General features: G+C 46.3%; 3 protein-coding genes across 5 annotated transcripts; 2 read left to right on the top strand and 1 right to left on the bottom strand.

The window, feature by feature from the left end:
• Positions 1 to 28,882: 28,882 nt before the first annotated feature.
• Positions 28,883 to 136,709, bottom strand: LOC119445521 (monocarboxylate transporter 12-like). Of its 3 annotated transcripts, none has more exons than XM_049663366.1 (8): positions 136,568 to 136,709; positions 104,177 to 104,330; positions 66,946 to 67,262; positions 59,182 to 59,457; positions 57,497 to 57,640; positions 36,190 to 36,415; positions 32,713 to 33,293; positions 28,883 to 30,390 (listed from the first exon to the last, which is right to left on the bottom strand). In XM_049663366.1, exons 3-8 carry the CDS (start codon positions 67,073 to 67,075, stop codon positions 30,176 to 30,178), a joined length of 1,572 nt encoding a protein of 523 aa, XP_049519323.1. In that variant the 5' UTR covers positions 67,076 to 67,262; positions 104,177 to 104,330; positions 136,568 to 136,709; the 3' UTR covers positions 28,883 to 30,175. The 3 variants fall into 3 exon arrangements, with proteins under 3 accessions (XP_049519323.1, XP_049519324.1, XP_037565713.1); XM_049663367.1 differs by having other exon boundaries at positions 104,177 to 104,327; positions 136,568 to 136,703; XM_037709785.2 differs by lacking the exon at positions 104,177 to 104,330 and having other exon boundaries at positions 136,568 to 136,686.
• Positions 136,710 to 191,659: 54,950 nt separating this feature from the next.
• LOC119443879 (cathepsin D) lies at positions 191,660 to 223,201 on the top strand. Its single transcript, XM_037708487.2, has 7 exons — positions 191,660 to 191,793; positions 202,512 to 202,644; positions 207,000 to 207,123; positions 209,398 to 209,845; positions 213,463 to 213,607; positions 215,811 to 215,909; positions 222,865 to 223,201. Exons 1-7 carry the CDS (start codon positions 191,726 to 191,728, stop codon positions 223,015 to 223,017), a joined length of 1,170 nt encoding a protein of 389 aa, XP_037564415.1. The 5' UTR covers positions 191,660 to 191,725; the 3' UTR covers positions 223,018 to 223,201.
• Positions 223,202 to 242,268: 19,067 nt separating this feature from the next.
• LOC119445520 (cathepsin D) lies at positions 242,269 to 265,384 on the top strand. Its single transcript, XM_037709784.2, has 7 exons — positions 242,269 to 242,418; positions 244,783 to 244,915; positions 249,110 to 249,233; positions 252,338 to 252,779; positions 254,786 to 254,930; positions 258,936 to 259,034; positions 265,016 to 265,384. The coding sequence occupies exons 1-7, from the start codon at positions 242,351 to 242,353 to the stop codon at positions 265,175 to 265,177; spliced, it is 1,173 nt and encodes a 390-aa protein (XP_037565712.1). The 5' UTR covers positions 242,269 to 242,350; the 3' UTR covers positions 265,178 to 265,384.
• The last annotated feature ends 1,409 nt before the right edge of the window (positions 265,385 to 266,793 follow it).

The raw sequence follows: 266,793 nt of genomic DNA, 5'->3' as shown, positions 1-266,793 counted from the left end.
ACACTACGAAAGCGGCTTTCCAGCACGTCCAGTGCGATGCGCTCTGTAAGGCAGTGACAAAAGTTATGGTGAGGCATTAAAAAATAAAACTAAAGAAAAGCCTCGCCTGTGACAGTGCAAATCTTCCCGCCGGCTACGACCAATGGCGCTGACAACGCCACTAGCAAACAAGTCTCGTTTTGAGTGTTCTATGTACTGCGCGGACAAACACAATTACTACAACAAAGCTGATTTTATATGTCACTTCACCACTTTGCACCAAGTGCTGAACAGCATCAAAATTAGGCGTCAGAACCAGCGCCAAGTAGGGTCAATCAGCGCAAACTCTAAAGAAAGCTTTGCTTCCACTGGTTCCCTGAGTACGTGAGTTCCATATATTTTTTCTTCATTATTTCAGTGCCGCTTTAGTGGAAATGATCGGTTACTATCCAGATTGCTGCATTTTGTGGTAATGTTCCTGAACAACAAGACTATACGTACTGAACGCCCAAAGAAATAGTACGCACCATGAAGAGATTAGTAGGCATGCATGGTGTAGTACCGTCAGTTAGTACCCGCATAATTGACTCCCGTTTAGTGCACATTCACTTCGTCTTTAGTTCCCACATGCCTCATATATACCCCACGATACATACCCCACGAAAGCGCAAAAGATGTATGAAATATGCGTAACCCGTAACTACACAACAAGAATGCGTCAATGTCAGATGTTCTGGGGCCATTCTCTCAACTTGCGTGGGTGTACTTTCTAGCCTAGTATTCAGGCCACGACAACTCTGCCACCTACTGCTCCTTAGGATGGGAACATGAATATAAACACTCCTTATTTGTGTGTAAAGTACTTGCAAGCTAGAAATTCTTCAGCCGACATCGTCAAGGTAAGCAAGCTGAAGCGAAAGGAAAGCATGTCTGCATCCTGTAGATGCTGCGTCACTGGCCCCACAATAATTTCGGAAGTGCGTTTCTGAACTGTCTGAGTGATGAAAAGCTGTTGGGTTTTCTTTTGAATAAATTTTTCTCGTTAGAATGCGCCGGCAGCATACTTATTGCACAAAAAGACAAAAAATGTTGATTTGTATAATCGACATCGTTATCGCCCTAGTCTCCTTTTCCTGCATCTCAAGTGTGAATTCGTCCTTAGGTCATCGTAGCACCAGTCCTTCTCGACTCCCCTGCATAACGACAAGTTAGTCGTCAGATAACACTTCCATTAGGGATCGATCTGCTTTTCTTTATCTATTCAGGGCATTTCAATATGATGGTCGGTCTTTCCACAAATAACCCGCTTTTCGGAACGTTATTAGTCGCATAGCTCTCCTTTTCTTATTAACCGAACGCCTTTTCGTAATTTATGAAACGCATTCCACAAGGAAAACGGAACTCTATCGTAAACCCTAGCCAACCCAAAAGTGAGTATACACGCAGCTATGCAACCGAAATGCCGGATTCCTTGCTCATATGACTACAAGCCATTCATAATGTCATCGCGTTGTCGGCACGTTACCAGATGCTACGAAACCTAATATCTTAATTGATTCGCTTAGTGCATTGAATTAACTGAAGAAAGAGACAAACATATTACAAACCTGCCAACAAATACATAGGCTAAACAAGTCGTCTCACGTTAACAATAAAGTGCATTGAATTCAGGGACACGGTGGAAGTCCGTTGAACAATCTGGCCGACCAAGTGGCTCACTCACCACCTCTAGCCGACTCTCTACCAGCCTCACTTCCTTCTGACCGCCGAGCTTTCCTCTGAACTCACTAACCACTTTTCCCGAAGGTACACATGTGCACATGCTCACCCGTACGTCTGCTTCCTTCCGGCAGCTTTTCAAGTGTGGGGGGAGTTTGACACTTGCTGTCATTTGCGTCTGGGGATATGCAATTGTCAACCCTACCAGGGGTCCTAAGCATAATATTTCTCACAGTATTACCTAGGCAGAAATCTGGCGCCACTTTCTCTGCGAGTTTTATAGCGGGACGCTGTTTCGCCGGGGCAATGCCGGGATATGTGTGTCCGTGACTTTTTCTAGAACTTTGTTTGGCCTAAAACGTGGTCGTGGCTGCATAGAAAAAAATGTACTTAAAATTTTATAGAAGGTTTTCATTCGGCCATGTTGCGTCTGTGAGTTACCGGTAAGTTTGCCGTCTTCCAGTGAACAGTTAAACCCTGACCTATAAGAACAAACGGTAAACTGTCGCAAGGCGAGCGAAGAAATTGTACGGTGTACTCCAAGTTTCGCCGCCCGCCGTTGTTCTTTACGTTTCATATACTGTCTACACCCAAGAAGAAGATAGACCTCATAATTGAATGAAGAATGTCCTCGTGTAATAATAAAAAAAAGTCATGAGCTATTCCACTCTGCGAAGGTGGACGAGCAGCGAAGCTGTTTAGCACACAGAATTTTGATCATAACTACGAACATATTTCAGTGTCTTGAGCGGACATTCTCGTCTTTGTTCTCGTCGTCGCTCTTCGTAGGCTCGTTGCTCCTAGGGAGTGCGGACTACACGCGGCCTCCGCATTCCGACGAGAGAAGAAAAGTGAAATTCAGAATGGAGAACGGCACCTTGTCTGGATTGCATGCGAGATGGTGCCGCCGCCCCGGGAGAGCGGCAGGAAACTAAGCACACAAGTGGTTGGAACGCCGACAACCAGAGGGTGGTGCGAGCGCAGAAGTTAATCTTCATCTTTTCTACCTAACCTTTAGTTGCAAGTTCAGCGAGGTGTCTTGTCTTCTTCTCTTGGTTCGTGTGCCTTTGCACTGGTTTCCTACAATGCATACATACCAACTTGCCTATCTTAGTGTACTTAGTAGAAGCTGGTACATCACTTTATTTCACGCTTGCGTGTGCAGTAAGTAACGTTGTCGTGGATGGTTCAAAGAGGCTCTGTTTAAAGAATATCAGTATAAATATTTGATGGCCGTCTTTCCATAAAGGCTTTGTAAAAAGACAGAAAAGCTTACGACTTTATTGCTATATGGGGTTGTATTTTGGTGAAATATAATTGGGGTTCTTTCTTTCAGAATTTGTTTTTATAGAGGTAGCCCAAGAGAGAGAGAGAGAGAAAAAGGTAAAGAAAGACAGGGAGGTTAACCAGAGGTTATCTCCGGTTGGCTACCCTGTACCGGGGGCGGTGTAAAGGGATGCGTAAGGAGAGAGAGAGAGAAAAATAAGTGAAAATAAAGAATAAACAAAAAAGGAAGGAAAGAAAAGAAAATCACACACGCACACAAAACAGAACTGTTTCTGTGGGCACTGTCATGAAGTCCGCGAGGGCGTTCTCGTGTTGCATAGCGTTCTTGTGTAGGTAGCCCAAGCCACAGCAGAAAGGCTAGGAGGAGAAGTCATCGCTGAATATATAATGCCCTGCTCTTTGAATGCAGGTAATGCTTTCTTTGAGCCCTTGGATGTCCCAATTTCGTAAAATACTAGTCACTCAACTTTGCTTTGTGCCATTGCAGGCACTGGGCTACGCGAAGAAATGGTGCCAGAGCCAGCAAATAATGCAGTTATGTTTAAGTGTTAGGTTCTGTTTTTGGCAGCTACTTGGGTAGCTTTAACTTGTTTAGCTGTGGTTCATTGCACAGTGAGACGATAAAGATATTTTTTTGTATTTTCGACAAAGAAAGTTACGCTGCTCACTTACATATCTATTTCCTACACAGACATTGATGCTAATGCTCCTCACTTGCCAAGCTACAACACCAGTAATAAGCAGGATTGGAATACATCTTGTGGTGAGTGTTGGGGTCCATGCTTTTAGAGTGCAGCTTCTTAGGCGCCCGTTCCTACAAGCATTGGCGTCCTCTTTAGTAACTGAGCTATTGAATTTAGCGAAGGATCAACGCAGCAGGAGATGAATAGATGTCTATAGCGAAGAGAGCGCAAGGAGGAAAGTGGAGTAGGGTGTAGCGAAAGTGTGAGAAGAAAAGCGTAGTGGTGCGCGAAACGAACTCTGCGGTGACGATGGCTACGAGATGGTGGCAGAGTAGCGTGTGTCTTCTTGGAAAGAAAGCGCTGCATGAACGGAGGTCTGTCTGCAGCGGCTGCTGTATATCGCGCTCATGCGTCGCCCATGCACTGCCCCTCGCTATCTCCCGATTAGCGCAGCAGTCACGTTACATTTCGCTCCGTTTGCAATGTGCTGCACATAACGGATTGTCCGCGCCAGCCAATATATAGTGAAATAAACACTTCTAGAGCTGCGTTCAAATTTAGCATCAGGGAGTATCGTAATTGTCCTTGAATTTTATCAGTGTTGCAGCGAGGGTGACACAATAAGAACTGCTATCCTTGGTTTTTGCACGTGTTTGCATGAATCTTTCACTATTTGTGCAGGCAATATTGATGCTCCCTTAGCAGGTGGCCCCACCAGTGGGGATTGCTCTGCATCCAGAGTGTTGAGTGCAATTTCTCTGTGTTTTGAGAGAGGATGCTATTACTTAAAGCTACATCGTTTATTCTGCCCATATTTGGATGAATCACTATTTCTGCAGGCATTGATGATGTTCGAGGGGAACGCGGATGGCAACGAGTAGGTCGGACGCGCTCCGGTCGGCTCCTGCTGTTTCTCGATCTCTTGAAGGTTTATGAAGTGGTTGCCCGTGAACTTTGAGTGCATTATTTCAGTGAAGTGCTGCCGAACATGTGGATACCATTTTTTGGAGGTGGGTGGACTTTCTGAAAATTTATCGCCGATCTTGTGCCGACCACGCCGAACTGAGTGCTAACACTAACTCTAAACGCAACGGTGCCAGTCGCGGCGAGACGCCGGGCCTGCTGCCGCTGGCCTGCGTTAGCCTGTAAGCGCTAGTTCACCGCTTCTTCTGCGATGGATAGTCAGGACGATGGGGACAATTTAGCCCCCGAAGGTTTTGGGAAAGATTCTGGCTGGATAACGGTCGCCAAGCGGCGCGTTTGCAAGAACGCTGCCGCGCGTCTTTGCGCCAACTCGTCCGCGGCCCACCCTGACGGCCAAGATACGCTGCCGAGCCGAAATAGATACAAAGATGCTAAAAGCAAGATTCTCCGGGGCAGCAAGATGCCACCACTACCGAAGGACGAAATGAAGATTGTGGTCAGACCCAGAGGCGGACTGAGTATTACCAAGGCAGGCCCCACAGTGGTCGCAGAAGCCATATGGGCTGCGACGGGTATCAGTACGACGGAAAGAGAATGGGACACCATGTGCCCCAATCCGATGCAAAATGTGATGGTGATCAGCAAATCTAGCCACGAACACGCGGTTTGTTACACCCCTGTGGAGAACATTACAGTCGCCGGGCAACAGCATGAGGTGAACGCGTATGTTGCTGCGCCGCACGCCACTTGCAAGGGGGTAATTCGGCACATTGCAATCGAGGACGGACCTGAGGTAATTGACCGGAAGATAGTCAACCGGAGAAATCCACTCGTGCTAGGTGCCAAAAGAATCAAGGATACTGGAACTGTGGTGGTGCTGTTCGAGGGATACAAGGTCCCAAATTACGTTGCATATGGGGGCACTCTGATCAGGTGCACGCTTTTCCGCAAACAGATGGATGTTTGTTACACCTGCGGACGCCTTGGACACCGCTCCGATGTCTGCCCGTCACCAGAGGAAGTGGTATGCAGGGGATGTGGAGTAACCAATCCCGATGAACAACACAGCTGCGATCCAAAATGCAAGTTATGCGGCGAGGCCCACCTCACCGCAGCTAAGGAATGCAAGAAACGCTTCCAGATGCCGTACGTGGTTCGACGCAGAAGAGGAGAACGCGCTCGCAACGCTGAGCAGGAGGAAAGAAGCAAGCCATCACCACCCTTCAAGGATGATCAACACTTTCCAGCTATCTCCGGTGAAAGGCACCCACGCTCTCAAGAACTGGACTCATCGGCCCCATCCGGCACCCGAGGCCGTTCCCGATCCAGAGGGCGATCCAGATCCCGGGGACGCTCCATATCCCGGGGGCGCTCCAGATCCAGAGGACGGACAGCGTCCAGAGGGACGAGAATCCGCATCAATTCCGGAAGCCGCATTAGGCCTGACAGCCGCACCAGGTCCAGTTCCAGACCCAGAGGGAACCAGACTGGAGCGGTTCCTGGATCGGCGGGAGCGACCACCTGGGCTGATATTATCCGTGGACGACCAGCAGAGGTGAGGTCGGGGGCATCCTCAGAGCATGCGACAGGAAGCGCGCATAAAATAGCACAACTTGAACGCGAGAATGCTAATATGAGGGAAGTTATTAAAAAGCTTACATCCGAAATCGCGGAGACCAAACACGCGAGAGGAACGCGTCCTCCGCCTGCGTCCGCTCCGTTGGAAACACCCCAACCTATGGAGGTGCCCATAGCGGAGGGCGAACATGATGAGGCGAGACCCTCTAAGAAACGAGCAGTGGTTCATGAGCAGGATAGTCTTCCGGGACGCGTAAAGTCAGAAATTCGCGAAATGTTTTCAGCGCTCAGCGACAGTGTAAGGCAACTGGCGGAGAAGGTCTCCCAGATACAAAGTGAGATGGCCTTTCAAGCACAAAGTATGAACAAACGGGTATCAAAATTAGAATGTTTCCTAGAGAACGTGATGTTGCCAATCTCTGGTCCTAGTGTCAATGTCGTACCACATATTACCATTGGGCCCCCTATAACTAGCGACAATCCATCCGCAGAAAATGGGGGCAAAGGTAGAGAGCAACAAGATGGCGGTCTCAAATGATTTTTTTCGCATTTGGCAATGGAACTGCAGGGGCTTTCTTAAAAAGAAAGCGCCTCTGCAGCAGTACATTCGCAGCAATCCCGAAAAACCGCATGTAATCCTGATTCAAGAGACCCTGTCTGCTGAAGTGAATTTATCGGGATATCAATCGATTATCGGTCCAAGTGGGGGGAGAGGTGTATGCACCCTTGTAAGTCGTAAGCTCACGTACATCATTCACGACCTCGGAATGGCCACCTGTAAGGCGGAGCATGTGATGATAGAAATCTTACCAGGCCAATTGAGACGCCACAGCGTTTTCATTCTTAACGTGTATAGTAGCCCCAATGACCTTCGCCAGCGTTTCAAAGCACTTCTAAGGAAGGCAATCAGCCTCGCAGGAACTAATCCTTTGGTGATAGCCGGAGACTTCAATGCCCCGCACTACACGTGGGGCTACATGTACAACACGGTCAAGGGAAAGGAGTTATGGCAGAATGCTACAGACTTGGACCTTACGCTCGTCACTGACAAGTCTTTTCCGACCAGATTGGGAACATCTTCCTGCAGGGACTCGACTCCGGATTTAACGTTCGTCAAGAATTTGTCTAAGGCGCAATGGACTAATACTGCTGTTGATCTTGGCAGCGATCATTATATCCTTGCTACACACTTTCCGACAACCCCCAAGAGGCAGAAGGAGTTCTTCTTCACGGATTGGGACAAGTTCCGCAAGATAAGGAATCAGCGCCCACCTCCAACCACCAGACTGAGCCTGGAGCAGTGGATGGACCAGATCAGGGAAGATATCAAGAGTAACACTCACAACATATGCACGGACCTTCCCGTGGAAAAGATGGATAGTCGCCTTGCCCATCTACTAGAGGCTAAGCAGTCACTCCTCAATCGATGGAATGACCAAAGGCTAAATCGTAGACTACGCAAAAAGATTGCTGAACTCAACAGAACCATCGAGGAGTACTGCCACACCCTCTCAAAGCAACAATGGGACGAGGTGTGCAACTCGGTTGATGGTCAAATGCGGAACGGTCGAAACTGGAATCTTTTAAAGCATCTTCTGGACGACACCAACACAAGGTCCAACCAGCAGCATGTGATGGCAAAGCTTCTGCATACAGCCACACGAGTCAAGGCCACTGAGGAAGTCCTGAACAGCCTGGTGGAGAAGTACCTCCCCGTTGGTCCCCGGCAAGAGACATCGGTTGCCTACGCAGACTACCTTGGGCCACCCAACTCCGACCTGGATGCAGACATCAGCACGGAAGAGGTTAGGAGGGCGCTACATGAGCTTAATAGCAAGTCTTCCCCTGGTCCCGACGGCATCACAAACAGGACTCTCCGAAACCTGGACGATCACTCGATAGCATACCTGACAGAAGTCATCAATGAGGCATGGAAGGCAGGCAAGGTTCCGGAAGCATGGAAGCAGGCGCTTACAGTACTCATCCCCAAACCTGGCAAGTCATCAAGCCTGGACAACTTACGACCAATATCGCTCACATCCTGCGTTGGCAAGGTCGCGGAGCATGTCATACTCAACAGGCTCACTTGGTTCATCGAACACGAGGAACTCTACCCCCACACGATGATTGGCTTCAGGGCAGGTCTGTCCACACAGGACGCCATGAAGCTCATCAAGTGTCAGATAATCGACAATGACATGCGGGACACTCGGGTCATCCTTGGATTAGATTTGGAGAAGGCTTTCGATAAGATATCCCATCCATTTATACTGCAATCTATATCCGAACTTGGTCTGGGAGTAAGATTCCATGATTACGTCTGGTCATTTTTGCACCGAAGAAGGGCGACTTTTCGCGCAGGAGACATGATGGCGGAAGAGGTGGAGCTTGGAACAAGGGGCACTCCACAGGGCTCGGTGATCTCGCCGACTTTGTTTAACCTGACCATGATCGGCCTTTCCAGGACACTCTCACAAGTCGAGGGCATCAGGCATACCATCTATGCCGATGACATTACCATTTGGTGTGTTGGAGGAAGTGACGGACAGGTTGAGAGTGCGTTACAGGAGGCCATCGAAGTCACGGAGAACTATCTTCGACCCACGGGATTGAACTGTTCGGCTAAGAAGTCGGAGCATTTACTTTATCGCCCCATAAGAAGAGGTCGCAAGCCCATGGGCTGGGTACCACTGTCTGACAGCACCATTTCTCTTCGCACGGGCAAGGTAGACAAGATTCCTAGGGTCGACGCAATAAGAATACTCGGCATGGTAGTGGAATCTACTGGCTCTAACGCGCAAACGATAAGCAAACTCACGACCAAGACGGAGAACGCAGTACGTCTCATCCGAAGGGTGGCTAACCGGCATCATGGCCTTAAAGAAGACAATCTGTTACGGTTGATTAATGCCTTTTTGCTTTGCCACTTTGCCTACGTGGCGGCTATGCACCGATGGCAAAGAGCAGAGAGGAACAAACTAAACACGTTGCTCAGGAAGATCACAAAGCGAGCCCTGGGTATACCGATCTTCACCAGCACCAATCGTCTCCTCCAGCTAGGCGTCCACAACACTCTAGAGGAGATTGCAGAGGCTCAGGAAAGAGCGCAACTTGCCAGACTCTCCACGACCGCTGCCGGTAGGAGAATATTACAAGAGCTCGGCTACCCACCATCTGCAGAGGCACCAAGAAAATGCCAGTTACCACGGGACATACAAGATTTGATCTCCGTATCGCCGATACCAAGAAATGTACACCCTGAATATAATAAGGATAGAAGGAAAGCAAGAGCTTCCACCATACTCAAACAGATCCAGGCAGAGGGGCGTAGAGCCTGCTTTGTTGACGCGGCTGCATATTGGAAGGGGTGCTCCTTTTCTGCGGTAGTGGTGGATTCCAAACAGCGACTCACGAACTGTGCATCTGTACGAACCGGAGATGCGGCGATAGCCGAGCAGGTGGCCATTGCCTTGGCGATGCTTGATGACAGCAGCGACGTCATCTACAGTGACTCACGGTTGGCCATTAGGGCATTTCAATGTGGAGTGATCTCAGAACAGGCCTTTGGGCTGCTTCGTAAGGCAGGTCCGGATAGAATCAAGCATCACTTGCTTACTTGGTTCCCAGCCCACGTTGGGCACATGGTGGGTGTCCCTACGAACCTCAATGAGACGGCCCACGCTGCCGCGCGCGCACTGACTGACCGCGCTGGCGCTGTAACGGCCGAGGAGAGAGTTACGGATGGTAGGGACGCGCCCGCCACTTATAATGAACTTATTAAACACTTCTATCTTTCGCGGCGACAATACCCTCCTCCTCACCCCAAGCTCACCAGGCCTCAGGCACTGACATTCAGACTTTTGCAGACAGAGACCTATCCTAATCTGTTCACGTTACATGCGATATATCCGGAGATTCACACTGATAATGCGTGTCCTGCTTGCGGGAATAGATCAACACTTTCCCACATGCTCTGGGGATGTATCTTCATAGCAAGCCCTGACCTCAGCTCAGCTAGGTGGGAGGCGGCTTTCTGCAGCCCACTCCTGGCTGAGCAACGTTGGGCTGTCCAGCAGGCCCACGATGCGGCGGGCAGGCTAGGCCTGTCGGTCCCGACGTGGGAGCGGCCCGCGACGTGCTAATACGCGTTCTGCAGGACTGAAACAATAAAAGTTATTCAATCAATCAATCAATTGATGATGTTCCCTTGCCAGGTGGCCCCATCCGGGGAGATTGTTCTACATCTACCGGTGAGTGTTGAGCGCGCTTTCTCTATTTTGAGAGAGTATGCTATTAATATTGCATCCCTGTTCTTTTTGCACATAATTGACTGAATTGCTATTTCTGCAGGCATTGCTTCTCCCTTGGCCAGTGGCCCCGTCAGGGAAAATTGTTCTGCATCCATTCGTGAATGGTGAGTGCACTTTCGGTGTGTTTTGAAAGAGGATGATATTACTTAATACCACATCCTTGTTTTTTGCATGCACTTGGACAAAGCTTTCGCTGGTAACACCTTGTGATCTCAGAATTGCAGTTATACAATTGATTTTTTTCTGTCTTATAGTTCTTGATCACCAATAAAATTAGGTTCCATATGGGGGCGTAATTTAGCAACAAAACAGCAAATCTGAAAGCAAAAGTTGCATACATAACGTTCACAACATCTAGGTTTATTTGTTTTATTTACAAATACCTCACAGGCTCCATATAGGGGCATTATGTGAGGGGGACTATACAATAAATGTTTAGCAAAAACAAAAAAACGAAAGGAATTCAAAAACCAAGTGTTATACAATGGAAAAATGTGAGAGGTAACATAGGTGTAACACTTTAATAATGAGACGCTTAGTATGTATTATACACATTTGAACCGGCCAACATGCTGTCATTGTATAATGTATAAACATTATTGCAAGAGATCATATGGTTAACAAACACAGTCATGCATGGTTAGTATTTTATTTCTAAATGCCGCGTGATCATGAATGCACACTGCATCATCAGGGAGGTCATTCCATTGAATAATGGCCCGTGATACCGCAGATGTGGTAAAGGCTTGGGTGCGGCCAAAAAGACGAACAAAACTATGCTGATTATGAAGGCTGCGAGATCGGCAGCCTCACATCGGCAGCGGCGGTCACCCGGAGCAGACCATGCTAAGGACTTCTTTTGTACACGCAGTCTGCAGTAGCTGAACCGTGCCACGGAGACAGGAGGATTTTGTACCCGCTATAACCCCGGTCTGTCACGGCGTGCGGTGATCTATACATCGAACACGTCTGCGCTGCCCGGTGGAGCATCCTCTTCAAGCCACTGCCGCAAGCACCACTGCGCGCCATTTGACGCAACTGATATCACCCGGCGAAAAACGCCCCCGTGCCCCTGTGTTTCACATCGGCAGCGGCGGTCACCCGGAGCTGACCATGCTAAGGACTTCCTTTGTACACGCAGGTTGGTGCCTTGTACCTACCCTTTTAGTAGCGATTTAGCACTTGCCGCTGCCGAATCAGTGTGTTTATGAATTTTTCTTGCCTGTCTTGTATTTTTTGGTTATCGTTTTGATTGCACAATGGCTAGTGAATTGTGTGAATTGTGTGCGTCGTGTGCAATACCACTTCCCACCCTCAGTCGCTTTTTAGCATGTTGCGAATGCAAAAAGTACTATCACTTAGGTAAGTCCTCAGGACTTACTGAAGCACAAGCTAAGAGCAAATCTGAAACTTTTTTTGGCTCATGGAAATGCACAAGTTGCTATTCGCAGAGCCTGAGGGGGCAGGGAAGTGGTAAAGAAAGGAGTACCCAGGATGTATGTGCTCTACTAAATAAAATTCTAGAGCGGCTCGAAAGTTTGAAAACCTTCCGGCGCAAGTTGGCAGCATTGATAAAGCCATCTCTCATCTATCTGACAAGTATGATGAGTCCAACAAGCCCAACCACAACTAGCCCAACAACAAGTTTTATTAAGTATGATGAGATTCCAAAGACTATGAAGCAGCAAGACGCAAAATTAAATCACCTATGCAAGCGTGAGGACATGCTCGAAGTCCAGGACAACACCGCGCAGATTCAAGAGCTTAAGTTTGTTGTGCATAATCTTGAATGGAGAAGCCGTAGACAGAACCTAATTTTCCATGGAATAGCTCGGTCTGAAAAGGAAGATTTGCTTACAAAGATTAACGCTGTTGGACGATCCTTAAGTATTCCTGTCCTTGAGAAAAGTGACGTGGAAACATTGCACAGGTTACCGTCAAAGACTGGGAGGGCTCCAGGAATCATTGTTCGCTTTGTAAAACTGGAAACAAAAACTGAATGGCTGCAGGGGAATAAGAGGTTGTGAGAAGAGCGGTATAAAGTGTCAATCACTGAGAACATGACACAACACAAGCGGATTTTGCTGCAGTCTGCAAAGCAATGGGCAGATCGCAATGACTTTAGATATGCATGGCACCGCGATGGCAAAATTCATGTGCGGAAGGCTGACGGGGAACGGGCTCATGCTATCCAACGTGCAGAGGATTTGACGCGACTAGCCGTGTAATGCTACAATTGCATTTGAACACTTCATTATTCATGAAGTGTTCCCCCTAATAACCTTGGCAACTTGTTACTAAATCTACTTTATCAGTGCTGCACATTAACATTCAATCAATTCGCGGTAAAGATCTTTTGAAAACGTTTCTTTGTGAATATAGTTTCAAATTTAATGCAATAATGTTGACCGAAACTTGGATGTCGGAGAATGATTCTTTCGCTCTTCAAAACTATGATTCTTTTTATTTGCTTCGCGTTCGTAAACGTGGTGGAGTTTTATGTTTTCTGTTGATAAAACAAGTGCAGTCAGATAGGAATGAACAGTTATGTGCTGTTACACCTGATTAGAAGTTATATCTGTGCGTTATGGAAAAATACTTTTCGTTGTTGTATATCGCCCCCCGGGTGGAGCACCAGAAGTAACGTCAGAAAATGAAGATGAAGTTATATTAACTTATGTAAACTGCATGCGCGATGATAAAAAATTCCGGAGCCAAGATATAGTTAGAAAATCAAGATTAAGGGAAGAAAATTTAATAATTAAACGACAATGTGCTACACGATCGAATTCTTTAGAAAAATTGACATACATGCAGTCTCTCTGTGTATTACCATCCATATTAGAAAATAGATCATGAGTGAATTCTAGTAGCTGGGTTTCACACAACAAACCTTTCCTAAAACCGTGCTGTTGGGGAAAAAAGGAATGGTTATTTTCTAAATGCTGGGAAATATTAGATGCAATTATGTGTTCTAGTATTTTGCAAGAAATGCTGCTGAGGGATGTGGGGCGGTAGTTTTTTACATAACTTTTATTTCCGGATTTGAAGATGGGTATCACCTTGACAATTTTCCAATCATGTGGAAGTGTACCAGTGGATAATGATTGATTAAAGATATGGTAAAGGATTAGACTGCAGGGCATTATTGTTAGTTTGAGAATCTTAGTGTTGATTCCGTCCATGCAATAGCTTGTGGATACTTCAGGTTTTTTATTACGGATGCGATTCCTTCGACTGTTAATTAAATGTAGTTCAGATACCTGTAAGTGACGTCAGTAATGGTAGGACTATTTGAGCAGTCTTCTTTCGTGAATACGGATGTGAAGTATTTGTTTAAGACATCGGCACATTTTTCTTCTTCAATCAAATTTCCGTTTCCATCTTGCAGTGCTACGTTAGTCGGAGAGGAGGTCGGGGAAATAACTGTAAATTATGAGAAAAGAACTTGTTCTTAGGTTTACGAACGGCGCGACAATATGCGGTTTCGCAGGGTTTTTGTTTCGACCAAGATGCAGGAGTGTTCAATCGCTTAGCTGTCTCGAACAAGCGTTTCTTTTTATTTTGTAGAGTTCGCAGAGATCTGTGATACCATGGCCTTGATGCGTTCAATCGGAATGAGATTAGCGGTATATGAGCATGCATTAGTGCCAATAGGTTGAGCTTGAAAGTTCAGTTTTCGTCGAGTGTACGGGAGGAAAAAGATGGTATAAATGCATCGCAGAACGTTTCGAGACCAGTGTTAATGGCAGTGCAATCGGCTTCCTTACTATTGAAGATGCGCTTAGGAGTAACGGCTCGTGAATATGATGGGATGATAATAGTTAGGTTCAAGATTTTGTGCTCACTAAAACCATCAATTACCTTAACGGCACTAGTAACCTGGGGATCGAGGGTGTTAGTTCCTCGGGAAGGTTGGTCGACTAACTGTATTAAAGAAAAATCAAGGGTGAGTTTAATGGTGGAGCATTAACTTCAAGGTATTGGACATCCTAGATGTTGGGCCAATCTATTTGTACTGGGACAATTTGATCTAAATTTACAGCTTCGCAAGCTTAACTAAAACATAACTCTTTTCAATGAATTTTCAAATGTAGGTTAAAGTATTTTCTATTGCTTTTAATGGTAAACAAAATAATTATACTACTTGATCAGGTGACGCTGCAGGTGGCTCTTATGTAAAGCCTCTCAATGAACAAAAGTAATGCCATCATTTAAAGTTTGGCACTTCTGCACTTGCTTTTTGCCATTTTTCTCCCCACACCTCCAGCTGCTTGCCTCCTCCTTCTTATTGGACTTTCGTCGTCATGTGACATTGCGCGGTTTTCAGTTCATCAATTTTTTGATGAGAAGTGTGCACTTTATTATTACTTTTGCAGTTGCATGAATCCTTAAGGATAACTCATGCAGAATTGGTGTGTCGTAGCCACTGACTTCTTAATCAGTGTGTGTGACACAATTCCTCGAATGTGCAGTTAATGTGTAACATATTTTAATGTGATGTATTAAAAAGCGCATCAAATGTTTTGCTGATGGGTTTGTTTACAACGGGCCTTTGCACGTCATCAACATTACGTGTGGTCAAGGTATCACTGATGCCGTTGTAGCAGCTGCATTGTGATCACGTTGTGAAAAGCTTCAAACGGCGTAATAGGAGAGCGAAAGGCGAGAAGAACAAAAGCCGCTGTGCAAAAGCCGCTGTGCGCGTGGGACGCGCCCTTTCACGGGGAGTGAGCGCACGGCGGAGAACAAACGCGCGTTCTGCGCCGTGCTGAAGAAGTAGGCGTCTTTTTCCTCCTCTACAATCACCATATATGTAGAACAAACGCGCCTTCTTCCGACGCGCGAAAAGCCCCTCGGGGGGGGGGGGGGGGGAAGGCGGAGGGAAGGGAGGCGACGTTAAGCTGCGGCACCAAGTGCCTATTTATATCAGAGGCTCCGGCAACAGTCACCAACGCCGCACGCATTTTGTGCGAACGCGGGCAAAACGCCGACGGCGTCGACAGTAGTTCTGCGTGTTGCCGGTGCTGCTGCAGGTCCAAGTTTATACAGCTGATAAAGCTACTATCATTACTCCGTATAGCCCTCTACAAATTTACTATCGCAATTGATGCTTCACCTTTAAGGTGAAACGCGACAACTTTTTTTTTAACAAGGTGTAACTGCATGCTGTAAATAATGTCGAGCATTTGTTGTTTATCTAATTTGGTTTGGTTTAATAATCCTTCATAAGTTGTGGTAGTTCTGTGTAGTGTGCACAGATGATAATTTAGTCAATCTTATTGCCATTCTCTTAGCAAAGTGGGTAGAACCAAAGCGTGCCCATTATGCACTTGCTTACATGTGGCCATTGCGCACAGTAGTATCGTGAACTTGTGTTACGTGACCAGACTTGAATCAAAGAATGATGTAGGGGCACATCGTTTTTGTGTACATTATACATTGAAAGATTGCTGCTGCATCGAATGACACAACCATTTGTATCTACCCGTTATGATGTCATATTTCTGCTGATAATTATTTCTAGAATCAATTTAGCCGCAGAAAAACTGCAGACTGCTACAATCCCACTTATCTTTAGTATTTATTGTCAAGCAACTGCACAGATGCAATCTTAAAGGTGCTACATATGGCATACAGGTATTGATAGCATCCTCTTAAAGCAACAAATTCTGTTTTTGAGGGGTGTACGATGAGGATTGGTGCCAATATACCTCTGCCTGAGGCTGAAGCTTATAATGGTGTGTGCAGTTTTATTTGTTAATTTGCTGATAACTGCTTTAGATTTCTAGGCAGCCAAGTTTTTTTTCTTCTGCATCTGCTTGACTTCCCCTTGATGTTTAGAGGTGGTTATATTTTTAGGGGGGAAACGTAATTGTATTATTTTTATACAACGTCTTCATGCAGGTAAAAGTAGGGGAAGACGTTTTCATGGCCCCCGACAAGTGGGTGTTCATAATTAAAAACGTGTCGGATGGCCTTCGCTTTCAAGCTAGAGCCGCCAGCTGTTAAACCTAGGAACCGCTGCCACTAAACTGGGCCGTATGGGCGAGTGTCGCTAAAGCGACTGCAAAACCCACGCAGAGAACGCTTTTCAGTGTGGCACGTGTAGTTAAAATGAGTTGAGAGCCTTGGCATGTGCCCACACGCTGAGGTTGTAGCCCTGTCAATGCACCAAATGACAGTTCAATCTACAATTTCATAAATTCGGCTTTATTTGAGTGGATAAATCATGGATATGATCTATTTAAATCCGCCGTCACCAGTATGGGTAAGAAGGAATAAAATAAAGAGCGGATAGAAACAAAAGTGGACGAATACTCTGAAAATGGGTTCCTTCGGGCCGACTGTTATGTGTGAAATATTCTCATCCATTTTGCACCATATCAAGAAGGCCAATGTGCACTGAGATTATGTGACGAATGTTCCTCATACTTTCTGAGAGATGACATTCGCTCATAGAGAGCTATAACAACTGATTGCAGTCACTTAGTTACTATGCACACTGGCGCGACTTTGACAATGTCGTGCTATGTGCGCTTCGCGCCGGTACTGTGAGAGCACGTAATCAACCTTTTTTGGACAAGTGTTGCCTGCAGGCAACACACGTCCGACAACACACGGCGTGCGTTTGTGGTTTTAGAAGAGCCGGTAAGCCGGTCAGTGCGCGAGTGACAAAAAATTGGCGAAATATATGCCTGCTTCGCTGAAAATGACGTCGAAAGACGATAGTCTTCTGCCGCCCCTGATACGTAACACCCTCTCTCCTCCCCCTCCATCCCCTCGCGCTCTTCCCCTCCCCTCTCACTCCTCCCATGATGGATGCAATAGAGGTTTTGTTGAATTCAAGTTTCCCGCGTTCTCCCTGTTCTCGCGCCATCTGCAGGGACCTTTTATTACTGTTGGCTTAAAGCCGGCCACAGCCGCGGCTTCAGTCGGCTTGTTTTTAACGCGTAGCGTCTCTTCGACACAATTTCTAACGCGTTCATTTTTTATTTACTAACGTAAAAACCAGTCCAATGTGTATTCTTAATTAATTGAACTCTACCCAATCAAGAACTGCTGCCCGAGGCCGGCGAGCTTCTGCGCCGGTGGGCAGAACGTAAGCAGTCGGGCTACGGGCCCGAGTTCTACGCCCAGCTGCCTGGCCAGAACGCCGCCGCCATCTGCCCGTACCGCCAAGCCACCTGTCTTCTCTCTCCAAGCCAGAGCTGCTGCACTCTGATCGCCTGTTCAACGGTGCAATACACCGACCTTTTGTGACACCAACGCCGCTTCTTGCATCGTCTCATCTCCGCTTCTCCGCGTCGAAGCTTTTCTGCACACTCACACGCGTGATACTGCCGAGCTTGTGTGCTATTGTTACCATTATAGCTCTGAGTGTGTTTATTGCCGTGATATTTCTTTGGGTGTTTATTTTATCGGTTGCTTTTCGTTCTAGTTTTATTCAACGTTTGTGTGCATTTTACTGCTAACGGCTTTGTCCTCAATTCGGTTCTCGAAGGCTCCGCCTTAGAGAACTGTCAGAACCAATTAAACAAAAGAACCTGTCATCGCACAAACATAACTAGAGCAAACGCACCGCGATGGACGAACCAGGCTGGCGCCAATACATAAGTTCTCGACACAAATTTCATTGCACGCTCAGTAATTACACACAGATCATTTGCGGCTTCCTTCAGGGGCAGACGTGAGCTTTCGGGTTGGTGCAAGAACATGGCTAGGAACAGGAATTCACCGCTTATGCGTAATTACGAGCAATATACACACATCCTTTCTTCAGAAGCTGACGTTAAGAATGGGTAGTGCGAGGATCTCTCTGCGTTGACATGATGATTTTGCTGCAGCCGAATTCCGAATGCTGCATATGCGACGAGGACAGCGATAAGGGATTGTTGATAGGTCCTCGTGTAGTTTGATGTAGCGCAGGCAGAACGACACGGACGGGAAAGACACACGAGACAGCAAACAGCGCTGAACGACTAGCCGCAAACAGCTGTTTACGTACGCCATATTTCCTCGACCTAAACTTCATAAACCGCCGTTGCGCATTCCAAAACAAATTAAACTTTCAAGTGCTCTTAAAGCACAAAACTCGCGTAATTTTTGTTCCTATTAAAGACTGCTCAATTATTTTGTAACGTTCCGCTTTTTGATTAATTTGAAAAATTATGCGGCGTATGTCACAAAATTCGGCCGCAAGCAACCCTCGACGTCGCGCCAGCCACATTGTTAAAATCGCAATCGTGTGCAATAACCCTCTAAAATCGCATTGCGACGCGTGCGATTGCACCGATGTTTGTCGCTCCAGTCGGAGCATCTGAAACAGCCTTTAAACGGTCACGCCTTGACTATGGAGCCTTGGTTTATTACTCTGCAACACCTAGTGCTTTCCACCAAGTGAAAAACACTACGTGCAAACAATTCATCCACTTAGACTTCGCGCAACTTAAAAAGAAGAGGAAAAGCAGAAGGAAAGCTCAAGCATTTTTACTCTGTATCGTCTAATGCACAAGAATAATCACGGCCAAGGCAGGAAGGGAAGACGCCAGCAGTGTCATTGTTAATCTTAAAGCTGAATGCTTCCAAAATACAAAGACTGTAGCGCGCGACAACAGCCCTGCCTTTAGGAGCAAAACGTTAGCAAACTGGACAAGAAATCATGGGATTACTGCAAATTTTCTCTCAACATATCATCCTGCAGCAAGTGGTCTTGGGGAACGTAACATAAAGGACATCATGGAATACATAAAAATCAACCTGAAATTTCCAGGTGGTTAGCAGTGCTGCCTCTAAGCCTGCCACAAGACACCACAACCGTTCATACGCCAGTGGTTTATGCTGCAGTTCTCTCTTTACTACCTCTGGGATTGTGTTTAGCCTCCTTGCGGATATCTTCGAGAAGCTTTCTTTTAGTGAGGTCAAGAAAAGTGAGAGACAAGAAGGTACCTACAGACAGCAGCGTACGAACATGAACTTTAACACGAGGCACAGCAACGACATACTAGATATAGAAGTGTAAGACAGCCTCTTTGGAAGGAATTAGAACTAACAGTGCTATGTTTTACGGCTCCTTCACCGTGGTTAAACTGGCATCAAAGCAGGGTGTCCTGAAGCCTATTTAGTACGTGGGAGCCACCGCTGAAAGAGAGTGTGCCTCAATAGGAAACGTGTTATAACATTACATCAGGAAGTGTAAACAGAAGAAGGGGAAGGTGTAGCAGACTACATCGGGAATGTGAAAGACGAGACAGCACGCAACGCTGAACGACAAGCTGGAAACAGCTGTTTGCGTCCACGATATCTCTTCGCACTGAACTTCAGAAACCGCCGTTGCGCACTCCAAAACAAACCCTGTCTTACTGAAGGTAGGTCGTGGAGTTACTCTACCCGGATGGCGACATTGGTTAACTTGTTTCCTCAACAAGTTTTTCCGTATTTAGTCAGGGTATGTTACGCGTTTCCGCCTACCTTCATCTGAGTCTTTAGTGCGCGGTAGCTGTTAGCCATAAGATCTCCGTTTCTGGATGAATTTCTGGAATATCCTTCACTTTCAGTAATGCACACGGACATTCAGAATACCAGAAATTTGGAAGTGCTAGTAGAACTAGCGTCGTGAACTACCGTCGTGAACTAGCTCTTTGGAGGACGGAGCTCGAACATGGTTAGAGAATCGAGGGTAGACCCAAATGACGGGAGACATGTTTTGGAGAACTTTCCTAGAGACCATCACGGCCCTCGCACCAAGATAAAAGACGAAAAGTGCAATTGCGTACCGTAATGCATCTACCAAATGAGAACATCACAGTATAGACGCAAGGGATGACCCGTTCATTTCAGCAAAAGGAAGTCGACATATCATAGAAAAAAAAAGGGGTCGTCTCTGTATGCGGAGTGTGAACCAATAGCTATTCTACCGATTGAAACGAAGCAGGCCCAAGGCTGCCACAAAAATTAATGTGGACGTCATGATAATCGAGTAGACGCTATAGAGTAGGCGCTATAGAGCAGACATTACAACCCTCAAATGCACATGACGATTAAGTCTAAGCACAAGATTCCGATAAGGACGTTGACGCGGGAAGTTGCGCAAGATTTGTTTGTGTCGGTGCCTCATGTGGCCAGAATTGCCGAGAGGACATCTAGCAGTTAAGAAGATCTCAAGGACTCCTGCCCATATCGACGCAGACTCAGCCGGAAGCAACGGCCTACAGCGCTCATCGCTCTCTAGCGTAGGCCTTCTCTGCGCCCGCGATGTTTCTTAGCGCCTGCATCGTTACTCACCGCCATTAGCCCAACGTCCAGCGCAACGTCCGGAAGTTAATAGATGTATGGTGCGCGTACGAATTGCTTTCGCTCGCGAGTAATCTTCACAAAGAACTACATTTATTTGCCGTCTACGAGCTCTGTCCAGTGCAACATAACACGGTGTTTGCCGATAACACTTCGAGGGTCATTGTGACTGCACTTGATGTCGCACATAATGCATGTTGCCAGAAACGCGTGAAGGGTGAAGGGACCAACGCCCTAGATCCATTCAGCAACATATATTTCACTCTTTTGTCTCCGTAAACATCCAATTCCATCAATCCTGAAGCACTTACTCAGCATATGTGTAGCGCTTGCACGGCATTCGCAGTAATGAGTCATCAATCAGTGAGCGCTTCATATTCCTTTATTTATTGCGATAGCAGATATACGAACACTGCAGGTGAATCCGTCAGCGTTGCTGAGAGGCTCGGCATATATTTAGGTAATTGTATAGGTAGATGTATCCCAGAGGTAGTAAAAAGAGAACTGCAGCCTAAACCACTGGCGTATGAACGGTTGTGGTGTCTTGTGGCAGGTTTAGAGGCAGCACTGCTAACCACCTGGAAATTTCAGGTTGATTTTTATGTATTCCATGTTGTCCCTTATGTTACGTTCCGCAAGACCACTTGCCGCAGGATGGCATGTTGAGAGAAAATTTGCAGTAATCCCATGATTCCTTGTCCTGTTTGCTAACGTTTTGCTCCTAAAGGCAGGGCTGTTGTCGCGCACTACTGTCTTTGTATTTTGGAAGCATTCAGCTTTAAGATTAACAACGACACTGCTGGCGTCTTCCCTTCCTGCCTTGGCCGTGATTATTCTTGTGCATTAGACGATACAGAGTAAAAATGCTTGAGCTTCCCTTGTGCTTTCCCCCTTCTTTTTAAGTTGCGCGAAGTCTAAGTGGATGAATTGTTTGCACGTAGTGTTTTTCACTTGGTGGAAAGCACTTGGTGTTGCAGAGTAATAAACCAAGGCTCCATAGTCAAGGCGTGACCGTTTAAAGGCTGTTTCAGATGCTCCGACTGGAGCGACAAACATCGGTGCAATCGCACGCGTCGCAATGCGATTTTAGAGGGTTATTGCACACGATTGCGATTTTAACAATGCGGCTGGCGCGACGTCGAGGGTTGTTTGCGGCCGAATTTTGTGACATACGCCGCATAATTTTTCAAATTAATGAAAAAACTGGAACGTTACAAAATAATTGAGCAGTCTTTAATAGGAACAAAAATTACGCGTATTTTGTGCTTTAAGAGCGCTTGAAAGTTTAATTTGTTTTGGAATGCGCAACGGCGGTTTATGAAGTTTAGGTCGAGGAAATATGGCGTACGTAAACAGCTGTTTGCGGCTAGTCGTTCAGCGCTGTTTGCTGTCTCGTGTGTCTTTCCCGTCCGTGTCGTTCTGCCTGCGCTACATCAAACTACACGAGGACCTATCAACAATCCCTTATCGCTGTCCTCGTCGCATATGCAGCATTCGGAATTCGGCTGCAGCAAAATCATCATGTCAACGCAGAGAGATCCTCGCACTACCCATTCTTAACGTCAGCTTCTGAAGAAAGGATGTGTGTATATTGCTCGTAATTACGCATAAGCGGTGAATTCCTGTTCCTAGCCATGTTCTTGCACCAACCCGAAAGCTCACGTCTGCCCCTGAAGGAAGCCGCAAATGATCTGTGTGTAATTACTGAGCGTGCAATGAAATTTGTGTCGAGAACTTAAGTATTGGCGCCAGCCTGGTTCGTCCATCGCGGTGCGTTTGCTCTAGTTATGTTTGTGCGATGACAGGTTCTTTTGTTTAATTGGTTCTGACAGTTCTCTAAGGCGGAGCCTTCGAGAACCGAATTGAGGACAAAGCCGTTAGCTGTAAAATGCACACAAACGTTGAATAAAACTAGAACGAAAAGCAACCGATAAAATAAACACCCAAAGAAATATCACGGCAATAAACACACTCAGAGCTATAATGGTAACAATAGCACACAAGCTCGACAGTATCACGCGTGTGAGTGTGCAGAAAAGCTTCGACGCGGAGAAGCGGAGATGAGACGGTGCAAGAAGCGGCGTTGGTGTCACAAAAGGTCGGTGTATTGCACCGTTGAACAGGCGATCAGAGTGCAGCAGCTCTGGCTTGGAGAGAGAAGGCAGGTGGCTTGGCGGTACGGGCAGATGGCGGCGGCGTTCTGGCCAGGCAGCTGGGCGTAGAACTCGGGCCCGTAACCGGACTGCTCACGTTCTGCCCACCGGCCCAGAAGCTCGCCGGCCTCGGGAAGCAGTTCTTGATTGGGTAGAGTTCACTTAATGAAGAATACACATTGGACTGGCTTTTACGTTAGTAAATGAAAAATGAACGCGTTAGAAATTGTGTCGAAGAGACGCTACGCGTTAAAAACAAGCCGACTGAAGCCGCGGCTCTGTGGCCGGCTTTAAGCCAACAGTAATAAAAGGTCCCTGCAGATGGCGCGAGAACAGGGAGAACGCGGGAAACTTGAATTCAGCAAAACCTCTATTGCATCCATCATGGGAGGAGTGAGAGGGGAGGGGAAGAGCGCGACGGGATGGAGTGGGAGAAGAGAGGGTGTTACGTATCAGGGGCGGCAGAAGACTATCGTCTTTCGACGTCATTTGCAGCGAAGCAGGCATATATTTCGCCAATTTTTTGTCACTCGCGCACTGACCGGCTTACCGGCTCTTCTAAAACCACAAACGCACGCCGTGTGTTGTCGGACGTGTGTTGCCTGAAGGCAACACTTGTCCAAAAAAGGTTGATTACGTGCTCTCACAGTACCGGCGCGCAGCGCACATAGCACGGCATTGTCAAAGTGGCGCCAGTGTGCATAGTAACTAAGTGACTGCAATCAGTTGTTATAGCTCTGTATGAGCGAATGTCATCTCTCAAAAAGTATGAGGAACATTCGTCACATAATCTCAGTGCATATTGGCCTTCTTGATGTGGTGCAAAATGCATGAGAATATTTCGCACATAACATTCGGCCCGAAGCAACCCATTTTCAAATTATTCGTCCACTTTTGTTTCTATCCGCTCTTTATTTTATTCCTTCTTACCCATACTGTTGACGGCGGATTTAAATAGATCATATCCATGATTTATCCACTCAAATAAAGCAAACGGGGGTAGACGATATTCTAGTTGACATTAAGCGGAAGAAATGGAGCTGGGCAGGCCATGTAATGCGTAGGATGGATAACCGGTGGACCATTAGGGTTACAGAATGGATACCAAGAGAAGGGTAGCGCAGTCGAGGACGGCAGAAAGTCAGGTGGGATGATGAGGTTAGGAAATTCGCAGGCGCAAGTTGGAATACGCTAGCGCAAGACAGGGGTAATTGGAGATCGCAGGGAGAGGCCTTCGTCCTGCAGTGGACATAATTATAGGCTGATGATGATGATGATGATGACTTTGCCGCAAAACGTTCTTCAATGCGTTTAGCAGAAGCGGAGTTATTGGCAATCAAGCACACCACTCGCGGTGCTTCCGCTCCTTCGTCAATTATTTGCACTGCAAAGGCTACGGCGGAGGAGAGTATGCCCACAACGCTCCGCCTACTGAACGTCACGGTGGCGCGCAGTTCAAATTTGATTTTGGATGTTCACGTAGACGGCACTCAGTGAGCCGCATTGCGCTCAGGCAGTTAGGGTGTACCAAAGTCCTTCTCGCTGCCGGCGAGGAAGACATCGAGGCACCCTAAGCCAGTGGCGGTGGACTCGTTGCGGCAAACCGCGGCGGCCGTGTTATCTACGCTACGTAGCAGACCACAGCTACATGCAACTGCAGCGTTTGCTTTGTGCACGACTTGGCTTGAGTGCGCGCTCGCGCGCATAGGCATCTGTCTCGCTGTGCTACGAGGTGCGAGCCGACTTTGTTCTGCACCAGCTTGACCGACGCCTGCTATCCACATCCAACTTCTCGAATTTTAAAGGGCTATCAATGGCTCAATATGAAACTATGTGTGCCAAGGCGTCCGACCAGGTGCGGCAAGGAATGAGCGGGCGCTAGCAAGCGTGCGTGTGGTCTGACCGTACGTTTCGCGTGGTTCGAGGCTACTTCAGTGTTCAAAACTAGTCGAAATTCGCGAGACCAGACGGCTACGACAGTGATAAGCCAGGTGACCAAAGTTTCATTCCTACACCCGCTCGATCAACGCTCGGCCGCTAGAACAGATTGTGGTCGGCTTCTTCCGGGAGTTGTTAATTATGAAAATTTCAAAGCAGAGTTTCGCTTACTGCAGCCTGTTTATTAAACTGCGCCAATAAATATACTCAGTAGCAGTTGGAAGAAGCGCACTAATCCAAGTACACTTCTTGATTGATGTCAGCTATTGGCCAATTGCAGCCGTGTAAGGGAGAGGCCTTAGTCCTGCAGTGGAGATAAAAATAGGCTGATGATGATGATGGGAATCCGCTTTATTATGAAATAAAGCGTCCAGAAAGGAGTCAGCAGAGGCTTCTGCTGAAAAGAGAGCGTTTGAGAAAAAGGTGACTTTGCGCTTCGCTTGCGAGCTGCACGCGCCGCGCACGACTGCAGAACTTGGATCAGATGTCGACAGCATCGTATGCTATCCTCGGACTGGATCTTTTCACCAAGCCCGAGCGGTGGTTCAGGGCCCCTTTAAAGGGACAGTTTACGGTAGATTCGGTGGCCATTTACTGTCCAGTGACTTACCTTCTGCTACTTGCTTGTATTCAAGGAAAGGTTCTGAGTAGTGTATGGAACTTGATACACACTCGAAATGTATGCCAAGGGCGTCGGCCCAGTCTTCGGAGGTATTCGCTTGGTCATCAACAAAAGGCAACGGGTTCCTTTGCTGCCCCTTTAGCCTTCTGAGCCCATTCCATACTTTAGCCTCATTGCGTGCTTGGGAGAAACCTCTCCCAGCTTGCTCCCCAGCCTGTCACCTCTTGCGCCGTCTTGTGAATTCGCACGTTTAAATTCACTTATATTTTCTACCGTTGGATATCGACGCAATATGCCCCTAGCTTTATTTTGTGTCTTTTGCGCATCTCTGCAGTCTTCATTCAAGCAGGGAACATATTTCCTACATGGCTAGCCATTTCTTTTGGGATGAACGTTTCTGCAGCGTCAATAATAAAAGCGGTGAAATATGCTACGGCGTGATCGGTGCTAAATAGCGTATGAAATCTCATGATAAGAAAGCAGATTCTTTAGAGCGTTTCGAATCAGCCGATTCAAGTTTCCTACAAGGGACATGCGGATGATTGTCGTGTTGCGTTAATTAGCTTGGAGTCACCTGGAAGTGGTCATCCCCAAAAGGATTTTTATCGCTTTCCATTCTGTCAGGAAAAACCATAGAAGATCCAAGTGCCAAATCGATCGAGGAAAATGAAGTATGCGCAATATTGTCAATACTATCAATATTATAGTAGGTAGGCTCTTTCCTATTAAATGAGCACACACCAGATGTCACAAGAAAGATTTCTATCAGTCGACCCCTCTTATCAGTCCGGGAGCCTCCCAAAAGACTTTTATGAGCATTAAAGTCTCCGACGATTAGAAACAGCTCAGGAAGTTGGTTATTAAGGCCATAGAATTCTGAATTGCTCAAATTGACAGCTCGGGGATATGTAAACGGAGCAGACGGCAACCAATTTATTAAAAAGAATGGTCGGCACTGCAAGTGCTTCGAGGGACGTCCGAAGGAGAAGTGTTGGCAAGCAACACTTTTGTCCACAGCTATGGGTGCACCGCCGGATGAGTTGTTAGCCTCGTCAGGGTCATTGCGAAAAATGGCATATGGCCGAAGAAAATTAGGCTGTGTAGGTTTTAAATGTGTTTCCTGAAAACACAGCGCCTTTGGATTAAGTTTGTGTAAGAGTTCTTTACTGTCACGAAGATTGTGGAGAAGACCTCTTACATTCCACTGCAGAATTTGTGTAACCATTCTGAAAGAGCGTTATGCTGTGTATTTAGGAAATTAACAATTAGCTCACGGGGACCTTTCCAGGTGCCGTGATGCGTCGTTTGTCTTTGGAGCGGTCGGTAGAATTCCGCCACTCCTGGCGCTGGTTGCACTGACTTCAAGGGGGTTATGTCCATCGCCTTTTTCGGGGCGCTGGACACCCGCTCTTGCGACGATGTGTTCGCTGTGAAAGCTTCGCCTCACGAGACGAGACTCTGGAGACTACCAAACCAGGATCGATGGGCCTTCCTGCAGAGACGGTAAAGCAGCGCGGGCTGCTTTCGCCAAGTGGACTGGCGGCACAGCCACGGCCCCACTTTTTGTAAGCCGGGCCGATGCCGGAGTCTGCTGCAGCGTTGCCCCCTTACGCGCCACATCAGCATGCCCTCTGGTATAAAGAAATGAAAGCCGTTTTCGTGCTTCCTGAGAAGAGATGTTCCCTTTTACCTTAGATGAAACGAGCGTAGGATGTGTATCCACCCTCGCAATTCGGACACTGGAGCGTGACAATGCAGTTGTCTGGGATATGTTCGTACTCACCGCATTTTGCACAAATCAGTCATCCTCTGGAGCTGTGCGATCCATGGCCGAATATTTGGTCATTGAAACATCTATGAGATTTCGGGATGTAAGCTCGTATCCGTGTCTTTCTGTACCCTGTTTCGAGGGAATCTGGCATTGTACTCATTGCAAAGGTGAGGATGAGGTGTTTGGTAGGGATTTCTTCGCTCTCACGTTTGATCTTTATTCTTTGGACTTTCATAACGTTCTGGGCCTTCCATCCCTCGTGAAGCCCTTCTTCGGTCAAATTTAGGAGGTCATCTTCTGATAAGACTCTTCGGACTGTAATCATGGAGCGTATGTTAACGTCCTGCAGTGGATATAAGCATTGGCTGATGATAATGACGATGGCTTATATATGGTCAGAGAAGAAATGCCTACATCGAGAATAATTCTTATTTATTCGAGCTATTACAGTTAATGGCATTAATGCCTTGCATTCATCAACCACGCGAATGTAAAAACACAAGAGGCAGAGTTTTTTAAACGGGGTTCTCCATCTCGAGCACCAAAAATACTGATTGGCTGCAATAAGAAGCGTAGCTAAAAATTTGGGACTAGTTTTGGCAACTAGCTAAAAGGCATTGGCGAAATTACACGTAAAAAGAAGCTCGTCTGCCGGGAATCTCAGCACGAAGAAATTACTGACAAATTTAAAATGTGAACAACATAAATGAACAGTTCTGACATAGAAGTAAAATGTCTGAACTCCAAAACCAAATAAAACTCATGACGCGCTCAGTAAAAAAAAATCACAATTGTGTTAATGTAACAAACCCAAAATTAGCGTTCACGCATTGCTGGCACGTATATAAATCTACGCGGTTTTCCAACAGTGTATCACACAGCGCTGACACTCTCCCGTTTTATTACTGCATAGAGGAATTTCGAATACAGAGAGTATTTATTTATTTATTAATTAATTTATTATTATTTATTTATTTACTATTTAATATTTCTTTTAATAACCACCTCTTATGTAATACCCATCCAATGGGGGTTCTTAAGGTAATGAAGTGAAGTAATTCTCGCCACAGTGACGCCCGCTTGAAAGCTTAATCAATTATCTTGAACCTCTACACAACTGTCCTTCAGGTTTTGCTGATCCTCGGAAAAAAATTCGCAACCTTTCTCGCTGTGAACCATCCCGCTTCTTAAACCACTCCATCGACTCCACCAAGGGAAGGGCAGCACATTATTCCAAGTTATTGAGTCACTGCTGTGAACTCCGCTCTTGACACTAACTGTATTAATTGAATGTGCTTAGTAAAAGTCAAGACAAAACCTCACAAACAGGCAGTTACAGCGTCTTCTCGAAGTCACTGGAAATTAGCAGTTGGTTCTAATGCAATTTTACTTTGAGGAAGTCACCTGGACCACATTCAAACACGGCACCTTTTCAGTCAACAGGCGGCGCGAGCCAACGTTTGATCGTGACAAGGTATAGCCTCGAGTAGAGGTGCTCTAGCGCGGGAGAAAATTGTTAAGATTGCGAAATAATCAGGCTGCTCTACGCGATAAGCTGTAATGGGATAGCTACGGCTTGTGGGCGGCATCTCTTGGGATTAGCTTGGAATGATGAAAGTTCAATGCGATTGTTATACCAGCTTTATTTGTACAAATATGCAGCAAAGGTATTGTGCGAAACGGGCGAAAGATGACAACAGTTTCATGGTATGCAGTCTGCGCCATGCGTGCCACGTCACAAGATTGGAGAGCCTTTATTCAAACAAAAATAGGTTATTACAGGCTCTCCAAGACAAACTACATGTCTCAACCGTAATTCATAACGTCCTTTCTGTGAATTTGCAGACGTGCGCATCTGGAGTATCCATACACACATGACTAAAATGACTCAAACCTAACAATGTTAAGATCACAGACACAACAAATGTGACAAAAACTGAAAAGAAACATTTATGAAAAGACGACGAGGTGGCGTGGAAACGGTCACCTCAATGTGTACAAAGTTATCACAGAAATGACTGCAGTGCCTTCATGACCTACCATAAAACTGTAGGTGACAAGGAGTTCAGGATATACGAAAAAAAAGCGTCGGCGGGGAACTATGACAATATTGCACCAATTACGTTTTCTTGCACTTTGTGCAATGTGATTTGCTGTCGTTATTTAATTTCAATTGCATGATAACGAACGCCCATAGTTATTGGTACCATTGTTGAGAAATAAAAATTGCTACATAATATGTTTCAGATTCTTTTGTGCACTAAGGTTATCACGCATTGTATATAGTTGATCAAGATCATAGCTGTATGGGCCTTCCGCCCGCGACACGTCGTAACTGTAATGACTTCAAGAACACCTGCCACACCCATTTTATGCTGTATATCTAGCAAAAAAATAAAAAGGCAAGACACGCGTCAAAGGGTCACAACCAAGTACCTGAGCTAGCGGAATTAGCGCGCGTTAAGGCGAATGCCAAAGCATGGACAATGAAAATGCACTACATGAACGCTGCCATAAGAAGACAGAGAAACCACTTCAGTCTTTGATTCCACATGCGTATGATTTTTTCTTGCGAGGATGCGACGTTTTTCTTGAAGTAGATCAATCGGCACGAGTTTGTGATCATCGTTTGGCATACCTACAGCTACGCCCCTGCACACTATGATGAAAAGAACGTCGCACACACGCATCTGTATGCAATTATTATTCCTTGGAGGTAATTCCACGCAACGAGCCCTTGGTATTCGAAAATGCTATCAGGACTGGCTATCGTAAACCGCTTTCCGACATACGCAAGAGGGACGAACATTCATCTGTAGTTCCCTATTATGCTTATCAACTTTGTGGCTCCAGCACCACTATTTGGTCGCTTGCACTTGACTAGGTGGCGAAACGCTTTTGCTTGAGCGTCAGCAGCATCACGCCATCAACGACGTCAGATCCATGACTTGGTAGCCAGTCAGTGTGGGAAGGTCACACAACTGGAGCTCAGAACTGCTCGTTGTCCACTTTCGCTTCTTACGGAACCTTTCCGTGAGATTTACGACCAGCCAAACCAACGCATTCAGGAACATGAGGCCACTCATCAAGCGGTACAGGTTGTCATAAGAGCCCTGCATGTCTCTGAAGAAACCTGCAAATTAGGACACGAAAGAAGCGTCACATATAAAAACTGCGCAAATGTTATTCCAAACGGTTAATAAATGGTTATGCGCTCCTACGAAAATAACCAATGCTAGCCTTTTTTTTTTCAAATGGTTGACCCTACCAGAAACATGAAAAATTCATATAAAAATTTGTCATTTCTTCAACCTTCATGAATACCGCCTTGTAGAAAGGTGTCATTTCTTAGACTACTACGCGGAAGCTGTGACGTAATCAGCGTGTTGAATTTTTGGCATAGACCTTATGCTGCAATTAACCAATATTATGTATGTTTCACAATTATTAGTTTCATACTGCGCAGCTCCTGGTAAAGCAAAACTTATTAAAACGGCGTTGCACTAACACAAATGTGAAGGCGAAGACAGGCAAAAATGTATAACGAACGCGCCTCACGGTGTCCAGTTTCACAGAAACAACGACGATGGCAGGATACAGCGACGAGGGCAATAGAGGGAGTGTTCTCTCAACCTTTTTTAACATCGAAGTGGTGTTGAAAGAAGCATTCCTTCGTAGTTTCATTGTTCATAAACAGAAGATTTGCTTTTTCCTGAATCAACCTGAGGTTTGAGGATTCTTTACTTCTGTTTCCGAGCTTTTTCAATAGGTTGTGTAGTAGTCAATCAGACAAAATAGACGCCGTGACGTCCGATAGCATGCGGCATTCTGGCTTATACGTATATCTGCAAGCAAACCGACTGATATCACATCAAACTTCGTTCCGCTATAGATTATCGAGGTTAGCTATCCCCTTTTTCTCCGTCATAACAGGATTCACTCGTACTTAAAGGCAGAAATCTCTTGTAAAAGCAGAAATCTTCATAAACTTTGGTGACGACTGCCTCAGCCAGTCTGATGTAAGAATTTTTCAGCAAAACCTGCCCGCTTTTACTCACCCACTGTGATTTCTCCCCCGGCTGCCAAAACTGTCGTGTGTATATATCCGTTTTTCTTTGTGTTCCCGTGCGGCGGACGGATGCATCCGTGAAGCATCACTAGATCCGCTATTGGGTAATTTTGTTTCGTGTGAAAGCAATCATATATCGTTTCGCTTAGAGCAAACGAAACACATACTTTTGAATATGTCGGTTCCGCTGTTAGTCTAAAATCGGTACTTCAGTGCTTGAATCACAAGAACGTTGCACCCGGAAGCTCACAAAAGGATGCGGCAGTCAGAAGTACACGTATGAGGAAGCGTGTCCTTACAGAGTGATATTGGCAGTCTTTCTCGGTAGAAAAGGTGAACCACGAAACAGGAACAGAACACCTGCTTTCGCATACCATAGCTCATGATTATATATTCCAAGCGGCAATTTTGGAGTAAAATTGAAGCTACCTTTTAATGCTAAAGTCTTAGATGGCTCTTGGGCCGAAAAATCCGGCGACCGCCAGGCATTAAGGCACCAAAATTCAAGTGACGTCTCAGGTGCTGTCTCACACACATTAAAGAAACGGTTAGCTTGAGTAGAAGTAAGTTCGAAATGACTATGGAAGCTATGAACATAGCCACACTTGTTGACGCATGCGTCAGTAAGCCACCAATTCCTTTATCAATAAAAGAGCTATATTACCTCTTTTTGCAATCAATGGACACTCTTGTACATAATCAGTGTGGTCATAAAAGTGTCTGCGTGTGGGTATCGCGTTTTTTTTAATATTTGCCGATAAATTTACACGTGTCTTATGACGTTTTGAGGAAGTTATAAGTACGCCTGTAAGAACTGCAAATAAATCTGTTGTTGAAAGTTAGCACTTTGTGTTTGTCTAATATCCGTGTCCCTGTCATTCTTCCTGCGCGACAAGAAAGTAAAGGAATGAAAAAGAAACAAAAAGCCATGATCGTGCTAATGTGCCGTTAACCACGCAGCACCAGTAGTGACGTCAAGGTGACCGAAAAAGGCAACAAGTACAGAGAAAAAGAAGTAAAGAGAAAACAAGTAGTAGGAAGTAACATACATTGGGAATGATAATGTCAAAGTAATTTATTGAATGTTTCTTAAGCGCGCAGGCTTTCGCCTTGATCCTATTTAGCGTGTGCTAAAGTGTTTCATTTAATATTTCATAACTAAACGGTAAATATATAAAATTACTCATACTTTATGTGCCCTCACTTCAGTTATCGCTTTTATATTTCCCGTGAGACCACGATTCGATGATGTAGTGGGCAAACATTGTGATGTAAGGTGGAGCGCTTGCTTTCCTTGTGGTAAAGTGACTCGTAATCCGAGAGGCGAAATTTAACAAAAGTTCTCGCCTACTACCTAGGGAAGTGTTGCATCGTAAGTATTCTCACCGAAGAGTAGAGGCTTCGTAAGGAAGGACACTGTGGCGATGCAGGTTACTATCACGTTGCTCAAGTTGAGTTGCTCGGCTCCAACAACGTCACCCATCAGCGAGTTGTGCACAGCAATTGCGTGGCCGCTGAAGACGCCGAAGCCGAGGCAGGTGGCCAGCATTGCGGGGTAACTCCGGATCAGTGAGATCAGAACAAATCCCACGCCAATGAAAAAGTAGTCCATCATTACAAGTGTCGATCTCTTGACGTACCCCTTCTCGGTGGCCAAGGGCATCACAACGCGGCCGATGCAGTCCAGTACTGAGACCGACGGCGCGATGGTGATCGCAAAGATGACAGGAATGCCTTTGCTTAAAATCGTGTCCACGGAGATACTTGCGAAGAGATTGATGACGTAAAAGAAAATCAGGTGCGTCAGTGCTGTGACGTAAAATAGGGGTTTGGCAAATATGGATTCCGGGACTGGATCACCGACACTTTCTGAAGAGCTCAGCTTGGTTCCCTGCTCGACACTGAAAATTTTCTGCGCTGCTTTTGAAGGCAAGACGTTATTGTTTTCTTCAAGCTTCCGCCTGGGTCTGAAATGAAAAACAGTAAGAAAAAGAGGATGCCAAGCGTTACGCTGTGCAAAGTTTGTGCAAGCAGGCATATCTGGCCAGATGACAAAACAAAGTTGAAGCAGTACGTTACACTCTAAAAACTAACTTTTCAGTCACTCTCTGTGAGCGTCACTGCGGCCAAACATCGGGCTATTTCCGTAGACTTTGAGGTTTCGACCATTCAGTGGGGCCGAGAGGTTGTTCATGTCAATATAGATATGTGTGTTTGTTCAAGTTTACACCAGACTTCCGAGCCTCGCTACAAAACAGTACTCTAGAAGTGGAGGATTGCTGGAGAAAACGTCATTTTTACTGGATACGTGAATATATTTCAAGCAATAGCAAGTTTTGTCGGTCAATATTGCACAAATGTACAGAGAAAAAATACTACTCTGGCATTCAAAGGTGCACAAAGCATTTTCACTTACGGTAGGTTGTCTTTGATCTTACCGCGCCAGTTCTGCTTCGTTGCAAATAACTGTTACGAAAAGCACGGCGACCTGCCTTACCATACATTTTGCCATTATGTACAATGGCTGCGCAATTCGAAAAAGTTCAGTCAGTTGAGAAACAAATTTTAATTCTTAAATTTGCAACAACTTTGGATGGAAATTCATGTTGTCTCATCTTTGCGGAAAGCACTCCCGCTAACTTAGTAACCACGCCTTTCTCGAAGTAATCAAGAAAAATGAATATGAATTTTTTCATAGTTCCAAAAACATTGTCTCCGGACGTCGGCCACAAGGTGTAGCAGTGCAAGTTCATCGGATGAGGGAGTTAAAACAACGTCCAATATATCGGCCTGTTCAAAAGCTGCTCCATAACCGACCAAAAGGATAAATGATATCGCTAGAAAACATCGCTAAACTATGCAGTAGAAATATATCCTCATGTGGAATAGAAGCTTACGACCGTAGCGCTTATTATATATGTTTTGTCGTAGCTCGCTGACTTATATTCCACTAGATCTTCAATTGAAAATCATAATTTTTGTTGCATAGCAGCACTAGAAACAATCGCACCACACGTACAAATTCATGCCAAATGGTTGCGTTTATTATAGCACTGCCATACAAAACTGCGTATGTGATACTCATATGGGCCCATTCTTGACCGATCGCTACCCAGAATCGATGTGCCAAGGCGACACAAGGGGTACGTAGCCTCCAATATAATAAAGCAGTAGTGCCCCATCCACAACAGACATAGCCACACCGAGCGCGGTTGCTTGATGGATAGCCATTGAAAAGCAGTAGCAACCGAGACACTAGGGACAGAGGGGGTTACGGAGTTTCATCTGTAGTGACGTAATCGCAACAAGCCATACTAGGTCATGGTATCATTTGGCAGTGTGGATGACGGCGAGACTGCCATTTCCGTGTACCTGCCGATGTTCACATAAGGTTTCGGGATTCACAGCTGACATAGGGATATGGAGCAGGTTGCACAGAAAAGCTATAGCTGACTTTGACAAAAATCTTCGATGGTTTCTGCCACAAGTGTTTTGTATTCGCAGTCCTTGCTTGTCGCGCGTGTGCAGATTCCCGCGCATCCGAGAAAGCAGGTGCCTTTACCTTCATTCCCTATGGTATACATACTCCGTTTCATACAATTAGCAGGCAATGCTGCGGAAGTTGTGCAAGCACTGTGCTTATAAAAGACTCACTCCGCGCGTTTCACAGTACAGTTGTAGCTGAATTACGAAGTTTTCTATGGAATCAATTTCAATTGTCAAAGCTTCAACTTGTGGGTGTCAGGTTTCCGTGAAATCCCGTACTTTTGGTGCATCTTTATGCTTCCTGTACGCAACGCACATTGTTTTAGTCGCGAGCGCAAGCAGTGTGGCCGTGACCGCTGGTCGCAGAAACGTGTCACTCCGCTCGTTCTGTGATAGGTAGGGTCAGATGTTCGACGCTCTCCATTGTAATAAATGCGTCATATCCTGCTACGGTGAAGTATCAGAGGTTACATTACATCGAACTGCATGACGCACACCTACGATTTTCATTTCATACGTGACGCACCGTTTTGGCTCGCAGATGAGATAAACGAGGGACTTCTATCTAGCATTGGTAGCGTTGCCTACAATGTATTAAACGGCGTACAGGTTGCCGTAACTTGAAACAAAATTTAGTTACGACTGCACAATCGTTTCTCTTCCTCTTCGTTCCCCCGTGTTTCCTGCGCCATCCCATTATGTTTTTGGCCCAACTCGGCCGACTTTCAATTCTGCTTTCGCGAATAGCAGGAAATTTCTGTAAAACTCTGGCGCATACGTTAATCCAAGAATGTTAGAGTATATTAGCGACTTCTTTCTCGCAGCCTGCTTCTTTCTGGGGTTTTACGTGCCAAAACCTGTTATGATTATGAGGCACGCAGTAGTGGAGGGCTCCGGAGTAATTTTGACCACCTGGGGTTCTTTAACGTGCACTACAACGCAAGCACACGGGCGTTTTTGCATTTCGCCTCCGTCGAAATGCGGCCGCCGCGGCCGGGATTCGATCCCGCGATCTCGTGCTCAGCAGCGCAACGCCTTAGCTGACTGAGCCACTCCGGCGGGTCTCGGCAGCCTGCTTGCATGAAACCTTGCACTCGCCACTTTACTTAAAATTTACTCTTTTACTTCCCCATTCTGTATAACGGTGTTGCATCTCCTCAAGCATGTTCGGTCAGAGAAGTGGCTTGGTCGTCGCCGACGCTGTTTGGCTGCGCATGCACTTGTGACGGCATGTACTGCCTATAAAATGTGTGCGGATACTTTGCAGCAACGTGACTGCTAGCGAATAATCAAAATGAATATCGCTTTAGCGAGCTACGCACAGAACATAGCGCGAAACTGTGCCACTTTCTGGAACAGCAACTAAACGTAACTCACCTGAAAAGCACGCAGAGGACCGGTACGTTGAGCAAAACTCCGGCAAGAAAGAGCATCATCCACGAATAGCCAAATTCCTGCGCAATGTACAGCAGTATGCGTGGGAAGAAAGATCCAGCACTGCAGAACGCCACCATGTTCAGCTGCATCACGAGACGCCGCTTGGTGACGAAAGTACGCTCGATGAACGTACCGGTCAGCACGAACACGAGGCCGGCCCCAATGCCTGCGCATTCACAAATACCTATATAGTGAACCGGGTGAAGGAGGAAAAAGAGAGGGAAAGGCAGCGAGGTTTGTCAGTGTAAGTACCGGCTGGCTGCCATGTGCCGGGGAATGAGTGACAGAAGTAGAGAAGTTATAGAGAAACAGAAAGAGAGATTTTATTGAAGACAAGGCAGAGAGGTCGACCTGAGCTAGTGTGTTCTAGCCTACTACTCTGCACTAACGCGATGCGACGCGCTACACCTTTCAGACTATGTCCCACAATCTACAAGTCCTTAAGTACTGGAGCAGCGCGTTTAAAGCCGTGAGTGTTGAGCCCGGTGAGAACCATTGTATTAGGACTCACTCCTCCGCCAGAGCGCCATCGTACAGTTTGTGAAACACGACTGACAGCGCTTTTCTTCCCAAACTGTTACCGGGAGCCTGCTACCGGACGCATGGGCGACGAGGTTTACACACATGCTGCAAAGAGGCGACACTTCAGAGAAAGTTTATGCGGACAGTTGGCGTTTCATTTTCATACACGTACCTTGGACAAGACAGACAAAAAAGACTTCATGAACCCTATTACAGGAGTAGCGTTCGCCCCGTCACCTGCTTCGTGTCTCTTTATCGCGGGAAATTTGTTTTTTTGAAAACATAGACGGAGCAGTGCGATTTCTAGTGCTTAGAGACAAAATGACGCTATAAAAGCACCACCGGTGCTCTCTATATTGTGTTCGGCTTGGCGCTACTTGATACCCATAGACCTAAACTGAATCCCCGCAACTAGCGTAGCTCGAGTTGCGTGCTTTATTTGTCATTTCTACATTGAAGCTATATCATTGTTTTCTTGCAGCAAAGCAACAAAAGACCTAATTTGGTGGCGGAAAATATAAAACTTTAAGCGAGAAGCTTGCTTCATCGATATCCTTCGCATTCAGCAACACTGGTTTACGCGTCCTCGAGATTTTCGTAGGTGGCAAAAGCATGCAAAAGTGTGAAATTCACCTCCTTAATTTTTTAATGTTAGCGCGAACTCTTATTTAAAGGGACACTAAAGGGGAAAATTATTTGTTCTGTAGCAGCTAGATTACCCTTCCACAATACCCAAAACACCACTCTTACCGCGAGAAGCCGCTTGGTAAGCCAGAAAGAAACTAAAAACAAAGAGGCAAGTGGCGACGCCACCTTGAAGTTCCCGCACCAGCTCACCGTCACGTCATTGATTTTGACAGCGTCTTATAGGTCTGAGTTATTTCTTTAGTGGTAAAGATTGACTACATTGTGTTATAGAGGAGCCCAAGATTGAATATGGCAAGTTTCGCGAACCTTTATTGAACCAACGTGGCCCAAATACGAGAAGTTACTTTAGAAGTAGTGATGTCACAGTGAAGTGCTGACGTTGGGGTATCCGCGCGACATTAAAAAATTGCTTTGAGCTTCATTTTATCTTCTAATAATTGACCTATTTTAGTGTAATTAACGACAGCAGGGCTTCCGAAGAATACTTTATCAGTCCAAGTTGATTTATTGTTTTGCTTTAGTGTCCCTCAAAGGAGGGAAAATATTTCTCTTCAATTGTGCTTGCAGCAATCTTATAATATAGTTCTGCTTCGCCAATAGTGCGTTGGCGCTCACAGCCGTCTGTGTGAAGTGTATTCCGCTGTAGCATGTAATACAGGCTTTCACGTTCGGGACGAACTTCTCTTTCTTGAAGTCCATTGCCCTGCCCTGCACTGCCCCCGGGATCGGCCCACCATTAGTTTCTGTCTATTAAGCCATGAAAAAATTCCGGAATCCTAGTCATAGACAGGTTCGCTATAAAAGCGTTCGGTCTGCTTCCGTATTTAAGTGGTGGAGGTGTGGGGTACACGGGCAGTATCTTTTTTTAATTTTATATTAAAAGTATTTGAGGAGAGGTTGGTGCCTATGTGGCGCCGGCTACTCCTCTTCTCTTACATGATAGTCGTCCTCGGAATGTTGTTAAAAATCACAAAACTGGACTAATAACCACAAGTACAAACATTCACGTACTAACTCTTAACTGCAATATAAATAAATATTCGCGCAACAGAAGAGTTCACATAACAAAAATACTCACAAAACCGGTGCTCACACTCGACACATGAGTTCACAAAGCATAAATGATCACAAAACCAAGATGTTCACAAAGAAGATGTTGGGCACTTCCGAATTAGGTCCCTCTTGAATGTCACGCTCTAACTACAACAGTCTTGTACGCAGACACAAATGCTACATGAACACGAAGAAACAATAAACATGTAATCAAGAGTGCCTGTTAATAATAACAATTCCAGCAATAACTAATATCTGACTTAGTATTCTTGTGATATGGGCAGTATCTTAGTTCCACCTTCGACATTGCCTTCTTTGCGGCCGCGGCTGCTATAGCAATCCCGTCCAGAGGATATTGTTTTGCGAGTCAGCTGCTGCCATCGTGTCGCCTTCTCCAGCACGGACGCCAGCCAGGCAGATCGAACGCTTCGCTTTAACGGAAGACGACCTGTGGTATCATTCCGCGCAGACAACGCAGCTCTTTATGGTCCGCCATTCGAGCCTGTGGCCTCTGTGAAAAGCTTCTACGTCGCTATATCAGCCCGTACGCCGTCCTAGAACGTACGTCTGACGTGAATTACCGCATTATTACGGCCCATTCTGCGGACGACCACGTTCATCGCAACATTGCGCCGGTACACGTGTCCACCTTATTCAAGCCGCTGACTCCTCGCTCACTTATTCTTTGACTTGCGGCTAGGTTGGCCGCTTCAGCATAGGAAGGGGAAGATGGCAGTCGAGCACTATGGGTCGCCTCATTCTTTTCATCTGTATATAATGTCATCATCCTAGATCTTAGCCGCGGATGCTCTCTGTGACCGGGCAAAAAGACAGGGTTCGGTCTCCTTCCATTACTTTATTATATACATATATATAAAGACAGCACAGCTGCCATAACGCTTCAGAGGAAGAGCGAGAAAATACGGATAAACAAAGAGATCGGAATACAGCGGTGCGACGGGGACAGTCAATTTTTGCAGACACTAACAGGAAGAAATGGAATTGGTGGGACATGTTATCCGCAGGACAGATCACAGCCGTCTAAATAGTTAAACAACGGGTGCAAAGAGAAAGAAAGCGCCGTTGAGGACGGCAGAGAATTAGCTCGTAGGATGAAACTAGGCAAGTGACAGGTTTGAGATATGGTCGGCTTGCTTAAGACAGGGTTAATTGGAGATCATGCCTTCGTCCTGCAGTGTAAATATATATATATATATATATATATATATTGTGAGCAATATTCATACACTTCATATTCTCATCTGTACATACTCATCATCACCATTCTTGGTCTGGTGGTGGGGCTCTCGCTTGAGAGAATAAAGAAGAGAGTGACCGCCTAAACGTTGTCTCGCAATATATATATATATATATATATATATATATATATATATATATATAGGGTTGACGATGACGAAGGCACTTATACGAAGGTGCTGTCTTGCACTGTTGTCTGTTACCTGGCGCAAAAAAATACAGCACCAGATATAATGCTAATCATGGCAGATGATGTACGTAAGCACGGACGGCAGCTTCAACACAAGCACGCCGTCATCTTTATGCCGTTGTCGTCACTTTCTCGCCTTCATTCGGTTGCGATCATTCCTTCATCGTCACCGTTCCGCCGTCTTCATGGCGTGCTCCTCACGCCATCTGTCAAGACACAGTCGTCTTTCCAGTGTTGTCAAGCTGTCTTGTTATACCGCTGCCGTCATCATTCCTTGTTCATCATTCCAGCATTGTGATTGTGCCACCGTCGTACAGTCGTTCTCATTTAGCCATGGTCGTTCAACAGTCATCAATAAAGTGTCACTAGGCCATCACTCTTTCTGCAACATGCTCTATACTCACGCAAAGTCGTCATTATTCATTCCTGGCAATAGCGCCGTTGTGATGCTGCCGCAATCGGTGCACCCTCGTCATTTCAGCTTTGGCATCTCATTTCCTTCATGTTGTCTTCATCACGCCATCGTCATATCATCGTCCTTATTCCAGAATTGTGAGAACATTGTCGCCGTGTCATCGGCGGTCCCCCATCATCATTCTTTATTTGTCGTTCCATCCTAGTTATCATGGCGTCATAGTCTTTCAATCGTCGTCATTGGGTGGTAGTCATTGCCGTCGTCGTGATGACGTGGTCGTCACACCATTGCCGTCATACCCACACTGTCATCACACGGTCATCATTGCTTCGTCAGCATGCGTAGGATCTGCATGCTCGAGCGTCAGAAATTTATGTTGAGGCAGGAGTGCCGCGGTTAAAGTGTGTCCAAGTTGGACGTGTGCTCTATACAGAAATGTTTGATCTTCAAGAGCAGCGTTCTTCGCAAACTACAAGCAGAACTTCGCTTAAACCGATTTCCAGAGCGTAGAATCTCCAAATCTTCTTTTGTCGAATTGATTAACTATAAACCCTTATGTCTGTGCGGTTCCTCATATACGGCGTTTCAACCATTTCAACACGTGCCCGACATCTGACACCACATGACCAGCTCGACACCGCAAAGATAAAACGAAAACCAGCAAACGGTGGTCGTTTCCCAACAGACGTATTGCTCGCGGAAGCTGAGAACAACTGCCACCTGTTGCAGGAGTATATCCAGTGTTAAGCGGAGAGGTGAAATGCGGCCATACACTATGCTTTATCGAGCCTCTAACTTTCGACCCGATTCCTTCACGGCACGCTTCGGTAAAGCGTTATGCGAAAACCGGATGTAATAACTTCAATGCTGAAGCTATAAATCCGACCCGTGTTGAACTCTGTACCATGTGTGGAAAATCAAGCCCGCGCAGAGAATATACCATGTTTAATCGTGTAAGAGCCGCAATTTATTCTCGCACTCTCGTCGAGGTGCTGCCCTTGCACGGGGAGTGTGACATAGTGGTGTAATTTTTGAATTACACCACTATGTCACCGTGCGTAATATTATGGATTTCATCGTGCAAAAAAAGCAACCGCTGTTGTTTTCATAACGCGTGCATTTTTTCAAGCAAGCATCGCACGCAGCTGGTGTATATGGTCTGTGCTACTGGCATTGCCGCCGCTGCTCTCATTCATTTCGGTAGCAGGCTTATCGATATTCATCCTCAGTGGCCAAGGCGTTACATGACAGAGTCGAAACTTTTCACAAGGATGTCCGTAGGCACGCCACACCCTCAGAATCCAAGAACATTCACATAAGCTGCGGCGTTCTCTTCATTCTTTGAATTCTTTATTAATTTTTTTTAGAATTTTGAGCTGACAAGTTACAAGTGCGGCCCTTATTTGGTATATACGTTGTATGCATGTATGCATATATATATATATATATATATATATATATATGTGTGTGTGTGTGTGTGTGTGTGTGTGTGTGTGTGTGTGTGTGTTGTGAGACGACGCCCGGGACGAAGGCAGAGCTTATGGTCACACAGAGCGAGACAGCCCACGAACACCAAACCGACAAAATGATGAGGATTATGAGGATGGGTATATACACATGAAGACGATGATGAGCTGCACAGTTAGCGCTCACACTAAATCCCCCCCCCCCCTCACGAAAGCGGCCGGTAAGTCAGCGAGTCAGAAACGATCGGAACGCCGAAGATACGGCTTCAGGCGAGAGACGTGAACAATTTCAGTGCTGCAGCAACGGCGGTCAGTAACCGAGGTAACAGGAGCTACGCTATATAGTTCACGGCAGATGTTCTTTCAAGCACGGTATATGGGCCGCGATACCTGTGAAGAAATTTTTCACAGAGCCCTGGCCCTCGAACAGGTGTCCACAGGAGCACTTCGTCGCCTGGGCGGAACGAAATGACACGACGGGTCGCATCACAACGGACTTTCCTCTTGTCCTGAATGGTCACGGTGTAGGCGCGCGCAATTTCGTGGCAGTGGGCGACGTGGGCAGCGAACTCCTCTGGTAGAGATGTGGATGGAACAGAAGGCGCTGAGAGAAAGGTGGTGTCCAAAACAAAAGACGGTGCACGGCCGTACACGAGGAAAAAGGGGCTGTAGTTTGTTGTGCGTTGAACGGCAGTATTATATGCAAACGTGACGAAAGGAAGTATAGTGTCCCAGTTTGTGTGGTCGGGTTTCACATACATGGAGATCATGTCGGACAGAGTTCGATGGAAACGCTCCGTAAGACCATTGGTCTTGGGATGGTACGCAGAGCTGTTCTTATGCATGGTGTTTGAGGGAAGAACATGGGAATGAAATGACTTGCCACGGTCACTTAGAAGAACACGAGGCGCACCGTGGCGCAAGATAATGGCTTGCAGGACAAACTCGGCGACCTCAGAGGCTGCATCAGAAGGAAGAGCTGCCGTCTGAGCGTAGCGAGTGAGATGGTCCACGGCGGTGACAATCCAGCAGTGACCCGCGGGTGTAAGCGGAAGGGGTCCGTATAAGTCGATGCCCACGAATTCAAAGGGAACGGACGGGCACGGCAATGGTTGTAAAGGGCCGGCGGGAAGAGAGGTCGAACGTTTTCGATGTTGGCATGACGCACACGAACTGACGTACTTGGCAATACTAGTAGACAGGCCAGGCCAGAAACAGCGAGTCTTAATGCGGTCGTAGGTTTAATGAAATCCTAAGTGGCCAGCCGTTGCGCCGTCGAGAAAAGCTTGTAAAATTTGCAGTCGAAGTGAGCGACAGACGACTGGGACCCATCGGTGACCAGTAGGGTGGTAAACTTGCCGCAATAATGAGCCATCATGAAGTTTAAACCATGCCAGTTGTCGTTTTAAGCGGCTGTTGGGAGGACGAGATAAGCCAGTGAGCCGGTCGATAATTGTGCGGCGGTAGGTATCTGCACGTTGGAGGGAAGCGAGGTCTTCTGAGGACAGAATGTTGACCGAGATCATGAACCGTACCCGGGCCATGATTGTGGTCGGATGGCTGGGCGGTGCCCAACGGAGGGAAAGTGAGACATAGGCATTTGGCGACAGCGGGCAACAAGATAAAGCTTCAGCATCTTGATGTTGCCTGCCAGACCTCTATGTGACAGTGTAGTCGTACTCCTGCAGACGCAGAACCCAACGGCCGAGGCGTCCGGACAGATTCTTCAGGGAGGACAACCAACACAGAGCATGGTGGTCAGCCACAATTGTGAATTGGCGGCCATATAAATAGGCCCGAAACTTTGGTATGTACCATACGATGGCGAGGCATTCTACTTCGGTGATAGTATAGTTTCGCTCAGCAGGAGAAAGAGTACGACACGCGTAGGCTACGACTTGCTGTTCACACGCGTGTTTCCGCTGCAGCAGGACAGCGCCTATTCCATGTCCACTTGCGTCAGTGTGGAGGATAGTATAGGGCTGTGGGATCAAAGTGACGAAGCACTGGCCCTGATTTGAGGCATCACTTTAGGGTCTGAAAGGCGGCGTCACATTCATCCGTCCAGGTAAAGGGTGTGGCCGTGGTCATGAGTTTATGTAGAGGAGCTGCGATAGTCGCGAAGCCACGGACAAAGCGATGGAAGTACGACGATAATCCGAGAAACCTGTGAAGGTCTTTAGGTGTGGTTGGTGTTGGGAACTGCTGTACAGCAGCGACCTTGTCGAGATCTGGCTCAATGCCGTGCTTGCTGACCACGTGACCTAATACTTTGATGCTGCGGTTCACAAATCGACACTTCTTAGTATTGAGCTGGAGACCGGCCTTGGCTAGACACGTGAGAACGTCGTCTAAACGTTCTAGGTGGTGGGAGAAGGTGGACGAAATTGGACAAAAGATGACAATGTCGTCCAGGTAACATAGGCAGGTTTTCCATTTGAGCCACGTAGTACGGTATCGATCATTCGTTAAAATGTGGCTGGCGCTTTGCACAGACCAAAAGGCATTACGTTGAATTCGAAAAGGCCATCAGGTTTTGCAAACGCCGTCTTCTCTTTGTCGGGCTCATGCATATGGATCTGCCAATATTCAGAACGCAAGTCGAGGCACGAAAAATAATGGGCACCTTGTAAGGTATCCAAAGCATCGTCAATACGGGGCATAGGATATACATCCTTACGGGTAATTCTGTTTAGTGCCCTATAATCGACGCAAAAGCGTACCCAACCGTCCCTTTTTTAAACTGGGACAACAGGAGACGACCCAGGGCTTGCTGAAGGCCTTATAACGTTCCGTACGAGCATGTCGTTGACTTGGTCTTCTATAACTTTCGATGTGATGAGCGGCCACGGTTGTTTTACCCAAGCCATCCGAACACATGTCAAAGCAAGGTTGGTGTTTTCTTAAGATGGTCAGCAAGGCATCAGTCTGAGTTGGGCTCAGATCTGAACTCACAGTGGCCCTGAGAGCACTGGGTGAACCGTCCGTGGGCGTACACTCGGCGAAGGAGGAAACAGGCGAAGCAGTGACGACACATACTGGTGCTGCGTCGATAAGCATGGCAACAATGGACCCCTCCGGCAGCAGAAGTGGCTCTGATGTCGTGTTGTAGGCGCGTCAGGCTGGCGCAGCCGCGTGTGAAACGCACTAGACAAGAATCGATGGCGATTCCCCGAAAAATGCAGCGCTGAGAAGGGGAAACCACTGCGTCGACGTCGATATTTCGCTAGATCTAATGGTGAGAATGCGGGCTTGGCCGGGTGGAAGAAGAAAATCTGCCGCTGTGACAAGGTGGGGCGGCGAGGAATCGGCAACGTCAGTGAGCTCGGTGTGCGTAATATGTACAAGTGTTAGTCCGCACGAAATGGCAGCAGATGCAGCTGACAAGAAATCCCAAACTAAGATGAACGAATGAGCGCACGACGGAAGAACATTAAACTGTATATTATATGACGGCGAATTCCGTCGATGAGGACACGAGCAGTACACTGTCCGGTAGGGTAAATCGGACTGTCATTGGCGCCACATAATACCGGACCAACATACGGAGTTTGCACTTTTCGTAGACGCAACCATAGTTCGCGATGAATAACAGAGATGGCGGCGCCAGTGTCAATAAGAGCGTCGACAGAAACACCTTCCCGAATTGGGAAAATTCGCAAACAAGCAGTTTCTCCTCCTAAAACTGCAGTGTCTAGTTTTCCGGATGGTTGTAGAAAGAAGTGGAGGCAGGACGCAGGGGCGATGAAGTACGGCGGAACGGAGATGGGGAACGACGACGGGGTGAGCGAGAAGATCGGGACATGTTTTGGTACAACGGAGGTGAGGGCGAACGACGTGACGAGGATATATAGGGTCCTGAAACGTAGGCGTCCGATCTGGGCACATAGTCTCTCTCATAGGCGGAATAGCCACGTCGTTCATCATGCTGGCGCCGGCGGCAGAAATGAGAGATATGACCACGTATGCCACAGTAGAAACATACTGGGCAGGAAGGGCGGCAGGTAGAGTCGTATGGTTGCACGGCGGCCTTCGCTGCCATCGAGGCCAGGTGGTCGCAGACAATGGTGGTAGGTGCGAATGGAACTGGGACCGCAGGCCGCGAAGCCATCTCGGTGTAAGAAGGTGCACAAACAGGCGCAGGGGACCGGGCATTTGTGACACTTGGCATAGACGCCAGTTCTTCTTTAATGATCTCGCGCAAATTGGGAGGAGGAGCGTGCAAAGACGCAATAGCGGTGTTGGCCAGAGCATGGCCGTGAAGATCCTCTCGCACAATTATGCGGATGAGCGCTCGCAATTCGTCGTTGTCGGTAAGGTGAGCGTCGCAGGAGGCGCGTGGAAGACGAAAGGAGCAGATCGTGGCAAACCGTTGGCAAGTCCGGATGATGTCACTAACGGAAGTGGGGTTCTGAATAACAAGGACGTGAAAAGCAACGGAGTTGATGCCCTTCAGGATATGGCGGATACGTTCCACTTCGGGCATGTCACTCTGAGCGCGACTGGCAGAGAGCCAGAGCGTCTTCAATGTAAGAGGTATAGGATACCTCGGCTCCCTGGATGCGGGTAGCGGGCTTCTGTTTCGCTACTTCGGAGCGCGTAGCAGATGCGCCAAATATCTGTCGCAGCTACGCAGTAAATGCTGGCCAATCAGCGAAGTCGCGCTCATGGTTGAAAAACCAAGTTTGGGCGACCTGCCTCAGGTAGAAGGCAACGTTCCGGAGCTTGTTTGACTCGTCCCAATGGTTGCAAGCGCTCACCCTGTCGTACTGGTCAACCCAGTCTTCCACGTCTTCGCCGCGAAGGCCTGAAAAAACCTGACGGTCGCGTTGTGGTGCGGTGACGGACCAAATAGGCCCAGCTGGCGGAGCTGAGGTGATCGCAGCAGTGGTGGTCGCAGCAGTGTGCCATGGCTGGTGTTGGCGAGCACAACCGTCGACCAGAGCGGAGCTTCAGGGGTGACCGGTAGAGCAAGAGGACGGAGATACCCCGCACCTCCACCACTTGTGAGACAACGCCCGGGACGAAGGCAGAGCTTTGTATTGTCACACAGCGCTAGACAGCCCACGAACACCAACCAGACAAAATGATGATGATTATGAGGATGGGTATATACACATGAAGACAATGATGAACTGCACAGTTAGCGCTCACAATATATATATTGAGGAAGCCGTAAAATATGGACGCAGCATTACATCAGTAAGAAGAAAGCTTGGCATAGGACAAGGCAAGATGTATGCACTGAAAGATAAGCATGGTAATATCATCAGCAATTTCGATGACATAGTAAAAGCAGCGGAAGAATTCTATACTGACCTGTACAGTGCGCAAAACAGCCAAGCTACTTTCATTCAAAATAGTGATGAACCGGATACAGAGGCTCCATCTATAGCTAGCGCTGAAGTTAGAAGGGCCTTGAAAGACATGACCAGGGGAAAAGCTGCTGGAGAAGATGGAATAACAGTAGATTTAATCAAAGATGGAGGAGATATCATGCTTGAAAAGCTTGCGGCCCTTTATACGGAATGCCTCACAACTTCATGTGTACCAGAGAGCTGGAAGAACGCCAACATTATACTAATCCATAAGAAGGGAGATGTTAAAGAACTGAAGAATTATAGACCCATTAGCTTGCTTTCAGTATTGTATAAACTATTCACCAAGATAATTTCCAATAGAATCAGGGCAGCACTTGACTTCAGCCAACCAAGAGAACAGGCTGGCTTCAGGAAGGGATATTCTACGATGGATCATATCCATGTCATAAATCAGGTAATCGAGAAATCTGCGGAGTACAATCAACCTCTCTACATGGCTTTCATAGATTATGAAAAGGCATTTGATTCAGTAGAGATACCAGCAGTCATAGAGGCATTGCGTAATCAAGGAGTACAGGAGGCATACGTGAATATCTTAGCAAACATCTACAAAGATTCCGCAGCTACCTTGGTTCTCCACAAGAAAAGTAGAAAGATACCTATCAAGAAAGGGGTCAGGCAAGGAGACACAATCTCTCCAATGCTATTCACTGCATGCTTAGAAGAAGTATTCAAGCTGTTAGACTGGGAAGGATTAGGAGTGAGGATCAACGGCGAATATCTCAGCAACCTTCGGTTTGTAGATGACATTGTCCTATTCAGCAACAATGGAGACGAATTACAACAAATGATTGAGGACCTTAATCGAGAAAGTGTAAGAATTGGGTTGAAGATGAATATGCAGAAGACAAAGATAATGCTCAATAGCCTGGCAAGGGAACAAGAATTCAGGATCGCCAGTCAGCCTCTCGAGTCTGTAAAGGAGTACATTTATCTAGGTCAATTACTGACAGGGGACCCTTATCACGAGAAAGAAATTTACAGAAGAATAAAATTGGGTTGGAGTGCATACGGCAGGCATTACCAAATCCTGACTGGGAGCTTACCACTGTCGTTGAAACGAAAAGTGTACAATCATTGCATTCTACCGGTGCTAACATATGGGGCAGAAACTTGGAGGTCAACAAAGAAGCTCGAGAACAAGTTAAGGACCGCACAAAGAGCGATGGAACGCAAAATCTTCGGACTAACGTTAAGAGACAGGAAGAGAGCGGTGTGGATCAGAGAACAAACGGGGATAGCCGATATTCTTGTTGACATTAAGCGGAAGAAATGGAGCTGGGCAGGCCATGTAATGCGTAGGATGGATAACCGGTGGACCATTAGGGTTACAGAATGGATACCAAGAGAAGGGAAGCGCAGTCGAGGCCGGCAGAAAACCAGATGGGCTGATGAAGTTAGGAAATTTGCAGGCGCAAGTTGGAATACGCTAGCGCAAGACAGGGGTAATTGGAGATCGCAGGGAGAGGCCTTCGTCCTGCAGTGGACATAAAATATAGGCTGATGATGATGATATATATATATATATATATATATATATATAGGAAAATCAGAAGCACAACTTCGCGGTTATCTTAGGTTTTTATTTACCCAACAGTTTCGGTCGGTGGACCGACCTTTTTCAAGGGACATATATATATATATATATATATATATATATATATATATATATATATATGACCTGATCATATCGAGCCAGCAGAGCCAGCAGTTTCTTTCCCCTGTTCTTTGTTACTTCCGACCTTTCAATTTTAGCCGCAGCTAATTTCCCCGATGATTTCCTTGGCTCCATTGTCTGCTCGCTTTATATGTTCATGATTACGAAAAAACAAGCCCCTCGAATTCCCTGCTTCTCTCTTGTTATATATACATATATATATATATATATATATATATATATATATATATATATATATATATATATATAATGTCACGGGATGTTCTTGCAAGTCCACAGGACGTCTGACTGAAGTACAAGAAGACGGAGCAGTCTCAGCTGGACACTGATCGAGCGCGCACTCGTAGTTCGTCGACTTCCTCTTTCACACTTTACCGTGCCAGTACCGATAATCTCCAGTACAATCACCCCCCGCACAGAAAGAAGCCATCCTGGCGACCTAGGGAAAAGACAGCATCGGCGGGTCGTAACACGGTTTAAGCCGTGCTACATGAACTATTTCGCGCCCTCGGCAACGGCGATCAGAAGACGGCGCGAGCGGCTCGATGACATAGTTCACAGGTGATGCTTGCTGCAGTACGCGGTAGGGACCGTGGTAGTTGGACAAAAACTTAGTGGATTGGCCGGGGGAAGTAGCCGGGACCCGAAGCCAAACAAGCATTCCGGGAGAATAGCGGGCACTAGGAGCGGATGCGTCATGGCGTGATTTTTGGCGCCACTGATCTTGGGTGGTGAACGAGCGGGCTAGTTGGCGACATTCCTCAGCATAAGCAGCTGCTTCTGAAACAGGTGTCACTTCAGAAGCGTCAGGACGGTAGGTGAGAATGGTGTCCAAGAGGCAGGAAGGTTCTCGGCCATAGAGAAGAAAGAAAGGAGAGAAGCCGGTGGTAGTTTGCGGGGCAGAGTTATAGGCGTAAGTGACAAAAGGAAGAACCCGGTCCCAATTGGAGTGATCGCCAGACACGTACATGGCAAGCATGTCGCCAAGCGTACGATTGAAACGTTCCGTCATGCCGTTAGTTTGTGGATGGTAGGCGGAAGCGGTGCGATGAACGATGTTGCACTCCTTTAGCAGGGCCGCGATGACATTGGAGAGAAAGACGCGCCCACGGTCACTTAATAATTCACGTGGAGCACCGTGTCGCAGAATGAGGTGGCGAAGAAGGAAGCAAGCGACGTCTTTCGCGGTGGACGCTGGCAGTGCAGATGTTTCGGCGTACCGTGTGAGGTGGTCTACGGCAACAATGATCCACCGGTTACCGTCCGGAGTGCTTGGAAGGGGGCCGTAAAGATCAATTCCAACACGGTCGAATGGTCGAGCAGGGCAGGGTAAAGGTTGCAGGGGACCTGCAGAACTCTGAGGAGGGGTCTTGCGGCGTTGACACGTTGCACATGAACGGACGTACTGGCGAACGAATCTGTACATGCCTCGCCAGTAGAATCGAAGACGAAGACGGGAATACGTTTTGAAGACGCCGGCGTGGCCACATTGGGGGTCATCGTGGAAAGCGGCGCAGATGTGTGAGCGCAGGTGACTGGGGATAACGAGCAGCCATCGACGGCCGTCGGTGAGGTAATTCCGTCGATACAAAAGGTCGTCGCGGATGGAAAAGTGGTGTGCTTGACGACGCACGGCGCGTGAGAGAGACGCAGGTGAGCGGTGAGACAGGAAGTCCAGCAGTAGAGAGATCCAGGGATCTTTACGCTGCTCGGCCGGCATGTCGTTGAAGCTAAGAGCTGACAAATCGCAGGTGGGAGGTAAGGAGCAAACTGAGGCAGGAGGTAGCGGAGAACGGGATAGGGCGTCGGCATCTGAATGTTTGCGTCCAGAGCGATAAATGACACGTATGTCATACTCTTGAAGCCGTAAGGCCCAACGAGCGAGGCGGCCACTGGGATCTTTCAAGGACGATAACCAGCATAAGGCATGGTGATCAGTGACAACGTCAAACGGACGGCCGTAAAGATAAGTACGAAATTTGCTGATTGCCCAAACAATCGCCAAACATTCTTTTTCCGTCACAGAATAGTTGGATTCTGCCTTCGTTAGGGTGCGGCTGGCATACGCGACAACGTACTCGTCAAAGCCATCTTTGCGTTGGGCGAGAATGGCGCCAAGTCCGACACCGCTAGCATCCATATGTATCTCAGCAGGCGCATTGGGGTCGAAGTGGCGCAGTACTGGAGGGGACGTGAGGAGCCGGCGGAGCCTCATAAATGATTCGTCACACTCCGAGTTCCAAGCCGACAGGTCTGACGAGCGATTAAGAAGCTGCGTCAAGGGAGCGATGATCGAAGCAAAATTACGAATGAAACGCCGGAAATAGGAAGACAAACCGATGAAGCTCCGTAGTTCCTTTAGAGTGGTGGGCTTGGGGTACTCAGCAACGGCGCGAAGTTTGGCAGGATCAGGCAGAATTCCCTCTTTGGAGACGACGTGGCCTAGGATCGTAAGCTTACGGGCACCAAAATGACATTTTTTCAAATTGAGTTGCAACCCAGCTGACGTGATTCAGGCAAGAACTTGCTCAAGGCGGGCGAGATGCGCATCGAAATCGGTAGAAAAGACCACAATGTCGTCTAAGTAGCCAAGGCATGTGTGCCATTTAAGACCTCTGAGAATAGCGTCCATCATTCCCTCGAAAGTTGCAGGCGCGGTGCAAAGGCCGAAAGGCATTACATTGAACTCGTATAATCCATCAGGAGTTACAAAAGCCGTTTTTGGGCGGTCGGCTTCAGCCATCGGCACTTGCCAGTACCCGGAGCGCAGATCCAGTGAAGAGAAGAACTCAGCTCCCTGGAGGCAATCCAGGGCGTCGTCGATGCGTGGTAGGGGATAAACATCCTTGCGGGTAATCTTGTTGAGTCGGCGGTAATCGACGCAAAACCTGATTGAGCCATCCTTTTTCCGCACCAGCACGACCGGAGACGCCCAAGGACCTGTGGGAGGGCTGGATCACACCTCGTTTCAGCATGTCGTCCACGTGTTCGTCAATGACACGGCGTTCGGCTGCGGAAACACGGTATGGACGTTGGCGCAGCGGAGCATGGTGACCGGTGTCAATACGGTGAACAACCGCTGTCGTGCGCCCCAAGGAAGGTTGGCCGAGGTCGAAAGAAGCACGAAAACGTTCAAGAAGTTCAACAACTTCACTGCGTTGTGTGGGCGTAAGCGCGTCGTCGATGGTATGCAAGAAAGCATCGGGGAAACGCGAGGCTGGTGCGGTAGCAGAAGTGATGGCACCGATAGGCAGTGGCGACCTATCGGAAGATAGGTCAATGGACTAATGATGTCAACTGTGTCTAGACGCCCCACACATTCACCGTGTAAGAGAGTTGAAGGACATGGAAATGGATTGCACGCATAAATGGCAGTGGAACCATTGGTGAGTGTGACGACTGCAAACGGTAGTAGAAGGTTCCGTCGACGCGCACAATCTTCAGACGGTGTAAAAAGAGCTGTCGCGGCGGGGGCAGAGTCACAAGAGACGGGCACCAAGGCGGCAGAAAAAGAAGCGATAATGACGTCAGCGGTGACGATCACTTTAGGAGAACGGTTCGGGAGGTCGACGGTAGTGTCACGGAACGGAGACAAAGCCAGTTGCGCGCGAGCGCAGTCGACAACAGCATCATGTGCGGAAAGGAAGTCCCAACCCAGAATAACGTCATGCGAAGCACGGCATAGGACGACGAATTCTACAAAATATAGTTCATCCTGAATCATAACACGAGCCGTACATGCGGCCGAAGGCTTGACTTGCTGCGAGCTTGCCGTGCGTAGGGAAATGTCTGGTACAGGAATCGTTACTTTCTTGAGTTTGCGGCAGAGGTCTTCACTTATGACAGAAACGGCAGCCCCCGTATCGACAAGAGCTGTTGACGCGACGCTTTCCACAAATACGGCGATTTCGTTAGGAGGAGAAAGACGAGGCCTTGAAAATTTCGACGATGGCGCAGTTCTTGCCTCGGGAACTGCGGCTGTCAGTTTTCCTCCTGACCAGAGCTGGAACGGCGAAGCATGGGTGAAAGGGAACGGCGGCGAGGGGAAGGAGACCGACGAGAGTTGAAGGCGGCGCGACGAGAATACGAGTCCGAGGGATCAGGGATAGAACGATGCGAAGGCTCTTGGGGAAGGTAGCCGAGGTTCGGCACGTCACGACGAAAATAAAGTCCACGGCGGCGACAGAAACGCGCAACATGTCCCGGAATACCGCATGCGAAACAGATAGGGCGGTTGTCCGGAGTACGCCAAGGGTTAAGAGAAGGTCCGGAAGGCGATAAGGGCACGTGGACCGGGCGTACCGGAAGTGGCGACGAGTAGAAAGTAGCGGCGGGTCGGGAGGTAGTAGGCATCGGTCGCGGAGGAGGTCGGCTGAGAGCGGCAGCGTAAGTCAGAGGCGCAGTCACAGGCGGCGGTGTAGAGGGAGGTGGGAGCGCCTCAGAAACTTGTGCTTGGATGACACGACGGAGCGATGGTTCGAGCGTGGAAGCAGGCTCAGCAACACACGCTACAAGAGAGAGCTGGCGAGCCACTTCTTCCCGAATGTATTGTTGAATCTGCGGCAGCAAGCCAGAGTGATCAGCGCCAAGGCATCCAGGCTCCAAGGCCGAGAGGTCCGCGGACTGCACACTGGTGCGACGGGTGGAAAGGCGCTGCTTGCGCAGCTCGTCGAAGCTTTGACAGAGCTCAATTACTTGGGCAACTGTCGTAGGGTTCTTGGCCACGAGCATATGGAAGGCATCGTCGTCTATGCCCTTCATAATGTGCCTTATCTTGTCGGTTTCGGTCATGGACGCATTCACGCGCTTACAGAGGTCGATGACGTCCTCAATGTAGCTCGTGAAGGTTTCACCGCTTTGTTGAGCGCGACCACGCAAACGTGTTCAGCACGGAGTCTGCGCACAGCGGGACGGCCGAAGACCGAAGTGAGGGTCTCGGTGAAGGCTGACCAGGTGGGAAATTCGGCTTCGTGGTTTCTAAACCACAGATGTGCCACATCAGTCAGATAAAGATGGCGTAGGTCAGCTTGTCGCGATCAGACCACTTGTTATGCGCGCTAACGCGGTCATACTCTGCAAGCCAGTCCTCCACGTCGTGATCGTCGGTGCCGCTGAAGATGGCAGGGTCGCGCTGACGTACCGCACCAGAAAACACAACAGCCGGAAGGGCGGGAGCGGATTGCGAAGGGCCAGCGTCGTCGGTCATTGTGGCCGCAGATGGCAACGTACGGCTGCGGAGCTCCAGGTCGGGGAAAACGTTACCCCAGCACTTCCACCAAATGTCACGGGATGTTCTTGCAAGTCCACAGGACGTCTGACTGAAGTACAAGAAGACGGAGCAGTCTCAGCTGGACACTGATCGAGCGCGCACTCCTAGTTCGTCGACTTCCTCTTTCACACTTTACCGTGCCAGTACCGATAATCTCCAGTACAATATATATATCATCAATAGTTAACAAACAACGACACCTGACAACACAGGGGCAATTATGTGTACACATAATTTTCCCTATGTTGTGCTTGGTCTCGTTGTTTGTTGACTTCTTATAATATCATTACTAAAAATCGGGCTGCCTGATTCATTATGTATATATAATATTCACAGTGGGCCGCAAAAGCTTATACGGCATAGGCTTCACGACAAAGTGAAATTGTGCTGTATTCAAACATGACCCTTCTTGTTTAATGAATCACGTTATAGGTCGCAAGGCCCTTGCAGGTTTTGACAAAACAGAGTTTCTGCACTGGTTAACCATAACGCTTATTTCTTATTTAATTATACAGTGTAGGTAACAAACTTACTAGATATTGTTACTTTGTTTTCGACGCTGCTTAGGGTTTCTAAAAATTCAATTTTTTTTCTTTTCAATTCCCTGTCTCCCGTAAATATGTACAGCCCACTTTGCCTTCTCATTCACACACCGAAGGAATGAATTAGTTGATAATAACAGACTGCCCACATAACGGCAACTGAATCGTAAAATGTACCTTTACCATGTGCACGCTACTTACGTGAATAGCTTATCAGGAGGTATTTTTTTATGTTCTTTTCTCCTGCTGTTAGAGTTATATTTCGGCAAGGGTATACTTTACAGTGGTGTTTATAATATTCCTAGCCTCTTTGTATGATATTTTGCTGTTTGCATGAGGTTTGGTCATGTGTACTGCTGTTGTATATTGCATTCTGCATATTTGTATTCTATTTATGTACCGACTCCTGCCATGGCTGCCAAAATGTATCCTGAATTATCGGCAAATAAAAAATCTAGGATAAGGAAACTCGGAAGGCAAAGCACATTCCTGCAGAGCGGGAGCCAATACCTGCACATCGCATATGTTGTGTCCATCAACATTTTCCTGAACGGTGTTATTTGACTTTGAAAAGTAACATTAAACATGTCCTTGTCACAGAAAAACGGGTGCCTTGCAAGCTACAGGCCCACATGCATGGAAGTAAGTTTTCTTGTTTGTTTTCGAATACCATTGCGTAAGGGTCTGTGTGACAAAACATGTTCATAGCTGCAATAGCGCCAACTATTCGGCAGCCTGTTCGTATTCTGGTTTTGGCACGTAAAACCGCAGAAAGAAGAAGAAAGAAGCAGCCTGTTTCTATTCATCGAGGCGACACCACTTTGAAGCTTTCTCCCCAAAGCCGCGTCACTTAGCTGAATCCTATACCTGTAATTTATACCATGTAATGAAGACACCTGAATTAATAAATCCTACCTGAAGCGCGCTGGCAACGTGCGAAATGGAAGCTAACCCAACCAAGTTGTCCGCGCAACAATTATAATTGGAGCGATGACCGACGTGGTTGTGGCTCCTGCCGCCGCACCAGCTGCAGCATTGATGAACGCTGGTGGCCCTTCTGCGGACGCCCCGAATATTCAGAAAAATAAGCAGTCGAATGAGCCCCTCGCGGTTGTGCTACATGCTTAGGACTTGACTGAGCTGGGTAAGATTGGACGACCGGCCTTCATTACAGACAAAATATGGGAAAACCAACCATAGCTCAGAAGGCTCAGAAGCCGCTACTGCGTTTTTTTTTTTCGTCTTTTTTGACAATTGGTTTGCCTGTGTTCTTGCCTTTTACGATATATGTGACAATAGCCTTTTCTTCGCATACGATCAGTCAACTTCCTGTTTTTTTTTCGCTCTTATCTTTCTATTTTTTTCTTCGCACACGATCAGACAACGTCCTGTTTCTTTCGCTTCCATCTTTCTATTCGCTTCCGAGTCATGCTTGTGTATACGTATATAGGCCTGCTTTTCTGGTAAACCTACCTACCCTTCTTCTTTCTTATTCTTCCTGGGGTTTTACGCGCCAAAACCAGTTCTGATTATGAGGCACGCCGTAGTGGAGGGCTCCGGATTAATTTTGACCACGGGGGGTTGTTTAACGTGCACTACAACGTAAGCACACGGGCGTTTCTGCATTTCGCCTCCATCGAAATTCGGCCGCCACGGCTGGGATTCAATCCCGCGATCTCGTGCTCAGCATCGCAACGCCTTAGCTTACTGAGCCACCACGGCGGGCAACCTACCTACCCTACTCTCTACATATTTTTTTCTGTATATAATAAAATTACAAGCCAGCCTTAAATAACTGCTGCAGCATCCTTGTATGTGTTTTTCCTGCAATTCCATCTGTTTGTTTTTGGGTTTCCGCTCAGAACTCACTTATAACCGACATTTTTTCTGATTGCCTAAAACACTTGCGTGATGCCATGTTCCTCGTTTACGTGTATACCAAGCTTGCACGTGTAGCATGACACTGTACGTGGAACACGAAATAGGGGAAGTGACGTGCGTTTGTTCGAAGTGCTTATCAGAAAGGAAATTGAATTGGCGCACCAAATTGTGCCGTTATTTTCAAGCATTTGTCTTTGTGAGCCACTTACCATCTGACCTCACAAAGATGTTCATGCCCCACTGGACGCCACGAGCGCAGGACGAACAGGCTAGTTTGTTACAATGAGTTCACCGATGAATTTACCTGACATCGTGCAGGCGTAAACTCTCACGAAAAAGGCTCTTTCGATATTTTGTACCCTTGAAGCTATTGGAGCGCTCTCTTGAGACATGAAGCGCAAAAAAAATTTCCGCTTCGATTCCACCCTCTGAAAGTTGATGTACAGCAAAGCTGTTGACGACGTTTACACAAGCGCCACCACCACAAGGCTTCGCAGCGTCACTGTGATATTTTAAGTTTGCCCTGATGTCGATTACGGTCGCAGCCCACTCTGCGCTACTGATGTAACGGACTGAGCGCCCACTCATCAAGGACAGATACATCGTGTGCACATGTTCATCACGCAGGCGCGCAGGTGTGCCGGAGTACCGCATATATCTTCATTCTGGCGGACCCTCCGCCGGGGGCAGGTGCGTTATTGAACTAATTCAATTTCTCAAAGTAAAGTGCGTCACAAAATTTGTAAAGTACGACTTGCAGACAACCTGCAGACATGATAGCATCGGATTATAATTTGAACATACGAGAAAACATAACTCTGTCACGCGGAAACACAAAATTACACTAGATCTGGAGACGAAAATTTTGCTTTGTCGACGCGATGGTGTACACGCACGGACGCGAAAAATTTGCCGAAGCATCCCTATTTGTGCGCATAAACTGACCGTGGAGCAGGCCAAAGGTGACCGCCAAGACAGTGACGTTCGTGGCACAGTAGGCGCCAAACATCCCAGCCAGTTGGCAGGCTGAACCGATCATGATCAATGGCCAGGGGGGTGACCACCGAAGCAGGAACTTACAGAGGACTCCTGAAAGACACAAAAGGCGAATGAGGCAAAGAAACAATCTGATATTTTATTTACGCAGCGTACTACGAATATGTGATGTGCTTTGCAGAAACCATTCAAAACAAGTCCTATATATATATATATATATATATATATATAGGAAAATCAGAAGCACAACTTCGCGGTTATCTTAGGTTTATTATTTTCCCAACAGTTTCGGTCGGTGGACCGACCTTTTTCATATATATATATATATATATATATATATATATATATATATATATATATATAATTTTATGCATGTCATACAGAATAGCGAGTTGCGGTGCCACTGCTGCGGCGTTGTATATTGGCTTCTCATGCTAGACTAGCTATTTTACCGTTTTTTATGCATATGACCAAAATTAAAAAAGCAACGCCCTTTTTCAAGGCGAACACTAGCAACCAGCGTTTGATTGGCGCCAATTTAACATGGGGAGAGTTTCGTCATCTGGCCAAAATGGCGCCCGCCAGCAACGCATAGTGATGAGGCTGCACCGGTAGAGTGTCCAGACAGTGGTCGGCCCCAGTATACTACCAAATACTGCCAAGTCCATCCAGAAGGGACACGCTTGTGTATCTGACAACGGCAGCAGCACTCGCCGCGGCAAAACAGCAGTCATGACACATGTGATTGGGCTTCCAATTCCCGGAAGCGATGAAGCATCGAGATACACGAGCACACCTGACACTGACAGTAAGCTGAATAGAAAGTCGGCCACCAGGAACATCCACATTCATCACAACGAGTAGCGGCTGTGAGCGTTTGATTGCTCAATGAGAAGACATAGGTGTTGCGCCCTCGCTGGAATTCTCTCAGCCGTGCAGCTTAAAAGACTGAAACAAATCGACTACAGGCGTACGCAACTCGCAAATTCATTTAGATTCATGAAACATCCTTCCTTCAGCAAACCACATAATAACAGGTTTTTTATTCCCATTGTTTTCAATGACAGAACGAGTATGTAAGCCGCCCATTTATTTGACTATCACTAAACGCCCTATTTAGTGCTAGCCAGTAATCCTAACGGGATTTCAAGTGCTTGCCCTGAGTTGATATTGCAGAACTCTGGAAGTTTCTTAGGCACAGTAGCTAACTTTAACAAGCGTGACTAGGTTTCTGTTACGCATGCACATGGTTATGTGCCAGCTAACTCATAATGTATATATATATATGTATATATATATATATATATAGTTGAGAGCTGCTTTTTAATATATACAGTATACATATTGGGTTCTCTGCCGTCAGTGTACTAAGGTGCTAAACCAAGTGTCTTGGAGCGTTCTAAAACTCGATGTACACGCTAACATTGCCATCGTGACGACATTATTTGTTTTTTCAGTTCCCCTGCTGCCCTGCCAGAAAAAGTGTTTAGGCAAACACTCTTGTGCTCGTGTCTAATAAGAGAAATTTATGCCATTTTTTCATCGTAATTTGTTATGTCTCGCACTGAAAGCTAAATCTATTGGTTACATTGGCCACATGACAGCATGGCCGCGTGACAGCATGGTTTACGTACCGGAGAACGCTACACCTGCTGAGGTGAAACTGACCGACCACGCCGTCTGCTGCCTCGTGGCTCCAAACTGGCCCAGGAAGTTGACGAAGAGAAAACCTATTGTGCGTAACGTCGCACCCGTCATGAACGTCGTGGCCACGCACGCTGCGCCGATGACCCACTTCTCCAGGTTGCGGCTGCCTGGCGCCGCCGCTGTGCTGCTGCGCGCCGCGCCGGCTTGAAGAAGCACGGCAGGCCGGGTGAGCTTCCATTTAGGCAGCTTTGTGGTTGGTTCAACTGCGTCACGGCATGGGACACTTGCACTCTAATATAGGCAAACTCGGTGTTGAAATAAGTAAAGCCGCAGCGCGTTTACCAAGATGCAAAAATGCGACATTATTATTTCAAACGAGCGCGAGAAGCAACTACAGTCAACCGCCGGTATAACAAAGCGCGCGCTGTGAACCTTCAAAGTTTTCAGTAATGCACGTCAATTTGTTTTAGAGCCCGTACACCGTACCACTCGCAATTGGGCAAGGTGAGAACGTTCAGCAAAAAAAAAAAAAAAAATCCGATTTAACACGCATTGAAAGTATACGTAGCGAAATAAGCCACTCATTTTAATCCGCACAGTTCATCCGAGGGCTAATGCGACTGCCATCCTTGTGTGCTAATGCGACGGCATCTCTCCTTTTACTCAATCCGTGTCCAGTCCCGCTGTTGGCACCATGACGCTAAAAAACCAACTCGCTGGATTTGCCACCCTGCTAAACTAGACGAATTCGTTTCCAGTTTAGCATGGGTAAAATCAGACGTGCGTCAAGGGTCTTTCTTTGGCCCTCTAATATTTGTAATAGATGTAAATGACACAGGCTCAAGCGAGACTTCTTCAGTACGTCTCTTTGCGGATGACTGTGTAGTCTACAAAACAATGACTAAACCGTCGGACGTGAGCGCCCTTCAAGTGCATCTCTTTTGCTTTCAAAATGATGTAAAAGACGGAAAATTTGTATAAACTTACAAAAAACTAAACATATAAACTTTTCCTTTGCTGTTAATATTTCTAATGTATTTAGGATAGATGGCGGCACCGTCGAATCAGCCTCATAGCAGAAATATTTAGGTGTTATTTTTACTTCCAATTTCAACTGTACCGCCCATACAGAGCACGTGATTTCTAATGGATCCAAAAAAACTGGGGGCTCTCGAACCTCTGTTAGAGTTTGTTAACAAATAAACCACACTCCTGAATATATTTCTACAATGCGGTCTTTATAATTGGCTTCCTTTATATGGCATCCGCACCAAGCTCCTCTTACGAACTTGCTCGTAATAGTGCAGAACAAAGCTGCCCGTTGCATTCTATCATCATCTTCACGCTATCAAAGCTTATCCTGCTTAAAATATTCCCTTATTCTGAACCCACTTACAATGCGCTGAAAGATTTCCCGGCTATTATTTTTTGATTCCCCATTCTATAGGAACTCTCCATTTGCGCTTGCGCATATTCTACTAGCACCTCATACTTCACTTCTGGACCACTGCTACAAAACTTATCCTGTACTTGACACGCACGCATAAATATCTGAACTCGCCGTTTGCTTTATCAATCATAGAGTTAAAATCAGTGCCATCATAAAGGAGCCAGTTTATTTTCTTCAGTCACTTCAAAACTGTGTAAAATACTGTACCCTCCCACTTGTTTCGTTATGTGTTGGATAATTCTTTTCTGTGTCTTCCTTTTTTTGCCGAGTGTGTCATCGTGTGACAGTTATATTGTTATTAAAATGCTGTCACAGCCTTCTCTTTGCTGTAATTGTGTCCGAACGCAACAATCCAGGAAAGCACCAGGAATAATGATGTTTTGATATTCCGTTAACTACAGCGTAGTATGTGTTTTCATCGCTTGTATGATTTGTGCATTGAAATGTGTACCTTCGTTCTTCCCCCCCCCCCCCCCTTGCAATGCCCACTATAGGATCTTAGTCATATGTTATATAGAAATTCTACAGATCACAGTACCTGCGGGCAATCAATCAAAATATCAATGTTTAACAATATCTGGAAGCCGAAATGATGTTCTAGAGGCCTGACCAAATACTAGAGAGTCCGGTACAACACGAGAGAGCGCTACCTGATAGGACGATACCGCAAAGACTTCTGGGAGACAGCGCTCAGGCAAAAAAAAATGGCAGTGTTTCATTGTCCTGAAACATAAATGATATATGCGATACCTCACTGAGGGATTAGTTTGTTCGTTACTACAAAAAGACCAGCGCTACCTGATGGTACGATACAGCAAAGAGCACACTGACACACCTGACTGCTGTATTTATTTTTTTATTATTACGCTTGCCTTTAATGCAGACAGAAAAGCAACAAAACATCACATAAAAGGCAGGATATGTCTATTTAGGTCGGTCTGTTTTTTGATAATTTTCGGCCTTTAGTAACTGCTCATCTCTGTCTGTTTAAAAGGCAAGCATGAAATAAATGCTATTTCTTTGTCCTCCTTATATCATCTCATGAGGGAGCGCTGTTCGTTTTGTCATTGTGGATAATGTTTAAACGTGGTCCCGGTGTCATAATTTCGGCGACAACCGAAGAGCACATCTTTTCAGTGTAATGATATCGAGAAATCGTTGCGTATTTTCGAAATGTCATTGACATTTTCGATACTACTAAATGCTTCCCATTTATGGTTGGCTTACGCTTTTCTTACACACAAGTAGCGGTTACTTATTTTGTCGATCGTATGGTAGAAAAGACAGCGAAATGTCTAAGCGAGAATGACCCTTTTCGGTCACCCGCTGGAGAACCCAATCTGTGCTCTTTAAATTTAGGAAAAACAAATAAAAAAACTTCCACAAACTATTCCAATGTACTTAGGCAATGACGCTAAGCAAGCATCTGAAATCAAAACAAGTCAACAAATAAAGCCCCAAACATTACGCAACTTTTGGCCTTCTTTGCCGTTCGAGTCTTACCTAGACCATCGAATCCTCGAAATACGAAGCTGCGTGGTAACTTTGTCTAGCTTTTCTTTTTTGTCATAGGGCTCCCTCATGGCCTGACAGCTTGTGTTGACTCCGTTTCAATGCTACTGCTCTGCACAACGTGGTGCCGGCTGTTCGTGACGTTTCACGGTGGCGAAATAAAAGTCAGTAGTGGCCTTGACAGTGTGTTGCGCGATACCGCCCATCTGTGCGACGTGGCTGTAGCTCTCCTCCTCCTCTGTTCTACATTTCTCGCTTTACTTCTTACGCACAAAGTCTGCACGAATAACACCAAGTTCCTCTTCTGCGCGAGAAAGCTGCTGAAGCGAAGCTCTATGTAAAGTGCCCCCAACGAGTCCGCCCATAATCTTCCCCATAATTCTAAATAACAAAATTGCTGGCTCTCCCGTAATCGAGAGTAGATGTAAGCATGAAATGGCTACCATATAGCGTCTTTTGCTGCCTGTGGTGAGGCAGCCTTCAACCGTTTTTCTTGTTGCAACAGCGCAGCGCGCTCATAGTCTGTCGGTACTTTTTCCTGTCCCGTCGAAGTGGTCGACTGCAAATGTGCGGCCACCTCACGGACCGCTGGCGTTGAAAAGAGCACAGGGAGCCCTTCAGTCCCAAAAGATTAAATTAAATTATGGGGTCTTACGTGCCAAAACCACGTTCTGATTATGAGTCACGTCGTAGTCGGGGCCTCCGGAAATTTGGACCACCTGGGGTTCTTTAGCGTGCACCTAAATCTAAGTACACGGGAGTCCCAAAAGATGACAATCAACTGTATGGTGCCCTGTATCTGCCTTTTGAACGTCGCTATTGGAAATGAAAAATAAACCTCCAGCGTACTAGAAGTTACAGCTTGAGTGATACTGTGAACAAACATTAGGAAGAAATCGGAAGCAATATTTTTGTAACTTGTTTGGGCAGTAACTAACGTATGTATAATGCCGTCCTGTACAAAGGGTTGGGGGCCAGCGGCCGCATTTCCTGAAGTTTTGACTGATCGTCCGGGTGTTCTCGTTTGAGTGCCAGGATAACCGCTCCGGCTTTTCTCTCAAGGTCACGTGACGGTAACTTACAACGGGGGCTCAAAACCATTTCATGCTTTATAAAACGTGCTTTTGGTAACTCCTACGCTGATGTATCGCAGACAAGAAAATATAGCCCACAACGACAGGGCTGGACTCCCTTAATGAAAACCTGATCTGGAGTATAATTGAGGTATTGAACAAATATAATGGGTGCAAAGCGTTGGGGAGCCATAGAATCTTTTGTCACATATAAAGCGCGCAGCAGGCGTCACAATTTATGGCAACCTTTCCACGTTCGAGTTCTCATCAAGCTCTTTGTTATGTAATGCCTTTCTTTTTTATTGGAGGCTGGTGAACTCCCAAGGTCCAGCTTTTTCTGCCATACAGTCATCAGTGATTGTTTATCACTTCTTTCACAAAACACTAGTGCTTTTCGTCCAGCAGGACTCATCGCTGAGGTGGAACGCAGCATGGGGAATTTCAATTTTTTTTTATTCGTCTGGGTTGCCACGCGGAATCGTGTGGTAATGAAATTACATCTAAGCAGGCCCATAAATGGCCGCACTTGCAACAAAATAGAGTTTCACGACTTCTAAAATGTAGTTGCGCACTTGTGCCACTTATAAATAGGTCATTTCAAACTGAGCATTTACAAACAAATTCCTGGATTCTTCTTGTTTTATTTAATTGCGGTAAATGGTGGCATTAGTATGCTTACACTGAGCCAACAGCTCTTTGCTTCGTGAGCAAGAATTACTTACACATGTGATTTTTTATGAAATCGAATGTCGACAAGAAAAAAAAAAGAATGATAGAAAATAGTGAAATCTATAATGTAAACAGCTGCGTTGACATTAAATTGAGACCACGCATTGGCAAATTGGTCTGAGATCTTAGTATCTGGACGCAACGCGTCGAATTAAAAAGATGTGGTATTTGAATTTCTCATGGTCAAGTGATTAGAAACTACGAGAAAACTAATATACCCAGGCTAATAGGTGCAATACTTCGGTTAAAGTGGGCGCTTGGACAAATAGAAGAGGCAGAGAAGTTGATGCAAACGATATTCAGGTAAAGCGGATTTATTGAAAAAGAGTTCCAATCCTTCATGCATTAGCACGCATGTACTTGCAGCGAGAAATGAAATTACATTAAACACAGAGGCTGATATGGGTGATAACCGAACAAACAAAGAAAACAGCGATGTATGTCGCACCCCTGCTACGATTATATCTGTAGAAGCGTGGGTGTTTCGCCTAATACATCAATTCCGTCCGCAGCTGACAGTGGCCTACGGTGTTTCAATCAGTGCCACTTTCTCGTTGCCACTTTCTTTGGAAATCCTGTCAACGGGCTTCTCGTTATCTGGTTTAAGAATAGCCCTGTACGTCATTCATTATCGTAGCGTATGTTGTTGTTACGACTTAAGGACGCGGCATAGTCATATCGCACCTCGACTTCTCACTATTCCGACATAAAAGTCCTAAAACGAGACACGGCGCCCCGTGCCCTAAGTTGGCCTTGGTAAGGCCCGGGCACAAGGCTGTTCCTATCTTCGGCCTTCAGTTTACGCGTCAGAGCAGCTCGGAATTTTCGTCCTTCGTACTGTGCGCATGAGGAATATCGCTCCGTAAAGAACTCGACAGGATGACTTTGTGCTCGACAGCCACAAGAGAGGTCAGAAGAAATACGTCATAACGACGTACATTTGGGCTATTTCGCTCGAAGTAAAGAAGCATTGTACGAAATCGCAATGTAGGCAAGGTCTTCACAGCCCCTACCAAGCTTTGCCAACTGCAGTGTATGGCTTAGCAAGTGAGCAAGAATATAAACTGTTCGTCTCTTGCGCAAGTGGTATCATACGTAGGACTCCATTGATTTTTGTAAAAGTTGATGTAGGACAGACCAGCTGCTCTATCAATGACGCACTAAGAGAGCACTAAACATCCTTGATGACCTTATCGATTAGTGCTGCATTATAATAAATGGATTTGGGTAGTACTTTCGCAAAAAAAACATACGTGAAAAGTAGATCTAAGGGCAGAAACCTTACTAAGGACGATGCTGGAGGCAAGGCAGACCTGTGCACATGCATCAGATACTGATACGGGCCCTATTGTGTCTGATGGACGAAGAATTATAAATTATCTTATCGAAACACTTTCTGATGTCTACAGTTTCTTGTCTGTTCCCTCTCGTACTGAGAAGGCTGCCACTGCAGTTCGCAACTGGTGCCTGATAAAGCCTCAGCTTGCTCTTTGTCCTCGCCTTATCACCTTCGTCGTCACCTTATCACCGCGGTCAACTTATGCATATTAAGGTTCAAAATGGTGGGATTCTTGTGTCCATATGCATCATTTCGTCTGTGAGCAGCTTTTCTGTCATACTCTGGCACTCAACTTCATAGAAAAGAACACGAAACGCCACAATATTCTTTGTCGACTGTTGAAACTGATTCAAGTATAAAAAACCTAAATGAAAACAAAGTTCATTTTGTTTAATGTCATCACCATACTCAAGAGGCTACTATATGTAATATCAAAGGGCCGCAGGACATAGCCATGGAATATTTCCACATTAAAATATTATTATTGCCTATAACACTGCATGGCTCCCTTTCAAATTCAAGGCACTGGTTACTTGTTCCGCCGTTTGACTGCACGAATTGTATGCGAAGACAATTTTCGCGCAAAATAAACGCATGGATAGAACGCACAAGATCCGCATGAACACCTCAATGCATAAAGTAACATGCACAATACGCACGCATAAGTTGAGAGCACATTTTATTAGAGTAGTTACTGATACTAATAATTTGTAGCAGTTTGAACGAATGTGAAACACTTCTGTTTTTAGCTCCATAAGGCCTGTACCTGGAATAAAATTTATAGAACTTCTGATTTTACATCTCTAAGTGCAGAAAGTGCACATATCTTTATGCTTTTAGATGCATTTGCTGCTTCTGTGAACGGACGCCAGCATATAGAAACATGAACTGCTTCAAGAGCGGAATAAATAATACGATGGCATCAACAAACAAATAGACGTGCGTAATGGACACATGTTAACCGAGTTACCACACACTTCTGTAGCTGGAAGAAAAGAGTGATTCGAAAGGCAACTCACAGGTTGACGAAAGCATAAAGGAAGAGCCGAATTTGTGCTTCCTTTATACAAAAGTAATAATTAAAATTCCAATACGGAACACTGGCGAAGCAATCGTTCAGCTGACATGATAATGACGGGCGATACGTTAGTTTGCCTAGTCTTTGTGATTGCTGCTTCAGATTTTCATGTCGCTTTATCCGTAACGCTTTATCTGACTTTATTGCACTAAATTTCTACGCGATTATATTTCCAAACGCGTGCGGACTGTGCGGACATATCTAATCATTACGAATTGTTGCCGTTACAACGCAGTATTTTGTTTCTACGGTCAATTTGCAATGTTACAAAGCCGAATTAATCCAGAAGGACGAAGTTAATGCAAATTCATGTACCACCGATCATTCTGACGCCGGCAGAACTACCATACCGACAGCTCCTGTAGACAATAGCACCCAGTTTTCTTCTAATAAATCTTGCAGGAAAGTATGTTTCGCTGGGAGCAATAAACAGTGCCAAATAAATTATGTTTCGTTGTCCAGCTCAAGTTGGGTTTTGTCTGATTATTTGATGTGCAAGTTTGGGCAACTGCGCACCAGTATTTTTTTGTTCTACTTGCTTTTTATCGTATCATTATTCGAAAAACTCACCGCGTTTTCCCACTCCAGCGCACTCAGACAGACCAGCTTGTAGCGAAGGACGCCTGGGCCTTAGATCGCTGTCACCGCAAAATGAAAGACACTGGTTCGGTACCGCCAGCTCCGAGCTGTCGGCCACCATTGTTGCTGGAAACACGTCGCTTGGCAACGGGTTTGGGAGTTTGATGAAAGTAGGGCTGCAGGAACGGAAGAGTCCCCCTTTTTTTGCAACAGACAGGGGCTTTCCCTGGCAGCTGCCTCCAGCGACGCAGAAACTGTCGCAATGCCGGCACAAACCAGGCAGCTCCGGACCCACACCGCGCAACCACCTGTGGGACGACACGCGATGAACTTCTGTTGGAGGTCTATTGCGCTATATGCAGCGCGCGTGGCACCGCCGACACAGACAGATGACGGCTAAGAGCGCGACCGAAAGGAAATAATAAAACAGATAAGCGCTGCTCGACATTTTACGTCAAGCTAATCATGTGACGCCGCTTGGGATGGATGGGTTTGCGTAGATTTGTACTCTGGAGGTACTGGGAGAGTTAGAATGCACGACGCATGTTGCAATCATAAATGCGTGCAGCTTAACTGATCGCCACTAGCGACACTATGGGGGATTTCGCACACAATCAAATCAATAGATCACCAAGGTCCCCAAAGGTATGACCTTGACATAGGGACCAATAATCATATGGTCGCACGTCCGCTCACAGAGAGTAGCCTAACGTCTCATGCCTGCTAATAAGCTATGACAGCGACTCATTCCGAAATTAACCATGGCACAGCGCCGATCAAGACCAAAATGTTGGGCTTGAGCAAGTCCAAGCCCAGAACAGAAGATTTTGCATCTTAAAGATTGTAAACTAATGAATAAGCTACAACCTTGCTTTGCATGAATGATTACAACAAAAGTCAGAATGATAGCACCAGAATGGCGCACGCTTCGGCAGCAGCGTAAGACTGACAACTTAAAATGGCCATGACACATATTTCAGAGCTTCAGCCATGCATTACCAAAGCAAACCAAGCTCGTCCCACTGCAAGGTGACAAAATGTGAGCGCGTTTGGTAGGGATAAAAGTTTTTTTAGTTTTTGTCATCTCTCAGTTGCATTCCGGCAACATTGACACCAAGGTGATGCAATGAAGTGCTTTCTGCATCGGGTGGCTTCATTTACATTTGCGTCTCAGCGGTCCGCCCGAGAATCACTGGAAAATCAGTGGGCATACACCTTCTCTGCACTGCGCGCACGTGGTTTTGGAATGTTTCAGAGCCGATGACACAGTGGTGGCCCCAGAGTTCTTGACACAAAAGTCATGCCAGAATGCAGGTCGCTTTCGGTAGGAAGAGCTTAGAGGAAGCGAATTGATATTGCAATTTTGGGCTAAAATGTACGCTGCGAGCGCAGTTTTTTGTGTGTAATGCAATACTGGCCCCTCTACTTTCGATTAAACTGTTAAACTGATCATAGCTGGACGATCATGTCGTGTTTTTTTTCACCGTCAGTCTATTGAGAATGACATCGAAAGAACAGAACAGTTTACTATTATTAATCAAACAGGATACTGTACGCGTCTTTCCGTGATTCTGCACTGATTTATCCCTATGTCACATTGTTTTATGGTGTTAGTACATTTAACACATTTCGCTCATTTGTTGCTAGAGCCACATACACAGCCACCGACACCGTGTGTATAAAAGAAGGGCAACAAGGTGAAGTATCTTTCCGAACGAGTTCCCGCGGTGGCGCTCTTGTAAAACATCGTGCCATAAGGCACACCACCAGCAAACACGCTAGTGGAGGAGCATGCACAATGGGCATGCCACCCGGGACGCAAATAAAATCATCCAGACGAAATGTATCGATTAGCTTCCCTGATCCTGATATAAAATTCCGCGTGTTGCTTCTAAGAGTTAGAATGGAATAACTTGCCTTTTCCGTTACATATTTGTTGGATCAGATATTTCACACTGAGTGTTAGTAGATGATAAGTGGTACTTATATGGCCCTCGAGTGCAAATCTTACCCGCTATCTGAACAGATGTGGTGTAACCTTAAAATAATGGATGCTACTCTTGGATATCCGCTCACAGGCAATCCCTCCTTTCCCGGTATGTCTTTAACCATCTAGACACTCAAACGTTTCATGGAGACAAATTCTTACTAATCGACTTATCGCTCCCTGATAAGAATGAAAGGACGAGCGCTGTTTTCGCATTCTGCAGTCCATGAGCCTTTGTGACCGGCTTCAGTGGTACAGCGTGTCATCGAGCGTAAGTGCACTGGTCTTGCTTTCCTGTCTGGTTTGTATCCTTTTATCACTTGTGGCTCTTTGCGGTGGCCTACTCGGCGGGCGCATGGTTAAAGACTCATTGGCCTTACCATGTCTTTCTTCCCTTTCCTTCCCCTTTCTAATGACGCACCGGTCGATAACACCCATTGCTGTCTTTCCGCGACTGAAGGACTGACCTTCTTAACCTGCTCATCAAAAAAACACTGCCCAAGCACTCCATACAGATCATTAACCAGCGAAGCTGAAACCTGCGGCCCCGGTGTTTAGCAGTGGCTTAATCCAGACGCTGTTTTGAAGCGTTTCTCAATTATTGATTACATGTTTGTGTTTCTAGTTGAACGCAAGCGCCAATGGCGGGCGGATGCTGCTAACCACAACGCCGAGCTAACTCGAGATATCGAAAGCATGCGACAACAGCGGGCCGATGAGGCGGCATTGCGGGCAGAGCAGCGTCAACAATGGCGGGAACGCGTTCGCCGGGGCCAACGCCCACTTTCGGCGGGAGTTTCTCGAGCAGCACTTTAGCTTCGGCTACGACGAAACGTCCACTTTGAAATCGCCAAGTGGAACGCAATCGCCAATGACGGGCGGATGCTGCTAAACACGACGCCGAGCTAACTCGTGATATCGAACTCATGCGACAACGGCGAGCCGAGCAGCCCGCGTTGCGGCCAGAGCAGATACGACGCAGAGAACGAAGTCACTAACGGCGCTGCCAATGGCGCGCGCGCTTGGGTGCGACGTAGAGAACGACGTAACTGACGGCACAGCCAATGGAGACGTTTAGCGAAACATGGGACTAACGGTTCTTCGTTTCGCCTAGCCATATACAGCTCCCGCTGTAAAAGTAAGTTTTACTAATTGTGTCCCAAAGCACACGCGAAACACACCTCATGTTTCCGTGCCAACACGAAAATGTAAGTGTGCTGCAACAACAAAAAAATAATTATAACAGCAAAAGCGCGTATAAAGCGAGAAGATGCTTCAGGAATGCACGCAGAAGAGCAACAGTGAACCTATTCCGCGCTGACGCTGACGAAGACAACTCGACGTGACATGATCCTGCAGCATGCGTAAACATTTTGCGACAGCGAGCGTAGAAAACGACAGCTGCATAATGCGGAGACCCGTGTGCCGCCTAACTAAAAACACAGCGGTGCATCCTTTATTTGATTTCAAGCTGATGTTAAAATACTGTGCTGCTTGCAGAAAAAAACACTGATTTCAGTGCTGCTATTCCGTGATTAATTTCCGGGCTGCTCTTTAGACAAAGATAAAGAATAAGGGAGCTCAGCAGATATCGAACTTGGCCCAGTATTTCGAAAAAGGTACGCTACAATTGCTCGCAAGAGCACATGCCAGCCAAACCCGATGTAGAACGTAGCCTTAGTGAAGGCTGCTGGTCAGTGGACAAGAGCACTTACGAAAAAAATACGTTTTGTTGCTTGATTCACTGGTATCTTCCTAAAAAGCAGGGTGTCGTTTAATGTGACGCAACAATGCCATAGTCGCTTTACAAAAAAGCACAGCTTGTAGATGAATTTTCCTTTCCGAATGCTCTGCCTCCTCGATGTCATGCTTGAAATTACCCGAAAGGCTAAGAGCTAAATCTCTGTATGACTTGTTCTGGTTTTTCAAGGTAGCATTTTTCACAAAATACTACAGTTAGTGGCACATGGTATGAGCATAATTGTCTGGATCACTCATGTGATCCTTTTCAGATAACTCAATATACGCTTGCAATGCGAGTTAGGAGGTTGAAGAAGGCGAGCTGATTTGGACCACAAAAAAAAAAGTGAAAATGCCCCTGAGCGACGCTCTCCGTAAACACAAGCTGAAAGTGCATTCCTCTGATGCAGAGACCACTTTGTGACCTCGATGGACCACTTTCAAAACACAGAACCGATGGTTCCATTCTAATGCAAGTACCTAGGTATCTTTAACAGGGGCAGATCTCCAATGCAGCAATACACTGCGTTGGGCTACTTAAAAGTTATTTGACATCACAACATGACAACGCAACGATGGGCAGACGCTGTGCAGCACTGTTTTAAAATGATTCACTCGACTTGTTGGTGAATTACCGGTGTATTTACCAGCGCAACGAAGGATACTCCTGACCATCATTACAAATATAATCGAATATCAGGTCTATACCAAACATGAGCGCGCAAGCCAGTTGCAGCGCCAATAAAGCAGCCTCAGAGAAACGAAGCACCGTGTGCAATGAAATGCGTTAGTGAAACGAAGTATCGCTGGTTAGTCTTTCAATAATGTTCTTACTAAGTCGTATGTCCAAACCATTTAATTCAGTTTCAGGAGCCTGACGCAGTCGTTGACATCTTCTTGGCACCCTCTTTTCCTACACAGACAGCAACACTTTGTAGGCTACTGCAGCCCTGTTGCCATCTGCCGGGCTAATGAAATTAATGTTACTATGAATAAATCGAAGCTTCCTTTGCTAACCGTCCGGTGTCTGGCGTCACAGCTTCACGGCCAGTCGGCAGCCTGCCATATGTGTGGTATATGTAGACATTATGTGCGCGCCGACTGCAAGCTCCAGCAAACAGGCAAAAGAGCACCTACAAATGCGTGCGAGTTCGTGCACTTCTGTGCTGTGTAATCAAACAACAAATGACGGCATAAAGCACGTGCATATAATGTCGGTGGATAGATAGTTCGGAAACACATACGCCTCTTAGTAGGAGGGGTCGGCTCGGAGCCCATATCTAAATATACATAAGAACGCCGAAATGTTTTTTTTTCTTGGAAAACACTGCAACGATATGAGCTTTGTTCAATATAAAAGAAAAGTTGTAATCTACTAACTGTAGCAAGACGGATTTTTAGTTTGCACAATCAGCTATGTTACAAAGAAATCTCAAACGATGCAAAAAATTGGCTGTGGTTTAGCTCTGGTTAAACCTCGTCGAGTAGCGATAGCTATAGACCCCTGGCTGCGCTTAGGCTTCGCTTGTAGTTAGACATGTTGTTAATAAACTTAGTGGTTTCCCACTAGACTAAGAAAGCAGAGACGTTGTGGTCAACCAATGGGTAAAACTGTATTTTTCACACCAATGAATACGCTTCTACGATCCGTAAAGTAATAGGCTTTTGTGGCGACATCGTCAATGGCGTAGTTAGACTCATCAAAGTGGCGGTTACCAGGCAATGGCGGACTCGCGCCTGTAGGAGCGGTGGCCGCGTGGCGAACGCGACGAGGCGAGTTGCCGGAGAATTGAGGCCCGTGGAGAGACGTCAGACAGAGGGCGCGGCGAGCGCCCAATGCCCTAAAGTCACTGGAACCTGGAAAGCACCGCAACCCTTATCTCTTCACCGCCGCGCCACCAATTGGTCAGTTGCCGTCAGGTGATCACTTTCCTCCATAGATGGTGCACGCCGCGCCGGAGCGGACAAGCAGTCTAAGGCATCGCTCGCACACGCTGCGCGTATGAGCTTAAGTCAGTAGATTTTCTGCTCTCTTTAAGAAAGCAAAAAAAAAAAAAAATTGAGGGCCTTTAGTATGAGACACCCACGAGGTCATATTTTGCATTTTGTGAAATTTAGGGCATATGTAACTTTGGTAGACTTAACAAATCCGATAGGAAGCGCCCGGGTGCTACGCTTTCTGGTGAAGTAACCACCGGGAGCCTGGGAAAGCGCTTTTCGCGATGCCAATTAAGCGGAAAAAGCGACCGCAAGCGCTGTCCTATCTGGCTGCACCGAATAATGCGTGACAATTCCACTCCCACTAGTTGAATTTGATGATATCGCAAAGCTGAGAATTTGCGGTTTCATTGAACTGCGTAAATGCCATAATGTGATCGAAAAGCTTCTTGACGTGATGCGTTTGCTTTGTACCCAGCAGTTTGCCTTGCGCAAACAAAGCTAGGAGTTGCTCAGAAATATGCAGAACCGAGCAGAAATGCCACTCGAAGAGCGTCGGAATGCAGACTGCTGTGTAAAAAATACCATAATGTAGTGAGAAAATCACTGCAGTAAATATTTATCGACCTGTCAATGTCGAATATTAAAATCTGCATTTCCTCGTGTGTTGCTGTTTATCACTGCCTAAAACCACGGGAACGTGACCTAGAGAACTCTGTTTTAGCATATATTTCCTTCTACAGCAGTCAGGCACCGTTTATATTCGTCGAAGTCGATCTCTATCCATCGTTTCGAGCGCGGTAAATCAGTAGCCACGTTCGAAAGCTATTACATCCACGCCTATAAACGATGCGTGACAATGCTTGATACCTAGTCAGCCTAAAAAATCTTTTGTGACACACGAGCATCGGGTTCGTTTTGCATTTAGAACGGGGGGGGGGGGGTGCAGTTGAATACTTCAATTTCCGAGTACATGTAATTTATATCGTGTCTAGCTATGCAAAATACGGTTTTGCTTGTGGATTTCACAGGGCCCATTGCGACAACCATCGTGCCGGTCTGCACTGTAGCAAGCCTTGAAAACCCGAGGAAGAGCTGCTCGCGTTCTTTGCAGAGCGTCCAATAGCTTCGAGTTAGCTACGAGGGTAAAACAGTCAACGTAAACAAACCCGACATTCACGTAGACCTGCGACGTATAAAATGCTTAAAGCACCAGTAGTGTTGTTTAATTATGGAATTAAGCAATTTAGTATATGCCTTGGCTAGCTTGCCAACGAGCACAAAACTTATCAGGAAGGAGAACAAATGAAAGGCCGGTCGTTCGAGCGCCCGTTTTCTCGCTGGTCTCGCTGCATGCAATTTGGCGCCTGTAAATATCTTCCATCGTACTTATCTGTACTGCTTCGCACGCGTAGAAGATGCACCATCTCATTTTCTATGTTAAGGACGACGAAATCTGTCGATTTGCGATAATATAAACCGCTCAAAGCGAAGCTATATAGCTGAGCTGCTGCCGCCCGAGAGACGGGTTGGACCAAATCTGGCAACTACAGCGCAGTGTTGCCTGCGCGCGCTCCGGCGGTTGCGGTACTTTCCAGGTTCCAGTGACTTTACCAACGGCAGGAGCGCTGGCCGCGGGGCCACCGCGACGAGCCGAGTTGCTGAAGAATCGAGGGCCGTGATGCGACGTCACAGTGCGGCCACGGCTCAAAGTGAGGCGACGGCGAAAAGGCGAAAGCCTGGCGTAATGGCTACTATACGTCGTTCGTGTACCTGCGCTCACTATTCTTCCCAGGATAGGCATCGTCTGGTGCCTTTGTCCTACTCCATTAAATAGACCTCATACTTAAGCATCCGCATGATATGGTGTTTGATTTCGCTATAGCTGGGGAACGGCGTGAGAATATTTCATGAGGATAACGTTGCGATTTTAGCGGTGGATAAACATAAACATTGCAGATGATTACACATGGCATGGGATGAAAACGAGCTTAATTTCACGCATCTCCGTTAGTCGTGTGGCATTTATTTAAATGGTTCACCGAAGCTTCGCATCACATAGACACCTATGAATGCGTTGCATTTTCATATCTTTCTGACAAAGAATTGGGATTCTTGGAGGGACATTAAAAAATGTATTTGATAAGTTCAGACAGATAACTACTCCTTCGAATATTGCTCTCCTTAATGTTGCGTCAGAAGATGAGCACTAGGAAATAAAATGAAGGCCAAGCCACCATCTTTTTAAAGGTTGCGTCCACCCTCCATGCTGGAGTAGTGGCTTCAACGTTGCACTGCTAAGCACCGGATGGAATCGCGGCAGCGAGGGCCGCATTTCGATGGGGGCGAGATGGAAAAAGCGCCCGTGTACCTGGCATTTGGTGCTCGTTAAAAAACCACAGGGAGTCAAAATTAATCCGGAGTACCCCACAACGGCGTGCCTCATAATCATATCGTGGTTTCAGCACGTAAGAACCCCAGAAGAAGAGAAGTGTCGCGCCGAAATCCGGCGGGCGCCTGCATGTGAGTGTTTAGTCACCGATCTCGAAATATAATATATATATATATATATATATATATATATATATATATATATATATACATTTCAGCCGTTTTTTCACACATAATTCTCAAAATTTCGTTTCCCTTACGCCATAACCATGATGTCGTCGCTTAGTTGTCGGTATCATCTTTCATCTATTGTCTGAGTGTGTCGCGTAGAGGAACGGATCATCCGGGACACGTTTGTGAAGCGCTCACCGCATCATACATGCTGCAGACAGCGCGTCTCCGGACAAGCGCTGCTAGAAACCATCGGTTCAGGCTGTCGTGCGGAATCTTCTTCACATTCCTTTAATTTGTTGCCGATGACCAATAGGAAGCAATATTTGGCCAGACACTGTTGCATGATTGATGGAGATAACGAGAGCGTGCGCCATGCCTTAGACAAAGCGAACGTTTCGCTAAAGCTTCGTCAGTGTCACCAGAAGCATTTCATGCTTCAAATTGGGCTCGCTGCAAATTATTGCTTGCGTTTACCCGGAAACTAGAAACTGCGACAGTCGCCACATCCGAAGATTACATATAAGAGGAGGCGTGGCCGACTTCATTGTTTGAATGGAATGAATGATTGCTACAAATTTAATTATTTTAAATAAGCACACTTATGAGACTATTCTCTTAAAAGCGAATTTGATTAACCGCATCTATCAACGCACCTCTGAATATGAAATAAACTTGTATAGTCGTCATGAAATGGGTATCAAACCATAGTAAGTTAAATTGTATTTGATGTCGCAAAAGCAACAACATTATCCTGCGCCATTATCTAAAGGAAAGAATTCACAAAGCAGTGGGTTGCATAACAGCCATCACAACATGTTGATCTTCCCTTCGAAAATGAAAGTCAACGTGACATGGAGTTTGCATTGTGAGTTGCTGTCGAGACACAAAGCGTAATAAACAGGCTTCATGATGCGAATTGGGACATTCCGTAGCGGTCGATTCGCGGCGTATGTGTTTAAATGTAATGGGATTTTGACACTAAAGCGAGGCTAGCGTGTCATGTTGCGACGTACAATGATCTACAGCTTGAAAACAACATCGCAACTATGCAGTTGCATGAACCGGTTCCGTTTTGTCGCGTCATGCGCAATCACATCTTTTCCGGACCTCTAAATAAGCGATGAACTACAGCTTGATTTTTTTTCTCCTTTTGAAGCACTAAACTGACAGAACACCACAGTCCTTTGCAGGCGGGACCTACTGTAGGGGTAAAGAGATACCGACCTCATATGTCCTCTGTTCTAACAGCGCGGAACATGCTAAAAATTTGACAGTCGCTTTAGGATATGCTCAAAAGGATGAAGGCGAAAATCTGCGCGCTCGCGAGATGTTTATTAAATTACTTTGACATTCTCTTTCAGTTGCATAGTTACTTCCTATTACTCGTTTCCTGTTGAATTGATTTTTTTTTCGCATTAGGTTTAGGCAGTTCTTCCTCTGAATAAGAACTTTCCATGACGCGACACAGCCCGTCCAGTAAGACGAGACAGACTGAAGCGCGCCGGCACCTCGCCGAGTTTTATATGAGGCGCCACGTCATAGCACGGGTTCTTTCCACAACACGCCTAACCGGATGTACACGTGGACACCGTATGATAGGTCGCTGCAATTCACGTAATTCGCCTTCGCTCCACATTTAAGACTTAAAACACCTCGTTCAGATTTAAACGTGTCACCTGTAATCACTTATCACCCCATTAACTGCATTACGCCATTTTATAAAACCTTTGGATTCACATATTGTACCTTAAATTCACATTTAACACCCAAAACACCTAATTCACGTTTAAACGTGTCGCCACTAATCACTTATCCCATTTAATGTGTCTGAGAGTTCACCTGAATTTGGGTTCCATAACGCAGGACGGTCGTAGAATTTTTCGACCCATAAGCCGTCTAAGGCTTTCGTCTTAGTAACTAGTAGCGCTGCGCTCCACTTCGCGACGAGACCGACTTTGCGGTCAACGATGAAGCGACCACTAGCAGCGTCTGTTGTTTCGGAGAAGAAAAGAAAGATAGAAGATAGAAGGGTGGGTAAACAAGATATGCACACTGTTTCCTACCCTACTCCACGCAAGGGGAAAGAGGGGTCATAAGGTAATGAATATATAGAACAAGAGACAATATGCACTGTCGACAAAACACACATGACTCATAACCCCCTTATGCGACAACCCTATATGATGATGATCATTACCACTGGCCTATTCTTATTTATTCCAAGAAACTAATGCCTGCCTAGGTGATCCCCACGTAGTCAAGTTGGAAGCCATTGAAACCCGTTTAATAATCATAAGCGATCTTTTTTTTCACGTGGGAGAGGAGCATTCTGGCTTGCAGTTAACCTCGCATTTTGTAAAGCCTAGCCAAAATTATTATATCTAACTGCAACATCGCTTTCCAGAAATATTTGACTTTGTGCTTAGCGCATTGCTCCTAACCTGCTGGGATGCTTCCCGAAGAAAAGCTCTGGTGCTTATGCACGTGTGGTTCTTTGTTCTACGTGGTGTGGGCGTTTGTGTCACGCGGTGTGGCTGTTTGTGTCATGCGACAGCGATCCTACACGTGGCTCGACCCTGGAATCAACTCGCAGCCACTGCTGCCATTTGCTGGATTTGAGTGAAGGCTTCGAGAAAATAAAACTGATAGGGGTTGATTATAGTTAAAATCCCAGAGCAGCACAGTGGGGATCGGACACGCCGTAGTATGGTGAAGGGGGCCTTTCGATTAAGCTGACCACTTTTTCTTTAACATGCCTCTATCGTCGACAATCACCGGCGCAAGTTATGTAAGCCGATTAAGCTCAAGCTTGCCTCATCTCCACTGACAGCCACAAAGAATAAGGGCATTGTGTGACAAGCTCCAGCCATAAACGGTGGCGTCCTGCAAGATTGGATCGCACGACTGGCTCGCGAGAGGGACAACTCATCATTGAGCTCTGTATTTGAGGATTCCAGAGTGAGACAGTTTAACCTAATATACTGATTGCCTTCACCAAATAGACATGTAGCCATCTTTAAACGGATTTCTACGAATGGGAAGTGCCGTTTGAAGACCACGGCTGGAGCGAGAATTTACAAATCTCTCGGGTGAAGCAAGAAACTGAGGAATGCACTGAATTACTCAAACATGTGCAGGTTCTTGTACCACTCCATTTCAGGCTGCACTTCAGGGCTGTGAAAATTTTAGAAAAAATAGCTTTAGCGGGCTAATTTTTGTCTCCGCACTTTTTCTCGCGGTTGTAGGATCTGCTTTGAAGCCAATGCCATGAATGTCGTAACGCCGACCAGGCCAACGCATTGATGTTGGAAGCCTATCGCATCCGAAACTTCGGAAACATGCGCTTAAACACACCTCCAGTTGCTTCACGTGAGAGACAAGCTGTTTTTAGCGGGGTTCAACGTGCTTCATGATCTTGACTGTTCATTTACTTTTTACTTTTATTTACTTTTTTTGGTGTGTTTGTGTGTGGCTGAAACTTTAGATGTACTGTTGCCCCACTCATATATTTCCACATGTGCGCTACCAATGCCCGGCACTGGCCTTGCAGCAGCAGGTGGTATAAACACGCCATTTATTCAATAAAATTGCAGTTCTTAGCGACTGTGTGGGCAATTCTCGCCTCGCGTTTTACTTCTCTACACTCCGCTTAGATTAATGAGCTTCAGGCACCTCACCTAAGTTATTCTGCTGACTCGAAACTCCTCAAAAACCCAATAATAGAAGAGACGAACGCGCTTTGTCAAGCTGCATGCAGGTATTTCAGACAGAATTGTGTTTCAATTCGTAAGAAACAATGGTTCGTAAGTACGACATGGCGCTTCGTAAGGGCAGGGCGCAGTCATTTGTGATCGTTATTCAGGCTGGCACAGACACGGTGTCATTATGCTTAAATCCACCAAGCTTGGTGTAAAAATTTTGACGAGCTCAAATAGATAACTCAGATTTATGACTTAATGGCTGAAAACTTGGTGATATTTCTCACGTGCAGATTACTCACCAAACAATTAACTAAATAATAATTATAGCATAATATTTAAATTTATTCAATTATTTCATTGTTCTTTCTTTCTTTTTTTCGAATGTACTCATCTTAGAACGACTTTACAGTGTTATTACTATATTGAATTAGTGACTGCAAACTGGTATCGTAATAACTCCGGATAGAAAAGCAAAAAAAAAAAAACAAGAAACTCAAAAATGACGGAGCACACACATTACGACAAGCGAGTTAGTGCGCGTGCCAATAACGATATTCAGTCACTCATATCGGGGTGTTTTCTTCCACTTGCTATATTGGACACGAAGTAGCCTCGTTCTTCGTACCTAAATCCCTTTATAGGGATTTTAGTGTGGGAACTTCAGAGTGCGACAGAAAATACTGCTACGGGTATTCGCTCTGCCTTGAATTTCGTAGCGTCAGTACAGATCGCCCAAAAATTGTTTATTTTTTATTTATTTCTCGATACGCCCACACGTCACTGAAGAGCACAGGCTAAAATGCGTTGAACACACATTTAGCGTATGAAATCAGCTAAAGCCAGCACGCGAAATCACGTTGTAGAGTTTCAGTAGATAGCAGGACAGTTCAATACTCCTGGAAACACTGCAGCCGACAATGCTGCGAAACGCGCGGAAGGGAATGAATATAAATTAAATCTACCCTCTTACCCGTAAAGAATTCCGCTTGTCGACTTAACACAAAAGCCTGGTTTGACCGGAAATCGAAGTGCTCCGGATTATCCTTTATAGACGCTTACGTTAAAGCTTCAATTTCGCCGAATATGAGCGAAGAGAGAAATTTTGCTTTAATGCACCTGCTTCACTTTTCGCACAGAATTCAATGCCTTGCTAGTCCGCAATGCCGGTCTAGCCACGCTAACGAAGTAGTGCGTGCAACACCTCCTACCTCAGTGCCCACAACACTGGTACGGCGAGGCGAGTAATAAAGACTGTTTTGTAGTTTTTAGACTTTCAACCATTCTCTCTGCAAAAAAAGTACTTGGCACTTGACCAACAATGATGCTACAGAAAATAGGACTTCTGGTATTTAAAACCTTTTTAGAAAATACAAACTATTAGGCTGATACTAAACGTTCGTGATTGTGGCCACTTTGATTTTTTTTTTCATTATACTACAGGTTGTCTATAAGTAACCCGCGTCTCATTTTGTTATTCTTTGCCGAACTTTACCCGTGTGCGGAGCTATGCAAATGTTCGCAATATTTCACGGTCTTCACTGTCTTTTGTTCCTCTCATTCTGCTTGTGCTTTTAGTTTTGTTTGCCCTGCGAAGAGGAGCAGCCGGTGCCACCCTCTGCTTTAGTTACAGTTACAATTTACAACGGTCTAGTTCAGCTTTAGGCTACAGACTACAGTTACAATTTACAACTGTCTAGTTCAACTTTAGAGCACTTGTACTTCTCTACTCTATGATTTATGTGAATGGTTGCTACTGGGCTCACGGTCGTGGGTGTGACTCCTACGCCTGCAGTGGCATTTCAGGGGGGGGGGGGGGGGGTTCTATAATGCTTTTGTATTGTGACATAGGTGCACGTTAAGAACCTCAGGTGTCGTCATTAGTCCAAAATCCTCCGCTATGGCGTGCCTCATAATGATCTCGCGGTTCAGGCACGTTAAACTCGAGATTTTAATTTTATTGCTATGGATCACACAGACGGACGTACCCGGGCATATGGCAATGCTGTGACGTCGCGCATAGTGACACGTGACTTCGAAAAATATTCAAGGCAACATCGGTTATTTGTTTAATATGTTGCTTCAAAAGACGAAGTAAAGTTTACATAAATAATAAAACATACAAACAGAATGTCTGTGTGCTTTCGTTTTACTTCGTACTGTAGCAAAAGATATGTACATACTTCAGTTTTGTCTGCTTGTTCCCACGTCGTGCTGTCGCAGGCACTGAGAACAAAACTATGACATTTTCTACCGTGTTCCAGCGCCACGATCATGGTCTTTCATCCGCTCCCGCCTGCCTCATTGCTTGTGATTGTGGCACTGATCAGGTGTTCTCGTGCAGAGCGCGCAAAATCGGCCGCTGCGCGAAACGAGACAAACGGAGCAGCTCGCGCGCGAGACCTTCACCGAAAGTGCGCCACTCAGCGAAAACGCGAGAGAGAGAAAAAGAAAGAAGGCGGGGCCCGTGACGTATTCTTCACGCGGTCCTCCGGCTGCAGTATGGGAGAGCGCAGGGAAGGAATTTCGCTTGCGGGGGCTAGACGGGGCAAGTGGAGAGTGTGGCTACGTTGGCGGTGACGCTCGCCTCGTGAAATCATGGGTTCGCGCCACTTCAAATATTTATGTCTCTGCTAATAATGAACCAATTGAAAGAGAACTGTTGTGGCAGAACACTCACTCCTCAGAGGGCACGTAACAACTTCCAGCGCTTGCTATGTGTCCGGGTGCTATGTGCATGTGCACTGCTATGCGGCCTTGTGAGGGGCTGTGCAAGGGCTGTAAACTTGGAGACAGTTCTCACATGATCATTACTAACCAAACCAATACCTAATTAATAACAAAATATTTAAATTTATTCAGCTATTCTTTCATTGTTTTTGTTTTTCGAATGTACTCATAATTGAAAGTGTCTTTCCTCGCCAGACAAGTTTTCGTGAAACCATAGACTTCATAATAGAAAGAAATAACAAATGTGAACAATTCAAGTTAATACTGCGCGAAGAATTACGGGGACATAGCAAAAGTGCAATTCGTACCAACTCCCTCGACGTTCAAAGACAGGCAAGAGGAATGAGCAGTCTTATACGCGCTGTCAACACGTCCGACGCCTTACGTATAAACCCGACCAACAAGACGTGCATGGGCCGCAAAGCGCAGCACTTGTCGAGGTAGAACAGGCCGGCAAACTGGCCTTCTTGACGGTTCTAGCTCACAAAGTTATCACCCTTGAAGGAACTGGCTCCAAAGGTTCAATCATAGTTGTTATGCAGGCCACCGAGAAAGAACACTAGGTCTACAGACCAAGTAGCCACGACGCCGTGATAATCAAGGAGCAAGGAGTTACCATAATGTGCAACACTTGTTGCGTATGCCGAGCAGCAAGTGCAACAAAGTGAACAGCTGTTGAGAATTATGACGTCAACCGTCAACTCCCCAAGACATGCAGCGCGGGAAGTGGTTCCTGTTCTTTTCTATTTTTTTTTGTTGTTGTTGCTATTGTTGTTTTTTGTTGTTGTTGCTGATGTTGTTGCTCTCTATTTTTACTGTACGTAATCGAGGCCCTCTGTCGGGCTTCAGTTTTCCGAATACTTATGCTCGCAAATTAAGTGCACCGATTACGGTAATCGCATCAAAAACGTGCATCGTCTCACGGGAAACGTCAGGAAGTGGTTGGATTCGCGCACATCCAGACATCCACTGGAGCCATGGGTCGAATGCAAAAATGTTTCGTTCACGCATTTGACCATAATTCTGTTGAATGTTGGAACAAGGCCATTTTATTAGAATTGAAAAGGAACACTTGTTGACTACTAGTTCGTTACATATATATGTATACGGTCATCATAGACCAAGTGGCACATACTCAGTGCTTCCTGTGGAACGTACGCAGTGACACTTGATATGTGCGTCTCTGGAAATGCACGGCCGTGTAGGACGAAGCAAGCGCAATTTGCGTCTTTATAGCATTCTGGGAGCAACCCGAGCAGAGCGAACCGGACTAGAGCGGATCGTCGCTTTAGTACATGTGCGACCTCAAATCTAGAGCAAGAGTTGCCCGCCCCTTGATGCAAAGGAGCTTCTCAAACCAAGTGGCATTAGGTATGTGCGTCTCTATAACGTCCTGGGATCAGCCGAAGCAGAGAGATTCCGGACAAGTTGCGCCAGCTCGTACAAGGTGGCGTAGCCTGAGGTTGTAGAAACTGTACCCGAAGCATAGGCAAAGATAAAGCACGAGTAAAATAGCTTTGCAGCCAAATGTAGCCATTTTTGGAAGAGTTGACTTTCTAGATGGTGAATAGAAGCCATTTTGATTTCGTCGTCTAATTCAACCAATCATTACGAAACATGCATAACTGGCGAATTGAGGCGTTCACCTAATGCAATATTTTTGCTGCATAGGAATGAATGTCCATAACTCCGCCTTAGATAAAAGCAGCGGCCGCGAGCAAACATGAACGCCACTTCAAGTTAGAACAATATTCACTAGCTGAGGAAAACGTTAGAACCGCTTTGGATAGCCACGCAATAAATTAAAATCGTCCCAGGAAGCTTGTAAACCTGAGCAACTCCATTGCTCACTTTGAACAAGCGTCGGCTGCCTAAACATTTCCCGTCACATTTTCCCGTTAATTCTTATGCGAAAATATTGAGCCACGAACTTCAACAAGACTGTCATCTGACACAACGCGACAATGGAGCAGCGCGAAAATCGCAAGCTCATTCTACTATGTTGACCAGCAGCAGCACATTCCGTAGCAGGTGACATTAGGGTCCCACTTACGATGACCATGGCTCGTTGTGCCTGTGTCCGGGCTGGGTTACACTATAAGGAAATCGTCACTGCATTTACTTGCGCTGTAAGATTGTAATATAAACCTAATGCCTAACCTCTTCGCTTCGCGTGCTTTTTTTCTGCATGCACCGTTACCTCCGTGGTAACGGTGCATGTAGTGGGGGAGGAGGAAAAATTTTATTTTCGTCAGATGTAGAGTTATTTGAATTACTGGGTTCCTTCTTCTGTGAGGCGGCGTGAGGTGGCCGTAAGCCCTTGACTTTCGGTGACCTCCAAAGCCCAGTTGACGGTCCGCAGCTGGACTGCGGGATCCGAGCTGGACACCGCTACCTCCCAGTCCGAAGTGTTATTAAGTTGGAGTTCCCCCTAGGTTTGAGCCAGGGGCCATCGCTCAATATATGTGTCAGGTCCGCTTTATAGGCGTCGCAGTTTTTGAATTTGGGTGTGAAGACAAAAATTGCAGAGCCAGAAACATGTTGGAATCTATGGGAAGCGAAACTTTCTTTATTGTTGATGCTTATTTCAAGCTTTACAAAGCCTGCTTGGATATGTCCCAACATTCTTTACCAGATGTTGTTTAATAATATGATTATGGTCAGTATCAGTTCAAGTATCCATTGAAAAATTTTAACAGCTGAAAGTGTCGTCTTTTGAAAGGTAAACGCATAGCTTTCTTTATGTACTGGCCTGAAGAATAATTACAGTGACACGCTTTAAAATAAATATACAAATAAGCACGTTTACTGAAGCAAGCCTCGAATTAGGAAATTCAATAAAGAGACGGTGTACTTGAAATGCATACCGGGTGTTTCGGCGAACATTTTCAAAAATTTTAGAGGTTGCCTGTCGCAGATAGCACAATTCTAGTTCATTAGCTGGTCTACTGGAAGAAGTGAACATTACTTACACAAAAAATAATAAATGTGTAATCAATTAATTAACAAAAAGTTACTAAATAATTTTGTACCTAATTACTTTATGGCCCATATTGCAATTTACTAGTCATAGCCGTGAAATTCGCAAGGCGGATTCACTAGGAACGAATTCTCAGGATGACGCCAGTTTGGAGATATTAATTCCGGCACTTTTCGGTGAAATACATTGGCGTCCCAGTTAATTTTGTGCAACAATGCATAAATCAACGTTTTTAACACGAAAGTGTTTTATGCCGGGGTCCACCAAGACTTCACATAGAACATAATACAAAGAAAGAAACCAGAAGAAAAAGTTCCACAAACATGCAAAATTTGGAAATCGAACCCACGACCTCTCGGTCCGCGACGATAGATCGCCGAGCGTTTAACCCATTGCGCCACAAACGCATTTGCAGAGAGCTACACAGACGCGCCTTATATATCTAACACTCCTCCGTGTACCCGCGCTCTTGCTCGGGGCGGTGCCGCCGCCTACGAGCAGAAAAGAGAAGTACTGCATTATGACACTAACGCGCACCGACAGTGAACGCTTCGGTGGTCTCACCACTACGACGCCTCGATGCCAGCATTCGAAGGGACGCTGGCATCAAGAAGCACTACCAACGCCACCTAGGTGGCGTTCACCGTACTCAGCACAGCGGAGCGTGGCCTCCGCAATTAGCTCTGAAAATGTTTCTGAAGTTGATCGCCGAGGCTGCAATTACGACGCGCTGTACGCGCTGATTTGACTCGGTGACGATTCAGTTACGTGCTTTGTCTTGCGCGTTGTATTAGTGTGTCAGTTACGTGCTTCGTCTTTCGCGTTGTGCTAGCGTGTGCAGCGTAGCGCAGCTTCCATATGCACGACGGTTGCTCATGGTCATCGACGTTGGTAGTCGTGATGGAGGAGACGTGCCACCAGGCGTCAGCATGGGTGCATCAACGCCTAAGGGCGCTTTAGCCACAAAACACCAATAGACATTATATATCAATGTGCAATAAACATTACACTACTTCTGTGAAGACACGTTTCACTTTCGTGTTCTATACCGATTCCTATATAAGAGGGATCAACCACATTTTGTTTAAGCTTTAAAAGCCGCAGAGTGCGAAACTCTGGTGTGCCATGCTTTTAAGTACAGGCCTAGTAAAGTTAAGTAAAGCTAAGTAAAGACTATTGTCAGGGAACAGCGAAAAAGATGGACAATGATGTAGACCCATGACCAAGGGAAGTGCGCCTTATTACGGAGCCACCTGCTACAGCATCTGCCTTAGCCCATGCATTGCTTTGGGACGTTGAACGGCACCCCGTCTAGAAAAAATGTAACACTGAATAGCGCGCAATATTGTTTTTGTTAAAATATCCAGTGACGCGAAAGACAAGCTTGAGCTGCACTCTATACAGAGAGGCGGTGGCTACGTTGGAAGTGAAATATTGGGCTTTGTGACTGGCTTCGGCTCGATCTCCTATATTTAAAATCAAAGCCAGACTCCGACGATGCAGAGGTGCCAGTAATAGATAGTTGCGAAAGAAGTTACACGCGGTGGGAACATACACGTCACAAGAATGTCTTAGAAATATTGATTTAGTGTGTACCCAACAAAGAAATACAGTTACAACCTGAACTAGAATGAACAAGGGAGAGCATGCCACACGCCTCTGGCAGAGTACAGTCGGAATCACACTTGTCTAGACTGGTCGAGTGACCCGCTGCGGACTGCGCCCAGCGTCCGAAAATACTACACTTCGAGATATCGGTTACGCGCAAATAACGTCACCCAGTATCTTAGGTCCAATGTCCAGCCCTTCAAATACTTGTCAGAAATTGGTCTAATCGGAAAGCTTTAAAGGTTCACCGTTCCATATAGAAAAGTCTAAATTTACACGCCGTCTGACCTGTAAATATTAGTATCAGATTCAGTTGCACATTTCATATTTATTATATTCGCTTTTTTTTCACTCTCCTCTGAAAGATTTTAAACGCATTGCCCGGTCCTATACAGAGTAGCAAGCCAGCGGTTGTACACGCGCCGGCGAAAACCGCTGTTTTTCTAATAAAGACTCCCTCTGTCGAACATAAGTTTTTCCTATAGTGATATGACCTAGGATGTGGCATGACCACGCGTGGTCTCATTGCGCCGTCGGCTTGTGCTTATTGTATTTTGCAAAATAGAGCGGTCAAGTCGGCCTATTGCCCACTCTAGACAAATGTGCTTCCGTCTGTACTCTAGCGGGTGGATATAGCGCACATCTGTAGCTTGTACGTGCTCCCTAATCGCATTCGTGCGTCGTCTGCAACCGTCACGATGGCAGGCATATGGTTATGACGGAAAACGCCGTGTCATCAGTGAGTGGACAGTTGGGCTAGTTTCTGTATGGGCAATAAAACGGGCATCATTTCCCTGGTAGCCAACGAAAAGTTCAATAAATTTTTGCATATGTGGTTCGATCACTTCAACCTACACATTCCTAAATTAAAGTGATTCATTTAAGTGTACAAATATAGTGTCCTTTTGCCTATTTTCTTTGCCACGGCAGCCCCATTTTGATGGTCGCGAAATGCGAAAACACGCGTGTACTTAGATTTAGTTGCACGTTAAAGAACCCCAGGTGGTCCAAATTATCACGGAGTGCCCCACTACGGCATGCCTTATAACCAGACCGTGGCTCCGGCTCGTAAAACCCCATATTTTTTCGCGTTCTGTATTTGTCTTTCGTCGCATCACTTGTTGCGCCGACGGGCGGTGCGTTCACTGTTATCGCTGAGGCTGCCATTCTGTTCGTCTGCTCATAGGCGCCGACTCCGGGGGGGTGGGCGGGGGGAGGCTCCGGGGCTCGAGGCCCCTCCGGAAGTTTCCAAGGGGGGGGGGGGGGGGCTCTGCCCCCCCCCCCCCCGTTCCTCAAATGTCAGTACCAGAGTCCTGTTACCCAAACCGTTTATGGTTTCTTTTGAGTTGCCTCAACATTTTCTCTTCAAATAATATTGTGGCTAAAAGCTCACTGCATCATTGTTCACGCTGGACGTGCACGGCTTTTATTCATACTTTCTCTTTATTTCTGAACATCCTGGCAATAGGGAAGAAAGCGCATTAGAAGCACCAACGGCGGCTCCCTCATCCGTATTTTTTTCACTTCAACAGGTTATTTAATTTCCAGTGTGAACACCATGCACAGACACATTATATTTCAATATGTACACAGGACAAAGTTTATGATATGTGGAAAGAGAAAGACGTAGCCAACTAACGACTATTTCTAACGATATGGATAGCCAATGTCTAGAGAATCAATATGTTGCTTTATGTTCAACTCACTACAGATTGCTTTGCACACTTTTGTGACACTGAAAAAGAGCTGCAGACTTCAGTGACCCCTTCGCCAGAGTCTTTTATCAACGGTGTATGAAATGCACGTGAATTATACGTGTCTCAGCATTGCTTCTCTTTCCAGTACCTAGGTAATGCTACCGACTCATGAAAAAAAAACTTATAACAATTTACAACATTTCTTGAGGATGGAAACATCGCAACGTGCATGCAGAGGTCATAAATATATGTAATTAACTTAGTAACCGAAGTGAGGCCAAGCCGGATTCATTCGAAATCAGAATCAATGGCAGTCATGCGCAGCAGCGCTTCTACTAGGACTCGGAAAAAAGAAAAGAGGCTGCAGTTCTGTCGGAATGGCAAAGCAGTATTAATGATAGCGAAGCATAAGACAATTACGCGAAAACGATTCTTCCCGTATAAATCCGGCTAAGAGCCGCACCCTCAACTTGAAAGCAAATATCCAACCGAGAAGCAATCGCGTTCAGCGTGATTCCGATCGCGCTCCAATGCGAATTTTCTCGCTCAGCGTACTTTCGCGCGTCGCTGCTTCATGAAAATGTCGGTTATAACTTAAGAAGACAGAAGAGGCGCCCCGCCCTGACCACTGAAGCGTAGCAGCCGATTTCCACCGCAACTAAAGAAATAGTCGCGCTGACGCGACTCGGCCCAGCTCGAAGCGCGGGCTGCCATGTCCTCCGTCGCCGGGGTCACCGGCCTTCCGGCTCATGACGTCAGTCTAGAGTGCACGCCCATTGGTCAATGCTCGTGTGTCTTATAGGGGCCAATGGCACTGCCTTCTAAAGTTGTACACGACTATAGATGGCGAGCGGAGGCGATCGGCGGAGGTTTACGGCGGATTTCATACTCGTATATAGTTGGAAAAATTACATAAAATGGCCCGGTCCCTTGTAAGGCTCGTCAAAATTGCGGCAAAAAAGTGCGGCCCTCACACGAGTCTGTACGTTAGTTATATCGCCTATATGAATTGTAGTAACAGTTACTCACTAATTAAAATAACAAACATCGTGCAATGCACGGTTTATATCAACCTGTAATTATCTCACTGGATGACCACGAGCAGTCGCTATCCCAACGCTGGCATTATGATGAACGCCGGCAGCGGGGGCGAACTGGCTCGTACAGCGATGCGATTCACCGCAACTCCGAAAATTTGATTCATCATCATCATCTGGATATTTTTATGTCCACTACAGGACGGCTTTTGTCAGCGATCTCGAATTACCCGTCTCTTAACTTATGCTATGCGATCTGCAACACTTGGGGCGAGGAAAAACAGCCAAAGAAGGAAGACAGCGCGCATGGAGTTAACAGCCATCCCTGCTCGCCCTTGATCATTGCACGCCCCAATGATTACCAACAATTGGATACGGCACGCGGGCCGCGTAAGCGTCAACCACACACAGTAATTTGCAGCTGCGGCAGGGCTAGATGAGAAGACGCGTGCTCTCCTCCCCATGCGTGCATTTGATCACGTGACCTCCAACTAAACCGAATATTCAGCGCGTTGGAAGATAATGTCCATCAAGCCACCATCCTTTTCGGCTCAGTGTTACGGGCTTTTTCTCGCACCCACAGTGTATGGGTCGCTCACTCATATGACTTTTGGACATTATTCGGAATATCACGGTGGCGACGACAGCGAAAATTTGCCTGGAGTGTCGATACAATTGATGTCGCAATAAAAGGAGAAATAGAAAACAGGCGTCGAACTCGCGTCTACCGCGGCTGCGTACGTTGCAATCTGCACCGGCTACAAACACAGCATGAGCACCAACGACAAAACCAATAGGGGCACCTCGCTTATCGGTACTTCGCCAGAACCCGTCTGACGCTCAAAAAGAAGCGTATTTTCTACCGTATAAGCACCAGCGGAAACATAACACTAGGCGCGCGGGGAGACTGCGCACGCGAAGGGACCCCAGCCATCTCGGATGGCCCAAGCTTGAACTCGGCGCAGACTACCTCCAAAATGAAGCGCGTGACCCACATATGTATGGCAGAGGCAGGAAAAGTAGAAGTTGAGGACCCGTGTGTTCTAGCCGTTAGGCGAAAGAAGACTCCACGCCGCTATCACGAAGGTTCCTCAGCTCACGTGTTTCCATCAGTGAGTGACGTACATGTACCGCCGGAGGTTCTATGAAGTACTTGACACAGCACTGTCTTCGTTAAGCAACAGGTATCCACCCGATATGTGGCAGCATAAGTCCCACATTGAGCAGCCTGCCATAGGGAAGGAAGACGAAGCATACATAACACAGTTCTACGCGGTGGCGACCTTGAACCAGGACGACTGATTTTGCAGATATATGCAGATTGACATTTTAAGCCAGCAAAGGTCGGCATCGTTGCACACATTTGGGGACGTTGTGCACATGTTTACTGGGGGCAAGGGCGAATACCTACGAAAGCTTTTGCCGGAAATGGCCAAGCTAAAAAAATGCGTTGGCCATACCGGTCTCGTCGACCACATCCAAGAGCTCCTTTTCTTGCCTTCGGCGACTGCAAATGTACTTGTGGTCGACGACTGGACAAGCCCGTTTGAACCATCTGGCAATTTTGCACGCCTACAAATAACTCTCCCGCAAAATCAATTTGATTAAGAACGCCGACGACTTCATTTCCAGATCAAGTGCCCGAACGAACACTTTTTCAATGATGGTGAAATCATCGCATCAGACAACGAACTGATACCTTTAATAGGAGAGAGAAAGGCACCAACTTACAAGTCAAAGGAAACCACGTGACTTAGAAAACAACGCAAGAAGTAATACAAAATAACAAAAATGGGGTCCATAACAGCGCAAGCAGAGTGAGGGCATTTGGGTAAGAATAGACGCGTGGTTGCACTATTTGTAAAACTCCCTAGTCTATGTGTGCATTTTCCTTATTAATTTTTATTCGTCGTATGCTGCATTTGCCTCTCAATAACACAATCCACGTTGTTCCTATATTTGCTATCGAGTCCTTTCGGGCTTTTGAGATATCGCTGTCTTATTTATTTATTTGTTAATATGTTTATTTATTCGGGCACCTGATAATTTTTACTCAATAATACTATGTTCTGCCTCCGATAAATAAACGAAACTAGTGGCATAAGGCATCCTTTGACATGTAATAAAACTATGGCATTATGGAATCACGTTATACTTATGCTAATAATTGTAGTCATAAGTTGTGTTCAGAAATTGTTATATCGTTTAATGTTTATATATGTTATATCTTATCTTCTCAATAAGTGACCTTTCGTCAGGAAAAGATTTCTTGATTCTATCTTTTGCATTAAATATTTCACAAGGCATTACATTGCTTTTTCATAGATGTTTACTTGTGCTACTTAATACGCACAAAACACATGTATCTTCCCAACGTGTTTAACTGAATCCGATTGTCGCATGGCTCAACCAAGAGACGCCAGTCTCTTGGCGGTGCGAGGGGACTCAGGCTGTAAAACTGAATGGTCTGCTTGGGATCCTTGAAAAAGGTCGGTCCACCGACCGAAACTGCTGGGTAAATCAACCTAAGATAACCGCGAAGTTGTGCTCCTCATTTTTCTTAATACGCTTGGGCCGTTGAAAAATCCAGTTACTTGTATATATATATATATATTGTCACGGTACAACGCCGAGAGAGGACAGGGAGACGTTCTTCAAGAACAGCAGGACGACCTGTTTAAGCAAAACGGAACAAAGACACGTCTTCTTCGTCGTTAGCCAAAATCCCACTGACCCACTAGACGGAGTCCGTTAATGTTCCCATCGTCGTTGTCGTCTACCTAGAGCACACGCGTCATTTGTCCCTCCTTAGAAGAGCATCGTCCCGATGCTATACCAGAAATGCCACTTGCGGAAGTGAGGGTCTCTCGCAAAGTCATTCGCTCACATACGGCTTCATGCGTACAACATGCACAAGTTCAGGACGGTGCGGGCGGCGCCTCGTACAGTTGGGGCTATCGGGGACGACCTCGTAGGTGACATCACTGAGTCGCCGCAATACCCGATATGGGCCGAAGTATCGCCTTAACAGCTTTTCGGAGAGGCCTCGTTTCCGTATGGGTGTCCAAACCCACACTCTGTCGCCGACTTCATAGCTTACGGTTCTACGGTGGGTATCATAGCGGCCTGCGTCGTAGTCTTGCTGCTGGCAGATCCGCACACGCGCGAGCTGCCGAGCCTCTTCGGCACGTTGCGTGAAGACATCGGCGTCCGTTTCGGTGTCGTCAAATTCGTGTGGAAGCATTGCATCCAACATCGTTCGTACATCTCGGCCATGAACAAGGGTGAACGGAGTCATGCGCGTCGTCTCTTGTTTCGCCGTGTTGTACGCAAACGTGATATAAGGGAGGATGTCATCCCAATTTTTATGTTCGACATCGACGTACATTGAAAGCATGTCTTCAATTGTTTTGTTAAGGCGCTCTGTCAGTCCATTGGTTTGTGGATGGTAGGCGGTCGACTTCCGATGAGCTGTTCCACTTAGCAGCAAGACGTGATCTAAAAGTGCAGCCGTGAATGCGGTTCCTCTGTCGGTAATTACGACGCTTGGGGCTCCGTGCCGCAACACAACATTTTCAATGAAAAAGCGCGCCACCTCGGCCGCTGTGCCTTTCTGGATGGCCTTTGTTTCAGCGTAACGTGTCAGATAGTCGGTTGCGACGAGAACAAAGCGATTCCCTGCAGTGGTAGTAGGAAGTGGGCCCAAGATATCCATTCCAATTTGATCAAATGGTGTTCGAGGAACCTGGACAGGTTGTAGGAGGCCGGCTGGTTTCGTCGGAGGTGACTTGCGCCTCTGGCAGTCAAGACAAGAGCGAACGTGATGTTTCACGGCCATGGTAAGTCTCGGCCAGTAGTAGCTTTGCCGCACTCTGCCCAATGTTCGCGTGTAGCCTAAGTGACCAGAAGTCATCTCGTTGTGACAGGCTTGAAGTACTTCCGAACGAAGAGCTGCAGGAATGACGAGCAGGTAGAGGGACCCGGTAGAAGAAAAGTTTCTTTTGTAAAGGACTTTGGCCCGTAAACAAAACGACGACAGTCCTCTGGCGAAAACTCTAGGTGCTTTCGCAGACCTTCCTTCTAAGTAGTTGATGAGTGCAAGCAACTCAGGGTCGTCCCGTTGTTGTTGAGCGATGGCGGCTGTGTCCAGAACACAAACAAATGCTGTATCGTCTTCTTCGAGTGGAGAAGCCGACTCTATCGGCGATCGAGACAGGCAGTCAGCATCCGTATGTCGCTTCCCCGACTTGTACATGACCGTCATGTCAAACTCTTGCAGCCTTAGGCTCCAACGTGCCAATCGTCCGGACGGATCTTTAAGGTTCGTCAACCAACACAGTGAATGGTGGTCGCTGATAACTTTGAAAGGGCGGCCGTACAAATATGGGCGAAATTTCATAACCGCCCATACCAACGCGAGGCATTCTTTCTCAGTTGTGGAATAATTAGCCTCTGTGCGTGAGAGTGTTCGGCTTGCGTAGGCAATCACTCTTTCCATGTCCTCCTGCCGCTGTACAAGAACAGCTCCCAAGCCAACATTGCTGGCATCCGTGTGGAGCAATGTAGGAGCGGTCTCATCAAAGTGGGCAAGCACTGGAGGTGTCTGGAGACGTTGCCGCAAGATGTTAAATGCACCTCGCTCTTCATCACCCCATACAAAAGGAGCATCGTCTCTCGTGAGGCGGGTTAACGGCGACGCAATGCGAGCAAAGTCTGCAATAAACCGCCGGTAATAAGCGCAGAGGCCGAGGAACCGCCGGACAGCCTTTTTGTCGGATGGTACGGGAAACTGTGCGACGGCGGTAATTTTTGCAGGATCTGGGCGGACACCGGCGTGGCTGACGACGTGACCAAGAAACTGTAGTTCCGCAAAGCCAAAGTGGCACTTCTCCGGTTTCAGCGTGAGGCCGGCGGATCTTATGGACTGCAGAACTGCTTCAAGCCGTTCGAGGTGTTCTTTAAACGTTGCGGAAAACACGATGACGTCGTCGAGGTACACTAAGCAGGTTTTCCACTTCAGACCGGAAAGCACAGTATCTATGAGGCGTTGGAACGTCGCAGGCGCAGAGCACAAGCCGAAAGGCAAAACCTTAAATTCGTACAGGCCGTCTGGGATTACAAAAGCAGTTTTTTCATGGTCTCTGGGGTCTACCTCGATTTGCCAATAGCCGCTTTTTAAGTCCATGGAAGAGAAGTAACGTGCGTGTCGAAGCCTGTCGAGGGAATCGTCGATACGGGGTAGCGGGTACACGTCTTTCTTCGTCACTTGATTTAGTTTTCGGTAGTCCACACAGAAACGCAAGCTGCCGTCTTTTTTCTTGACTAGAACTACAGGCGATGCCCAGGGACTCGTTGATGGTTGGATCACGTCGTCTTCAAGCATTTTTGTCACCTGTTGTTGTATGGCTTCACGTTCTCTGGGTGCCACACGATAAGGATTTTGGTGAATGGGTCTCGCCGTATCCTCTGTAATATTCGGTGCTTTGTTAGAGGCGTCCGACCAACTCTTGAAGTCGACGCAAAGCAGTCGACGAACTGGGCCAATAGCGTAAGAAGCTGTTCTCGTTCGTGCGGCGGCAAAACAGTGCTGACGTCAAGTGCGGGAGCTGGATCTTGTGTAGGCGCTTCTTCGAGTAGCGAACAGCAGCCGCGAACATCCGCAACACCGTCAAAATAAGCCACAGCCGTGCCTTTTGGAAGGTGCCGTCTCTCTGTGCTAAAATTTGTTAGCAAGAGGTTCGTGCGCCCGTCGGTGACATTGACAATTCCTCGTGCGACCGAGATACCGTGACTAAACAACAAAACGGTTATTTGATCGGCAATTCCTTCGCAATGAAACGGTACGTCACAGGCCACCGAAACAAGAATACATGACCGAGGTGGGATTACGAAGTCATCTTCTGTTAGACGAAAGGCATTGTGTTGCGGCGATAAGTAATGGATTAAACCAGGGCTCTTATAAAACGTCACCATGCGGTCTGGAATGTTAATTACGGCGCCGTATTCCCTTAGGAAATCCATTCCAAGAATCAAATCTTTACAGCACGCAGGAAGAACGATGAAAGCGGCCACGAAAGGAGAATCTCCAATATAATTCTTGCAGTACATCTTCCAGTAGGCATCAGTAATTGGCCGCCTGCCGTCCTTATGTGAGGTCCCGTCCATGGCGTCTTCACTTTCTTCAGGCGGAGGGCGAGTTCCTGACTTATTATAGAGAAGTCAGCACCAGTGTCGACTAATGCTGTCACTTGCTGCCCATCCACAAAAACATCAAGGTCGGCACTCACAATTTCTTCGGGGTCGGTGGTTATCGGCTGCTCGGCGTTCGGCAGCGGGCGAGTTGGGGGCTTTTTATTGTCTTGCGGCGGGCCTGCAACCTTACCCCCAGAGGTCGCCGCCTTCAGTTTCCCCGGCGGGGGGCTGGGCGACCTTCGGCCTTGAAAGTTAGCAAAAGTACGTCCAGCAGGCATCTGGCGTGGAGGGGTAGGAGAGCGCGACCGATGGCCGAAATCAGTCCGATCATTCGGCACGGATTCGTCATTCGGGTGCGCTATGGGAGGTCCCTGAGAAGCAGCGTCGTCGCGGCGTAGCAGGCAGTCACCATCTGCACGTCGACCATCAGACCACGGACGAAGAGGTCGAAAGGATGTGTCGCGATGCCAGCAATGGCGCGAAATATGGCCGGCGCCCCCGCAGTTAAAACAGAGAGGGCGGTTATCGGCGGTGCGCCACGCGTCGGATCTCCGAAATTGTGGCCGTCTCGAAGGGTCGTTTTGCGGTGTGGTCCAAGGCGCGGCGAATGACGGCTGGCGGTAGGACTGCATCGGCATCACGGGTGCGCGCCGCAATGCCTCCTCTTGCGGCGGCGACCAAGGAGCGGCTCTCGGAGGCTGGTTGTACGGGGGTGTGGTTGTAACGGGTGGGGAACATCGGACAGCGGCGGCGTAACTCATGGGACGCTGGTGGTCGGGAAGATCGGCGGCCGGTAACGCCTGCCTGATTTCGTCGCGTACCACTTCGGCGATTGACGCGACGGGGCTATCCAGTGTCGATGTCAGGATCCGGTGAACTTCTTCTCTGACGAGCTCTCTTATCATTTCACGCAAGGAGCTCTGATACTGTGGAGTCAATGCGGCGGCATTGATTGCGGTGCTGGTGGACAGACGATCGTACTGCCTGCATCGTTGATGAAGGGCCCGCTCAATAGCCGTAGCCTCCTTGATAAAATCAGCGACGGTGACGGGTGGATTGCGCACAAGCCCCGCGAACAACTGCTCTTTTACACCTCGCATGAGGTAGCGTAACTTCCTATCCTCGGTCATGTTCGGGTCGGCTCTACGAAAGAGACGGGCCATGTCTTCGGCGAACATTGTGACCGACTCATTGGGTTGTTGCACCCGTAGCTCCATCAACTGTTGGGCGCGGTCGCGTCGGTCGGCACTTGCAAGCGTATCGGTGATTTTCTGCCGAAAGTTATGCCATGTCGATAGGCTAGCTTCGCGGTTCTCATACCAAGTACGGCCACTGTCGTCAAGCGCGAAATAGACGTGGGAGAGCTTTTGCTGCTCAGTCCACTGGTAATCTGGGCGACGCGCTCGTACTTGTCGAGCCAGTCTTCAATGTCTTCGAACGCTGCACCGCGATAGCGATCGGGAACCAGCGGATGAAGAACAGTTACCTGTTGTTGACTGGGAGACTGGCTGCATTGGGGTGCTTGCGGTGGGCTCGTTTCGGCCATTGCCAGATGTGTGGAGCTCCTGGAAAGATGTGGTTGAAGAGGGGAGAACTCCGGGGCGAGGCCTAGCAGTCGACGACTGAAGCGGTGCACGGGGGTCGTAACTGGTGACAATGCGTCCGGGCTAGATGAACGACTCCCAGAAGGAGTCCGTAGCATCAGGCGTGGTCAATATACCCAGCACCTCCACCACTGTCACGGTACAACGCCGAGAGAGGACAGGGAGACGTTCTTCAAGAACAGCAGGACGACCTGTTTAAGCAAAACGGAACAAAGACACGTCTTCTTCGTCGTTAGCCAAAATCCCACTGACCCACTAGACGGAGTCCGTTAATGTTCCCATCGTCGTTGTCGTCTACCTAGAGCACACGCGTCAATATATATATATATATATATATATATATATATATATATATACATATGGGTGAGGTTCGGAAAGCTGGTCAGGCCCCAGGCCCCCCCGCCGCAAAAATGAGAACTTTCCGCTTATGCGTCTGCTCCTGCCACTTTCTATAGACATGCAAGATCCTACGGATGCTTTCGTAGATCCTTCGTATGCTTTGCGGTTAAACATTTTCTTTCTGTGCCCGCATATGTATACGCAATGTCGGAAAAACGAGGAAAGGGCACAAGGTGTGCTGCGCGGCTGTGTGGAGTGCACAGTGCAAGATAAGAGTATACACCCTACACAGTGGTTGAGTGAGAACTCGGGGAGGAAGAGCAGGGTGAAATGCTGTCGTTTCCCAGCGAACGAGAGCTAAACACACTGTTTCTGCACTCGCTATGAAGCAAACAAGAGCTGTCCGTACTAAAACAGGTTGAGGACGACAGAAATGATCTTCCGCGGTTCCTTTCTTGTGAATATCGTTTTGGTTTGGCGCGGCGCATTTTTATGCGGTGTTGTAAGAAACTGAAGGTACTTGTTGACAGTTGCTCCTCAGCCGATTGAAGCTAGCTGACGCGCAGACAGAAATTTCGCTTCATTTTATATGTTAGCGGTTGGTCTTCATTTTTTCCAGGTGTACAAAACTTGCAATTTATATTTACGGAATGTATTTGAGTATTTGCTGCACCAACTGGTTTCGCTGGAGAACATTCCACTGATCAATTTCTTGTTGTGATAGCACAAGCTTTGAATGTTAATGAACACGGCAGAAGTAAAAGAATTGAATTGTATGGCTGTCACCGTTTGCATTTTCAATTAAAACAATAATCAAGACGTTGACTTTTGCGCTTGCGCTGAATTTTCGTATCCCTGAATGAAACAAGAAATTGGAACTAGCTGCGCGACGACCGAGGTGCGTTTCACTTTTCAGCCTGTGGCTAGAATGAGATAATTTTTTAATCGCTTCTTCATTCTCTGTACTTTGGTTCCGCTCTTAGGTGTTCTTTAATCATGAACACGTGGTATTTTGACAAATTTCCAGGTGCGACATATGCCAAATTACTCTAAAAGTGGAGACCTGGCTGGGCTGACATGGGAGCGGATGTAAAACGACTACCGCCTCTGCTCGGACCACTTCCCAGACCACTAGGCCGAACCGGCCAGGTGAGCTGTGCCAACTGTTGGAATGGAGGTAAAAAAAAGAAGGTATCAGTGGCTGCGAATGCACGAGTATGTGCTTCTGTAGTTCATTATTCTCATACAGAAACCACTGGACAGGGCACGACGCAAGTACTAGGAGCACGGTGAGCACTGTCTTTTCCACGTCGTGTGCTACGGCGCCTGGTGCCATGTTACGTTAGGCAGTGAAATTCGGTTGCTCATCTGCTGTACACGATGGTCACGATTAAATGCTAAAGTAAAAAGCCGAAAAGTCTTTGCTGACAACGAGTGAATTTACGGTCGTAAAAAGTCGCGCCGCGCTTGGCACTGCAGCAGGCGATACGGTGAAGCCAGTTCTCGCTACGTGCTGCCGTATATGTATATCCCCGAGTTTGGTTGCCGCTGTATAGCAGAAATTTTACCGGATCAAGAATTCCAATGCTCAGTTGCCCAGATGCATTAAACCCTTAGAAGTTAGTTTTTCTCTGATGGATATGTTGCAGAAAATGAAACCAAAGGAAATAAAGCGCTCAATTACCTATTGCTTAACAATATGAATCAAGAACATTCATCAATTCAAAAAAACTACCTCTAAAACTGATGCCTAGTGTTCTAAGCTAGCTATTCAGAAACGAGCAATGCTTAACATGCTGCACAAATATATAGTAGCACTAAAACTTGAAACTTTCCTCATTACAGGTTGGAGGTATATTTATAGTTGAAATCCTGAAACAAAATATCATCAGAACTGACCTGCACGCATTGAAACATTGTTTTAAGAAAACTGTCCTGAGATTTGTTGAAGCAATTGTGCAATATCCAAGCTTGCATGTTACTTATCTATTTTGCGTTTCCAGAAATCGGCCCCAGCAAGCCACCTCCGTCTCCGCTGTATCGCTGTCTCATCTGTGTCACGGTAAGTGTTTGTTAGGAAAGTGTGCCATATAGCATAACATGCAAGTTTTTTTTACATATCTGCATGTGAACGACGAGCAGTGTTTTGTTTTCACTACCCCGAGGCCTTCAGTGCGCACGCAAGAAGTGCTATTTTTTGTGGGTGTGGTAGAATGAACAAAAACAAAACGCGTTGCAATATTTCAGTTGCTTATTTAGTGACCAAGAAAAAGTCGCTAATATAGTTGTTCAGTGCAGAAGAAAAGTCTAACAAGCCTTTGTTTCAGTAAACGAGGAACATTTTTAATACTTTATCAATAGTTTACATAAGAACAGGGTAGGCATTCACCTCACGTAATCTGCACACTTAAGGCACGAATGTTTTGCACTGGTTGTTTGTCTGCATGCTGGTGCTGTTGCCCCGAGCTATTGCATCTTATGTGAGTAAATATGAAAACCTGGCACTCTATATTATGTATATTTATAGATTTCAGCCAGATGTCAGTTCGCAGTGCTTCCCCGTTGCCTGGTTCATCTGGCCTTGCTACAGGCGGCCGTGTGGAGTTGCGTTTGACGTCTCTGGAAGCATTTCTGACGGTATTTCATGGTTACGTTAATTCTGCTCGCTATTTTGCTTGTAACATAAAACAGAAGGCCATCTGTCCTTCTTTTATAAAAAAAATATGTTACTTACGCGACCAAGACATCCAGCATCATCGCATGTCCTATGTGGAATAGCTTGCATATCTTTCATGTAACACGCAAACAATGAATGAAAAAGAATGCAGAAGCTCCACTGGAGTTGTATAAGTATGCGTAAGCATACCCCCAAATTTAAGTTGGCCCACCCCTATATTTATATTGGGCCATCCCGAAATTTTGAGTTGGCCCCACCCTAAGTTTCCAGTTGGCCGACCCTCAAATATATGTTGGCACACGTCCAAATTTCAAGTTGAGCCACCCCCAAATTTCATTTGGCCCGCCCCCAAATTTTGACTTGGCCCACCCCAAATTGAAGTTTACCTCTCGAAAATTATACGTTGACCCAACCCCAAATTGAAGATGGCCCGCCCCCAAATTAAAGTTGCCTTGCTCCCAAATTTAGGTTGGCCCACCCCTACTAAATGCATTTTGAATGGAGCCCTATGTATTCCTAAGGGTATTCTCGCTGATCCAATTTTTTATCATTTAAATTGTTTCTTATTACTTGTAAAGGTAACAACCATCTACATTTACTCTATTATAACGATCAAATGTCTTCGCAAATTAGGCATTTTGTGCGGTTACAAGGCATTAAACTATTTGCGTGACGGAGCTTGGGTACTCGCCAAAGAATGCTTATGCATTAATATGCACTATGCCAACAGTGACCGTCTCATGCTACTTTTGATAAAAAGGTTCATAGCATGAAGTTCTGTCTATATCAAAGCTGGTTTAAATAATGAGCACAGCTACCTGCGTCTAACTATGCGTAAAGCTCTAAGAGGTACCTGAACAGCATATTAAGAGCGTTTTTTGTCACGTGCACTGGAAATTTTGTAACGAACGAGCTTTTCAGGTCGTATTTCCATGAATGTGAAGCGATGTCATATGGCCCACAATTTCGCCAGTGGTATGTCCTTTACAAAGGAACATTTGCATAAATATCGTGCAGCATATTGTCTCTGTGCAGACGTTCATTGCTGGTATATTATAACCTTCTTGAGCTTACGGCGACAAAGTTGTGCAAGTTCTAAAGTTGCTCGACGCTCCTGCCTTCAATGGTTTCATTATTCTGGCAATAGTGGGGGGCCTTCCTTTCGGCAAAGCATGGAATAATCTTAATAAGCAAAGAAAGCATGCTGTGCCAGAAACGAGTGTTCTAGAAATGTAGAAATACTTTCGCTTCTTTAGTGTGTCGATTATGTTATGACAGATGACCTTCAGTCAATGACTAAACTCGTAGCATAGAGCATAACATTGACACCTTTGCTATGGCTCCAACAGGTTGCACGAAGTTCAGCCTATGGGCTCTGACAAAGAAAACGCATAATGTACGTTCAGCGTACGAGAGGACAGTCTTGAAAACCGTTGAAAAGCGAATCGTTTTGAGCAGATTGTCCTGATGCATGCAATGCAACCTATTTGAGTTGCTTTCAAAACAGTTCGCCATTTTCCGAAGCTACGCATTCGTGAATTCCTTTGTGTATCACCCTGTTCTTGCGCAACCTCAATTGACGATCAACCGCCGAATGACACATGCACCTCCTGCATTTACTGTTTGTCGACAAAAATCTCTGTGGTATTTATTTTAGTTGTCTTGCAAATGTGTCATTTATGCCTAGATGATGATAGGACAAACTAAGTGCATTACGAATTTTAACTTTGCAATATGCTCATGAGAAATTTCGTAATGTTACCTTGTTAGGAATGTTACAGTGCTCAATGAAGCTCTACTGGTCTTACGTATTGTATCTCGAAACAAAATCAAATATGAATGAAGCTACCATCGTTCTCAAAATAATTTGCTAAATATTTATTGGTACATTAGCATGAGAGCTATATATGTAGAAAATTTACTAGGTATGCCATGTCTTTTGCAGTGGCAAGTATACCCGTTGTGTGGAATCTAAGAGCAAATTATTCTTATTGGTATGAGAAAGGTGTTGATCTGCTGCTGCTGATAATCTTTTTATTAATCACAAGTAACTGTTGCGACAAACATTTTCACTATAGAGTTGTGTTGTGCACAGCAAATGAACATGGCCTCTGTATCAATTTCCTGTCTATGAGAAATTGGAGGAAGCTGTAATACGTATCTATGATCGTAGTAGAGAATGCGCGGTAAAAAATATTCGGGAGTCCCTTACTACAGCATGCCTCATAATCAAATTATGGGTTTGGCACGTAATGCGCCAGAATTCAATTCAATTCGCAGTACAGAATGCGTCAATTTGTGTTGACTAACGAGGAACTCAGCTCTACATCACTGCATTGTGTATTTAATGCCTTGCTGTGCGATCTGTTGCTAATAAAAAAAAGTGAATAAACCACATTTTCCTGCCAACTCATGTTCTCCTGAAACAAAAACATTGGTGGCTGGCCCGTAATGGAGAGTAGACGTAAGCATGAAATAGCCACCATATGACGTCGTTTGCTGCCTGTGGTGCTTCCGCCATCAAACGCTTTTGTTCTTCCACAGTGCAGCGCGCTCAGTGTCTGTCACTACTTTTCTTCTTTTTCTTCTATTGCAGACGACCACGCTGCAGTGGTCGGCCGCAAATGTGCGGCCTTAGAGGCGTCCACGGCGCGCCATACGCTGCCGGCTTGGTCACGCAGCGTGGCGCCATCTCTCTAGGCGCCACACAACCCGCAATTCGGAACGCACGGGCCGCTGGCGTTGAGAAGAGCCCAGGCAACCCTGCTCTGCGCTAAAGATGACAAGTGTACGGTGCCCTGTATATGCCTTTTGAACGTCGATATTGGAAATGACAAATAATCTTCAGCGTAATAGAAGTTACAGCTTGAGTGGTATTGGGAACAAACATCAGGAAGAAATAGGAACCAATTTTTTTGTAACTTTCTTGGGAAGTAACTCGCGGATATAATGCGGTCCTGTACAAAGGGTTACGGGCAAGACACCGCATTTTTTTTACGTTTTGACTGGTTGCCCGGATGAACTTGTTTTGTTCTCGCAACGATGCCCAGATGTTCTCATTCGAGTGCCCGGATAACGGGTATGGCTTTTGGCTCAAGCTTACTTGAAGGGAACTAAAAGCATTTCAGGCTTAATAGCCACGCGCCATGGCGGCTGGCTCGTGCATGTTCAGTAGAAAAAAAAACAAGTTTTTACACAGACGCGTTGCGCGCATATTGTAAGTACAAGAAAATTAGAAGCCTACATATGTTCAGAACAAAATGTGCAAGCGCCAGACAATCTGAAAGCATAAATGCCAGTGGTGTTGGTTTCCATTCGCGCCTGCAGAGAAAGTCTTGCGCTCGTCGAGCGCATAGCAGATGACAAGCGAGACAGCGTTTCCCCCTCGCGAAACAACACAACAATTGCCATGGCAGCATGGTCGATCTTTTGCGTTTATTTTCGTCTCAGTTGTGTGGCATAGCAAGCACTAGGTGAGAAAGTCGCGTTGGTGATGCAATTCCCCTTTACCTAGGGGAGGGGGGGGGGGAGTAGATATATCAGCTGACAGCCGTACGTGGTATCACGCGCAAGCGCATTGGCTTATGGTCTGGCAGTAGGCTGTTGTTGACGGTGTCCAAGGGGTGCGAGCACGATAAATGGGAGTACATTTGGTAAACCTTAAGGCGAGGCGAGAGCGCTATAGCCGACCGCCAGGCTCCAGGGTGTTCTGCCTGTACCGAGCGGCACGTCGTTCCTTGTTTGGTGTCATAAAGCTTGTGAACGTACCCCCATTGTAAGTGTAGCTGTCCTCCATAATGAATGTGTTGTAATAAAAGTGACAGCATCGGAAAGTTCTTTTTAAGACCGCGAAACTCAAGTTACATAAATATTCTGGGGCACACGCTTTCCACAAAAATGGCAAACTTTTGCCCCGCTTTGAATACGTGAACGCTTCACACGGAACCGTATAGACTGACATTCGCTGTGAGTTTCATACAGTCAGAAGTTCGACGAATTTTCGTCTGATCAGGCGTCATAATGATGGATGTATTGCGATCACATGACCATGTGAAGCTATAAGAAAAAGGCGTTGCGGAACCCGCATAGGTTCGGATCCGCGGTCACCTAGGAACCTGTATAGCATTAGATAAGTCTTTTATTTATATCAACATTTACTCTTTTACTGAGTTACTTTACATCTATAACTAATTTTTCTTTTCAAGACGTTGCAAATAATTTTCAGGCGTAGCTCCAACAGGTGCGGGAAATCACACAACTGCAAGCGTAATGCATGGCTCACATCGAACACGGCGTGCGGCATTGTAACAACGTAAATGCATGGCCACTGTTTCATTTATCAAGAGCAGAAAGTGAGCAACTTCACACCGACTGGGTTCTTGCACGTTACAGGGCAATCAGAGCACGAGAGCACACAATGACGGTCTTACCCTCGCACCGCTGCTTGCTGCAGCTAAGACCAGCCGTGAGCTTGGAGAACCCAGATAGGCGCCGTGTCAGATGCCAGCATTGTTTGTGAAAACTCAGCAGTCAGGTGACAAGCGGGATTGCGACGTGCTCTGCAGACGGAACCGATGGGCACTCCTGCGAGTGAAAAACAACAAATAAGTAGACTGGCGAGCGCCGCAGCGTACGGGGTAACATCTGATTTGCACGCGAACAGGTGCAGACGAAAAGGACGAAAGTCATGACAGCAAGCGCACGCGCTGCGTTCTGACTGTTTGTCTGAAAGATAGCGCTATTTTTTATCGCAGGACATAACCGTACGATCGTTCGCCTCACGGCGTAAACGAGGAATGCATCTGCCGCGTTGTGAAGGAGAACGCACGTAGCAAAAAATAAAAAATAAAGGTGCTGACGGCCCGAGGTTGCTCAACCACATAGCGCTGTGGTGACTGGGCGACACATTTTACAGTGTGAACTGCGTATTAGTATGGATAAATACAATTCCCAAATAACTTCTGGAGTGAAGGTGCCTCGAATTCTGCAAAAATAAAAAAGAACGTGATTTGCGATGTGGTTAAACAATCTGCAAAATTAAAATGTTGTTGGGTAATTTTGACTATAATTCAAAGTACTGGTGCAACGAAATACTTGCTTAGACGCCGTGAAGGCCCGACAAAAAGGCTTCTTCTACAGCGGAGTCTCACCTGCCATTCCTTGCCATCATAATGCGTTTCCAATATCCACCTAAATCTTAGTTGGCGCCCTTCAATATTTTCCTGCCTTTATCACGGCCATGAAATAGTGAAATGTCAGTGATATCGTGCTGCTCACACATTAGCATTTTGCCAAATACGCAATAGCAAACGCGCCCGCAGCGCACTCGCACTTGAACGGCGCCGTTATTTGCCCGTGGCGACTCATGTGGAAGCTTTGGAAGTTGTTCTCTGGCATATTGCAGATAGTATGGAATCATCACTAGTTCCTTGGCGAAGTAGAAAAAATTGAGCGCCCTTCCACTACTGCGAAGAGGGGTGCAAGCGAAGGTTGTGTTGAATCGTTTGTGGCACGAGTGCGTGCCCAGCACGAGCACGAGCGCAAACCAAGGGGGCGCCAACGAGTCAGCTGCGGAAGACTCCATGAAGATGGTTAGCCAGCGAAGCTGAAACGTGCGGCCCCGGTCTTTCTGACTGTGTTAATCCCGAGCGTTCATTAAAGTGTTCCTCAATTATGAGGTTACACACACGTTCGGCTGCGACGGAGAGAACTACGTCACTGACGGTATGCCCGCAGTCCGCCGTTGTCGCTCACGTTTTGTGTATCGAGTTTGCTCGGCGGCGTGGTTAGCATCATTCGCCCGCCATTGCCGCTAGCGATTATTCGAAATAAATCGCTTGAAAATTAAATCTGTTCATTACGTAAGACAATGAATGGCTCATACTCCCTTGAGCAATGGCTTATCCCCCCGTAAACGTGGTCTCCCCATTACGACGACAGAAGAGAAATGAAGTTCTACGCTGGAATGTTTAGCAGCAACGCAGCCCACTGCGGAAGCAGCCGACGACGACGAACGCGGGAGAAGTGGCACGAGCGCGTGCCGAGCGCGAGCTAGCTGCGGAAGAAGACGAATGCTCGAGCAGCTCTGAGATCAGCTGGTTTTTTTAGCGTTACATCGCCGGCGTAGGCTAGCGTATACAAGCTTCGCTTGAAAAGAGTTAAACCAAGAAGGCCACAAATTGTTCGCCACCATGTAGACGCCGCGAAGTTCACAATAGCTTCAGTTTCAAGTGAAATCGTGCATGGGCCGTATTTTCATGCGATACATATTATTTTCTATTGTTTTAGCCCTTACATACTGGCTTGAGTGCACAGTGCGACTGTTATCACTGGGATCGGCCGCTGGATCTGACGCATGATAAACCAAGAATGGGAAATGAAATAAAACGTTGCAAAATATGGGCCCGGTTTGCTTTTCGCCTTTATTCTGCGCGGCCTGCAAGCAGGGGCAGCATTTTGAAAGAATTATTGTCCTCCGTGTCCATCAATTTGTTCTCACCCATAACAAGGAGCGCTGGCTTCCGGCGATAACAGTGGTGAATTAGTTTGCGAGTTCGCGAGAATGGCAGGAAGGTGAATGACGAGAATAAAATGAAAGCAAATTCCTGTCTCGACCCTTCGTTTGTGCTTTTCCTGACGCCTCTTTTCTAGATCGCCATTGTGCGTCACCCTATAGAAAGCTTGGTGAGGCAATGGTGTGGCTTGGGAGTACAACGCAAGGGCACAGGACGGATCGCTTACTGAAGTTTGACTATTTTATTGCAACGACCATAGTATCTAAAGAGGAAAGTTAAAGAAATTGGTAATCCCACATCATCTGTAAAAGACTGCAGGCGAAGCATTTTGAATAACTGCAGGGCCGCTATGTTGACGCGTGTGCTCTAGGGAGACGACAACGACGATGGGGGAATTGACGGACTCCGTCTAGTGGGTCAGTGGGTTTTGGCTGACGACGAATAAGACGTGTATCCGTTCTTTTTTGCTAGAACAGGTTGATCAGTCCAGGGGAGGTCCACAGGGTTCCGTTCTTTCTACCATTTTGTTTAATATTCTAATGAGCTCAATTCCACTGTGTGATGATGTACAAGTGTATGTTTACGCAGATGACGTTGCATTCTATGCGTCAGCGAGTGACCTTCACTCTCTGCAAAGAATATTACAATCATATCTAGCAATACTTGAAGATTGGCTTGATATTCGTATGACATTAAATGTTAGCAAGAGTGCCGTGCTTGTATTTCCCTTAAATATACCGGTTAATGTCTCCCTTCAATACCGTCAAGAAATAATCCCTCAGCGCGAGTTTATTAAGTATCTAGGCGTTATATACGATCAAAAACTTAGTTGGCGCAACCACATCGAACATGTTACGTCTAAGGCAGCGCGCGCTGTTGGCATGATTCGAAAACTCGGTCACCGCCGCTCTGGCCTACGCAGAGACACTCTCATTATGACTTATTGTATGTATGTTCGACCCATATTGGAATTTGGGTGTGTTTTATTCTCTGGTGGTCCAGCATACAAGGTACACCCCCTCGTTCTTGTAGAGCGAGAGGCCCTCCGGATTTATCTTGGATTGCCAAAATCTGTTGCTAATAAGGTATTACATCAAGAAGCCGATTACCCACACTCGTTATCAGATGCCGCATCCTTACAGTAAAAACCTAGTTAAACATTGACGCATCTTCATTGAGACGATCGCAGTATGTATTTATTACGGAAAGATCTAACTTCTTTGAAGAAACATGGTCCCGTCTATACAATCCGCAGGTTCTTTTTGTGAAAACTCAACTAGAACCATTACAGATTCAGATAGGCGATATCATTCCCCTCAAAAAACCCGTAAATGCTATTAGAATTGAATTTGATGACATATTTCCTTCCAATGCTAAATTCCTGCCAACTCAATATCTAAGCGGATTACTGCAAGATCATTTAGCGCAAATGAAAATAAATACTGTAATAGCGACGGATGCATCAGTGTGTGACGAGAAAGCGGGTATAGGTATTTTTTCTGAGGCGCTATCCTGGTCTTATTCAATGCGACTGCCTGATTTTACACCTATATTTTAGGCAGAATTATTAGCAATTATATTAGCTCTTCGTAAACTTCCTGGAAATTCCTCGACAGCTGTAATAGTAACTGATTCGCTGTCAGTTTGCACAGCACTCACCACATCCTGAGACAATACAGTTTTGAACGAACTAGAAAGATTAATCCCTTCGACGTTACGTCTGGTGCGTTTAATATGGGTACCAGGTCACCATGGTTTGTTTTTAAATGAAATGGCCGACGCACTCGCACGTACATCCCTACAGGGACCAGTCATGCATGTTCTGCCGACTTATGCTTATATCACCGCGGCTAGGTTTAGAAAACTATGTCTCTTAAATTACTCTGCAACACAGACATTCCAAATCGTAGACTTAAAGCATTTGCTTTACCTTTGGAATAATCAATGGTGTCCCACACGTAAATTGGAAACCTCAATTACAAAATTGCGATGCTGTATTCCACCCCTAAATTTTTATCTACACAGGTCTGGTCTGGCGATGTCCCCTCTATGTCATTTCTGCAATCAACCTGAAACCATTTATCATTATTTATTAAACTGCCGCCGATTCGCAATCCAGAGAAAGAAATACTTCGAAATTCCGTTCCGAAAATTAGGCATCGCTATAAACACTGAAAATATTATATCTTTCGGGGCATATACACTGCGTTTTAGCCACGGGAACGTATGCAGGGCCGTATGCGAGTTCTTCGGTGACACAAGGAGAATACCAAGTTAATTTACTGATATATTGTTTATTATTATTTTACAAAATTCCAATTTACGTTAATTTACTGATTGATTATTGATTAATTTCGAAAATTTCAATTAAACTGATTGAAATTTATTACCTTCTACCTTGATCTCCTTCCAAAAAGCACACTAATTCCCTATAAGATAAAATAAAATACGGCTCTAACATCAGTTAGTTTCATTGCATAATTTAAAACCCACCTGTTTAACCGCCGGCTTCTTGGCCAATCTCCCGTGGTGGGTATGCGCCATGGCATAGGAAGCAAGCAAGCAAGCAAGGTTGTCCTGTTTCTATAGGCACCAAACCAAACCAAATCTTGAAGAACGTCTCCCTGTCCTCTCTTGGCGTTGTACCGCGACAGTGGTAGATGTGCTGGGTATATTGAGCACGCCTGATGCTCCGGACTCCTTCTGGGAGTCGTTCATCTAGCCCGGACGCATTGTCACCCATTACGACCCCCGTGCATCGCTTCAGTCGTCGACTGCTAGGCCTTGCCCCGGAGTTCTCCTCTCTTCAACCACATCTTTCCATGAGCTCCACACATCTGGCAATGGCCTAAACCAGCCCACTGCAAGCACCCCAATGCAGCCGGTCTCCCAATCAACAACAGGTAACTGTTCTTCATCCGCTGGTTCCCGATCGCTATCGCGGTGCAGCCTTCGAAGACATTGAAGACTGGCTTGACAAGTACGAGCGCGTCGCCCACATTAACCAGTGGACTGAGCAGCAAAAGCTCTCCCACGTCTATTTCGCGCTTGACGACAGTGGCCGTACTTCTATCGCCATGGCATGACTTTCGGCAGAAAATCACCGATACGTTTGCAGGTGCCGACCAACGCGCCCGCGCCCAGCAATTGATGGAGCTACGGGTGCAACAACGCCATGAGACGGTCACAATGTTCGCCGAAGACATGGCCCGTCTCTTTCGTAGAGCCGACCCGAACATGACCGATGATAGGAAGTTACGCTACCTCATGCGAGGTGTAAAAGAGCAGTTGTTCACGGGGCTCGTGCGGAATCCACCAGTCATCGTCGCTGATTTTGTCAAAGAGGTGTTGGCTATTGAGCGGGCCCTTCACCAACGATGCAGGCAGTACGATCGACTGTCCACCAGCACCGCAATCAATGCCGCCGCATTGACCCCACAGTATCAGAGCTCCTTGCGTGAAATGATAAGAGAGATCGTCAGAGAAGTTCACCGGATCCTGACACCGACACTGGATAGCCCCGTCGCGTCAATCGCCGAAGTGGTACGCGACGAAATCAGGCAGGCGTTACCGGCGCCGATCTTCCCTACCACCAGCGTCCCATGAGTTACGCCGCCGCTGTCCGATGTTCCCCACCCGTTACAACCACACCCCCGTACAACCAGCCTCCGAGAGCCGCTCCTTGGTCGCCGCCGCAAGAGGAGGCATTGCGGCGCGCACCCGTGATGCCGATGCAGTCCTACCACCAGCCGTCATTCGCCGCGCCTTGGACCACGCCGCAAAACGACCCTACGAGACGGCCACAATTTCGGAGATCCGACGCGTGGCGCACCGCCGATAACCGCCGTCTCTGTTTTAACTGCGGGGGTGCCGGCCATATTTCGCGCCATTGCTGGCATCGCGACACATCATTTCGACCTCTTCGTCCATGGTCTGATGGTCGACGTGCAGATGGCGACTCCTTGTTACGGCGCGAGGATGCTGCTTTTCAGGGACCTTCCATAGCGCACCCGAATGACGAATCCGTGCCCAATGATCGGACTGATTTCGGCCGTCGGTCGCGCTCTCCAACTCCTGCATGCCAGATGCCTGCTGGACGTACTTTTGCTAACCTTCAAGGCCGAAGGTCGCCGAGCCCCCGCTGGGGAAACTGAAGGCGGCGACCTCTGGGGGTACGGTTGCAGGCCCGCCGCAAGAGAATAAAAAGCCCCCAACTCGCCCGCTGCAAAACGCCGAGAAGCCGATAACCACCGACCCCGAAGAAATTGTGAGCGCGGACCTTGATGTTTTCGTGGATGGGCAGCCAGTGACAGCGTTAGTCGACACTGGTGCTGACTTCTCTATAATTAGTCAGGAACTCGCCCTCCGCCTGAGGAAAGTAAAGCCGCCATGGACGGGACCTCACACAAGGACGGCAGGCGGCCAATTACTGATGCCTACTGGAAGATGCACTGCAAGAATTAATATTGGAGATTCTTCTTTCGTGGCCGCTTTCATCGTTCTTCCTGCGTGCTGTAAAGATTTCATTATCGGAATGGATTTGCTAAGGGAATATGGCGCCGTAATTAACATTCCAGATCGCATGGTGACGTTTTATAAGAGCCCTGGTTTAGTCCATTGCTTTTCGCCGCAACACAATTCCTTTCGTCTAACAGAAGATGACGTCGTAATCCCACCTGGGTCATGTATTCTTGTTTCGGGGGCCTGTGACGTACCATTTCATTGCGAATGAGTTGGCGACCAAATAACCATTCTGTTGCTTACTCACGGTATCTCGGTCGCACGAGGAATTGTAAATGTCACCGATGGACGCACGAACCTATTCCTAACAAATTTTAGCACGGAAAGACGGCACCTTCCAAAAGGCACGGCTGTGGCTTATTTTGACGGTGTTGCGGATGTTCGCGGCTGCTGTTCACTGCTCGAAGAAGCGTCTTCACAAGACCCAGCTCCTGTACTTGACGTCAGCACTGTTTTGCCGCAGCACGAACGAGAACAGCTTCTTACGCTATTGGCCCAGTTTGTCGACTGCTTTGCGTCGACTTCAAGAGTCGGTCCGACGCCTCTAACAAAGCACCGAATCATTACCGAGGATACGGCGAGACCAATTGACCAAAATATTATCGTGTGGCTATATATATGTATAATATGATCTTTTATTTCATCAAGAAGCGCAATGTCTAGGTGGCGAAATAAAATGTTCACTAAATATATATTTATTCATTCATATTGGGACACGTGTTTCAATTGCTAAATTGAAGTAAGAAGTACTCAAGCCACGTCTCCTGAGAAGAAATACTACGTCTAGATCCATTTTTGAGATATCCGCCAACATATACCTAATATTAAGGTTGCGTTAAAGAACTCATGGTGGTAAAAATAATTTCGGAGTCCGCGACTACGGGACATGCCTTACATTGAGATCGTGGTGTCGGCACACAAAAACACAGAATTTATATTTGTCGCGCGGAAATCAACCATCTTTTCAGTCAGTACAGTTGAAAAAACGGAACAGCGCTATCAGTGACAGGCGATCGTTCAAATGTCTAGCAGAACTAAACGAAAAGTCACAGTGTTGCCAGAAAGGCGAAGCATCGATTGCGATAACAAATTAGTAGAGAGCTATACGAAGTAAGGATAGTGGTTTTATCGGGCGTATACATAAAGTTGCAAATATTCGCTTACTAACTAAATTAACAAGCACGGTCTCCCGCAAGCACAAGTAAACATGAACACGTCTCGCTCGATTATCGCGGAAACTCGCTGTCAAAACACGAGTGCGGATGCACGGCACCAGCAGCGACCGAATTGACCTTCGTGCTGTCTTTCGCTTCAACTCGAACGTCAAAAACACAGCGCATACGAAGATACCGGCACTTCGCGTACTTTGTCCACGTCGCAGCTCGCTTTCAAGCAGAGTGTACTCTACTTTCAAGATACGTAGCCTGCTCGGCCGCGCAGTAAGCAGCAGTCGTCAGCGTAGAATGCCCCCCACCTCCCCCACTCCCGCGACTCCACCACGCGCCTCGCGCGCGCGCGACAGTACACGGCGCGCTTCCGCCCCGCCTTCCTCCCTCGGGCGCGCGAGATTAGCCGCGATCGTTGGCTGACCCTCACAAGCTTTCATTTGCACAGACAGCGTGCGGCGCGCGGCGACGATGTAACGCGTTTGGACTTTATACGGAGCGTCACAGGACTACGACGGCGATGACAACGGCGGAAATGCGCTTGGAGTGTCCATATAATTGCTATCGCAATAAAAAAAGCGCGTGCAATACACCGTAATTACTCGTAGAAAGTTCGCACTCCTGTAAGGCCGGCATCCCCACTTTAGAACGCGAATATAGAAAAAAAGTTAAAGTTGCACTAAGCCTCACTCGCATACTGCGTGCTTGTTATTTTCCACATGCCACTACTGAGTGGCATTTGCTGTTCTGGTGATGATGTCGTTATCATGGCTATCGTCATTTTTCCGCACTCGCCACCATACCGCTGGTCGCCGACGATGCGGCGTGTCGATGCTGCATGGTTAGGCCTAGCCGGTGCGTGCGGCCGGCGGCAAGTCGTTGCGTGAAGGTCGCCATGGTTCGTTTTCCAAATGTTTCTACTAGTAGACAAGATAGGCGATAGGTTGTGAGATCACGTGCACGGGCAGAACTGACGGCCATATGTGTGACGTGGAGCACGGGTGCAGGAGCGATCAGCCGGCAACTACCGGGAACGCCTACCAAGTTCATATGGTTCATATGTGCACTGGCTAACGGAATGATCTAAGCTCGCCTGTGGGCATGAAACGATTGACTCCAAACTGATTTCACCTAGCACAGTCTAAAATGACAGTGTCGCGAAGTTAAGCTGTCATGGTCGACGTTACCAAATGATGCCAAGTGGAACTACAACCAGAGCCGAAATACTAAAATGGTATTTGCACGCAAATATCAGGTTATGGAAGGAAATAACAGTTAGAAGGTCTCAATAAACATACATAGGAAAGCCTCATTCTAATATTGACATGTGTAACAATCATTGTGACACTGCGAAGTCTTTTTCACACCTACTGACATGTCAGATCTGCCCACCTTTTGTGCCGTGTGCGATGTCGAAGTTAGCGGAGCAGTCGAATATCTAAAAATTATAGGTGGTAAATTAGGTTGTATAAGCATTTTTACTGTAAAATTATTATTAGGGAACATGAAAGGAATTTTAAACACTGTTCAACAAGCTATTTACTATGTTTTGCTTCCTTTCGGCTTGAAAGGCATTAAAGTTTTTCTTGTTTTGCAGCTGCGGCATTGTGAATTTGTATCGGGTCCCTTTTCCAGGATAATAGTTGGATATATTTTTACACCCGAATACTCAGCTTCTTAACTATATCCAATGTATGTCTAGTAGTCACTTTCACTTAGGCCTATAAGAAAGCTATTCTGTGGAAGTTTGCTTGATCAGCATAATGAAATCAGACACGCCAGTGATAAATAATTTGCTATGTTTTTATATAGAGGTTTGTAAACTACCAGTTTCTGTATTTTCGCTGTTTGTCGATATGTGAGCATTAGAAGCAGCGCCCTACTTCGGTAGGTAAAGGAGGCATCCAGGTTAGAAGCAGAGCAACGTGATGAAAATAAAGATGCGTGACTGGTCAGGTGTACAAGATGCAGCTGGCCGGTCGGTTTCGGGAGATCCAAAGATCAGGCGTCCTGCATAGGCGCGCCCTTGTTGCATTGGTGACTCCAGACGCAAACGCGCATTGACAGGACCCTGCACCAATAAGCGACTTTACAATTTACAATCCCTCACAGCTCACGCCAGCTGGACGTTGCCTCAGTCGACCTCCACGTACCGCCGTTTTGCCGAAAATGTGGTTCTTTCATCTGGGGGCCCAGTTGCATCTTCACGGCATCGCCTTGGAGACCCCTGCGCTGCTACCAGCTCGGCCCTCACATGTATTCAAGAGGTAGCCTATGTCATCACACAATTACCCTTCCATTGGAATCCTTTGGATGCCACGGCCGATTTCGCTTTCAAGAAGCCAGCCCGGCGTGGTGCTTCGCAGTCATGTTTGATGCTCCTACTCGAATTGTATCATGTGCTTTCAGTGTGGCCACCCACACAAGAAAATTGGGCGAGTTGGAAGTTTTTATTGCGCGTCAAGACGAAGCAAGCACACAGCATAGAGAAACAACTTGTGAGTCTAGAAAGGGCAGCTTGGAGAGGGGCAGTGCATTTAGGAGAGTGACGAGTTTTACCGGGTCATGGAGCAATGGCACGCACTCTGGCAAATGGGTACAGGTGGGGTCGGTGACAGTCGACGATGGCGTAGCACTGAGCAGGCCGCTACACTCGCGGTAAGAACGCCATCGTCTGTGTGCCCACGCCTCTGCTGCGCTGGTCGATTTTCTACTGCTCTCATGCATCTTTACGCGTCTTTTCTCGCTACACACGAAACGGCATCGATGCACTGTCACCGTTCTTCTTGTCAAGTCGTCGTTGTCGTCGTCCGTTTATGTTCATGCGCAATGACGCATTTCTCAACTACGCGAACATCATCACACACTTCGATGCAGCAAGGGACTTATGGTCCGTGTCACTCATGCTTTCCTGTTGCTTACCATTGCTTACTATGTGTGTGTCTGTGCATCTGTTTGTTAATCTGTGTGTTGTGCTGCGTGCGGTAATTTGGAAATTTTGAAACACCTGCTAAAGGAAAACAATAAGACACATCACGAAGGCACTTTCCAGTAAAAGAGTGCACCTCGTCGTGTTACTATAGCGAGAGTCTAAAGCGCTGGGTGTAATCGTCAGAGGAGCGACATTATTTCGCTGTGATTGCGCAGCGCGGCAAGATAAGTACAGGCCAAGAATGTGAAAGCCGAGTATAAAACGATTGCGGTATGTGGAGCAATGAAATTAAAATTTCATAGAGCGCTAGTGTTAATATATATTGATCCGAGTCGTGAAAAATCCACAGCAAGGCACTGTGACAGCGCTCTCAGAGCGAGCGCGGCGAAGAAAATCAGGCCACCTCACCGGCTGAGAGTGCAATGACGGTTTGAATGCAGTGTTGTACACGTCCATCTAAAACAGGAACGAGAGCTCGTTTATTGTTCCTTCCCAATCTTGGGACGAGTTCTCGTTACAAGTTCCTTTAGTGCGAAAGGAACGCGTTCCAGTTACACTTCCAACATTAGAACGTGTCGTTACATTAACGTTACATGTGATTTCTTTATTCAGATATAGTGTCGGATAATCCTTAGACGAAATAAAATCAGCAATCTAAAACTTACATCGAACTACGTATATTATACGAATTTGAACATCGCCGGCAGCAGATTATCTAAAGATAAAAAGAATCGAGTGAAACACTCCTAGACGAATTTTTTCAAGTAGCGCCGGACATACTCCAGAAATGTCTAACTGCAGCTTTCGTGCTCGTCTATTACAAGTGTAACACATGGCACTTTCCACTTCGGTCTACAAATGCGCAGTCAGGATACTGCGCTTCAGACGTGCAAATAGAAAGTTACTCACATGCAACAATATAACTAAATTTCCGCAGAAAGAAACTACAGCAGGGAGCGTCACATGACAATCTTGACGCCTAGTCACAAAAAGAAATACAACGGAGAACTCCCCAAAAAATGCACCATAGTCACGTGACAGACAAGCGGTAGTTCCTTGCGCCTCACACGGTCGCCCATCCACCCTGCATGATGTGCTGCGTACCTGCGTGCGTCTGTTCAATAGCGTGGAACGTTTACAGAAGGAACGCCGTTCCCCCTGCCGTTCCTTCGCAAACTTGTCGAGTTACCGTTACAGTTCCACCGACCCTTAACAGAACGGTGACTTTCCTCCGCTCCTCACAAAAGGAACTAGTTCCAGGAACGCCGTTCCGTACAACACTGGTTTAATGAACGACACCGTGCAGCAGGATTCGGGGGCCCAAGAGACGTCGCCGCACTCCGCTCGAGCACCTCTGCTAAGAAAACGACGCATGCCAGAGCCGTGGGGTCGCTTGCACCTGTCGGCGGTGAATGCACCGGAGGCGAGGTATGCCAAAGCGTTTAATTAAGTGCAAACGGAAGTAACACAGACAAAGGTGCGGAGCAGGAGGTGTGTGTTGACAAAGCGTTGTACATAACGAAAGAAGCAAAAAAAAATCAGTAGCCACTCCCCTGTCGAGAAAATGGTCGTAAGCGAAGCTTATCGTGTGCTTATTTGGTGTTCCTCCGAACGAATTGCACTGACGAGTACCATGTTATGCTCGAACCACAACCGGTCACACGCACTGCAGCTGGCTCCCAAATTCCCGTTGAGAAACTCGCGTTGAAACCTCGCCGTCGCACTGGGGAAGTTGGCGCTAGCGTTGCCGAGGCGTGCACCATCATTGTCGGATTCCTGGAGGGCAAGACGACCCTGGCGTTTGGCCTCAACATCGTGCTCCCGCAACTCGGGGTCAACGGCTCTTCGCTGACGTTTGGCCTAGGCTTCGGAAGCCCTCACGCTAGAACCGGCACGTCCACGACGAACCTTTTTCCGGGCGCGTTCATTCTAGATAGATTCCCATAATATTGTTTCAAAATAAATCTGTCCGTTACGGTAAGACAATGAATGGCTCATGCTCCCTTACGCAATGTGTCATACCCCCGTAAACGCGGTCTGACCATTACGATGACAGAAGAGAAGTGAAATTCTACACTGGAATGATTACCGGCACCCCATCCAGCTATGGAAGCAGACGACGACGACGAACGTGGGAGAAGTAGCACAAGCGCGTGCCAAGCACGAGCTCATACGGAGGGGCGCCAACGAGCCAGCTGCGTAAGAAGACGAAGACGGTGAAGCCAATGTTGATGATGATAATTTTGTGCGTACATGTACGCGACCGAAATCTGTCACTTATAAGAAGCTTCGCTTGAAAAAGAAAGAAAGAGCACAATGAAGAAAGTTGAAAGGCTAGTGCTGGTGATAAAATCATGACATTCAAACATGCATAGGTGCAATAAGGCAGTATTTGAGAAGGAGAAAGGTGATCAATGTGAGCTCTGCTGGAAACTTTCTTGATGATGATGATGATGATGATGATGATGTGTGTGGTGTTTTATGACGCAAGGGCCAGGTATGGCCAAAGAGCGCCATGAAACTTTCTTGATGAGACAGTGAGGAGTGTTATCATTGAAGAGAAAGGAAAATGACCACAGTCAGCCGCAGTCCTTAATTTTCCAGCTCTGGTAGGCGCTCTAAATGAAGCAATGAAGAAACAAGGCGGGGTCAGAAAGGCAACTGAAAATGTTGGAATGCGTTGACGCAACTGTGTCCTGGTGTACGGACGGCAGTATGCGCCACATCAGAGATGGCAGGTCACGTTGGAGAACCAGCACTAGTCATCGCTCACGAAGTTATATTTGAAGTGTGAAGTAAGACGCAGCTTGAGTTTGTACATATTAAGACGTAAGTAGCTGGCTGTATGTTGGTGGCTTAGGGCCCAGCGGTGTATTTGATAGAATACCTGAACCATGCAAGAAGCCGGTAACCGCTAGGAAGCGTCACTCAGATTCTGAGCAGCACTGCTGTTGTTAGGAACAAATAATTTCCAAGCATATGCTAAGAGCTTAAAAATACAGCGCCCATGAGTCTGAAACAAGTTTGAGATTGATCTTGTTCGTATGACTTCAAGTAGCACCGGGTCCTGTATATTATTTCTTGTGGCCTCCATCGCCCTATTTTCATAGTTGGACATATGTGTCCGCGAACATATCATTTGGTGAAGGGCTAGAAATGTCATAGTAATTATTCGACGTCGTGTTCGGCAGCATAGCGGCAGCGGTGAAGAAGCGCCTGTGTGGGAGTACATAGGTGTGCATGTTAATATGTAAATAAATATGTAAATAAACTCTGTACATGCATAGGCTCTTAGAAACAATGGAAATGTGGTATTACGGTACGGAAGAAATTATGCACTATTAATGCGAAGTGAAGCTTTCGTGCAGGGGTTTCGAAGATAGTACAAAACAAATTGCGGTGAGTAATGTGTCTTTATGTTCATCCATTGGCAACACGCAATGCCATGCAACCTTTATGTTTATGCATTATGCGGTCCAGAAGCTTTACGAAAATGGCAACATGATTTGATGCAGATGCACACTGCGAGACGTCCATGAAGTGTTGTCATGAAGTCGACGGTGACGTCTGTCGATGCAAAAGTGGGGAGGAGAGGTACATGCAGACAGAAGTAAGACGCGAAAGACGGTTGTAAGGTTGACTATTATTCACACGTTTATGGCTGCACCTTGCAATTTAAAAAGATATACGTTGTTGTAGTTACTACTCACTTGTCACACTATTTACTAGCTTAAGGTGTAAATGCCGTTGATAATGGTTGAGGTAGTAAAATGACGGACTACATAAGCTAATCAGTGTTACTAATGAATCTCAGGTACAAATCTCGAACGCATTTATCACCACCGAATACTATGTGTCTAGCCTATAGCAGATATCTTCCTAAGACCCCTTGTACATACAATGCATATTGCCTTCAACTTTTGGGGGAAATTCACCCGTAAGTGATTACACAAAATATTCTTTCTGGGTATGAAGTACGGTGCATGTGTAACTGTAAATAAGTGGTTTACTCATATTCTTATCATCCGCTACCGAGAAATTTGACGTTCAGTCGATCTAGACCTGTCTGTCGTCCCAGATGGCCAAAAGCTACCATGAGGTGTATTTCTAAATCGCTGAGATCGCATGAAAATACAGGACGTGGCAGAAACATGGCAACGTAGTACACGTTGTTCCATCTTCATCTCGGCGTTTAAGCAATCAAATGCAGTTTCCACCATAGCAAACATGAGGAGATGGAGACATGGAGATGCACATGACGCAGCTTTTTGCATCTAACCATGGCATCTAAATTAAAGAAGACTGCTTTTTTCGAGTTCGTAACATAACAGTAGACAATAAAAACCATCTTGAAGAGCGATTATGTTCCATAGTTGAGTTCTGGTTTGAGGAGGATATATCGAACCCACTCAGGAATATCACCCCGCAAGCCATCGCAGTGGAGCGCGACGAGGACACTGTTGCAGTTTTTAAGGTCGACAAGCGGCTGTAGCCTGAACTGATGTTTATACGCCTACAAGGGCTACTGTTCTGTGCGGTGATAGTATGTGGTGACAGTGACCGACTGTGACTGTGTATTTGTGCTCCCTCTCTTTCTTGCTCTTTACTTTCCTGTCACTTTACCTCCCCCGGCCTTCCCTCTCTCTCCAGCGTAGGGTAGCAAACGGGATCTTCCCTTTGGTAAACCTCCCTGCATTTCCCCTCTGTTCTGTCTCTCTCTCGCTCTGGAATATCCAAGCGCTGATCCTATATATGCGTTGTAAGTGACCACCAAAACTTAGGCTCGTGAGTGCTATAGGAACAGTGAAAATAGTAATCAAAGCCGGAAGTTGCACATGGCCGACGACAACATTTAGTCTAGCTCTGCTTCTTCGCTTCGAGGGCACTGCCACGGTGTCCACCTGACAATTCCTCTGACTGTGCAGTCCAACTGGGCCCATTAAGTTCCTTGCCGACTGTGTATAGCGTTCTCTCCCTATGCAAAGCCACGTCGGGTTGCGGTGAAATACCGCTGACACGCAGCAAGGAAACTCTCTCGTGCGTTCATCAGACTTTCACGTTGACGTACCGTTTCCTCCGGAAGCAGCCGTGACGTTATTTCACGCACCACTGAGACACGTGAAACAGTGCTACCTTTCAGCCACGGAACTCTCACGTGCTTTTATAAAGCGTTTCCTCCGGACGGGGTCATGCCAGGATTTCAGACACGCCTCTGAAGAGCACACTGCAGTTTATCTATGAGGTGGACACACATTTTTACAGCTCGCTTAACGAAATGGTTTCTGCTTGTATCTCGGCTACCATTAAATCATCCCTAAGTATACGACTGTATTAGAACGCTTCTTGAACGGCCTCTTACATACTCATACGGATAACTCAAGTTTTCGACGGGGTGCTTAAGAAGTGCTTTGCTGAACATTTCTCTTTATCACGCCTTTTGCGATTTATTCCTGGCAAATGCAGAAAACTTTTCATTCTTAAGAATTTGTTATTTTTGACCAGTTCTCTTCACACAAAAAAATTATGCTCCTCCAATACACTCTGAGAATCGACGTAATGCGAAGCTTTCTGCAGGCCGCTGTTTATCCAGCGTCGTTTTGAGGTTCTCAAAGAGCTACCAGATGCACCAAGGTGTTTTCGTAAAGCAAACAATTGTGTGTAGGACGTGAACCTGTGTGTCACAAAAGAAGCGAAGTGACGAGGGCGGCGACGACCCTACTAGGACGGCGACGGTATAACGACTGTTCTTTTTTTACTCCGGTAAAGTGCTCCATCGCACTTCTTTGTACCCTGAGCCCATCACGAAGGCGATACAATGTCGCACAGCGCCTTTGTAGCATTGACTGCAACGAGAAAAAGACAGAAATTTTGGCCGACCAAGAAGGTGGTGCACAGCGTATCAAAGCTTCAGCTGGCACGAGGCAAGAGCGGGAGAAACTGGCACGTTCCCGCTTGTGCTGCAAGGGAACGACAATAGTAGGTCTGTGGCCGAAACTGGCGCGTGTACGTGCTTTCGTTGCTTGTTTCATGGGACTTCATGCACTCACCACTCCTCTCTAAGAACCAGTTGGCGTTGGCAGGTGTGAAGCATGCGTGCAATGGCGGCTTAGTGGTAAGAACATTCGGCTGCTGCACTGAGATGCAAATGTTCGGGCCCACATGTATTTTCTTTCAATGTGAAGCATCATTTGCCTCATTCCATGCGCTTTGGCGGTAATTAGGTACCAAAGTCTTGTCTCGCCTCGTTTCGGACATTTCCAATAAAATCGAATCCATAGCCGATAGCAGGATCTCACTAATTACACACCAGGCCGAAGCTCAAAACCCTTAGGCCACGACCTCTCATGCCAAGGCCTATTAGCTCTTTGCGTCGAATGGCACGTGCTATGCGTGCTATTTTTCGTGAAATCTTCCCTCGTGACACCTGGCGCTTTGAGATGCCATGCTAGATCGCACAGCCTTCGAGATTGGCCCCCATTTCCGCGTCATTTTCTCGTTGCAGCTAACACTACATAGAAGCCGTGTGACATTGTAACGCCTTCGTGTTGAGCTCATCTCGCATACGAGCACGTTTTCTTCGCCGGAGTATAAATTCCGTCGTCGTTTGAATACGGAACCACATAACATAAATATAGGTACATCTGACTGTATAATTCTTAGTCGCAGATGATGTCACAATACGTGTTTCTCTCGCTTACGTCCCTGTAGTACCTGCAGACTCACCCGTATTAAGATTAGATTACCCTGTTCTTGGCCGTACGGTATGTGCAACTGGGTATCTAGAAATCATTGGCCAATGCTGCAGCAGTTGTGGTTCCAAAAATTCCGCAGTCATGAAGAAGTACCCTCTCCAATACAGACGCAGAGATTCAGGTATATACAGAACCCAAATGCACACACGCACACAAGAGACTGTCATTCTTGCTATTCGTTCGGAAAGCCAGGGATAATTATGTGCTTTTACGAAAACACAATCCCTGATCGTACCCGCAATATACGCACTAAAGTCGAATCTCGTTAATGGAAACATCAAGCGACCGCAGAAAAATGGTCCGATTAACAGGAGTTCTGTCTACTGAGAAAGATGTGCTCAAGTGCAGCGCTATATGGCATGCACCCTACCAACAGTGCTAGATATATGCTTGATATGTAAAGCATAAAGGAGTGAATGTACCAGCTAGTTTGTCTCACACGTGGTTTGGGTGCTGCAGACCGTTAATGGGTTTACTAAGCTTCACTACTTTCGGTTTCGAGAAGGCGCCGGTGAGGTATCGAAACAAAAATATGGGCGCTATACCGGAAAGCTATTCCCAACTGTTTCTTCTCAATTTTGGCCACTACCCTCACGATTGGCCAAAAATGGTTGCGGCTATCCCCAATTCTCCTGTCCGTCACGCGACGTCACGAAAACTGGGAGAACTTCCCATCTGATGTGACGTGCGCACTCTGGTTATGCACGATTAGCCCGAACTGAAGAAAAATTGTTATTTTTGATTTTATGCCGTTTTCGACGTTAACCCACGGCTACTGGCAAAAAAAAATTCGGGCTTCACCCACTTTGCCTATCTGTCATGCGGCGTGACGGAACCACAAAACCTCATCATGTCAAAGTGACGTTTGTGCACTACAGATGCATTATGATGCCGAACGGAACAGATTTTTTATTCGGAATAACCAGAGACTGCTCCGTTCCGAAAAGAATAATAATTGGCTGCCAACAGATCGCTCTGCGGTGGCTACTTGGAGCTGCCGCGGAGAATGGATTCGTATGCACATATCATAAAATGGTGTTACGCGCGAAGGAGAATGTTGCACGCACGCGTGAGTGAGAAGAACGATGACCGGTGAACGTGCTTGCGGTCCTGGGTTGAAAAAGAAGAGGACGACGCTAAGTTTATCAACCAGCAGGCCGCTCTTGCGCTCATCTTCGCGACCTACAATAAACGGCCCCCTTCATCCGTAAGGCTGATAAACGGTCTCCTTCGCTCGTAACAGAGTGGTGGAGGCGCTGGGTAAGCGTTCACAACAACGGAGCCGTCACGGCTGCCGCGTCGTCGAAGCCGTCGACTTGCCGGCCTCCCGCCATCTGCCTTGACCGTCTTCGACATGCCTAAAGAAGGAGCCGCTCCGTGGGCAGCGCCTACCAGTCCACTGCAATACTACCGAGTTCCACCCACATTCGAAGGAAAAGCGGGAGAAGATGCCGACGAGTGGCTCGTCCATTACAAACGGGTGAGCAAGTCCAACGGGTGGGATTCAACCGCTCAGCTCACCAATGTGGTGTTCTCCCTGACCGACGCCGCACTCGTGTGGTACGAGAACCACGAGGACACGCTTACGACGTGGGAACTTTTTGTTGAAGAGCTCAAGGCGTGTTTTGGGGACTCAGTCGCCAAAAAGAAGCGTGCTGAGCAGACATTGTCGCAATGGGCACAACTACCACGTGAGACATGCGCCACGTACATTGAAGAAGTTTTAAAGCTGTGCAAGGTGGTCAGTGCTCGCATGTCCGAAGAAGATAAAGTAGGACATTTGCTGAAAGGTGTGGCTGAGGACGTGTACAATTTTCTCATCGGTAAAGAAAGTCTAAGTTCCGTGTCCGAAGTCATTCGGCATTGCAGAACCTTTGAAACGCTGAACATGCGTCGGATTACGCCAAAGTTTGGTCGGTTGGCGAACGTTACGACGCTTGCCAGTGTGGACATGAGCCCTTGCCTCGACCTTCCTTCGACCATCCGACAGATTGTCCGCGAGGAACTTTCCCGCCGCGAAGAGATGTCGCGTCCAACAGCTAACCACCATGGCATGTACACGTCGCGTGAGGCTATGAGTGCGCCACATTTGGCCCCTTGGCAACCAATGGTTAGCGCAGCGGCCGTAGAGTACAGCGCAGCCCCACAGTCTCGGATGACAACATGCTCTCGCGCTATGACCGACGCGCTCAGCACACGCCTTCTCGACGCCCGATGTGTCGTCATGACACACGCCATGAACCAGCCCACTACACAAGGGAAAATGACAATGTTCGGTTCATCGACGAACAACTAAGGTTTCGACTTCCCCCGGTGTGTTACTCTTGCGGTTTCCCGGGTCATATATCTGAGTTTTGCAACCAACGTATGACCACGTGGTATGGCCAGCCCTCAGAGTTTTCACGGCCCTCCGAACGGCCCCATGGTGTCCCGTGGCCAGCACACACATCGTCTGGCGACGAGTATTGGCCGCGCAGCTCCCGAAATCGTCCACCGGTCATCATTCTTCTCACTCACGCGGCGTGAAACAATATTGCGCGGTAGTATAATGCTTTTGGCACGCATACGACATTGTTCGGCCCACTTTTCTTCACTGAGAATCCAATTTAGCGTCATTTTTAACCTTGCGTTGCACTCCACCTTGATTTCTGACCCACCATTGCAAGCTAAGCAAAGAGAAGCGGACCAATCGCAGGTACACGGGCACGACCCCCTTGAGCCAGTTATCTTCTTTCACTACAATATCTGGACCACACAGAAACGCTGTCCACTTCTGCGCGCTACTTTTCGCTTGTCAGCCAATTCTATCACAAAAACTTGTGAAGTTAGTCAATGCTATCTGCTTTCATAGTAAAGTGTCCTCCTATAAACAAGGAGAGCGTTTGTTTGGACTTGGGTTGTTAAAATAACGCTGGGGTCACTGCCCAATGCTTGGATCGGTGCTTACGTGGATTTGACGTCAGAAGTTTGGAATAAAGTTAAATTGGAATAGTTTTAGGCTGTTGCTGCTTCATCGGTGGCCTCATAGATGACCACATAAGGACCAACGAAATTGCGGATGTCTTACAGTGCGTCGTTTGATAATTTACACTCCCCCTGCACGCCGTCGTGCAGGGGGAGTGTAAATTATCAAACGACGCACTGTAAGACATCCGCAATTTCGTTGGTCCTTATTTGGTCATCTATGAGGCGAGTGGCGGTGCCGCGAATGCGTCCAAGTTTGTACCTCGTATGCATTAAAATATATCACATTTTGTCTCCTTGAGGATTTGTCACCTGTTTTTAAGGATGGTGTTTTAAATAGAGGACACTTGTGTCAAAAAATATATTTCAAAATGTTGGATCCTCCCGGAATATAGTTTTCGAGTATGCTTCTGTAATTACATTGACAGAGAGTTGTGCAAATGTAGGTTTTCATTGACGAACGTTCTTTAGCCCCTTTGCCGAAATAGAAAACCAAATAACTTACATGCAGCTGTTAAGTGTAAGCGGCAATTCCGTTTAAGCGATTTCCCGTTACTAAGATTCTTATTAAGGTTTCTCCAGGAAAGGGTACCATATTACACTTCAACCACCTAACCAGAACTAGCGAGTAATGAAGAGCTTTATTACGCGATTGCGTTACACCAAGTAACCCCATGAGTTGGGATAGACGAAGGTGGCCTTAGAGGTGTCAGATCCGATTATCGAAAAAAACGTGAAGGCATCCAAAAGCAACGCAATCACACACTTCCGCCAGGCACGAGCGCTTACGCTCCCTGAGATGCTATGTAGCACAACATTCAGAACGGACGTCCAAAACGAGCGTTTCACCTATGCGGCAAATGCCCTAACGCACTCCGAGTTTAATGGGAATACCTTGGAGCATTTTTTTTCCACATTTGTTTAACTCGCTCAAGCATCTTACTCTCTCTTTGCCCGTAGGAGAGCTGGACCATTCCACTAGAAGAGCTGCACACTGCAGTAGGGCGAATGTTTTTAGCACTCAATATTATTCAGCTTTAGCTAAACTGCCTTACATACCTTTTCAATCTAGCCCATCCACAAATTATCCATTGCCCCATTTGCAAATCTCAGTTTGGTCCACCCACAATTTAGGTTGGCCCACCCCCAAATTTCCAGTTGGCCCTTCCAAATTGAAGCTGGCACACCCCTACTATAAGCTTCCCCATGCATATTCTATGGAGCCCTATGTATCTCTATGGGTATTCTCTTGAAAATTTTTGAAAATTGTTCCTTATCACTTTAAAGCTATCAATCATCCAATTATACACTACTATAACGATTAAACGTGCTTACTTTGCCAATTACGCATTTTTGTGCTGATACAAGGCATTGCACTTTTCTCGTGACGGAGCTGGGTTTTTCGCCAAAGAATGCTAACACATTAAAAATGCATCTATGTTTTGGCGTATGTTTTAACGGTGGTCAGGTATGCCAGTTGAAATAAAATGCGCAAGAAAGAATTTGGAGGACGCTCGAGCTTTGCCGTTAAGAGTCGAAAGCGACAGCATTCAAAGATCCCCGACTGCTTCTCACGCTACCCGGCAACTGCAGCTTATATAAGGGTGCCGTTTGCCGGAAAACGATGGCGGCGGACGCTATGCACGAAGTCGAGCTTTCTGGTAGAAATGCGGCCTCTTGCGTTGGGCAATCTTCTGTATTTGTTTGGCACTCTTTTTAGTCTGAGAAGATTTAATATAAAAGGCATGAACTGTTGGTGTTTTGTTTCATGACATTTGTTTGTGGGCTGTCACTCTCAAAACTCTGAGGGATAGCTTTGTAAAGAATGTAAGCCAAGGTATGAGCAACTTTAGTGATAGAGGACTTTAGTACCGTAGAATATGTATGGCAATTCTCGCTTGCGGGACGCCACTGCCGACTACAACGCCGACCCCGGAATTCCTGCATTACGGGGCCCTTGACGCTATCGCGTTATTACAAACTCAGCTGCAGCTCATTGTGATCGTTCAATGAATCGGAAATACATGAAAGACGGGAACAGAAGCTACAGAAATTCTCAGAATTACCAATGCGTAAGCATTCTTTGGCTCGGCTGTCACTTCGCTTTTGCTTACTTATACTCACTTGCTTTTCCCAGCTTATGCGCGTCTACCCATGCCTTTGCGGTGCCAAAGAATGCTTAGGCTTGACTAGACAATTGAGATTTTGTCGCTGCGTCCAGCCCCTTCAAAGCCAGCGTACCAAAAGAACGCCGAGCCTGAGCGCGTCTGGACGGAACATAGCGGGCGAGAGGGTTCACCAGCTGCTGCAGTAGCACGTCAGTCGATGCAAGCGAAGAGTGCATCGCCGCGACGCCATGCTGCCGTCGCTGTCGTACTCGCACCCCTGTGTTATCTGTGATTTCGCGGTCGCTCATGCCCTCGCCTGCGATGTAACTGTGCCTTGGTAAGCCCCAATGAAAACCTGCCAAGCGTCTCAACATGCTCACTTGCCCGCGAGGAGTTCTTGACTCGAAGGACGCTCAGCAGCAATCAACTCGAAATCCTCCCCCCCCTCCAAACAAAAATCTCAAGTTGACAGACCCCAAAATTTAAGTAAGTTCACCACCACATTTCAAATTTGCCCAATCGCGTCTTTCACTTTTGCGAACCCCAAATTTCAATTTAGCCCACCCCCAAGTTGACACTGGCCCACCCCCAAACTTCAGTAGAGCACCTCCCACCACCAAACTTCCATTTGACTCAGCCCTAAGTTTAAGTTGGCCAACGTGCTGATTTAAATTTGGTCTACGCCCACATTTATGTTGCCAAACCAAAATTTCAGTTCACCCACCGTGAGATTTCAAGTTAGCCCACCCACAAATTTCCGTTTAACCCACTTGCAAATTTCAAGTTGGCCCATCGCCAAATTTAAAGTTGAACCAGCGCCAAATTCAAAGTTGGCCCACGTCCAAATTTAAAGTTGGCCCAACCACAAATTTTAGTTGGCACATGCCTACTATAAGCTTCCCAATGCATATTTTTGGATGCCTAGGGATCTCTATGGATATTCTCAATTTCACGTTTTTATAAATTGTTGCTTATCGCTTTTAAAGCTACCGATCATCTACCTTTACACTACTATAATAATTAAACATGTTAAGTTGGCTAATTATGCATTTTTGTGCAGATGCAAGGCATTACACTTTTTGCGTAGTGGACCCGCCGTGGTTGCTTAGTGACTATGGTGTTGGGCTGCTAAGCACGAGGCCGCGGGATGGAATCCCGGCCACGACGGCCGCATTTAGATGGGGGCGAAATGCGAAAACATCCGTGTACTTAGATTTAGGTGCAGGTTGAAGAACCCCAGGTGGTCTAAATGTTCCGCAGTACCCCACTACGGTGTGCCTCATAATCATATCGTGGCTTTGCCACGTAAAACTCCATTTTTACTTTTATTTTTTAGCGTAATGGCGCTGGGGTGCTCGCCAAAGAATGCTTTCGCATTAAAAATGCATCCATGCTTTGTCATATATTGTAACGATGCTCAGGTATGCCGGCTGAAATAAAATGCGGTTACAGGAACGAATTTGAAGGGTGCTCAAGCTTTGCCCTTAAGAGCAGAAAACTATAGCATCAAAGCTGTCGATAGCACTATCAGTTTTTGGCCCAGATGCAGACGTTTCGGCAGAAAAATGCAACATTTTTCTTGAGAAGTTGTTTTACTGGTCGCAACAGAATAGACTTGAACTGAATCCAACTAAAACCAAAATAATTGTGTTCCGCGCAAGAAACAAACCATTAAGGATCAATCTTGCCATTTATTACGCGCGATTCTCCAAATTTGTTGAAAATTTGTTGAAGATGTTGAAGATTTTTTTAATAGTGCGCAAGCGCTCGGGCAATTTTGATCTCGGTGATTGCGCTTTTATCACGACCTGCATTGCAGCTTTGGATGGGAACCCCGAAAATTGTAACGTGACCGTGTGTGGCCCCGACTTTGTTGTGTCCGAGTGCCAAGATTATTTCTTTCTGCGGCAACAGGGTGATTTAGGTGCAGCTGGCACAGAGAAGGTGCGTTTATTCTGGCGCTAAGGAGGAGTTCAGTTTTACGGCGGAGCTGTCAGCCTCTAATTGGTCTGGATGTTTGGTCTATGGTCACCCAAAACAAACGGCAGCTGGAAAAGAACCTTTTTGAATTTCCGCATTATTAATTATGTTTTCTCGTATATTCTATTTACAATCCCGTTCTACCATGTCTCCAGGCTGCGTGTAACTCGTACTTTATGAATTTTATCGTTCATTTTACATTGAGAAATTGAATGAGTTCAATAACGCACTTGGGCCAGGTGGAGGGCCTACAAGAATAAGGAAGTATGCTGCACTTCCGACATGCGTGCGCGCGTGACGAACGTGTGCCCACAGTGTACCTGTCCTTGATGCGTGGGCGCTCGGCCAGTTGCCTCTATCGCACAGCGTACGCTGCGACCGTAATCGACCTTACGGCAAACACTGTCTAAAAAAGGGCTTCGTCTTTCAGTTTCCGCGTAAGAGATTTAGGTTTTCGTATACCTGAATAATAACCCAAAGCTACATGTCTGCAGCTTCTGTGTAAGTGGTATTTAACGCATTTCCTGACGCAGTAACTTTTAAACATTCATATAGTTCATTAAGGCATTTGCGCTTGGTGGAGGGCCTTGAAGAATAATGATGTATGCTGCATTTCCGCACACGTGTGTACGCGCGTGACGTTTCTCGCTTCTGGCGGTGGAGCTAGTGCAACGTTGGCCATAGTCGGCAATAGCTCCGCCGTACATCCACTTTCTAAGGGTGAAATGGAGGCGGATCTTTTTAGGAATGGTGTCTTCAAGTTCAAAGGGACAGCTTCAAGTTATGTGGCGATTTCCTCAGCATTTTCGCCATTGCCTGGTGCTTCGGTCGAAATGGTTAATTTGTCCGCATATATGATATAGAGGGTGCCAATGCTTGTTTCAAGTTCTCGAACCACAGTAACCCAGGCCACAATAAAAATAAGCGCGCCCAAAATTGAGCCCTGGGGGACGCCTCGATTGTGAAATGCTTTCCGCATATTGACAGCTGGGAGTTTCGATTTAGGAGCCTCCGAAACAAACGCAGGCTACTATGGGTTGTCATGCTGGGTCTGAAGCGAAAGCTTCAGAAAACATTATGCACGACTATTTAGTATTGAGCGTAAATAAGCAGTGTGTACATGTTGACCAGGTGTGTCCCATGGTGGGGGTTTTGGCGTTTGGCTTATTTATGGGGCAGGCAAATGATAGCTACGCTGCCAAGCGCGTTTTAGATCAACAGCTTTATCACCTTTTATTACTCGCTTCCTCAATTTTCGAACATAAATTACAGCATGTGTGTGAGATTTGAATTTATTTGGAAGCCTCTCAAATGTAATATGAAGCCATTCCTCAATTTTAATCTCCCTAACCTCGAACAGCATATCTTCTTGTGGCCTGCGCGACCGCATTAATATTAAAGAGGACAGCGTTGCCATTAAATTGTTGAATATGGCCCACCTTCGAGATTTTTCTTCGCTGACGGGATAAAGGGTGCAGCGCAAGAAGCTACGAGTTCAACAGCTGTCGATGATGTCGAGTGACATGTAATAAAGCTGGCGTTGGATATTAAAAGGGTGAGCCAAAAGCGAGCGACACATAAAACGATAGGACTAGCGCTTCCTTCCAACTACTTTATTTTTTGAGATCGAAATAACATATAATCTATAAATAAACAACAAAAGCCAGATAGAACAGTCACAGGCAAATATTCAAATCAACACAATCAAACAAAAAAATGACAACTTTTTCTAAGATGCACAGCTTCTACGTGTAACATTGAATGATTGCAGATTCTTTGGTAATAAAAAAACTGACGGCAGGTGCACTTATTACCAATATTTTCCATAAATCGGGCTTGTCACTGAAACTTGTGACACAGTCATGCTCCTTGCAATGTGCGGCCAAGTGCTCCTCGAAACCCCGCCTCACACTATTTTCACGCTGTCGCAACTTTATCGTTGACGCAGCAAGAGCTTTCTGCAAAGCACTACCTTGCGCAACCAAGCGGAGTTTTGTGCACGGAATCTTCAGGGGATGATACGTTAGGATTACAGCATTTAGTGTGACAGCCGTCGCAGTTTTCACCCTTATTCACCTGGTCGTTGCAAAACGTCGTCAATTTTGATACGTTCGCGTGTTCACGTAATTTTTAGGCGATGGCTTACTCTGTCAATGTACGGCACAGCGACCACCTTTATTCAATTGGTTGGCTTGCTTTTCTGTGCCGCTAAGTATTCAACAGTCGATGCATCAGCTTTCTGAGATTTTGTTTCCGTGTGTAATCTGTTACCACCAGTCACCAACTGGCACAAAGTCACAATTAGCTTAATCATGAGGGTGGGTCTCACAGGGAAAAACCTGCCCCGGTTGAACACTTGAGGTGGTTGATCCATGCATAGAGAAGTGAACAAGGTGAACCTCTCATGCAAAAGGACAGGGATAGTGGTTTAACATTGAGAACCGAAATTTGAATTTTTTATTATTGCTGGTATTGTGCAGCGCAATCTGGGTCAAACGACACATGAAAGCGGAATCATTGGTTTAGTAGTGGGCCTGAAGAAATACTGGTGCGATAAGTACGAATCATAGCACAAAATTATATATCTGCGCTCTTTCAGAAAGGACAATCGTCAGAGGTGCCAGTTAGTTGAACCAGAGAAAGCATAGAGGAAGGCCTGTGTTATGTTTCATTGGAATGTAGAAAAAATAAGGTAAAGGAATATGAAAATGGACTAAAACACAACTTGCCGCAGGTGGAGACCAAACTAACATCTCCGCATTACGCGTGTGGTGCGGTGTTTGCTTATAATCATCAGAAATCAACCCCCTTGTTTTCCTCCTATTTTACTCGCTTTCTGGAAAGATGACATCTTTCCTGAAGTATGGAAGACAAGCCGCTTGGTCCATCTCCTCAAGCAAGGCAAGTCCTCACTTGAACTCACCTCTTACCACCCAATAGCGCTGACCAGCTGTGTGCGAAAGATAACAGAAAAGATGACCCTTCCCCACTTGGAGTGCTACCTGGAACATTACAACATGTTCCCAAATTGCATGGCTGGTTTTCGTCGAGATCGCTCATAAATAGACAGTGTTGTTGATCTCGCCACGCATGTCCAGCATCAAAAGTCATGCAAACGATTATCTGAATTCAGTTCAATTATGGGGTTGTACGTGCCAAAACCACGATCTGATTATGAAGCACGCCGTAGTGGGGGACTCCGGAAACTTGGACCACCTGGGGTTGTTTAACTCGATTATCTGAAGCTTTGTTCTTGGATGTCAAGGGGGCATACAAAAACGTATGTCACGAGGCTATACTCGATGCTCTTGAGATGGTCGGCCTTGGTGGTCGAGTTTTTCAATGGATTTCTCATTGCCTTTTTATGAGATCGTTCTTTGTGTGTACCGACGATGGTCAAACTGCACGACACTACACCTACCGAAGTGTTCCTCAAGGCGCAGTACTAAGCCACACCCAATTCAACCTCACACTCATTCGTCTCGTTGAACATCTGCCAGCAGCGATCATGATATCAATGTATGCAGACGACATGTGTAGGTGGACTGGAGCTGTGACACGTCCTCAGATACGTGCAAGATTTCAAAAAGCTGCGACTCTGACAGCTTTTCAAGACCTTCGCAACCAAGGTCTTGAAATCTCGTCAGACAAATGTGCACTGGTGGCATTCACTCGCAAACCAATGACCCCCTACGCCACCTCTATAAATGACCACATAATTTCTTATGAGAAGACTCACAGATTTCTTGGCATAATCATTGATAGAGATCTCTCATAGAGCCCGCACGCAACCTACTTGAAACAGCGTCTGACAGCAAACTCCCAACTTTTCAAGTTTCTGGGGGGAAAGATTGGGGAATGTCACTGCATGCAATGTTGGAATATTACAGGGCTCTTTTTCTGGGCTTCTTGAGATACAGTTTGCCCGTATTGCCCAACACTTGCCAGAAAAATCTTCGTGCTCTACAGGCTATTCAAGATCGAACTCCCAGGGTTTGTCTCAGTTTGCCGAAATGCATATCGACAGTGGCGACTATTGCAATCTCCCGTGACCAACCCATACAAACACAAATTGCGGTGGAAGTGTTGAGAGTGCACATTAGACACTTTGGCCGGGCCCGTTCCTATCATCTGGCAACAGTACCGTCAGAAAAGCTGCAGGCAACATTTTGTACTACGATTTCGGATTATTACACCCGCCTTCCGTCAGGCTTCAGCACCGCAACTAAACCATCCATTCCTTCATGGTGTTTGGCTCGACCTGCAGTGCATTTAACCGTACCCGGAATCAGAAAAAAATCCGAGCTGTCATCACCTGCTCTTAAACAACTAACTCTGCTCCTTTTGCACGAGAGTTGCGTCGACCACGTAAATATTTATACTGATGGACCGGCAACTCTCCAGTGTGACTCTGGAGCCGTGGTTTTCCCTGCGAAAACCGCCACCATCAGTTTCAAGACGTGTCGCCCAACGACATCGACGGCTGCGGAACTTGCATCTCTTCGTGCTGCACTTCGTCTCGTCAGCCACGAACAACCTCGAAGATGGTCATTATTCAGCGACTCGAAGTCCGGACTGCAGTCTTTGCTATCAGCTCTGCGGCGTGGACCGCACGAACAACTGGTATTCGAGATTACAGAAATAATCCATACCTTGACTGAGAATGGACACCACGTGACATTTCAGTGGCTTCCAAGTCACTGTGGCGTCTTAGGGAACGAACACGCCGATAACGCTGCTCGGTCGCCTCTTCAAGGCGACGAAGAGGTACCGATACCGTTATCAAGGACAGATGCCGCCAGAAAAGTTCGAATGCGAACCCGTGATATTACGTTCTCCCTGTGGAACGCAGGAAGTTTTCAAGCAACCGGCTGCACAACCCAGGCTCTTCTCTGCGCCTTTGCATCCCAGCTGTACTTTGCCGTCGCGAAGCTACCATGTTTTGTTGACTATGGCTAGCAGTGGCCTTTACTAAGTCTTTTGCATTCCGAAAAGGATGGGCCGACGACGCCTCGTGTGATGACTGTGGTAGCGCGGATACTCTTCAGCACCTTCTCTGTGACTGCCCTCACTACAATTTACAGAGGTGATCGCTCGCAATCGCGATAGCGCATTTTGACCGAAGACCTCTAACAGAGTAACTTATTTGAGAATGCCTACATCACAAGCCATCGTAGTGGAGGGCGACGAGGGCACTGTTGCAGTTTTAAGGGCAACAGACTTGGACAAGCGGCTGTAGCCTGAACAGATATTTATAGTGCCTGCAAGTGCTACTGTGCTGTGCCACCTGTGACCGACTGTGATTGTGTGTCTGTGCTCCTTTCTTTAGTTCAACTTTGCTGCCACTTTACCTCCCCCTCCCCTCTCTCTCTCTCCAGCGTAGGGTAGCAAACTGGATCTTCCCATCTGGTTAACCTCCCTGCCTTTCCCATTTCTTCTGTCTCTCTCTCTATACTCACTTTCTGACGGCCGTGAAGCAAAATGGCGGGAATTGACTGGAGAAAATTGCCTAACGTGCTTTTTACACGGTCAAGGCGATGTGCGTTTGTATTAAAGGAACTCCAGCGACAGTAACAGTTGCTGCTATTGATACCCATCTTGGCAAATCAAAACGAGGTGTAAGATCCGAGGAATGAAAGCCTGTAGTAAAAGAATATTTATCCCGCAAGTTAAAACCCGCACGGTGGAGCTGCATCTCAGGACGGCCAGAAAGAATACCCTGAGGAACTTTAACAATGCATGTGACGGATGTCCGCATTGCTTTTCCGCTTAGGTACTTGAACCGCATTGAAAATTCCTTTCAGGCGCAGGTTCTTTTATGTAGATTACACGTGGGCTCCAGGGGCGATATTTATCAATGGTAATGCTAAGAAATCTTTGTGTCTTTGTTATAAGAAACGGTATGTTCATTCATAAAGACTGTCTAGGGTGTCATTGATGTGCGAGTAAACGCCAACAATGCCCACTTGTCTGACGATATTCACAGGTCTGGGATGCAATGGCACTACGTTGTCCAAGTGCCGGCCTTTGAATTCTTGCATGGACGCGAACACGTGCGGGGGGAGGGAGGCTGGAGAAAAGCCCGGAAGGTGTAGTGTCATGTGGTAAGGCTATTTTCGGTACACATGAACAAGGACTTCCTAAGGAAGAAACTAGAGATATACAATAGCAATCGACACCTGTCGCTGATCATACCGAAAGCATTGAGAATTGCTTTGTAGAATGCGTTATCTGTGCACCATTGAGGCATAGGAACACAACATTAGATACACGTTTACATGATTTTTGATCCTATACCTACGTAACGAGGACAACATTATAGATTGATGAGCAGTACCATCGAAAACAAGCCATGGACTGTGCGTGAACGTTCGGTTCTATATACTACACCAAGGTGGCGAGGGTAATCATCACAACCATGCGCTTACCGTTGAAGGCTGTCGTCACATCACATTACAAGCACTCATACGTACTTCTGTTAGAAATTAAAGGCCTGCACAGAGCCAACTTAGTCAAGTGGCATCATCCCCTCGCATTCTGAACCAGCAGTATTTGAGTGAGACCAGATGCAGCATAATGCATGACGGAAAAAATGCTAATGACGTTGTCTGGCTTGCACTGCCAAATGCACGCCCTCACGCTGAGCTTGAGCAGCGTACATCGTCTTCAACGAGCGTACCTCCTGCTACCGACAGACAAGTGACCTGAACAGGATGTACAAGTGGTTATTTTGCTGAAGCCACTAATGACTGCGATTCGTACACTTTTGGGAAATGCACAAACTTCGACTGCTCGATTCGCTTTACCAGTGTGGGATTATCTAGCTTCTGTGCTTGAAATCTTGCATTAGAAACATGGCTCGCCCACCTCTGCAGACGCGATCCTTTCAAGAGGTCATGATTGGCTCAGTTCTGCGGAATGCCAGACGCCTCAAGTCAAATAACTTGCCGAGAATCAGAAACACCAGTGTGAAGCGGTTCCCGGTGCTATTCGATCAACTGTAAACCAAACGTGTCAAGCGTGTGAAATAATATTTGAGAAGTCGAATAATTATTTAAGACTAATTATGTAATTAGGCGGAATGCAAAAAATAATCTGAGTGTCTCCAAGCGATGGTAAACAACGTTACCTCGGTTTTGTCCAGCTACGTGGCATTTGCGTATATTGAAATATTGGTGCATGTTAGTTGGGGCATCCTACATACCCTGCATATATCAATTAAAATAGCTGTAGACGCAGGTAGAAATGCAAACACAAACATTTAATTTCGGCGTTAATCCCGGGGTCCAGCCTTCATCAAGTGTGCGATTTCAAGCACCCATAGCTCAATTTATATATGTATTTCTTTAACATTGAAGGAAATCAAAAAGCAGACGTACGGCGTCACGAATACCAACACGCATACGTTCCACTCAAGTCAAAAAAGGAAGAAAGCGTAGCCAGCCTATGAATAAAAACACGCGTACATTCAGTGACTTCATGAATGCGGAGTCATGAGTACCAACCGGCGTGCATTCTCTCAAGGAATAAAAAACGTAGATAGCCTATGACTATTTCTCTCTCTCTCTCTCTCTCTATATATATATATATATATATATGTGGGGGGAGGTGGTGTATAGGCATGTCTATATAAACCACGTGGATGTTCCGAAAGGACGAATGACCCCGGGGACCTCATAGGTGAGGAACTTATTCCTCCACCTGTAATCGTTTTTCAGCATTGCATCGAGTACTGTATCCAGCCCAGAACGAACGCGGTCTTCATGCTAGCCTATGACGAGGGAAAATGAATAGAAAATAAGATATAATCGTTTTATAATGCTATACCTGCTTTCGTTTAAAAAGAGATCCGCTGAGTCAACTTAAAATAAATCGTTACATACCTCCTCGGCCCCGGAGCCACCGGTGCCGCAGAGAACCTTCACCCGCGTCGTCGCTTAGCGTCAGATGCAGATCCGATGTTCCTCGTATTCCCAGACCGACTGAAGAGGCAACAGTAACAATGCGTTCACGGCGCTAACGGGTGGCTTCAAATGTCACGTTTCTGAACGAAACAAAAAGAAAGAAAAGCCATCGACGAAAAGCGATGGCATTCTTCTTACGCGCTTCCGCAACCGGAGGCAGCTGGGGCTGTGCGCAGGCGCAGCACAATACTACCATTCTTCGAACTAAAAAAAAATAAACGTAACGCGAAATGAAACGCTACGCCGCTCGCACTGTGACGTGAGTGCATTCCTCGGCGTGTGAAGAGAGACATCTATGCGAGAAATAACTGCGACGTAAACAGTTGCACTATACTAAAGTCTACGTCAGTTGCAGACTCCCAATGACCTGAAGTTCAGTTCAGTCCGCAGCAAGAGGCGGTCCATGCCCTTCGCTGCTGTTGATATCCGATTTTTGTATCTGCACGCGCCTTTACGCCCTAGGTCGGCGGTCGTGCGACGCGCCCGCTGCCTGGAATGCTCTGACGGCCGAATGTTAGATGGTCTTCCACATTCCCCGAATGCAGTACTGAGTACGTTGCCGCATCCCGACGTGTACTATGGTGCAACTGTTTCTAGAAGAGATCCCTGCCTTAGCGTAGCAGCACAGACAGCTGCAAAAGTGTTGGTACGGTATTTAAAACTGATTGCGACAACATCCATTATGTTAGGCTCTGGGACGGAAAGTGACCGTCTGCTGCTGTATTGTTATTTACTTTACCAGCGGATAGCGATAGTTGCAACAATGATAAATTATTAAATATAACGCTGGTCTATTCATGTGGCTAAGCGACAAAAGAAAGGTTGCTGAGAAGCCGCGTACATAGATGTATAAAGTATGTCACGTTTCATGGTGTCTCCATGAAACCTCGAATGCAACGGTGACCCGCCGGTATAGCTCATCGGCTATGTCGTGCGCTGCTTAGCTCCAGGTCGAGAGTTCGATCCCAGCCGCAGAGGCTGCATTTATAAGGGGGCAATACGGAATCAACGCTTGTGTTCTTGGATATAGGGTGCTCGTTAGATAACTCCAGGTGGTTAAAAGTAATCTGGAGTTCTTCGCTATGGCGCGCCTCATAAACAGACCGTCCTGCCAGGCACATAATTCTTCCAAATTTAATTTAAATATATAGCACTGGTGCTTCGTCTTCTCAGTCGTACATGTTCGGGATTGACTGCCGAACTTATAATATGGTAGGAATCGCACTATATACCTGGCACAGAATGAAAAAAAAAACGTGAACTCAAACTGAGAAAAGAACACACGAAGCTCCATGAAGCTCCAAGAAGCTCCGTCCTTTCTTCACCTCCGTGTCGACGTTTTTCCTCGCTTTACAGCTACAGCATGATGTGATGCAAGCTCGCCAAGGATTCTGTAATTTTTCAGAAAGTACAAACGAAAAAGGAGATCAAGCAGGTGTGTATGCGTAGCCGTTTCAGCAGGAATACTCTTAGCTAGAAATACATACATCATGTGCAATGCCTTAAACACGAACACATCGCTTCAAGACCGCGAAAGAGAATGACATATCATGACCGAAAGGTCAAGTATGCTGCCGCAATCAGTTCCCGAGCGGTGGATGGATGCATAACCGTGCAACGCCATGCTACTTGCAGAACGGAAAAATCAAACGCAAGTAGTGCCTACTAATGAACAGAATTAGTGCTTGTGTTTCCGAGTAAAAATGCTAGACGAAAAAGATAACACAAGAAACCTTCTTGCTAAAGGAACTGTATGACGACAAATAAGGAAAATGGGCCCTTGAATTGCGCGCACTCCTTACATGACAGCTGGTCGCTTAATAAGCGCAAATCAGCTTTACGGCGCACACTCTTTTCCGATAAATTTTATATTTATTTGAATAGTTTAGGTATTCGAATAAAGAAAAGTACTGCGAAGTGTAGTTGCATTGTAGTGCAGCTGCAGCGAACGTGAAGCTTTCCCCCTTTGCACAATCCTATGCCAATATGTCAGATTTACTTTACAGCTAAACTCAGTCTCACGGTAGAAATAAGGGCAAACTTAACCCATGGGCTATTCTTCTTAATTAAGCGCTCAACATGCAACCTTGTGGTGGTGGCGTGGAGCAGAGGTAGAACACCCGGCCTCTAATCTGAAGGTCGTAAGTTCGAATCCTCCTCCAGTCGACTACATTTTCAGGCATGGAGTGGCGCCTGACACCGGCAAAATAAAAACATATTGCCGAGAACTAGTGGGCCTATACTAGTCCAAGTGCAACCAAATTAGGAAGGCCCACTCAGATTCAAAAAAGTCACTTCCCTCACCAGAACATGAATTGGCCTCCCTGGTGCAGTATTCGGCCACTACCTTCCTCATAACTCCTACAATAAACCCATGGCCCTCCTTCCCCAGCGGCTGCAGACCACCTGACCAAGGCGGCAGTCAGACCTGCTACGCTACAGAGGGTGCTAAGAATCTCTGGGTCTGGACAGGCCACCACTGGAATCAGAATGTGGCATCGTTTAACACGTGCACCCTCTCAAGTGAGGCAGCTTAGCAGGGCTATGTGAGGAATTGTCAGGGATTCGCTGTGATATTATTAGCCTTAGTGATGTTAGAACTGGTGAGAATTATACTGTCCTGACTAACGGCCACGTCCTCTGCTACAGAGGTCTTCCAGATAAGAAAGAATTTATGGTAGGACCTCTAATCTATATAAGAATATAGCGGGCAACATTGATGAATTCTACAGCATTAACGAGAGGGTAGCAGTCGTCGCAATAAAGGTGACTAGGAGGCTTACAATGAAGGTTATACTAGCCTACGCGCCAACTTCCAGTCACGATGATGAAGAAATTGAACAGTTATTTAAAGACATTGAATTAGCAATGAGTCAGGTGAAAAATCAGTATACTGTAGTCATGGGTGACTTCAATGCAAAAGTGGGGAAAAAGCAGGCTGATGAGCATGCAATTGGCAACTACGGTATCGGTTCTAGGACCACTAGAGAAGAGATGTTGGTAGAATTCGAGGAAAGGAATAGGCTCCGAATAATCAATACCTTCTTCAGGAAGCGCAGCAACAGGAAGTGGACCTGAAAAACCATATTAAATAGACATAATATTTGATAGTCTTCTCAGACTATCAATTAAAAGTGGCAAACAATCATCATCAGCAGCAGCCTGTATTTATCTCCACTGCAGGACGAAGGGCTGTCTACCAGTGCTCTCCAATTATCCCTGTCTTGCGCTAGCTGATTCCAACTTGCGCCTGCAAATTCCCTAACTTCATCACACTACAAACATACAACGTAGCAAACAATATCAGAGCTCAAACCTGAGAGTAATCTATTTTACTTGCGCAGTTCTTTTTAGGCTGCAGGATCTCCGGGATCGGCCCACAAAAGATGATGATTGTTGGAGTTTAGTGGCGCAAGGGCCAGGTATGGCCAAAGAGCGCCATGACAGTATTAGTTCGCACCAAGACGATGGTAATGGCTTGTTAGTGGTAGATGAATAGAGAATTATATGAACATTAGATGTGGCATGGCTGTAAAGGGGCCTAAAATCAGTCGCTGTAAAGTGCGTAAAATCTATAAGTAATAAGATTATGGCAATGAGTGATTATGTGTACTATGGACATGAAGAATGCATTGCGAAAGAATGATACGAGTTACAAAAAATTAAAGATACAAGTATTGGCCAGAAGCACAAGTGCCTAAACAGAGCCCTTGAAACACAAGGGCCTGGAGGCATGTGCAGTTAAAAAACTATCGCAGCAGCATCCTCTAGAGAGAGGATGCACTACAAACTTATTGGGCTAGTTACATGTAGCACAACATCTTTCAAGAAAGCAAGGACTGCGTTGGTGCTAAAAAGTGGTTCTTTACCGAGAAACATAGCGGGATGCAGAGGGACACAATAGCGATATGCGAGAGGAAAATGTTTCTTTCTTTCTCTTTCGGCTTCCCGACACTCCAAGAGGACGTGGAGGACGGTGAGCCTGTCGCCACATCTACCACATGTTGGAGGATCATTTCCATTCAATAGAAAATTGTGAGTACCATATGTGTGTCCTATTCTGAGACGACAGAATAGGACATCAGTTCGTCGTGTTTTAGTTGTACAGGGCCAGAAACCTAACTGTGGCTTAATCAAGTGGAGCTTATTAGTTGTTTCAGCGTCCCACAGACGCTGCCAGTGGCCTCGCAGTTTCCTTCGCAAAAAAGGCTTCAGATCTGTGGAGGAAATAGCAGCGGCAGGATTAATAGCTTGCGATGTAGTTGATGTGGCCAACTGGTCTGCTAGCACATTGCCCTCGATGCCTCTATGGCCAGGCACCCAGCATATTATTACATGTCTACGAGATTGGTAAATGTTACACAAGAGTGAGTAAAGCTCGATAACAACAGGATTCTTATGCTTTTGTAAAGATGTTAGCGCTTTTACAAGACTCAACGAGTCTGTGAATATTATTGCCTTTTGTAGTTTCAATTTCTCTATATGCTTCACCGCAGACAGTACTGCGTAGGCTTCTGCGGTGAAGATGCTTGTTAGGGGGTTCAATACGTCAGTTTTAGAAAAGGAGGGGCCAACAGCGGCGTAAGATACGCCAGCATGGGACTTGGATGCGTCGGTATAGAATTCCGAGCACGAGTACTTCGATTGAAGTTCGCGGAAATGCATTGCAATTTCGAGCTCGGGAGCGTGCTTTGTGACCTCTACAAAGGATAGATCACATTCTATCACCTGCCACTCCCAGGGCGGTGAAAGCTTAGCTGGAGGCATTAGGCGATGTTCTAGAAGTGGGATATCCATCTCTTCGCTAAGTTCTCTTACACGCAATGAGAAAGGCCGCCTCATAGAGGGTCGATTATAGAAAAGCGTTGCACACTTCAAATCATTAAGGGTTGCAGAACAAGGATGTTCACGATCGGAGTGTACTTTGAGAAAATAGGTGAAGCTGATGTATGTTCTCTGGAAATGGAGTGACCACTCATTGGATTCTACGTATAAACTTTCGACGGGGCTTGTTCTGAATGCGCCAGTGGCCAGGCGGATACCTAGATGGTGGACGGGGTCTAGCATTTTTAGCGCGCTCGGGGCGGCAGAGTGATATACTACGGCACCATAGTCCAATCGTGACCGAATGAGACTCTTGTGAAGGTTCATTAAACACTTCCTGTCGGTGCCCCAGGATGTGTGAGATAAAATTTTCAGTAAGTTCATTGTTTTTAGGCATTTCGTCTTTAGATGTTTTATGTGGTTAATGAAAGTAAGCTTAGAGTCAAGTATGATGCCTAAAAATTTGTGTTCTTTGTTCACAGGTATTTGTTGTCCATACATTTCGGTAGTTGGATCTGCAACAAGACCTTTCTTCCTGGTGAAAAGAACACAAGAACTTTTGTGGGGGTTTACTTTGAACCCGTTTTCCTCTGCCCACTTAGACACTTTGTTGAGCCCCTGCTGTACCTGTCTCTCGCACACTGCGAGGTTACAGGACTTGAAGCCTATCTGTACGTCGTCCACGTAGATGGAATAAAAAATAGCTGGTGGTAAAGAAGCACGAAGCGTGTTCATTTTAACGATAAAGAGTGTGCAACTGAGCACGCCTCCTTGGGGTACACCAGTTTCCTGCACAAAAGGTCGTGATAAAACATTGCCAACTCGAACACGGAATGTGCGATTCAGCAGATAACTCTCAATCACATTTAACATATTACCACGTATACCAAAGTGGGAGAGGTCTCTCAGTATGCCAAACCGCCATGTGGTGTCGTAGGCCTTTTCTATGTCTAAAAATACAGACAAGAAGAACTGTTTGTGAACAAAAGCTTCGCGTATCTGCGCCTCAATACGTATCAAGTGGTCAGTGGTGGATCGACGCTCGCGAAAACCACACTGGTATGGATCAAGCAGTCTGTTTGATTCTAGGAAATGTAATAGGCGACGGTTTATCATTTTTTCGAAGACTTTGCAGAGACAGCTTGTTAGCGCTATGGGCCGATAACTCGATACAGAGGATGGATCCTTCCCCTGCTTCAGGATAGGGATCACTATGGCCTCTTTCCAGGCAGAGGGGATCTCGCCGGAGGTCCATATAGAGTTATACAGACGTTTCAGAGGGTAGGTTCTTCAACATTTCATATAATATGCGGTCAGAGCCTGGGGCAGATTGGTTGCAACAGGCGAGTGATGCATGAAGCTCTGCTAAAGAGAAAGGTAAATTATATGGCTCGTTCCCGGTGCTCTTTCGGTCTAGTTTTAGTTTTTCTATTGCTGCTTTGTATTTTGTGAATTCCGGAGAATAGTGCGATGAACTCGACACATGTTCAAAATGTGCACCCAGGTGGTTCGCTTGGTCTTCCAAGCTGTCGCCCTGTGTGTTTACCAAAGGGAGTGAATATGTTTGTCGTCCTCTCACCTTGTTAACCCTGTTCCATACTTTGGCCTCATCTGTATACGAGTGTATACCTGATAAAAACTTCTGCCAACTCTCTCTTCTGGCCTGTCGGCGCGTTCTCCTGCCTTGTGACTTTATCTTCTTAAAGTTGATAAGATTCTCCGCAGTCGGTGAATCACGTAGCAACCCCCACGCTTTGTTCTGTTTCCTACGAGCGTTCCTACATTCGTCGTTCCACCATGGGACACGGCGTTTGCATGCCACACCACTTATTTCGGATATGCATTTAGAAGCGGCATCAATTATGAAGGCAGTGAAATACTCTACAGCAACATCAATTCCTAACGAAGACATGTCAGCCCAGGAGATATTGCTAGTAAGAGTTCGAAATTTCTCCCAATCTGCTGTATCAACCTTCCATCGAGGGGCTTGTGGTGGAGACTTATTTTCTGTGGTTGTTCTCAGTAATATCGGGAAGTGATCGCTCCCGTAAGGATTTTTGGTAACTTCCCATTCAAGTTCAGGAAATAGACACGGGGAAGCTATGCTAAGGTCAATAGAAGAAAAGGTTCCGTTTGCAATACGGTAAAATGTTGGTTCCTTCTTATTCAGGAGGCACGCACCAGACGAGAAAAGAAATTCTTCAACAAGACGACCTCGCGCATCGATACGAGAGTCGCCCCACAGACTGCTGTGCGCATTGAAATCGCCAAGAACAAAATAAGGTTCTGGCAATTCGTCTATAAGGGACTGAAATTCATGTTTGTATAAGTGGTAATGTGGGGGAATGTAAAGCTAGCAAATGGTGATGAGTTTGTTCAGAAGAACAAGTCGAACTGCCACTGCTTCGAGGGGCGTTTGTAGCTGCAAATGTTGACATGCTATGCTTTTGTGAATTATAATGGCAACACCGCCTGATGATGCGATAGCATCGTCACGGTCTTTACGAAACGTAACATAGTGTCGGAGAAAGTTTGTATGTGTTGATTTTAAGTGCGTTTCCTGTACACACAGCACTTTTGGATTGTGTTGGTAAAGAAGTTCTTGGATATCATCGAGGTTCCTAAGAAGGCCTCTGACGTTCCATTGTATAATTTGTGTATCCATAATGAAATTAAATTGGTGCTGTGTGTACTAAAAACGGAAGTATTGCCTTAGATTAGAGAGCCCTTTCCAGGCCCTGTAACGCGGGATTTGTCCTTTCTGAAGCGGTCGAGGGAGCCTCGCCGCTCCTTAGGCGCTTGGTGCGCCGTCGGGATGGGTGTAGTGTCCATTGCCTCTTGAGAGGCGCCGGACACGCGCTCTTGCGAGCGAGAAGTTTCGCGAGAGAGTCTCGCCGCGAAGGACGAGACATTTGTGCCCACCAGCCCGGAGGTCGATGGGGCTGCCTTTGGGCCTGAGCTGCGCCGGGTGTTACCACAGCCAGCAATGGCCGGAGAGGGTGAGGCAGCCTTGACTGCACCCACCGTGGGAGCTGCTGGTGGCCCTGCGGGTTCGCTTCGCGTAGCGCAGGCTGCCACCGAGGGCTGTTGTGGTGCCGGCAACCCTAGGGTAACCGGGTCTGTTTGCTGGTTAGGTGGAGTAGACTTAGCTACTTCCACCCTGGGGGCAGGAGCCACAAGCGACAGCTCGCTGCGCGCGGGCTGGGCTGGTGGCAGTAGCCGCTGCGACGCTGCCCCTTGACGCGCCGCATCAGCGTAAGTGGTCGTGTGGAATGGTGAGCACCTTTTGCGTGCTTCCCTGAACGATACGTTTTCACGGACTTTCAGTGTTAGAATTTCTTTCTCTTTTTTCCAGCTTGGGCAAGACCGGGAGTACGCTGGATGGTCACCATCGCAATTTACGCAGTGAGGTGTAGCCTCGCAATTGTCTGAGGCATGGCCTTGTACTCCACACTTGGCACAGGTGAGTCGACCACGGCAGCTCTGCGAGCCATGGCCGAATCTTTGGCATTGGTAGCATCGTCTAGGATTTGGGATATATGGTCTTACTGCTATTTTTGTGCAGCCTGTTTCGATGCTTTCTGGCAAGACGCTTAATTCAAAGGTAAGTATCAGGTGTTTCGTGGGAATTTCTTTGTTGTCCCGTCTCATAACGATGCGCTGCACATTCATGACGTGTTGCTCCTTCCAACCTTCCAACAACTCGTTTTCAGATAGGTCGATGAGGTCTGCTTCGGATACTACCCCGCGTACTGTGTTCATGGAGCGATGCGGTGAAACAGTAACTGGGACATCACCAAAAGTCACAAGCTTGCCGAGTCTGTTGTGTTGTTCCTTATTACGTAGCTCAAGCAGAAGGTCCCCGCTTGGCATTTTGGTGACTTTATAGCCAGGGCCTAGCGTGTTCGTCAAGGTTTTCGCAACTACAAATGGGGATATGGTTCTTGCTAGTCTTTCCGTTCTCTCACTATGTACTACTTGATATCGGGGGAAGATGTCTTTAGGCCGGGTGAACAAATTGAGAAACTCATCGGTGCGTCCCCTCTTCTGAGGGAGACGATCAAGAAGTCGAGGAAAAGCGGGCGTTCCCATAACAATTTTGTGTTGTTCGGCAGCAATGGCAGCCACCCACCACGGAGTCCAACAAGGGGACGCTACAGCACTTCACGTGTAAGGCTGCAGGCGCCAGCCGTACATTGCTGCTATAACCTTATATAAAAACCCAAGAGAGGGCACCTACACAAGGTTAACCCAAGCCGCCTATGAAAAATGTGGAAGTAACAGAAGAGAAGAGGTGACAGGACAGGGAGGACAGAAAAATAGAGAAGAAAAAGATCGGAGAGGGGGACAGGAAAAGGCGACCACCGATTTCCCCCGGGTGGGTCAGTCCGGGGGTGCCGTCTATGTGAAGCAGAGGCCAAAGAGGTGTGTTGCCTCAGCCGGGGGGCCTTAAAGGTCCGAACACCCGGCATCGGCTCAACCCCCAGGATCCCCTTTTCCCCAAACACGGCTAAGCCGCGCACGGCTACACGCGGGAGGGTCCAACCCCCATGTGCTCGGGTACGTGGTGTCGCAACTCACCAAACGCCTGCTCACGCAGACGCCCCTGCGGGGGGCCCACAAAAGAGGTTTGAAATACTTGATAAGGAAAAATGGTAGTAAGTCGCTAAGACATACTTTTTCTTTAATCACTAAACATGAATGAAATTGTCTGATGGTAGGATTCGAGCATAGGACCCTAAGCACAACAGCTCGATCCTCACAACATTAGACTCCGGACGCGTGTCTGAGTCACGGCCGCTGGATAAAAAAAGAAACTGAAAAAAAGATCACGCCGTTGTCGGTACACGCGAGGCCGCACTTTTTTTTCTTTTGATCCAGTGGCCGTGCCTGAGTAAACTGGAAAACTAAGCAGCTCTTCCCCTGTCAAGAAAATGGGGGTAAGCGAAGGTTGTCGTATGTGTACCTCACCTACTACTTTTCCTTCCATTTCCTTCCCTTTCGTGCAACATTTCCTTCCGTTACTGCGCACGACAGCGCCATGTGTTGAGTACCGGCTATGCACGGTCCCTTTCATCGCGACCGCCAGCAGCAGAGCAACCGGACGGCGCACTAGGCATTTTATCAAGCGTGACAAGACCCAGCGCGAGAGTGAGGGAGAAGCTTAACGTCACCCACGGAACTCTCGACCCAAGCGCGCGGAGCTAAAGTCCCTTGATGTAGGAAAGTACCGCCACTCTTTGTACTCTGCCACCAGCGCGCGACCTCCTCGCCTCCTCCTCGCCCCTCGCGAGTCTCTCCGCGGCAGATGGTCTTGCGCCCGTTTTTCTGCACGATCATTGGTCTCCCTGCCGTTGCCCCATGGAAACGAGCGGAGCTTGCGTTTTGCTTGTGTTTTGCTTTTTCGTTCGCGCCATTTTGCGCCTCAGCTCGGCTGTCTCGGCGTGTAGAGAACTTCGCACGCTAACATTGCAGGCTGTTTCGTGCACTCTGCTGGCGCTATGCCGTGCTGCTGCGCATATAACTGCAGCAAGAAGCGTGATGATGGCTATGCAGTTTTTACGATACCGCAAGGAAAGCGTGATGACTTGCGCAAGAAGCAGTGGCTGCACAACATTGGCCGGAAGAACTTAGTTCCGACAAGGAACAGTGTTGTTTGCGAGGTAAGGCGCCTTTCTTATTGCTCGTATCAAAGCATCACCTAATGCTGCATTTTTTTTTTCAATTCTTCCGGCCTGCTCATTAGCGTTTTTGCTGCGGCAATTTGTACGTTGCATAAAAATGGTGTTCTACTCAGAATGCTGAATATTCTACTGGGACTCCATCACCTCGCACGTCGTCAACTCTTATTCAATCGGAAATGGCATATTTGTAGACTAGCATTGTTTCTCATTCTGAATATTATATGATACTCTTCTACGTTATCTGTATCTTGTCAAATAACGGTTTTTGCGCGTGCACGAAGATAAAGCATCTTACTGACCATTCTTTTTGTTTTTTGTGTGATAAATGTTTTTCTGATGTCTAATCAAAATCACAATTTTAACTATCCTACTACCTAATTAAACGGTATGTTGCTGTGAACTATCAAAATACCTTTTCCAGAGGCGTTTCTTTTGCCTAAAAATATAGAATGCCTTCTCCCATAGGTATACCGAGTATTTATTAAGCTTCATTCACACCGAACCTAAAGAATAATCTGTAAATACCTTTCCTCAGATTCTGTTATTGTGGGTGATGAGTGGCTGCCGGCACCGCTTCATCGCACTGAAATTGCGCAACCGTCCTATTCAATGCAGAAACCACAGCGCAAAAGCTACTTTGACATTGAGACAAACACATGGACGGACTATGCTCTCGCCAGTAATTCGTTATAAGAAGGCACACTGAATATAATACCTGCGGTGCACATGCGCGCACATACAAGAAAAAACTGCCAAACTTGGAGCGATCTGCCACAAGCAATACTAGACCAGATGCAAAAAGTAAAGTAGCGCATCATGTGGCAGAAAAAATAACTGGAGTATAGAACTCGCCTCAAAGCTCCTTTTACATCAGTGTGTGTCATTCACACGGCTTTAAGATGAAACCAACCTCCTCATAAACGTTGCCTTCAGCGTTCTCCATGCTGTTATCACCATTTTCAAAATATTCTACGCCACTGGGGCGCGCAACTGGCCCAAAATAATGCGCCTCCATCGAATTCTGCGGCCCGTCCGCAGGAGCCCAGGCGCAATAGCGTACCGTGCGCAGCGCGCGCAGCCGGCGGGCGAGGAGAATTGAGGAGGAAAGCGCGCGCGCGGAGGAGAGTGTCGCTACTTTCAAGATGGAGCGAAACAGCAGCGCCCCGTTGTGGCCAGGCAGCCCCTCCGGTCGCCGGAGCCGTGGTCCGTTTACTTTTCTGGCCGATAGTACATACTTGCAAAACATCTTTATTCCATCGGCTGCGTACTGACAGCGTCCCAGCATCCAAAAGACTCATGACATCGTATCACGTGAATATATAGCAAATGAACAGTCTAGCACATGTGCAAAACAAACACTCGTCAAGTCCACCAATCACAATCGCGGCATAGTCTTGCACATGCGCACGTTCGATGCAACGCCGCATCACGTCCGATGAAACGCTTGCGAGTGGGTATATCCGCAACGGTCCGGAGGCCGTCACTCTCGACAGAGTCTTCTGACGGTCATCGGTGGGGAACTGCATGGCTGGGTGCTGGTTGTGCTTGTTGCTGTACCAGCGGGGCATCCGGTTGTTCTACTGAACTGGGCTCAATCACTTAGGCAGCATGCGGCAAATCAATTTCGCGAAGCTCAGGCCCGGATTCAGAAATGCTCCTAACCTTAGACCGTTTCCCTACCTTACGCAAGGAGTCCTTCATGATACCTAAACGTTAGGCGCCCTCAGAAGGCCATCGCGAGTTCTAAAAGCTTCCTTTTACCTTCCCTGCGGAAGGAGCGCCTCACTAAAGTCCCTAGATATTTTTTTGCTTAAAATCTAGGGACGTTACGCCTCACCAAAGGAAGTGGAACGTTACAGGCTTCTGGTTTTGAGATTACTTACGAAAATATGCAAAATATTTCTAATGAATTGCCAAAGTAAACTTCCGGCGCTGTTAGAATTGCATTTCTACTTATATAAGGGCATAAATACCATTTCTTTCGTAAATGACGTAAAAATAGCTCAAAAATGATGCACATGGCAGGAAAGCAAGCTCAGCCTAGCAACTTTGGCAGCACCTGACAGTTCGGTTGGTCAGGCGTCGCTTTCTTTTTCTTTTTGGCCTGCGTTTTGTTTCGTGCGTGTGTGTGTATTTGCCATGCCGGGCAAAGCTTATTTCACGGAGGAAGAAAAATTGGCTCTGGCTTAACTCAGTTATGCCTGGGTGTGCGTAGCTAGAGGTACGGTTAATCTTATTGTTTAGCTTGGTTCTCTCTACAGTTACGTCTTTTTCATTTAGCTTCGTACGTCTGAATGTTTAGGTTTGTTTGTTACCTCTCGTTAAGTTATGGTTATATTAAAGACTAGACATTATTAAATGGTAACGTATTTATTGTGAAAGTCTTCATCTTGTTGTTTCTCAATTGCCACAAAGACGGCCCGATGGTCGGTGAGGCGGGAGGATAAGGGGTTGTCGTCCAGTGACTTGAACACGTTTCGGGTGCTATCCTCATCTGAATCCACTCGAATGGCCACTTCGTACTTACGACGCTTCTCGAGGCGTGCGGCTCGTTCTTCCTCCGTCTCTTCTGCATCGTGTACACCGGGGCTTTTTATGGGTATATAAGTACAATCTATGCACCCAGTAACCCCGGGGAATCCTTCAATGGCATAGAACCTATCATGACTGACCTCGCTTCACTGGCGTTTGGCAGCCGAACGTACTTGGGATACAGACGTAGGCATATGAGCTGTGTCTTATCTCAAATGCATCGGCATATAGAGGGTTGGGATACACACACAAGGTCCCCTACAACAGTTTGCATGCCACCCGTTCCGTAAAAACGCACTGCGATGAGGACCTTCAACAGAGCAGGTAGCGGCGCTCCTCTGTTGTCAGTGTTACAAAGCAGTTGCAGCTCTGTCAGTATGGTTGCAACAGCTCGCTTGGAAAAACGATACCGGGCTAGAAACTCCACTTCGTTGTAGTGTTCCAGTGGATGCTGCCTGTCAATCACATGTCGGACTGGAGTCAACGGCGGAGGCTTGTTCACAGTCCCGTAAAGAAGTTCACTTGCAGGCCGAAGAAACCTTGCATAGCTTTCGAAGCTATCGTCTTCGGATAAATATCGCAAGGCCGTCATTCTCGCCGCTCGATTTTCACAGAAAAACAGAATCACAAAAGAAACGGCACAAAGCGCAGTCTGCGGAGCCAAACTGGACGTCAATACACGGCGGCTGGCTGCCGCGGCGTTGGCTGCGCACGGCACCTATCCAAGCCGAGCATACCGCGTGCAAAGTCCTGCGGAGAAGCATACGTTCAGGTAGAGGAGCGCGGTTAGGAAGCATGAAGGTAGCATGCCGGACGTTCCAGAATTGACGCCAGGTCGCCTTACAGCGTGTAAGACGTCCTTAGTAAGGAAAGGAGCGTTTCAGAATCCGGGCCTCAGAGTTCACGTGTGTTTCCAGAAAAGAGTTTCGGCAATGATCGGCATACACCTATCCCACACAGGTTCCGACAAGGAACAAATACGTGCGTGGCGATTTCACACGTGTCACTTTTCCGGGCAACCATTTAATTACTTCACTTCCCACTGAACGCGCCAAAACAGAATCACCGACAGAGAATGACCGCGACACACTCCGCCGCTTGTCTGCAGGCATTCTCGCTCCATCCGCTCTGTCGAGCAGTTCACTTCTAACATTTTGCTAAAGCAATGTTAGCCGATTCCTCAATTTGCGTCTCAGAAGTATTTGTGTTGGGCGTTTTACCCGTGAAAGTGTGGGGCGCTGTGCGGAAAAATGCCGCAGTTTCACCCGAAAGGCGGAGCATCAATTGCGATAGCAAATTAGTAGAGAGCTCTACGGAGTAAGGATAGTAGTTTTATCAGCTGTATAAACTTGGACATGTAGCAGCACAAGCAACGCGCAGAACTGTTGTCGACGCCATCGTCGTTTTGCCTGCGTTCGCACCGAACGCGCGCGGCGTTGGTGACTTTCCGGTGCCTATGTCGCCGGCTCGGAGGTTTTCGACGAGATCAGAACGGGACACTCGTCGAGCAGCGTCGGAAGTCTGTACCACCTTTTCGCCTCCCAACGTTTTTATATAAATACGCGTTTGGTGCCGCAGCTAAACGTTACCTCCCCTCCCTCCCTCTCGTCCCGCCATGGCCTTTCGCGCGACGGATGAAGTCACGTTTGCTCTCCGCCGTGCGTTCGCTCCCCCGTGAAAGCGCGCGTCCCTCGCGCGCTTTCACTCGGTCATAGAGCATATGGCGCGCGGCGACGATTTCATCGCCGTGGGACTTAATACGGAGCCTCACGACGATAGCGACGACGACAGCAGGGATCCGCTTCGAGTTGTCGATTCTGTGCTCCAGCGATCGCCTTTTCACTTTCCCTTTATCTTCTAGTAGCTGCTAGAAGCGCTTTCTTTGTAGTTCGCAGCGCTTGTTCGGCCGCACGCTTTGATTTGGTTGGTACGGTGGCGTGAGCGTGTGTTTCACACCGTTCGCTTTCAAGAATAGTTCAAATTGTGCAGCAACGAATTCACGGCCGTTATCGTTAACAACCTCAGCTAGAAGCCCATGCGACGCAAACAGAGAACGTACAGCTTCCAGCGTTTTCGGCGTTGCTGTATGCATAATTTTCACTTCGAGCTACTAAGAATAGGCATCCACAGCGATCAAGAGCATATGCCCTTTTTGCAAAATCTAAGTGCACTCTTTCCCATGCGAAATCGCTCACTCGACACAGACACAAAGGGACTTGGCTGCGTCGAAGGGAGTACAAATTGACAAATTTTACAATGGCGTACCACTTGTTCTACAGAATTATTGATGTCTAGCCACCAAACCATTGAGCTTGCCACTGCTTTCATTTGAGTGATTCCCAAATGCTGCTCGTGCAACAGAGCTAGAACGTTTAGAAACTTTCAGGTATTACGACCCTGTTGGTCCAAACAATGCAGCCATTCTCAAATGCAAGTCCCAACCGACGAACCCAAAATGGCTGCAGCTCATTTGGGACACTTTTTGGCCAACCGTTCCAGAGCATGTTTGGAACGCTCGTTAGGAGCCTGTCACGGTCTGTTGCACCTTTAGTATCTTTGGCTGTGAGCGGCGGGTCAGTGAGAGTAGAAAAGTACAAATTTCTTTTCTGCCAGCTCTTCCGTGTCAGATAACGGCAGGCTGGACAAAGCGTCGGTATGAGCAATCGCTGCCCATGAGTTATGTACGATTATGTATCAATAGTTAGCCAAGAAGGTCAACCATCTATGTATTCTCGCTGTAGCCACAGCGCTTCCCTGCCTCTTTCGGTTGAACTGTACTGTCAGGAGCTGGTGGTCTGTTACTACCTTGAAGGTTCTTATCAATACCGGCTCGGAGGTTACCATACAGGTATTAACAAAATTTTTGTACACCAAAGACAATACTCAGGGCTTCTTTTTCAATGTGCCCGTAGTTGCGCTGTTGCGCGGTGAGAGACCTTAAGGCAAACACTATCAGTCTCTGAACGCCATTCTCCACGTGTGGCAGTAGTACTGCTCCGACGGCATAATCTGACGCATCAGATGTGACTTGAATGTCTTTGTGAACAGCGCTCAACTGCAGAACATTTTCATTGGTTACCAGCGCGCTGCACTTGTTTATTTATTTTATTTTACATACTTTCAAGGCCCGTAGGTGCTACAGAAAGGAGTGGTACATACACAGAAAAAGAATGCAGAACAACGAATAAAATAATTGTTAGATGGCATGGAAAACAGCAGTCTTGATCCTCGGTGCGTCTGTAATAGTGGCGACCGATGCGGGAAGGTGGTTCCAGTCATTGCAGGTGCGAGGTAAAAAAGAGTATAAGTACGCATTCGTACGACAATATGGCACGAAAACTTTATGAAATCGATCGCTGCGGGATGAAAAGTAAGAAGGAGGAGTAAGAAGTTTCTATTTTATTACCGGGTTGCGGTAAATCTTGTGCAAAAGGCAGAGGTGCCTGTATGCACGACGTACTGAAAGATCCGATATGTTAATGGTTGCTTCATGAGTGTAACGCTAGCATGACGAGAGTGATTAGATATAATAAAGTGGGACGCTCGGTTCTGAATGGCTTCGAGGGAGAGGGTTAGCGATATTTGAGGGGTATCCCAGATGGCCGAGGCATAGTCTAGTTTTGATCGATAAGTGTTTTGTAGAGCAACAGTTTTAAAGATGCATGAACGGCGTAGAAGTTTCTAAGCAGATAGCCTAGCTTGAACACATTATTGAATACATCGTCACATTGACGTGACCAGTGCCATTTGGTCTCTGCGTAGGAGCTCACGTAAGGGTGTCAACACCATTACCAAATTTACCAAGCCCAAAAAATCTTTGAGTTGTGTCACATTGAGCGGCTTGGGTGCGTTTTTGATGGCAAGTACCTTATCCACAGTAGGATGCAGACCGTGACTGTCAATTTCGTGACCCATATTAGTTACTTTCTGCTTAAAAACTGTTATACCATGCTTATAGGCGTACGAGCACTTATTAGACTCTCTCCCGGCACTGCTCGTAGGTGGGCGCTCCGGAAATTTGGACCAACGTGCAAAAAGTACACGGGTGTTCTCGCATTGCGCCCCCATCGAAATGCCGCCGCCGTGGCCGGGATTCAATCCCGCGACCTCGTGCTTAGCAGCCCAACACCATAGCCACTAAGAAACCACGGCGGGTCTCGACTCGATGTTTACATTCGTTCACCAACGTTTCCGCCATCTCGGGTTCTGACTGGCTGCGGCTAAAGCGGCCAATTTTTCCGCGTGGAAAAAATCGATCTGAGCGCAATACGGCCAAGCGGCCTCGTATTTTCCGTAAAGCGGAAAATTCGCAGCCGCCTGGCCGGATCTGCCTGTCCGCTTGCCCGCTCCGCCTTCGGCGTGAACGTGCCTTTACTCTGTACACGACTCCTGCCTTTTCGATGTTCACAAATTCCTGCTCAACCTGCTCACGAAGAGCATACTGCACTGGCCGCGCCTAACATCTTCTTTGAGTTCGGCATTGGTTTTAACCCTTACAAAAATTTTTGTAGAAAGTCTATATAAAGTGTGTAGACATTTGTCTATGAAGTCAACAGACTTTTTGTAGACATTTCTTTAGACTAGTCCACAGACAGTCTATGGACTTATGGCCATACACTAATTGTAGACTAGTCTACAAAATGTCTGAGTCTATAGACTGACTATAGACTGTCTATAGATCAATGAAATTTCACTTTTGTAGACAAATGTCTGTAGAATGTCTATAGACAAATGTCAATAGGCTTATATAGTTCTGCTTTTGTAGAAATAAGTCTATAAAATGTCTATAGACAGATGTCTATAGACTATCTATAGACTATTCCTATAGACTAGTCCATAGACAGTCTATGGACTTATGGCCATACACTATTTGTAGACTAGTCTACAAAATGTCTGAGTCTATTGACTGACTATAGACGGTCTATAGATCAATGAAATTTCACTTTTGTAGACAAATGTCTGCAGTGTCTATAGACAAAAGTCTATAGGCTTATATAGTTTTACTTTTGTAGACATGTCTATGAAATGTCTACAGACTATAAACTATTCCTATAGACCAGTATATAGTCTGTCTATGGACTTATGGCCTTACACTTTTTGTAGAATGTGGTACAATCTGCCTACAGAGAGTTCCTGTAGATCAGTCTATAGCTAATCTATAGACTTCAGCCTTATAATTTTACAGGGTGTCCCAGCTAACTTAAATTTAGTGAAGCTGTTCAATGAAAAACTTTATTAAAAGACGCTGCAATAAGATCCGATTTTAAGACCTATAGCGTGAATTCGGCCGTGAATTCAGAGGTCTGACCTGTAGGTCTTTTTATGATCATATATCTTGCACCGTGTTGTTTTTTAACCTTTCATTTTCATTGACCAGCTTGGCTAAAATTACTGGGACACCATATATACTAGATAATACACCACATTTTGCCAACTATGTTTCGGCAGGCAATGTTATTCTATAAACACTCGCTGCTGGGGTTTGCTAATAAGCAGTTTATTGGAAATGTCTACAAAAATTTATTGTACCCAGTATGCATATGAGAACATACATAGGGAACTGTACATAGAAAAGCATGCATGCAGATGGAAACAGTCAAAAATCTAAAATGTATGCAGCCGTGAATCATTATGTAAAGCTGCATGAGCATTTGTGTAATTGCACATTGAAGAAAGTTTAGTTGCATGCAATGCATTCGCTTGAATGAAATCTACTATCTGCAAGTTAGTTAAAATTTTTGTTTACATATGGCAGCAACAAAATTTTGAATGTATATTATGCATGTGCACCTGTTGCTTCCCATCTGCATGTATGCATTCATGTTAATAGATTATTAATGATCCTGAACCAGCTGCACTCTCATATGTTGCAGAAACAAATATTTCAAGCAATTCCACTAGTGCAGACTCATGCAGTGCAACAAAGAAAACAAGTGCACCGATATTGAATTAACTGTTTTTATTGAACGATATAATACATTAATTTATTAAAATACATGTCTTACGCTATCATCAAAAGAGAATATTTACATATTTACAGCTGCTTCCCCTTGGCGAGCACGGTTGCCAGGCTGGCCTTGACCTTCGTGTAAGCCGTTCCGAAGGTGCTGCAGGTGCAAGCTGCAAATATGTAGATACAACAATGTGAGGCAAAAATAACAAATGTGTATTTTTTGTACGTTCATTAAGCAGCTTATTATATTCGCTCAAACCACTTAAATCAATCCTTAATACGGTTTAACTATGCCTAATGGCTGCTTGTCAATACAAAACAGTACCATCGCATAATGTTTCACTCTACCGTATGATGAACAATTAAACTGTGACAATTGCTGCTGGTGCCAGCAACAGTATGTTACATTTTATGACAAGGCCATATGACACATAATGTACTTAATTAGCCCAAATGACCTCTATATTAATTGCTGAAACTAGGCTACCCAGTTGGACTACTTACATTTTTGGCTGGTAATTAAATATACCCGCGCGGAATGATATGCTCAGAAGAGGGACTGGAGTATTGAACGTATCATGCCAAAGATTGTTATTTATTTTCCTTAATACACATTTAAATGTCTTTCTCGTACTCTTAACTGATACATCATTGGTCATAACTTCAATAGAAGGCAGATGGATTGATTGTGTCGATATGGTCACTTAGTTTCCTATAGACAATCATATCTTTCTGGAATGCTGACACGGTTGCAAGTTAGGTATACCACATGAGCACAAGAAATACCCCGTGAGCACTTTCTGTGTTGTGGCACGACACATATGCACCTTCTCGGAAACAAAACTGAAACTGTCATTACAATGAATGCTATCACAGTGAATAATTGAAGGCGCTCTATAACATAAGTATTTTTTCTAGAGTTTCGAGGTTCAGGACACTTACGTAATGCAAAAAGATTGAGTAAGAAATGCCCGTGTCAGCATGCTTCACTTTCATTTCTTTTTCAGACAATCGTACCAATTTGTAATTTTTGGGAGGTGAAATGCTTCAAAAATATGTTTAAGACAGCGATCCTCTGGAAACATTGTATGGAAATAACAAGACAGCATACCTATGTTGACATTTTCAATTTCCCTGGTGTTTTTCCAAGCTTTCCCTGGCTGTTTTCATGAAAATTCCCTGACAGTCTATGACACCCGCAGTTTAGGGGCAATAAAAAATATTGTGGTTTAATGCTTGCCAAATTACTGCCAGTACATAATTATAATTATAACGAATAACACGCCAGTCACTTGAAATGCACTATTAGATTCAGCTGAATTGAAGCACTTGTTTAATAAAGCTGACAAGGGCTTGGCCAAGTTCGTAATTCATGGCAACACGAGCACAGCACAGAAAATCCTCAAACTCTACTCAAACCAATGGCTTCAGTTTCAAAAGTGTAAAGGGTGCTTCCCCGAACCACTAATTTATTGTTCTCCAATTCTTTCGGTTAAGTTGCGAAGCTGCGATTGACTGGGCTTATCGCGAGTTTCGTGCTCTGGAAGCTTTTGCGGTTATATATATTTATACTGGTTGCCAGGAGCCCCATAAATACTCCTACTTTTGACTTACGAGAACGGCAGCACACGCTGGTGATGCATGACCCGCAAACACGGCCTTTCATCTGAGTACGCTAGCATTTATTCAACTGTACGTCTCTTTTAGACAATTCGTCACTCTAGCACAATTTCGAGGTATATACATAAAGCGCTTTAGATGAGTTTTATTAGACAGGCAGCGCAGCGTTTATGGCCGCCGATCGAGCGCCACAAAACGAGACCTGCCCACAATACGCCGCTTAACACACACAATCCGCGCTTATTTCTGCTCAGTATCCACGTTAAACATGGTGTACTTGCTTTTTCACGGACATTGACAATGACGGTAAAATGAACAAGCGCGAGCGATCGCTTGCCGTTAAACATTCCCTATAGTAGAATCGAGAACCCGAGCGCGTTTACAAACGAAACGACAAATCGACAGTACGCCCGAGTCGCCTACATTACATGTAGCCGGTTCGCGCTACGAAATGCGCTCACCTAGTCATGAGCTAGTGACGGAAAACATCTTCGTTAAAACTTACCGTTCAGTGTAGTTGACGTGTGATGCCACAAAGTCGAGACGAATACACAGACACACACAAAGGTGCAGGCAGCTCACCAGCAGCAACAAGCGTTGACTTGCCTGGCGCAGCCGTTGAGAATACGAATCGACGCGGAGAGATGGCGCGCCGCCGTTGCTGCCGCTGCGCATGCGCAAACGCTGAGGCCGCCGACGGCGTACGTGCTCCGAGAAACCCGAGCGCCTTTGCCCTTTTCCTTTTTTTTCTTTTTTTTTATTGTCGCGCTCTCTCTCTGCGTTCAATGCGCGCGAAACCGGTTGCTTTCACCTTCCATTTTTCAGTTCTTTCCATGGAAGAAGGAAATGCCTTGGCGCGCTGTATTACAAACGCTGTGGGCTATCGCATGGAGCAAGAGCGCACACTTGGATGAACGCAGTGTTTGTAAAAACCGTTAGCACGCAAGTCAGGCGCTAGCATTATGGCCAACGACGATGAGTAATGCAGTGCATTTCTAGCATAGCTTCCAACGTACTGCCAAATGGGATACCTGCGCACATGTTAGTGCACATTTGTCTGTTCCGGTGATATGTCAAAGCAATCAATACACTAATGACGCACGCATATGCTCGGCCGCACAGGCATATAGCGCCTGGAAAGGACTGGGTGGGCTCAGAGTATCTGGCGCACATTGTAAGTGAACGAGAAGCTTTAATGAATTTATAGCGCGGGATATCAGTCTGCGAAAAACCACCCGATATTAGTGATGCAGCCTAGATATGGGGAGAACCTAAAGAGTATCGGAGAATCAGACGACACATAAGGCGCACACCTCATGCGCGACATCGGTTCATCGCACACTAGCAAATTCTGCGTTGTCAGCTATACACATTACAAGTCTCTGTGCTGTTAGCTTGATGCCTGTTTGTAATCCGCTTCTTGCTAAAACTGGCATTCATAACATCTATTTACATGATTGGATCGGCAGTTTGTTTTCTTTATTTTACTGCCGCAAACATAATGCTATGAAAAACAACTGTAAAGACTGTCTTGGGATTGCCGAGAGCGACTGCGGAGGTCAAAAAATGTGGTGAACAAATGCGGAAGTATATACACCATATCTCTAATAAGCTCTACAAAAAGGCTTTAAAGAAATGTCAGCAGTATATACAATCCCAGTGGCTTATATCAAACGTTGCTCCGTATTATCTGCCTGTACCTCCACTTGGTTACAGCGTACACGGGTTGGGCCAAGTTTAACGATTTTTGTCTATAGACGGCAAGTAAATCTGAAGCAATAAGACTTTTACAATATCGGCTGTCCTTTAGTTCATCTCACAGCTTACCGCAATCGGTATACGGTCTGTTTGCTCGAGTTAACATGATCTTTGGTGATGTCCCACCCTATAGCGTTCATAGAGGGGGGGGGGATATAGGAAACCATTAAAGAATAATTTCAATCGCATAGAAGTATATATTCCGCCTCCCGGCCTCCGTGTGGTTCGCAAGGAAGAATTATCGTCGGGGATGCATTCCCGACTAACTAGGGTGCCGGGCCCAGAGGTTACATGTTAAAAACCAGTGCAATACTGGATGAAACTCGGCGAGCAGACTCTTAAACACCTAATTATCTGGTAAAATAATAATTAAGAACTGCGTAATTCAATGACAGAGATGCCATGGTGACCTTTATTGCTTTTCTCTGTAGACATTCTATAAACTGGCAATCGGCTAAAGAAATAGCAAACAGAAAAACTTTTGCGTATAAACGGTGTATAGACCGCTAATATAGACAAAAAACACAATTTAACGACTTTTGTCAAGACTAAATTTATAGACGGGGAATAGATAAAAGAAGTAGACACTTTATCAACTTTCGCCTATAGAAAATCTGTAAACCGGGCGTATACAAAAATAATGAACACCTTATCGACTGTCGCCTATAGACAGTCCTTAAACACAGAATGAACAAGAATAATAGACACGGTATCGACTTTGGTCTATACGTAGTCTGTCGAGCGGAAGATCACAATAAGAAACAAACAAATTATCGACTTCTTTCTGTAGACCGACTATAGAATGAAAGTAGACAAAAAGAAATGAAAATGTTATTACTTTTTGTCTATAGACAATTAATGGACAAGAATAAATAGAGACCGTGTCGAATTTTTTTCTATAGGTTGTCTATAGAGAGGAAGTAGACAAAAATAAACAAACATCTTATCGACTTTTTTCTGTTGACAGACTATAGAATGGGAGTAGCCAAAAGAAACAAAAGTCTTAGTAACTTTTGTCTATAGACAGTCTATAGACAATGAATGGAGAAGAATAAATAGGGACTGTATCGACTTTTTTCTATAGATAGTCTATAGATAGGAAGTAGACAAAAATAGACAACTTATCAACTTTTTTCTGTAGACCGACTATTGAATGGGAGTAGACAAAAAGAAATAAAAATCTTACTAACTTTTGTCTATAGACAGTCTATAGACAATGGATGGACAAAAATAAATAGACTGTATCGACTTTTTTCTATAGATAGTCTATAGAGAGGAAGTAGACAAGAAGAAACAAACACCTTATCGACTTTTTTCTATAGACTGTCTATAGAATGTGAGTAGACAAAAATAAATAAAAATCATATCAACTTTTGTCTATAGACAGTCTATAGATTATTTATCAACAAAAGAACAAATCTATAAAAAGGCAACGTTGTCTACAAGTACTCTATAGACATTCTACAGACAGTCTAAACTAATTTTTGTAAGGGAAAGCCCTTGATAGCGCCATAACCAGGTTCAAACACTTTGTACGTTTCAGTTAGCTGAACTGCCTTGGTCACAGACTTCATGTTCATGACTTCATGTCCCTTAATTTCAGTTTTGCTCAGCTAGTTTCGGCCAAGCAATGTTGGCATACTAGCTCCTTCGGCATCATTTGCAATGACCAGCGGCAGTGATTAGCATTGTTCATAATATCGAGCATCAACATCTATCACGCCTTTGATCTCGACAGGTGTGCCATTGTAAGTGACGAAGTTCATATTAGTTTCTCTGAAGCTAACTGACGGGAAAATTTTCAAGCACTAAGATAACCGACACGGCAGCACCCGTATATAAATTCATAGGCACTTCCCTTCCATTCAATTTCAACGTTACTGTAACAGCCGGCGTGCCCGAACTTTTGTCGGTGTGACACAGCGTGAGTAACTAATTTTCCGCGACAGCATGATCCAGCTGCTTAACTACTTTGGTTTTACACATTTTAGCTAAGTGCCATTTTTTGCTGACATTTGTAACAAGTACTGGGAATGGCCAACTTACCAGCGCATGGTGTCTCGCACAATGATAAGACGAAGCTTTAATCCCATACGACGCGCTGCTCCTGGCGTTCTTGCCAGCACTTGCTTGTAGACGCCTTCCTGTTGCCTGTCTTTGCCAGTGAAGGTCGCAGACGCCCGCAGCGGGACCTTCACTCCTCGAAGAGACTATTCGCTGACTGTCTTTCGTCGCGGCTTCAATAGCCACAGCGATGATGCAGGTGCGTTCTCAGATAAGTTCAGCGTCTGGCGTGGCTAACGGTCGGCAGCGTATAGCATCTATTTGAAGGAAGGCGATTACTAGGTCGCGCGCAGCATGCTCAAATGTCACCTTGGTGGGCATCTTTGGAAGAAGCAAGCTCCTGAGCGCAGCGTAAGCCTTGTCGCCAATTGTAGTCAAGAAGACGTACAGCTTCTTTTCTCCTGGAGTGTAGTTGGCGGCGATGAAGCACTCCAGACGCTCGAGCTAGACATTGAAGTCCCCGGTGTCCGGGTCGAACTTCGCAGCTTGCCAAGGGTTGCGATCGACGTAGCGATCATCCGTGCATCTTGGCCGTATCCCATCCGCGTCGCCAGTTTGTTGTGACAGACGCCGAGACTTATACTTGCGAAAATTCTTGATCCCATCAGCTGCGTACTGACAGCTTCCCAGTAACCAAAAGATTGGCATCACATCGCATCACGTGTATATGAGGAGTTTTTTTTTTTTCTAAAAGAGCCAGGTCCACTTTATGTGGAACTGAGAAAAACATCGTTCTTTCCTACTGATAGAACGGTGGCGCCTGCTGAATTATTTCTTGTCATAGTACACATATGAACAAAGGACCTCATGGGAGCATTGTAATGAAAATGTGACGTCATTAGTTTACCAGATATCAATCTCTAAAGTTTGGATCTTGCACAAATAGATTCGCCACACAAGAGTTGGCCCATTTTGAAAAGAAAAACTTTTATTGATGCAGGTCTTTGCAACACAGAAAAGACAAAAAATCACAATGTGATTAATTTTTCAGAAATATTCTGCATGAAAGTATTATCCACTGTGATTTTCTATACTGCAACCTTGTGTTGCACGCTTGTGACCATATTTTCTTACTTCGTGGTTGCCGCCTCGACTTTCAGGCTTGATTTCACTTTTTGCATGCTTGTGCTTTAGCAATCTTATGACGGTACTGTGGCTGACTCCTAGCAAAGCACAAAGCATATCGCGACACACTGGAATCACTTTTTCGTACCTTGTATGCCGCTGAGAGCCCACGGGGGAGCGTGCATCCGCTGTTCTCCGGCGCTTCATGGGTTTCGAAGAGCAAAACAATTAAAATAAACGCACCACGCTGTTGCTTCGGAAGTTCCAGGTATTTGTCCTTGAAACTTCTTGCGGAAGTTGTCGAAACGAGAGCGCACTTCAACGTTTTCTTCTTGTGCTCGCACTTAGGCAGTGGTACGTTTCGCGCTCCGAGCACGTTACGTAGTCTAGGACCACTTGCTTGCTTGCTCGCTTGCTTTCTATACGATGGCGCATACCCACCTCGGGGGATTGGCAAGAAGCCGGCGGTTAAACAGGTGGGGCGAGAAAACTTTAGGGAAAGAGTATTGTAACGGTACAGTTCAAAGTATTCAATGAAACTAACTGATGTTAGAGCCGTGTTTTAATTTATCCTATAGGGAATCATGTGCTTTTTGGAAGGAGAGCAAGGTAGAAGGTTATAACAGTCCGGTCACCAGTCTCTTCGTTACCGTTTTCTTCCATTTAAAACAAGCAAACTTGGATAACAAACACCAAAACAAAGCCACACGTTCCGGCGGGAAGCAGAGTAGTGGCGGCCATTTTGGCTGTTTGATCACGGGGTGCGCCGGGAGCTCCCTCATTGGTTGAGTGGATTTGGCTCACTTTGATTGAAACATGCCTCACATTTGGCTCATTTTTGATTCCGAATAGCTCCTTTGAGTACGTGTTTTTATGTGCATTGGGCGCATTTCGTTTTGAACAGTGTAGTAAATTGGAAGCCAGTTGCAAGTAGTTTTCCTTGCAGTCAAATTTAGCCTAGTTTTGGTTTCGGGATTTGGCCCATTTAAAAAAAACCTCCTCATATATAGCACGAGAACGGTCTGGCATATGCGCAGAACAAACACTCGTCAAGTCCACCAATTACAATCGCGGCGTAGTCTGCCAAATGCGCGCGTGCGATGCAACACAAGCCATCGCGTTTAGACTCTTGGAACGTTTCATGAACACTCCATGCGATGTTTCGAAATCATCAATATTTAAACATTAAAATACTTATTCATTTTCTTTTATTGCGCATTCTGAAGAACACTACTCACATCAACTGTACAATTTCCCTTTGCATCACAATGTGAACACCAGGTTACTGAAGATGCCTAGGCTTTTCTTATTCCAATCGCTGAGATTGGTGCACAGAAAAAGTTGTATATTCCAATCGCTGAGATTGGTGCACAGAACAAGTTGTATTCTAAGACCTGAGCTTAGACAACTTTGCTTGCTGGAACGAATTGTACCACAGCCTACGGAGACTGTGCAGACCATGCAGACGCTGTCGCCTGTGCCGTCATTTTCCCACACGTAGAAGCCAAGGTACGCTGACAAGAATAGTACCTGCCCGTGCAAGGCTTCTGCAGCAAATCACCGCGACCTTCACTTCGCGCAAACATTCCCGCGCGTGTTGTCAGAAGCTCCAGCGAAACGCTAATCACCATGAAGCAAGGCGGGCCCCCATACGCGCAACGAGCACCCCGTTAATTCAGGTGCAGAAAAAAATTTACCCATGATTACGACACACTATAATGCAAAATTTGAGCGCAGCTGTATACGCGTTTTCTTTTCGCGAAATATTGGTGCGAAATGCGTATCTTGTGGCATGCGCTAAAAAGGAGCGAAGTGTGGCTCGACTGTCTCGCTAATCAGGAGATCGCGAGAGGCGGCACGTGGGTGACGTGTGGGCGCGATTCACCGCAGCTGCCGCCGACAGACCTCCGCTCATGCAGTGCTTTCTTTCCATACAGACGACGCGCGCTACTGTGGCGCCATCTCGTAGCCATCGTCGCGGCAAAGCCCGTCTTGCGCGGCCACTCCGCTCTTCTTCTCACGCTTTCGCCATAATCTCCTCCTCCGCTTACCGCCTAATGGTTCCGCCGGAGCCTCCTCCCCCGCTTTTCTCGTAGCGCTCTCTTTAATTACTACCGCCGTATTTCGTCTCCCACTGAGCTCCTGGTTTGATTTCATCATTCGCTGTGTTCATTCGCTCGGTCCCGAGGGGCTCATCCCGTAGGGGATGGGCCCCTCGCGACCGAGCGAATGGTTGCCTGAGTGATCGGTTGCCTGAGGACCGAGCGAATGGTTGCCTGAGGTGCCGAGCCTGAGCGCTGCGCTCTAAAAATGTGCTGCTGAATGTGCGGCGCATGCTGCAGCTCAACGCCGGAGGCGCCCAGACGTGGCGCTGCGGGAACAGGACATAGAGGACTCCGATATTTGCGTGCGCCGGCAGGTTTTTCTCCGGCCGTCTCAATCGCCCCGAGAGAACGTAATTTCAGAGGTGGGCGCGGCTGGTTCCTTCTGCACACCGGCGCTCGCAAATATGACCAATTACTGATTCGGAAATGACGGCTCAAGATGTACTAGTGGCAAAGGACATGCTCATACCTATTTATTCTCCCCCCCCCCCCCCAATGCGTTTTAATATTTTTCTGCTGACATACTCCCGTTATATTCACGCGAGTATTTAGAAGTGGAATGTCTCTGCAAAATGTCGTCATTTGCTGCATACGCACTATACTTGGAAATTCGCGGGCTTTGCAGGCAGTTTCAAAGCTAACTCACCAAACCAGCCAGTTTCCAAGCAATTTTGACTGCTGGTGTCGGCGCTTGCTTACGGCTGTGCATTTCGCCGTCGTGATAAGGCGTCAAGCAAGACGTAGCATGACCTGACCACAGAAAGCTGCCGCACTCGTCCGTTTACTTAGCTTGAGGTGAACATTAGAGAAGCCGGACTGGTCAAAATTATTTCGGAGTGCCCCGCTATGGCGTGCCTCATAATCATATTGCTTTTCGCTCGTACGCCCAGAATTTTGTATTGCGATAGCAATTATATGGATACTCCAGGCGGTGACATCGACATTTCCTCTCAGTTGCGCTGAATGCCAGCGCCGCATCCGAACAAGCCAACAGTGCAACCGCTCAGTTTAAGCAGCGTGCTTGCTTTACAAAGCAAGAAGGTCAATCGCATGCTGAAAAGAAACGCCAACTGAACCGGTATTAAACTCGGCACTGGGCGTCGGCAATGCTCGTTCCTCGCGATGTCGCCGGTACCGCCGAGTCTGGCGACACCTGGCCCTCCTCACCTTACTGAGGAGGGTAAGGCCTCACCAGACCCTGCCGCGCCGGCGGTTAAAGCGAAAGCTATGCTCGCATAGCGCACAATGCTTCGCGCTCGCTTGCGAGGCTTCCCGCGTTTCCCTTCCGAGCTCCCTTTGTCGTACCGCGGAGGCGCGATCAGTGCCGGGAGGAGGGTTGAAGCAGTGGCCGTACCCCAAAACACCTATAAAGGCGCAACCACAAGGGAGAAATCTTCGACGGACTTTCGGCGTCGGAGCCAACCGGTGGCACACGGCGGCGGCTGGCGGCACAGAGAACAATGCGCCGCCGGTTCACGCTCGCTCGGCGCCATAAGACCGAGCATGCCAGACTGCAGCGCCGACGGCGGAAGTGGCGGTAGACGCAAGAGGCAAAAAAACTATGGCCTCCGAGATACCACGACGCGCAATGTGAGCGAGTTTGGAGGCAATTTACAAAGCGAGCTTCCGGCGTTGCCATCCACGAGTGACTCGTCCACGTCCTAAGCAGCCGATCGCTCGCGCGCGTTCCAGACATTGCAAATGGTGCAGCTTTGTACGGTATCATTGATAATGACATGCTCTTTCCAGACAGGGACATGCAAGGAACGCTGAAGTGCACCCTTAAGACCTGTCCACGTTACCGGCACGGCACCTCGCCGTACGCCGTTTGCCGTTCGCGGGTCGCCGTTTGACGGCGGTTTCGCTCGCGAGCGGCGAGATTTCCATGCTGTAAACAGGATGGGACCGGGACCCATTTTTGCGGCAGCCGTACAGCGAAGTGGCCAATCAGTGACCGAGGAGTGGTCACTGGCACCGACGGCAGCCTCACCGCCGCTGATCGTTCGGCGGCGCCGATATCGTCGACAGGTCTTCTCCGGCTCACTCGAAAGCTAAAGCTGACGGCGCTTCAGAATGAATCACCGATGCTCACAAGCCGCAATATTTTCTCACCGTTGTTGTCGCTGTTCGCTATAATTATACACAAAGAAGAAAGTGCGCTGATATTAGCGGCGCCGTCGGCTGCGATGCGGGCACAACCGAGCCGATCGTCTGCCGTCGGTAGCCGTGCACTGCAGCTCAGCTCGACAGGTATCGGAGCTCTCGCTCGTGTTTTACGTTCGACAGTACATATCGTTTTTCATACAATGTAGCATTTACGCGTCACGTTATCTAGCGGAAAGTATTTCGCTAGGAACATAAGGTGCTGGTGATGCTATCCATGCTATGTGAGTGGTGCTACGTTTTTCAGTACAGACAACCAGCAAAACACTGTATATGTTTGTACTAGAGCTACGGACAATTTTTATGAAGTTTTAAATCAAGAAGTCCTTACTTAGTAAAAACAATTGTCTCTGTTAGCGCAACATTTTGAAGAACTGGCCGGCTAAGTTCGGGGCGAAGGATCTGGCCACATTGCGCCACGCTTGAAATACGTCGAAGACGAGAGTCTCTTGTGGTTGAGAGTCGTCAATAAACCTCGTTGAGCGTCCACGCCGCGTACCGCCGGCCGGCGCCCATGCGAAAAATCCGTCGAAAATCAGTTCCTTGTGGTTGGACCTTAATACTTAGCGAAGGGAAAGTGCCAATGAAATTACAGTAGCAGTGGTATCGTGAGCTTAAGTATGGGACCAAGAGATGGCGCTGGCATAATCAAAACTAATATCATTATCATTACGTAGTGAGCAATATGGCCGCTGTTATAGCGACTGGTTTTGGCCATTTGGTTACCGCTATTTGTGTGTATGGGGCAGAAACTTGGAGGTTAACAAAGAAACTCGAGAGCAACTTATATATAAGGACCGCACAAAGAGCGATGGAACGAAAAATGTTAGCAGAAACGTTAAAAGACAGGATCAGAGCGGTGTGGATCAGAGAACAAACGGGGGTAGCCGATATTCTAGTTGACATTATGCGGAAGAAATGGAGCTGGGCAGGCCATGTAATGCGTAGGATGGATAACCGGTGGACCATTAGGGTTACAGAATGGATACCAAGAGAAGGGAAGCGCAGTCGAGGACGGCAGAAAACCAGGTGGGATGACGAAGTTAGGAAATTTGCAGGTGCAAGTTGGAATACGCTAGCGCAAGACAGGGGTAATTGGAGATCGCAGGGAGAGGCCTTCGTCCTGCAGTGGACATAAATATAAGCTGATGATGATGATGATGATTTGCGTGTATGGTACTCTAACATGACAAGAGATGCCTTTATTATGTCGCCAGGTGATCTAGAGGCCTCAACTGACAAAAAAAAAAAACACTTCAAACATGTAAGCTTACATTGTTTATTGTCAAAGGTGAATAACCCAGTGCACGCACACAAATTTCGTACAGTTTAGGTGGACTTAATGCTGTCAGTCACTCAGTTTACAACGTACAGAAACGCAGATACCCATCTGTTTAATGGGATTGAAAGGTGAAATAGAGCGAAGTTGTCTCATGACGTTCGGCGTGCTGCTAAAGCAGGGAGAACAAAACTTCAGACAACGATATTTATGCTCAGCTACCCTCGTACTGTAGTTGCATGCATTGCTGCTTGACGTGTCTCATACTATACGCATATTTTCTACGTTCGATGATTTCAACTAGATTAAAAAAAGAAACATAAAAAGTGCTCGGCCAGGATGTAGTGTCAGCAAGATTATCTCGGGCTGCTATGTCGCATTCTATTCATAACACAGTAGCGAGAGGCACATAGTGTAGGGGGAAAAAGAACGTCATGCTAAACTTTCCAGCACATATTGTCTGCACTTGATAGTTCTGCGGCACATTAGTGTTCAGGTGCGGCAATAAAGGCTTTGACACAAGTCGAGTACTCATATTACACCAAGGAACGTTATGGAGACAACAGTGCTTACAATGATCGACTTCTGCAAATACTGTGTGAATAAACAAGGATACTAAATAAACATATAAGTAGGGCTCCGTGTTTTCGGTTTTACCCGAAAAAATCCCATAAACATTCGCCGGTAAAATGTTTGACAATTCGGATTTATCCGATAAACTCCGATTTGCTTGGCCATGCGTATGACCATCAAGTCGCTGAAAACCGTATGTCCGTCGAGGTGCTTCTCTTTTTATGAAGCTCTAGAAGATATTTTGGACTACTGGCGCACCATTTTGTCTTTCTTGAGAAGCGACGAATCCAAGGGGACGAAGTGTGATAAACTCAGGACTCTTGTTTCATCGCCTGAAGCTGTGCACTACTTGCTCGTTAAGATGAGGTTTCTGAAGACCAATGTGTGTGCCTTGATCTCAATAATTAAGAAACTTGAGGCAGAGAGTGCCCTGATACACCAAGTTTATCCCATACTGGGGGTTCGTTTGCACACACTGATCAGTCAATGGCGGGATCCAACCGAGGTCTTCGCATCAGATGTCACAAGTATGTTGGACCTCCTTCACGAGAATCAACGCTTAACGACTGTCGCAGACTTTAACGCATACTACGCTGCTGTAGACAGACATCTGAGAGGAACATGTGCGATCAACTCCAGTACACCAAAGAATCGTTTTGGTACTGTGTTCAAATTGTGAACCCAAATGTGAAGCATGAGCTTCCCTGCGCGTTCGAAACCTATGCGCCTATTTTTCAATTAGTGCTTCTTCAAACTGACGACTTGAGCCAGCTCCTGAGTGATTTTGCGAACTGTCAGTGCTATGAAATACATAACATTGTTAAACCCCTGTCGTTTTGGAGACTTCACAATGTCGAGTGGCCAGTGCTTTCTCGCTGCGCGCTGCGTCTTCTGGCGCTTCCTGTTTCTAGGGCTAACGTTGAAAGGGCGTTTTCAAAGCTGAGAGTCGTCAATAGAAAGGAGCGTGCTTCGATCACTGGCAGCAATCTCGCAAAGTGCGCTTGCGTGTTTTACAATAATCTTTAAGCTAAGGTTGTTATACGCAAAATTAAAGATGTTCTGTGTTCAAGTATTTCGCTTGTGCGTATACGTTTTTGTCCATTCGAACGTTCTAGGAAAAATAAAATGTGCTTCGTGTGTTTTGATATATCGGATAATTGGGGATTTACTGGAAATAAACTCCGATAAACGCAAAATTTCTGCCAGAAATATAAACTCCGATAAACACCCGCCGATTTTCAGGAAAAATAAACACCGAAAACACGGAGCCCTACATATAAGGGAGCCCAACTAATGCTCACAGATCCTTGGAAAGTGCAATTTAAATTGTTATGGTGAAGAAAAATATCGTTTTGTGTATTCGAACAAGGCAAGGAGGTTTCAAGGAGATGAACACTTCAATTGAGTAAGAGAGGTGATGAAGGGAAGCCTCAGCCTGGAGCCATGTTTCAACAAGCAAACATATTTCTGAGGGCCGAGACGAAAAGAAGTTCCCACACTGAGGCTTCCCTTGCTCTTCCACTATTGATTGGCTGAATCTTAAGCCGACCTTATTCTGCGATTATGTTTCAAAACCTGTTTGGGACCACACTGTGCTCAGGTTTGTCATCTCCTGTTTGAAGAGAAAGTAAAATTGTTTTGTAGCGATAGCTACATTACGCCAGGTTTTTGCCTTTTCGCCGTCGCCGCACTTTGAGCCGTGGCCGCACTGTGACGTAACTCCACGGGCCTCGATTCTCCGGCAACTCGCCTCGTCGCGGTCGCCGCGCGGCCACCGCCCCTGCCGTCGGGCGCTCGCTGCGCCCTCTGTATGACGTCACACCCCGCGCTCCGCAGCTGTGATACTCTGGTGTATTGACCCTTTTCGCGGCGATCCCGTGGGCACTGCCATGTTTGATCACGTGGTGACGCGTCCATTACTTGCCTCAACTGCCTCCGTTGCCTCCTTGTTTACAATGGAAGAGTATGACGCTGGCGCGGCTTAGAAAACCTCGGTTTTCGGAGATATCGTAGACGGTGACTAGGCGGACGATACGGAGCTTTGATCACAGCTTCAGAGAACATGCATAAGCGGTTTCGGAGCTGATTAAGCTATGTCCAAACGGCGCAATTGAGCAGCGTATATGGTGCTTGTTCTAAAAGCGGGGCTAAATATGTATTCCAAGCTATACAATCTTTCCGATTATGAATTCCGTCACGATTAGTGCGTTTTGCTCTGTGTTCTTTATTCGGCAAATATTTTGAAGCAGTGCCTTGTCAGTTTATGACTCAGTGAAGTTTCTCGGTACGGCCACTATCTGATTATTTCCTGCCTAATCGCTCGCTGGTGCGCTCAGTTCAAATAGATTTGTTCTTGCTGCGCACAAGGCTTGAAACGTAACTGTTTTGTACATTGTAATACCTTGTAGCAAATATATATTACAGCTAGTAACTCGCTTGCTCTTGTGGACCGTCACAAAACAATCAGCTTCGACCATTCGTGAGCCATAGGTGTAGTCCGTTATTTATTGTGCGTATACAGCGCGTATATATGCAAGTGTGCGCCCATTCACTTATTCTTGATACGTCGGCGATAGAGTGGGCGAAAGTTTTCCTGCCATTTGGGACAGATGTGTATCGATAACGTGCGCGAAACTTACTATGACAGGAAGCGCGCTACTCCCATTGTAATTGTTTAACGAGTGGTACTCACTCTTGCCGACGTTCTGGGGATGAAGCCCTTTCTTTGAAGGTTAGCGATACAAGGCTGGCAGATGAGCAAATTTCTGTATCCTCGAGGAAAGCTGTCCATCGCGAAGTGCCGGTAACACGTTCGGACAGTTAGTTGCAGCAGCGGTCTGCGATCTTGGCCACACAGATTCATTCTATTCCTTAACATGCCAGTCATCATTTTTGCAGCCAACTACTGTACACGTCTTCAATCCACATGATTCAATCTAGCATGATTGCAGCACGGTGTGTTAGGGAAAACTCAGTTGCATTTCCGACAGCTGATCGCGCAGAAGCAAGGTAGAAGCGGTAATGGTTTTGTATTCGTGCGCGGTCGCTGAGGAGAGGTATGACGCGCCACCGTGAGCGCCATCTCGTTTCTCTAAAACAAACTCCTTCGCGAAAAGGGTCAATAGAAGGGGAGAGCTCGCGTCGCCACAGCCATAGTTGAGGCGGCAGTATGGATGGTGAGAAGTCGGCCAGCCTGAAGGAGGCCAGGGATCGCCGTACAAATGAAAAAGAGACAGCGCGCTCAAGAGACTCAAGAAGAACGTGCCGAACGGTTGGCCAAACGCCGTGAAAGCGATGCCGCTAGACGGGCTCGCTGAGCGTATAACGATGAATCTGCATAGCCGACCTCTGATGATGAATGCTGCTCGAGTTCTGCGTCTCTCAAGGCAGCCCGCCTTGCAGCCCGCCCCGCTTTAACCGTTGGTTGACCACAACGTCTCTCCTTTCTTATTCCATTGGGAAAACACAAGATTAAGAAAGTAGTAAGCGCAGCCGGGGGTCTCTAGCTATCACTACTAGACTAGGTTTAACCAGAGATAAAACACAGCCAATTTGTTAGTCAATGTTATGTTTGTGAAGTGTGAAATAGGGAAGTTCTGTGAGCCAGCCTTTTCTAGCTATCTCTTATCTTGCGGTGTAGGGCTACCCTAGTGATTGATTTCATGCTAACTGTACATGAACCATCGAAGAGTGAATGCCACAGATTCCGCCAACATGAAGTATAATTTCCCCAAAATTGCATTGAGCTCTTTTCATCATTTAAATTTTTGTTGCATTTTCATGTAACAAATTATCGATGAGAGGGCGCATGTGATACTCGGTGAAAATGCCGGCCTAGCTGATTAGCAAAGAGCAGATGACAGTTTGTTCATTAGCAATTAGGAGTTGTTTCGGCTCTGGTCGTTATGGCTATAATGACTTGAAAAAAAGCAAGTTGACACTCAGTACCTTACTGCTCTGTTTGTCATAAAATGGCCTTAAAAGCAATTAAGCTTCTATGTCATATTTTAGTATTGCCTTTTGTATGATAGGAAACTGTCGACTGCTGGTTTCCTGACAGGCCTGACAGTAGTGATGAAAACTATGACTAAATTGGCTATCGATAGCATCGATAGTATTTTTAAACTATCGTTAGTGTAATGCGACTACCGACAGCATTACTATCGATAAACTATCGATAGATTTATCGATAGTACTATCGATAGTGCAATCGGTGTTCCTATTGATTGTACTATCGGTAGTATTACTACCGATAATACTATCCATAGTGCTATGAATAATTATGCTGTTGTTGGATGGCAATATTGCCAAAGCATTTACGATAGCTTCCTATCAGCAATACTCAGTTCGTTTAACTTATGAGCAATTTTTCTCGAACGAAATAAGTTATTTTTGCAGTGAAAATGAATATATCCATCAATAAATTCATACTCAAAAGAAACCAGTTACGCCTTACCAACAAACTTCGCTCTTGATATTTTTATTTTTAAATCGCAACATGCAATATGAATTTGAAGCCGCACAATTCCGCCACATGTAACGGTTTCCTTTCCGCTACAGTTGCACAGTTCACCTTAATTATCATGTGTCAGCCAAGCATTCCGATGAAGGAACAAAAGCATGCCAACTTTCGTGCCCTTCAGCCGGCTGCTCCTGTCTGAAATGATCTGTCCAGCCGCTGAGAATACGCGCTCAGTGGGTACCGGCGTTGCTGGAACACAGGAGAATTTCCTATCCAATTCAGAGAGCGGCGCTGTGGAGCACTGTCAAGATTTCCAGAATTCTAAAGGGTTGCTCGTCCTTTCCTGTCGATGTAACTCCAGGTAATGGCTAACTGTTCGCTCTGCGTTCGAGGTTGCGGTTGAGGGCTCCGGTTGCTGTCTCTCAAGGAACCGCAAATTCGGCTTCCTGCCGCAGCTTCGTTTGGAACCGCCTGCTGTCTAGGTGTTTCAACTGCAGGACCAGCTGGGTTTCCGACCATTACCTGCTTAGTTCACCAATGCAACAAGTACTGGCGCGGTCTGCGTTTCTTCTGATCGAAAACGGTTCACGATGGTTTCGCTTTCGACCATCGTCTACCTGGATTTCAATTGCAGCAAGCTGAACTCCAGTAACATTCACGTGTGGCCATCGCTTTAGTTGAGCAAGCAATGTTCTTGTATGCACGTATGTACATTCGTGAGCAAACTTAATTGTTTAGAGCTCTGGAATGGTGTGTTGTGGAACAAATCCAAGTGCGCAACTGCTGTGTCAAGGACAACGTGCTCTTTCCTTGCCTTTGTGCCTATGTAGCTTCGTTTCAGTTCAAGCACGGACCTTGAAACCCAGCAAGAATACGTGTTGAATAACTCTACTGGAATTCAACTCATTTGTAGCGATGCCTTATGCTTTATTATATACTAGTCTTATCATCCACCGCTCACGGCCGGCTGATCCCGTGATAACATGAGCAGACCGCCACTCCGACCACTGACCAACGGCGAAAAGCGCGAAAAGGCATTAACACCGGAAAGGCATCGCTACAAAATAGCGGCTCAGAAGCAAGAGCGCCAAACGGTGCGTCTCGGGTCGCTGTTGCCAGCACAAGGACATTTGCGACACTCAGTGACGGGTAGACTGCGATAATGAAGGGTCCTGTCATAGTTACCACCACCACCACCATATACCACGCACACGGGGTACCAAGCTTATGCTGCACTGATTTCGTGCGGTTGATTTTATACTATCAGTAATAGTATTGCAAGTGCAATCGATAGTAGTGTCGAAATTCATATCAATAGCGCTGTAGATAGTTTCTTTTACCACCGATATTGACTCAACTATCGATAGTATCAATTATACTATCGATAGTTGTTCATCACTAACTCACACCCCTGTAATCTGATAAACTTGCAAACATTTCATGGTGAGGCACATTGTTCAAGAGGACCTGTTGCCGTTATGGTGACAGTTGAGCTTCTTGTGGCATTGCGTGGGCAGCTATCAGACCAATAATCTCTCTTTTTTGCATCTTCCTCGAAAAAAGAAATCATGAAAGCACGACCAAATGTCAGCAAGAAATGGTGAAACAAATGTTAGTCCAATAAGTGAACAAATGATGGTACTTAGTGAAGTATTCAAAAACACACCTTGCGAGTATTCCGGCCCTTGAGGGTATTTCCATTGTTGACACGCTCACTGTTGACTTGTACGTCCAGAGACAATAGAGTCCAAAGGGGTGAAAAAATATGAGCAGTGTCTTGAAGGCGGGAGTTGAAAGAAAAAAGAGCCTCAATTACTATAATGGAAATGTGGGAGAGCTTGTGATTCACGTCCAAGAACAGTGCACAACACGCTTCATGACAGAAAATCATACACCACGACATCGCTTTGCGTGTGCATTTCTTTCAATATTACCCTTGTTTGGGCTGGGCTTATTCAAGCCTCGATTAGATGACGATTGTTTATGCCGGATATTAGTAATAAACACAGTCATTTTATTATGTCTCGAATGCAACTAATCTAAATGTATCACCGGAAGTACACCACTAATGTGCAGTGAATTTATCGCGGTGTATAATTCATGCAGAAACAGCCGCAGCTATTTATTATTTATGCTATACTCAATGCTAGCAAATTTAACAACGTGGCAAAATACCAAGAGCCTCGTTTGAATTTCCCTTGAAGAGGAATTCCTTTAATATTAATATTTTCCACTTTTCAGAAATGACTAGGCGAATCTGTTTTATCCGCGTCGCACGCATATAAATTCAAAGTTGAAAATGCGAAGCACTGCTTTTTTTTACTCACCGGTGCACACGCCCAGAGGCTGCAAGGTTAATCCACTTGCGTGGGTAGTTTTCAAGCAGACTTTGCTCGGTTCCAGCGATAAATTTTAGCGCTAGCTAGCGCTTTTTTTTTTCAGGCAACAGGTCCATACGCGGCCAGACGCGGCCAAACACTAACGACGGAAGCCGTGCATGCAGCCGTTACGCCAGTGAACGCCACAGCTGATAAAATTCAACGTCTTCAAACACGCCCGTTTGGTGGCGGCTATCGAATGTCGGACGCATAAAGCTGGCTGTGATATTATTGTAATCTAATTAAAACGAACATGCGTGATACTGCTCAAAGGAAACGACCACCGCGTTCACAAATATTACCGCCGTACAACTTGAATCGATAAACGGCACGGACTGCAATCGATGCCAGTTTCCTGCTGCATATCACACTTCACTGAGTGCCTCGAAACATTTATTCAAGTAATAAAGCACAGTCTTTAATTACAGAAGTCCAATAAAAATAATGGTATGTTTATATTGCAAAAAATGACATGTTAACTATGTCGGTTATTATATGTACTTTTATAAACCGAATATTTAGCCTCGTTGAGTGCTCCTTGTAAAAAAAAAGCGAAGTAAAGTATGCGACCAAATTACAGCAGCTCGACTTACGCGCTTCATGTCGCACTGCGCCGCGGCTGATTCTTCTTCCTCTGTGACGACCGCTGGAACTTGAGGGTGTGCGGGGCCGGCCGTACGTCTAGTCTGGCCGTCCCCGGCGCTGCGACTACTCCCAGCTGGAGCTACAGGCGCGTATGTAAAGCGCGTATGTGTGCAGCGCGCGCGCTTGTGTGTGTGTGTGCGCGAGAAGGTATGGGTTCTGCTGATAAAGCGGCGGTCGCGCACTTCCATGATGGTCTTTCTTTTCTCTCGATGCAGTCGTTAGGAGTATGGTGCGCGCCGCTTGGATAAACTTTTAACGTTCCCACCGTCGAAACGACCACAGAAGTCATCACCAACCACCATTAAACCACTTTTCACCCAGAAATCTATGGGGCAAATAAGGATGCCAGAACACTCCTATTATTATCCACGTCAGGACATCTTGCGCAGAGAAGAAGTGCACAAGAATAAAATATCGTAATGCAGAGACGGACGAAACGATATGTCATTACAGTGATATAGGCAATGTTCGGAAAACTGAGCTGTTAGTGTGCATTCCTTCGTGAATTCGTCCAAAATAAACGCCGTAAACAAAGATTACCTTCAGCATTCGGACGATTCGGGCGCTGCTACTTCTCCTTAGCTTTGACAATGCTTATCGAAACGTGAAAAAGAAAAAAAAGCAACCGCTCACGCTCAGATCACGTTCACTCTGCCTTCAACGGCGGCCTCCGCTGGCGCCGTAGCACTCGGCTAACAGCTCCCTTCAAGGTCGACGGGAACGCTCGCCGCATTACACTTTTATTATAATGCCTAGAAGTATATTCTAGGCACTATACTTTTATGCTGGGGAGCGCGGCGAATGGGAAGGCGGAAGCAAAACCAGCCGGCGCACGCTAATCTCGGAGGCCATGCCGAGCATAAGCGACAACCTTGACGTATGAGACTAACCCCGTAGTTTAAAAGCGCGAAGCGTTCGCACAGATTTTGCCCGCCGTCAGCATGCCGCAGTACGGGAACGCGAGGTCAACACAAGGTGACAACGCCGAAAACTCCCTGCAGTTCTAACCAAGGTTCAAACCGATGCTGCTCGCGGTCGCCAAGTTTTCTCTGTTCATGTGTCTATGTACACACCACACCATGCGTGTTTACTTGGCTTACGTTAACAGCAGTATTCAAGAAACTTCGGGCAAAATTACTTCCTGTGGAGTGTCCCTCATTGCCCAGTGGATACCCTCGCACGTGGGCATCTCTGGAAATGAAGAGGCTGATCGCCTCGCTTCAAGTTGTGCCCACCACGAATGTGACTGCCCTGACATTTCCTGCATGCTTGAAAACGCTCGTCTTCTGATACGCCGACACCTCCTAAAGCAGCACCCAGACAAGGCGTGTTGCAGACGGATCGTTCCCTCCCGTGTTCGTGGTCGAGGCTTGCCCCGTCGTGCCAGAGCACTGCTATATAAGTTAAGGGTTGGGTCTGTGTTGGTGCGCGAACGCCTATACCGACAAGGACGTGTGGACAGCCCGTCGTGTACATTTTGTGGCTCCTGTGAGACACTTGAACATCTCGTTTTAGAGTGTCCCGCATTCGTTGCGCAGCGCGCATTGCTAATTAAGGAATATGGATTTATTGGACTGCAATGTGCGACCCTTGACGATTGCCTCTTTCTAAGAGGGTGCGCTTCCCGACGTGACAAGGCCCATCGAGCCCTGCTAACTTTTCTTAAGGACACTGACTTGGCCTCCCGTTTATAGACATTATGTGTACTTTGTTTTGTTCTGTCTGTGTCTCCGTCATTTCTTCATTTCCTCTTTTCTTTCCTCATGTTTTCATATCCTCTATTCCCTCCTCGTGAAAGAGTAGGCAGGCGTTGTGCCCCTCTCGGTGGCAGTTGTCAGCTTGCTCCCTCCCTCCCTATTTCCTTCGTGTCCTTTTATCATATCTGCACAAACCAAATAATAATAATAATAATAATAATAATAATAATAATAATAATAATAATAATAATAATAATAATAATTCATACTTCCACTACAGCTAAGAGCCTTGCATTTCGTGTAATATTCTCACATGTTGCTATCGCATTCATTGCTTCGCCCTTTGTCGAAACTCATTTTTAATCTAACATTTTGCATACAGCTCGTTAATTTTTTTTGCGATAGCAATGATATGGACACTCGAAGCAAACTTTTGCCGTCGTCGTCGCCGTGAGGTTCCTTATAGATTTAGGTATATGTATACTATATACCATGCCACGCCATATGACCTGCGGTTAGGCGGGTGATATTGCCACATCATGTTATCACTGACTTGAATCAGACCAGGTCTTACATTCCTGCGAAAATTATCAACATAATTTTGAGAATGGCAGTCCACAAACAAACGTCATGAAACAATACACCGACAGCGCATGCATTTTACCTCAAATCTTATCATATTTAAATATTAAAAGAGCGAAATAATGACGGAGCTCAGACCTGAAAATGATGTAATTTTATTGGCGCGGCTCTGCACTATCTCCGGGATGGGCCCAGAAAAGTGGTTAGACACATACCCGATACGAAAAAGGGGCGGTAAAATTCACTAACAAAGAAGTTGGCTTTAATTAATCAACATAAATGAAATTGTCTGATGGCAGGATTCAAACAGAGGACGCCTAGCACAACAGCTCATTTCTTACTTATTCAGCTTACGTTTATTCATTTTATACTGCCACTCTAGCTACGAGTCTTACGCTTCGTGTAACATTCTAACATGTTGCTATCGCATGCATTGTTTCGCCCTTACAGCGAAAGTGACTTCTTTCTAGTCCACAAAACTTCTATATCTACCTTGTACCACTGCCTGTCATATCGTGCCTGCTTTCTCTCCAACATTACTCTAAACGTCTCTTGCTTGTCTCTACTCCTGACTGGTCGATGCTTCCATTCACTTCGGGAAGAAATCTGAGCGTTTGTCGAAGGTGAACCTTACTTATTTGCGACTACAACTAATGCTCGCCCCCGAGCGGTCGCGCTCATAGCCAGCCGATCTTGGTTCAGCCGGATGTTCTGATATTACAGCGTGCGCTGTAACAGTGCCACGTAGTTCTCAAATCGTCATGGTACCACTTCGCACAAGCCCCCCAAAAAAAAAGAAAATGAATATCTAAAGGATTTTGTTGTGTACCATTATTCGTGTCATCGCTGCGGAATAACATAAATTCGCGAATTCATCGTTTCTATAATCTAGCAGACCGCTCGCAACAGAAAGCGGCATGGTTAAGAAACTTGCGCATTATGAAAAAGGTAACTGATGCTATGGTGGTTTGCTAGAAAAAGTTTCATTCGGGACGACTTCTTTTTTGCCGGCTAGTAGGCCATTGTTTCTGTTTATACATTTTAAATATGTTGCTGGCGTTTCAAATCGCGCAGTGTAGTTTGCTTGGGCAGGCGCTTTCATAAATTAGCGATGTACTTGCTTAAGCTTCATTTGGATAAGACCTTAAGCAGCAGGAATATTCTCGCTAATGTACTTTTGTCTGCAGCCACAAGTAGCAGTATTCGATAACTAGTTCGGAAGGTGTGAAGCGGATCATGGCACATGTTATGCCGCGAGGTGACATATCGTTTTGATAGCACACTTTACAGCATAGCCGTGTAAGCAGAAGATGCTGTTTTATCATTCACCGCTGTGAGTTGTTAGTTTATTTGCTCGCAAGGAATTTAGAAGCAGCTGCAAACAGAGCTCCTTCTATATACCGAGCATTCGGCTTTACCACAGCGCCACTAGTTTGCTTTCCGACACTGCACACAGACAAATTCCATTACAACAGTTTGGATTCGTTTCTAAGTCATGCATTTACACTAATACAAATATTTGGCAAGCTTTACACTACCGATCTTTCGTAAGCTTTCTATTCTGGCAAGACGTTCGATTTTAAGAACAAAATGGCATTTGCGAATGTTAGCGCTGGCACCATTACTCCTTTCCAGATTCTACCCACCACCTCATACCTATATTGTGGCCCCACAGTGCTCTGTGTTTCATTATTGGTGCATTCCACTTCACCTTTATTTTCAGATTATCTTGGTGGTTGCTTGAGTAATTCTTTCCTTCGTTTATGTGTACTCCGAGGTACGTATGTTGCGTCGCTATGAGTATTACTAGCTTTTAAATTTACACCACGAAGTTACTCGTCTCTTCATTAAAGATCATCATTCCTGATTTCTCTGTGCTAAACTTAAGGCCTAGATTTATCGCTGCATTCCCACAGATATTCGCAAGTATCTGTAAATTTTTTTCTTATTGTCCGCTAGTAGCACAATGTCATCTGCGTACATAATTTCAGGGACCTTCTGTTGCACCATTTGTCCATTGCGCATGCAGGATAAATCAAAACCTAACTCGCTGTATTGCAGTCGTCTTTCTATACTCTTAACGTAAACCGTGAACAACAATGGTGTCAGAGGGCATCCTTGCTTAGTGGATTCCCATCATTTCATTACCGTTTCGACCTTCCCACTACCACTTGTACTTGGTTGTCTCTATATATATATCCCACAGAAGCTCCACGAAATCATCTATGCCTTCGTGCTGAAGAATATCCCATAATGATTCCCTGTCTACATTGTCATAAGTTCCTTTAATATCTTGAAATGGTAGCGACAAACGTCTTTTCTGAGCTACTGAAATCTCTATGCACTCAGTTAGTACAAACATATTGTCTTCTAAGCGTCTGCCTGGCCTGAACCCATTCTGTAGTTCCCCCAATACATCGTTTTTCTCCACCCACTTCGACAGTTCTAATTTTATGGCTTGCATTGCCATTCTGTATATCACCGACGTTACAGTAACTGGCCTGTACGAGGTCGTCTTATCCTTATCTCCTTTGCCTTTGTAGATGAGATTCATCTTGCTTTCACGCCATCCAACGGGAATTTTCTTGGTTCTAATCACTTGCTCTATGGCATTAGTCAGCAGTGCCTTGCTTTTTGGACCGAGGTTTTTGATTAGCTGTATTGGGATTTCATCGGGTCCTGCTGCCGTGTTGTTAGGGACATTTTCTGCTGTCTTTTTCGAATAAAAGGTTTCTATGCAAAATTTTGATCTCTCAGGCCTCTCTGCTGTTGCTGAATCTGTTGTCTGAACTGCGCTTTTTTTCTCGTGCCGAAGTTATCCCTCATAACGTCTGTGATGTACCGTAGCGCATCGTCTCCTTCGTAGTTGTTACCGTCTTCATCCCTTATAGCCGTTTCCGAGTTGTTAGTTGGAGCTCCGAGTGCTATTATATGGTTCCAGAATATGGTTTTGAGGCGCCTTTGTCTCTTTTGTGAATGTTATGCACCAAACGTTCACTTGCGCATTTAAGTTTTTCTTGCACGAGCTCACTCACCACCCTTTTATTTTCTCGGTATGTATTTCATCTAAGAAGCCCCTCTTCTTGTAATCCAAACTTTTTGGCTTCTCGATGAGCCCTAGATGCCTCTTTATACTCTTCTATAGCTTGTTTTATTTCCTTGTTTTATCACTTACGTGGTTTTCTCTTTCCAATCCAACAATTGTTTTGCCGTGTCTGCCTTATTTCTTGCCGCATAACGTCCACCAGTTCCTTATGTTCCCAGACTGCTGTAGGAAAAGCCTCAATTTTTTCTCTATGTTGTTTGCGATCTCTGTTATTTCCTCTTCAATCATATTTAAAGACTCTGAGGCTATTGGTTCATGTTCTGCGTTGGTATCTCGCGCAAACTTTAATGCTAAACGACTGTGATCGCTTCCCAGGATATTTTTTCCCATTTTCCTCTATTGTCATTTGGTCTAGTTGTTCGAAGAGCATTTTTGAGACTAAGGCATAGTCGAAACATGAATGCCTGTTTCCTCATTGGCAGGTTACCTGTCCATGACACTTATTCTCCCTGTTAACTACTATAAGGTTCTCTTCATCACACAGATCCAGCACTAGAGAGCCCTTGTAATCAGTATATCCGTCTAAATCGTCCACGTGTGAGTTTATATCTCCCACTAATATCACCTGGCCCGATTTACTGAACTCAATAATATCGCCTCTAATGCAATCAACCAATTCCTTATTTTTTCTCTGCTATCACTACCGGTCTATAGGTAAGTTACTCCCAGCCACGTCTTTTTACCTTGCGATGTGCCGGTAATCCATAAATGCTGTTTACATGTCTCGTTTACCCTTCGCCACTGGAGACCTCATCTAATTAGTACGCCTACGCCTACGCCTTTCCTTGACCCGGTCATTCTGTTGCACCCTTCCCATACAAAATTGTCAATAAGAGGCGGCTGCTCCAAATCTCGTAGATGTGTTTCAGTCAAGGCGTACACGCTAATCGCTTCATCATTCTGCTGCGTTTGGATCTCCAGCCATTCCTCCTGCTTGCGACCACCCTGCATGTTAATGTAGCAAATTTTACCTTTTCTATTCTTATCCTTTCTGCGTATTTTCCTGACTCCTGGTCGTCTAATACTGCCCTTTACTGGTGTTTCGCTACGTTCAATACTTAATTCTGCTTCCTAATTGCCTGGGGCCCACCTAAAAAAGCTACAGCTCGCGCCGCGAATCGACGTCTAACCGGTGTTGCTACACTTTCACTAAAATGTATCCCGTCACGCACAAAAGCGCCTTCGCGGCCTGTTCGGTGCACTTCTCGGTTGATGTCAATGACCGCAAAATTCATTGCTTTAGCTAGAGTCCAAATTTCCCTGTTTACTGCAAGCGCTGCCCTATCATGCGTAATCAGTGTGTACACGTTATATCAGATGGGGAGCTATCGCGGTTTTCGGGACATCGTGTGGCAGACAGGCGAAGTAGGGAGTCGCCCGAAACTGTTTTGATCAATCGTGGAGGCTGATTACAGAAATTGGAATCAAAACAGTTTGGAAGTCGTTTTACGTTATAGCGCCCCAAGTTCAAGTACGAGCGCGGTCAGTGTGGCCGAACGAAATCAGATCTTGACACTTCTGTGCAGTGAGCGCGAAGGCCGTAATATGTAGCTATAATCTCCGGCCTACTGCATGTATCTTTATTTGTCAAAATTTAATTATCTCATTTACTTTTCACCTGTAACATGTACCAGTAGCTGAATAATTAAAATGGAGGCTCAGAAGTAACATTATGAGCGGTATCACAGCGCAGGAAAGGTGTCGCCGGCTCAAATTTCTCAATTTCGGCGTTTTCTCGCATGCAAATACTCTGTTCTCGCTAACAATGGCAAATTTGTAATTACACATACCTAATCTTTCAATCCAGCTCAACTAATTATTTTCCTTTAATGCTCCTTTAAGTATGGGAACTGCAAGCGAAGAACGGCAAGGGTGTCAATCATACGTGTCGTGACTGCGTCCGTTCTACCCGTCCTCTGTCTGCTTTCCGTACATCCTCTGTATTGTTCTATCTACCTCCCCTCTCGATTGTACGGCAGCAGAAGAGTAAGCGCTGCTGTTTCAGCGCTGCTCTTGCGGGGGGGGGGGGGGGGGAGTGAGGGGCATGGATAATTACAGTCATCAAGAGGGTATTGTGACGACGCCTAGGGTACTCCCGAGAGCATCGTGCACATGCGACGCGATGAAAAGGTCCAAACAAGTTCCTCGCGTCACCTTTCCTCTCAGCCACGTTCCTGTCATGTATATGCAAACTTTGATCCACCTGCCCATGCGTCATGCAGGACAGTGACAGCAGCAGCAGCAGTAACAGACAATGGAAGATACAACGCAAACTACGCTTTAAAGAATGGCCGCGTTACGCATGCTTCGCTTAAAAGGACCTCTAAGCGTGTATCATCTGTTGTGTTAAGTCAGCCCATGGCATAGACGTCACTATCGGCCTGATAGCAATGGACCGTTTTAGCTACGCGTCCGTTACAGCACCCTGCACTCTCTTTTAGAGCACAGCTCTTAGACGACCGTTCTACTGCCCTGTTCCATTATTTTTGGTGGTGCTACCAAACAAAAAAGAAATTTGCTGCTTGTTCCTACTACATCACTACGTCCCTCGACGTAACCTAGCGAACGAGCACAGCGAAGGATGAAAACGTGAACGCAGAGCGCCGCGGGGTATGAAAGACGGCGATAGCGAAGAGAGTGCGAGGAGGAGATCAGAGAAGGAGGGTGCAGCGGAAACATGAAGCGGAAAGCGTAGGAGGAGCAAAGGATAAGAAGAAAAGCGTATAGTTCAGCGCAAGAGACTTTTTTGCAGCGACGATCGCTACGAGATGGCGCCAGAGTAGCGCGCGCCGTCGGTTCACCAATGACGCCATCGAAAAGGCATGCGGCGAGGCGTCCACCGTTAATATGTATGGAAATCAAGTGGCCCATGTTCGGAGGTATGTCGGCGGTGGCTGCTGTGAATCGTGCCCACGCGTCACCCACGGGCTGCCTCTCGCGATCTCCCGATTAGCGAGACAGTCGCGCCACACTTTGCTTCGTTTGCAACGTTCCGCACGAGACAGATTCTCCGCGCCAGCCAACATATCGCCAAATGAAAACATGTATTGGTGCGATGACATACCGTGGCGCCATCTACCGTCTGCGCCCGATTCGCGTAGTAGGTGGGATGACGTGCGGAGCGTCTGCTACGGTGTTGCCCACTGCTACGCTTTGCAAAGTATGGGCGCGGAATAACTGCCTGTTGTACAGATTATCTTTAGACGAGAGTTTGATTCTGTTTATTTGTACGCTGTATCAGCAAATCCTGTGGTTTATTTTCGTGTTTTGCTGCATTTTATGCAGCTTTGTTGTAAACTGCGTACTGCAAAGAAGTTCTGCTGGAACTGACGGAGGCAATAGAGCTTTTCTAGAAGAGAGAAGCTCTATAGAGAGAAGCTCTCTAAAGCGATCCGCCCGCACTGATGTCAAGCAAAAATTTGTTTTAACTACATTATTTTAACTGCCGTAAGGAAAGTAAACACGCGGCTGTCATTACTGCAAGTATACTTGCGCGTGGTCTCACAACGTACTGGGTAATAGCGTTTAGCAAAGCCGGCAGTTGGCCAAATTGGTGACTAATCATAATAACGTGCGCGTTAAGCATCGAACGGAATGGGACAAAGCATATAGAAAACAGCGACTGTCTGGTTTACTTCTGTTTTCACCGCTTTGCCCTGTTCACACACTAGCGTGTGTCGGAACTAGCGTGTGTCGTGCACAAGAAGCACGACACACGCTTCTTGTGTCTCTCCGCTATCGTTCTGGTCTGTGCGATGCTTTCGCCCTCACGGTAAGATGAATAATCACCAACTCGCCCAACTTTCCACGTAACTGAAGTTCCGTGCGATTCTTTGCAAACACACTATGATATGGAGCGTTTAGTGGGCGCGAGAAAGCATCATCGCCCCCGCGATGTTACAGGGCCTTCTTGCTGATACGGCGTTTCGTTGATCCGTTAGACGGTTATGCACGTGGTATGGGCCCGTTTATTTAAATGATGTTTCATATCTACATAAGTATGTTCTGTAAGCTTCAAGTGTTTCCGACATTTGATTAGTCCGGGAATATTGCAATTTATATCACGGATAGGCATGCAGATAGCGGCGGGAAATCAGGCATTGTGGACGTTAGTCAGCACTGAGTGACACAGATGATGAAATTCAATTAGTTTGCTACTTCTAGTACAGCGAACACTTAGAAAGGAATCGTAGTATTGCGAAGCTATGGTGGGTGCAAGTAGTGGTGAAAGACAAATTTATGCGGTGTTGGTACCACGTTTTTATAAACATTTTAGATTTAATATGCTCCCGAAAAACGAGACAGGCCAAAGGCTGGTACTTTGTCACAACGACAAACGCCATCAAGAACATCACAGCCCGCATTTAGAACGTGAACGCAGGCCTTGTACAAAAAGTTTACATACGATGCCGCGAGCCAGGGTCTCTAACGAATTATGTCAAAAGCGGGGAATTAATACCTGAGCCTGTTATATTGAACGTAGATCAGTGCCTTATTACACCAAGTGCACAAACACGGACCAAAACAAGCGTGCATCCCGTCATCGACTGTTCAGGAACTAGCCTTCGGAACTACAGAATGTCGGGTTCCGAGGGTCCGAGGTTCGAAAACGATCTTATTGCTACCGATACGGATAGTAAACGATTGCAAACGAAAAGACAGAAATTTCCTAGACAGAAATTCTAAGGTATGTCGCCTAAGCCCTGTGGAAAGATGGCTCACTGCATGCCGTGCGAGCGCTACCAAATCGAAGCGGTGTCACGTGATCATATTTACTACGTCAAAACGACAGCAGCGCCAGCGCTTCCAGCCATAGCCGCCGCGCCCAATAAAGCTGCGCTCAAATTTCGCACTATGAAGTATCGTAATCATCGGTGAGTTGCTTACGTGCGTGTTCTCTTCCTACCTGCATGCATAAGCATTAATTTCGCTGTCTTATCACGTTGTTTTTTTACGCGCTCAGACACTACTGGGGAATATGCTGATTACGCCCGTCTCAATACGGCCCGTTCAATAGCCCGTCTTCCAGACGTGAGAGTGACGCACAAACAGCATGGTTTGCAAAGCGATGATGAAGTCAAGTGGATGCACCGTTGCACTGCGATTAATCGACTCAGAAGAGGAGCGGGGTCAGTGTTCTACGTGTCGCTGCCGACATGCACGAGCACTGGCGTTCGCGCTCAACGGCTCTGTGAATTTTTTTAGGATTACGATACGCCGCGAGTGGGGCGTATCGTAAAAGATCAGCAATAATTATATAATAGAACAATAGCGTAGATTAGTTAGGTGCTGCAGGCGGCTGAAATCGCACACACAGCATGACCAGTTTAGGTTCATGAATGAATGAGTGGAATGTTAAAGCAAGGTAAATTTATTCGACGACATGAGTAGTGGTCAAATTCTGCACTGTTTTCTTTTTGATAAACATCTCTCGTTCTCAAAAATACAACATTACCGATTGGGCAGACACCTATTGTTTGCTTCCCGTGGACTATGTGCGCCGTTCGCAGTTACTATCAAAAGTGGCTAATATTCGCTTCACTTCTACAGGAACAAAAAAATGTCGCAGTTTCGCCCGCAAGGCGAAGCATAGATTGCGATAGCAAATTAGTAGAGAGCTATTCGGAGTAGGGATAGTAGTTTTATGGGCTGCGTAAACTTGGACACATTGGCTTACTAACTGAAGTAACAATCGTGGTGTCAGCACGCACAAGCAAACATGAATAGATCGCACTGAATGACCGCAGCCAACGACTGTCAAAACGCTGGCAGCAAGCGCAGGTTGGCGCGGTCTATCGCTTCAGCGAAAACTGAGCGGCGAATGCACAGCGCATACAAAGGTCAGAGCCGTGTGGAGAAAAATTTAATTATGGGTTTTTACGTGCCTAAAACCAGTTCTGATTATGAGGCATGCCGTAGTGAGGGACTCCGGAAATTTGGACCACCTGGGGTTCTTTAACGTGCACCAAAATCTAAGTACACGGGTGTTTTCGTGTGGAGATAAGAGACGGTGCGGGCGACCGGCACCGCCGGGCAAAGGGCAGAGAAGTTGTTGACAGAGGAGAAGCTGCCCCCCCCCCCCCCCCTCTTCCCGTTTCTTGCTTTCGCGTGGGAGATTGAGTGGCAAGATACGCCGTTTGGTGCCGGAGCACAGCGCCGCCCCGCCTCCCTCCCTGCCATACCCCCTCGGCTCTTCGCGCGACAGGTCGCGTTTGCTTTCCACCGTGGGTTCGCCCTCCGTGATAGCGTGTGTCCCCCGCGCGCTTTCACTCGCGCATACGGCGCGCGGCGACGATTTTATCGCCCTTGGAATCTATACGGCAACCTCACGGCGACGACGGCGGCGACGGTGACGCCGACGGCAGAAATCCGGTTGAAGTGTCCATATAATTGCTATCGGAATAATAAAACACCACACATTAGCTGCCTCCCGTAGCTCATGCAAGCATTCTTCCCCTAGTTAAAACTCGTTAAGGCAGCCTAAAAAAGTATTCACAAAATTTGTTAATTAAACCACTCGTCCGGCTCCAACGTCACGATGAATTAGTCACTGCTTATGTCGCTTGCTACGGACGACAGGCTTTTTATTATTAGGTTGTTTTCATTATTCGATTTTTCAGCCTCTTTGATTAATGCTCCCGACTACGTTGTGTTGGTGGAAAACAATAATGTTGCTTGAGTTTGAAAGAATGGCATTGCAGAAACTAAAATCTTTCCACACTTCCCACACTCATGGTAGCCATTGGTGCGCTAATGTATTTGCTAGCCAACAAAAAACGGTATTGCTGCCGCGTTAATTCAAGCACGTGTGTTTCGTTCTTCAATTGAGGATAGCTTGCACCTCGCAACGGCTGTTCCACTCCACCGGCTTCTTGAAGCACCTTGTATAGTGCGAGTTAGCACATTTTTGTACTTCGTAATAAAAAAAATATTCACGGTAATATTGCGATAGTAAACACAGTCGGGTCTCAGCTACCTCTAAAACACACACACCTCTGAATGCAAGACCACGTTATATTCAAGGGATTCATTACTAAAGTGTAACATTTGGCTATAAAAATTGCTAGTTTTGCCCGAAGTTCAAACCAGGGACTGCGATACCAAGCTTTAACGCTGCGCTTGAACTCCTCGGAAGATGTTCTAACAGTACGCGGATCCGACTAAAGCGCGCGCGCCAAGCTTTCTCGCCCACTGAAAGATTTACCACGCCGTGCAGGGCCTGTAGTGACATTGCACAGGCGCCCCCACGCTGCCCGTAACGACATTTGGTTTGACGACAGGTTTGACATTAGATATTGTTTTGCGCTTTTATTATGTAATAGGAAAGTCAGAGGATTTAACATATAAGTCATGCGTTATGAATGCTTTGTTTCATGACATTAGTTTGCGACTAATCGCAAAATTCTCAGGAATATCTGTCAGGAACGCAGGATTTAGTTTGAGCAGTTTTGGCGGTTTATCAGTGTAGCAATCTGCCTTGCAAATAATGCAAGCATAACGAATAGCACCTAAATATATGCGGAGCGCCACAGGTGACGCTGACAGTGAACACGTCTTTGCAATTCCCATATAATTGCTACCACAATAAAGCATACATGTAATATAGGAACTCGCAACAGAGTATCGAAATAAGCACCTACACGCCTAAAGTTTTGGGGCCCTGAGCACCATTTAAAACAGACGCGTTGAAATTTAGAGGACGCGTAAAGTTCGGCCTCTGAAAAGGCATTCTCGTAATATCCAGGCTCAGTATGCAGCCAAAGCAAACGTGCTGGCTTGAGACATCAAGCGTGTTTCTTGGTCCCTTCTACAGATTAACTACAGATTAACAGATTAACTACAGATCTACAGATTCACCGTCGCGGATGCTTCAGAAGCTATAATGCAGACGCTGTGAAGGAATACAGATTAGTTGTGAATCCATGGCGTATTTTACGCCGCACCGAAAGCTCAGCACACGAGTCTTTTTAGGCGAAGCTTTCTCTGCGAGCCTTACTGGCCAAGAAGACAAGAATGATAGGCACAACAGGCAAGCATGAAAATGGACATAATGAGAAGGAGAGCGTTCAAAAAATGCTGAAGCATCTGGTAGAGTCAATGCGCGCGATTCTCTGCGGAGTCCGAGAATCCGGCCGCTAACAGCGCCCTACAGGTGCTACGCCGTACCACAGCCGCTTATCGCAAATCTTTACATTTTGTAAAGCTTTTGCTTGGCACCTGTGCTTCTGACTTAGGAGAAGCCCAGACACCAGCTTCGTCTTAGCGCCTTTATCTGAAGGTTCGTGTCAACTAGGGACCCCAGAAGATATCTGGAACCCGGTGGGTGGCTTCATAGATGAATTTGTGAATGTTTATCAACAGAATGTTGAAATTGCTTTCACCGTTGTGCATCCCTATTGCTATGTCATCATCATACCTCATTACACCTTTATGTCCCCGTACCCCCTAATATTGTGCAGAGTAAGCAGGCTAGAGTGCGCTAGCTCAGGCTCTCTGCCTTCTTTGAAATAAATTATCTCTTTAACGGCCTCTTCTGACTGTAGCTGTTATTGCTGTCTTGAGGAATAGGTCGCACAGCGTAAGTTTCGTAAAACAATTGCAGGAGATCGAATCTTGCTTTACCAACACAGCAGCCGGATGCTCTAACATCGAGGCTACTGTCGTGTGCATATATTTCTTTCGTGTCAACGCTAAGCTTGCGCATGCGATACATGCCGTACCCCGTTCTAGCGCACGTGCTAGACAATTGTAAGCATCGCATTGAGCTTTGTACCACTTTATAACTGGCTCCACGAAGCCTTCGTTCTATATAGATTCCAACGTGTGTATTAGATCTGCCTGCTTTTTTTAAACCTTCGGCTACGCTTAGAATGCAGCCTGTGTGGCCAGGAAGCTTCCCTGCGACCTCTAGCTAAGCATTTAATTGCCATAGCCGATAAACCACCTCGGCGGTTTGAACCCAGCTGCACAATTGAACAATATAAGGCAATTGCTGATCCTAGTTACCTGGAAGAACGCACTCGCTTATCCATGCTTTGCCTGAGTGATTAACTTTAATTCGCTCGTTCACTTAGCACCCGAAAATATCCTATCTGTTATGGTCGAACAAGGATTTGCTCAAGTAATTTAGGAAATTGTCCATCTCTTAGACTTAGACTCACTCTATCTTTTCAACATAGCAAATATAAACCTCGATGCGTGCATCTGAAATGCATGGCGCAACTGTCGGATTGATCATTAAGTTGCTGTGAAGTTGACAGCGGTAAGTTCAGTTCTAACTACATAACACAAGTGTGGCAATCTGGATACTGCAGTTGCTGCAACTTTCGAACTAAATTGTGATTCAGTGATTGTGGGCTTATACCTTATTGAAAACTAGGTAAAAGCTGCATTCCCGGGAATGTACTCCCACAGCACTGTGATTTGGGCTGAGCGTAGTCTTATTCCGGGTGATTACAAGAAAATGCGTGTCAACCAAAATCAACGCGAAAGAAGACATGGTCGATGTACATCGTATATGCATTTATATATAATGAAATTAGGGCGTTGAATATGATGCGAAGTTGCATAATTGCATAATATATATGCGTTACTTGCTTTATTTTCTTCGTTGCATATTCACACCTTACATTTTTTTTTTGCCGGACACCTTGTTTCTTTATCAATGACGAATGTGACACCTTATTTTTTGACAAAGAGGCTAGGTGGGGCGATCTTGGTCATATGTGCAATCTATAGTGAAAGGAGGTTAATGTTCTACTACATTGCAAATAAATACGCCCGTACCATTACATAACCTACTCTGCGTCTTTGCTTCACTTTCTGTCTTGCTGAGACCTACGTTCTGATGCTTTTTGGGACCCCCTACGACGCTGCGGAGGCGCCAAAGGGCCATTTCTTGACCAAGAGGCCAGACAAATCCACAGATGCGATGTATGCTAAACCCGATTGAAGTCGCTAAAGGAGACCTTGTTCTGAAAACGTCAAGGTGCTCAAGTTATATTCCCATGACTCAGTGGAAAAAAATGACGAACACTTAAAGTATGAGATGGGATGTTGTGCACAGGACATGGAGTACAGTTAAAGATAAATTTGATCGATCGTGCAACTGTTTTCTGTGATCTGCGTTTATGCGTTATTTCTTTTTTTGTGTGTATGCGCGTGTGTGCACGTCTATTCCTGCTCATTGTTTCATGCCAACCACCCCCCCCCCTCGCCCCATCCGTTCGTGATAACGCCACGCGTACGAGCAAGTTGCTTTTCATAGCAGAATAAATGCTGATTCTTCGCACCCTTAATCACGTTCTTTTGGGCAGAGCAAGCACGTACCACCGCCTTTGCATATTCGTCTCCGGCACCTTTGACTCCTATTAAGTGACTGCATGCCGCTGAGGGAGGATTGCGAAATCTGAACGCAAGACCGACCACGAAAAAAAAAGGACGCGTGAATAAATCGCTGATAGCAGCGGCAACAGGCAAGGGCGTGACGCTTTTATCTAAGAGTTCGCCAATATATACCGCGAACGAACCGATCGAATTCTTCACTGCCGGCGAATCTCGCTTGTGTTCTAGTCACCTCCAAGCAGGATGACACAAGCACTACGTACTTTGGCCGTCGGCGCGGTCCTCATCGGGGCCGCTTCGGCGTTGATTAGGTGAGACGGTGGTGCTGGCATGTGCGGCTTGATGCTTATCTTCAACTTTACCTCTAAACGACTGTAAAACACGATGACAGTGCTTTTTCGTTGTTTCTGCGCAAGTTCTAACGGCGCCTCTATGTGCCATAGGACCGGTGTAATGCCCACAGATCTTGTATGTGTGAGTGTGCGTGTGTCTTTTACAAATAACGATCTTAATTTATGAAACTTCGTTGTATTTTCATGCTGCGACCTAAAATTTAACATGCATTATGAGTTTTCTCTACTTTCGTGTAACAAAAAGTTATATTAGCTCGCTCGTCTATTTGTCGTCTATGCATCCATATTTAAAGCATTATATGTTGCGGAACCACACCTAGCTTTAAGATTTCACCGTGTTTAACAAAGTGCAATTCAGCGTACTTCCATAGCCTTGCCCGTTGTTCATGATACTGTTCTCATTGTGAACTGGCTTTACTTTCAGTCACCTGTGTGGTGTTTCAGAAGCTGTGGAACTTGTTCTTTTGTTCTTGTGTGCGCATATTTTAAAGGGAAGCTTTCTTTCCGAATTCTCCCGAGGCGTTTCTGAGTTTGGCTGCTGGCTGGGTGGCGCTGTAATCTCGCCGAATAGCTCACGCTCAAAAAAAGTTAATTACGTGCCCAATATAGGGATCGAACCTCGGTGCCCAAGCAGAGCAGTCCGAAGCTTGGTTTGGTTTGGTGCCTATACATATATCACAACCCACTACGGGGGATAGGCTATGAATCGGGCGGGAGTGTCTAGAAATAGGGATAATACTTAAATAGGATTTTATTATTTAAGAATGAGATAATAAATGGGTTCTAATCGTTAATATCAATGTTCACGCTATATTATCCTAAAATTTGAAGTTAATATTTTTGTTTTCTTGTTGTGGAAAGTAAAACAATGAAATTAGCATGCCAGTCTCCTTGTTTTCGTTAGAAAATTAAATATGTCATTACATACGCTCCTATTGCAGTGTCCTAGTGTCGACGTCTCCAGAAACAGAATGATAGGTAGCATAATCGCTAATCCAAGCTGGCAAATAAAACGACTTCTAGAAGTCGTTTTATTTGCACGGTGAGCGTACGACACTCTATAAAAATGATCCATAGTTTCGGGTTTATAGCAATATAAACATTGAGGGGACTGTGCCAAACCAGACCTGTGTGAATAGAAATTAAGCCTTGGTATTCGGCAACGCATTCGCGTAGTTGAAACAACCCGAAGCTCTAGCGATTAGGCCAGAATCAATGTTCTTTTCTGTATTGCCTCACACATAACAACACATAACTGATTTAGTGTTGATACGCAATAGGAAAGCATACGCAACATTTGCACACGATAAAGCTATGGAGGTTCGAAAAAAGTTTATTCGCAGCTCAACCTTTCGGGTCGCACAGTATAAGTCGACTTCTATCTTGCCAAAGCCAAAAAGCTCTTTGAGATGACCATCCCGCGTTGATGGTGAATATGATTTCCACACTATGGATAATATCCACAACCGGATTTGGCCCAGAAATGAACGGTACGTTTGAAATAAACGAGTATAATTGAAGACATACTAGCCAACGTAAGAGTGTCCACATTGCGTAGCACGACTGCGGCGAGAGCTGACGCGTGCGCGCGTTCCATGGTGCCAAAGACGCACGAATGAAACTTACAATTTTATAGCATCTAATTAACCGCTTCAAGAAATCTTCGCAAGACAAGATTCTAAAATGTACGTTCGATTTCCTTAATTCCTTTTATTTATATATGTACAACCGCTTGCAACACCTGCCTAATTGCTGAAATTGGGTCATGTCATCCTATCCTATAATTATTTAGTTTTTCAAGGAGCTTATAGTTTAATAGCCAGCCAGCAAGGCTGTAGTTGCTAAGATTTTCATCTCAATCCAGCTAAACCTATCCGTAAGCGCAGAAATCATATCAATACAAATATTTTTGTCAAGTGGCGCTGACAGCACTGAAGCAAACCATAACCCCGTGCCCTACCCCTGTCCCAACAGAAAATGTGCGCCGGGTAGTTGGAAGTGTGCACAGATGCTTCCAAAAGCAATCTGTACGGGACAAGTGGACCAACTTTTCGTAACATTTGAGTCGATGACATTCGAGCAAGACACCGAGCTCACAGGTTGATTTGCGGCAACCATTCCTGACTAGTTAGGGGCACGAGAAGCTTAATTCCTGTCGCATCTTGAGCACGAGCAGCATACAGAAAGATTTGTTCGTAAGCCTGCAATACTACCCGGCTATGAATGCCATTTTTCAATTGAAAACAACACTCCTTAGCAATGAGACGCTGCAATTCGCTCCCAACTTAGGCGACACTAACAGCACAATTGCAAGCGTGAAAAGGCATGGTACTCGCTTGGCGCCGCCAACAACATGCGAATAAGTACTGTGACACATAAAGGGTGATGTACATGCTCATTTTTTAAAGATGCTGTGGTGAAGAGAGTGTGCGGACCAGGCAGATGCGATAAGCACGAGTCTTCCATAATCACGCCATTGCATTTCCCTACGTTGAATTTGTATAAACAAAATAATAAAAATGCCTATTTCAGGCTGGTTACCGAAAGGGGTGCAACGCCTGTGGACTAGGAGGAAGGACGGTAAAAATATTTAAAAAATTTGCGTAGCTTGCACTGGAGGCGCAATGTTAAAGAGAAAGCAGGGCTGATGGGCACCTAGCTAGTCCTGGCTTTTGGGCTAAGCTAAGCACTACCAAGTCATCCCCGCATTTTCCGGAATTTACAGATTATTGATCGATTATCGATTAGCTATTGATTGGCTGTCTATTAGCTATCGCAAGGTATTGCCCACATATTTGGGCTAGGCTAAGCACTGCCAATTCAACCCCAGCATTTTCCGGAATTTATTGATTATTTGTAGATTAGCCATTGATTGGCTATCGATTGGCTATCGCAAGGTATTGGCCACGTATTTGGGCTATGCTAAGCACTACAAAGTCAACCTCAGCATTTTACACAATTTATTGATTATTTCTCGATTATCTATTAGCTATTGATTGCCTATCGCAAGGCTTATTGCCACGTATTTCGGCCAGGCTAAGCGCTACGAAGTCATCGCCAGCATTTGCTGGAATTTGATGATTATTGATCCATTATCGTTTAGCTTTTGATTGCATATTGATTGGCTATCGACGACTGACTAAGCTTAAGTAGTCGCAACCATGCTTAGCTAGACTTAGCCGGGCTCAGCTTCGCTAGTTCACAGGGGTACGGGCCATTTCGCTTGGACCCTTTCTGCACTACTGCCAGGATCGGCCATATTTTTTGTCCTCGATTGACCAACTAACGGCCGGCTAAACAGCACCGCTGTTAAAAATGCAAGATAGGCAGAAAAAAGGGTAGGAAAGAACAAGATAACAGATGAAGCTCGAAAATAAAGCAATGAAAATTTATAAATTACATTCTGGGATTTCACTCACCAAAACTACGGTCGATTATGAGTCACGCCTTAATGGTGAATCTGGAATAATTTGGATGACCTAGGAATCCTAGACCGGCACCCAAATAACGGCACACGAGCATATTTTGCATTCCGCCGCCATCTGAATGCGACCGTAGCAGTCGGGATTGGTTCCTGGATTAGGACCTGGACACCTCGTGCTAAGCAAGGGATACGCCATATAGTCAATGAGCTACCACGGCGAGACAAAAACAAGAGAACAGCCACTGCGAAACTATCGTTAGGTGGGGTTGCGTGGCTCCACCTTGAGATTTATGGCTCTATGTTATACTTACTGCAGGATGAACGCTTTTGCCAGCGTTCTCCAATTACCCCTGCTTTGCGTCACCCAAATTTATCCTGTGCCTGCAAATTTCCTAACCTGGTCATATCACTTGATCATCTGGCATGTACGAAGGCGTTTCCCTTCCCTATCATGATCATGATAATCATCATCATCATCTACATCATCATCATCATCAGCCTATATTTTATGTCCACTGCAGGATGAAGGCCTCTGCCTGCGATCTCCAACTACCCCTGTTTTGCGCTAGCGTATTCCAACTTGTGGCTGCGTATTTCCTAATTTCATCATCCCACCTGGTTTTCTGCCGTCATCGGCTGCGCTTTCCTTCTCTTGGTATCCATTCTGTAACCCTAATGGTCCACCGTTTATCCATCGAACGCATTACATGGCCTGCCCAGCTCCATTTCTTCCGCTTAATGTCAACTAGAATATAGGCTATCCCCGTTTGTTCTCTGATCCACATCGCTCTCTTCCTGTCTCTTAACGTTACTCCTAAGATTTTTCGTTCCATTGCTCCTTGTGCGGTCCCTAACTTGTTGTCGAGCTTCTTTGTTGACCTCCAAGTTTCTGCGCCATATGTTAGCACCGGAAGAATGCAATGATTGTACACATTTAGTTTCAACGACAGTGGTAAGCTCCCAGTCAGGATTTGGCAATGCCTGCCGTATGCACTCCAAACAAATTTTATTCTTCTGTAAATTTCTTTCTCATGATCAGGGTTCCCTGTGAGTAATTGACCTAGATAAACATACTCCTTTACAGACTCTAGAGGCTGACTGGCGATCCTGAATTCTTGTTCCATTGCCAGGCTATTGAACATTATCTTTGTCTTCTGCATATTCTTCAACCCAATTGTTACACTTTCTCGATTAAGGTCCTCAATCATATGTTGTAGTTCGTCTCCATTGTTGCTGAATAGGACTAAGTCATCTGCAAACCGAAGGTTGCTGAGATATTCGCCGTTGATCCTCACTCCTAAGCCTTCCCAGTCTAAGAGCTTGAATACTTCTTCTAAGCATGCAGGGAATAGCACTAGAGAGATTGTGTCTCCTTGCCTGACCCCTTTCCTGATAGGTAAGTTTCTACTTTTCTTGTGGAGAACCAAGGTAGCTGTGAAATACTCGTAGATATTTGCTAAGATATTCACGTATGCCTCCTGTACTCCTTGATTACGCAAAGCCTCTATGACTGCTGGTATCTCTACTGAATCAAATGCCTTTTCATAATCTATGAAAGCCATATAGACAGGTTGATTGTACTCCGCAGATTTCTCGATTACCTGATTGATGACATGCATATGATCCATCGTAGAATATTCCTTCCCGAAGCCAGCCTGTTCTCTTGTTTGGCTGAAGTCAAGTGTTGCCCTGATTCTATTGGAAATTATCTTGGTGAATATTTTATACAATACTGAAAACAAGCTAATGGGTCTATAATTCTTCAATTCTTTAAAGTCTCCCTTCTTATGGATTAGTATAATGTTGGCTTTCTTCCAGCTCTCTGGTACACTTGAAGTTGTGACGCATTGCGTATAAAGGGCCGCAAGCTTTTCAAGCATGATATCTCCTCCATCTTTGAATAAATCTACTGTTATTCCATCTTCTCCAGCCGCTTTTCCCCTGGTCATGTATTTCAAGGCCCTTCTAACTTCATCGCTAGTTATAGAAAGATCCTCTGTATCCGGTTCATCGCTACTTCGAATGAAAGTAGCTTTCTGTTTTGGGAACTGTACAAGTCAGTGTACAATTCTTCCGCTGCGTTTACTGTCATCGAAATTGCTGACGATATTACCATGCTTATCTTTCAGTGCATACATCTTGCCTTGTCTTATGCCAAGCTTTCTCTTTACTGATTTCATGCTGCGTCCATATTTTACGGCTTCCTCAATCTTTCCCACGTTATAATTTCGAATATCCCTTACTTTCTTCTTGTTGATCAGTTTTGACAGTTCAGCGAATTCTATCTGATCTCTTGAGTTGGACACTTTCATGTTTTGTTGTTTCTTTATTAGGTCCTTTGTTCCTTGGGAGAACTTCCCTACTGGTTGCATTGGTGCCTTACCTCCCACTTCAAATTGTTGCTTCTGAGATCAGCCTAGTTACGGTTTCATTCATTACATCTTTGTTATCTTCATCTTCCTCTTCTAAAGCTCATATTTATTTGCGAGCACCAGCATGAATTGGTCTGCTTTTACCCTTACTGCGTCTATGTTAGCCTGTTTCTTCTTGACTAATTTTATTGTTTCTTTCTTCAAATTGAGAGAAATCCTAGACCTCACTAACCTATGGTCACTGCACTTTACCTTACCTAACACTTGTACATTCTGCACTATGCTTGGATCGGCAGAGAGTATGAAGTCTATTTCACTCCTTGTTTCTCCATTAGGGCTTTTCCAGGTTAACTTCCCGTTGCTGCGCTTCCTGAAGAATGTATTCATTATTCGGAGCCTATTCCTTTCCGCGAATTCTACCACATCTCTCCTCTTGCATTCCTAGAATCGATGCCGTAGTTGCCAATTGCTTGCTCGCCAAGCTGCTTTTGCCCCACTTTTGCATTGAAGTCGCCCATGACTACAGTATACTGAGTTTGCACCTTTCGCATTGCTCATTCGACATCTTCACAAAACTGTTCAATTTCTTCATCATCGTGAATAGAGGTTGGGGCGTAGGCTTGTACTACCTTCATTTTGTACCTCCAATTCAGCTTTTTTACGACGACTGCTACCCTCACACTAATGCTGTAAAGCTCATCAATGTTGCCCCCTATGTTGTTATGGACTAGAAATCCTACCCCGGATTATCTCTTCTCTGCAAGACCTCTGTAGCAGAGGACGTGGCCGTTAGCACTGTGTAAGCAGCACCAGTTCTTCTAACCTCACTAAGGCCAATAATATCCCAGGCAATGCCTGATAATTCCTAAACAGTCCTGCTAAGCTAGCCTCACTCGACAGGGTGCGCGTGTTGAACGTTGCCAGGTTCAGTTTCCATTGGTGGCCTGTCCGGACCTAGAGATTCTTAGCACCCTCTGCCACGTCGCAGGTCTGACCACCGCCTTGGTCAGGTGCTCCGCAGCCACTGGGGACTGGGGGCCATGGGTTAATTGTCGGAGTCATGAGGGAGGCAGTGGCCGAATGCTGAACCAGGAGGTCAATTCCTGTTCTCGTGAGGGAGTGACTTTGATGAAGCTTAGTGGGCCTGCCTAGTTTTGTTTCACCTGAACTAGTATAGCCCCACTAGCTCTCGGCAATATATTTTTTGCTGGTGTCAGGCACCACCCCATGCCTGAAAATGTAGTGTACTGGAGCAGGATTCGAACTTGCGACCTTCAGATTTGAGGTCGGGTGTTCTACCTTTGCTCCACGCCACCACTTCCCTATCAAAAAACCCCGAATGCCCTGTTCCATAATCCTGTTTCTTCCTATATGACTTATATAGGAACTAACAGGGAGGTTACGTAGCAGGGCACCCAGGACTCTGCGATAAGGTTACCTTGGCCCCAATTCTGTAAGTCTAATAACGCACCGTTTATCTACTTCTCTTCTCTCCCCCACGCTATACACCACATACTCAGCTTCACTTCCAACCCCATGTGTCAACTATAACCATTCGCCGTCTAACACAAGATATCCTTCCCTTGCAGACTGATAAGGTTTCCCACAGTCCATCGGATATTAATGCTCAAGGCTATATTCTGAACACTTGTGTGCTTGCAGGGCTCGATGATTTCTCCGAAGTTGTATACAGCGTTGCTGAGCTTGGCAAAGTCATTCGCAAAGCGCCGATCGCTGAAATGTTCTCCGATTGACCATCGCACATCCTTTGGCCGCGTGATGCCTTGCTTTACACGACCTCAGTTCCACTCTCACTAGACCCGCAAATCTGTACACTGCAGATGCTGCATGCCAGCCTAATTGCCAATTTCCTGCAGATTTTCTTGCGCGCATCATTATGTCTTGCGCCTTTGGAGGTTTGTCAGATGGCGTTCTGGTGAACTCAGAAAATGCGATGGACAGAGCGTAGGGCCACGCCCTAGCTCGAGGCCAGTTGTTCACTGCGCGTATTTTTGCGAATATAAACGTTGTTGATTTAACCTGGTGTGCCACATAACTGGCGGAGGTGCTGGTCAGACCTGTGCACTAACCCTCCCAAGTACGAAGGGTTTGGTGCGTAAGCCTGTTCTTGCCAGAAGAATAATCTGGGGAGTCGAGCCTAAACTGGGACGGCTTCCCGACAAAAAAAACCAGCTAGCAAACTTCATCCCTGCATGTGCATCGCCTATCCCCTCTACCTTGCACAACTTACGAGCACCGAAAACCTTCCTCGGAGGTGTGTTCTATGATATGGCGGATCGGTTCGCAAACTCACTTCGAAAGCGTTGGCGCATTAAATTATCAGGGAGACACCGACAAACAAGAAATTGTATAGTTATGCCGCGAAGACGGCACACGGCCTTTCCGATACCGGTTCCGACTCTGGATTTTTGAGATTTATGTAAGTTCTGATCACTGAGCATCAGCCTAACGTCTAGTACACAGATACCGAACGAGAGTGTTGGAGCATAAGTTGAGGACATAAAACGTATTTTTCGGCAAGCTGACCGCAACATGTCGCAAGAAGGTGAGACATTTCATGCGTGGAGTAAGAGGCTGTTGTTCGGTGACGTCGTGCGCAATGCGCACGAAGTAGCCGAGTGCGTGAAAGTAATTGAACTGTGACGTGAGCGTGCATTGATCGAGGAGCGTAAAGCTACAGAGAAGTAATGAAATCGACCAAACTTCAAGAAATGGACTACAGAGAATTCCGTGAAAATGCATTGTGATTAGGTTATATTGAACAAACATTTCCGTCACTAGCATTTAATCGGTTTCATTTTGCTTAACATTTACATTTAACACTTGCGGAAACATCAAAGAGTGATTCGCTTAACACTGGTTACCACATAGCGTGGATTACACGAACGCGAAGCAATGCAAATCACAGAATGACCACTACAGATTGTAAATAAAGGTTTCGTCAGAAGTACAGTGTCTCGCTACATTGCTTCAATGCTGATCGCACTAACGTCAACAGCCACAGTGGCATGGGTTTTGCCAGAATTTTTCGTCTTCGCTTTATGGGAGAATGATGCTCTGGATGAGGAGGTGGTTTGACGATGATTACACAACGGTAACGGTGGAGCTTAAATATAAACTAAATATTTAACGGGACCAGATGAGGACAAGAGACAGTGCACAAAAAACAGGAGCTAACTTCCAAGAATGTTTTATTAAAAAATGACGCACTTTATATTGTAACACATGACCTTATTCAAGCGCCTTTCTGGTCCAATATGTTCTCTGTCATCGTCTTTCTTGCGCAAAATGTTTACTTCTTTATGATCCAACTCACTCACGAAAACGTTTTACTAAGCCGCAACGTAAAGGGCGAACGCACACCGCTAACCCAACTGAGCTTTTTAGCCGTATTTGCTGTGAAACTAGGGAAGGGGTGTTGTACCGATGGAGGTAATCCCAAAAGCAATTGTTTCATAATTACGAGCGGTGCGTACCACACAGCACTGAAGCTACAGTAGGTTTCTTGTTGCACATGCGGGGTGTTATGCGGGGTGTTAAGCTATTCCAATATGTTTGCCATTCCATTTCTGCCATATTAGCTCTTCACGATTGGTAAAACATACCGGGCCGCACCCACTTCGCCTGTCTGTCACGCGACATGGCAAGAACTGCCGAACCTAGTCATGTGATATGACGTAAACACACTGATTATGCATGTCTAGGCCAAACTTTTTTTTTCGATTCTGCGCCGTTTTTGCCACTTGCCTTCCGCTATTGACCGTATTTTTTGGCTGCGTCCACTTCGCCTGTCTGCCCCGCGACGTCGCAAAATCAAAACTCGCCACGTCAAAGTGACCTTTGCATTTAAAAAATGCATTACTATGCCGAACAAAATTGTAATGTTTGCGAATTGCTGGAGAGTGCCCTTTTCCCAATGGAACAGAGCATGACTGCTGCCCGCCGATTGTTCTTGCTCTGGCTACTCCAAGTTGACGTGCAGAATGCATTTATTTCTGTACAATACAAAGATTTTCCGTGGCACTGTAACGTTGCCGAGTCCTTCCGGCACATATGCGATATTTTTCTGCCAACGTTTTCTTCACTGAGCGCCTGTTTTAGCGAGATTCTCAACTTTACACTGCGTGCCAGCGCCACGACAAGCTAAGGCAGGGTAAGCGGACCAATCGCAAACGCCGGCACCACCCTTTTCCCGCAGTTATCTACTTTTACTGCGCTTGCTCGGACCCACCGAAACCCTCTCCACTTCTGCGCACTCTTCATCTTTTGTGACCCAATTCGATAAGAAAAACCTGTAGAGGCAGGTCATGCTATTCGCTGGGAAAGCAAGCGGAAGTGATCTAATATAAACGAGGAGAGCGCTGGATTGGCTTTTAAAATGACGCCAAGGGGAAACGCCCGATGCTTGCGCTGGCAGTAGTTACGCAAATTTGACGTCAGGAAGTCGGAATAAAAACAGAATGAAATAGCTTTACGCTATATGGCCAGGGCTTTGGCCTAAACAATACGCTCATTGTCCAGTTACCTGCTCCTAAGCTCACGTACTTCGGACTCCCTAGGTTAAAAGGACACCCAAGGCTAGTATTGCGCAAAAACACCGAGGAAATGGGCTGCTGAGGCAGCTTTATTGGTAACGCACCGCGCGTGTAATGCGGATGATTTGGCTTCGGCTTTCGCCTGAGGAAAGTTATGACGTACACTTTAATTTCGCTTTACCTGTAACTTAAAAAAAAAGGTTCTCCTGTGCTTTTTCTGGCTTCATTATCTGTCACTTCGTATGGTTGTGACTAGCAAAAGCTGGAGCCCGTCAGATTTCCGTATTCTTTTCAGTCATTATAACCTACTGTTCTGCTTCCTAGGGTGCCACTGTACAGAGTCGAAAACGTTCACGAGCACTACAGACAGCTTGGCAGGCCATTCAACATCCGTCCGGCTCTGTATTCGAGTAACGCCAAAGGACCAATCCTGGAGCCGCTCAAGAATTACCGCAACGTAAGTATTGCACGTTATTGGAATTGCCTTTGTCTGGCCGTCAAACTCTCAGAACACACAACCCCCCGTTCAAGATTGCAGCAGACTCCGACGGCACTCATTGCAATTTTTGTTCTCTACGGGCCCGGGCAGTCGCCTTCTACCACAATGCATTTTATTTGTGCGTGCATGTATTCAGGAAACATGCTGTTTCTCCCTTCACTCGCCCTACTTAGCAGCGCTAAGGTGTTGCGCTGCTAAGTACGTGGTCGTGGGACGGAATCCCTACCGCGGCGGCAGCACTTCGATGGGGGCGAAATGCCGAAACGCCCATGTACCGCGCATTGGCTGCACGTTAAAGAACCCTGGTGGTCAAAATTAATCTGGAGCCCCGCACTACTGCGTGGGTCCCAGCCACATCGTGGTTCTGGCACGTAAAACACCGTTTACTTTTCTGTGCCTATCTCTCTATCATCTATTACCTTCTGTCTCTTTGGCCGTGTGCAGTAGCCATCCGGACGCTTTTCCGGTTACCCTGTCTACCTTCCACATACGGCTTCTCTCTCTCCCCCTCTCTCCTATGTTCACAAGATGAATGAACTACAGATTCCGCATACGGATTCTAAGAAGGAGGAAGCGATGTTTATGGGCCTTAATCACATAGCCGCTTGTACTCCCTAGCAGCATGCGGAAATCAATTAACAAGTCGCGTTGGTGCACATAGGCGGCTGATTGTGCAAATGTTAATGAGAAGGCTTATGCCGCAATTAAAGAAATAAAGTTATCATCGTTATTGTGATAAAGCACAAGAATGACGTAAAACTGCGATGCAGCGTCACTGCACCTTTTTGTTTACCACCGATAATGCGAATAATTGCACAGTAAGCCTTCGTGAGTCATCTCCATGAAATGTTGGTGGTACTCTTGTTTTCAATATATTAGCAATGCCTGTCACGATTCTATAGGGGCACAGCGCAAAAAACACGACAAGAAGGCAAGGGAGACACACACGCACTATTATTAACAGGTGCAGCTTCGATTGCTTATTAGTAATAGTATAGAATAACCTTCAAAGCTGATCTACGCACCTGATTTGCCTTTTCCAAACATGACCATGAGCAGTTCAAAACTGATTGTCTATAACGGATTCAGCTCTTTATTGTTATATCGCATATTACTGCACAAGAAATGCATTTAGCCTTCTGTACTAATAATAGTGTAATAATAATAGTACTAATAATTGTGATCCTTCTGTACTAATAATAGTGATCCAGAGCCATCGCAATCTAATGGCTGCGAACATGTTAACCATAGCTGAGGAGGACTAAGTTTTGCCATGCAATTTTTGAACAGCGCGCAGTTGTTCTGTACATATATGCCATGAAGCAATCGAGTTTTTAAACACCAGTTCCAATTCAGGAATTGGCAAATTCAAGAGGAGATCCCCATAGCCCACTGAACCACTGCGATGAGTAAAGCAGGGGCTGTTGTTCCAATGATGGAAGATTCTGGGTACACCTCCTCCTCTTCAAGCTGCCTAAAATTTTCGTACTCTTCTAGTGCCTTACCCTCCATGCCTGTTCATTTCTAAGGTGGCCGGACGGACGATGAGTTGTGACGGGGACAGTTTCACCCACGAAGAAGCAGGAGGGATATTCTGTAAGTGTCTACCTAGTGGACATGTCCATTTCTTCTGCTGGCGCAGTTCTGATTGGCTGGCCTGACGTTTACATCAGAAGGAGGCAGGCGCCCCCAGCCAATCAACACTTCAGCAGCAGACGAAATCAACATGTCCACTAGGTGCGCAATGACAGAATGCCCACCCTGGTTATTCATCTGAACTTCCCTTCACGAAAAGCACACGCGGATGATAGCAGTGCGACCGTTACAGTAACTTCCCGAAAACGAACCGTTCTTCTCGAGCGACGTACACATGTGATAGCTTCCTCATGCGATTTATCCATGTTCAGAGGGTAGATTAGCGTCAGCGCATAATTGCTCTTTTTGTGTGACATGTGACGAGTAGTAGAGACTTTGGACGGCCACAAATTATGTTCTTCCTTTTCAGTTTCTACATTTCAACTCTTCATGCGCTTTAATTTTACATATGTGTTGCGTGTAGCTGGGTGCACTTGAGAGTGTCCATGCTCATAAAAGTTTTAATGTTTCGTTTTTTTTGTAACATAAATTGTAACATGTTTCGTTTCTTGTAACATAATATTGTAAATAAATATGTAACAAAATGTACATATTTTTGGCCTGATAAAGCCAAGGTGTTGGCCTGAAAATCAGCGTGTGGCGCAGGGAACACTACACAATTGTTATGCCAATGTTAATGCGTAAAAACCGCAGATATCTAAAAATAAAGCTAGGCCAAGCAATTCAGTCAATCTGGAAAGTGTCAATGGTTATTTGGAAGCTTTCCGTGTCGTAAACACATATATAGGCCTATTCTCCTGCACGCGAATGAATGTCACAGGAGTACACGGTGCAACAAAACGCTTTAAAGGACGATGATTGTGAACTGGCTTCTCAGGGGTACAGAAAATGTACTTCAATAGAAATCTACGCACGACAAGTTCTTTCAACGCAGTACGTAAATTTGATATCCGAAATTAAGCAAATACGCAAATGCACCCATGAGGAAAGATTTCATAGCACAGTGAATTCAATATATTTTTTATATTGACTTTCTCTCTTTCAAACGCACATACAAAAATAAAGGCAGCAGGTATCATATCGAAATTTATAGTAGCCTATGGCAAAATGTATTGCGGGACTACCGATGTGCATATTGTCTTTAATGATAAACCTAGGCACGTATAATACCCCGCAACCTCAGCACTAAACTGACAAATTCGTATTCGCGACATCTCTGGACGAAATACCGATGTGCTTAAGAGCTGGCGCATACTTATAGAGGAACATCGACGGTCGCATCTATCCCGCACATGTCGTAAGAAAAGCTGGCCGATCCCATGCCCTCTGGGAATCGATGTTATGCGATGCAGTATGCGGGAGGAGCCTACCAAGTTAGCGAAACGACCATGAGAGCACCAAGACGTAGGCGGCTGTTTCATGGCCTACGTTACACGTATGTCATGACATTCATGTCGTGACCTATCATTTATGTTTGTCATACACTCTTACCATACTATGCCAATTTTGGTACATACCAAATTAACGAAACGGCCATGAGATCACCAGACGTAGGGGGGCAGATAGATAGATAGATAGATAGATAGATATATATATATATAGATAGATAGATTAGACAGATAGATATATACTGTCAAAGTGGCAAATGTTCGCCAAGAAATCGCCAATGCGCGCGTAGTGCATCAGCGAGGGTTTTCGCTGCCGTCAATATGCTAAATCTCGCGCGGGGCTGACACAGATGACGGCCGTTTTGTGTAGATTTGACACTAGGCTACCATCGAGAGCAGGGGCCAACTTTTCCTTTCCGTGAAAACAGGTCCTCGTTTCTTTCGAGAATTTGCACGGTAATTCAGCGGCTGGAGTATAGGCATAACCATTTTTTTATGTTCTTCGTGGTGCGCCCATGTTAGCGCTTTAGCTTTCTGACATTATTCATTGAGTAGATCTCAACATCCCTTGCAACATCTCGCTGAAGTCCGAACACCAAATGGCCGCGCTTCCCTTGCCCAAATGCGCCTAAGACGGTGTCGCATCGCCATTATTGGTGAACGTACTAATAAATGATTACACCCAAGATTTTGTAAATCAGATGTACGCTTGATCGACTATCGTTCTGGCAGAATTTATCTCCGTGCCTCTGTGTCTGGGAAGCGTGAGTGATTTCCATTGTACCTATTGAGAGTTAGACCTCTGTAAAACAATACAGCTCTACAGTTGCACATTTTCAACGGATAATAATGACTATAATATTTAGTCTGCGCTCATGAAGACCGACGTATGCTGTCTGTAGTTTGTCTACTCTATCTACGTGAAATATCAGCTCTGCATTTCTCTTCGTATGTACAGCCTCCCGCATTTTTACAGCTATATCGCGCGAGCGTCCATCACGCGTCACTTTAGCGCCTTTAAGCGGCGATAATGAGCGAGACCGGCAGAAGTAGTCTCAAGTGCACTAAGCACTCTCCTGTGCAAGACGTCTATGTTCGATTCAGGACGACGAACGACCATATTATAGTGTTCTCGCGCGATATAGATAAAAATGCGGGAGGCTGTACATTCGAAACATTTAGCATCTGCACCGAGACTTGATGACGCTCAAACTCGGTTGCATAATGCGTTTCCGCTTTGCCCCGTAAGAATAGGTTAGCGCTTTCGGATTTGTGGAGGAAACCTTTCATTCTACACGCGCAACATTTGCTGCTATGCAAACTGTGCAGGTGCAGTATTACGGGAACATCACGCTGGGCACACCTCCTCAAGTTTTCTCAGTCATCTTCGACACCGGCTCTTCAAATTTCTGGGTGCCCTCCAGCAAGTGTCTAGCGAGCACGCCCGCATGTCGTGAGTGAATTAGCGGTTTGCTTCTTACTTGTCGTTGGCACAGAAACTTCACGCCCGCTACACGTAACGTCCAATTGATCATATCACAAGCAATTGTCTGATGGCTCTTGTCGACGCGTAATTTTGTATTTGTGTGTGTGTTGTTGCTTCAGGCTGTTGCATTCGCCTGCCTGAACCATCGCTCTCGTTCGTATGAGCCACGTCTGGGGTCACAACAACCAAAATGAGGTTGTCCGCTTTGGGGTCCGCTGCTGTCAAATACACAAGAGCCGCATGACTTACAGTCTCCTGATATTCGTTAAGATTGCTTACTCAGACGCCGAAATGCATACCACGAGGTTCGACACTGCAAATTATTATTAATTTTTTGATGAGGCACAAGTATCAGAAAAAGTCACAGGCCTACGCGTAATTTTGTATTTGTGTGTTTGTTGTTGCTTCAGGCTGTTGCATTCGCCTGCCGGAACCATCGCTCTCGTTCGTATGAGCCACGTCTGGGGTAACAACAACCAAAATGAGGTTGTCCGCTTTGGGGTCCGCTGCTGTCGAAATACACAGAGCCGCATGACTTGCAGTCTCCTGATATTCGTTAAGATTGCTTACTCAGACGCCGAAATGCATACCACGAGGTTCGACATTGCAAATTATTATTAATTTTTGGATGAAGCACAAGTATCAGAATAAGTCACAGGCCTGCGCGGCACACGCAGCACAGTCACAGCGTAAGCTGGTTGAGCGGCGCAAGAGTAGCTCCAATTTCGGCACCACGCACAACAGCGTCTTCGCGGCGAAGTGTCTTCTCCTCGATTTTCACGAGAACGATCTGAACTGTCCGCCTGGTGTCGACGGCGAGTTGTGGCTTGTAATGCTCTCTGCACAGCAGTCTGCTGAGCCAAATGATGCCTGGTTGTAGCCGCGCTCGTAGCTCTACGATTCGCTTCTTCAGCAGCGGTTCGTACCTTGCGAGGAGATCTCATAACGTGTACCGAAGGGGTACCCAGAATACGTGGCGCAGATCTGACATCGGGATAGTGTTGATTGCGCGCCTCGTCCGAATAGCATCTCGTCGTCTGCGCCTGCGCGCACGGCGGTTGCAAGCACTTCAACTAGATGGCGCCACCACAATGGCGGAGGCTTGGGTCTTCTGCGCCAGCGCGCCGTGCGTTTAAAAGGAATATTTCTGCTGCTGCTGCTGCGTGAGAGCGCGTTTTGGCAAGCGCTTGCTGCGTGACCGCAAGCGCTTGCGTGGCTCAGTGGTAATGTATCCGACTCCCACGCAGCGGGCCTGGGTTCGATCCCGGCGGAGCGCGGGTACTTTTTTTCCGCATTTGCGGCGATAGCGGTTACGGCCAAACGCCGGCAGTGGCATCATCGCGAACCGAAACGGCTATTGGAATGAGCCCATAACAGCTTACGCTGTAAACGAAGTGTGCACCCTGCCATTCTCGGAACGACTCGAAAAAGCAGGGCATAAGAAAGGAAAAAAAAGAAAGCTCTGCCTAGTCTCGCCTATTCGCCCTGTTCCGAGAATGAACCAACAGCAACTCGCCGAACTTCCAATATTGCCCTTCCAGACAGAACAAGGAGAAACCCACCGCGGTTGCTCAGTGGCTATGGTGTTGGGCTGCTGAGCACGAGATCGCAGGATCCAATCCCGGCCACGGCGGCCGCATTTCGATGGGGGCGCAATGCGAAAACACCCGTGTACTTAGATTTAGGTGCACGTTAAGAACCCCTGGTGGTCCAAATTTCCGGAGTCCCCCACTACGGCGTGCCTCATAATCAGATCGTGGTTTTGGCACGTAAAACCCCATAATTTTAAAAATAACAGGAAGAAAACTTTCTTGCACGATGATTCTTGTCCGAGTCGCCCTGCTTGTGGAAGTGGCACTCAGCGGTGCCGGATTGGCGACGGGTGCCGTCGCCCACTAGACGTTCCTTTATGCATTGGTTATTTTCCCCACATGCGAAGTAAGTTTATTTAGGAATTTTTCGTAGGACCATATGCAGTTGTGTAAAACAGTGTCACCTCTGCCTGTACTGCTGCATTGCTGTGACTAGGCAGCTGCTGCAGTCTTGTCACATCATCGATGCGACGTCAAGATGGATAAAATTCGGCAGCTCAATTATTTTTGTCGAGCGGAAACCCTATGTCTCCAACCCTGATTATAAGATCGTGGCAATGATTCTGCTCGTGAAAGTGCTGACCACTATCCATACTCATATTGCGGTGGGTCTTATATTTATCCGTCTCGTATGCCTTATTATACTCAGGTGTGCACCGCAAGTACTACAGCAACCGATCGAGTACGTACGTCGAGAACGGCGCCTACTTCACAATCGAGTACGGAAGCGGTACAGTCAGTGGCGAGCTGAGCATCGACACTCTCGGCATCGGTGAGGCGCGCGTCAAGCGCCAGATGTTCGGCGAAGTCACCGAGGAAATCAGCCGTGAGCAGGCCTTCTTTAATGGGAAGTTTGACGGCATCTTGGGTCTGGGATACCCTCAGGATGCCGTTCAGCATGTCACGCCCGTTTTCGACAACATGGTAGCACAGGGCGTAGCCGTGAAGCCCGTGTTTGCTTTCTACCTGAATCGCAACCTTCGTGACGCCAGCGGAGGTGAATTGCTTTTCGGGGGCGTCGACAAGGCACACTACAAGGGAGACGTCACCTACCTGCCGGTGACTAAGAAAGGCTACTGGCAGTTCAAGATGGATGGGTGAGAACTCATAATAGCTGGTTTTGACACTGCAGGGGACTCATGGCGCGCGTGTTTGCCTTCAAAGTTTAGATATATCATTCTATTTCTTTTTATTGATGAAGCAGCGCACTCGAAAGATATACGTTCACGCACACATGAATGGCTTAAGTCGAGCCTCCGGACCTCTTTAAATGAAGTTTACACACACACACACACACACACACACACACACATGAATGCGCTTCTTTCAAATGCGCTGCTTCACCAATATCATGACTGAGCAACTAACCCAGAGTATCTACTACGCACTTCTTTTTTAATGTCATTTCAGGCATTTAGGATTAAGACAAAAATTATTGCATCCAGTAAACGGCAAAAGAAAACATCATCCATATACTTAATACGCATGGATTATGCTTGCCATACATGCATACTCATTTAGTAAAGACAGCATATATTGGCAATCACCATTTACTCCGGGAGTGTTTGAAGATCGCTGAGTCAAACACGGTCCACTTTGTGTCAGTGTATGTGCGCTTTGTACTCCAATGATGCAAAGCATAATGATACTTGACTAGCCATTCTTGCAGCAGTGCCAACAAGGCAGCGTCACAGGAAGCATACACGCACTTGCGCCTTTCTCGGGCACCTCGCTTGTTCGGCTTCTCGCGGAGGCGCCCGAAATGTTTTCGTAAAAGTTCTACAGCTTAATAGTAAATGATCTAGTATAGCACATACAAGACACAGATTTTTTTTTTTACTTCTCCTTCACAATTTCATTGAACTGTTAGCTAAGAGGAAATGTGAAAGTCTGGGCAATGCTCTCCGCCTGCTAAACAAAACATTTGAAATTTTCAGAATTGACATCAGCACAAAAGTTTTCAAAACAATGCCGAAACATAACTGGTAATGCAAGTATTGTTTTCGGTTTGGCGGCGGAAGCCTACATGAGAACTTACGATTCTTGTTAGCTGTAGTCTGTAATTTAGCGATCTTAGTGTATTTTGTCATTTAGATAGACTAGTCATGTAGCAGTTTTGTCTTTCACGCCAAATCCTGGGATGATTTCCTTGCAACGTGCCTTTGTATGTGTATCAACGGCACACAAGTCCTTCAGCAGCCTTTTTTTTTTGTTGTTCCAATATCCCGGATTATTTTTTGGCAACCATGCATTTTGCGCTTTTTGGGAAGTTTGTCACACAACTGCCGTTCGTTCTTGTAGAGATTGTTCGCAACTTCGCTCTAACGTTCTTGAATTCTAACGTTCTCGAATCTAACGTTCTTGAATCTAAAATGACAATTAGTGATTTTGTGTTGAAAACTGATCCTCTATCCCTGATAGCGGTATTTGTTGCACTAATTTGTCACGCGTAGTAGACATTATACTGAAATCAATATTCCTGCTGCAAATATATGCGCATGCGTATCCGATATTCGATTCGATATTGGATACTTACTATTCGTATTGTATTCGTAGTCGAGGAAATGGATATTGGGCCACCTCTAATATCCACCACACAATTTTACTTACTGCCGAAACAAACGTTTTGAAAAAAATTTAGTGCCATCTTCCACTCTGTAAAGGCGGATGACCAGCGGAGCTGTATACATGGTGATAAACTATATTGATTTAAGTAAAGAAACATACCGCTTAGAGAGCAAACGTCATTTGATATGCACGTCAATGGCTATATCGTCACCATTGTGGCGGGGAAGACACTGCATGGTGTCCTGCACGTCAGTGAGCACTTTGATGACCTGTTTCTTGATGCTGAACTGACCACTCCCGTGCGTCAAAGGCCGAATTCAGATGAAGGGAAGGCGAGAGTAGCCGTTCCTCCATGACGTTGAGTTTGTGGAGGCGTCCAGGTACGCGCGGGTACACGTAACCATCTACTGCAGCAAACCGAGGCACCCTACCCTTCACCAATGCATCTCGACACGTACCGAATAGGCGCACCTGCTCAACAACACTCCGATGACACACACACTGTGTCACCACCGACGCACGCTCACGCTGAGCAACGTCTCGCACGGCGCTAACGCTGCTCAGATCAACCGGAAACCACAAACGGTCACACACACCACACGCAAGGCCAAATTGGTTCCTCACAAACTCCCTTTGAAACCTAGCCATTGCGTCCGAGAAGCGATCCAGGTTGGCGGGATTGGGTCCACGTCGAAGGCTAGGATTTTCCGCCTCGCGATATTCCAGGTCCTGACGCGCGACACGCAGACGCTTGGCGTTAGCGGCCCGCTCATCGTCCGTGCGGTCCTTCCACCGCCGGCGTGCCCATGTGGCTTTCTGTTGTCGACGTACATTCTTCATGGGCACGCTGTTCTTCCTCCGGTGTAAGAATACGCGACGCACTAGAACAGTTGACCGACATGGATCCGTCAATATCAGCCTCCCGCCGCCTTCGCGCCCATACCCGCTTATGCTCGCGCCGTCGTTCTTCATAAGCATGCTGTTCTTCCTCGGTCCGCACAATACCCGTTGGCTATTTTAAGTTTTTTGCACAACGGAGACAACTGTGGAAGAAGATGACGATGACGAACCCGCGAGCAGTGGCACGAGCGTGGTTGCGCCGAGGGGCGCCAACCAGCCAGCTGTGGAAGAAGACGACGACGCTCGAGCCATTGCTGATGATGATAGTTTTTGGTCTACGCGCTCGGTCTACGCAGGCAGCGATCCGCTGGAAACTAGCGTATAACAACTCCGCAGTAAAACCGCTAAAGCCATATGAGCGAAACCGATGGCTTTTATTTGAGCGAGTTGGATTAGAAAGTGCCGAATCGTTTGACAATTAAAGTTTATTAGGGATCGCACTGCCACTCATGTTTATGAGTGACTAAGCCTCAGTGGCATGCGTGGTTCTTGGGCATTTCGCACATTACATTTGCGAGCCTTCACAGTCAGTTATACATTCCAAAGCGTTCACAGGAATAGTGAAGGTTGCAGTGATAGACAGTGGGCGAAAAATGAGGCTGAGGCTACAACCAATGTTTCTAAAAGGAGCCTGGTCATCGTCAGGGCGTTTTTGTATGGCATGTTGTTGCCCTCTCGGTATGTTAGTTCCTGTCGGAGTCTTTCATTGTTCACCACCAGATAGATGATCACAGTTACAGAGAGTCATGGTAAGACACTGAACATCTGGGGCACATTAAAGATCACCTGATGGTCAAAATTAATTCTGAATCTCCCACTATGGCGTGCCTCGTAATTAAAGAAACCTAGGGGTTTTACTTGCCCAAACCACCATCTCATTGTGAGGCACGCCGTATTGGGGGACTCCGGATTAATTTGTACCACCTGGGGTTCTTTAACATGCACCTAATTCTAAGTACACGGGTGTTTTCTGCATTTCGGCCCCATCAAAATGCGGCCACCGTGGCCGGGATTCGATCCTGCGACCTCGTGCTCAGCAGCCCAACACCATAACCACAGAGCAACCACGGCGGATCGGCGTGCCTTGTAATCAAATCGTGGTTTTGGCACGTAAAACCCCATAATTTATTCAATAAGACACACAAAAAATACTTCCAGCGCATTCATAACAATGGTGTCGTTCACCCGTAGCTCAATCGCGCATCTCATTGTTCCTTTCATTCTTATTTCTCTTTTCTCTCACTAGAATAAAGATATCCGGTAAAACCACCGTCTGCAAGGGAGGCTGCCAGGCCATCGCTGACAGCGGAACATCTTTAATCATCGGGCCACCAGATGACATACATAAGCTCAACAAGCGCATAAGAGCCAAGGAAGTCTCGCGTGGAACGGTGACTTATTACTTATATTTGAGTTGAAATACTAATGCGTTGAAGTAGTAATGCTTTTATCGCAGACTTCTTGCTGCTATGGAAGGCAATGGATCAGTCCAAAGCTGTGCCTACTGAACACCCTCTCTGTGGCATTGAGCACTAAAATAGTTCACGTTCTAATAAATAAATCAAAATTACCATTTGCAACAGTAAATCATGGGCACATGGGGGCCAAGTGTCATTTTGCTAAAGTATGAAATCACATATAGTGTTGATGTTTAGTTTATTCTGCACCTTATAAGTTGCAATACCGCTAATTCTCATTATAACAGCTCCAGACTAAACTGATTGAAACAAAGATACCAAAATCTTAATTCACTAGTTTTAAGCTAAAAGGTGCAGCTTATGTGTAAATACATGATAATGTACTCCTTTCAAGCAAACATATTTATTATGTACCTGCCAGCATTTCCGTTTGGTTATAAATCACGGCTACTAGAGTTCCACAAGATTCTTGTGGTGTATTTGCATTCGATTGCAGTTAGTCGGAGCCTCGCACTGCCTAGATTACCACAATATTTATTGTGTAGAATACCCCCTCTGATCACCGAATGGCTCCAGGTTCGATTCCTGCTAACCCAAATGGCGGCTGAATTCAATTAACGTGACTAATTTTGTGAAAACTTCTCACTGTCTATGTCCGGTGAGCTCATGCAAGATAATTGACACTGCGCAAGTGCTTGGGAGGGCATGATCGAAGCCCACTTGCGATTGAACGTATTCCAGCATTACTGTACATATTATGGGAAGGCAGTGTACCACTATTATCAAGAGAAGAGAGAAGAGAAGTCATAAGGGAAAGGCAGGGAGGTTAACCAGGCTGAGCCCGGTAGGCTACCCTGCAAAGTTCACTGAACTGTGATCGGCGAAGGTGTTTGCTGTGTGATATTGGCTGATATTTGAGTACGACTAATGGCCAAGAGCACAAAAAGACGAAGATGTACTTTGATGAAACTTTGGGTGCATGCCCTGGAGTTTTGGACATTGCCACTTCGGCCATCTGTCGAACTTCGCCGAAAGGCACCATCGCAACTGAATGGGCTGCATTTTGGATAAGCGATATTTCGAAATATCTGCCTAATTTAAGCGACTTTCAGTTTACAACGTCGACAGGTTGCTCCATTTTAATATCATACGCATTGCAACACGTAGTCGTAACTTCCCTTCTGCTTTGTAGCAGTGTTTTGGTACGGACCACAACACTATAAAGCAACAGCGAAGTTACGACTAAGTGCCATAAATGCGTATCATATTAGAATGAAGTACCCAGTCAACGTTGCTAGCTAAATGTAGCTGAAATTCGGACCCCCGTGTGCAAAGATCCAGGGTATGCAAGGAAAAAGGGGTATTTTTTAAATGCTAATATGAATATGATTATTTTCAGCACAATTGTTCCAGAGAATAGGGACCATCAACATCTGCTACAGTGCGATACAGCTGGGCCTACCCTGCCCCCGTAAATGTTTCACGGGTAAAAGTGGTCACTACACCAGCTCTTAAAATGCGTAGGTTTTGTTCCGAATGTTTGAGACCATCAGAATTATATATATATAGAAAGGGAACCGAAGGGCCCGATTTCTATCATATCATAACAAGCCAACAAACAATGACATGAAGGACAACATAGGGGAAATTATAGAAAGAGAAGAAAGGGAACCGAGGGGCCCGATTTCTATCATATCATAGCAAGCCAACAAACAATGACATGAAGGACAACATAGGGGAAATTACTTGTACTTACAAATTGAATTAAAGAAATCATACAATAATGGAAACGAAAATTGATGAAAAAACAACTGTCCGCGGGTGGGGAACGAACCCACGTCTTCGCATTACGCGTGCGATGCTCTCACCATTGCGCTACCGCGGCGCCGTTTTCCCATCCACTGTCTGGCGTTTTCATGTTTTACAACTAACCCGGGATTGTTATCCAGCACCACCACTCACAAACCTGTCAATTTATCGTTTCTTTAATTCAATGAGTAAGTACAAGTGATTTTCCCTATGTTGTCTTTGGTGTCATTGTTTGTAGGCTTCTTATGATATATATTGAGAACAAATCGCTTATATTACAAATAGATTAGCGATAGACAGTTTCGAACAACACGGACGCGTGCGCTTCGCAAAGAGTAACATTTATTCTACTTTTCCTTCATTACAGTATGTCGTGAACTGCAGATATTTATCTAGATTGCCGAAGATTAGTTTCAGTCTCAACAAGCGAGACTTTGTGCTGAATCCCGAAGACTACGTGCTCAAAGTAAGTACTCAGAAATGAGAGGTACCTTTGCCTTGCTTAAGCGAACCTGCAGAAGACAAATTATTCAGCAGCGGGCTGAACATTCTTGCTCCATACATTGCTCGTGGTGCCCACAGCACCTCAAAAAAGGCGGTGATCTCTTTCCATGAAGCACAGCTGATCCTCGCCCCGCCATCCCAGCTAATGGGGGGCGTCTCACTGGGCCATCACACGTAAGAAACTGCAGGAGAACGTGAGCAGAAATGAGAAAATTATAGATCTAACGCTGCCTGAAACTGCTATAGTAATTTCGTTATTCCGACGCCCTAGACGTTGCACAAAAAGATTATTAAATTCTAGGGTTTTACGTGCCAAAACCACGATCTGATTAGGAGGCACGCCGTAGTGGGTGACTCCGGAATAATTTGGACCACCTGGAGTTCTTTAAGGTGCACTTAAATTTCAGTGCACGGGTGTTTAGCATTTGGCCCGCATCGAGATTACGCAGATCCAGCCCATATGTTGGGATCTGAGAAGCAAATCTTTCGTGAAGTGGTTAAATAAATACCATGCAACTAATCATATCCTGCACAGTGCTTTTCACCATACCAATTAACTGCCTGCCAGTGAAGATGGCAAGTACGAGGTGACCCATGTGACTATGCATTATACTGTCTCAGGGATTGTCCCCCTTTGCTATGACGCAGTGTCCTAGGTCAGCATGCTGAGTGGAGTGGGGCCGACCCCAGAGATAGCGCCAGTAAACTGCGCTTAACTCGGCAAGAGATTGGCCAAGCAGGTGCCCTAAACCCTAAGAAAGTATGCGTAGGAAGATATGGTTTATTAGAGGGATTGTGCTATTGATGAAGTATGTTTGTTGCCATGAGGATATTTAGGTATAATTTGTTTTCCACAGAGTAATTATGTAGGAAGCAAGTCCAGCAGCCAGGACACCTGTAGGGGTAATAAAGATAGTGCCTTGCGTATGCGTTATTCGACCAGACAGCAGCATCCAGTCACTGTCATCAAAATCGAGGAGGTTTCGCAAAGGGAGCTTCAGTTAAAAAAAAACAGCGCCGATGTTGTCATGACACTTACCGGGGTGTGCAAAGAAATTCCGCGCTAGTCTCATCGCAGTTGGGTCCGAATACAAGCTAATTGATAAAGCAATGTTAGCGAGCAGCGCTCTGCGCATGTGTTTACCACTGGCTTATCCATCCTTTTAACTAGTTCTCTTTCAAGATGTTGCTTAATCGCACTTACTGATTGCTATGGAGTTTCCTGTAGGCCTAAACCACCGTATAATTCTCGTGTAGGCATCCTCGCATACCTGTGGATTTCCTCGGATATATCGAATATACATCCGCATATACCCTCAGATACCTGAGGCATCCTCGGATATCCTCTGATATCGGAGGGTACGAAGCCGGAGAGTGGAACAATCTGATGTATCAGTGTCCTTTTGATCGTTGCCACGCAATCTTGTGCCCCAAGAGCACCTGTTGATAAAAAGGTGACGATTTCTTACGCTGACCGCATTCAGCTACCAATGTGTTTGGCCCATTCAATAGAAAAAATTACGCGGGCATATGTTACAGCTATTTGCTGCGTAGAGATCAGCAGTTCGTGAATGATTGCATGCGGCTGTCGTATTTTTTTAACACTGTAGCCACTATGACATCTTTCAGCACCCGATGCATTTGTGGACATCAGCACACATCTAGGCAAACATTAGGAACCATCCTTTTTCATGTATCTGTATGAAGCTTGTATAAATTTTTCTTCAGAAGTCGGAAGTGTCGCAGGTTCACTGAAACTAGCAATAAAACTTTCCAATGTCAGCGTATTATAAATATGCTCTTTGTACCCTCCGAATGTCGCTTTTACCGCAATGCTGGGCCATAGTTTGCTATTGTAAGCAGTCCCTTGTTATAAATAATTTTAAATACTTGTTTAAGGGGTAACTTCAACGTATATTGGTGATGAAAAACGATATTAGTGGAAACGAACATTGTAAGGAATGCGCTCGGTCATAAGTCGACTAAAGCAGCACGCTAACTATAACAGACGTACACCGTTTAAAGTCAGTTTGAATAAAGAATTCACCGACAATTACGGTAGTCCTTAATGCGAAATTTTAGCGCAGCTCTACACGTGATTTCATTTCGCGGTATATTGGCTGGTGCGGACAATCTATCTCATGCGGCAGGTTCCAAACGGAGCGAAGTTCGGCACGACCGCCTCGCTAATGGGGAGATCGCGAGAGGCAGCGCGTGGAAGGCGCGTGGGCGCGATACACAGTAGCCGCCGCAGACAGACCTCCGTTCATGCAGCGCTTTGTTCCCATATATGGTATCGTTGGACGCGCTCGCCGTATGCCATCAGCGAACAGACCATGGTGCGCTACTCTGGTGCCCTCTCGTAGCAGTCGTCGCCCTGCTTGCGGGACACTACGCTTTTCTTCTCGCGCTTCCGCCACCCTACCCTCCTCCTCCACTTACCGCCTCATTGTGCCGGTGCACCCTCCTCCTCCGCTTTCGTCCTGGCGCTCTCTTCGCTATCGCTCTTTTATTGCGATAGTAATTACATGGACACTCAAAAGCAGATTTCTGCCGTCGGCGTCGCGTCGCCGTGAGGTTCCGTATGACGTCATTTGGAGAAGGAATCGTCGCCGCGCGCCGAACGCTGTATGTGCGAGTGAAAGGGAGCGAGGGGCGCGTCTTTCACGGGGAGTGAACGCACGGCGGAGAACAAACGCGCGTTCTGCGCCGTGCTCGCTTAAGGGCTGCAGAACTAGGCGTCTCTGTTCTCATTTACAATCACCATGTATGTAGAGCAAACGCGCCTTCTTCAGACGCGCGAGAGGCCGTGGGGGAGGGGGAGGGAAGGGAGGCGACGTTTAGCTGCTGCACGCAGTGCCTATTTATATCAGAGGCTCCGGCAACAGTCACCAACGCCGCACGCATTTTGAGCGAACGCGGGCAAAACGCCGATGGCGTCGACAACAGTTCTGCGTGTTGCCGATGCTGCTGCATGTCCAAGTTTATACAGCTGATAAAGCTAATATCATTACTCCGTATAGCTCTCTACAAGTTTGCTATCGCAATTGATGCTTCGCCTTTCAGGTGAAACTGCGACAACTTTTTATTGCGATAGCAATTATATGGACACTCAAAAGCAGATTTCTGCCGTCGGCGTCGCCGTCGCCGTCGCCGTCGCCGTCGCCGTGAGGTTCCGTATGACGTCAATGGAGATGAAATCGTGGCCGCGCGATAGATAAGTGGTTCTTGAGGGAAAGGGAAAGGTTGGCGCTATCTTCTGCAGCCCTTGAGGGAGCACGGCTCAGCGCGCGCCGCCGAACGCTGTATGTGCGAGTGAAAGGGCGCGAGGGACGCGCTCTTTCACGGGGAGTGAACGCACGGCGGAGAACAAACGCGCGTTCGGCGCCGTGCTTCCTTAAGGGCTGCAGAAGTAGGCGTCTCTTTCCTCCTTTACAATCACCATATATGTAGAGCAAACGCGCCTTCTTCCGATGCGCGAGAGGCCGTGGGGGAGGGGGGGAAGGGGGAGGGAAGGGAGGCGACGTTTAGCTGCGGCACCAAGTGCCTATTTATATCAGAGGCTCCGGCAACAGTCACCAACGCCGCACGCATTTTGAGCGAACGCGGGCAAAATGCCGACGGCGTCGACAACAGTTCGGCGCGTTGCCGGTGCTGCTGCATGTCCAAGTTTATACAGCTGATAAAGCTAATATCATTACTCCGTATATCTCTCTACAAATTTGCTATCGCAATTGATGCTTCACCTTTCAGGTGAAACTGCGACAACTTTTTTTTATTGGCCCGCTGCGCTCCGTGTTCTTTCTTTCATTCTTCGCTTTGCTCGTTCGGTCGGTTACGTCAAGGGATAATGCCGACACACAGCGCAGGAACTAAGTGGTATACGTGCCCTCTAAAAGGTATATACAGCCATCCAGTCAAAAAATCGGGGCTACTGTTCACAGCAGAATGTTTTTTGTTCACCGTGCGTTATGCTACGATTAAGGTTATACAAGGACAAGATAACCAGATCGAGAAGCGATATCATTGGGTGATAGAGCGTGCAGTTACGAAAGCTGAATGGCCATACAGTTTATCATTTCTGTAATCAAACGTGTCTGGATGGGTGAGAAAGAATTCGGAGCTATTTCAGCGTTTCGAACAACATTAAATTGGACTGATAACACTCGGCACATGTTTAAGTTTGTACAAACACTGTTATAGCTACGTTGAAAGAATGAATAAGTCCCCCCATTTATAGCATTTCTAATGGAACACTTTACATCCGTGTATAAGGAGCGTTACAGGACTCCCATTTATTGCGAATACAGCATATGTTAGCTATTAGCGTTATTAGCCGGAAAAATTTCTAGGATACTTGTCTGGTTTAGTCTCGATTACTGACAAGCTAAGATTTGTGGCGTTTCACATCCCTGCGCAAAACTCGAGCTATGAACGATGGCTAAGTGTCCGGACCAACATTGACTACGTGAGGTTTCTTACCGTGCTTTTAAATCCAAGTGCAGGACTTTCTTGCACTGTGACCCCGCATAAACGTCCCCGCTGCTGCCGGGAATCAAACCCGCTACTTCGGGCTTAGCAGGAGAACGCCACAGCTACTGGGCCACCACGATGGGCCATGGCATAAATTATTTCTTATTTCTTTCTGTTTGTTTGTTGTTTGAGTTTTTTCTTCAATACACTGACAACTGAAAATGGTTAGCGCAGGGTACTGGCAATCAGAGCTTCTAAATTGCGATATGCGGCACTGCATGTTTCGATCAGCTGATAGCAAAGGTATCGGGTCCGCACTCTACAAACTCTGGGATAGTTCGTCAGGCATTTCCGGCTTGAGAAGAATTTTTTTTTTGCTTTGACGGTTGCCCAAGCACACAAAAACGAGATGAAAGAAGTCATGATAAACGTACAACCACTGTAAGTCTGTTTTACCGAAGCGTATTCCAAATAAATAACGTTTTCATTTGAGCAACCCATTTGTTGGCATCATTCGTAACCTATTGCAGTAAGTTTAAAGGAGCAAATTGGCCAGAGCCACTACCGGTTATCATTACCTGATATTGCCATCCACATTAGCCAGTGGTCTGTTCCTATGTTCACGTACTGTGCGACACCTGCGGTTTTAATGGATGGTACGCATCCGGCGCCACGGTCCTCAGCAGACCCGCCACGCTGGCTCAGTTAGCTAAGGCGTTGTGATATGATATAGCAGCGCAGTGATATGAAAACTCCAAGCTATTTTTTATTGCGATAGCAATTATATCGACACTCGATCCACGCGCATCATGGCAGTGGTCATCGCCGTTGTTATTGGGCTGTATGCGTGTCCATGCCATATAGGATGGTTATATTGCTAAACTATTCAATCAATAAAGTTGGTCATACCGTATGTTACGTTTTTTTACTAAATTAATCCTCAGAATTTTGAGAATGGCAGCCCATAAACAAATGTCATGAAACTAACATGCTCTGCTCATGCCTTCTATATTAAATATTTTGAGACTATTAAATCAGCCGTGCACAAGAATACCATTGCTGAAAACTAAACGTGATGTAATTTTACTGGCGCTGCTCTTTACAGGCTGCGTAGTGGCGCTTGCGCGATGTCATAACAGGACCTACACGGCGTGTTAATAGTTTTACGAGCGCCAGAAATATTTGTTCACCTATGAATGTCACACCCGTGTTAGTCGGGCCCGCGTGTAGTTAGAACACCGCCCTAGAATGTCAAGCGCACTGCTAAACCATGCAATCGCAGTCAGTGCCTTGCCCTTCGGGTGAATTCTGCCAATTTGTTTTATTGCGATAGCAATTATATGGACACTTAGACCGTATTTCTGCCGTCGTCGTCGCCGTCACCATCGCCGTGAGGTTCCATATAAAGTCCAAGAGCGATATAATCGCCGCCGCGCGTCGTATGCGCGAGCGAAAGCGTGCGGGGGACGCGCGCTATCACGGAGAGCGCACGCATGGCGGAAAGCAAACGCGACCGTCGCGCGAAAAGCCGTGGGGGTATGGGAGGGAGGGAGGCGGGGCGACGCTGTGCTTCGGCACCAAAGGCGTATCTTACCACTCAATCTCTCACGCAAAAGCAAGAAAGCAGGAAGGCATCGCGGGTGGGAGTGGAGGGGGGGGGGGGGGTTCGCAGCTTATACTCTGCCAACAACCGTGCTCGTACGTTACCCCGCTTTGGCGGTTGCCCGCACGGTCTCTTATCTCCACACGGCTCTGACCTTTGTATGTGCTGTGCATTCGCCGCTCAGTTTACGCTGAAGCGATAGGCCGCACGACTCTTCGCCTGCTGCGGCGGCTGCGCTTGCTGCCAGCGTTTTGACAGTCGTTGTCTGCGGTCATTCAGTGTGATCTATTCATGTTTGCTTGTGCGCGCTGACACCATGCTTGCTAATTCAGTTAGTAATAGTCGAGCCTATCTCACATGCTCATTTTCCAATGCGCGCTACACATGCAATGCTGCCCGGATCGGCAGTGCAGCGCTCCAGGTGTGTCCCTTAGTACGCGCTTCCCAGGGGAAGCGCTTCTCATCAACACCACTGTTTCACACGCGCCTTGTCGTGGTCATCGAGTCTCTCTTCATGTCGGTCTACTTACCCCGCAGCACACCTGCTTACTTACTAAACTCATGTTTACTACAATTCATATTGCTACCAAAGCCGCTCACCTTACTTCGTATGACATTGCTGTGTTGCTAACTTGCTATCGCTTTCATTGCTTCGCCCTTAGGGCGAAACTGTGACATTTTTTTACCGATGTCCAGAGTGAAGAAAGTCACGTTTTTAGAGTGCGCTCGAGCGTTTCTCTTCCATGCAGCGCAGTGTTGGTCAATTTGGTAAATTCTTCGTGGTGCACTCGCAGCAATTCCAGGCACTAACACGTGATCTTGGCTATATGTGCTGGTGCAGGTGACGAAGGAAGGGCAAACCACCTGCCTTAGTGGCTTCTCCACCATGGACAAACTTACGTCACTGTGGATTCTAGGAGACCGGTTCATCGGTCGTTACTACACCATATTTGACAGAGGCAACGATCGCGTTGGCTTCGCCGATGCTCGCTAGGCGAAGCCGTTGCAATGAGCGCAAAATGCACCCACCTCCGACAAGAATTTCTGCACGCTAAGTTGTCACATTGACACATATGGTATCTACGCGCCTGTGTAGGCTAAGTTTTCAACTCCCCCTTCCTTCGGAGAACTTCTTCTATAGGGCATGTCGGTGGGGTTTACCTTCGGGAACTCTAAGGAGAGGCAAAATAAAGGCAGTCGATGGATGATCTGAAAAATGCTGTCAAAATGTTGTTGTTTTCTTATTCCTATGAGCAGATAATTTGTGAATAAAGCTGGCAGATGTGGTAACAGTCTGTTTCAAACTAACGGTGAAATGGTGCGCTTCACGTGCAGAATAACATGACTCATGTTTGCCAAAAGCGTAGGTGCCTACACACCACGAAACACATGTAGCTCTGCCGACATCATGAAACACTTGTTTGTGTAAAATGGAAGCATTCACTTCGAAAGGAGATCATCTACGTAGCCAAAAAAGAACACTCGAACATAGAATGAATCCATTCAATATCTCATTGCTGCCAGCTGACTGCAATGCTTTCCTAGAGTGAAGGGAAAGCAGAAATGAAGACTGACAACGCAGTTTGCCCAACTTTTGCATTGGTGACAACGCCGGGTCACAGAAGTTGCCGTTTCTACGACTGTGCATGGCGCATATTTCAACCAGCTGAAAAGCACCGTGTTCAACAGCCCTGCTTTAACAGTCTTAAGCATCTTCCGTAATTATTACTGCACAAGATTTGAATTTGTGTATCATAGATATATAACACTTGGGTCTTTCGTTTTGTTTGACTTACCACAGCAACTGCGACGATTGTGCCTTCACTGAGTTGCAGTCTTTCTTTGAGAGATGGACGCCTTTCTATAGGTAGTTCACCGAAGTTCCTTTAACCCTTTAACTGGCAAGATAGATCGAAGTCACCGACGCGCGCCCTTTCTTGTTTCGGATGAAAGGCTTGACCTAGAATGGTTTTATTCCTTTAGTTCTTCTTTACTTTGCTCAATTACATACGAATTGAAATATTAAACGCTTTATCTAAAACTAAGCGAATACAGGAGGTCAAAATTATTGTTGACCAGGTGGTGACAGGTAAATGTATGGCCCAAAACTGGTCTCTGGCACTGGTCAAGGCAAGAAATAAGAGCTCGCTTAAAAAAGGGGTAAAAAATTCGCCTTGGCGAGAATATTTCCCCCACGTGCGCTAAGAAGGACGAAGCCTTCATGTTTTGTGACCAACACATCTGCGTATTTTATTGAACAGCACTGTTGAGCAGGCACATAAATCAAGGAAAATGGAACAGCACAGACTCATATTTGGATTTGTCTAGTTTTTGCACATACTTTTGGTAGGTCAACAATATTGTTGAGCTGCCAGTTAAAGGGTTCACTAGTCTGCAGGCAATACGCTCAGAATAACCTACGTTTCTCATGCCACGAGTTAAGCCAGAAACAGTCGCACGCGGTAATGCGCACAACGCCTGCCAACGTGCATTGAGAGCTACTCATTTCGTTGCTCCAAGCTCATGAAATTACGTGAGGAACCACATTCAATGAAGAAAAAAATCTGCTATTGGAGGGCGGTACAGGGCAGCACCAGCACTCCTACAAATAAGTCTTTGGGATTGTTCTCTAAAACTTTACATAAGTACCACTTGCCTGCATTCAAGGCCTCTCGCAGGCTACATTACATAGTTCCACTGACGTCAGAGCGTTAGTTCGCCGGAGTAGACGCTGCAGCCGTGAGTGGAAGAAAGCCGCCGATGTTCCGGGCTGGTTTGCGCCATCGTCGCTATCAGACTCAAAGTCCGACGAAAAGTCAGCGTCCTCTGACTCGCTGCTATTCGATGCATGGATAAGATCAGCCCCAGAGGCAGCGAAATCGCGATATCTACGATCGCCCGATGCGTGCGCGCCGTTTCCGGAGCCGGATATATATATATATATATATATATATATATATATATATATATATATTTTTTTGCGTTCTGCTTTGACGATCGCTAAACTTCGGAGCGCGTTTAAAAATCACCGCGTCGCGTGGATAAAGCTAACTGCTTATAAAACAAAAATATAGTTTCTCCTCTTTCACGTCCGATGGCGCAGCGTGTCCGTGAGCGGCGCGGAAGGTCTCGAAAGCGACGTTTCAAACCATCGATAGAGGGCTAACCATACGCAATGGGCGCGGTACGCAAAGAGTTAATGCGTGTCCGCGCCGGGCGCATTGCTGAATTCGTCATCCGTGAACCCCCCTATCATATTATCAGCCGTATATTTAGCGTTATGACTGTGGACAACATCGTTGAGCGCTGCGCAGCAGTGTGGTAAACCGCGTGATTAGAAACGGTAGCACCAGATTTCTTTTCTATGAAGAAGTGAACCACGTTGGCGTCTGTAGTGGACGGAGTGATGAGAAACATTGACATCCGCACATTATTCAGGACATGCGCCACGTTTTCTGTGGCGTGGGTTTGAATTGTTTGACGACAAACAGCTACATTTTCCAATCTTGCTAAGGAAACGGATAACGTTGTTACGGGTAGTGTAATCTACGACTGATAAGTACCAGCGATGTCGACTCATTTTTCTTAACGAAATGTGGGCACGCCCTTAACGCACAGGCCATTTTCAGTGGTCAAGTGCGGAAATACGTTTAGTGCGGGAAAAAGCCAGAGTATGAAATTTTCTAAAGCTAAGCGTTATTTACCTAATATCTCACGGTGTTGCGAGGGTCGGTTGGTTGGTCGGTGGGTACCACGCCTGATAACATAGGGCACACTGGCTTGTATACCAACAAATTACTCGGTGAAATAACGCGATTGAGCGCACCTGTGTCCTGTATATTAAAACATTAAATCACGGCAGAAAGCCTAGACGTGTAATGTTGGCTCATGGCAACCTCCAAACCACACAGATCTTTTAATGAAGAAGTGCGCAATATTTGGCGTGCCCCATTCTTAGGTGACCACAGATATGTGCCACCTCATGCTCCGGTTTATATAGCACGGAAGTTTGACCCACAATGTAGACCCAGTCAGCGCACATTTCTCAGTAATAAAACGATAAATCATGACATGAAATGTTTACCATGTACTGTGCACTCATAAGAATTTATAAAGCACACAGGTCTGTATTAGAAAACCACATGACGTCAGAATGGTTTGCTTTTAATAAACGTACTTAATTGCGCTACCCAAATATGTAACCATTGTGCATGTGCCCCAGAGTGTGTGCCCATTCTTGCCCAATCCTCTTGGTTGGTTATGTGTCACTGTTACACAACAAGGATAAAATCCTTAAGAGTATTACTAAAAGTCGTTATTTGCTCTGCAATACAACTCTTGTCACCATTCTTTTCTCGGCAATTATCATGCATCGCGTTCGTGCCCAAGACAACCCTACATGGATGTCTCAGTTATGCGTCTACCCGATTTAATGTATCGGTAGCTTTAACGGCTTCAAGTATTTATTAGTGACTTCAAGTGTTTATTGGCCAGTTGCGCTGTCACATAGTTCACGTGCCAAATGGTGTCTTGCGGTAGAAAGGATGTTCTACATCCGCCGTCAAGGCCGCGAGTGGTGGGGCTGGCTAACAATCCCAGGGTTAATTCTAATACCCATACTTAAATACCCAAGAAGGTGGACGGGAAGACGGCGCCGCGGTGGCACAATTCGTAAGAGCATCGCACACGTTATGCGAAGACGTGGGTTCGTATCCAACCTGTGGCTAGTTGTATTTTCGCCTGCTTTCATTATCATTTTTTATCATTGATGCGTTTCAATTAAATAAACCAGTGATTCCCCATATGTCTTCGTTGTTGGCATTATCTTTTGGCTTAATGTGCTTGTGACTTACGAAAACCGGGCCCTTCGGTTCCACTTCTTCTCCTTGATTGGATATTTGTAATTCCGCATTGCTTGTAAGCACTTAGAGCGTAAACATAAACATTGGATTAGAATAACGCCACCTGCGGAGTGCATAAATATATGCGTACATTGCATAATATTGCACGTTGCATATGATGAAAATAAACGCACTTGTACGCGTCACGTTTAGTAGTATAGCATTTAAATAACGGCTTCAAGAATTTTATGTTCACACAGATAGCAACATGTGCATTCGTGCATTCAAATACTTGCATGTTGTAACATGTGCTTTGTATGTGCTTATATTTAGCCAAATATGAATCATGTGCAATAACATATATTGACACCTTCTTCACTGCGTTAAGGTTTGCAGTAAATGTTTCATGGCAGGATAATCACAAGGCTCCTTCACCGAAGTATCATAGCCGCAAGTGGGTGGCGGAAATGCCCTACTGTACTGACATGTTTTACCACCGCCGGAACAGCGTGCGCTTCGTCATGGCAAATGAACAACCAAAGCGCTCATATTGTCAGTTAGGTCGAAGATATTGCAGGCTGAAATAGCGCAGTGTACTATTTATTTTTCTTCATGGTTCTTGTTTATATTTGCTGAACAAACATTGTGCTGAGATGATGTAAAATAACAAGGAAAGTTCATTATTCTAAACTTGATAACTGCCAAGGGAGAAGACAGACCTGTAAGACATGTTAAAGGCATGTTAGAGACGTGTCGGACATGTTCAGCATTGTTACTTTTAACAATGAGCATGTACGTAAGTTTGACCACAGAATATTGTGAAAAAACTTTAAGATTTGAATAGAAAGAAATAGCCAGCTTCACACACTTAATCGCGAAGACTGGTGAAACAGCGGAGCTGGCGGCTTGTGCTAGCTTTTACTTAGCTTTAGCTTGGCTTTTACTTAGCTATAATCTTGCTTGTACTTAGCGTTTACTTCAATTTTTACTTAGCTTTACCTTTTGCTTTTACTTAGCTTTAACTTTAGCTTTTTCTTAGCTTTACCTTTGATTTAACATCGATTTTAGCGTTGCCGAGACGCAGCTCTATAAACGCTCTATAAACTCGGCATCTCCAACCCTCCTCCGTCGCTTTGCTTCAGCAGCCGTTGCTCGTAATTCCGGATGTGCGCGCAGTCGTTGAAGCCGCTCCCGAGTAGCATCACGACGCCGTTGACGCCGCGCCTCTTCTTCTTCGGGAGAAAGGTGCTTCTTCTTCCTAGCCATGCTCACGGCAGAATGACGCCGTCGCCAGCGCACGCTCTCTTCAGCTCAGGAGAACTCTGCACGTCATGCTTACCTCAACACGTCTCTCTCTTTTAAGCTCCGCCTCAACTACTGCTTGGCGCACACTCTCCCTCGGTCTCTCCACCGCTACGTCATCGCTACCCTCTCTTTAGCTCCACACAACTGCTGCTCAGCTCGCGCCTTCCTCCTCTCTCATCCTCGCCGCTCTCCGAACACATGCGCCCCGGCGCGCGCTCCTCACCCAGCTGCGCTGATTATTGGCGTACGCTCGGCACGACTAAACGTCGACCTTAAACAGCTATGCTGTTAAAATCATGAAATTAGTATTTGAAAGAATATAGCTCTGAGAGTTACATCGGCACCAGGTTAAAATTATATTTAGCTCTCTGCGTTCAAAGAGTGGATGGATTCGTCAGAAGCAAGTATAGACGCGTTCGTCTGCATTAGGAACAGCTTCAGAGTTAATTACAATCTCAGGGAGGTCATTTGTATTATTAAAATATAAAAGTAAGCCTTAATGAACGCCTTTATCAGTACTACTAAAACTTGATAGTGTAGGAAGAATATGTATACCCTGTTGCCGATTAGATAGGTATTATTAGTGTTAAAGCAGACCCAACAATACCGATAGCTTGAAGTTTAGCTCCCAAAACATTGTGAATAATAGAATCAAAAGCATTCGCTGGATCAACGAAAAAAAGGTTCAGACAATTTTGCCAGCATCAATAGCTTTTTAAACTAATCAGTGAAAGGAAGCAAAGCAAAACCAGTAGGAAAATCTGGCCGGACGCCTAATAGAAGATAAGGTAAAATGGCGAATTTAGATAAGTATTTAGTTCTCATGTACACTTCTTAATTATTTTACTAGAACTGAGAGAATGGCAATAAGAAGATAGTTGGAGATGTAGGTTCTGTGCACCTTCCTAAACACTGGCATAACATTAGGCCACCCGCACACCCGCCCTCCCACACGCCCGCCTGTGCTGCGTGGTGTGGACCGGCTTTGTTTAGCACAAGCTTGTCCGACGGATAGTAGTCACATCCAGCTTCCACATTTTGAAGCGCTATCAATAGCTCAATACGAAGCGAAGTCTGCCTGGGTGTCTAACCTGGAGCGGCCAGGAGTGAGCGTGACCTGGCAAGCATGCGTGTCGTCTGACCTTAAGTTTGGCGTGGTGCGAGGCTAGTTGAGAGTCCAAACAAGTGGAAATTAGCAAGACCCGACGACTACGAGACCCATAAGCAGGGTGGACAAAGTTTAATTCCTGTGCTGGCGGCCGCAGCCAGCACAGGTAAGCAGACGATAGTCGGCTGCTTCCGGCAGTAGGTAATTATTACAGAAATTCGAAAGCAGATTGTAGCTGACTGCAGCCTGTTTGTTAAACTGCGTCAATAAATATACAGAGTAACAGTAGGAAGCGCACCCAACACCTTTCTTGATCGATGTCAGCTATTGGCCAATAGCATCCGCGTAAGGAAAGCTGCCATATTACGATATCGAGCGGCCAGAAAAAGAGTATAGGAGCAGGCTTTCGTTGAATAGAGAGCGTGCGAGAGAAAAGTGACTTCGCACTCCGCTTGCGAGCTTCACGCGCAGCACACAATTGCAAGACTTGGTTGAGTTGTTCGGAGCAGTGAATGCTATCCGCGGACTGTGTTTTTTCGCCAAGCCCGAGAGGTGGTTCAGGAACCCTTCAAGCGCCGCAATTGTTGTGCAAGCCGTTAACATATCTCGCTGTTCTGTCGGTCTACGCGATGTTGCGCAACATGTGTTTCGCGTTTCTTTTCTTCGGTATCTCCCCTTGCCCATACCAGTTGTCAGCCTCTTTTCCTTTCGTGAGTTTATCAGCAGGATTTGGCTTGTTGAGACGTGGTGAATGGCCGGGAAAGAGGACGATACTGTGTACGGGATGGTCGGGGGCGACCGAGATAACGTGGTGTTACGTGTCGTACGACACTCCCAAGTGAGCATTGTGCGGAATTTAGTCCCAGACAGAATGGACACCATCGCATAAGCATTCTTTCCACACACTGCTTGATTTGAGGAGAGCTAACTAATGAAAAAAAAACAATTATGCATAGGTTTAATTTTTGTGCATAAAAGCTCCACGATTTCCCTTTGCTGTCACGCATATATGTTTTCAAAACAAGTGATAATAATAATAATCTGCAATTCGGTGATGTCTGTCTGCAGTTGGGGACCGAAACGCAGCATATATTCAATTATCAGTGATTCTAGCACGTTAGCAGGACACTGTCAGCTGTAGGCCGCACATTGACGGCTAAAATGGCCCCCACAGAAAAATATCTGAACCAGAGAGAACCGTAAGAAAATCGCTGCTCTTTTACTGAAGGAATAAAAAAAATAACGCACACAAATCTCAATAAAAGATGCTAAGAACAACTGTTATCGTTATACGCCTTTAGCCTCTCGGAATAAATGTTTTCTCCTTTCACTTTTGTGAAAGGAGAAAACATTTGTCCAGAATGGTTGTATTATTGCCATAGAATCAGCAACTAGGGTTACAGCTGCAAGTGAAACGACGCTTGATCTCTTTTTGACAAGTTATCCTCCTTCCTGTATTAGCAGTTGTGTCTTGGCGCATTACACTAGTGATCACATGCCAATTTGTATGTACGTTGAAAGTGCAAATACTGCGATACGCAGAGACGAATCTGACATATTATATCAGAACATTACTGAACAAACACTGCAGGCATTTCAGGCAGAACTAAGCGAGGTTAACTGGTATAATATCCTTCAGGAAAATAATGCGGAAATGGCTCACACTAAGTTTATCACGATGTTTGTTGATGTTTACTCAAAACACTTCGTCTACAAAAAACAGAAGCATAAAATTTTCAGAAAGCCTTGGCTAACAAAATACCTGTTTAAGAAAATAAAGAAGCGTGACCAGCTTTATGGTAAATTTGTAAAATACTGTGACCCTGCTGACCTGAAGAGAGAGAGAGAGAGAGAAATAACTTTATTTAGGAAAAATAGGGTTAAGGGGGCCGGAGGGTGGGTCCTTAGTCCAGGACTCCAGTGGCCACCGCCACACGCCGTGCCTAGTCGAGGAGGCTCAATTGAGTGTCCAGGTCAGTCCGGGCGAGGATGGCTGCCCAAGGCTCCCTAAAGGAATTTTGTGCTAAACGGGATGAATTTGAATTTTGGGGTCGTGATTGGCACTCCCATGTCACATGGTGCAAGGATGGCCTCCCCCCACACCAGGAGCATTGACTGGCATATCTGGTTGGCCAGATGGCATGCCATCGCCCCAGATGTGGGTAGGTGTTTGTCTGGATTTTTCTGTATAGCCGAACCTCCTCCACTTTTAATTGCGCGTTTGGCGCGGCGAGTTCTTGGCGAGAACGACGTTGATGTTCTAAGACATCGCATGCTAGTATTTGATTGTTATTTCCGATTGGGGTGTCATTCCTTGCTCGGATTGAAGTCTCGCGAGCAAGAGCGTCTGCCCCTGTGTTACCAGTGACACCAACATGCCCCGGACACCATACAATGTGATGTTCTTGTCTTAGTCGATCGCCCAAGATGTTAAGGGCGATCCTAGGGATTCTTCCGTGGAGGAAGAGTCGGCAGGCCGCCTGAGAGTCCGTAAGGACGTAGGCGGGCCTGTCTTCTCCCTCCCATGTCTTTATTGCCAGGGCCACTGCAGCCGCCTCCGCTGTGCTGGTGCAGGCTGTGCGGACTGAAGCTGTTGTTATGGTTCTTGGAATACCGGAGGGTCCCGAAGCAGCCACGATAACGTGTCCCTTAATGTTCAATTATTTCTATACTCTTTAAAAACCTTCAGGTCAGCAACGAGGGACACGTTATCGTTGCTGACCTGAAGGTTTTTAAAGAGTATAGAAATAAACTAACCAAAGAGTTACGAAAAGCAAAAGATGCTTATTATTTCCAGATGTTTTCTTCATGCTCTCAGAGCGATAAACTTTGGAATAAGCTGAATTTTGTATTGGGGCGACAAAGAAGGAGCGAGCCTATAGAAAGAATTACTTACAAAGGACAGCAGTTATCACGGCAGGAAATGGTTGAACACTTTCATAAACATTTTGTGTATCGCGATACCTAGGTTACTTCTGCAAAACTTACTGACCTTACTTTCCTTCCAAATCAGTACACGCTCTTTTTCCAGCCTACAGATGTTCATGAAGTGCACACAGTATTTTCTAGTTTTAAAAATTCGTCAAGCATTGATCCTGATGGGATGCAAATAACACCCGTTATATTTGTGCTACATGAGATCGCTGAGCTACTTGTACACATATACAACTTGTGCATCGCAACCAGTGTTTTTCCTGCAAAGATGAAGACTGCGAGAGTAACAGTACTCCATAAGAAAGGCAGCAACTTAGACATAAATAATTACAGGCCCATATCCGTTCTCCCTATCTTTTCGAAAGCTTTAGAGAAAATAATATTTGTACGTTTAAACTCATTTTGTAACAAGCATAACTTAATTAGCTAATCTCAGTATGGGTTTCAAAAAGACAAGTCTACTGAGTTAGCTCTACTGCATCAAAAAGAATATATTCTTAACAATTTCGAAAACAAGCTCTTCACTCTCGGTCTATTTGTAGATTTCAGCAAAGCGTTCGATTATATTAGCCACAATATTCTTTTTCATAAGCTCAGTCGTTATGGAGTTAGAGGACTTCCTCTCGAATTTCTTAAGTCGTATCTTCAAAATAGACGCCAATATGTACAGATAAATAACTTAAGGTCCCAAGAAAGATTTATACTTTCTGGAGTACCTCAAGGCAGCATTCTGGGTCCTTTGCGTTTTAATCTCTATGTTAACGATAATGTAAATATTCATTTCAATGTAAAATTTCTAATTTACGCAGACGACACCAGCATATTTCTAACGTGACGTTCTTACACTGAGCTTATCACAATATCAAATGAAGTGCTCCTGAAACTTAGCATGTGGTCAAAGCAAAACTGTTTATGTGTTAATTCAACCAAAACTAAAGCTATAATTTTTCGTCCCAAAGAAGCACCTCCCCTTTACTACATGGAATTGCGTATAATAATGCTCAGATTGAAGTTGTAGAAAGCATCAAAATCCTCGGCGTCCATTTGTCTTCATCACTACTATGGAATGACCATGTAAACTTTGTAACGCAAAAACTGAGTCAGATAACAGGTATAATAAGCAGAAACCGATACCTTCTTCCTACATCCGTTAAAGTACTATTTTAAAACGCCTTATTCGCTTCTCACATTAATTATTGTCACCTCGTATGGGGCACTACAACTGATACGAATTTAAACAAATTATTTTTATTAAAGAAAAGGATAGTACGCGTCCTCGCAAATGTTCGGTACGATGCACACACCAACCGCTTATTTCACAAGTTTAAAATTATCACAGTGCACGAAACTTATAGGCGTCTACTTTTCCAGAAGTTTTATCACATGAACAGGAAAAATGATCTATCCCTTGTTAACTTATCTTGTTTAGAAGAACGCGTCCCCTCACAAGGTCGTGACGAAGGACGGCACGTAGGCCGAGAAGCACCATAGGAAGGTGGTCGACCCAGTGCTCTCGATCCAGGCGCGCAGTGAGTGCAGCCTTGAGCTGGCGATGGAGCCGCTCAACCATGCCGTTGGCACAGGGATGATATGCAGTGGTACGGCAGTGCTTAGTGCCAAGCAGGCAGTTGAGTGAAGTGAAAAGTGTGCAGTCAAATTGCCGGCCGCGATCAGTTGTAACGATGCTGGGGCAGCCGAAGCGGGAAACCCATGCTGAAACGAAGGCTTTGGCGACCGTTTCCGCAGTGATGTCCGGAATGGGCACGGCTTCGGGCCAACGGGTGAAGCGGTCGATCATTGTGAGAATGTAGCGACAGTCGTGAGAGTGAGGAAGTGGTCCCACCAAATCAAGATGGACGTGGTCAAAACGGCAGCCAGGGGGCAAGAACGACTGCGTGGGAGTCTTCGTGTGGCGGGTCACTTTGGCGGTCTGGCATGCGAGGCACGAGCGGGCCCACTGGCGAACATCGGTGTTGATGCTTGGCCAGACATACCGCTGTGTAACGAGGCGCTGCGTGGCTCGGACGCTGGGATGGCAGATGTCATGAAGTGATTGGAACACCGCACGACGGAAGGCAGTCGGAATGAAGGGGCGAGGTGTAGCCGCTGACATGTCGCACCAGAGGGAGCCAGGCACAAACGGGTGAGGAACGAGTTGTAGACGGAGGGAACGGGGATGGTCACGCAGCGCTTGCAGCTCGGGGTCTTCCATCTGCGCACGAGCTAGACCCTCCCAATCCACAGTCGATGTAGAAGTGCCGAGGGAGGTGATGCGTGAAAGTGCGTCAGCTGCCTCGTTGTCGGTGCCTTTGATGTGCCGGATATCCGTGGTGAATTCCGATATATAGGCCAGTTGACGAACTTCACGTGCGACGTACTTGGAAGAGTCGGTACGGAAGACATACACCAGAGGCTTATGATCGGTTAGAATATAAAATGGCTGGCCCTCCAAGAAGTGCCGAAAGTGCTGGATGGTGGAGTAGATGGCGAGCAGCTCGTGGCCAAAAACGCTGTAGCGAGTCTCGGCAGGTTGGAGCTTCCGAGAGAAGAAACCCAGTGGGCACCACTCGGAGTTGATTTTCTGCTGGAGAACAGCGCCGATGGCCACACTGGAAGCATCCACCATGATGCGGGTTGGCACGTTAGTTCTCGGGTGTACGAGAAGTACCGCATCGGCAACCGCTTGTTTAGCAGCCCTGAAAGCAGCGTCAGCTTCGGGAGACCAGGAAATCGCAGATGAGGAGCCCTTGGTCGTGCGAAGAAGGTTAGTCAGTGGGTGTAGAAGCTCAGCGCAGTGCGGAATGAAACGTCCGGAGAAATTCACTAGGCCGAGGAACTCACGCAGCTGACGTAGGGTAGTGGGTGCTGGGAAGTCTTTCACGGCCTGGACGTGAGAGGGCAACGGACGAATTCCCAGCTCCGAGATGTGGTGGCCCAGAAACTCGAGCTCGGAAGATCCAAATACGCATTTCTGGGGATTGACAACCAGGCCAAATTGTTGAAGGCGTTGAAAGAGTTCCCGGAGGTGACGCTCATGATCTTGTCGATTGGGACTCGCTACGAGGATGTCGTCGATGTAGGCAAATACAGCCGGGAGGCCGCGCGTTACCTCGGCAATGAATCGTTGGAACGTTTGAGCTGCATTGCGTAAGCCAAAGGGCATGCGCACATACTCAAACAGGCCGAAGGGTGTAGTAATGACTGTCTTCGGGATATCGGCCGGCTCAACGGGTATTTGGTGATAGGCCTTGACAAGGTCCACCTTACTAAAGATTTTACATCCCTCCAAATGGCCTGTAAAATCTTGGATGTGTGGAAGGGGGTAGCTATCGTGCACCGTGTGAGCGTTGAGTGCCCGGTAGTCACCGCACGGACGCCAGTCACCCGGTTCTTTCTTGGGCACCAGATGAAGCGGGGAGGCCCAACTGCTGGACGACGGACGAATAATACCTAGCTGGAGCATGTGCTCGAATTCCCGTTTAGCAATGTCCAGACGCTCACCGAAGAGGCGGCGCGGACGGGCTGCGACAGGTGGACCACGCGTGACAATGTGGTGGGTGACGCTGTGCTTGGGAGGCTGATTTAAATTGCAGGGCCTTGTCACCTCAGGGAAGTCTTCGAGGATACGAGCATACGGGCATGTTGGGATCAGCGTGCGGATGCCGGTGGGAGCGACAGCCGACAGAACGCCAGGGATCGAGAGGCGCGTCTTGCTGTCAATCAAGCGATGGCGGCGCATGCTGACGTCAAGGTCGAAATGAGTCAGGAAGTCGGAACCGAGGATAGGCTGATGGACGTCGGCTACGATGTAGACCCACCGAAATGTGCGCCGCAGGCCTAGGTCGAGAGTGAGGGACCGCAGACCATACGTGGCGATGGAAGTAGAGTTTGCCGCGCGGAGTGTAGGTCCAGGTGACTTAGAAGCGTGGTCACGCTTGGAGGACGGCAGTACACTGACCTCGGCACCCGTGTCTACAAGGAACCGCAGGCCGGAAATGCGATCCATGACTATGAAAAGGCGGCCGGGTTGTAAGGCGAGGTCACATGCCGCCGTCAGTGATCTCGCGGTGCGTTTCCCGACCATTCGCATGGGGACTTGCACTGACGGGCGCGGTGCTGGAAAGTGCGATGGTACCAGCAGATAGGCGAGCGTCGAGGACTGCGCGAGCGGCGACTGGTCGGGGAAGAAGGACGGCGGCTGGGACATGAGGTGGAGCCGCGCTGGTCATGGGAGGACGTCCGAAGGGCGTCGATGGAAGCGGCGAGCTGGCCGATCCGGGACTCTAAGCGGGCCATGGTTGAGGACTGTGGCGTCGAAGAGAGGGCGGCGACTGCAGGAGAAGTCGCGTCGTGGATTCGATCAGCGACCTGGGCGAGGCGGTCGAGGGTCAAGTCCTCTGTAGCGGCCAAGACAAGGCGGGTGGACTGTGGTAAGCGCTGCAGGAAGAGCTCCCTCAACAGCGCACTGTTAGAGTCGACGTTGCTTGTGCCCAGGAGCTGTCGCATGCTGTTGAGCAGCTGGGAAGGGCGGCGATCTCCAAGGTCCTCGGAGGTAAGCAGCCGCTGGATTCGCACGCTCTCAGACGCCGTGGTACGTTCTAAAATGCTCTGCTTCAGTTGCTGGTATGGGGCATCACTCAAAGGTGCAGCGATAACGTCCGCCACTTCCTGAGCCACCTCAGGAGACAGGTTGCAAAGTAAGTGGCGAAACCGCGAAGTCTCCGAGGTGATGTGGTGCAGATCGAAGGTGGCTTCGACCTGGGCGAACCAAACCTGCGGGTTGTGGCGCCAGAACGTGGGCAGCCGGAGCTGTAGAGCTGCGACGTCACGTGGGCGCGCGGTAGCGTCAGGCGGAAGGTTACCTGAGGGCGGGAGGTTGCTGGGGTCGGTCATCTCTTAGGCCGGAGTCACCACTGTCGGGAACCGAGGGGTCGCAGCGGAGCGCCAGAACAAGAGGACCAGCTCAGCAGGCTTTCAGAACGGACTAGCGCGTGCCGTGCTCGCGCCGCTGGCACGCGCCGCCCAACTTTATTTTTCTCGTCAGTCGCAGCCGGCCCCAAGGCGCCGGCCGAGAGCGCTGACCTTAGCGTTCCCGCTTAGCAGCGTCGGTGGGCGCTACACACCGTTTCAGAACTAATTACAGCTCACAAATGCTAAAAAAACAACTTACCAAGGCTTTTAAATGCTTACAACAAATATGGAATTGATATATGTGCACTTACTCCATCCGAATTTTCTCTAATTAATCAGCAGGACTAACATTCATGTTTATACGGTCAGCTACGGTCAGCTATTTGGGGACTGGAGATTAGTTTAGTGTACAGCTTCTTGTATACATTTACATTATATATGTATATATATATATATATATATATAATTTTTTTTCTTCTGTGATGTGTGAAACCTTGCGTAACTGATCTACGCGCCATTACTCTCTTTTCACTTAATGCTTCTCATTCATTCTTGCAAATTGTGTATTTTTAAATTGTCAAAAACACGCGGCAGCTCCGCGTTGCCCATGTCTTCTGACCATAGGGGTCTGGGTGTTTCTTCAAGCTGCACTTGCAGCTTTTTTTCCCTGTCTCCCCCAATCTGTTGGAAATAAAGATATTATTATTATTATTATTATTATTATTATTATTATTATTATTATTATTATTATTATTATTATTACTTCTTTAAAACAATGCTGTGCAAGCGTATTCGGTATGGAGCAGTAGCAAACGAGGCCCGTTTCTAAGTTTCCTGGCCTAGATATGTACCTTCTGCCACGCAATATCGGCTAATGCGTAAACAAACAAGCGATCAACGTCCACAGATGAATGCGGCGGGTGCTTGTACAAGTGACCTTTCAGCGGTTTCACATTCATTAGTATAACAGAATGTTGGGCACTGAGAACTTCTGACACTTGCTTGAGCACAGAGTACTCGGCGTTCTTTTCCAAGATCGCCCGAGGTTTTCTGCAAAATCTTTCAACAAGCATCGGTATTCCCAATCGTACCAGCCAAGAATGTGAAGTGGCCACACAGATACGCCAAGCCTCCCTGCATAATCTCCTCGCCGAGTGCGCCTTTCTCCACGCTGCGCCATCGCCTTCTGCAAAGCCATTGATGACAGCCGTCACGCGCACGAAATTCCTGTGGCAATATTATACTGTACTTAGCATGTGACTACAGGCTCAGGTGGAAGAGTAACTCCCACTCACTGTTTCTTGAAAGCACGAACATGACGAGGCACCTTCGGGAACAGCTTTTCCAGCGGTGATCAGTTCATTCTCATCATCGAACGCGATTTAAGTTTCCTCGCAAACGCGATGCAGCCCGTAAGCCAGGTACGGCGTGTGTATCATTTGTGGATAGAAAACTTTAGAAAACTAACAGAAGACTAGAAAGTGGGATACGAAAACTCATCGCTCAAGCACTCCGTACAGATGCTTAACCAGCGAATCTGAAACGTGCGGCCCCGGTTTTTATCACTTGGTAAATGACGACGGTTCAATAAAGTATCTCTCAATTATTGGTTACGTCGTTGTGCTCCTTAATGAAGATACACAAACGTTCGGGTACGACGGAGAGAATGACGTCAGCGACGGTATGCCCGGAGTCCGTCGTTGTCGCTTGCGTTCGATGATTCGAGTTTTCTCGGCGGCGTGGTTAGCAGCATTCGACCGGCATTGCCGCTTGCGATTCTTCGAAATTAAATTTCTGAAAAAAAAAATCTGTCCGTCGCGCCAGACAATGAGTGGCTCGTATACCCCCGTAAGCAATGACTCATACCCCCGAAAACATGGCCTCCCCATTACGACGACAAAAATAGAAGTGAAATTCTACGCTGGAATGATGAGCGGCAACGGAGCGAGCTGTGGAAGAAGACGACGACGACGAACGAGGGAACAGTGGCACATGCCGAGCACGAGCGCGAGCGCAACTCAAGGGGCGCAAACTAGCCAGCTGTGGAAGACGATGGCGATGACGATGACAGATGCTTTTTCGTTTCGCCTTAATAAGGCACTTCGCTTTAATAAGGTGCTGCATTGAGGTACAATGCCAAAACTTATTTGTCGTCAATTTCGGATGGATAAAGCCACTCCAACGAATAGTTGACAAACTACCGCATCGATTCACTATTTCTATTCACGGGAGGAGTTTGCACTCACCAAAACGATCTTGTTCACTCGCGCTAAAGACCTTAAAACTATGAAAAATACATGCTTAAAGTCCTTCAAACGAAAACAGGTGATTATAGGCACGAATAAACCGCCCTCAAAGTGCTTATAATGACCTAATTCGTGGTAATATGTCAAAAAGGCTATATATTAAAAACAGGCATTTAAAAACATCTTTAAACATATTTTAAAAATAGGCACTTTGCCGGAAAATTAGGTCTCTAGTGTTTACACTTCTATGCATAGAGAAGTAGGGCACATATCATGCTGCATTCAAAGATTAGGTTTGTCTTGTGCCACAAGCACACACCCACTCTGGAGGATTTGCCGAGAATGTACCAACATTCTTGGTACATACCAAATGGTTAAAGCCAACGGAAGTGAATTAAATCAAATATTTTATTGAATAGAATGCTTTATTCGATTTGAAGGTCGGTGGGCTCCTGCGCTATCTTTGAGCAGGCATCATATAATCAGGTTTTATCGAATAATTTGTTATCTTTATTAGTAGAACAGGGTCGTGGCCTAGTCGCAGTACTTTGCCGGTTAGCCATATACGGGTTATATAAGCTTCGGCGGAACCCATGCGTTTAGCGTTGAATCAATATAGCCGCACAATGTATTGTCACCCTTGAAAAGAGTTATGTGCAAGGCGTTTACTAAAGCGGGATTCTTGTTTCTCGGTTCCCAAAGAACACTCGACGCCATCTAGCGTAGTCGCCGCGAAGCCTGCGCAGGGTTCATCCCGAAATGCATAGCGCGCCGGGGCTTGTGAGCGCTGGGAAACGCTTCATGCGGCAACTGGGCTCCTCTCTAGCGCTTCTCTTTGGACAGGCTGCGCCACCTAGTTGCACTGTGGACAACTCCACGCGTGGACTCCGAGACCACAAGCGTGGCGCGCGGGTGCCTGCGTACGCTGAAAACTGTTCCCTCGCTTGCCACACACTTAGTGGTTCATACTCTGTGCACCAATTTGGTGAGTGGTTCACTGAAGAGTGGCACAGACCCGTTTCATTCGTGACACAGCTCTGTCAAGTGTTGACTTCAAAGGCGTCCAATGAAAGGCGGCACATAAGCAATGCATTTGTAGTGCAGCCTTGTAAAGCATGAGGTCGATGACTTTGAGGAACCCTTGTGACGTCGGATCGATTCCGCTCAGCAACGAAAAGAATTTAAGGCAACGTTTTTGTCATTCTAGAGTGGCGCATCCGTAGTTTTAGAAGTTGTCGTCGGAGACGCTCATTGACGAACGGCACACACCAATTCGCGCATACCCATTGACCAAATTTTGGCATCAAATATGTTCAATACCAGCACAGACCGAGTACCCCATCCCTCCTGCTCCAAGTCGGCATCGACGTGTTTCTTCGAATAGTGGTACCTACCCAGTCCGGCGTTTACAGTGACCCGTGTCGGCGTGAAAGAGGCTCGTTGGAAAGCGGCACGTATGTATACACATTGCCGCCTACTGAGTGGCACAAGTTAGTCCGATAGTTAGGTTCCAACCCTGTTCCCTCAGCGCAGCAGCCCTGTGCGCTACCATTTGACTACGGTTCGCTACTATTCGACTACCCACTGACCCGGGTAGGCGGAAAATGGGTACATACAAACATACATAGATACAAGCGTAGATGCATAGTGGCCCCCGGAACGTGCTTGAAGTACCTTAAGAATGCTAACGCATTAAAACCCGTTTGCTGGCACTAGCATTCGGCGCGCATATAAACTTCTTATATATACCAACATTTTTTTTTCAGTCCTGATACTGACCGATCCAGCAGACATAGCCGAGCACCCAGGTCAAACCCCGTAGGGTGGCAAAACAAAGATTCCATTACAAATATTTCGCCGAGTGAACAACCTGTGGTCCATAAATACCACTCTCGTTCGTACCACTGGAAGCTGCAATAAATTTCTTGAATTGGCGATGACGATAGTACGCTGGATTAGGTGGTATGGGCAAGCGCATATTACATGCGATGTTGCACAGAACGAGTGGCTAATACGAATGATTTGTGGAAGTTAAGCAATTTACGCAAACTTTGTTGTACAGCACCACGCAATGGATATACTGAGTTGTCAGCCACGTTTTCAACATGTGAGCTTCTATGGAAGCTTTGCTTCCAATAGTGCACGCGTGTCACCGAAGCTCTAATGTTATTCTCAAAATTAGTTCCACGGAGATAAAAAGACCAACGCACCTCCGAGATTTAGCGATAATACCAGATAAAGCTTTTATTGAGTGTGAATCAGCGCCTTCTAATCGCCTTTCAGACGCACACTGAGATTTCGAAACGTAAGTCAATCACTGCACAAGAGATGTTCACTTAGCAAGCATTCCCATGCTGCGACCAGTTCGGCGAAATTTGTCACCAATATCTGCCACAAAAAATATTTCAATTGCACATATTTTTTCCTGGTGAGTTTAAAGAATGCGTTGTGCGACCATAATTTGCGAACTGATATCGATGTTTGGTCGTCTATTTATCAGTGCATCCGGCCTTTAGATTTGGTCTACATGTCAGGACAACTTTCCTCAACGAAAGAAAAGAAGCATCTTTTCTGTGCATCATACATATCGATATTCTTGTCGCTTAATTCAAGTGTTTTCTTATCGTGCACCGCTGAAGACGGGCTGCCTCAATTGATAACACAGGCGAGGCGTGATTCGGGCCGCTGATGAAACGGGAAAGCACTGGCGTAAAACTGTTATCCCGGCCCTTTATGGAGTCATTGACGTGGCACTAAATTATGCAGTTTCGCAGTACAAGCCCGCAAAAGTGCTGTGGGATCTCAAAACAGTCGTCATGAGAAAAAAAAAAGAAAGGCGCAAAAGCGATGCGGCGATAACATCGGCGCCGCAATTCACGTGACGCGTTTATCTAACCGCCCCCCAACTTAAAACGCGGGCGAACAGGTCGATTTGTCCATTGTCCTGTGCTCATCATACTACACCGGCCACAACTGAGCACGATGATACGAAGGCTTCCAACTTTGGCTGTCTGTGCCGTGCTCCTAGGAGCCGCTTCGGCATTGATAAGGTGAGACGTTGATCATTGCCTAAGTGTGGCCTCCTTTACTAAGATGTTGAATTTGCCAATATAACTTAAATGAAATGAAGATTATGCCGGGTTATTTTTTTTTTTCATTTCTCAGCGAGGTCCGCATTAAGTAAAGAAATTAGCACACGTTAGTGGTTGTTCCGTATACGAATCTACCGCGACCATTGTAGGTTCTCACAGCGAACATCAACATTTTTTTCTCAATTACAAGCTCATATTTGCAGTGCTCAAAACGTCGTCCTCATTATTTACAGAGTGCTTCTTGTGGTGGCCACCGAGATACACCAATAGCCGCGACCACTCTGAGGGTCTCCGATTTCTTTATGACCGTAAGCTTAATGCGAGGGAACGTGATAGACGCGAAACTCCGTATAGCTTGCCAAGCACCAAACCGGCGCAATAGCGCACTCTAGTGTCCAACTCTCGACTGCACGTAGCCGCAGGTGCATTTGTTCGAATCCTTGTGGCAGTGGTAGTCGGAATTTTACTTTTCTATGGCGAAAGACGAAGCTGAGGATGACGAGGGGCCAGGAGGACCACAGGTTCACGACGACGGCCGTTGGCGTAACCGACAGTTTCGGTCTTACAATCGTTTTCGCGGTAAAAACGCCACGCGGGTTGGAAGGATGTTGGCGCACCAAAGTGGAGAATCTGTCAAAATACTAGGCAAGTATTAAAACTGCACCACAAGTAACAATACCTTAAACACTTGATAACGCCATACTCATTTATTGTCAGAGACGCAGGAAACACGAGGCAAACTTGTAATAGAGGCCGGCGGGAGTGAAAAAGTGTGGAACGTTTCAAGCAGAGCGAGAAATAAAAAAGGGGGTAGCCAAGTCAACGTTGACAGTTATCGCGTAGGCGCATGATGGTCTAATGATGTATGTAAGACACACGCGATAACATAGCTCGTGCAGCCGTGATGCATTTGTCGTTGGCGTGTTTTGCTGCCAATATTTGCTTGGCAGAGAATTGTCGAAATTCACTCCTAACGTATTTGACCAGAAGGCACAGTAGAAAAACACGCGTGAACGGTCTTGCACTTACTCAGCAGAGACTGCGGTGCTAAATTTAATGCGGCTGTTGAACAGACAGTGTCAAAAATGGGAGATTTCTCGAAAACTGTCAGACGTCGCGAGTAGATCCAATAGAGGGTCCGCACTCTGAAGCGCGATCATTTGAATGCCATGAGCAGTAGGCACTCGGATGTAAAAGCACGTTGCTGTGAGACAATGGCGTGAATATTTCAACCAATTGAGTGCATTTTCTTATATTTTTGCTTGCTTGTTTGCTTGTTCGTATACATGTGTATGTGGCGCTCAGCACAAGGTTCACCTTAGGAGTAAAATGTTAAAATATTCGTTTATTGCTTAAATAGTGACTAGTGTATATTTCGTTTTAGCGTTCCTCCCCGCGTCCACAATAATGTATCGCAAATCGTTCTCTGTAGCTATCGTGTATTCTCTTAACCCCGGGTATGCTCCTGCACCGTGCAATGGATGCACGTGCTCAAAACCAATGTGGAGTCCTCATCTATGGCGCCATCTGTTGTTAGTGTTTATGTTTTTTCTGACAAAATACTTCAATGAATAAAACTCCCTATTCATCAACCCGCTACAACTGTGCGTTGTCACCCGTCTAGGAGTACTAATGGGAAACAAATACGATCCGCTACGATCAATTGGTGATGCTTGTGAACGCTAGTGTAGTAGTTTCAATTCAGTTTCAGTTTATTGCTTATTCGTGATACAATTTGTATAATGAAATAAATATACAGACGAGGGTTCCAAATCAAGAAATTGCGCTACGATCACTTGCAACACCACTATGCGTAACCTGTGGTCCGGAGTTAACCATGGCAGAAATCGCTATTCTGGTTGTTGTTTTTTCCCACGTAATCGAATTGCAGGTAATCTATCCGATCTTACGAAACCGGCGAGTTGTAGTTTCAGCTAAGACTATCGCGCCGTGCATAAAATATGTGAAAATTCAAATGCTGTACAGTCGAAATTGGGAAGCAGACACTTCTTGATACAGGTGCGTCACTTAATGGTCCTGGAGAGGTATTTTGCGGGGTGAAAGGTACAAATAAGCATTGACTTTCCATTTATTTTACAGTGTGTTCTTGTGCGTTTTCTACAACTGTTGCAGCGTTACGAACGAAAAGCCCGCTACTCACTCTTGCGCTAAATTATGTGATAGAAAAAGAAGCAAGTCAGTTGCTTACGTGCTAGGAGATCTCTCGTGAAACTATGATTGCGACAGATATACTTTTGTGCTATGACGGAACGGCGATTTCCTTTGTGCGAACGCTGCTGCCCTCGTCCTTCTTTTCACCAGGGTACCACTGCATAAGATGAAAAGCATCCGGCAGCAGTACCGAGAATTCGGCTGGCCACTCAACATTACTCACGATTGGACCGTGAATGACGCTAACGGACCCATTCCGGAGCCCCTGAAGAACTACCTCGATGTGAGTGGTGCAGTGCCGCTTTGCCTTATATCATATTTCCCCTGGGTTGCACATGACGATCCGAGGTACTCATTAGAAAAGAATAAGACTTCAATTGATAGCACCTAATCGTTCATCGCCCCCCGTTGCCATAGACTTTCTCTCAAATCCTCTTTCTAACTTCTGTCAATTAGGTGGACTGTACAGTGGCCGGCTATCATACGCCACGTTCTCGCCAATAGTACATAGTTACTATATGTAACTATGTACGAGTCTCTGCCGAGTAGAAATGTTCTGCGAGAGTTACTGTCTAAAGTTTCGGCCATTTACGTCAGCAGGCGGAGTAAACGTCAGGAAAGTCAGTTTGTATTATTACGGCTCAGTAAGTCCCACACACATGAGCAAGATATCGCGCGATTCAAGCATTTGGCCGTATCCGCTACGCGAACGTCGCTGAAAACTCTGTAGTTCCTTTATTGTCCACGTTTCGTTTATTCAAGCTTTAAAAATTCACTCTAAGAACAGTATCGACTCTTTGCAGCTTATCGTGTCCGAAACAATAATCGTCATCTATGAGGCTCGCCTTTCTCTTTGCGGCTGCACGCCCGGTACATCGAGAACACGAAAGACATGCGTGTCATCAGCGTGACATAGTATTATTGACAAGTTAGTAACGAGCACAGAGATTTCAAGGACAGAAATGCAAGCAAGGCAGGGGAACATTATTGTTTGGGGACGATTAGGTTACTCCCCAAAGGTTAAAAACTGTGTTTAGAGTGTTTATAGGGTTTGTACAAGATACCGTTGGCGAACAGTGAGCAATAGAGAGATTCCTTTCTAAAGGAACTTTCCGCCTAAAATCACACGACACATTCTCACATCTATTTGCGCAGGAAACTGGGGCACCCCGAAGAGGCGTGCTCAGCTGTACTCTGTTTATTGTGAAAATCAACAGACTCCGTTACTCACTCCCCTCAGTCATTTTCTACTCTGTCTATGTCGACGACGTATAGATTGATTTTAAATCAAGCAACCTGGTCGTCTGCGAGCGACACGTTCAGCTTGCGCTAATGAAATTATTGGAAAGGGTAGACGAAAATGGGTTCAAGATCAATCCGCAGAAAGGCTTCTGTGTCTATTTTTTTCAGGAGAAGAGAACTGCTCCCTGATCCCAGTATCGAACTGCAAGGACAGCTCATTCCTGTGAACAAAGAACATAAAACCTGGGGCATCATACTCGGTTCGAAACTAAGTTTTATCCACCAAATCAAATACATCAAGGCCAAGTGCTTGAAAACTGAAAATCATCTCACACACAAATTGGGGTACTAACAAAAAATGCGTAATGAATCTCTACAAAAGTCTTATACATACTAGAGCGGAGTAGTAAATTAATGATGCAGTGAACAAATATGCCTTTATAGAGTACCGCATCGTTAACGCATCACCAGTACTCATGCTGTGGCGCCATCTGCTAGCTGAAAATTAAATCACTTTTACGGTTTGGCACTACCTCTGTAGTCTTAGCAACGCCAAAACAGGCATCTGTTCTAAATAATAACGTCAAAGCATACCTGATCATTTGCCCTCAGCACGCGATAACACTAAGCAATGGCTTATTTTACCATTTGTTTCTTGCTGCCATGTGAGAAAGGCATTAACAAGCTCAGTTTGAATCCAAGCAGGTGGTCTGAGCTGCATGCATGGGCGCTGCCATTTTGCTACGTAAGCGCGGTTAGGGTGGCTATTACGGTCATCGGCGATAGACGCGACAATTTTTTCACCGTATACGGCGTGCATGCGCAAAGGGCTAAACATGTTACGTATCGCTGGAATGTATCATGTACCGAGCAAAAAAAGCTCTCTAATCCCGCCAATAATCAGACAGTTGCGCCCGGAACTATACTACGCTGCACAATGACATTGCCTCTGTACACCTCGTACCTTCGGCAGTGCTGCAAGTTACCTGTGACATAGAATACACGGACTGGAAACGTGCCGCTCTTGAATGGTTCAAAATATCCCTTAACTATCTGGGATGTGTGGTGGAGTCGAACCCACATCACAAGGGTTCCGCAAGAAAAGCAACCCGACGCATAAGCAGCCTGGGCCGCCAGTGCATTGGATACTCATAGTCTTGAACACCCGTCGGTTCTGTCGCGTCTATACGTCAACGCGCCTGTTGTGACGACCTCGATGATGCGTGTATGGCGGAAAAAAATACAGGGCCTCAAGAGCCGCAGGAGAGATCAAGCGATCTATTATGCGACATTGTAGGTTCCCTTGCTCTGTGCCGTGGAATATTATTACTTCGCTCGCAGATTCACGGCAACATTGCCTAAAGATCGGGAATGCATCAAATTTCGTGATATGATTTCCAAGAGAAACGATTTCTCCTTTCCCATGTATTTAGATACTAGCCTCCGAGCTATAGTTTTTAAGGACAGGAGAAAGGCTGTGCGCTGTTCTTGCTTGCACCTCCTTGGTATAAAGCACTCCAGGAGCTCCGTTAACTCTGCTCTTCACGTGGCTTTCATACTTGTGTGCTATGTGCACATGATAACGATAACCTGTTCTCGAAAAGAGAAAGGAACGAACACGAAAGACACATTTCGAGAGATATGCTTACGGAGCATTTTATCACGAGGGCGCAATGTAGCCCGAACGAGTTGTGCAAGCTCGACGTTTGTCGCCCATAGTGTTCGAGGTTGATAAGGAGGCTGACTCACAATGACAAGCGAGTGCAGGCGACACCTTCTCTAGATAGAAGCTCTGCGTGCTCTGCCTGGGGCGTAATTATAATTAGGCAGGGAGACGCACCCTTTGCAATGTGACAGATATGCAATAAGTAAATTAAAAACGGAAACATTTGTTTACTAACATTTATGTTTAAAACCACAGCGCTCAACTGGACAACAGTAAGAACGACTGGACGACGCCCTGACTAACAATAGTGCGGTTTGTTGTGTGAGAAACCACCTGGTGGCTCTGAGCATCTGCGCTTTAAGGCAACAGCCGATAGAGGCTTTTTCCTAGCTCAAAATAATGTAGTGTCCCATCATAAAGTGCAGGTTCTCTAGTAAAGGTTTATTCCTCCTCCTCCCCTATTTTAACGTAGCCGTCACTAACTCACTCTGAAAAACTAAACCCATATGCACTGAGGTCGTGCACATTACATGCAAGACCCCGCTAAAATTCAAAGCAACAGGTAGGCAACCGTCATTGCAAGGTTCGCACTCAACTGCATCGTCACAGGTGCTGGCACCGCTACCATGGCCTCCGATATCAAGAGAAGGTGGACATGACGTTACACGTGTGCGAGATGCGACCTGAGACTGTCCAGCCTCCGCACTAGCTAATATGGGGACCCCAGACGGTGGGTCTGGTTGTATTGTACCCGCTTGCATATAAAGTGGCTCGATGACAGGAATCTTTCACTAGGTCAGGTTCAGTTTCAAAACTGTTTGGTTGCGAAACCTATGTAACTAGGAAAGCATGGTGATTCAGTTGAAGTGCCTAAATACAGGGCCCTTTTATGCAGCTCATACGCACATGTGGCGAAGAAATAAGACGTTCCACTTCTCGCATGCTCCACAGAAGAGTAGGACAAGATGCTGCACGCAGAGCAGTGCATGCGACGCGCTAGTTTGCACGTGCGTCGTGGAGGACTACAGTATGACGTCGCAAGCAGTGATACGCTACGCGAGATGGTGTAACAGCACATAAAATGCGGCGCACGTACATTTAAGCGTTCAGATTGCCCTATAAACGAGTTTGCTGTTGCAATGCACTGTTAAATTGGAAATTTGTTATAAATCGCACAATGACATTAAGCCTCCGGAAGCGTTCAGACGCGATACTAATGAACAACCAGTACCTGTCGAGGGAACGAACAGGCAGGTATTGGTGAGTTGTAAGGAAAACGATATAAGGATGGTTGTAAATATTACTAGAAAAAAACACAAAGGTATGGCCTCAATGAGCTTTGATATGAGAAGTGCGACATCTCATCACCGGCACGGATATCATTCGTCTTTTTCGTAGTTCGTCTGTTGTATGTTCAACGTACAGTTCCGCAAAGGTAAAGCTGATCGGCTTTTTCTAGGCCTTCTTATCGAGCATTCGCTACAGCAAATGTTGCCTTAGCGATTTATGTAACTAAGAAAGCTTTCCGTTAAACGGGTGCAATACGGCTCCTTCTCAAATGTTCCGCAGCTCCAGTACTACGGCAACATCACACTGGGCACCCCTCCTCAAGTGTTCGCTGTCATCTTCGATACAGGCTCGTCAAACCTCTGGGTGCCCTCCAGCAAGTGTCCAGTGAGCAGTGCTGCATGTCGTGAGTAAACAATAGCATGCAATACAATGCAACACAATACAGTATAATACAATACAATAATATTTATGTTTGTATAATGCATATGCTCTATACACAGAACAGGAAGAAAAAAGGTGATTCCGTATGGTCGGTGAAAGCATAAAAATAAATTGGCCAATATAACGCTCTTCAACTTCAAGTTCATTTGTATAATAGCGCCGTGCGCCAGCACACTGTGTTCGTTCGTGCCATGCCGTCACCACGGCGGCGAACGTCTTTCAGTATTGGCGTCTCTCATTAAGTGTGTTCTGGAGCACGGAGGGAGAGAAGGCAGTTGAATGGCGGGTTTGTGGGGGGAACTCGTAGTCAACGTTTGGATTGATTAGTTGTAAGTTGAGTTAGAAGAGGCCATAATGAGATTACGTATGGAACAGATCTCAATGCGGGTAAGGAAAAAAACAGACGTGGCGCACCCATCTGGCCCCCTTTTCTCCTTTTAATTACATAGCATTTCAAGGCAAACATTTGCCACTTTTACAAGAAGAAGTTTATTGATTGTAAAATGTAGAAAGGTCGGCCGGAAATGGAGTATCTGGCCTGCTACTCTACGTAAGGGAAGGGGAAAAGAAGAAGAAAGAGGGTCATAATGGCGATGATGATGGGAGAAACGAGATGACAGATAACAACGCATAAGTGGTGCCATCACTAGCGCGTGTCCAGGCCCGTGTCGCCTAAGAAACGTGATAGAGCACGCATTACCTCTGTCGTCTGCCAACTCTCTGGCCATGCGCCTAACAGGAGGTCCTCCGACAACGGTCTGTTATCTTAATGCCTCAAGGTAGCCGCCAGTGTCGTCTTTTGCACGCATACACAGGGCACGCCACAAGCACATGGTCTTTAGTCTCAACAACGTAACACACTTTGAAAGTATCTATCTATCTAGCCACCTACGTCTTAGTGCTCTCATGGTCGTTTCGTTAACTTGGTTGGTACCCAAATTTGCCTAGTATGACAAGAGTGTATGACGAACATATATGGTAGGTCTTTACATGAATATCATGTCATGCGTGTCCTGTAGATCATGAAACAGCCGCCTGGGTCTTGGTGCTCTCAGGGTCGTTTGGATTACATTGTAGGTGACAAAATTGGCATAGTATGACACGTCCGTCCGCCTCATAACGCTTGGCTGAACGTCAGGTGATGCGGCATAGCCAGCTGCCCGCTAACTGCTTCGCATAACATCAATTCCCACAGGGCGTGGGATCTGCCGGCTTTTTTATTTATTTGTTCTAACAGCAGCATTTACGGTGTCAGAGTGTCAAATAATTCAGCAAATAGGTTAAAATACATACTTGCTGAAGTCAACGTCACTGCTTTTCTATAATAAGTTCTCTACTCTGTCTGCAATCTGTCTGATGTACTTTATGTCTTAAACCACGTGTCTCTCGTGAGATGTAGCACTCATGATCGCCTGATATGCATCGACCTAAAGCTGGCGAACACTGTGATGTTAACTGCTGCTGTCAAAGCATGAGGATGTACCCGCAGCAATCACAGCTTCCTCAAGCGTTTACCCGCCGTGGTGGCTAAGCGGCTGTGTTGTTGCGCTACTAAGCATGAGGTCGGGGGATCTAAATCCGGCCACGGCGGCCGCATTTCGATGGGGGCGCAATGCAAGAACGGCCGCGTCGCATTTATTTAGGGCAAGTTAAAGATCTCCAGGTGGTCAGAATTAAATCACGAGTCCCCCACTATGGCATGCCTCGTAATCAGATCGTGGTTTTGGCACATAAAACCCCAATAATAAATTATTTAATTAAAGCGTTTAGCCAGCACAACCTTGCGGTCACAAACAAATCAGCATGCAGGCCTTTGCTTGGATAGGACCTCAACGCACATACCTGCATGCGTGCTCTCCAGAGTTGACGCCGGGTCACTCCGTTCAAGTGTGGCTGTTTTTAGCTACACAGCGCAAACAATGATGCGCCTCTTTTGTCGTTGCCTTGTAGTTTGCATGGCTTCTTGCTATTTGTAGCAAGTCAACTTACTAAGAGTATTTATCTCTCGTAAATGACATCGCGGGATTTGAGTTTTCATATATGCATAGTTTCACTCATTGACTTACTCATTCATGCAATTTACCACCAGCATGCAAAGATGTTACACGTTAAGCTCTTCCATGCACCTCACTCCCATCAAACACGTACGGTCAGAAACAGACAGATCATTGCCAAAAAGTAATTAATATCACAGAATTGCCCTTCAGTGTTTGCGCCGGTAAACTTGTAAAAACCTTTGGTCCTTCCTCAATCAAACTGACATATAGTAAGACCGTGTACTTTCCGCACTGCCACAACTTAGGAGGTTCCATGGTGTTAGTCACGGTGTTATTGCCTATGCCAACTATTAAGCACAACGGAGCTGATGGTGCCATGAGCTGTTATAAAACTCTTAAATTGGAACCGGTGAAGGCTCAATAATTATCTGGGGTCAAAATCTTATCTATGAGCAGCTCTTCATATTGCCGCGTGTCTAGTGCGGCAAAGACAACGACATAACAAGTGATATCGGCACTTGAGAAAAACATACAGAGCAAGAAGAAGAAGAAGCAGTGACTAGCGCGCGGTATAAAAAGCCGCCCGTTCTTGTTACTGCCTCTGCTGACAAGTGCGTTTCGTTTGTCCCTCGAGTTTCCGACGTCGCGACAATATCAAACACAAAGGGAAGCCATTGAAAGCAATTCGTGGATGAGCTAAACTGTACGAACATCTAATCGCTTGAATCACAGCACTTCACATATATGTAAACGAGTGACTAAACAACATAGTGCTAATAAGAATAGGAAAGCGTAGCACTTGCGCACTAACTGCACCTCTTAGCTCACCGTTCAACGAATCGAAACGCAGAAAAGGCGTGACTGTGAACGGCAAGGAGAGTCAACCACAAGAGCAGTTTTCAGTCCGTGAGTAGTCGTTGGTGGTATCCCCTCCTATCCGTGCCCCCGCAACTTCTGCTCCATGAAACCAATGTCACCATTGATATTTGCTCAAGCGGTGGCCATGGTGGCTCAGTGATCTCGTTTCGATGCCATCTAACTTGTTTCGTACCTGTTTTCTTGTACCCAGGTGTGCACCACAAGTATTACAGCAATGAGTCGAGCACGTACGTCAAGAACGGCACCCACTTCGAGATTGAGTACGGGAGTGGTAGCGTGAAGGGCGAATTGAGCTCTGACACCTTCAGCTTAGGCAAAGTCAGCGTCAAGGGCCAGACGTTCGCCGAAATTACGGACGAGGACAGCGAAAGCTTCGCCGTCGCGAAGTTCGACGGCGTCTTGGGCTTGGGCTACCCGCAGGCCGCGGTTCTCGGTGTACCGCCCGTATTCGACAGCATGCTGGAGCAAGGCGTAGCCGAGAAGCCCGTGTTTGCCTTCTATCTGGACCGCAACGCCGAAGACCCCAACGGAGGTGAAGTACTGTTCGGCGGCATCGACGAAGCGCACTACAAAGGAGACATCACCTATCTGCCCGTGACGAAGAAGGGTTATTGGCAGTTCAAAATGGACGGGTGAGGCAATGATTTTCTAGGTTTCAACGTTGCGTAGCCAAAGTTACGACCGTAGAGCGTAAGGAAGAACACTCTACAGAGTTAAATTTATACCAAATGGCAGGTCCTCCCACGGTACACATGAACCTCATGGAACATCATCGCGATTTCATTAACAAGACATAAGTCTTCACCACTCTTTTCAGTAGAGAGAGATCGTACGTGGCTTCAGAAACAATTTGAATTACGTGTCATGCCGCCTTAAACACGTTCAATGTGGTCGCAATGATAATTGTTATAAAAAGTTTGCAAAGGCAACGAAAGCGCCTAAATTCAAGTTGCACTTATATAAGCCAGTTTGCCCCTCTTTTGTGTGCGCACGGTTTTTCATTTTTATTGCACTTTTTGATGTGACTAGCATTCTTTGCCTACTTCAGGCGCTTTGAGCCTATCAATCAATCAATCAATCTATCTATCTATCTATCTGTCTAGCTATCTATCCTCTTACGCTGACACAGTGGCAAAAGGTCGTCCACCAGCCGTGATTATTGCTCTTTCGAAACCAATGAGGTAACGTTGACATTGTGAGCATTTTTATGGATATGAATGTGCGCATGCCATCTTCAATGAGTTTCGTAAACAAACTAACCTGTTCGTCAACATCAGATGTCCCTTCAGTCCCATACTGATAGTATTATATTAATAATGATAATATGATTAACAATAATATCTCTCTACTTGATTTAACAGAATTCACTGCAATGAGAGAAAATTACCGAGGGGCTGCTGGGCCTTCAGCGGCTGTCACATACAAAATAAAAGTTATTTGGTATGTAACATCTGCTGAAGGCCCAGCAACCCCTAGGTAACTTAAGCAGATGCGCTTGCAGCGTAGGATATGCAAAACAATTCCCGTACTGACGCTCTTTACATGGCCACTTCAACTGGAATGCAAACAAAGGTATTACGTACATCGCAGCCCATTAGCTACAAACCAGTAGACAAATTAAACGTATCTAACTAGAATATATGTCAATAATGCAATTTAATATAAAAAAACTTTTCGGTAGAAACAGCGTCAAGACGATGGCCGGTGTTGTGCCAATGTACTGACACACCGTATTGCCACTGCCGAAACTCGTCCTATAGGGGGCGTGCATTTCAGCCAGGCTCCTCTCTCGCACTTCCTTCTGCACACGCGGCCCCATGTAGTGGCGCCGCCGCAAATTGCGAGCGTGGAGCCTGTCTGAATGAATCTTGGCTAAATTATGACGCGGATTCAGTTGAACCCAGCATCGGCTAAATATACAGGATTTTCTTTTCATTGAATAGCGGAACATACCACGTGGCACATACCCAGTGACATAAGCTGACCTTAAAGTGGCTTTAAGAGGCACATACCCACTGACCTAAATTGGTCCCACGGTTAATGTCGAACCAGGTAGCCTCCCCACAGCAGCCCGATGCTCTACATAGCGGAACAGCGACTGCCCAGTGGCCAAAATTGGCGCGAAGGTGGTCCCGCGCTGACCACCATACATACCGTCATACCTATTAATACGCATAAACGCGTGGATAGCAATGTAAAAGGAAACGCTAGTTAATAGCAGTAGCAACGTATTGTTTGTTGGTGAAGAAACCGAAACAAGATCGCTGAAACAGACAACAAATCCAAAAATTAACGACGCTGATATAATGGGTATGTGAAATCGTGGAATTGCCCTTCCTCACACATCTAGGGTTATTTTAACAGTATGGCGGGCGTAGCCCCAAGAGTGATGTCCACTTTTGGAAGCACAAGCGCTTACATAAGTCGAACGTGCTTCCACTATCCCTTCTACCATCTCTTTCTTACGATTTAGTGTCTATTTCCAAGCCTACGATCGCCACGATGGTGCCGTGTGCCGGCGGTCGGCCATGTTTTCTGGGGCAACCTGATATCATGGACACAAATATTAACTGCATTTTACTTAACTATGAAATACATTATACCTTTTAAACATTTGATTTTTCTTTTTTCTCAACAGAATGAGTCTGTCTGACAAGGCGACCTTCTGCAAGGGCGGCTGCCAAGCAATCGCCGACACTGGCACATCCATGCTCGTCGGTCCCTCGGTCGACGTCAAGAAGATTAACGAACTCATAGGGGCTAAAGAAGCCTCACCTGGACAGGTGACCGTTTCAAAGCAAAGCTTTCTTTGCCTATTCTTACGACTTTTCCACTGCTGCTGCTGTCTGACACGCCGTATCGGGGGGTGGTTTAGAACATCTATATTGTACATGGCAGGGGTGCGGGAAAGAGCTCTACGAGACATGTCCAACGGGAGCTCCCTGGGCTTCACCACGGTTGCCACAATGACCTCTGGAGTTCTATTGCCGTTCACAAAATGGCCTCTGAACGGCAATAATTACGTGTGAGCCCTCCGTAAAAGCACTGCAGAAGCTGCCAGCGCTTACCTTTGTACTCGCGCGCAGCAGCATAGATAGATAGACATATAGATAGATAGATAGATAGATAGATAGATAGATAGATAGATAGATAGATAGATAGATATTGAGATAGATAGACAAAATGGCACAGAAGAAATAGAGGGAGGAGATACAGAATAGATAAAGGCAACGCCGTCACGAAACGGGTTAATAAGAACGTCGGCACAATTCGCTCGTGACCGCTTTTATAGATGGCAGGAACGCGAGAGAGAGGAAAAGCGTAGTGAGAAAGCTATGCACGTTTGGGGTCTCATCGCTACTTATAGACATGACTGGGAAAAAAGTAATTCAAGGTATGGTACGCCGCGCGCCAGCTACTTCTGAAGAATAAACACCATCGAAGGTCGTCTATGCAGAAAATTTACGCAAGATGTGCAGACGCAAAGCCGCATTAAATCTACGCGCTGCCCTGGGTACATCAATATTGTTGCCTTACAATGTCTATAGCATGAATAAACTGAGTTCGCATATCAGGAAGCGCCTGACGCACGACGAATCAACTACAGTGTGCATCTTCAGTTGCTATTTTGCTATGCGTCAAAGTTATTTGTCTTTCTTTGTTGTTGTTTTTGTTTTTCCCTTTGAGTAAAGTGCCTTCCGCTTCACCCCATAGCCTATGGTGAAGATTGTCGAAGTTGTGGAAAATGCATGCCTTACAAAGGCGCTCGTTAGAAAAAAAAGTATGAGATAGCATGCACTGTGGGACTCAATTTAGTGAAGTGGTCCGCGCTGTTTGCGCTTATTGACAACCTTTGGCGGTGATGTTGACGGCATACGGCAGTCGTGAGATGATATTGTCTACGTAGTACACAGTACACACAGCGATAGGTGTTTGCCCGAGGCATTAATTCTTGTGCGCCATTGTTGATAGCTTGCGAGAAGATTAGCGCGGCGCATCGCATCGTGGCTGAAATGTCGGTTTTCCGGACGGCCGCTTGCATATTGTTTTCTGGACACTGCGGCGTTTTAACAGCCGAGGCATCTGCCATAGAGTTAGTAAGCTGACTCGAGGAAAATCTGGGCGAAAAAAAGTGGGAACCCCGTAGGCGCCACCATGCATGGTGTTACGACTCATTTTTGTAACATAAGAATATTCGAAATATTATGCAAAAGTAAGCACTTACACATAGCACGTAGGCACGGACAACGTTTGAAGTTAATTCCGTGTATTTTTCAGAAAGATTGGATGGCTGTAGTGAGATGATTGCGGACCGTCACGTTTGTTGACGTGCGTTGAGGTGAAGGATGGAGCAGTAGACGTTTAAGTTTGAAGATAACATGTATTAGAAATAAGCACTCTGTAAAATACTATACAAACAGCACGACGCACACACCACACAGTGACTAAAATACATATAACCCATGCATGCTACGTCCCTACGCAACAAGGTTCTTGCTCGCGCTCACGTCCTCGTCGTCTTCAGTAGAAGGAGACCGTGACGGGACGAGTTGGTCGCTGAGCAAGACGTAGTGGGTCGACTTGCCGAGATGCTGGGTTAGCGGTGGCGCCGGCTCGAACGTTGAGGAACGGCATGAGATAAGACGACCAGGAACAGTACTAGCCGGGAACAGTCTGGCGGGCAGGTAGTCGCCGCACAGGTCACCGACGTCCGCAGGAGCGCAACTGGTCAGGAGGTTGCCCAGCGGTTCACCCGAGCAACCCTCTCGAACCCTGGCTCTTCGAACGCCGTCTCCAACGCCTCTGCTGCGCTCGTGCCTTTTACCTCTTCTTCTTTTTTAACACGAAAGTGTTTTATTCCGGGGTCCACCAAGACTTCAGTGACGTATTTCCGTCACGGAAATACGTCATAGAACATAATACAAAGAAAGAAACCAGAAGAAAAAGTTCCACAAACATGCAAAATTTGGAAATCGAACCCACGACCTCTCGGTCCGCGACGATAGATCGCCGAGCGTTTAACCCATTGCGCCACAAACGCAATTGCAGAGAGCTACACAGACGCGCCTTATATATCGCAGCGACGGCGCGGTACATTCAACTCTCAGTTAAGCAGAATTATACCATGCAAGAAAGTGCTTCTTCTTCACTTTTTGGGCTGATATAACAGCTCCAAAAAGATAAAAATTACGTTTATAAATATCGAAGCATTTTGAAGCACTGCCAACAACGAAATACGAAGTGGCGTCTGCCAAGGTGTAAACAAGTGATGCCAGTGAGCGCGCGCTGTCGCGCGTATTTGTGGATGCAAAACGCCATTCCTCGCTAGGCGCGGCAACCGCAAGGCGCGTAGACGCGAGCTTACGCGCGTCCGCAAGCGTACGTGTGGTCTGGGCTTAACACTCCTCCGTGTACCCGCGCTCTTGCTCGGGGCGGTGCCGCCGCCTACGAGCAGAAAAGAGAAGTACTGCATTATGACACTAACGCGCACCGACAGTGAACGCTTCGGTGGTCTCAGCACTACGACGCCTCGATGCCAGCATTCGAAGGGACGCTGGCATCAAGAAGCACTACCAACGCCGGGCGTTTCTATGGGAGACGCTGGCACCGCTGGTGATGCCTTCCGCCGGAGGCCACCAGACGGCGACACTGTTTGGGACCGTGCTAACCGAGCGGCGCATCGCGCGTCGCTTGCGCTTCGGATGCACTTTGGATGCGCGTTCGTAAGCGCAGTCGGTTGCGGCGCGTTGTAGCTTTCGAGCAAGTAGCATGTGGTGCCTCCGCATGTCATTGAAGACACGTTTCACTTTCGTGTTCTATACCGATTCCTATATAAGAGGGATCAACCACATTTTTTTTTCTCCGCCACGCCACCTCGTGCTCTCGCTCTTCTTTCCGCGACGCGCCGCACATGTAGTCAATGTCGTCGTCGTCGTCGTTTCACCACAATGGCTATTTAGAAAATTGTGATGTAAAATTTACGGTGTCTGAAAAGCTGCGTTTAAAGGCGCCTTAACTAGGTGACGCTGCCATACCGACGGAGGCTCGGGATCACGTTGATTGCACGCCTTGTCTGAATCGCATCTCGTTGTCTGCGCCTGCGCGCCTGCACAAAGTAGCATCATGACTGCGCCCTTGCGGTTCCAGATTTCAATACACGGGCGATAAGGGGAGCGTTTCATCTAGAGTAGGTTATAATAACTCTATGGAATCTGCAGTCCAATGAGGGCATAATGCACAAACGCTGCTTAAATAGATTTCACTGGACGTTAAGAAATCTCGGATGATTAAAATTGAACCACACTGCTTCACTACAGCGTTTCCCGCTTCTTTTTTGCGTATCCAAGATCCACAAGGTCATTCCAGCAGGATAACGGCCGGTAAAAAAAGCCACCGGCCAGTTGTAGTACGAAGCAAGGATTATTGAAATGAGCTCTTGCGAACCTAAATTTTGGCAGATATAATGTGTGCTATTCAATGTACGAATCTCAAGGTGGGACTACTGCGGCCGTGCTTTTCATGCCTCATTACCTTTATTTCTAGTTTCTTTTCATGTATGTTCTCAATAACCAACAGCATTTGGTTGACAAGCATGCTTCTACTCTCACTCTACCTATGGAACCAAATCGCAGTCACGTCATAGTATTGCCCATTCAATTCTATAACGTGATTCCTACTTTATTTCATGTTATTCATAAACTATCGCCAATTTATCACCGTTTTACGAGCAACAGGCCCCGCATGTGCGCTTTCAAGAGACCATTATTTATTCTTTCTTTTATTTACAGTATCTCGTGGACTGCGAATCTCTCCCTTCGTTACCCAAGGTTACCTTTCACCTAAGCAAACGAGAGTTCGTGCTCAGCCCAGACGACTATGTTTTGAAGGTAAGAACTTTAGAATAACAGCTTTCTTATCTTTCATTCAAAGGCCGTTTCGATAAGTTGGCATATAAGTTAAAGATAAAACAACCCATGAATTTAGTTTACAGCGGTATTTTGGTGTTTGAGTACTACTGCCAAAAGCGTTTAGGTTCTGTGCTCCCAGCGCGAATCAGCATATACTGAATTGTCGGTTGCTTCTTTCTCAATTTTTGTTTTCATTTTTTTGGTCATTGACTCTCGTGGCGTCGCATCGCCGCTATCGCCGGAATCGGGCTACCTGTGATAGACATAATGAAAAATCACTAGAACCGAAGGGGTAAAAATTCATGCAGAATACGGATCCTTCGTGTCTAAATAAAGTTAATAAAGCTTTTTTTCATCCGAACATTGTCTTATGGTCATCGCAATTTTCATAGAGCATACCATTTCTAGCATTCGATGTTCTTCAGAGCGCTACGAAAAAACTGTGTCAAACTAACCGGTGTCATAGGGACTACTGTGACGTGTGCGAAACATTATCTAGGTGTGGCCACAAGAATGCTCGGCAATGTCGTGACATGTCTCCGAGCTGCCACTTCCGTTGTACTATGAATTATCAGGGACACTAAAGCACCTGGTGCAGAATTCACAAAGCCTCTAGTTCGTAAGTGGCCTTCAGCATTAATCAGCCACTTAGCTATGTCCCACATTATTATTGGTAGGAATTTGCTTTTACGAACAATGCTAGCGTAAGAACGTTTTCTCAATACGCGCCCCAACTTCTTTGAAGAAACGTCGCAGTTCCAGCAGACAATACACTCGAACCGCAAGAAACAATAAAATGGGCTCTCAACGTGTTTTTTCAGCGAATGCAAGCCGAAACAGACGATTCGCGATTGACATAGGCTATAGTTATTTAGCTTGCGGTAAACAATCGAAAAGAAAGAGTTCACTGAAAATATGACGTAGGCGCTGTGTCTAGGTGTTCTTGGACAGCATTTAGACAAAGAGCACCTGTGATTCGCACGATGCCTCTACATTTGTATTGCCACATGCCTGTCTGACTAATGAAGAAAATGTTTTCTTTGGCGACTTCAGATCGATTTTCGATTCGCGAGATCTGGGTGTCTTGCTGCCACTTTCTGACCATATCTGTCAAATGAACGCGATCTGAGGCCTTCTCGTGCGCTTAGGAACACACAAAAAAGTATCAAAATAAAGCTTGGAACGAAAACGATGTACGAAGTTAGCCTAGAGCAGTTTTGATGCGTAATTAGTCAAAAATTTTCGGAATGAAGCATGCATGCGCTTATTTAAATTGAGCCCGCCTAAAACTGGATCTAGTAGTGTGGCTTTTTTGAATGAGAAATATGGGCTGGTCCCGCAGCAGATAGTGCAGTATAAAATGTGGACCGATCCGGGAAACTAGGGCGGTCTAAAAAGAAAAAGGTAAAGTAATGTAACGGTCAAGTAATGCCCTGTATGTACGAGTAAACCATGTGGTAAACTAATGCGCCTAGAAGACAGTCTTTCTTCCATGTCGACCACCGCTAAGTGTCCTTTTTTTTCTTACTCTCAAGTTTTACACTCTGAAGCGCTCAGACAAGTCTTGGCTCGTGAATTGCGCAACAGCATACAACAGCTCGCGACGTTTGAGTTGACCGCCTGTGTTTCGCCGAAGATTGTTACCTCATTGCTACATTTGGAGAGCTTGCAGTGGTTTTACCCCCCCCCCCCCCCCCCCCCCAAAGTGCGTGATGTAAAGAAAAATATTCCGTTCTAGGCTGACAGGAGTCTTTGTAGGCGCATAACGAACATGGTCGCACCACCGTAACATCGAGCCCCCTTTCACCTGATTGGTGTGCCAGTCCCGCTTTGAATGTACTGTGGAAGACTACGTCTCTTTGTTCTTTCGTGGTTTTTTTATTGGGGGGGGGGGAGGGGGCGGTTCTGACAGTAGTAGAAGGAGACCGGGCTCAGGGGCTTAAATTAGGAAAAGGGCGTACCGACAGCGGATCGTCTAAGGATTGCACTTCCACCAGATAAGCGCAATGTGACATTTACTGCGTTAAGCATTTATGAGCACGGTATCCCGGTATTAAATGTAAGGGCCATCCGAGTAAGCAACAGCCCTTTTCCTCGTCTTGTCCTACAAAACGCTTTTAACGCGTCACATGAAAACTGGTGAAACTTAGGACACGCCTTTATTTTTTTACGCCTTAAGATACCCTAGGACAGATTAAACAGTGAACTGACCGCCTCGTCTTCGTCCATACATTCATCCCTCGCTGAAGATCACAAGGCTGTTGGTTCAGCAAGACAGAATAAGAAGGGACATTGCACATGTAATTTGTGTTCAAAATTATGCTATACCTCTAAATTTGCCTAAGCAATGGTAAAGATTATTCTTCGCGTCTCACTTCCAATCAGCGCATCCCCTAAATGTACGGCTGTCATATCGCATTGCATAACCCGCAAAAGAAATAATGAATACTAGAAGTTGCGTTGTAATATTGTTTTTCTCTATCTCATAATAATTTAACAGGGTAGCATCGAAGTATCTGCAAATTATTTTCTGACTGATATTATTTATTTCAATAATGTAAACTACTTTCTGGGTGAAAATATTCCAAAATGAGGAAATCTGCTACACTATGAAGCGGAAAGAGTAGGAAGCTATTAGCCAACTTTATTGGCTCTGTGGTTTAGTAGCAACGCTATCTTGCTTGCTTCGATGCTCGCATCCGGACTCCCACGTTTCTAAGGCGTACAAACTCCCTATGTCTCCGTTCAAGCAAGATAGGATATGCTACCGTCCCATTCCCTTCTTTGTGTCCCGTTGTTAAAATGCACATCTTTGGAGCTGTTGTTTCTTACTCATGCCTTTGACGGAGTGGATAACTAAAAGTTCGAAAACGTCATATATAACCCAAATTCTTGACAATTTCTTGCGTAAACATTCTTTTTGTATAAATGGGGTTTCCAGGTTTTGCCAAGGGGTACATTGAAGTGGATGGAGCTCCTTAGTGCAACTATTGACTCGGTGCTGCGGAGTCTGTGCCGCGTTTTAAACTATCCGAGGCTGACACATGCGTTCATTTTTCTGTGAAGATCCTATGAATTTGTGGTCTACTCGCCGCAGTCTGCAGAATAACGCTTACATAATTTAGCGCTGATTGCTATTGTTATTTGGTAAGTAATGTGCTTACTCACGTTTCACATGGGCCATAGTTGCAAGTCGACGTGTGCGTCAACTGCGTGCACTTGTGCAAATTGTGCCGTTGCGGTGACGCATCTGCGGCTGTCGCGTCTCGCTTCACCAGAATTTTGGCCACCCATTAAGCCATATGACCCATGATAAAACTGTCGGTGTGATTTCATCAAATTTTGTTAATAGTGAAAGGGTAACACAAATGTAACATCTTCAAAAAATTATCGTGAAATATTTATTGGATCTCAAGTTACAATGGTGTATTACGTCTTGTACACTAAGCACATGGGGTTTCAATGGCCAAGTCACTTGTCATTGCGCTCCTACCTCCTTTTAGACAATTTCTGACAGCATCATTTTTCGAGGTCCAAAGTAGCCGTGCACTTTTACATCTCTACGAAGTTCGGGTGTGACAAAATTGGCATCGAAGCTGCTTTCCGACTGTTTGGGGTAGTAACCGTTATCATCTGCCTTGAGCGTCCAAACAGACGTACATTGACACCCAGAAAACACGGCAAGAGCGACGCCGACATCGCGAGTGCTGCTAGGTGTCCTGAATAATGCTATTGCAATGAAACCATTTTGAAGGAAAGTTGTTGCAGGTTTTGCTAACCTACGTTAACCGTAGACATCGTTCATGGTGAAAGCATCGGTGTTGTCGTCGTCACCTTCCCCCTTAATCCGTATCTTCAGCTGGTTCTGGCGGCTCAGTCAGGATATCAATGTCCTCTTCTATGTTTTCTGCACTCTCAACTGAACCATCGCGCAAGCAACGAAGCGCTTCCTTCCAAATAAAAACGCTGTATTCATGCTGGAACACTACCAAAAAAAATCTCCCATTCGTAACTACTAAATCCACGTGTACTATATCTAGTACACCAAACTTTGAATGCGTGTTCTATTCTTTGAAATGAAGCCGCAGATTCGACAGTTTGTTTCTAAAATGCTCAACCTATGTACTAAACACCGTGGAAAGAACAACGCAAATATATAAAGCAGGCGAGCTGAAATAAATGAGAAGCCAGTTCACATCCCAATTAGTCGCGAATCTGCAGTTTTGCTGGAATTGGCGAGAAAATTCGAGGTGTGGATCAAACAGTAGATTCTACCCTGTTTTAGGGTGTATGTGCTTGTCCTCTGGGTACAAAAAATTAAAATACCAAAAAAAGGAAATATTCTGCTCTTCAACAGGTATGGATGCGAAACCAAGTGTATTAGATCTAGTACAGTGGGTGCTAATGGGTTAATTGTCGCTTGTTTGTCGGTGAGCCTGAGTTATACCGGTCGTCTCTTTGGGAGGACAACATGAAGCTACCATAGCTACTAAAAGTAAATCTAGAAAGGACAACATCTGAACTGTTGCAGATTAAGTAACTCAATCTTCGAGAAGAATAAAGAAGCTATACTGTAATAACTCCAATATTATTTGATGTTTGCATTTTTATGGGCGCACGGAATGGAAGTTTGTCACTACGTATAAGCTTCATGTCGTGTGATTGTGGTTGCCCCATCGCATTGCGACACAGTTTGGCTGCCGCACCGCGTCGCTAGGATGTCGCGGGCATGCACACAATAGGCCGCCTGGGTCTGTTTTAAACGCGTTAGCATTTCCATGCCTATGCAGCGAGAAAAGCCGTCCGTTCGTCACGTAAGACGAATCGCTATGAAGCAATTAATGTATGAAACAAAATCAATTCGGAAGGAAAGATGTTGCCGGTGGTGAGTTTCGAACCTTCGACCCCACGCTCAGAAACTGAGTACCTTAGCCACTGGACTAAACACCCACGCTTGCAGAAGTTGAATATATCTGAACAATATGAATGTGTTGCACCAGTCATACAAAAACAAATGTCAAAGGAGAACAGTTTCTATGAAGGCTTTGTTGAAAGATTTGGTGATAGTGGAATAAAAGCACATTTTGAACCTTGTAGACGTAAGGAATAAGCCAATTTTGCGAAAATTTAATGCCACGCATGCCACATTCCAGATGCGTTTCGGTGGTGGCGGTATGCGTCTCCAATTGGGGCGTTCCTTCACCGACTGAAATGCAACGGATCTCTGAGGGCTCATGCACTTAACAGGGCGCACAACACACAAATAAGCAATCAATCAGTTGATAAAGAGTCGTGAGGGGTTATTTGGGCCTCATGACAGTTCGACGCAAATGGATGAGGCGCTAGAGCTTATAATGGTCGGAGCAATTCTGCTAAGGTAATAAGCACCGATAAGGTCGGATAAGGGTCGGATCCATTCTGATAAGGTTGCTAAGGGCCGATAAAATTGGCAAGAGTCGAATTATGTCCGATAAGGGTTTATAAGGATCGCATCGATAGCGATAAGGTTGATACCGACCGATAAGCATTGATAAGGCTCGGATCGATATCGATAAGGTTGATAACACCCAATAAGGGTTCATAATGATGGCATCTAGTTCCACAAGGCTGATAACGACCGATAAGGGTTGATAAGGGTTTTACTGGTTCAATCAAGTTTCATAACATTGATAATGACACCGGTCTGCATGGGTGTGAGCAAGTGGCACAATGCTTACGCATACTTAACTCCCAAAGGAGTTTTTGCCTGATTTTTTTTGTTTTCGTTTTACTTCTCCTTTCTTGTCTTTTGTCCCATGTTTTTGGCTCGATTGACATGTCTATAGGAGTACGCACTAAATCGGAATTTTCATGTATGCTCTATTTATATTTACCCAATAGCCTAAAATCTCTTCAGTGCGAATTTTAATGGTCGGTCGCGCTTTGAGCAACAGTTTTTATAGACTCTTCTACTAACGCAGGTGACACAGGAAGGAACCACCTTTTGCTTGAGCGGATTTACCCCCATGGACTTTCCACCGGAGATGGGGCCCTTGTGGATACTTGGAGACATGTTCATAGGCCGATACTACACCATCTTCGACAGGGGCAACGACCGCGTTGGCTTCGCCGAGGCCCGCTAGTCAACACCTATGCAACGGAGAGAACACTGCTTCGCCTAAGATCCGCATTCCAAACCGGGCTCTTTCTGTCGCTGCCACACACTACACATTATCAAAGACCAGCATCCTTATTCAACCTGTGAATTTTCCATCGTAGTTCATCCCGTGTCTGGTTCGCGAGGTGTGCTGCAGAAACAGATTGAAATAAATACCGTCAGCAGATCCCTGTTTGAGTGCCTCTGTCATTCGTTCATAAACGGCTAGGCAACCGGCGACGACAGCGAATGTCTGATACAACTAAAGTTAATACAACTTAAGTGATACAACTAATATTCAGAAACTATGACAATGGGTCTCTTGGCGTCATACCCAATACGACTAAAATATGTCGTGGCTACCCTGTTTGGGTTGTGTGCAGATTTCACTCTTGCTGCTAACCACGCGAGTTCACTAGTAACGTGTGAAGAACATTATTTTTCTATGGAGTCTGCTGCGTAACCACCCGCAAGCCAGTTTTCCCACCAAAATGTTCATGTTACACAATCATCTCGGTCTAATATTTAGTGAACCCTGTACGTCACCTAAATAGTACGCGGTAACTGGACAGTTCGTTTTTTTTTATTTTCTACGACTACTCAGCAGTCATTTTCACCGACTTTCAGGCCGCCTGTAGAAATTTTTCGAAGGGCCGCATCTCGGCTGATGCACTCAGGGTAATACAACGACGTAGCACTCCGCTCCCGTACATCTGCGTAACCTGGGTACCTGGACACGAGGGACTAGAGGGGAACGAAGCGGCTCACACCGCTGCCCGCGAGCACGTCAGCCGGGCTTCCCTCGCCCCACACGCCCTCCGAACCGCGGCAGAAGAGGTGGAAGGCGTACCCAACAACTACTCGGCGATATTGCAACACTACAGGCTCGAGCGCCACGTGTATCCTCCACCGCACCAAAACCTCGGCAAAGAAGAAAGCGTGGTCCTCAGTCGCCTACAAAGCAGTACTTACACTCACAGAACTATAATGCACCGCCTCTACTCGACGCTCCACAGCTACCTCTGCCCATTCTGCAACGTTCCCAACACCCTGGCACACTTGCGCTTGGAATGCCCGTGGCATGAAGACAGCGAAATGCATTCGCAAATGGACGCTAACCAAACACCACAAGCAAACGTAAACCACCTATTCGACACGTGGGAGGCCAAGCTCGCCTTCGGGGACCTGAAAGACCAACGACAACTCGTCGCCAGGGCCAAGAGAGCAGCCGAAGCCAGCGGGTTCCTGGACTAAGGAACCTTCCCACCTCAGGGTGATACCGGGCCTCGCTCGGGACACTGTTTCAAGAATAAACGTTTCTTTCTCTCTCTCTCTCTCTCTACGACTCTGCTAGCTACTATGCAATGAGTATTTCAGCGGACGGAACTACCATGGTGTGTCATTGTTGCTTATGGGAAGTAAATGTTTCTGTGCTTCCCGAACTTCATCGGGATGGCGTCAGTAGAACGACAAAGGCGGTATGACAACGTCATCATTACGGCAATGAGATAACAATACTTAAATGATCGATATTATAACGGTGACATCATGCGGCTGAAGAATGAGGACATGAGGACAATGGGATGACGACGAGCGTACGGC

Source organism: Dermacentor silvarum, chromosome 3, assembly GCF_013339745.2.
Source record: "Dermacentor silvarum isolate Dsil-2018 chromosome 3, BIME_Dsil_1.4, whole genome shotgun sequence".
NCBI classification, from domain to species: domain Eukaryota; kingdom Metazoa; phylum Arthropoda; class Arachnida; order Ixodida; family Ixodidae; genus Dermacentor; species Dermacentor silvarum.
Note: the sequence above shows the minus strand (reverse complement) of the source record. Positions and strands in the feature narration are given on the sequence as shown.

Bases quoted from the DNA above. Each gene is read 5' to 3' on its own strand.
- LOC119443879 (XM_037708487.2), top strand. From the start codon at position 191,726: ATGACACAAGCACTACGTACTTTGGCCGTCGGCGCGGTCCTCATCGGG. The intron at 191,794-202,511 runs GTGAGACGGTGG...TCTGCTTCCTAG, and splicing joins GCCGCTTCGGCGTTGATTAG to GGTGCCACTGTACAGAGTCG. The intron at 213,608-215,810 runs GTGACTTATTAC...CCTTCATTACAG, and splicing joins AGGAAGTCTCGCGTGGAACG to TATGTCGTGAACTGCAGATA.
- LOC119445520 (XM_037709784.2), top strand. From the start codon at position 242,351: ATGATACGAAGGCTTCCAACTTTGGCTGTCTGTGCCGTGCTCCTAGGA. The intron at 252,780-254,785 runs GTGAGGCAATGA...TTTTCTCAACAG, and splicing joins TGGCAGTTCAAAATGGACGG to AATGAGTCTGTCTGACAAGG. The intron at 254,931-258,935 runs GTGACCGTTTCA...TTTTATTTACAG, and splicing joins AAGAAGCCTCACCTGGACAG to TATCTCGTGGACTGCGAATC.
- LOC119445521 (XM_049663366.1), bottom strand. From the start codon at position 67,075: ATGGTGGCCGACAGCTCGGAGCTGGCGGTACCGAACCAGTGTCTTTCA. The intron at 59,458-66,945 runs GTGAGTTTTTCG...GCCGTGACGCAG, and splicing joins CGCTGGAGTGGGAAAACGCG to TTGAACCAACCACAAAGCTG. The intron at 57,641-59,181 runs GTACGTAAACCA...TGTGTCTTTCAG, and splicing joins AGCAGGTGTAGCGTTCTCCG to GAGTCCTCTGTAAGTTCCTG.